At 36.9% G+C, this 288,358-nt stretch overlaps 1 protein-coding gene across 5 annotated transcripts; it reads left to right on the top strand.

Annotated features, from left to right (window-relative positions):
• Positions 1-66,665: 66,665 nt before the first annotated feature.
• On the top strand, positions 66,666-248,000 carry PLPPR5 (phospholipid phosphatase related 5). 5 transcript variants are annotated; one of them, XM_043962810.1, is made up of 7 exons: positions 66,666-66,965; positions 67,984-68,172; positions 137,694-137,826; positions 142,541-142,791; positions 193,506-193,682; positions 200,707-200,826; positions 214,498-214,607. In XM_043962810.1, exons 2-7 carry the CDS (start codon positions 67,984-67,986, stop codon positions 214,552-214,554), a joined length of 927 nt encoding a protein of 308 aa, XP_043818745.1. In that variant the 5' UTR covers positions 66,666-66,965; the 3' UTR covers positions 214,555-214,607. The 5 variants fall into 5 exon arrangements, with proteins under 5 accessions (XP_043818745.1, XP_043818746.1, XP_043818742.1 ...); XM_043962811.1 differs by lacking the exon at positions 66,666-66,965 and adding an exon at positions 67,331-67,405; XM_043962807.1 differs by lacking the exon at positions 66,666-66,965 and having other exon boundaries at positions 67,476-68,172; positions 214,498-214,604.
• Positions 248,001-288,358: the final 40,358 nt, after the last annotated feature.

Here is a 288,358-nt window from a genome sequence, read left to right as displayed (position 1 = left end):
GTACCTATGTTTGATGCTTAATAAAATGTAAATTGAATTGAAGTGAGAAAATATGAAACAAATTGCTAACTTTATATTTCATATTTATTTCAAATGACTCAGCTATCACAGGAGTAGTTTGTAGGCATCCTCTGTGACTGACATCCATGTGTTTTAGCAATGGGAAGTAGTGACACATCTAGTAATCACTTAGAAACAAATTTGTAGCTAAAAGGGTCATTTGTGGAAAAATGGAATTCAAAATCTCTTCCCCTCTGTTTAATGGCTAAAGAATGTGTTCATTATGCTTTAAATGGAAACAGTGATTGTTAGGCAAGGATCACTGAAATGAAGCAATATTCAGGGGGTATATTGAAGAACTATTGACCATGATATAATTCAGTCATTTCATCATAGAAAGTTCGAGCTGGAAAGAACCAAAGAGGTTGTATATGTAGTTCCACAGAAGGCATGTCACCCTATTTAATAGGGTCTACCTATTAAAAGTAATTCATCTTGGGGCATCTAGGTAGCACAGTGGATAAAGCACTGGCCCTGGATTCAGGAGTACCTGAGTTCAAATCCGGCCTCAGACACTTGACACTTACTTACTAGCTGTGTGACTCTGGACAAGTCACTAAACCCCCATTGACCTGAAAAAAAAAAAGTAATTCATCTTTCTGGGGAAATATAGACTCTCTCATGCCCTCCCCTATGATAAAATATTAGGTACACATGTCTTTCTTCATTTTGATTGTGTTTAGAGATGTTAAATTTCCACAAATTTTGAAGTCAGTGGATTTTCTGTCTTTTTTTAATGGAAAATGTTGAAGAAAAGTCATTATTGTTTAATTCTGTTGAAGAACAATTAAGTTCAGAAAGTATAACTTAATTTCCTCATAAAACCATGTTCAATATGGTAAGTTTAAAAGGACAGTTTATTTCAAAGAATTACAAATTCACTAATTGGTTTGACTTTTCAATGGTTTAAATTTATCTCACAAATGGAGGTATAAACTGCCTAATTTCAAAGAACTAAATATCTCTTTGTTCTTGTTATTTTAAAAGAAGTTGAAAAGAGAGAGAACCAAGGACAGTATTAACCATTAACACAAGAATAATAACACTTTACTGTTTTATAGAGCACTTTACTAATATTATCCCATTTGATCCTCCAAACAATCCCAGAAGATACGTACATAAATTATTCACATTTTACAGATGAAGAAACTGAGGCAGACAAAGATTAAGGGACTTGCTCAGCGTCATATGCCAAGTAAATGTCTGAGAAACCACATTAGAACTCCTCACATCCTCTTGACTCTAGGTCTAGCACCCTATCTATTGTGCCACCTTGCTGCCTTAGTTATGTTTTCCAATTTTTTTAGAATCCTCCATCATGGTGAGCAGGGGATTAGAACAGGACCCATGATTTCATTGTTACTGGGAACACCTTTGAACAGAAACTTCCTATATCGAGACAAAAAGGTGCTTTCTCTGAAACATAGATTTAGAGAGCTGCCTTCCTCCTTGTTTCCCTTTTGTCTTTATATACCAGGTTCCTAGTACAGTATTTGGCACGTGGTGGCTATTTAATAAATGACTTGATTGATTAAATAGTACATACTGATAAATATTTTCCCAAATTCAGACATTCTGTTTCTCAGTTTCTTCACTATTTATTTTTGCTGTGGTTTCCTGACGTTGCCTGCCTCAAGTGGGTATGTTTCTGGATTTCCTTCCCATAGCTTAGAGAAGTACTATTTGTCCAGAAAAAGTATGTAAAAATGCCAGAGCTAAGAAGGAGCTAATATTATTATCCAGTGCTAGGTTTAGCTGCTTCTTTTCATCCTTTGATGAGCCCCCTGTCTTGCCACAAGATAGCTGTTTCTTCCCTTTCCCTTTTTAAAGTTATTTTTCTCAGTATATTTTAAAAGTTTAAGCCAAATAAAATGAATTAAAGGAAAAAATGTCCAGTGTCATCACCCATGCTGGTGTTCCTGAGTCTCCAATTCATGAACAATGTTGTTGTTTTTTTTCCATTTGTTCTCGATTACATTTTTAAATTTGGGTTTAAGAATACATCAATGTAATGACATTTATCATCCAAACAATAACTATAGGACAGCCCTTAATTTGCTATTGAGGTCCTGAGAGAATATGAAAGAACTAGTGTCAATACAAATCAGTCTTTTCAGGCTAGAACCTGGTCTTTTGTTTCACAGAGCCTGCTAAATATATCATCTTAATGAAAGAGAACTTTTGGCAGAATCTACAGCTTTGATAGACAAGCAAATTATAAACAGCCTTAGGCTTGGAACTTTATTGCTCAAGAGGAAGTACTTTCCGAAATTCTGGCCAGGACAAAGAATGGAGAGGGAGCAGAGAAAGCAGATGGTGAGGGCCATCCAGGATCAGACCTTCTAAAGCTCATTATTGTGGAAGTCCATGGAATGAGGGATCCTTGAATGAACCTAAGAGAAAAAACAAGCAATGGAATATAGGATCAGATTGGAGGGAGTGGTCTGGGAAATGGGGAGAAAGAGGGGTGGAAGGGACTGGAGGTCTTCATGAAAGAGGAAGAGATGTAGGCACAGTAGGAATAAAGGTAGAGAAGAGTCAGGGTAGGATGCTATAATCCCAGATAGGAATTGCAGAGTTAAAGATATGGAATCTACCACAATACCTAAGAAATTTATTAATTAATATTTTCTATCCTTGAAAAAAATGAAATATTCCTGTGGAAGGTTATTCACAATAATTGAGTAATAACTTTGAATTGAGCATAGTTAAAGGGCATATTAGAAAGCCAGAATATATTTCAAATTTTTTTATTATGACAACCTAAGAGCAAAATGGTGATTTCCAACAGCTTGCTTAAATAATAATTTTTTGTATAAACTATTAAAGTAACATTAAGAAGATACTTTCAATGGAAATAGATAGTTTCTAGTGATCAAAATTCACTTATCACAATATTTATTGAATTAAATTATCTTTGAAACTATTATGATAGTTTTGAATCTGTAAATTTCTTGCATCTTCTATTATTTAGGGGGACAAACAATTCCACAAATTAGTAATATGAAACAAAAACATATAGATATTATAGCATAAAATTAAATGTATTTATTATTTCATACTAACAACCATTTAAACTAAAAACAACAATATGGGAGTCTACCAGCCAAGACAAACCCAGAGACTATGAGAAACAATTACAAAATATTTTTCACACAAATAAAGACAGATCTAAACAATTAGAGAAATATTAATTGCTCATAGGTAGGTGTTAAGGGCTAAAATTCTAGCTAGTCTGTCTAAAATATCTAATGAGTGGTCGCCAATAAATTATAAGCTTTAACAAGAGTTAGACTTTTAAGCATTTATTAAGGAGAATAAGAATTTGGTAAAGAGAGAGAAAGGCCTAGATTCCTATCTATTAAAGGGAGAGCACATTTCTAGCTCCCTTCTCCGCCAGCGTCCCCAGGAAAGAGCCCGAGACTCAGCGCCAGTCTCTTCCTTCCTCCTCCCACTAGCCCGCGTCACTTCCTGACTCCTGGTCTTGCCCTCAAAGACCTTCGCTTCATGGGCAGAACTCTTCTACAGTAAGTATCCAGCAGGTGGCGTCATTCCAATCGTTACAGTCCCCCCTGTTGTTCCTCAAGAAACAAAATGTTTCCTTGACGGAACAGTAAAAACAATATATAGAAAAGGAAGAGAGGAAAGTTTTGTCCAGAGGGGCGATTTTTTGTCCTCATGAACCGACGCTTTGACATTAGTCTTGCAAAGGGAGGGCCTCTGCAGAGAATACATGTTACAGATGGTGTATATTATAACAGAAAGAGAAAAAAAACAACAAAAACAACAAATCAAAACTGTTCGTTTAAAGTCTCTGAAAGTCTTTTCTCAGATGTCCTCTAGGTGTAGTCATGGAATGGAAGTCTTTTCAGGGGTTGATGTGTGGATGCTGGTAATCAGCCAGGAAATTTCCTACAAAATTTAGCTTAACACAACTTTAAAATAGCTTTGTCAATAATCAAATCAAACAATGAAAGTTCTCAAAAACATGTCTAAGGGAATTCAGAATCTTAGTTGTTACACATGAAACATATAATAAAACAAAAATTGAACCATTCTTTAAAATTATAATATTACTATAGTCCCCCCCTTATGGAGGGTAATTGAGAAGACAATTGCTGCGATATTAATTATTAAAAATAATTTTTTATCTTTGTTTCATCACTTTTTGCATCATCTGCCTAATTATCCTCATGCCATTATGAGAAATTAAAAAATCTAATATAATTGGTAACAGGTGTCAAGGCCAAATTCAACACTGTATTTATCATGACACCTGAGATAATTATGGGGGTTACCATAAAAGAACAGAGAAATGATGGGATATGAGCATTCCCACACTTGAGCAATATGTACTGCTCATACAGTATGCCAGGCTTAAAATAGGTGAATGGAATATATGTCCATGCCACCGAACATATTGGAAGAAACTGAGTCAGACTTAATCAGATGCATGGGATTGAGATGTCCATGGCATCAGGCATATAGGAGGGAGCATAGAAGCCAGGTGTAGAAGTGAGATGGGTGGGATGAATACTTCCAGCCATCTGTACAATATTGTGGGGAAAAAGAGAATAAAATATTAAACCAAGAGAATCCAACCTCAACATTTGTCAAAAGCCGTTCCCTTGGCCATACCTTGACTTCATGCATGTCTCCCCTCATGTGACAGTTCAGTGTCTGCTCTTGCATGTATTCCTCTTGTGATTGGATGGCATCTTGGCCAACTGGCATCTGATAACTCAGAATAATGGCAATTAATGTCTTAAATGATAAATTCCCATAATCCAAGTCTCATATGGATTTAAAAATGAGGATAATAAATGATTGCAAAAAATGTGAACACATCTTGACTCAGACCACAATATATAATTATGCAACAATTTCAAATAATATCTTTTTTTTTACTTAGCATACAATTACTTTTGTGAAAAATTGAAACATTTAAATACAAGTTAAAGCACAACACAATCTCAAAGAAAACTTTTTTTTTTTAAAAAAGAAAACTTTTACAAATGTTCCCCCTTTTTTTTTTTTGGATATGCTTATCAAAAATAATACTTCTAGAATCAATTTACACTTGCCATGGCAACCAATTTGCCAGGGAAATGCTTTGAAGAGTTTGATCAAATAATCAGTTGAGAAAAAATAACAAAAACAAACAACTCAGAACATGGGAGCACAATACTCCTAGAATTAACATTGTATTATGAAATCAAAACCATCTTGCAATTTTTTAAAATTAGATAAATGTATAGAAGAAAATACACATGGAACAATAAAAGACAGTGAAATTCAAACTAAGGAAATCTAAATGAGCATGAACTTAATATTAATGAGTATTATGAAATATAAACTTGATCACATGACTATAAAAAACTTTTACAAATATTCTCCTTGTTTTAGAAACTAAGTATAAGACACAATCTCAAAAGCATGAAAATCTCTATGAAAATAAACCCATACCATTAATTTCAAAATGTATATGTAATAGCATAGAAATCCTATGTAACCTCTGAACTGACATTAATAATCTGAGTGAATTCAGAGCACTCTTGATTCCAAAATCTAAAATCCCCAATACTCATATCAATACCTTGCTGCTTACTTCTACATTTCTGTAAAATATATACCCTTCCATGGCAAAAGAAGCAGAGTCTTGAACTATGTTGATTGTCATTCTTATTCAGCTTAAGTTTTTCTTCTTTAACCCCTCTATATTGTCTGTCGGGCTTTTCACCATACAAATGCTTTATAAGATTACTAATTAAAGACAAAAGCAGGTTAGCAAAATTATGAACAAAACGAGCATATCTGGAATTTAAAGAGTTTTCTAAGATTGTCTCAAAAGCACAGCCAGGCCGGGAAGGGCTGAGCCTGAAGCTGCAAATGCAGGTAGAAAAAGTTGAGCATGCGCATCAGATCTCTGGACTTCCCAGGCAGGGGAAGCTATGGGCTTGGCCATAGGAGTAGTAGAGGGTGGGGTCTGGAGAGGAGGGGAGGGACCAGAGCAATTTGAATCAGACTTGATTTTGAACTCAGGCCTGGATTCCTCTTCCCCCACTTTGCCTCCAGGTGCTAGGGGATTAAAAGCTTCTAGAGGGTGGGTCATTGCCTCCAGGCATGCAAAATTAGAGCAACAATTAGTGTTAGAACTGGGAAAAGCTGCGGGAATCTCTTCAGGTTTCTCTGAAAAAGCATGGTTGGGAGAGGGAGAGGTATTTCCTTGTGTGAGTAAGTTGCTGGCTCTTTTAACAAAAATAAAAAGAAAAATAGAAAATCCACAAAAACAAAGCATTAACATGATCTTATCTCCCATTTGTCTGGTTAAACAGACTAAAATCAAAAATAGGATAATTAGGGAGTTTAAAAGGTCCATTCGAAAAAATTTAAAGGAAAACACAGCCAGTACACCAAGTACTTAGCAGTTAAAGGGAGAGGGAGGGGAAATTTCTTACCCAATCAGAAGATCAGAAGAAGACTGAGGGTTAGCTTTCCTCTTCGTGGTCAGCCATCTGTTAAGGGCTAAAATTCTAGCTAGTCTGTCTAAAATATCTAATGAGTGGTCGCCAATAAATTATAAGCTTTAACAAGAGTTAGACTTTTAAGCATTTATTAAGGAGAATAAGAATTTGGTAAAGAGAGAGAAAGGCCTAGATTCCTATCTATTAAAGGGAGAGCACATTTCTAGCTCCCTTCTCCGCCAGCGTCCCCAGGAAAGAGCCCGAGACTCAGCGCCAGTCTCTTCCTTCCTCCTCCCACTAGCCCGCGTCACTTCCTGACTCCTGGTCTTGCCCTCAAAGACCTTCGCTTCATGGGCAGAACTCTTCTACAGTAAGTATCCAGCAGGTGGCGTCATTCCAATCGTTACATAGGTGAAGCCAATATAATAAAAATGACAACTCTACCTAAGTTAATTTATTTGTTCCATGTCATGCCACTCATACCACAAAAGAATTATTTTCTAGAACCAGAAAAATAACCCAAAATTCATTTGGAAAAAACAAATGGTTAAGAATATTAAGGGAAATAATGATAAAAAATAATTTGAAAAAGGTGACATAATAGTATCTGATTTTAAAGTACATTACAAAGTGGTAATTGTGAAAATAATTTGATAGCAGTTAAATAATAGAGTGGTAGATCAGTGGAATAAGTTAGGTACATAATATACAGTAATAAATGACCTTAGTAGTCTAATGTTTAACATACCTCAAAATCCAAGCTTGGGAGTTATGTAAGAACTTACCATTTAACAAAAATTGCTGGGAAAACTGGAAAGCAATTTGGAAGAATTCAGCATAGACTAATATCTTACACCATATTCCAAGATAAAATTAAATTGCATAAATGACTTAGACCCAAAGGGTGATACCATAAATAAATTAGGGGAGCATAGAAAAACATACCTGTCAGATCTATGGATACAGGAAAAGTTTATAACTAAAAAAGTAAAATGGCAAATTTTGATCATAGTTATCCCTTCCACATCATGACTATTCACATCATGGTTTTGGTGTATCATGGGTTGGCATAAGAAATTAATTCTATTTTGCTATAAGAAATGATGATCAGGATAGTTTCAGAAAAAAAAAAAAAAACCTGGGAAACCTTATATGAGCTAAGGCAAAGCAAAGTGGGCAGAATCAGAAGAACATTGTACACAATAACAGCCATGTTATAAAGGTGATCTGTTTTGAAAGACTTAACTACTTTAATCAAGACAATTCCAAAGGACTCATGTTAAAAAATGCTATACATGGGACAGCTAGGTGGTTCAGTGGATAAAGCACCAGCCCTGGATTCAGGAGGACCTGAGTTTAAATCCAGCCTCAGAGCCTAGACACTTACTAGCTGTGTGACCCTGGGCAAGTCACTTAACCCTCATGGCCCTGCCAAAAAAAAAAATGCTCTACATCTACATTGAAAGAACTAAACTCTGAGGGCAGATTAAAGCGCTCCTTTGTTACTTTATTTTTCTTTTCTTTTTTGTTTGTTTTCTTTTGCAACGTGGTTAATATGGAAATATGTTTTATATGACTTCATATGTATAGTCAATCTCATATTTCTTGCTTTCTTTAGTAGTAGGAGAGTGGGAGGGAGAGAGAATTTGGAACTTAAAATTACAAGAAAAAATCAATATTAAATAAATTTATACATCTAATTGGGGAATTATTTAATGATATAAATAACATATTTTAAAATAATAATAAATTAACCAAAATAGAAGTATGACTCCAGGGAGTGACAAGTTACTTTCTACTGCATCTGCATATGACACTAAAGAAAATGTGGAAAAGTCAGGAGTAAGAATAGGAGAGAGGATTAGTTACTCTCCCCTTTTGCACCAAGGTGGGTATAGGAGAGTTCTATCTTCATGATTTTGATATGCACTATATCTGGTAACAGCATAAGGTTTAGGAGAGATTAGAAGGACACTCATTAACCATGAAATGGAGCAGTGAGATTAACTCAGATTTTTTTGTTACTTTAAATAATTGAGCAATAAAAGTGCATTTGATGAGAATTTTGACTGCAACTGTTGGAGGGCCATTTTCCTATGGATTTTTTAGTTGTAATTGCTTGGTCTCCTTGGTTACCATAAGCTGATCCCTCTACACACACACACACACACACACACACACACACACTGGGTTACCTTCATCTCTCTTGTCCCTGTAAAGGTATCATAGAATAGTGTGATATTGTTTATCATGCACAGAAGTATTGGAAATGAGGAATTAATAAGCAACCATGGCTGATTAAATATCACAAATTATTACACAAAGGTGAAAATATGAATATTCAGGAACTAAGTTACCATAGTTCTTCATGCTACAAAAGGAAAAAATAGTTTGCATATTCTAATGTAATGTCAAGTGAAAAAACAGAAATCAACACATATTTCAGGAATAGACATAAAGTAGGGGTTTTAAGAAAGTCAAATAGTAGACAAACATTAAATAAAAATTGATCTCCATTCTTATACCATTTTGTTAGATTTTTCAAGGGAATTTGTTCCTCTGGGGGAAGACTGGATTTATTTATTAAAGAAAAATGCAATATTGTGTTATGGATACCATTATTCTTCTGATAAAGAATTTGGCAACATTTCTTATTCCCTGCTTACCTGTCAGAAAGTCTTGGGTTTTTTTTGTTTTGTTTTGCTTTGGTTTTTTTAAGGAAGTGAAGGATAGAAGGCTAGTTTGGCAGAATTGCAGATAATTTTGCTTCAAAGACATTTAAAGAGGGTTTCATTGATTATGGTACCCAATTAGGACATTCAGGGAGAACTAGCATCTATGGTGTGAGGGCTTGTCACGTCCTTTTCATGGCTGTTTATCCACCTTTGGTATTTACCTAGCACTCAACTCTCTCGGGTGGCTCCAAGAAGTTGTAGCATGCATAGTGGCTATCCCTCATTAAACTGTTTTTTACAGATAGGGCTAAACCAGGTTGAAGGTAACCAATGGGCCTCAAACTCCCATCGAGTTTGGGTGGGGTGTCTACCCCAAGCATGAAGACTTCCTCTGGCAGGGGAAGCTAGGTGGTGCAGTGGATAAAGCACCGGCCCTGGATTCAGGAGGACCTGAGTTCAAATCTGGCCTCAGACACTTGACTCTTACTAGCTTTGTGACCCTGAGCCAGTCACTTCATGACCCTGTAAAATAAAATAAAATAAAATAAAATAAAATAAACTTCCTCTGGCAGAATGGATAGATGAGAATGATTGGTTCCAATAGCCACGAAAGTGGCTGAAACAAGAGCTGTGGAGCACTTACGGCTTGGTCAGACATCAAAGACACAAAAGTCATTCACTGTACCCTGGGCCATTACATTTGCCCTGACTTTTATCTTGTCACTGGACTTTAATGACTCTGGAAGGGAGAATGAGGCTGACAACTTTATACAACTCTGCCTCACTGAAATCCAATTTATTCTCCAGTCAAGATATTACTCTGTGATTTCATTGATCCTTTTTGATAACAAAGGACAACAACAACCCAATTAGAAGTAATTACCTTTATTAAGTAAGAAAAACTTTTTAAATGCATCAAATAATCAGAATCATGTGTGGGAAGTGTCTACAAACTTCCTTGAATAAAAGACATTGTGTGATGGACTGGGTCAGGACCTCTTGAACTTCATCTTAAAAGTTTGTTTCAACTTTGTCTTACAGTACTTGTTGACAATCAGTCTCACTGTTAGTTATATTTAGCCTTAGAAATATTTTACCTCCTCTTTGGGCTTCATTGTCAAGCTACACTGGAAATCCTAGAAAACCTAAATATTCTAAAATCCTTACATGATTAACAGGCATCTTGAGAACTTTCAAACATATAGACATTTATGACTTTTCTAACTCAGCACAAGCATGTCAGTCCAGGAAAAATGATGTTCAGAGATTTAGCATATTATTCTTTAAAGCAACTTTAAAGATACACATAATCAATAATTCTTGAAAATACAAAGGAATTAGAATTCTAATCAATCCCTTTCTTAGGAATTGAAGGGTTTCAAAAATCCCAGTGTTAAAGATCTAGAGAAGGAATTCTTAACATTTTTTGAATTATGCACTCCTGGGGCGGTCTATTGAAAGCTGTAGACCCTTTGTCAGAATAATATGTTGTTCTTTACACTCATAACTGAATAAAATTGTCAATTTCATTTAGAAATTAATGAAAATAACTTGCCCATGCAACACAATAGAAAACGATTTTTACCACTGTCCCTACCTCCACTTAAACCACCCCTTTCCCAAAAAGAATTACGTGCAAAAGGCAAAGAAAGTAATTACAACTATTGTCACGAGCAAAGACCTGTCAGCATATCTTTCCCTTTCCATCACTACCATTTTATGGCAACAGACAGCAAAACTCAGCTTGGTCCCTCTTCTCCAGGAGGTGAAAGTATAGGAAAGTTTAGTAGAGCAGTAATGTGCTCTTCCTGGGATTGCTGTGAGTTGATATACAGCAGTACTGAGCATGAGAACTAAAGAACAGAGGGCATGGGTAAGGTACTAGCATGTGTATAGGGCTATACCAGGCCTGAAAGAAAGGGGGTTAAAATTCAACATTCATGTTTTTGTGTGTGACAATTACAAAGGTTTGAGAGACATAGTTTCTGAGTAATTTCATCTTTTTATTAATAAGGCTAGCATGTTATGAATAAAAGGATGGTCATTTGACCACCTCATGGTAGTGAGGTCATAGTTTATATGCTCTTTGAAGAGTAGGTATTCCCAAGGGGTGCCTAATCAGCTCTTAATGCTTGACACAATGGGAGGTGGGCTATTTAGGGGTATATGACTTAGGTCTCTCAAATCTTGAGACACAGATTTCCATATCATCTGTCTTGATAGTAGGGAGAATCAACATTTTCCCAGACCTATCTGGACAGACACAATGAGCTGCAAAACATGCATTAGCCCAAAGTTAGAATTTCTTTTACTGTCTAATTACATCTTGGCCTAGGTAAATCTCAAAAGAGATTTCCCACACTGGTTGGTTTCTGGATGAGAAAGTAGAGAAGGAGAAAACCTTGGCCCTAATACAGTAACTAGTTATTAAATATGAGAGAAATATTCATGTCTCGCATTTTCCCATGGAGATCCCTTTGGGGAAGGGATAATGGCCAGTGAAAAATGAATTCTGTCATGGGAAGAGACTGCATAATTTTGAGGCCCAGCCCTCAAGGAATCCAGCATCAAAGGGAAAGGAATCAGAAAGTGAGCAACAGGGGAATACAAGGAAAAAAAATTAGTAGAGGTCTCATGAAGAAGAAACTTAGTTAAAAACCTTAGGAATGAGGAGATAACTCAACAACAAAGATACTAAAACATTAGATTATCAGCAGTTCATCTAAACAAGTCTAAACATCTCTGAATAAATATTACAAAATGAGAAAATTTCATCAATACCTTGTGGTTCAGAAGATTCTGTAGATTACCAAGAGAGCATGGAATCATCTTCTCAAGAAATCAGATTATTCGCACATGGCTTAAGAGAAAAATGAGGATCAAGAAAGCAGAATTTATGACCCACAGAGCAGAAACAATTTGCAGAATATATAAACTTGAACCCAAAGTGGTAAATCTCTCCAAAGGGACAAAAATGAAAACTGAAAATGAAAACACAACAGACAACAGAAACATTAAGAGAGGTAAATATAGCTATCAAGCACAAGTAACAAAATAAATTACCTTATGGAAAATAACAATATTTCTTAATTCTAGTGCCTTCCCTCTTTCAATTATTTCCTATTTATCTTACTTACAGGCTTTTTTGGTATATAGTTGTTTATTTGTTGTCTCCCCCATTAAATTGTGATCTCTTTGAGGATAGAGGCTACGTTTTACATTTTTTGTACTCCCAATGATTGTCATAATGTCTGGCATATAGTAGACATTTAATTAATGTTTATTGATAGAGTGATTGAAGTAACAAGACATCTATCAGGTTGAATTTACAATAGTAGGATTATTAAGAAATGGCCTTCTAAAATACACAAAGAAACAAGGGTGAAAATGAAAAACAAATAGAAATGATGGTGGAGGAACAGGGCTCAGACACTATAGGCTCATAAAACTATGCCTACAATGATTTGTGGGGGGAGGGAAGAGAAGGAAGAAGATAGAAAGGAATGTGTGATGTATCCTAAGAAAGTCACTGGATATAATGAAGGGGAAAAATATCTCTGTAGTCTCTCAAGTAGAAAAGGACCTCCAAAAGAATGGATGATGTGGCAAGGGAAAAATTAAGTAGGGATAAGGAAAGAGGAATTCTTATTTCAGTTGGTGGATGGGAGTTCCATTGGGGGTGGGGAAATTTCATGAGGGGAGAAAGAGAAATTCTACCATGGAAGATGCGGCTCTTATAATGGGTATATTCCACAAGGATTTGGTACTTAGAGAGACTACTACCTTTGAGGTAGCATTGTGTCTTCTTGGACAATATCTTGCCTTAGAAAAAAGAGAATTAGAGATTCTGGAGGCAATTAATATCTAAAATAATGGGTGGGGATAGACACAAAGAGGAGGCTTCACATCAAATGGGGGAGGAGGAAATAATTATGGGGAAGGGAGTGTGCATGAACTGCACAATAATAGAAAGGAAAAATCCTATTATGGGAAAATACTGCTATCCTCTATCTGCTGCAAAAACTGTTATTTCTAAATGTGAGACACAATAGAAGAAAGAAGAGTGGGTAAGGAGCAAGATCTAAAAGACAATAAAATAAAACTGTTAAGAAGAAAGAACTCAAAGTAGGTCTGAGAAGATTTAATTCCATGAGCAATACAGATACCGATGAAAAAATGAATACATATACAGGTCAAGATCTAAAGAATACAAGTCTAGAACAAACAGAAAAGGGAAGATATAATAAAGAGAATGAGGGAAACAATCCTTTGTGGAGAAGAAACAAAAAGAAGCGGGAAAAAAATCTAATAAGCAAAACAATTTAAGTGGAAGGAAAGAAAGGGGGTCTTGTTTGACTACTGAACTGAGAGAGAAAAAAGAGTAAAAGACTTATGTAAAGTAGATAAAAAGAAGAAAAAAGGAATATACACATAATGTATACATACATGTACATACATGTATACATATATTTGTGTGTGTGTTCTAAGTGCTTAAGACTCACAGGATCCTAACTCTGCTGTTAAATGTATTAGCTACTTCTCCCAATTACAAATTTAATAATACTAATAATATCTATCATTTATACAGTGCTTATTATGTGCCAATCACTGTGCTAAGTGCCTTTACAGATATTATCTTATTTTACTCTCACAACAACCCTGATAAATAAATGCTATCATCACCCCCATCTTAAAGATGAGAAAATTGTGGAAAACATAGGTTAGGTGACTTGCCCAAGGTCATATAACCCGTAAATATCTGAGGTCAGTTTTGAACTCAGGTCTTTGTGACTCCAGGCCTGACGACCAGTTTTCTACTGCACCACCTAGCTGATAATGTACAATCAAGGCATTTACCTGAGACACTGATGATAATAAAATAAACAAATAATGACCAATGTACAACTTAATCTAGTGGAAAAAACTACTGGGTTTGGAAAAAGAAAACTTATTTGAATCCTGGCTCTTCTAGTTTCTATCAGTCTGATTCTAAGTAAATCACAAATCTCTTTGGCCTGTTACTAAAAAAAAAAAAAAAGATTTATAGTGAATTACATGATCATTAAAGTCCCTTCCATGTCTTTAGTCTTTGTTCCTATGTTAAAAAGTTTAGTGCTGGGGCAGCTAGGTGGCACAGTGGATAGAGCACCGGCCCTGGTTTCAGGAGAACCTGAGTTCAAATCCAGTCTCAGACACTTAACACTTACTAGCTGTGTGACCCTGGGCAAGTCACTTAACCCCAATTGCCTCACTAAAAAAAATAATAATAATAAAAAATAAAAATAAAAAGTTTAGTGCCAAGCCCAGATCCTTGGGATATTTCACTGAAGTCTTCCTGGAAAGCCAACAAAAAGAGCCATATGTAATTATTCTTTGTGATTAGTCATTTGGCGAGATCCAAATCCATCTATCTATCTGTTCTATCTCCCAGCCCCTATTTCCCCATCTTTTCACAAGAAAAAGATGAAAGACTGTCAAATACTTTGCTAAAATTGAGGCAAAATAAAATGAACTTGGTTGGGCCAGGACTGTTCTTGAAGCCATGCTTCATTGTTGTGACTTCTTTCCTTTTATACATATTCCCTAAACATTCATACCTTTAATAATTCATTCTAGAATTTTGCCAGGATTTGAAGTGAAATGCACTCATCTATAGTTTGGCTACATTATCTTGATTATTTTTGGTAAAATTGGAACATCTGCCTTTCTCTAATCATCTAGTACCTCTCTTGTACTGCACAATCTGTCTAGCATCACTGACAGTGAGTGGCTCAGCAATCACATTTCCATTTCTTTCAGAATTCTAGGACATTGCTCATGTGGTTTTGGTGACTTGAATTCAAGGACAACTAAGTGCTCTCTTGCTATCTCCTTACTTATCATGGCTGTTTTGTTATTGTTTTCTTTTGGTTTTATTTTTCCCCCTGTACTTTCCATTCCAAAGATTATTCTCCTTGATAGGGAAAACAGAAAAAAAAAGTGTGGATTAAGTCTGAAGATAAGAAACCGGGGCAGACAGTGGTTAAGGGATTTGTCCAGGGTTACATAGGTAGTAAATATCTAATTTAGCATTTGAATTTGGATGTTTCTAACTGTGAATACAGCGTTCTATCTACTGTGTAATATAGGTCACAATATCCAAAAGGAATAATCAATGAGGCAAAAATCTTCTCAATAAATTTCTCTGACAAAAGTTTGATTTCAAAGATGTATAGGGAATTTGGCACAAACATATATATATATATATGTATATATATATATATATATATATATATATACATACATACACATACACACACACATATATTGGATAGAGAGCCAAAGGATTTGAACAAAGAGTTCTCAGGAGAAGAAAACTAAGCTTTTGATGGGCATATAAAATATTTCAAATCAGTAATAATAAAATAAGTGTCAATTAAAACACTGAGCTTTCACCTCACAAGCATCAGATTGGCAAAGATGACAATAAAAGGAAAATAAAAATTCTTCGAAGGGCTGTAGGAGAACAGGCACACTAATGGTTGAGCTGTGAAGTAGTCTAATCATTTTAGAGATAATTCTGAACTATCTTCCAAAAATCATTAAACTGTGTATGTATATAGCTTTTGACCTAATGATACATCTACTAGGCTCAAACCACAAAGATGGAAAAGACAGAAGAGAAGGGCCTGTATGCACAAAAATATTTATAGTAGAACTTTTTCTCGTAAGAAATGAGTGGAGGAAAAGTCAATGTCCATCAATTGGGGAAAAGGACTGATTCAGAGAAACTTGAGAAGTCTTTTGTGAAGTAATACAGAATTAAGTGCTCAGAACCAAAAGAACCATTTATACAACCCCAATACTTTAAGTGAAAACAACTCTGAAAGACTTAAAACTGCCAAAGGACACCATAGAGATGAAAGTTTAGGGGCCAAACGGGAGGTTTAAGACTATGTTTTTTTTGTTTTGTTTTGTTTTCTTTTAAATTGAGAGTGTTCACTCAGGTGGCTGGAGCACTAAGAGAAAAACATTCCTGATGAAATGATCATCTTCACATCTACCCTCTGGCTTAATTCAGAGGAATGTGATGGGTTTCTAATTATGATACTTCATTCCTAATTATATCTTTTTATTTTGCTAAAGATTGCACTTGACTGATCTTATATTATTTCTCACAAATATGTTCTTGGAATGAAGATTTGGGAAATTCTGGGAATCATACAAGGTGCGATATTTCCTAGCACAGGGCTGGGATCACAACTTCCCAGTCCATTGTTAGAGACTGTTCTATCTCTGAGATTATAATGACGAACCATTCATACATTTCATAATTGGGCATCTAGTGGAAGAAATAAATAAATAAATAAATAAATAAATAAACTTTGTTATTCAGCCATTCAGGCGTCTTTGACTCTTTGTGACCCCATTTGGGGTTTCCTTGGTACTGATACTAAAATGACTTACTATTTCCTTCTCCAGTGGATTAAGACAAGTGGAGGTTAAGCGACTAGCCCAGGGTCACACAGTTAGTGAGTGTCTGAGGCTGGATTTGAGCTCATCTTCCTGACTCCAAGTCCAGCATGCCATCTAACTGAGAGGTAAGAACTGGTAGCTATGTACATATCACTGAAACCATCAGAGCATATGAGATTGACAAGAAAGAGTATAGAGAGAGAAGTCAGTAGAGAATATACAAGAACCTTGTTCAAACGCCATTATTTAGAGTTCAGGAGATTGGGGGGAAATCAGAGGTATGCTGGAGGCAGCTCTAACAAGTGTGTCAATTGTTAAATTTTCAGTGTGAGCATTTATACCTCACAAATTAGAAATCACTATAAATCATTGACATTAATTTATGAATCAAATTAACTCATTATTTTGTTGATTATTTTGACTTAATAATATCAAGTTAGTTAACTCCAGACTTAAAATGTAAATAATACAGATTTCATTTTTTTTGGTTTTTTGGGGTTTTTTTGGTGAAGCAATTGGGGTTAAGTGGCTTGCCCAGGGTCACACAGCTAGTAAGTGTCAAGTGTCTGAGACCAGATTTGAACTCAGGTCCTCTTGACTCCAGGGCCGCTGCTCTATCCATTGTGCCACCTGGCTGTCCCCAGATTACATTTTAAAGTGTGTGGAAACTTCTTTTTTTTTCCTTTAAAGAATCCAATTGTAAACATTTCCCAGCATTCCCCTTAAATTGTTGATGAATAAATATGGTGATTATCTAAACCTGGAAAAGAGCAGGGACATGAGTAGGGAAAGGAAATTGGGAGAGAGGCATCATGGAAGTTAAGGAAGGGCAGAGTACAAATTATAACAAGGAGGTCATTCATTAGTGTCCAAAGCATCAGGAAGGTTAGGAGATTTTCTGAGGAGAGTCTCATGTCTAGTGCTTAACAGGTCATTGATAACTTTTGAGTGATCAGTTTCAAGAGAAATGTCAGTGGAAAGTCAGATTGTAGGGGTTTGAGATGTGAGTGGAAGTGAAGAAGCAAGATCCATAGATGACTTTATCAAGGAGTTTATCAACAGATGAAATGTGTGACAGTAGCCTGAGGGGATAGCAGGGAAAGTAACAACTTTTTCTTAAGAATAGAGTTGGTCTGATTATGTTTTAAGGCAGTGGGGAAAGAACCAGTAGATGATCAGCCCAGATGAAAGATAGAAGAGATAGAGAGCAGTTAATGTGATAAACTCTCAGAAAAGACTAGGAGCTTATGAGACCAAGGGCACAGGTAGAAGAGTTAATTTTGGTTAGGAGAATGACCACCTTTAACTCAGTTACTGGAGAAGAATAGGAGAGAATAAATCAAGATGCAAATGAGTTTTTGAGTTGTGGAGTACGGAAGAACAGGATTACAAGAGGTGACTGATTTCTTCAATGAAGATCATTAGCTGAGAAAAAAAGAGCAAGGGAAGATTTAGACATAGGAGCATAGGATCTAAAGCTAGGAAAGAACAAAGGCATTGTATCAAATCTCATTTTATAGATAAGGCGTGCTACTGAAAATGTTACATGTGAATTAGTTTTGTTTTGGTAAAATCTAATTACATTTCCTATTGGCTTGCATTAGAATTTGAAGTAGTTTTATCTAGATTTATGATTAATTTTCATTTGCCAATCATTCCTACAACTTTTAATGGGTTGTTGTTGTTGTTGTTTTTGCGTTCCAAGGTTCTCTATCATTAGTTGATGAGTTATCAAATCTTAAATGTACCAGAAGACTTACTATTTTAAGGCTAATTGATGTGAATGCTTCTATAATATGAATAATCTTTCTGTTTTATAAATTCACACTTTTGGGATAGTGGATTCTCTTAAAATAAGATGTTGCCATCATTTATTATACAAAACTATGTTATTGTCATGGATTATGCAAAAATATTTACAATAGAGTTCAGATGCATGGAATAATCACAGAGTGTATAATTGCAATGATATTTCATCTCAGAGCAAACAGAAAAGTGAAGAACTAATTATCCCAAATTTCTTGAGTAAATTAAGGAATTGACTTTGAGATTATCTGGATGACATTAGGTAAGTCCTTGAACCTCAGTGGATCTTTAGTTTTCTCCTCTGAAAATGAACAAAAAAATGGACTAGGTGCTTTTTAACATCCCTTAAAGTTCTCAATCTAGTATTTTGTAACTATTCACTAAGTAAGTGGCAGAGATAATATTCGTGCCCAGAATTTATTATTCCAAATCAAAATGTGTTTCCATTATGCTACCCCATATCATATAATAAATAGTATATAAAATATATTTTCTAGATCTATCTGTATGATGTATATTACATATGTAAGAGTGGGGTTGAAACCACCCCAATTTTAGCTCTCATACTTTAACTGGATTAGGACAAGTTTTAAGTAAATCAAATAATCAGAACTGAGTTGTTTTTTTTTTTAACTTTTTTTTTTTTGGTGAGGCAATTGGGGTTAAGTGACTTGCCCAGGGTCACACAGCTAGTAAGTGTTAAGTGTCTGAGGCTGAATTTGAACTCAGGTACTCCTGACTCCAGGGCTGGTGCTCTATCCAGTGTGCCACCTAGCTGCCCCAGAACTGAGTTTTAATAGGATCTGCATACCCACTTGAATAAAGTGAAAGCCATTGTGTGAGAGACTAGATCATACTCCTAGCAAATTGTATAACAGGAATAAGCTACCTCAAAATGGCTGAGAGTGATTTGAGGCTCTTCAGAAATATAGGAAGAGAAAATGTAAGCTAAGGGAATTCCCATAAAAAGATCAGCTCTTTCCCCAGTTTCCACTTTCAATGCATATCTGTCCACAGACACTATACTATAATCTGCTCTTTTGTTACTAAAATGTTTTCAACAGTTGGGATTTTACTACAACCATAAAGAGAGATCATGAGATAATTAGAGAGAAATATAAGCATAAGGTTAGGTAGAAAGCCCAACTTCTAAGTATAAGGAATTTTCCTAATTGGCGGCCCAGAGTGATTGAGACTGAATCCAGAACTTTTCTTCCAAAAGAAAATCTCAGGCAAGCCAAAGAGAAGGACACTGGGTTAACCTTGAGGGTCATTATATTGTCCCTTTCTGTTAAAATGAACTCATTATTGTAAGAAGGTGTTAGAAATGTATGATAAAATGAACGTGCAAATTTCACTGAATGGAGAAAATATCCAGTTACATTATCTGAAAGTCACAGGATCAATATTGGAAGCTGGAAGGAACCTTAGAAATCATCTACTCTAATTCCCTGATTTTACAGATGAAAAAACTCGGGTCAGAGAGGTTTTGTTGTTCTTGTTGTCATTGCAGTCATGTCTGACTCTTTGTGACCCCATTGGGAGTTTTCTTAGCAAAGATACTAGGGTGGTTTGCCATTTCCTTCTCCAGTTCATTTGAAGTCAGAAAGATGAGTCTTCCTGACATTAGGCCCAGCACTCTATCCACTCCACCAGCTAGCTGCCCCCAGAAAGGTTATGACTTACCTAAAATTACAGAGGTAGTAAATGGCGGGGCCTCTGACTCCACTCCACTATATTATCTCCAAATTCATGATTTAACAGGGGCAATATATTGTCTACATATAGTATTGTATCTAGCATATGGTATATGTTATGCATAATATATACAACATGTTTTTATTGTCACTGGGAAATGGTTTGTGGTGGGGGTCCTTAGGTATTCCTCTTTAAAGAATTACACCCTCTCCCACACAAATCCAATTAGAATAAAATAATCTTTTATTTGAGTGCTAGTGAAAGGAAACCGAGAGAAATCAAACTTCTCTCAAAGGGAGAAAGTTCAGAGAGACATTCTCTGAGATACCTATCTCCTCCTACAGGAGAGAGGCCACTGCTTTTATAGATGGTAGGTAGGGGTGATCACCTGAGAGAGGAATGTCCCTTATTGGGGGGTAGCTTGGGAGAAGTTGGGTGAGGGGTGGTTGTTGTAGCTATCTCTGTCCCTTTGGCATCACTCAGGCAGCAGCCATGCCTAATAGGATTATTTCTCCAAAGGGTGGGGGAGACTGGAATGAAGGGTGGTGGTCCTGGAGTTATCTCATTCCTGAGCTGGTGCCACTTATCTCTGTTGCTTCTAACCCCATAACTTTAAGAATATACAGCAGCATTATGAATGTTCAGGCATAGGGCAGCTAGGTTGCACAGTGGATAGAGCACTGGCCCTGGATTCAGGAGGACCTGAGTTCAAACCCAGCCTCAGACCCTTGACATTTACTAGCTGTGTGTGACCCTGGGCAAGTCACTTAACCCCAATTGCCTCACCAAAAAAAAAAAAAAAAAAGAATGTTCAGGCAGCAAGGTGGTGCTGCAGATAGAGTGCTGGGCCTTGAGGCAGGGAGATCTGATTTCAAATCTTTCCATAGCACTTACTAGCTAAATAATCTTGGTCAAATCACTCACCCTTTGTTTGCCTCAGTTTTCTCAATTGTAAAATGAAGATAATTATAGTACTTGCCTCACAGAGTTGGTGTGAAGATAAAATGAGATAGTATTTATAAAGCATTTGGCATAGCACCTGGAATATATCATTATATAGATGATAGTTGTTTATTATTATTATTATTATTATATGATAATAACACAATATATTGTATTTATGTACTCTCCCCAGAGAAGTGCTAGCAATAACAATGAGTTAATAAAGAAAATAAAAATGTAAAGATAGGTAAAGATATAAAACAATATATTGAACATATACACATTAGTATGTATAACAATATCTTGTGCATATATGTATACTGTACATAATAAGTATAACATAATGCATTGTATATGTGATATATAATACCTTTCTTGTGTCATAATTTAGGAGACAGTGTGGCTTAGTGCAGAGTCCGGGGAGTTAGTGTCAGATATGTGGCTTCAAATTCTAGCCCTCTGCCTTGTTAGTTCTGTGATTTTAGGCAAAGGTCCACGTACACTGGCCCCAGTGTCCTTGGGTATAAAATGAAGGAATTGATCCAACTGTTATCTAAGGTCCCTTCTAGTCTCCAATTTCTGATCCTGTGACCTTCAGATAATGAGACTCTAGATATTATCCTCATTAGTAAAATTTGTACTTTCACTGCAGGTATTTGGTAAAAAAAAATGAGTGCAAATTGTGTAACCTTTTATAATGATTATAGATGAAAGTCATTATCTCTCTCCCTCTTTCTCCTCTTGTCTCTCTTTTCTTCTCTCTCACTCTCTCCAAATATGTATGTATATGTAAATACATATATATATATCAATATGTGATACATGTACATGTGTATATATAAAAATGTATGGCGAGACATGCAGAAATGGTTGTATATATGTATATATGTATATGTACACAGCCACAGACAGACGGATGGATAGATATGTAGATAGATAAATGGATGGATGGATGGATGGATAGATAGAACCAGATGGATGGATATATCTGTAGATAGATTATAGATAAGAGACATTTGGATGGCTAGATGATAGATTGATAGATAGATAGATAGATAGATTAGATAGATTAGATAGATAGAAAGAAAGAAAGAATATCTGCCCCATTCCCTATCAAAGAACTCATGGCAAACAGATTGAATCTCTGTGGGGCACTTGTGAAAAAATATTTTTGATATCCATCTATGTGGCAACCATTTCAGGAGGTGGATAGCAAAAGAATTCTCGAAAAGCTACAAGTTTTCAATTCAATGGTTTAGAGCACCATTAATCAGTGGAAAGGAAGTGGGTAGGTGGGGAGAGTACTTATTTTAGTATTGGGATTATATGTCTAAACAATCTTCTTAAATTGCTAACTGTTTAGTAAAATATGGTGAACAAATGAAATGATCAATAAATATTAAAAGACTAGATAACCTGGAGTCAACCCTTATATAGTATCTGTTTTCTCTAAGAAGGAGAATACACATCAGACTGAGGAGGCCAGAACAAACATGATTAATGGCAAAGCTATAGCTAACTGTGGAGCACCAGAGCTTTGCTCCAAGATGGGACATTTAGAAGATATAAGCAGCGAATATGATACACCAGAAGTGTGGAAGGAGGAAAAGGAAACTTGCTCCCAGACAATGATCAAAGAGTAAAGAATAGGGTATTTGGATTCCAGGAAGCCACAGTAGGGCCTCCTGTTTATTCCTTCTCTTTTTCCCTATGACACACACACAAAAAGAAAAAATAAATGACTAACCCACTTCCTAGTGTTTCTCATTCACTCCCTCATATCAGGAAGACCATTCTTTGTGTTCGTTCTCGTTTCTCTCTCTCTCTCTCTCTCTCTCTCTCTCTCTCTCTCTCTCTCTCTCTCTCTCTCTCTCTCTCTCTCTCTCTCTCTCTCTCTCCTTCTCTCTCTCTCTCCTTCTCTCTCTCCTCCCTTTTACTCTGTCTGTCTGCCTGTCTGTCTGAGCCATTACTCCCTGCAAAGGAGTAGCAATCCCAGTTCTACTTGCCCTTTTGCAGGTTAAGTGGGAAAGAACTTTGCTGAGATCTCTTTCATAAATTATCAAGTACATAGCGTGGTGAATCCCCTGGTTTGGATGAGATGCCATTAGAAGTCCCTTTCAACACCATTTTTCTATCCCCTAAGTCACTATAGTGTCTAATTGCCCCTTCCCAATTAACTGAATCTGTCTATTACTTACATTGTTTTTTATATCATGGATTTCAGGGATGATTTGAGGGCAAATTTCTTGCTGCTTGCCTCAGGTAGCACTCGCCTCAGGCATCAAAACTGCTATTCATTGCTCTGATTAATAGGGATTGAAACTTCAAATCAATGAGGGAGGTAAGGAAGCCCCTAGCTTTCCTTGATGAATCCAGATGAACCAGAGGCCAGGATATGTTGTTAGGGTCTCTTCTTGCCCTCGGCAAAAGCTGATTACCCCCTCTCAGAAATTCAAGGCAAAGAAATATATGAAGTACTAAACAGAAGATTCTGGGTCTGTGTTAAATCTTTTCACAACACCTAAGTATACTTCAGAATATAGGTTCTTAACCTGGAGTCCACAGAGAACCAAGGGTTCCATGAATTGATTTTAGAAAGTCTGTGAACTCGGATGAGGGAAAATGGTATCTTTATGTTCAGCCAGTCAACAAGAATTTATGAAGCCCCTACTATGTGTCAGGCACAATGTTAAATGCTGGGCATATAAATGAAGGTAAATGACAATCCCTTCTCTTAAAGAGTTTACAATTTTCTCTAACCTCTACTTGAAATTTAGCATTTCCTTCCAAACAAAAACAACATTATTCTGAGGGGGCCTTCAAAGGATTCACTAGACTGCCAAAATGGTTCTTGACTCCAAAAAAGGGGTTTTTTGTTTGTTTTGTTTTGTTTTGTTTTGTGGCAGGGCAATGAGGGTTAAGTGACTTGCCCAGGGTCACACAGCTAGTAAGTGTCAAGTGTCTGAGGCTGGATTTGAACTCACATCCTCCTGAATCCAGTGCTGGTGCTTTATCTACTGTGCCACCTAGTTGCCCCTCAAAAAAATTTTGAGGCTAGAGATTGCCTCAGGAGAGTTGAGTTAAATAAAAAATTCAGGCCGTGAACATACTCTGACAGCTTTATTTGTATGAGTTAATAACTACCTGTGAAAGCGCATTTCTCAGAAGCCCTTTTAAGACCACAAAGAAAAGGTTCCTATCTTTGCAGGAACAGGCCCATTTGGGGCCATGGGACAATTGGATGCTATACCCATTTTCCCTTCTCTCTCCTTTGTCCCCTCAGTCAATACCAGTGTTAAAAAAATACCCTAATATGTAAAGCTGGAAATGGAAGTGAGAGACAACACCCTTAGTCCTCAGCCATCATCACCCTGGAAGCCCTGAAAAGAGACAGAACAACCTTACCCTGGTCCTCAAATGTTGCTGCCTAAGGTAACCCAGGGCCAGGCACAATTTAGCGAGCAGCACTGGAAAACATCATCACTGTCATTCTCTTTTCCTCTGACTCCTTCCATTTATCACTCCAACCTCAGAACTAATTCTTCATTTGTAGTTCATTTTGGGCACACTCTGCCCTCCACACCCAGATCACCTGCTGACTTGCCAACAGCTGCGGTTGTTAAAAGGTCTTGATACTTTGTGTGTGTGTGTGTGTGTGTGTGTGTGTGTGTGTGTGTGTGTGTGTGAGTGTGAGAGAGAGAGAGAGAGAGAGAGAGAGAGAGAGAGAGAGAGAGAGAGAGAGAGAGAGAGAGAGAGAGAGAGAGAGAGAGAGAGAGAGAGAGAGAGAGAGAGAGAGAGAGAGAGAGAGAGAGAGAGAGAGAGAGAGGTGGGGTGTGGGAGGAGTAATTATTGATGAGAAGCAGCTTGGATCTCCTTTTCCTTTCCACAACCACCTCTGCAATTCCATCTTCCACCTCTTTCAATTCAAGCCGTTTCTGTATCTAAGAAAACCATGTTTGGTACTGAGAGCTAATTTCTTTTCTTCATGTGGGAAAAAAATAATTGAAATCCTCTACTTCTTCCTCTTCCCCTCCTTGTGTAAAGAAATGGTGTGACGACAGTCCACACAACTTTCATCCTATTCCTACTCTACTAGAGATTTGCTATCAAGGATTTGGAAACATCTGTAGACTTTTATAAAAGTTTTTCATGGAGGAAGATTATTTCTGAGGATTACCTAATTTTTCAGCTTTATATGACATATTGTTTTGGAGAATTACATAATTTTACCTTTAGAAACCATTTAGTTCAGCTGTATCATCTTACAGATTAGGAAATTGAGACCCAAAGAGGTAAAGTCAGTGACATGCTCATAAATGTTTAATGACTAGCTCTCTGAAAAGGCAGGACACACTTTTAAGTTCACTCCGCATTGTTAAAAATTTCCCTATCACCTGCTTAAGTCTAGACAATTGACAAAATAATAAATAAAACTCTGATTTGTAGGTTTTGCTGATTTCCAAGGTGTGAATGCTCACACTGGAAAATTAAACAATCAGATTTCAGGAGCCAGATCGAGCACATCCCTGAACAAAGGGATTTGTTCTATGTTATATTACACATCATGTATTAAGAGCACAGTTTGAACTAGAATTTAGCTCTCCTCAATTCCAGTACAATGCTTTTCTGTCCACAATACTATTTAAGTTTTTCCCAAATCTTATATTATACTCTTCATGTATCTAAAAAGAAAATAATAGTAATTGACATTGGGCTAGTTTCTCACTTTACTTTGGATGTCAAAAATTCAGCAATTTTCTGCGATTAGATACTCCATCCACAGATCAACACTCCTCCATATACAGAGGTATGCTAATAAATGTTTAACAAGTGGACTCTCAAGAAAGAAAAATAATCAATGTACATTCTCTTTTAAGTTTAATGTATATTATTAATACTTTCTTAAGTATAAAGCATTAAAAAAACATAAATGCAGCTATAATTTGTAGTCCTTGTCAATTTCTGATGTTTAACTCTTTTTTAGTAGAAGTAATCATTAGTAGGCAAAAAAAATAACTCAGTCAATCAAAAATTATTTTGAAACAGATTTTAAGATTGCTAAGCATTGCACTAAGTGCTGAAGTTCCAAATACGAAGAATGAAACTATCATTAGCTAGTTGGTCCAATGGATAGAGTAATGAATTTGTAGTCAGAAAATACAAATCCTGCCTTTCTAGGTGTTTGAACTTGGGCAAATCACTTAACTATTTCCTGCCTTAGTTTCTTCATGGGTAAAATGTTGGGGTTGGACTCAATCTCTTCTATTTCTTCTAGCTCCAATTCTATGAGCCTATGATCTCATTTCTCAAATATCTGACATTCTAAATCCTTACCAGGTGACTGATATGCTGGTCATAACTCCTCAATAGGAACTAGACTGGACCTCAAAAGGAAACCAAGTCCTTCACTAGGCCTGTCAAGTTTGTTAGGAACTGAAAGACTTTATGCTCAGCATGATTTTTGAGAACTTTGGGTCACCTCCATTCTACTATGATTTATCAGAGTAGTACTTTAGTGAAGGTCAATTCATTAGATTCAGGGAACATTGCTGTGTAAGGGAAGTATACATTTTATTTCCAGTTCTAACTGAAGAATCCTCAGCAAATAATTGAATGTGCTTATAGCCCTATTTCCCACTGGAAATCTGGAGGCAACATTTGATGTTTGTAATACTAAATTCCTTTTCTCTCACCTCATTATGGTATGATGGTGACCCTGGGTTCTGCTTCTAAAAAATGGATATATTTTCATTTTATAAATAATTACTTCCTAATAAATAACCTACTTATTGCTCATCGATTTTATTTTTTCTCAAAAATAATAATTAAGCAAAACTATCCTGGTAATTGAGACTGATTGCACATAGATCATCTTTGGTTTACCATTTCTTAACATAAAGGAAGGAATGTCACTCATTTTGTAAAAAAGAAACTGGGAAGCCTCTCTGGGCAAAGAAACAAACCTTTATTAAGAGAAACAAAAGTGGGGTCGACAGTCTACCCAGTATGGTCTGAGACCCCGAGATACAGAATTCTCAGCTATTTATAGATCTCTTCATTCATGTATGGTGCAACAATGTCCTCTAGAAGCTGATTCATGTAAGATTGCATTTTCTGTATCCTACAGAAAAAAAAGATCATAGGAATTATGTTCATAATGTCTCTTACAGGAAAAAACAGATCAGACACAAAAAGGAAAAAAAAAACACAGTACCAGTTTATTTGTCCCAAGAACAAGCAAGCACAAATAATGCTGAGACCCCCTCCAAAGAAGGAGTTTGAAGACTTCCTCTTTCTGAGGGTATGTAAGGTTTCTTTGTTCACTGGTTACAGGGTATTATCAGTTTCATTAGTATGATACAAATCAACCTAAAAGCAAATACTATAACAAGAATGAACAATGGACATAACACAAATAAGTTTAACAATTTCAGTTATAACAAGTATGTAGGAAATATCATTTTGATGATTGACTTAACAGAAACACAGTGAGAAGATTACATAATTCCCCCCAAAAAATGTTTGGCAAGAAGGAGGATGCCCAGATGTTTTTACAAGATGGGGACTTACTATCCTGGCAAAAGAAGACAGCAGATAGGAATTTATCTGCTATGTATCCGGGTTCAGTTTGAAGTTAAAGGACATTTTGCTCCTATTAATCCAGGGTTTCATAAAATCCTTTTGGATTATAAAGCAGCTCCATCAAATCCACAAGGTCCATACATTCACCATAACACATGTCAATATATCGTAACTTTGTGCTGTCCCAACTTTACGTTCCATGATGTTTCAATTAGCCCTTTACAGGACTTTTTTATCTTTTACTATAAAGATTAAAATATATGCATGATTATTATGGTCACATACTTAAGATACATACTTTGTAATGATTTAGTTAACTATTACAGGAATTTCCTTGTGACTCTATCATAGTTTGGTTAAACAGTTGTTTTTTAACCTGGGACTATGTTTTTAATATAAATCACACAATTATTTTTATCCTAATAATTATAGCTGGTAAAAGATTAGCAAAGCAATCTAAAACAAAACACTCAAGAAATTGATTATTGATCTTGTTTGTTTCAATCTGTACAAATTTTGGCTAGCTGTTGTTTTACACCTAAATTTTGTTGTCTTCTAGTATTGCCTTTATTTTCATTTTTTCTAATTATCATCTATAATGTTCTTTTGAGTCTAATTTTTTTTAAATTCCGTATCAATTTATGACAACCTCCCCATGTTTCCCTGATGTCCTACTCATTTTTATAATATAATTTGTTCAGCAATTTTCCTAATGTCACAAAGGTAGAAAGTATCAGAGGCAAGATTCAAAATTAAGTTTTCTGGTGCTACAACAGTGACTCTTTCCACCATACCAGGATAACTCTTAGTGACTTGTTGGGTATAACCAAGGGTTTTGTGAAGCTCAAATGAGATAATGAATTTAAAACACTTTGAAAACCTTAAAACAGTTTTATATATAAATGCCAGTTATTATTGTTTTTGGAGCATCTATGTAGTGCAGTGAATTGAACACCTATCCTGCTGTCAGGAGGATCTGAATTCAAATGTGGCCTAAGATACTTACTAACTGTGTGATGCTGGGCAAGTCACTTTGTTTGCCTCAGTTTCCTCACCTGCAAAATGAGCTGAAGAAGGAAATGGCAAGCCACTCCAATATCTTTGCCAAGAAAACCCCAAAGTAGATCGCAAAGAGTCATACGTGACTGAAACAACCAAACAGCAACAACAACAACAACAAAATTATTATTAGCCTACAGTCATCAGGCCTCCTGTCCATTGATGACAGTTACTTGAGTCTTCTATTGCATTCCTGCTGAACTCAAACACTGTTTATAGAGAAATACAGGGATGTATTGATAAACATTTGACAACTACTCTCCAAAAAGAAAAAGAAAAAAAAAACATTGCCTGCACACATAGTTTTAAGTTTGATCTGTATTATTAATACTTGTAAAAGTTTAAATTATGAACAAAACAATAAATCCAACTTGGATTTTTTATGCTTGCCAACTTGTGACATTTAATTGCCTATAATGAAAATTTAACAATGGCTCTTTACAATTGCTGCAAGGAGATTAGAGCTCCTCCAGCATACCCCTAGGTATTTCCCCAGTAGGGGGGAATTGCTGAATTCTAGAGTATGAGCAGTCTAGTAACATTTCTCATGTAATTCAAGTTTCTCAGAACTCTTATCATCTTGGCCAATAGGAGGGAGCTTTAGATCCACACAAGTTATGACAACAAAATCCATTCTCTAGTAGGTCATGCCAAGCCAAAAAGGCTTTGAATATGGGTTGTGTTTTTCTGACCTGAGTACAGCAAATCTTAGCACAAAGAAGCTTATCACAAGATGGCTGGCAATAAGTTAATAGAATTTTTAGCCACAGTAACTCACAATGGTGAGTTAGCATTACAGGTGGTTTCTTCAACTGGTGGAAGAAATAGTCAAATGGAGGGGTGCAGATCCTTGAAGTATTTGTAGATTAGAAAACCATATTTTATAATGTTTTGAAATCTAACAGTAAAATAACTTGAAATATACCAAATGTATATGGCATCTTACCATGTTAAAAATCCCCCTAAGGATAAATACCTTCACTGCATTTTGGATTTTTTATTTTTCTAATTGAATTCAAGAATAGAATCCATTGTTATTTCTAGTTGTTAGTGCCCATTCACTCAAAAACCCCTTGGGATTAATTTTCTCTTTTACTTCTTATTTAAAATTTTCTTTCATACTACACTAAGATGCATTCCAGAAAATGTGGCAGGGGATCAGTCAATAGGATTGGCAGAACCTCAGTTGCTTTGCTATGACATATCAAAAGGACTATTTTTGTAAAGTATTTCAAGTGCCTTTTGTTTTAAAGAGAGTGGGGGTTGGGGTGGGGAGTACTTCAGTGGTTGGGGGAAAGGTGAAAAGAATTTGAGTTGAGCACTTGTTCCAGGGACAGAGATCATTGAGTTTGTCCACCAACTATAGAATTAAGTCCAATTCTACACAGAGTTTATGGTTTCAGCTCTAGATGTTTCTCTCTTAAATAGTCTTTTAAAAGTTTGCTTTTCAATTGGGTTACTGTGTTCTATTTTAGGATCGTTCCTGTTACATGGTTCTGAGAGAGAAAATTTGGTACTAGAGTTAATTTTTTAAAAAAGTCCTTGTTTCTAAACAAAAAGTGAGAGTTGCAGGCCCCCAAAATACCATTATATTCTCCTTGTTCCATTTCTCTCATTCACATCTCTCCTCTCCCAACCCACTCCACCATTATTCAATCTGATTAAACAGATATTTAGTAAGTCTCTGCTCTAAGCAAGGCACTGTGCTGAATGCTCTAGATACTGAAATATTTATGTAAGGTATGGGCTTTGCTGTGATGGTAGAAATGCCCACAGAAACCACTACCCTTTGAGTCTCATTTTTCTGAGTTCCTGATGCCTTTTTTTGAGACTTAGCAGAACTTAATTATGGGAGTACCAGTGTGACACTACCTGAATTTGTAACAATTGGAATGACGCCACCTGCTGGAGACTTACTGTAGAAAAGCTCTGCCATGAGGAGAAGGCCTCTGAGGGCAAGCCATGTGGTCAAGGTCCTTAGCGTCAGGAAGTGACATTTGTTCATGGGTACTGTCTATCAAGGTTACCAGCCAATCAACTTGAGGAGCCTCCCATTTCTGGGAGGAGGACACGAAGTAGGAGGTGGACGCGGGTGAAAGGGTTCTGTCTCTTTTTGGTTCCTGACCTCATCATGGTGGGTCAGATGATAGGGTCTCTTAGAAATAGTTAGATTTTTACCTGTCTCTCTGATCCTAATGCTCTTTAATAAATACTTAAACATTTAAATACTCTTGCTAAAGCTTATAATTTATTGGTGACCACTCATTAGATTTTAGATAGTATAGCTAGAATTTTAGCCCCTTACCAATTGGAAAATCAAATGGAAAAGAGTGTGAGGGCCCATTCTTGGCCCTCATAATGTCATCATTATGAAGTTTGTTTGGGAGGCCAACTGTCTGGATCCTGAAGAGGGAAAGAGGGGAATACAATTCATTCACCTTGGAGCAAGGGCTGGAGCCCTTCCATGAAAAAGTAAGTGCAAGTCAGAAATCGTACAGCTCTCTGAGCAACCCAGTCACATGATAACCAGGCCATGTTGTGCAACACAAAAGTACAAAATATAGCCACAGACCCTAAGGCATGTTGGTCTGGGCAACATCACTCTAGAAGAGCCATAAGTTTTAGTTGAAGAAACAATGGCCATTGTAGTACAATTGGTGGTGGTGGTAAAAGCAGATATGAGACACTGAGAATGTCAGAGATTGGGCATGTTTGTATATATGTCGATATGTGTGTGTATATGTACATACATATTGCTCAGAATCATTCCACTATTTGACTTCCCTCTCTTACTTTACTATTTAATTCCAACTAAATATTTAGGTACTTGATTTATGATCCCTGGTATGTTAGTAGAGTGGACATTGAATAAGGATTTGAGCCATACATTGTGCCCACTTAGAAACCAGTTAATTGACATTTCAGAGTGAGGAGAATGCATGTATAACAGATACAGAATAGACTATGGTCTTAAGGGGTTGAGAAGCTAATATTTAGGTGTACAGAAATATGTATAAGTAGCTCTGTTATAAAAGGGAGTGCACAAAGGAACAGACCAGGCAAAATCTTATGAAAAATAATTCAGACCCTCCTTTCCACTTATCTGGACCATCTGGTCTCCCAAATTTCAACTTCTCTAATATACACTTCACACAGAGGCCAAAACCATCTTTCTAAGACAAAGGTCTTACTATTTTGTTCCTTTGCTCAAAGCCTTTACTTTTCAACAGATATTTTTTTTAAAAATCTGATATTTAAAGACCTTCACACACTTGCTTCAACTACCTTTGCAAACTAAATGCACATTACTCCCCTTCATTCATTTTAAGTTTAAGCCAAAGTGGATTACTGCTTCCTGAAATAAACAAGCTATTACTAGATGCTATATATTCACTTAGTTATCTTCCATACTAAAATGCAGAGAATACTAGTCTGCTTTTCAGAAACTTTTTCTTCTTGACAGGCTCAGCCCAATGCCACTTCTGGAACTGAGCTGATCTTTACAAGAAGAAAAAGACTCCTTATCTCTCATAGCTATCACTATTCATTCCCCTGAAATATTCCAAGAGCATTGATCTCTCTCAGCTGAGTCATTATTATCCTTGTCTATGTATTATCCAGTAAAATGTAAGCTCTTAAAAGCAAAGATTGTTTTGTTTCTGCCTTTGTATATTGAGTGCCTGGCACAGAATGGGCGCAAGTCTAATGGCATTGGTGTTTAATTGAGGGAAAGGCTTTTGTTTTCTTGTGAAGTGCCTTTTACCCATCATCCATCATCATCCCATCCTCCCCAAACATCAGTCCTAACTCTTCTTTTGTCCTCCTTTCCCACCAATATAGTTTTTAAAACCCTCTTTGTTGTTTTGTTGTTGTGTTTCCACAGCTGAGCCTTAGCACTCTTGATATTTGCCAGACAGAATTGAGTCATACTTTCATATTCACCTTCTCTTAAATAACAGTACTTCTAAATAGCTGTAAAATTCTAAGTTGAATGAGTTCCCTCTACATCCACATCTATCTTTTTAACCCATCTTTTCTCTTTCTAGGAATTGTTTCTGTTTCTTTAGAATGTCACTTTCAAGAACTTTCCATGCTTCCTGAGCTTTATTCAGAAGGTGATAGGGAAGCACTGAAAGTTTTTGAGTGATATGAGTAGAACAGTGTATTAAGAAACTGGAAAGCACCAATGTTAATCGTATATTAGGGAACTGACTGATTGGAATTAAGAGCATACTGTAATCTAGGCTAGAAGAGATGAACATCTGGATGAGGGTAGTTATGATACTAGTGAAAGGAGAAAGGATTGACCTCACGTGGAAATGTATTGTAGGAAGGAAGGAAAGAAGCATTTATTAAGTGCCTACTATGTGTTGGCAAGGGCAGCTAGATGGTGCACTGGATAGTTGCTGGGCCTGAAGTCAGAAAGATTCCTCTTCCTGAATTCAATCTGGCCTCATATACTTAGTCGCTGTGTGTCCTGGGCAAGTCACTTAATTGTGTTTGCCTCAGCTTGCTCATCTGTAAACTGAGCTGGAGAAGGAACTGGCAAACTACTCCAGTATCTTTGCCAAGAACCCCCCCCCCCAAATGCAGTCACATTTAGTCATGACTAAAATAACTGAACAAATGTGTTGGCACTGTACTAAGCACTTTACAAATATTATGTCATTTGATCCATGCACCAGGGCTATCAGACAGGTGCTATTATCATTCCCATTTTATGGTTGAGTTTCAAAAGAATGTGAGATGCGCAAATTTAGAGACATCTCCACCCCGAATGTTCATATGGACTATGTGTGCTCAATCTGTGATAAATAGAGCTTTCCAACTTAGTCTGATCAGCTACAGTCAGTCTATGCTAAGATGTCAGTTTGGTCCTTTTTGAGCACAAAGGACAATGACCATTATCATTCCCATTTTACTGTTGAGGGAAATGAGGTAAACGGAGATTTAGAGACTTGCCCAGATACAACTAATAGGGTAGATCTGAATTCAGGTCTTCCCCATTATAAGCCCAGTATTATATTTACTTCACCATCTACATGCTCCAGTTATAAGTAAAAGTGAATGAGAGGGCAAGAAAAAAGACAAGCTTGGGGTTTTAAGTCAGTGTGGTTGGAAGGATGATAATTCCATAAGAATTCAGTCTCATAAGCTTGGCTAAAATGATAAAATTTGTGATATATAATAAATTTGGTAATTTCTTCTTTCTCTACATTAGAAAGTTTCATAATATCAAATTGTTTCCTCCTCTGACTTTTCCTCTTGTATTCTCACTTTCTTTTTGTAGCAAATATGGTCAGTTGTGTATGTTTGAATTTTATCTTTCTTACTTGGATTTTAGTTAAGCAGCTGCTAAACTAAAGCTCTCAGCCCTGGAAATTTCCCTTCCACACCACTCCAGTCTGTGCATCATTAGTGCCATTCAGATGGAAATGCTATAAGGATGCAGTATTGCTAACAGATTGTACTCTTTTCCAAAAACTGCAACCCTCCAGCTTGTTTTATTGAGCACATGTTTGCATATTTAATGGACTTCTCAATAAATATCATCAACTCATTAGCATAAGCTGCTGTGGTTTATTTCATAGGGTAATTCAAAACTGTCATATGAGTCAATGTGGTTTCTGGAGTAAAGTTTGAATATCTCTATAGAATGAAGGCGCATGTGGGAATGTATTTGTGTGTAGTGTGTGTTTGTTTGTGTGTGTGTGTGTGTGTGTGTGTGTGTGTGTGTGTGTGTGCGTGTGCTTGGGATTTGGGTTACCTTGTAGATGTCAATTTTTTAGTACAATTCTATTTCATTGAGTCTTTAATCAGTCACCAAATTTTCCAGTCTATAATTTACTCCTAAGACTGTCCTCTGGAAACTTCATGGATCAATCAAAGGACATTAAGATACCTTTTATGAATAGCTGGTTTCAGGGTATAAACTTGTTATAAGAAAGTAGTTTTTTATTGAAATGCTGCCAAGAAATATGGAGTTCAAAGGATCATAGATTTAGATTTGGAAGAGACTTTAAAGGTTAGTTCACTCCTCTAATTTTGATAGATATGGGAACTAAGAGGAAGAGAGAGATTAAGTTACTTGCCCATGGTCACACAGGTAAGAAATAACAGGGATAGGATTTAATGCCACTTTCTCTGATTCCAAAGCCAGTGTGCTGTTTTTACATAAGATAATGAGTTTCTTGAGAGCAGGATCTCTCTTTCACATTTCTTTGTATCCCTAGCATTTAACACAGTGTCTGGTACATAGTAGGCTTTTCATAAATGTATACTGATTGACATATTGACTTTGAGCCCATAGTGTATTAAGGTTGGCAAAGCACTTAACATACAAGATCTCACTTGAGCCTCACAACCACATACCGAAGGAGGTACTAAAAGTGTAATTGCCCATTTTTACATTTAGATAGGGAAACTGAGACTCAGGGAGATTAAGTAACTTGCCCCTGACAACATAACTCGCAATTGGTAGAGGGGTGTTTGAATTAATACTGCTTTTCCACAAGAACAATGTAATGGGGTGTGGGGGTGGGTGGGTGGGAAGTAATTATATTAAACAGGGTATAGAGATATTGAAGTGAACTGATTTATTGAAATCAGCTATTATAACCTGAATTTAAATCTAATTCTTTGGATAATAGTTCCATAGATTTCAACCTAGAAAGGACCCCAGAAGTCATCTAGCACAATCCCCAAACTTTATAATGAAGAAACTGAGGTCAAGAGAAATTAAATGACTTACCTAAGGTGATATAGGTAAAAAAAAATAGAATTTTAAAAATCTTCAGCACTTAGCAGAATGCTTTGCATATAGTAAGTGTTTAATAAGTGTTTGTCATTTACTCATTGGTTTCAGTCACTGGCGGTTCCTGATTTTTAAAAGACAGGAAATTTCTCTCAGGAGGTTTAACGTCAAATTGCACAGCATTATTATCTCATGCTCACCTTGCCAGTCTTGCCCTTTTCTACTGTGGATCCACACTCCATGAAGACTAGAAGTTTCATGTGGGACCAGGTATAGGGGTATCGCCTATGTAGACAGAAATAATTACTCCTGTCCTTCAATCAATACCCACTTAGAAATATACAAGAATCCTGAGGTCCTCCTTGTGTACCCTTCCACTGTTCCCAGTCAGCCTTTACACTTAGGATAAATATAGCCAACATTAATTTAGGTGATTGAGGATATTATTATTATGTCTATTAGTGAATTACATTTCCAGGTTAATAGATTACATCCTTGTGGTCTACAGGAATTAATTTAGCACTTTGAGGTAAATAGTTCACCAAAGCTTTACACTGAGATGAACTCAGTTGTCATATGCTAGGATAAAGGCGTATTTCTGAAGCAGTTACAAAGGACCTATGAATTCATACAAGAAAAGCTTTCATAAAAATTCATGTCATCTTAAGGCTTCAAAGCATTCAGTAAGTTGAAAAATGACAACTTGTGAAGTATTACTTTAGTTTTATCAAATTTGAAATCTTTCTTAATTTTTTTTACAATGCTATTTAGTTAGGAAACTAGACATTTTGATTTTTAAATTTTAGATCAACAAAGTCCCTAGGGCACTGCTCTTGCACATGGTTGATCCTAAAAGCTACTCAAAGTGCAAAGTACCCCATGAATTAGCAGTCACTCAGAACATAGCTGATGATCTCCCATTAATAGATTTGCTCTTACTAATCAGTCTGATGACATATTACAAGCAAAAGGCAATTAATTATACAGAACAGCAAATAAAGTAAGAAGTGACATGTGGGCATGTGATAAATGGGTTACCACATTACCAATAGGAAAGGTCATACCCCAAAATGTGTGTCACCAGAGACAAAAAAACCATCTATTTTGAAGATTCACAGAGAACACATGGCCAGGGCATACACATGGATAGACTGACTCACACCTCCAAAATTGTGTCTACTATTGTATTGTAGTGGTATCATAAATTGCTTGTTCTGTTCTACACTACGCACATCATCTCTGCAGGGAATTTCTGTAGTGGTTGCTTCCAGTCTAGCATGCAATTTATTTCATAGACATTGATGTCATCATGCTCTCTAGTAGAAGTCCCAGACAATTAGGTGCACCTTCATACACAACACCTACTATGTGCCAGGCACTGTGCTAAGCACTGGGGTTACCAAGGAAGGTAAAAGACAATCCTTGCTTTCAAGAATCTCTCAATCTGGGTGGCTAGGTGGCGCTGTGGATAAAGCACCGGCCCTGGATTCAGGAGTTCCTGAGTTCAAATCCGGCCTCAGAAGCTTGACACTTACTAGCTGTGTGACCTTGGGCAAGTCACTTAACCCCCATTGCCCCGCAAAAAAAACAAAAAACAAAAAACAAACAAAAAAAAGAATCTCTCAATCTAATGGAGGACAGGAGGGGCAACATGCAAACAAAGAAGATAGAGATAGGATAAATTGGAAATAATAAATACACAGGCCATGGTCTTAATAAAGTTATACTCTAATGCACTGGGGATGGGTGAGAAATAGATGTTTACAGAAATATGTGACAAAGGGAAGAATGAAAATAAAAGACCAAAGGAGAGATCAGGCAGATTGCTAGGAGCATTCATTTCACCTGTTTTTCTGCCTCCTACTCCCAAAGGATGGGGAAGGGGAAGTCTTCATTTGAGAAGGGATAAGAAATAGTCTTTCAAGAAAGGGAGGGAGTTCAGTACATCAAGAATGTAATCCGTTACCAGCACTGGGTTTGGAGTGAACAAAGAAACTGACATAAGAGAAGAGTAGCCTAGAATGATGGGTGGAGAACAATCCAGTTTGACTAGAACATAGAATATGTCAATCAGTTAGTGAATAAACATCTATAAAGATAAGTAGCAAGCCCAGCTTGGAGATATTTATAAGTGCCCTGAGTATATTGGTGTTTGTGTGTGTATACCTTTATGGTGTGTGTGTGTGTGTGTGTGTGTGTGTATACATATATATATATATATATGAGATTATATATGCATATATATATATACAAATTTGCCTCTTTTATTTAAATAGCTTTGTAGGATTCTAGATGGCAGGGGTATATCTGTATAATACCTATAAAGTAATATGCACTTGGTAGATATTAAATTAATATTGGTCAAATTATGAATGCATGAACAACACTGGTTCTCTTTATTTTCCTCTGGATGCTCCCCTCGATTTTATCTTACTTCTCAGAAACTCACCAACACTGCAAGATCACACCAGCCCTAACATACACACCTCAAGAGGATCTACTTTGGACTCCTTCCTCCCTCTTATTGGACATGGGGGGAGGTGGACATCAGAAAACTCTTCCTTAATCTTCCATTTAAGGAAGAAACTCAGAATAGCCACCTCTTCATTTCCCATCTAGATGTACTTGTCTGGACTTCATCATGTGTCCCACTGGCTAAGTCACTCTGCTGATTTTCAACTTTTTTCTTTAATGTATATTGTTCTCCCTTTAGACTGTGAGCTCCTTTGAGGGAAGTGTTTAGCATAGAGCCTGGCACATAGAAAGTATTTAATAAATGTTTATTGACCGACTGACTAGCTCTACTTAGAGAAAATTTCTCCTCTTGGAAATTAGGAAATGTACCTGTAAACATGTTTTTATAACACCTAAGTGAACTATATGGGCTTTAATAATGACATATGATATAGAAATTAATTCATCTGTTTTCAACATACAATTGATTCAAACATGGCAGAAATGGTAATGCTCATTTATACAGAGGCATGAGTTGCTGAAATCGCATTAATAAAGCCCTTTGATGAAACTGATTTCTGAGCCTTGTTATCTCACTTGATCCTGGACTCTATTACTTCTCGGTAATTGATTGGTTGCAGTTCCCAGGCTTAACACATTTCCATTTCTTCCTTATCTCTGAGAGCAAGAAAAATCAATTAAATTTTTGACCCAAAGATAAACAATATCAGTTCTTTGCACATAGTCACCCTATTTTAATCATTTTTAGATCATTTCTACCTGAAGGAGAAAGTAAGTCAGTCCTTTAGATACAAACATCTACTGTACAAAAATCTTTTTGAGGGTTTTATTATAGTTTTACTGCTATGTTTAATAGTTAAAGTTATGTGCCATCAATTCAACTATAACTCATGCTTTCTGAATTTTATTACTCAGTAATAAAAACATACTTGGTCTCAAACTTGACTTAAAGATACCAAGTGGGAGGCAATTGATTTTGAAGGGATGACTGTTACAGAGGAATGCACACATATAAAACATAAATTGTTAAATTATTATCATATCTGTTTAAGGTTGTCATCTGGCCAGGATTTACCTGGACTGTTCAAAAAAGTAAAGGCTTAAGCACCTGGTGTCTGATACATCCCTCTGACATGCCTTAATTATGTCAACTTAGAAAAATGATGAGTTTTCTCATTCATAACCCTCCCTAAACATCTGTTTCTGAATATTTCAGTAATCTGGTTCATCCCATGCCACAGTAATGAAAAGACTGAAGACCTCTATCTCCTTTATTTCCTATCCTTCTCTTATGGATTCCTTTTCATCATGACCAAATCACAAAGCAAAAAGCCAACTTTAGAACAAAAAAAAAACTCCTTGAGGACTGTGGTTTTGCCTTTTTTTGTATACCTAGTACTTAGTATACTATTGCCTGGCACATAGTAAGATACTTGTTAAGTGACCAACTGACTTATTGTACTTCTATGTTGAGATGCCATGGATAAAAGCTAAAAGAGCAAAGGGATGGTCTACCTCTTTTATAAAATATTGTTTCATGGTGAAGATTAAAATGGTAATAGAATAAATGTATTTTAAATGCTCATAGTAAGAGCAAGAACATTACTGCTCCACTACATAGATTCTTCCATGCTATCACACAATATCACCTGAGGAAAGTCTCATCACTTTAACACCAAACAAGGGATAGTTGGAAAGTCTTTTAACCTGAGATTCTTCAAATTGTTCTTTGGCTGAACTTCCCTTTCACTATAAAGATGTCTCATCTATCATTTTCCTGAACATTTCCATGATGTGTGCTACTTCACCTAATATAAGCACCTTTTTGATTCCATTAAAATGTGACTTTAGGCAAAGTAATATTACAAGGATCAATTAGTTCCATGTACAGCCCGTGCCCCCTCAACCATTGGGCACTGGAAAGCAACCACAGATTCAAGGCATGATTTGAAGGGTGGATATTAGAGATGTTTTCCTTGATCATCCATTTAAGGAAGGGGCCTAGGACAGTCACCTCTTAATTTCTTGCCAGGCTACACGGCTCTGTACTTCAGCTACCCCTAATCAGCTACCTTCCCCCTACCCATGCTTTTTTATTTCTTTTCAGGTATTGTCTTCTTCCATTAGATTGTGAACTCCTTGAAGGCATCAATTCATAATCACAACCCATGGGCCCCCATTGATGTTTCTCTTTCACCAGACCATTCAGAGACTATATTAGTTCAAAGTAAAAGGTATTAAACAACATAGCAAGATAAATTAATAAAATCTCTCAGATATGCGTTGGGGTATCCTTCACCTCAAAATCTCACTCCACTAGTAGGAAAAACATATGACCATTGTACACACACAGAGCACACATTGTTAATAGATAATGTGTAAAAACACATTAACCTATGTTTCTAGAGCAATGGGCCAGCTAGAACCATTCTGCACTTCTAATAATGAATGCTTCCTACCTTCTTTGCAGTGCTACACACAACACAGAAAATTGCAATTTTCTTCACTAATGCTGACAACCGCTATCCTCTGAAATGCAATTCTCTATTGGTTTGCTGAGGTATTTTCTATTACATTTGTTGATTCTCCTCTGGATTTCAATTGGCACGAGGCATTTCTCTAAGGGGTGGGGCAGGGAATTTTAAATTCCTTTACCCTCAGAGATTATATTAATTCCTTTAAAAATGAAATCTCTAGTGGTAGCCAGTCAGCAAAATCCCTAGGTTTAGGCTTGTATTTAGAACTTCCTAGATTTTTGTCTTTGCTTCCACTTCCTGAATTCATTCTACCATTTTGGTTAGGTGAGTCAATTCCATCCTGCTTCCCTTCCCCGCACACATACCTTTTTAAACTTTCATCATGTTTCTTGTTGCTAGCCTTTATCCAAGCAAATTTTCCCAGAAACTTTAGTTTGCAACAGCACAGCAGTTGGTGAGGCAGATGACTTTTGTCCTGACATACTGCCAGAATCAAAATTACTATTCCCTATATATATTATTAATCAGCTAAGGTGGTGAAGTGGATAGAGTACTGGTCCTGGAGACAAAAAGACCTCAGACACTTGCTAGCAAGGTGACAGTAGGTGAGTCACACAATCCCTATTCGCCTAAAAAACAATGCCACTCTTGGACTCTTGGATCACTGCCTTTTAGCAGAGAAGCTTGTATAGCTCAATGAAACTAGAAGTTATGCTGTGCAGTGTTACCTGAGACAGACAGGTCATAGTGGAGAATTCTGATGGGGAAACAGGTGATCTTCTAGGGGAAGGAAATTACACAGCACCCCTGTATCTTTGCCAAGAAAACTCCATGGAGGGAAAAAGAAACCTATGGGCTCACACAGAATCAGACACAAATAAAAAACTGATCAACAACAAAACCAAAATATGTTATTGTATATTTTTAGAAATAAGAGGTATACTGATTCAAGGGGAAAGGAAGATATAGTGTGCAGGAAGAGGAACAGTGGTTCCAACTTGGATAGAGCAGGTAGGAGAGTCCTGGTTTGGGGCATGGGGGGAGGGGAGAATCAAACTTCTCTTGGGATTTAGTCCAGCAGAGCCAGAAGACCCTATGGGCTAAGGTGAGTGGAATAGACAAGAAAAGTTTCTGGGAAAGTGAACCTGGAGGAGGGGACTGGGCAGAGTTGGGAAGAACCAGGATGAAAGTACTAGGGGACCAATGGCATGGCAGGTTTAAGAGAAAAGCTGGAGGGGGCAGCTAGATGGCACAGTGGTAAAGCACCAGCCCTGGATTCAGGAGTACCTGAGTTCAAATCTGGCCTTGACACTTACTAGCTTTGTAACCCTGGGCAAGTCACTTAACCTTCATTGCCCTGCAAAAAAAAGAAAAGAAAAGAAAAGCTAGAGCCAGGTGGAGAGTCAGTGCAGGGGTTAAGGATGAGTTGACCAACAGTATCAAAAACATTGTGTGTTGATCAACTTTGATAGACTTGATTCTTCTCAACAATATAATGGTCTAAGATAGTTCCAAAGGACTCATGATGGAAAATGCTCTCCAAATCCAGAAAAAAAAAACCAAAACAACTGTTGAATCTGGATGCAGATCAAACCATACTATTTTTTTGTTTTTGTTGTTGCTTTTCTCTTTTGAGGTTTTTCTTTTTTGCTCTGATTCTTCTCTCATTATATGACTAATGTGGAAATGTGTTTAATGTGATTGTACATATATAACCTATATTAGCTTGCTATGTTGGGGAGGGGGAACAGAGGGGAGGGATGGAGAAAAATTTGAAATTAGAAATATTATTAAAACAAATGTTGAAAATGATCTCTAAATGTAACTGGAAAATAATAAAATATGTATACGGAAAAAAAAAAGATGAGTTGACCAGAGAAGACAATAGGAAACACTGGGCTAATCTCCAAAGTATAGACTCAAGGTCAGTGGTGCAGAGGGATTTCTTGACTAACATAAAATGTATTTATATGTCTTTATTGTGAAATAAAAGGGCACAGTTTTGTCAATAAAAAAGAGAGATGGGGTCAGAGGACTGGGGGAATGACAAATCCAATCACTCCTACTCAATACCTGGGTGATATTGAGCAAGTCCACTTAACCTCATTTTTCCTCAGCATCCTCATCTGTGAAATGAGCTCCTGGTTTGTTTGTTTGTTTGTTTGTTTGTTTTTACCTTGTTAGGCAGTGGGATACAATGGGGCTCCAGATTTGGAATCAGAAATCCTGATTCAAATCCCAACTCTGTTACTTCCTACCTGTATAGGCTAAGGACTGGACCTATGATTTAGAGATGTGCCATATAAGGAAACTCCTTCTAGAAATTCAAATTGGCACCTAATCTGATACTTGTGATTTTAGAGAGTAATCTGGAGGAATCAGAGGTTAAATGTCTTGCCCAAGATCACCAAGGTAATATATGAAAGAGCTGAGACTTGTTGACAAGGTCTTCCTAGTTCCAAGAGCATTTCTCCTACACCATCTATCTCTTATACTATACTACTTGTGTGGCCTTAAGTAAATTTTTTCATCTCTTTGGGTCTTGAACTATAAAATGAGGTGATTGGACTAAAGGACCTTTTTGGTCCCATTAATATTAAATCTGCTATCCTTTGGTCTTTTCTCAGAAAGAAAAAAAAAATTAAGTGGGTATGTGAATTCAGTTGAAACTCCCAGGCAGGACAGGCCTTTTGTCTAGTATATGCTATGAATTAATGAATCTTATAAGGTTGCCTTATTCCCAGACACTCTCCCATACTGTTTATACTTTTTTACTTTGCAAAAGTGCCCGAACTTCCCCCATCTGCATACTCTTCTGGCTTAACAAGACATTGTCTTTTATACTATACACACTGAGCAGGGGCTACCAGTCACTCATACTACAAGTTAAGTTTTTAAGTTCGTGATTCCTAATAATTAGCTGATATTTAAAGATGGATTTGGATTCCAAACATCAATTCTATAATATGGGGCCAAGAAGGTGGGATGCAGAAAGATAAACGTTTTTTTTTTTATTTTTAATTTTTTTACTCCCTAGGCTAGGGCATGATTCTTACCTTTATTTGGGCATGATCATAGAAGACGATACAAGGAATAAAGAAGGCTCTCCTCCCTCCATCTTCTTCTTCAATGATGTCTACAAAATGTTTATTCCCCTACATAAGGAGGGAAATTGAAGTATTTGATTATTATGAAATATTATCTTAGTATCAAAACAAAGGAAATTTCTTAATTTAAGAAAGCAGCTAGTAGTCTTAAAAATGCAACTTTCTTATAAAAGATGCTATATATTTTAGAGATTCAAGTGATAGATCCTAAAATTTATTTTTTCTCTAAACTGACACTAACCATGCATATATATATATATATATATATATATATACACACACACATATATATACATATATACATATACATATATATATATACACATACACATTTATGTCATAGTCAGTCAACAAGAATTTCTAAAGCAAATACTATATACCAGGCACCCTACTAATGGCTGGGAAAACAAAACAAAACAAAACAGACCAAAAAATAAAGCACGGTCCCTCTCTTGAAGAAGTTAACATGCTTTTGTTTTTGTTTTTGTGGTTTTTTTGGTGGGGCAATGAGGGTTAAGTGACTTGCCCAGGGTCACACAGCTAGTAAGTGTCAAGTGTCTGAGACCATATTTGAACTCAGGTCCTCCTGAATCCGGGGCCAATGCTTTATCCATTGTGCTACCTAGCAGCCCCCAAAATTCTTTTTGAAACAATAAACATTTTTATTTATAGTTTTAAGTTCCAAATTTTATCCTTCTTCTCTCCTCCCCCTCCCCCCTCCCTGATGCAGTAAGCAATTAGATACAGGTTATATAAGCACAACTATGTAAAACATGACAATATTAGTCATTTTGTATAAGAAAACTTCAATAAAAAAGAAAGTGAAAAATAGCATGTTTCAGTCTGTATTCAATCAACATCAGTTCTTTCCTGGGAGGTGGATAGTATGCTTCATCATTAGTACTTTGGGATTGTCTTGGATCATTGTATTGTTGAGAAGAGTTAAGTCATTGACAGTTCTTCATCAAACAATATTGTTGTCACTGTGCACAGCATTCTCCTGGTTCTGTTCACTTCATACTACATCAGTTCATACATGTCTTTCCAGGCCTTTATGAAATCATCCTGCTTGTCATTTCTTATGGCACAATAATATTGCATTACAATCATATATCAAAGCTTGTTTAGCCATTCTCCAATGATGGACATTCCTTTGATTTCCAATTCTTAGCCACAAAAAAGAGCAGCTACAAATATTTTTGTACAAATAGGTATTTTTCTCTTTTGGGGGATGTCTTTGAGATATAAACCTATCAGTGGTACTGCTGGATCAAAGAGAATGCAAATTCTATAGCCCTTTGGGCATAGTTGCAAATTGCTCTCCAGAATGGTTGGATCTTTTCACAACTCCACAAGCAGTGGATTAGTGTCCCAGTTTTCCCACATCCCCTCCTACATCCAAGATTTTCCTTTTTTGTTATATTTGCCACTCTGCTAGGTGTGAAGTGATAACTCAGAGTTGTTTTAATTTGCATTTTTCTGATCAATAGGGATCTAGAGCATTTTTTTCATATAATTAGAGATATCTTTGATTTCTTTGTCTGAAAACTGCCTGTTCATATCCTTTGACCATTTATCAATTGGGGAATGACTTGTGCATTTATAAATTTGACTCAGTTTTCTACGCATCTGAGAAATGAGGCTTTTATCAGAGATAATTGTTTCAAAAATACTTTCCCAGTTTTCTGTTTTTGTTATAATCTTGGTTACATTAGTTTTGTTTGTGCAGAAGCTTTTTAATTTTATATGATCAAAATAATCTATTTTACATTTTGTATTACTATCTATATCTTCTTTGGTCCTAAATTCTTCTTCTGCCCATAAATCTGACAGGTAGACAATTCCATGTTCTCTTAATTTGCTTATGGTATGACCCTTTATGTGTAAAACAAGCACCCATTTTGACCTTATTTTAGTAAATGGTGTAAGACATTGGTCTATACCTAATTTTTGCCATACTGTTTTCCAGTTTTCCCAGCAGTTTGTGTCAAATAATAAGTTTTTGTTCCAAAAGCTTGGATCTTTGGGTTTATCATATATTAGATAATTAAAGTAATCTACTATTTTTAAATGTATACCTATTCTATTCCACTGACCCACCTCTCTTATTTATTATCCAGTACCAGATTGTTTCGATAATTACTGCTTTATGAAACAGTTGGAGATCTGGTACTGCTTGACCATCTTCTTTCACTTTTTTCCCCATTGATTCTCTTGATATCCTTGTGCTTTTGTTCTTCCAAATGAATTTTGGTTTTATTTTTTCTATATCTATAAATTAAAAGTTCACATTCTAACAGGGGAGATAAGAGCTTAACAAATGTGATTGATATATATGCATGTATACATGCATATATGGATATGTATAGATATCTGAGACATATATACATATACATGCGCATTTGTATACATGTTTGTGCAGATGGGCATGCAATGTACATGTGCACGCAAATGTACATACACATGTAGAGTGTATGGGTGTGTGTGTGTGTGTGTGTGTGTGTGTGTGTGTGTGTATAAAGTAATCCCAGAGGAGAAGACAATGGGAGGAGAGTGGAGAATGTAGACAAAAAATATAATGAGGATTTGGGCCTAGATAAAGCTTCAGCAGTACAAGGGTATTCGGAGTAGGAGAAAGACCGCCTACAGAAAGCAGTACTTGAGCTGAGTCTTCAATGAAACTAGGAAAACCAATATCCAGAGGTGAGGAAGGGGAGCATCCCAGACATCAGGGAGAGGAATTGAAAAAGCAAGGAGTTGTAAAATTGAGTTTCTTGTGTAGCTAGGTGGTAGAGCTTGTGGTGGAGAATAAAGTCTAAAATTATTTTTTAAATGTTGTTTTCTAAATAATATTTCAAATTAAAATAATTTTACTAAGATGGACATATTTTTCTGATTATTGAATTTTAGAATGCCTCACATTAGTAATTTTGTGTTTAAACAATAAATATTTTATAACTATAAAAATCATTAGGAAAAATTCATACAAGACAATAGAAAGAATTCAATTGCTACCCTAATTCAAGCTTTCCTAAAGCTGTACAAATTTTATTGAAATAAACTCTTCACTGTTATTACTGTCTCCAGTCTCTTCATCTATCTTCCACACAGTTGCCAAATTGATATTTCTAAAGCACTGGTCTAACCATGTCTGCTCAGGAAGTTTCAGTGGCTTTCTGTTGATTCAAGGATAAAAGACAAACATTTCTGTCTTACATTTAAAGCCTTCAAAAATACGATGCTAATTTGTCTTTCCAAACTTAATTCACCACATTCTCCCTTCCATATAATCTACACCTCCAACCACACTGACCACTATTGGGGTGGCTAGGTGGTGCAGTGGATAGAGCACTGGCCCTGGAGGCAGGAGGACCTGAGTTCAAATCCGGCCTCAGACACTTAACACTTACTAGCTGTGTGACCCTGGACAAATCATTTAACCCCAGTTGCCTCACCAAAAAACAAAACAAAACCTAACAAACAAACAACAACAACAACAAAACCTGATCACTATTTCCCATAAATGTGAAATGCTCCCTTTAGGCTCATTCTTTAATCAGATTCTAGGGCTAATCCTGAGGGGTTTGGGTTTCTAGAACTGTAACTCTTGAGTTCCCATCAGAGTGCACCCCATTTATTATCTGCCAGACATAAATTAGTAATAGGAACAGTTGATATAAAACATCTCCTTCCTAACTCAGGCCATATTTTCTCCTTGCATATACAAAGTTCCTAAGGAAAGTAGATACACACAGAGGAAAAACATGTGATCAAATAATAAACTCATAACTTGCAATTATTAAATATCCTTTTGTTATGGGGGAAACCCATGAGAAGTCCAAGGATTTCTTTCATGGTTTCCCTTCCCCACTTCCCTTCCCTTGCCCCTAAATAAACTACCATCTTATTCTAACTGCTTTTGTGTGCAAGCGGTGTAATTCTTTAAAGAGGAATTCCTAAGAACCCCAACCCCTAACCCAAACCCGTACTCCATTTTCCCCCATAACACTTTTCTCCCTTTGTGGAGTACTGGTGTAGCTTTCTGTTCAGGCCTAAGGATCGTTGGACTTTGTAACGTCCAGAAGTGGTCTTTATTTGGTGTCTAGTTTGCTCTTAGTGTTTCTCTTAGAACCCAATGCATTTCTTACTATCAGATACTGAGGCTCCAAAGACACTTACCATCTCCCATGTTCACTGCTATTGATGCCAGTGAGAACACTTAATCTTCTCATCTTGTGAAGTTCACAACATCATCACATATCACATTTTTAGGGGAAAGGGGAGTGCAACAATCCCTCTGAGCTCTCTTCCAACCCCTTACTGTTCTTTATGGCACAAAGGTCTGCCTATTCAAGGTACTTCTGAGCTTAAAAGCTCCTAAAGTTCGACTATTTCCCTGCTGAAATGATTGCATTCCTAGAATGACTTTCTGTTTCATAAATGTCCCTACAAGATGTACTTATTCTTTTCAACATATCACAAAATGTTATATGAATGGTATCATCTGCTTTCATTCAATACACAATATACTTTCACTCTGCCCAAATTGATTAAGGACTTAATTTCACCTAGTTTGTACCTTTAATTGATTTGTTGATTCAGTCATCAAGAAGTCCTGGCCTGGGGCAGCTAGATGGTGCAGTGTATAGAGAGCTGGCCCTGGAGTCAGGAGTGCCTAAATTCAAATCCGGCCTCAGACACTTAACACTTACTAGCTGTGTGACGCTGGGCAACTCACTTAACCCCAATTGCCTCACTAAAAAAAATAAAAAATAAAAAAAAAAGGGAAGAAGTCTGGGCCTTTTAGATTTATGCTAATTGGAATAGGACAAGAAACTTTACCTCCCCCTTACATCTGACCATCTAAGTCCCAACTCTGCGTTTTCACAGACTGTGCCTATGCCTAGGAAGGTTCTCTTTCCTCTGTTTTGTCTCTCCCCCAGTTGTCAACACTACTTTTCTTATAAATTACTTTGAAAGGGGCAGCTCGGTGGCACAGTGGATAGAGCACCGGCCCTGGAGTCAGGAGTACCTGAGTTCAAATCCGGCCTCAGACACTTAACACTTACTAGATGTGTGACCCTGGGCAAGTCACTTAAACCCAATTGCCTCACTAAAAAATAAATTACTTTGAAAATATTTTGTTTCTGCTTCCTTGTGTACATGTGCCCATGTAGAAAATGGGCATTCTTAGTCTGAATAAAAGAAGACTGAAGAAGAACAGGATAGCTGTCTTCAACTCATTCATATGAAATGAGGATTAGAACCATTCTGCTTGACTCCAGAGGTCAGAACTAGAAGAATTGGTTGGAAGTTACAAAGAGAGAAATTCAGGCTCAATATAAGGAAAAACAAACAAACTAACAAACAAAAACCAAAAGAAAATATCTTAACAAGTAAAGCTATCCAAAAGTTGAATGGACTTCCCTTAGAAATAATAGATTCCTCCTCACTTGGATGAGTAGTAGGTGATACTATTTTAGAAGGTATTCTGGGTCAAATATATATTAGGCTAGGTGACCTTTTAGGTCTTCTATCTCTGACATCTTGTAGTTCTCTGAGTAGGACTTTAGTGAGAATTACATAATACTACTTTAAAAAATAAGTTTAAAAAAGTCATAATTTTAAAGCAATATAAATAGGTCAGTATCATATTTCTCTTCACTCTTCTTATTAAATCTTTTTTATTGATGAATCAGATATTATTGATTAGACTTCTATTTTTAAAATACAAGTTCCTGCCTCAAGTTACAGAATAGATTAACACATTTTCAAAACACTTTCCACAGTCTATGGAGTCAGAGTTTTATAGTAGAAATAGTACTGACTGTGGACTCAGACAACTTGGATTCAAAGGTCGAATAACTTAATGTCTCTGGGCCTCAGTTTCCTCATCTATCAAATGAGGGCCTTTGGCTTGATGGCCTCTGATGTCCTTTCTAGCTCAAGACATAAGAGTTATGCATTTTATCCTTAGAAAAGCAGAGCCAGTTTTATTAGTCTTTTATTGCAGATGAAATAACAGGTTGTGTTTGTTCAAGGTCAGAGTTGGTAAGTGGCACATTTGGGACTGTAGCCTAAGTCTTCTGACTATAAATTCTTTGCTTTTTGTAATATTTCTACACTATTTTTCTCTAAATTGATATAAATGATAACACTTCTGTACTGTAAGACAGTGAGATATGGTGTCTGCCTACCTAGAACTAAAGAAGAGCATCGAAGGGGGCAATGGAGAAACATATTGTAGATATAAATGTGGGTTGTAACCTACAACCAATAAGGAATTGTCATTGAGGAATTGTATGATAGAAAGAGAAAATGAATTGGTAAGGTGACAAGAGCCAAGGATGGAAAGTAAATAGAGTGCCCAACCAGGACTTTCAGAATGTCCAGAGGAGAGCCTTCTAACATGTTGATTGGATTCCCTGGGGGTGAACTTTTGAATGGGCATGGAGAAGAGTAACCCAGGATTAGCAGCCATTGGATGGATTGCAATCTGCACTATTGTAGGCAAATTCCTAAATCTGTGAGGTCAGACATCCATTTAAGTGTAATCCCAGTTCCAAAGTCTATTCTTTTTTGAAAATGGGGGAGAATGGAGCAGCTAGGTGGCACAGTAGATAAAGCACCTTCCCTGGATTCAGGAAGACCTGAGTTCCAATATGGCCTCAGACACTTGACTCTTACTAGCTGTGTGACCTTGGGCAAGTCACTTGACCCCCGTTACCCCACAAAAAAATGGGAGAGAGTAACACCCTATTCCTCTGTCAGGGGTGGGGCAGAGTCAGTGAAAGCAAAAGAGAACTCTTTAGTCATCTTCAGGGTCCCTTTCTTTAGGTTCTAGATTTTTTTGTGCTTTAGATGTTTCTGGGTTTCATCTTTGAGAGAGAAGATGAACAATGCCAATTACAGTTCAGGTGGCTGAAGGAAAAGACTCTGGAAGAAATTGCCATGAGAAGAAATGATAATCTCCACATTTCCCTACCCCCAACTTCCCTATCCCCTATCCCATACATTAGAATCTTTGGAAATCTTTCCTTTAGGGAAAATCTAAGATTCTCTTAGTTGAGCATAGTTTTCTTGCTCCCAATGGGAGAGGTCCTTCACTGTATTGCTTGATATATATTCTCATATATGTATAACTTATCTGATTGTTGTTATGCTACTTGTTTTGGATAATTGGGTTTCTTGGCTAAATGTTATCTGTGTGTCCATTGTGAAACTGGTATTTGATGGGAAGAGTCAAATCTGAGATATAAAGCTTGGGGTCCTCTTCTTCCCAAATAATTAATAGCTATCAAAAGTTAGATTGAACCTGAAAACCTCATTCTCTAGACAAATGTTGTTTAAAAGAAGAGATAGCTATAATTCTAGATCTGTATCAACTTTCTCTGAGGAGAGAAGAGTGGTCAAACCATCTGGTCCCAAATTTCTTCTTTCTCTACTGGAAGAAATAAAGGTCTCTTTGAAAAAGAGTGCGAGAAGAGGCTCTGGAAACTATAGATGTCTCTTCTGCCTCTTTTCAAACCACAATGATCCCCCCATGCTTCATAGAGGCAGGAAGGTGGAGAGACTACTTTTGCTACATAAGTATTTCAAATAAATGATCAATGTCCCTAATTTTTATATGGTATCTAGCGCTTTATATTCCAATGAGCTTTTCATACTCTAATTTATTTTTGTTGTTCAGTCTCTTTCAGTTATGTCCGACTCTTCGTGACCCTGTTTGGGGTTTTCTTCGCAAAGATACTGAAGTGGTTTGCCATTTCCTTCATCTCATTTTAGAGGTGAGGAAGTTGAGGCAAACAGGGTTAAGTGACTTGTCCAGGGTCACACAGCTAGTAAATGTCTGAGACCAGAATTGAACTCATGAAGATGAGTCTTCCTGATTCCAAGACCAGTGTTCTATCCACCACATCACCTAGTTGCATTTGAAATTATTATATTTATTTAAATGCAAGTCATTTCTCCTAACTGTATTGTAAGCTTCTTTAAAGAAGAAATAAGGAAATGTCTTATTTTTTTCAATATCTCTACCAGTTGATAGCATAGCATAGTACAATCTTTGTACATAGGTTGTACTTAATAAGTGATCATCCAATTAAAGACTAGATAAAATGACTGGATGAACCACCATCACCATCTCCTAACCCCCACCAATTTAGTCTGTTTGGCAATGCTAACTTGACTTTGTCACATCGTTAGGAAGAAATTATTGCTCATAGGAATAGAATTATATACAATAAATAGGGAATAGGATGTGTTGATTAGTTTGATATTCTGGTTAACTGAATTTCTTTGATTCCTTGAGTTTTTCTTCCATCTACTTTTATTCCTTTCACTCACTTATCAACCCTTTGCAATCTGGCTTCCAGTCTCATCACTAAATGGAAACTGCTTTCCCCATAGTTGCCTATAATCTCTTAAATGCCAAATTGGATGGTCTTTCCTCAATCTTTACCCTTCCTGACCTGTGATATTTATCACTGTTGAAAATTTCCTCCTTAATGCTCTCTCCTCTTTATACTTTCATGTCATTGCTCTCTTTTAGCTCCCCTCCTACTTGGCTGACTTCTCCAGCTGCTTTAATAGATGATGATCCACATCATGTCCCCTAACTGTGAGTATACCATAGGACTTTATATGGGGCCCTTTTTTCTCTTCTATTTGGTCTCTATCTTGTGATCACATCAGCTCCTGTAATTTCAATAAACATATATATGCATATGATACTAAGATTAATAAATTTAGCCCTAGTCCCTGTCTCTGTCTCTCTAGTTTTCTTTGACTCTGTCTCCGTCTCTTTCTTTGTCTGTCTCTGTATCTCTTGCTGTGTGTGTCTCTATCTGTCTTTCTCTGTCTCTCTGTGTGGCTTTTTCCTTTGCCATCTTTCTATGCCTCTCTGTTTCTGTCTGTGTGTGTGTGTTTGTGTGTCTGTGTGTCAGTGTCTCTCTGCATCTCTGTCTCTGTCTCTCTCTCTGTGTACCTGTTTCTCTCTCTGCCTCTTTGTCTGTCTGTCTATCTGCTTCTCTGTCTCTGTCTCTGTCTCTGTCTCTGTCTCTGTCTCTCTGTCTCTCTGTCTCTCTCTCTCTCTCTCTCTCTCTCTCTCTCTCTCTCTCTCTCTCTCTCTCTCTCTCTCTCCTGAGTTCTATTTGCAAGTTACCAAATGCCTATTGAACACTTAAAATGCACGGTCCATAGAAACTTCAAAGTCAACATGTCTAGAATAGAACTGATGATCTTTATTTAACCCAAATCTTCCTCTCTTCTAAACTTCTCTATTTCTGTTGAGGGCACCACTATCCTTCTCGTCACCCAGGTTCATAACTTTGGTGTTATCAAATCATTCTTACTTTCCTCACAAATCTAAGCAGTTCTCAAATCTCTTTATTTCTACCTCAATATTTCTCAGCAGTTCATCTATCCATAAGGTTATCATCCTAATAGAAGCAATCACATCTGCCTAAAACATTTCAATAACTTCTAATTTGGTCTCTAGGCTATAGGCTTTTTTCCCTTTCCCATCCATCCTCCGCATAGTTATCAGCAATTTGCATAGAATCAAGATCTGATCATGTCAATTCGCTATTCAAACTTCACTGGCTCCCTATTACCTCAAGGATTAAATATCAGCTCTGCTGTTTGGCATTTAATGCCCTCCATCACCCATCCTCAATCCAAATTTCCAAGGCTATTATATATTATTCCCCTTTCATATACATTTATGGCCCATCAAAACCAACATCACTGTTCCTCACACATGATGTTCCATCTCTAATCTCTATGCTTTTGCATTGGCTAGTCCTCTTTGTCTGGAATGGGCTCCCTTTTCACCTTTACTTCTCAGAATCACTAGTCTCCTTAAGAATAAGCTCAAACTCTACCTTTTGCATGAAACAATCTCTAACCTCCAAAATTTATAGTTCCTTCACCCCCATAATTTCCTCATGATTATTGCATGGATTTTCTGTATATATTCACACCTATATGTTGTCTTCTCAGATAAAATGTACACTCATAGATAGTAGGGACTCTTTCTTTCTTTGTCGTCAATCCAATGCCTACTACAGTGTCAGAAAATATAGCTGCTTAGTAATAACTGATTGGAGTAAATTTATGAGTTGAGCTTAATGAAAGTGGATAATTTCTCCATATATGATCTAACAAGAGTACATTTCAATGGCACTATCATTTTCCTATCTTGGGGTACTGTGTTTGTCATAACGGACCCTACAACAGCATCTGTTTTTTTCACTGTCATATCATATGGTTAATTCAAATTAAGGTTGTGTTTCACTAAAAGCCCATACATATTTCTATATGACCTCTCTCTAGCCACATTTTCCTGATCTAATAAATATGAAGATTATTTAAAAAATAAGATTGTAAGACTTTACTTGTAGCCCCATTAAATTTCATCTCACTGCATTTAACCTGATGTCCCTACTTGACAAAATTTTTTTGGACTCTGCCATCCATTATGTTTTTATGTATAGAGCTGTTCCTTCCTATCCTTTAGCAAAACATCTTCATGGCTCTCTACTGCCTACAAAATAAAGTTCAAACTCCTGCTTGTCATTCAAGGGCTTCCATTATCTGTCACCATACTTTTTTTCCAAATTTATATAATATTTCTCCATATACTATATACAACAGACAAAATACACTACTCAATGTCCATGTACTTGGCACATTTTTTAAAATTCCATCTTCTTGCCCGTGATATTCTCTATGCTTGGAAAATCCTCCTACCATTTCTCTGCCTGCTGAATTTCTACTTATCTTTTAAAGGCCCACTTGAAATGCCAATAAGTCAATGAAGCCATTCTTGATTATCTTGTCAATAAGGACCTTGCTTCTTTCATGCAACATAGCATTTTAGGCTGCACTTGTCAAATGCATTGATCAATGTATGTCAAATATAAAATATTTTGGTTGGCTTTTAAAGTCCTTCATAACCAGAATCCTTCCTACCTTTCAAGTCTTCTTATACCTCATTCCCTCTCATGTTCTCTGTGTTCCAATGACACTGATCTCTTTGATGTTCCTCAAAAAAAAAATGCTTCATCTCCCAACTCCTGCAACTTGAAAGAAACAGATCTATCCTTGGGGTCCAAGGTGTACCAATATCAATTGCTAGACCCTATGCTAAATACCATGTATAAACAAGGTAAATACAGTGTAAATTGAAGACAGTCTCAGAGGGAAGACAGTGATTCTTGTTGAAATACTGATAGGACTAAATGATTTTGGTAGGTTTCTTCTAAATCTGATATTCTGGTTCCATGACCTAGACCATACTATATACTATAAGCTCCATCTGGGCAACTATCAAATTCTAAACTGAAGATTTGCTTTTCCCCAGAATTAGCATGGGACTCTGTACTCTGAACACCAGTAGGTACTTAACAAATGTTAGTCAAATTAGATCAATATACATTTAAAAGAACGCCCCACTAAGACTTAATACTATATCAAAAAAAAAAAAACAAGATGGGGCAGCTAGATGGCGCAGTGGTTAAAGCACGGGCCCTGGATTCAGGAGTACCTGAGTTCAAATCCGGCCTCAGACACTTGACACTTACTAGCTGTGTGACCGTGGGCAAGTCACTTAACCCCCATTGCCTAAAAAATAAAAAAATAAAAAAATAAAAACAAGAGAGACCATTTAGAGAATTCTATCTTACTGCTGCTGTTTCATTACCAGCCTTTGCACAGTGCATTTAGTGACAACAAATAGATGCTTATTAGCATTCACTTGCTGTATCAGTGACAAAAGTACAACAGCTGGAGTCGACTGAGTTTTGCCCACATGCTCCATATTGCTGCTGAAGAGGCTTTGCATCCAAAACTGTCAGCAGGATTTGTGATTTCACTGAGGGTGGTCCCCATTCTTCATGGAACAGATAATGGCTTTTGACTGTCTCCAAGTTGTTTTAGCAATCAGATGTCACATGGACAATTCTGCAGGGCTTTATGTAAGCAAATTCCCTATGAAAACCAATCAAAATTTGGCTTACAATGCAAATTCTGTATTAAAATGTGTGACTATAGTTTGGTGAATCTAACCTTCATGCTCTGTCCTCTTGACCATAATGGCTTCTGGCTTCTTAAAGATATTCACAGGGAATATATTCAGAAATATTCATAGATATCATAGATTCATCATAAAATATTTCATAATTAAGGATAATGTAGAATATGCCTTTTAGCAATACAAAGAGGGTATTGCTTTAGATTAAAAGCAAAAATGCATAAGAATTTAATTTAACTAGTCACTAACTGGGGCTCAAGTTCATTGCTGAGTAGCAAAAACTGTGAAGTTACTAAAGTGAATAATTTTATTCTGCTATTCTATACTATATATATTCTTAAGGGCATTCTTGCCATTCCTGTCCCTAATGGAAAAAAACAGTTTTTCAGGGAATGCAAGACAAGGTCAATGTGCCCCTGGCCCCACAGTCATTGACAGAATATTTCACTGGAATACTTTCCCTGAAAATTTTTTAAAGGCAAACCTTTATGGAATATTCAACCATAAAGGGTGTTATTATAATTCATCAAATTAAAGAAACTAAAATTTAACTGCATTTAATTTTTTTAAATGAAGACCTAAATTTTACTTTAAAAATGCTTCTTTTAATCATACTCTTCTTCCCTTAAAACCAGAAGTACCATCTTGCCCTTATCTTTTTCATTAAAATAAGTACCTTTCCAAACAGACTTTTTCTTATGGGTAGGTGGTGGGGGTTAAATACTGATGACTTGAGATGCATCTATTTTTTAAATGTAGAGGTGACCCAATGGATAAAGCACTAGCCCTGGATTCAGAAGGAACTGAGTTCACATCTGACCTCAGACACTTCATACTTACTAGCTGCGTACCCTGGGCAAGTCACTTAACCCTCATTGCCTCCCCCCCACCCCCCAAAAAAAGAAATGTAATACTCGTCACTTTTTTGCCTTCTTTGGACATAGCATCCAGAATGTCAAAGTCATATATTCTGGACTGAACCTCAGGGGGAAAAACAAACAAAAAATGGCCAGCAGAGTAAAAGGGGTAAAACAATATATTTTTTCCTTGTCCTGGTTATATTTAAATGGAGTCCCACAAGGACTGGGTCTCTGGGGTACAGTAAGAAGGAGGCAGAATATTTGCCCTATGAGGACAGAAATTGGACTCTGCCTATCACAATTGATTGATACTGGAACAAGCATAACAATGAGAAAGAGAGAAGAAGAGAGACAGAAACAGAGACAGACAGACAAAAACACAAAGACAGATTGGAGTAGTCATAGAGAGTCCTGGGTCTGTGAGTACCCAGGACGCTGAATGTCCTATTATGGTAGAAGAACTAGACCATGAGAGTGTGCCTGGATACACCCCATATGTACACATATTCCTAGAACCCATTTTTGCAACTTTTCTCAATAGTCCCAGATACTACCAGCCTTAGGCTGGCAAGTACCAGTGAAATATATGTGAATGTACATGTATGCATGTGTATATACATGCATGTATATGTGTATGTATTTATAAAATATATGTGTATAGATTTGATATACTTGTATATGGTTGATATAAATATAAAGCAAATATATATCTGATCTGTGTATTAGTAAATATATATATACATATATATTTACTAATACTCAGAACAGATATTATATATGTATATATGTGTATTAGTAAATATGCATATATTTACTAGTACTCAGATTTACTAATACTCAGAACAGATATTATATATGTATATATACACACATATGTGTGTATACCTACACACCATTGTTTACTAACACTCAGACAGATCTAAGAATATATTTCTAGTTAACTAAAATTTATTAAGCAACTATTTTATGTCTAATACATTCCAGGACAGAGCAGCTAGGTAGTGCAGTAGATAGAATAATGAGCCTAGAGTCAGGAAGACTCTTTTTCCTGAGTTCAAATCTTGTCTCAGACACTTACTAGCCTTGTAACCTTGCAAAAACCACTTAATTTTGCTTGCCTTAGTTTCATCTAGAAAATGAGCCAGAGAAAGAAATGGCAAAACATTTCCATATCTCTTCCAAGGAAACCCCAAATGGGGTAATTAAGAGTTGAACATGATTGAACACACATATTCCAGACTATGCTGGGTACAGGGGATATGAATATACTGATGATGATGATGAAGAGGAAGAAGGAAGAAGAGGAAGAGGAAGAGGAAGAAGGAAGAAGAAGAGGAAGAAGAAGAAGAGGAAGAAGAAGAAGAGGAAGAAGAAGAAGAGGAAGAAGAAGAAGAGGAAGAAGAAGAAGAGGAAGAAGAAGAAGAGGAAGAGGAAGAAGAAGAAGAAGAAGAAGAGGAGGAAGAAGAAGAGGAAGAGGAAGAAGAAGAAGAAGAAGAAGAAGAAGAAGAAGAAGAAGAAGAAGAAGAAGAAACATTTCTATAGCACCTAATAAGTACCTGGCATTGTGCTAAGAATTTTACAATTTTTATCTCATTTGATCCTCACAATAACACTGGGAGGTGGATGCTGTTATTATTCTTATTTTACCATTAAGGAGATTGGGTCAAACCAAGGTTAAGTAACTTGCTTGAGGCCACACAGCTGGTAAATATTTGAGGTTGGCTTTGAACTCAGGTTTTCCTGACTCCAGAGGCAACACTCTGTCCACTGTACTACATGGGTGCTTAACCTCAGGGAGCTTATATTACAGCAAGTAAAATACTTTAGCATCTAGGGATGCAAAGAAAAATTGTTTTTAACAATTTCTTTCCTCAAGGAGCTTATATTTTATTGGGTGGGGGTACAAGATATTCATGAGCAAGTCAGCATAAAATATGAATTAATTATAATACATTATTGTTATTTCTATGTACCAATTATATACTAATCTCTGAAGATTCGAATTAAAAAGGGAAATGGCCTTAGGTCTCAAGAAGTTTTTATTCTCAATTCATAGTTAAATAAATAAACTTAATAGCACTTTTGGTAACACTTTGCATTAATGGAAAGCCTTCTCCTCTCCCCTACCCTATCCCAAGTCCTGACTCCTTATTAATTTACAAATCCTAATTGTTTTGTTTGTGCTGTCTCAAGGAAGCAGTCATCTTCTTTTCATGAGACATATTGTGATTTCAGCGTTTACTGAGAAAATATAAGCATCACCAAAACCTCTTTTATTGACAGCTTGAGTGGAGGCTTAGCTGGCATGCTTCTGTAATTTGAGGATGGCACAAAGTTAGGGGGTATGGCTAGCATGTTGCATGACAGAATCACAATAGGAAATGTTATGGGCTAGTTTTAAGAAGAAATTTAATAGGCAAAAATAGAAAATTCTGCTGTTTGGATCAAGAAACCAACTACACTAGTAAAGGACAGGAGAAAGAAAAATATCTAGATATCCATTTTGCGGGAGAACAAAGGCTTGGAAATTTTGGTAGACTGCAAGATCACTACAAGCTAAAAATGTAACAAAATTGTAGGAAAATTTAACATGATTTCAAGCTGTATTAATAGAAGTACAATGCCTTTTATGTGGGAGGCTCCAAAAGAATTAGATGCAGGACATATTCGTAAAATTGAATTATAATGGAATATATTGGACCTTGAGGGAAGTGACCATGCTGTATTTGCCTTTGTATTTTCCTAAGTGCTTTGAACATGGTAGGCAGGGGCACAATAAATCTTCACTTTATTGAATTTATCGAATGAATGATTGAGGGAGGGATGGTTGGAGAGAGTGAGAGTCCCACTGTTCGCTGTGTTGCTCAGATGTCACAGGAAATGTATCCATTTGTTGATGTTACATTTTAAGAGAAAGAGTAATAAACTAGAGTCCCCAGGAGAGTTACAAGGACAATGATGGTACCTGAGCCTATGTCATGTGAGGATTGCTTAAACAAGTTCAGAATGTGTAGCATGGAAAAGAAAAGACTTGGACAGAACATGGTTCTTGTTTCCAAATATTTGAAACATGACCACACAGTAGACAGATTAGATTTATTTTGTGTAGTTCCAGTGAGGAAAACAAGAATCAGCCGAGTAGAAAGTTATAGGAAGACAGAGATTCAGGGAAGCTAGGTGGCATGGTGGATAAAGCACTGGCCCTGGATTCAGGAGGACCTGAGTTCAGATCTGGCTTCAGACACTTGAAACTTACTAGCCATGTGACTCTAGGCAAGTCACTTAACCCTCATTGGCCTGAAAAAAAAAAAAGACAGAGGTTCAATAGAAGTGTAAATTTTCCAAGATTAGAGCTTTCCAAAATAGCAAGGGCATACCTTCTGAGATAGTGGGGTCTCCACCAATAGAATCATGTGTGATGTGGCTGGTTGGACACCTGTCAAGGATGTTGTAAATGATTCATGCTTCAATTTTTGGTGCTGGGACTAGATTTGGAATAAATAACCACTAAGGTTCTTTTAATATTTGTCTGACTCTTTCTATATTATACTGAGGCAGCTAGGTAGTACAGTGGTTGGAATGCCAAACTTAGAGTCAAAAAGACCTGAATGCGGGGCAGCTAGGTGGCACAGTGGATAGAGCACCGACCCTGGAGTCAGGAGTACCTGAGTTCAAATCTGGCCTCAGACACTTAACACTTACTAGCTGTGTGACCCTGGGCAAGTCACTTAACCCCAATTGCCTCACTAAAAAAAAAAAGACCTGAATGCAAATCCTTTCCCAACTATTTATTTTGCTATATGACCCTGAATGTCACTTAATCACTATTTGCCTCAGTTTTTTTTTTCCATTTGTAAATGGAGATAATAATAGGACCTACTTCATGGGTTTGTTATGAGGATCATATGAGGTGACATTAATGCACCTTGCAAAACTTGAGGAGCAGCTAGGTGGAGCAGTGGATAGAGCACTGGCCCTGGAGTCAGGAGGACCTGAGTTCAAATCCAACCTCAGATACTTGACACTTACTAGCTGTATGACCTTGGACAAGTCACTTAACCCCAACTACCTCACCAAAAAAAAAAAAGAAAGAAAAATTTGAAGCATTATACAAATGCTAGTTATAATTTTATTGTTATTCATTCATTTATCATTATTATTATTCTGGATTGTATCATGGAAAGAAAACCCACTGATTATAATTTAAGGTACAAATCAGTAAAAAGGCTTTGTTTCATTCTTAGTTATAAACCATAGCAGGGAGAAGAATCAGCTGTAAGGAAAGGGAATCTTCCTGGAGCAAAGTGATTTTTGAATATGGGCAATTTTCCAGAAAAAAAAATAAACAAATACATAGCACTGGCCATGGGGGTAGTTTGTCGTATTCCAGGGAAGAGATTGAACACTTCCTAACCTACTAGCCTGCCATTAGTCTTAGGAATCTAAGTGTGGATTTTTTTTTTTCTGGTTGGCCTTGCCTAACATCTGGGGTAAAGAAAAGCAATGAGATTGTCCATTTCCACTGAAATGAGAATAATCATGACAATAAAGGGAAAACATATCCCCTTTCCCTCTCTCACTATGAAGAATGGACTGATAATCTTCCCAACCCAATATTACATCTTTTCCTATAGTACAAAGAAATGTTTAATGGAGGGAGTGATTAGCCTCCATGACAATTAAATTTAAAAGATTGTGAACATAGTCCAATTATTGCCATCTCTCCTTAAGAATATAAACTGATATTCATATAGTTCCTTCAGGATTACAAAGTACTTTACTTGTGCTATCTCATTTCAGAATCCCATTGGAACTTCCCAACAACACCAATCTGGTTCTTTCCTAATTCCAAGTTCCTTAGGGTCTCTGCTCCATCATGGACACTTGTAAATGTCAATGAACAGTTGCAAAATGCTTTAGGATTAACAAAACACTTCATGTATACAATAATATTTGCTCTTCACCATAGCCCTATGACTTAGGTACTATAGATATGAACTTCTTCATTATACACATGAGGTTCAGAGAAGTTACTCAGGTATAGAGCCATGTGAGCAGACTCTCCTGGTATTCAAAGGTTCTTTTCTCCTTGATGGTGCAACCAAAGTCTCCAGGGTCACATTGGATGGGAGAATTATTTTGTAAAGCTTAACCATTCATCAGTAATTTTATTTTCTTTTGCCATGTGTACTCCCTCCTCTTCCATCACCCATACCTCATGTTTCCATTTGACCTTTTATATTCCATACTTATCTGTCTGGAAATAGTCAGTGGATTAGTCATTTTGATGAGGGCTGTCTCTGTCTCCCTTTGTCCAGTGCCCTTATTATTAGCTGCTCCTTGATGTAATTATTTCAGTGGGCATTGCAAATGATCATTTATTCTCATAACACTTCTAGGAGAGTCTGCCATCATTCATGTTTTACAGGCAGAAAAGTGGTTGAGAGAGAGGCTATTGTGAACTACAGGCAGTGTTGGAAATAGGGAAAAAAGCAATTAAATCACATGCTCAGAACCAGAAGAACATTGTACACAGTAACATCAACATTGAGTGTTGATCTACTGTGATGGACTATATTCTTCTCACCAATGCAATGGCACAGAAGAGTTCCAGGGAACTCGTGATGGAAGAGGATCTCCAAATCCAGGGGGGGGAAAAAAAAAAAAAAGAACTGCAGAGTATAGATGCTAAATGAACCATACTATTTCTTTTGTTTTTGATGCTGTTGTTTTTTTTTTCTATTTTGAGGTTTTCCATCATTGCTCTGATTTTTTTCTCCTATAACATGACTAATGCAGAAATAGGATTAATGTTATTATGTGTGTGTGTGTGTGTGTGTGTGTGTGTGTGTGTGTATATATATATATATATATATATATATATATATATATATATATATATATATATATATATAAATATAACCTATATCAGATTACCTGCTGTCTAGGGGAGGGGGGAGGGAGGGGAAGGAGGGAGAAAAATCTGAAATTGTAAAGCTTGTATAAACAAAGGTTGAGAACTATCTTTACATGTAATGGAAAAAAATAAAATACTTTATTAATTTTTTAAAAATCACATGCTCAGTATTAGATTAGACTATCTTCTCTCTCAAGAGAAGGAAGAAGAACCCTACACATCTAGGAAAAAATGGTCTTTATTGTATATATAATTGTTATCATAACAGTTGACATTCAAATAGTGCTTAAAGAGTTATAAAGCACTTTATCCATATGATCTCATTTGGTCCACACAACAACGCTGTGATTTTTGTAGGATCATTTCCCCTATTTCATAGATGAGGAAACTGAGGTTTACAGAGGTAAAGTGACTTATCTATGGTCACAAAGTAAGCGTCAGAGGCAGGATTCCAACCACAGTCTATGCTGAACCTAAGTCATGTAGTATTTTCCATAAATATAAGTGATAGCAACTTCAAAAAATACTTAGAATTAATTATAACTATGTAGTCTTCCAGAAATTCCAAGTAGTCAGGAAAAAGAGAATTTTTTTGTAGGAGGTATGGTGATTTTAAAGTGAACTGAGTGAATAAAACCAACTTAGGCCATTTATGACATTAACTAAAACTTAAACATAGTAATAGCTCACATCTATATAATGATTTATGGTCACAAAATGATTTATATATTATCTCATTTAATTTGCATAATAATCCTGTGAAGTAAATTGTAAAAATATGGTTATACTAATTTTAAAGATTAGGAAACTGAAGTCCATAGAAGGTAAATAACTTATATGACCATTAAGTGTTGGGCTCTTCAAATTCAGGTCTTCTGACTCCAAGTTCAGTTATCTTTCTCCTACATTGCTTTCATTTTAGAAATCTAGGATTTAGAAATCTAGTAGACATCATTGTTCTATCACAAATGCATATCATACGGGATGAAATATTTTACATTTAATATAGATGAGTAGATGTAGTGGTTAAATCACTAGCATTTTAATTATGAAAATCTGTTTTCCACCAAATAATTACGTAATGTTCCTTTAGCTGCTTGTACTTGGTTCTTCTAAATACGAAATCTCTCTATGCATCCTTAGAGAGCTTTAAAAGTTATGCAAACATTCATCTGCTTTGGGTGGATTGCATGTTGTTCTCTCTAGAGGCAGAGGGGTGGACTAAATATTTTTTAAGGCCCTATGATAATTTCCTGGATGAAGTTTATAAATCATCAGTGTTTTTAAGATTTACATTTACATAAATAGTGGAAGTTGATCTGCTTTTGAACTAATTGCATTGAGCCCTGCATGTCTCCCCATTGGCAAAAAAAAAAAAAAAAAGTATGTGAAAAATATATAGTGCCAAGATTATAACATGAAGTTAGATAGACAGGGTACTGAGAAGTTCATTAATTAGTACATTTGTAACTATCTATATTTCTCTACATCTATCTCCACTTCTATTTCTACATATTTATCGATATCTATATCTATCTATATAACTTACATCCCCATCAATAGCTATATATCTGTATTTATGTCACCTATAGCTCACTCACTCTATCTATCTATCTATCTATCTCATTGCTCTAGTTTAGGCCTCATTCCCCCATCATTCCTCACTTAGAGCAATGTGGCTTCATTGGTCCCCTTGACTTTAATTTTTCATCTCTCTAATTCATTCCACACCTTCTGCTGTCAAAATATTCTTTAAAAGGCACAAGTATTACCAATTTGTACCTTTGGTAAAAAAACATTAGTAATTAGTACTTAATTGTTTCTAGGTGGTGCAATGGATAGAGTGACAGGTTTGGAGTCAGGAAGACCTGAGTTAAAAATCTCATCTCAGATACTTACTAGCTGTGTGACCCTGAGTAAGTCAGAATCTTGTTTGCCTCAGTTTCCTCATCTGTCATATGAGCTGGAGAAGGAAATGGCAAAGCACTCCAGTATCTTTGCCAAGAAAACTCCAAATGGGGTCACAAAGAGTCAGACATGACTGAACAAAATTGTTTCTAGGATAAGCTACAAGCCCTTGGGGTTTATTTAAGGCACCTACCAAACTGGCTTTTACCTCTTTGAAAATAAAATTGTAACTTTATTTCAAATTCTTCTTTATACTCTTTATTTGTCAAACAAACGCAATTATTAGCTGTTGCCCAAATTCAGTTTTCCATCTCCTTTCGTTCAGTGTGCTCCTCATGCCTGGAATACACTCTCTCATTTATGCTTCTCAGTTTTGAAATCTTTTTTTCCAGGGTTATTTCAAGTGCCATTTCTTCCTGTTGTTTTTCCCTTTCTCCCCAGCTTTTAGAGACCCAGAGGTGAATGACTTGCCCAAGGTGATGCAAACTTTCAGAAGAACTAGATTCTCGCTCTCCTTCTGAAACCAGGGATTTTCCTATTATACTCTAATGGATTTCTTGCAAGTACTGTTATGCCTACTGAACTAGGTGATTATCATTCATATTCTGACAATTCTAGGCACATAGTATGTGCTCAAAAAGATACATTTTAAAATGAACTAACGTGAACTATGAGACATTTAATAAGCATTTTCTGGAGAGAGGAAGTAGGACAAGGACCTGTGATTTTAACTCTATAAGGAACTTGTGGTATGAAAATTCCCTCCATTGAAGCAGGTCCACTATTCTTCTGTAATTTAGAATTTTAAAGAGTTGCCTGAGGTGCTGAGAAGTTGCACCTTGCCCATATTCACATAGACAGTATATATATCAGGGGCAGTGAGGTAGCTCAGTGGATAAAGCACTGGCCCTCTATTCAAGAGGACCTGAGTTAAAATGTTCAAATCCAGCCTCAGACACTTGACACTTGACTAGCTGTGTGATGTTGGGCAACTCACATAACCCTCATTGCCCCACCAAAAAAAAAAAGAGTATATATCAGAGTAAGAATTTGAACTCATGACTTATGACTTCAAGGCTTAAGCTACACAACATCTTAAAATAAAAACACATTATGTAAGACATATAATATAATCCTTGTGAATCAATAAATAAGCATTTATTAAGAATAGCACCAGACACTGTGTTAGGCAATGGAGAGACAAAGACAAAAGTAGAATAATTCTACATCTCAGAAAGCTTACATTTTAATGGAAGAGACAACTTGGAAAGTTTTAATCACATCCAACTCTTCATGAACCCATTTAGGAGTTTTCTTGGCAGATATACTGATGTGGTTTGTCATTTCCTTCTCCAGTTCATTTCAGAAAGGATGAAACTGAAGCAAACAGGGTTAAGTGACTTGCCCAAGGTCACACAGCTAGTAGGTATCTGAGATTGGATTTGAACTCAGGAAGATGAGTTTTTTCTGACTCTGGACTCCAAGATCTCTATCTACTTTATGGTTTAGCTTCCTGGCCTATAAAACACTTTAAAAGTAGCCACAAAGTAATCTTGATTGAGAAGGCACTCGTATCTGAGGAACCAAGAAAGCATTCCTGTAGAAGGAGGTGCTGGTGCTAAATTCTGAAGGAAATTAAGGGGTTGCCAAGAGGTGGAGGTGAGGAGGGAGAGCACTGGGGGATGGGGGGGGCGGCAAACCAGGGAGAAACAATAACAGTGGAAAATGAGATATCCTTCCTGTAGCTCAGGGGAAGAAGGATACCTATATGGCTAGACCACAGAGTGTACACAGAGTGTATAGAAGGGACTAATTTGTGAGTAGTCTGTATTGACAGGAAGAGGTCAGATTGTGAAGAACAGAGGAATATATACTTAATCCTAGTAGTATATAGGGACCCAGGAGTTTATTGAGTAGGAGAAATGACAAATCAGACTTAAACTTCAGGAAAATGAATTAGAGTGAGGAAAGCCCCCCCCACCCCATACAGGTTTTATTTTTTGCCTAGTAATATCCTTATTCCCTTATAATAAAATTCAACCCTTTAAGAAAGTTTGAGTTGAATTAATATTTCAGAGACTTAATAAAGAAATGCGTTTCAGTGAAAACAACAGGAGCCAGTTCCCACTGGAGTGTCCTCTGGGTGAGATGGACCCATCCCTGGGAACGATTTCCCCCGCCCCCCTTAGACCATCACCTTATCCTAACTAATGTAGCTCTGGTACTGGGGAAGTCTCCTTTTTATAAATATATTTGTTTAACACGTAAATATAACATTTAATATAGACATGCATATATAGATATGCGAATGTCTTTATAAATAGCGAGAGCTATAGCGTGGATGATTTTCCTCTTTCACATTTTAAGACCTGGGAATCCCCCGCAGCTCGCTCTAAAACTCCAGGCAAAGACAGATGCTTAAGAGCTAGCATGATAAAACTCTCAATGCCTTTCTCTTCCTTGGGGGCTGGCATCATCTCAGGGTCCCAGGAATCTGCAATGCCAAATATCTCAAGCAGTTGAAGAACAAGGAAGAGGAAGACCAAGAAAGAAGCAAAGCAATGCCGCTGATGAGGACTATTGAATGATGATTTCAGCGATTTAAAGAATGCAACCCCCCTAGGATGATGTAGGGCTGAAGAAAGCCCCAGACCTAATCCTGCAAGATTGGGGGGGGGAGGTATTTCTAGAGGTACACCTCTCCTCTCCTCTGCTCTGCTCTTGTCCACGACCTCGCAGGGTCTAGGAAGCTTGAGCTTGGAGAGTGGATGTGAGATTTTTCCTCCAACCCTCTCAGCTCGCTGGGAACTCTTGTAGATTCGGGCAACACTTTTCCATGCGAGGCTGGAGCGCACAAGCAGCACAGAGACAACCATTTTAATAGGGAATTTTAGATTGGCTTTAGCTCCCTTGCTCCTTCACGGGAAGGGGGGATTCCAAAACCATACTGCCTCCCCCACCTCACCCTGCCTTCATCTCATCTCCCTCTTTCTCCCCCACCCCCACCCTTGTTGCCCCTAGATCAAGCTTCTCCCGCCTCCACATCTTTTCCCTAGGCTGGTGTGTAAGCGCGCCTTTGCGCCCAGCCAGGGCTGCAGCCGCTGATGCTGATGCAGCCACCTCCTCCAGGAGGTCAGGGGGGCTTGACCCTAGGCAGCCAGAGCCTCTCCCCTCCTCCAACCAGGGTGAATGGTCTCGTGCCAGTGCGGCGCAGCTGCCGCTGAGGCTGCAGCCACTGGCCCGGGACTCTCCGCCCTTGAGCTTGAACCTGTACCCCATCCCCATAGCTGCTCCCTCGGAGCCGGATCCAGGAGGATTGCCCTGCGGCCGCCACCTCCTCCTACTCCTTTTCCTCTCCCCAGACATGGAGTGAAGAGGCTTGGAAGCCAGGGCATTGGCGCTGACCCGGGCTAGCCTCCTCTTCCTCCTCCTCCTCTTCTTCTTCCTTGTCCTCCTCCCCCCTCCTTCCTCCTCCTCCTCCTCTTCGTCCTCCTCCATCATCGTCTCCTCCTCCTCCTCCTCCTTCTCCACCTCCATCAATCCCCTTCCTGCTGCCGCTCCTGGCCCCGGTGGATGCCATCCCGGAGCCCGCGTGCTGCCACCGCTGCCGCCAGCGGGGAGGGGGGCTCCTGGGTCCGCCGGCTCAGCCCGGGGAGGCGTACATGCCCCGGCTGCCCCCGGCTCTCACCAGCAGCATGCTTTATTTCCAGATGGTGATCATGGCAGGGACGGTGATGCTGGCTTATTACTTCGAGTACACGGACACGTTCACCGTCAATGTACAGGGCTTCTTCTGCAACGACAACGCCTACCGCAAGCCCTACCCGGGCCCGGAGGACAGCAGCGCTGTGCCGCCCGTGCTTCTCTACTCACTGGCTGCTGGGGTCCCCGTCCTAGTGGTAAGCGGAGAGAGGCGGGGGTTGGCTGGGGGTGCTCCCTCCACTCGCTCTCGCCTTTGATTCTTGTTTTCTTTTCCTCTGGCTCTTACCTTCCCCCACCACCCCGTCACCCCAAAAGCCCTTTCAGGTGCCCATATGTCTGCTAGCATCTCCTAAGTTTCTTCAACTTGTTGGAAACCCCTTCCTCAGAGAACACTCTTTGAGGGGACTGGGGGATATGTGTGAGTTGGGGGAGGAAAATCCGCGGGGCAGTCAACTGTCTTCTGGTTAACTGTCTTCTGTTCTTCAGACCCCCACAATGGCTGCTGATGCTTGCTCCTTGCGGTTAGGGGTAGGGGGGGTGGGAAATAGGGGAGAGGGGGAGGGGAGAGGGATGGAATAGGGGTAATAATAATCTTCACTATGAATTTTTATTTCGAACCTCTCCAGGTCAGTCTCTTGCTACTCCCAGGGTGCTGGGTTCATGTGGTCGCTGGGGAGATGTGTGGAGTTGGGGGTAAGGGGGCTGGGAATGAGATGGGCACGAAGGAGAGGGAAGGATTCCTGGTTCTCCCATGCTGGTCGCTTAGATCATCATAAACTCGCCTTCCCAATATTTAACAGCATAGCTGGAGTGATGACTGAAATGAAAAAAAAAAAGTATCAATGGGACTGAGTGACCATCGGTGCCTTGAGAAGAAAGTGACGAACCTTAACATAAAAATCCCTAGCCTGAAAAAAAAAAATAGTAGCAGGAGGGGAAAGAGAAACAGTTTTGAAATCAAGAGAACACATGATTTATTTTTATGCAATTTTATTTTTATCAAGCATCTTAGATCTCTTCAGTTTAGACAATCTTATTTAGGATTCCAGTGGGCAACTTTAATTTATGGACCCCCATATCTTCTCTATAAGTAGGATGTGTGCATATATGCATCTAAATATGCATATATATTCACTGCTACTTTTTAATGTTTAAAATCAGTATATTAGTGTATGTAAAGATTGTCACTCCAATAATAGCTATTATTAATTTTCTTTAGAAAAATCTCACAGCATGCAGGCATTTCCAGTCCTATGCTTTTCATCAGATGTCAAAGAGGAGATTAGAAAATGAATCTCGATGGGAAAGAGAAACTTAGGTTGAATATGAACATGTTGAACTTGGTTGAATCATAATTTTATTTGAGCTGAGCCCCCTGCACCAATGTTAATTGAAACCCCTCCCCACCTGTCATCCTGTGTCATTCTTGTCCATACTTTCCCATAAGCTTTTTACAAAGGCACTACCCAGGGCACTAGAGGCCTTCCTCTTGTTCTTTCATGAGAATCTGTGAATGTGCACATTGTAATATCAAATGATAAGAACTTCTGTTCTTTCCAATTAATATGTACAAACATGGCTCCAAGGTTTACATGTTTTTATTTTGCTGTAGATACTATGAATTCACAAATTCAAAATAATGAAAAAGGTTTTTGAACAGAAGTTTCTGGTTCAACAAATAATTGTTAGTGTCTACTATGGTACTCTGCTGGGTGGAGATGGGATAGTATGATGAAAATGACTTTGAACTTCCAGAAAGGGAAAAGGAGATATAAAACATATACATAAACGATTAGAATACAAAACAGTGTGATAGTCCATAATGCTATGTACAAGTTAGGAAGAAGAGAGTATCCCTTTATGATAGGGATTCGACAACAAAAAACAAAATTGAGGGAAATATTCTTTGGAAATAACTTTTTTTTAAAACAAAATGCAGTTTCCTGATTATGACTTCACATTCAGTTCTAGCACAGTGATTCATAATCTATTATACCTTCCACTGGAAACCTTTATTGCCATTTTGCTTTTTATCTTAGTGCCAATTTGCTAGAATGTGTCATAGACTCCAAATTCAGCTTGTTTTTGATTTTAGGCTAGGAAAATCATTCTGTTACTTTGGTAGTTTTGGTCCTCTTTGTATGCTTGTTTTAAAAGCTTCTCTTTTTCAGGCACATATTTTCCAGTGGACTGAATACTACAGTGATTTGTCAGGGAGATTAAAAAAAAAAAAAAAGGAAAAGCTTGTCGCTTCCAGGTCACTAGCTTGGATATTGGCATAATCAATAGTGGCTTTAACTCTTTGCTGGGTAATGTCTATTCAGTATGTGAGTCCAAGTACTTTCTAGGCCCTAGGATTTTATGCATGATTAGAGGTTATGTGTAATAATTGGTATTGTTTGGGATCAGAGTATTAGGTTGTTCTAATCTTTGCAAGGGGCACTCTCAAAAACAGCCAAGTGAAGCATGATGAGACAGTATATATAATTTTGCATTTTATTTGCATCTCTTTGAATGGTGGTGGTAGGGTAGGTGGTTGAGAAAGGGAAATATAAGTAATTCTGAAAAGAAGAAAGCAATAGTAAGGGGAAAATTGGGCTGTGAAGGTGAAGGAGGAATCCAAACTAAGTTGTTCCACTATTCTATGCCCTCAATCTTCATTGATGAAAGATACCCTCTACAGACTTGTGAAGAAGGAGGAAAGAGTTCTAATTTTTGTTTCTTTTTATTATTCTTTAAATATCATAAAAGTCTATGACTCTAATCCACTGTGATAAAATGGTGACAAATTCAATTCACATTTTTTCAAAATCCATTTACAATGTAATATAATAGAAAAAGTCTTTGACTTGCAAGCAGAAAACCAGGGTTGGAGTCCTAGTTCTGCCACTCATTAGCTCTGTGACACACATCAGATTTAACTTTGTAAGGCCTCAGTTTTTTCACCTGTAAAATTGTATACCTATGAGTGGATGATCTTTAAGACAACTTCTGGATCTGAAATCCTCATTACTCCAGGCTAACTTTTCCATTGGTCCTCTCTATCTTTTATCGCCTGGACTCTAGTGGTAAAGCATCTTTAGGGAAAAAGTCTTCTAACCCTCACTCTGGAATCCTAAGACTTCTTACCCCTCACTATCAACAATGGGGTTTTTGTTCACTTCCAAGAAACAGAAATCACAAAGTTAAATATAGTGAATTTAGATTAGTTAGATCCTAATACTATTTCTTTCTTTTTAAAGAGATGAAGAAAAAGTAATCAGAAATTCTCTTTCAGTCATACCGTGCCTGGAATTCAGATTTTGTTACTTAGCTGCCTTGCATTATAAATACTGTAAAAGTAGTTACTCACTATTTAGTGATCTGCTCATCACTTGGCACAGCAAAAGTGCATCAATAATCACAGATATTTATACTCTACATTATAGAGGAGAAGCTGACCTGGATTGTAAGAAGAATTTTCCTCCTCTGGGAGTTCCCTATTAAAAAATGGCATCATAGATACAGTTCCTATCCTCTACATAGCACTTTTAAAAAATATATAAAGCACTTCATAGAGATACACACTCACACACATAGGCATATAATAAGCGTATGTGTATTTATGCGTATCAAATTGATGATGATGATAATGAAGATGACAGAGACATAGATATAGATTCAGGGTTTTCCCAAAGTCTCAGTGCAGGTTTAAATTTGAATAGCTAAGAATTTAAGAACACCCTATATACTAGGTACTATAAGTATTATTATTCACATTTTACAAATGAGGAAACTGAGGATCAAAGAGCTTAAGTGACTTGTGCATGGTTACGTGGATAATAAGTAACTGAGAAAGGATTTGAACTTGGTTCTTTCTCACTCTCTTAAGTCCAGCATTTGATCCAGCCCTGTCAAACACTTCAGGCCACACGTGGCTCACAACACTCCTGAATGAAACTGAACATAGATTAAAATATAATTGGGATATACTTAACCAAGTAATTTCTTAAAAATGATAGGTAATATTAATATATAGTTTTCTAAGTCAATAATGACTGGTAGGGTTATGTGTGATTTAGCTTGCCTCAGTTTCTGAGTTTGACGTCCCTGCTCTAGACCATGCTTTCTTTCTCATAGGTACTGTTTAATTCAGATTGATTAAATGACCTTTATGGTTATTATGGTTATTCATAGTGTCCTTTGCCCTGATCAAACTTCTGGATATTAGGTTCATTTCTGGGTGCCATATTTTATTAAGAATATTGTTAAGCTGGAGAGTATCCAGGGAACAGTGACCAAAGTCATGAAGGGCCTCTAGAAGGTGATATATGACGATCAGTTGACAGAACTGGGGATGTTTAAAATGGAAAAGAAAAGGTTTAGGGGGGCCATGCCTTCAAGTGTACAAAGGGCTTCCAGGTGAAAGAGGAATTATATGTGTTTTGCTTGGCCCCAGAAGGCAGAACTAGGAGCAATAGGTAGGAATTTTATCAAAGATTTAACTGATATAAACAGGAGCTTCCTTGGAGTCAGAGTTAGTCCAAAGCATTGTTCTTTGGGTTGGCCTAGATGGTCCCTGAGGTATCTTGCAACCCTCAGATGCTGTGAATCCTTTAATGTACTGCCTTGAGAACCAGTAGGTTCATTTTTTCTAGAAGGGATTCTTCACATGCAGGGTCGGCTATGGAGAAAATTATTTTATTCAAATATCAGTTTATCTTGGTGGTCCCAAAATCCTCTCCAGATTCCAAGATTCTGTTGAGAACCATGCCTTCTGCTCCAGGGAATTCACACATGGTGACTACTGGCAGCCATCATCCAATGGGTCCCAATGTTCTTTAGATGATATTTAATAAGAGACTCACATGTTCTTCAGCTAGAAGTGATCCCTGTCTTCCCAATTTCTTTTCCTGTCTTGTTTGACTTCTTAGATTTATCCATTCTAGCTTGTGTTGTAGGTTCTTTCCTACATGTCTTAAGCACTATCAGGTTATGTTCTCCATAAATACAGGAACTGGGACATTTTTCATCTTTTTCTCTAGCTTAGTGCAATGAACATAGTAGGCATTATTTAGGCAGTGTAATATAGTGGATAGAGCCTTGGACTGGTATTTCAGAAGATGGGGTTTTAAATTCTTCCTCAGACACTTATTAGTGTAAGGGGCTAAAATTCTAGCTATGATATCTAAAATCTGAGTGGTCGCCTTAAATGAGAAAAAGTATAGCACCAATCTTTGGACATTAAGTATTTATTAAAGTATATTATGGGGTAAGTAAAGGGAAACACCTGGATCAAGTATGAAATTTGCTTGCTCTCCCTATCCTGCCTATCTCTTGCTCTCCTGCTGAAGTCTCCAACTGAATAAAGGTTTCTTCTCCTGGGGCTTCTCCCAGAAGCCTCTTGTGAAACAGGAAACAGGACTGCCCACACACACACAACTCCAAACTAATTGGCTGGTAACTTTGATTGACAGGACCCACAAGCAAACATCACTTTCTGACACTGAACTGGTCTTTGAAACCTCAGAAAAGGTCACTTCTGGACGCTAAAGTCACATGGTTTCTAAATCACATGCTTTCTCCTCATGGCGGAGCTTCCCTGCAATATCTCTCCAGCAGGGGGTGTCATTCCAATTCTCTCATTAGCTATGTAACACTGAGAGCTAATCACTTAACATTTCTCAGCTTCAATTTCCTCATCCCTAAAATAGCAACAATAAATGCAATTACCTCAAATGGTGAATTTGAGGTTCAAATTGAAACCCCCCTCTCCTGTTTCTCTCCCCTCTCTCCTGCTTCTTCTTCCTCTACCCTTTTCTCCCCTCCCATTCTCTCTCTCTGTCTCTCTGTCTCTCTCTGTCTCTCTCTGTCTCGCTCTCTGTCTCTCTCATTCCCTTCCTCCCTTACCTTTTGTAGAGTGTTGGAAAATAATTTTATACTTAATTACAACTGGTGAAATCAATAAAGATAATTTTGGACAAGAAGCACCTTATTCCATCACTTCTAACTCTCTGCCTATCCAAAATAACTCCTCCTCACTCAGAACTAGAGGACTAGTATGATATTGCAGCTGCCATTGTTTCCCCTGTTCTTGTAATTCCAAGGGAACAGGTGTCACTACAGGAAGAAGTTAATGGCAGTGAGGAATCTTGCATCTGGAGCATCATTCCCGACTGAAGGCAATATCTGGGAAGTCCCCATGATAACTCATCGCTACTTGGACTTCCCAGAATGATAGGTCTCTCTTGCTTCCTCTACCACTAGTAAAAGTGCAAAAAGTGCCAATTAATGAACAAGTAAACCTGAAAGAAGTTTCTGATTGCTCCCATGTGGTCCTCTTGACAGAATATAAGTTCCTTGAATTCAGGAATGTTTTCATCTTTATCTTTATAACCTCAGTGTTTAGAATTGTGTCTTGTACATAGTAGGTGTTTAATAAATGTTTGTTGCTTAAGATAGTCCTGGTAGAAAACTGCTGGAATTGGAATCAGAGAACTTATAAATCATAGACTATGTCATGGACCCAGCATACCCCAGAAGTTTTTCTGGGGTAAATCAAAAGAACCTTATTCTTGAGAAACTAAAGCAAAGGACAGACACACCTAAAGAGTTAGCTCCAGGACCCTCACCCTTCATTCCAGTCTTCCCCTCAGGGAGATAAGATTAGGTGTGGCTGCTGCCTTTGTAGCTTGAGAAGGACAGAGATGGCTTGAGAGATCTGGAGCTGCCCCTCACCCAACTGCCCCCTGCCACCACCAGTAGGGGATAGTCCTCCCCCAATAAGAGAACTTTCCAGTCAGATGATCACCCCATTGGACTAAAAGTATCTGTCTGTCTTCTGCTTGAGGAGAAAGGTATCTCAGAGAGCTAGTCCTCTGTGCCATGCCTTCTCCCCATGAGAAGTCCAAGGATTTCTCTCTTGGTTTCCTTTCTCTAGAACACTAAATAAACTATTATTTTATTCTAATTGGATTTGTGTGCAAGAGGTATAATTCTTTAAAGAGAAATTCCTAAGAACCCCTACCCCAAACCCCCACCCCCCACTCAATTTCCCCATAACAGAACAGAAAATTAATAATAATAAACTAGCATTTATAGAGTGGTCTAAGGCCTTTAGAATACTACACACATTTTATATCTCATTTATTCCTCACAACAACTCTGGGAAATAGGTTATAATTGGCTATTATTGCTATCATTTTACAGATAAAGAAATTGAGCTTGAGAGAGGTTGGGTCATTTGTTCAGGGTCACAACTCTAGGAGCTAGGTGGTATTATTCAATCCCTGTTTTACAGATAAAGAAACTGAGTCTGAGACATTAAGTAACTTGCCTTAGGTCAAACAGCTAGTAAGCATCTGAAGATGAATTGAAACTCAGGGCTTTCTGACTCCAGGTCTCGCACTCTATCCACTGTACCAGCTAGTTGCTTCTGTAATGAATTATTGCATTGGAAGCTACCCAAGATGCCCAATTAAGTTCACACTGGCAAAGTAGCACCAGCATTTGAACCCAAGTTCATTGTTACCCAATCCAATTTTTTTCCATGAGGCTACACTTTTCCCTTTCTTCATTTTAATTCTTCCTCACCCCTACGCACTTATTCCTTTTGTGACTTAAAGTTAACTACTCTTTTTTTGTTTTATTTTTTTGTGGGGCAATGAGGGTTAAGTGACTTGCCCAGGATCACACAGCTAGTAAGGGTCAAGTGTCTGAGGCTGGATTTGAACTCAGGTCCTCCTGAATGCAGGGCCAGTACTTTATCCACTGTGCCACCTAGCTGCCCCTTAATTACTCTTTCTAAGGCTCAGTTTTCCCATTTGTAAAACAAGAAGATTAGACTAGATTGCTGTGGTTCAGTGAAAAAAAATACTATTTCTTGAGGACTTTGGGTTAAAATCTAGATTCTGCCAATTACTACCAGCATGCCCTTAAGTAAATCATTTAACCATTCTCTGCCTCCATTTCCACAACATTTAAAAGAGGCAATTGGACTAGATCATATAACCTCCAAGATACCTTCCAGACCTTCATTCTTATCCTGGGATTCTAAATATGAGGCTCGTTAATTAGATCATTATGTCCCTTTGTTTAGTAGTGAACTCTACCTTTGTTTTTAGGAATAATTCAATTATATCAATTTACAATCTTTATAATATTCTTGTCTTCCCTCAAGTAGAATATATCAAAGGAAAAATATGGAGAAGGCTAACACCCAGAATGAATACTGTTGCAAAATAAATGTTAAGGACACTAAGAGAGGCATTTTTCAAAGCAGTGTTCATAAAAACAGAGCCAGAAAGGCTCTTGGAGAGGACCTAGTCGAAATCCTTCATATTACAAGTAAGGAAACTGAGGCCTAGGGAGGTTGTGTTTTACCCAGGGTCACTCAGACAAGAAGAAAGTGACAAAGCCAGGATTTGGACCCTGGACTCCAATTACTCATTCAACAAGCATTTATTAATCACTTATTATGTGTCATGTCCCATGTTAGGTACACAAGGAAATTGTATCTTAATGAGAGATGTGGCACATTAACAACCAGGCAGTCAACAAGCATTTATGAAAAATTTATTATATGCCAAGCACTGTACCAAGACCTAGTAATACAAGTGGAAAAAAGACAGCTCCTGCCTTCAAGGAGCTTACATGTAAATAGGAGAAAATATGGTTAAAGTCAGGAGGGGGAAGAGACCAGCAGTTTTAGCCTGGACAAAAATGAAGGCATGGCTTTCCTGGATGACCTCCTTAAATGGAGATTTTGGGAGGAGCCATCCAATCAGAGGGAGAGGCTGAAGGAGGCAGAAGGTACTTCCAAATTTAATTTCAGTGATGGAGTGAGATGTCAGGGTGAAGAGGTGGGGCATTGTGGAGGATGTATATAGTACAGACAGGAGATGAATGAGAATATAAACATACACATGTAAGGAAATACAAAATGATTTTTGGAGGGCACAGCACTGAGAACTTGGTGGGGAGAGGGATCAGAACAGCTCTTACAACTTCATCTCTTGTGCCCTTACTACTGTACCACACAGAAGAGCCAGACATGAAGCAGAAGGGACAATGTTAACTGGTAACAGAGATCCTTTTGTGCCTTTCTTGATAGTCTTCATGAGTTTCTGGGGTAAGCCTTGGTGATGATAATAGCCTTGATTTAAGTGTTAGGAAACACTCTTTGCTCACACTAATAATAACTAGCATTTATATAATCTCTTAAGGTCTGGAAAGTGTTGTAACTTATATTATTTCATTTGATCCTCACAACATTCCTGTGAGGTAGGCTCTCTTATTATTCCCATTTTATAAATGAGGAAACTGATACAGAGGCTGTGTCTTTCCCAAAGTCAAACAGCCTCAGGAGTCAGATGTTCCTGACCCCATCTCCAACATTCCATCCACTGCAACACCTAGCTGCCGACAACTGTGTGAAGTATGTAGGCAAGCATTATTGTTCCCATTTTACAAATGAGGAAACTGAGTCTCAGAGAGGAACAGAAGCTTGTTCATAGCCATACAGTCACCTTTGCCAAGAGGCACTCACATCTTCCCAGTTACTCAGGTTCAAAATTTTAGTGTTTTAAGTTCTGCCCTCAGGTTGGCTCAGAATCAATTCCCAGAATTTAAAGGTAGAAGGACCACGGTGACCCTCTAGGACAATCTATAACTGAAAGGAATCACCATAATAACATACTCAGTGTGTGGTCATTCAGCTTCTACCTGAAGATTTTCAAGGTAGATCCAATGACCCATTCCATTTGGGAATAGCTCTAATTGTTAGGAAATGTTTTCCTCACATCAAGCTTCAGTTGATCTTGTTGTGCTTTCCACCCATTGCTCCTGCTTCTCCCCTCCAGGGACAAATGGAGCAGATCACATGCTCCTGCTTGACATTTCATCAAATAGTTGAATACAGTTCTCATTCCCCCACCAAATCTTTCTTCTGCTATGTAGATATCCCTAGGTCCTTTCTTCTCCATGCACAGAGAGCTACCCATACCACTTCATCTTTATTGCTTCTAGCATAAAATGTCGATTACTTATCTTTATATTTAATGTCCTCCATAACCTAGTTAAAAGCTGCCTCTCTAGGCAATGGGAAATAATAACAAGTATGCTAGATTTGGAATGAAAATATTTGCATTCAAATACTAAACCTGTACAAACTTGGGGAAATTAACATAGTCTTTTTGGTCCTCAATTTCTTCATTTGTAAAATGAGTGAGTTACCATCAGAAGCACCTTCCATGCTCCTTCTAACACCTGAGATACCCAAACATCATCTTGTGCAGGACGAATTACCAGCGGTAGTATCCTGTCCTCTTTTCTTTTGTGAGATTAAAATTGGATATTAGATCATAAATCTACCCTACTTAACCTTTCCCTTAATTTATCTCCCAGACTAGTAAATGGAAGAAGCTTCTGGTTTTCTAGATAGACCTTTTATTGTATGGTGTGGTAAAAAATATGAAAGGTTTTTAACAGTCGGTTAGGATAACTGAAAGATGCCAGTTTTTGAAGGACTACCCTTTTGGGGAGGAGACCAACAGTCTGCCTGCTGCTCATGTCAGACGGCCTGCAACGCACTCAACTTCTGGGGTGGAGAGAACGGAAGTAGGGCTTTTGTCCGGCTCGGCGGGGGCTCCTGACTGCGCGGCACGGACGGTCTCGCTCTCTCCAAAGGTGGCCTTTAGGTTTGGGTGAGTTTCTATAAGGAATATAGACTAAGCTTAGACTTAAGACGATTTGTATTGTGTTTCTACTTTCCTATCCTTCTAATCAACACCACCTTGTGACTACCATAACAATAAAAGATCTATCTAGAAAACCAAAAGCTTCTTCCATTTACTAGTCTGGGAGATAAATTAAGGGAAAGGTTAAGTAGGGGAGATTTATGATCTAATATCCAATTTTTAATCTCATAATTTGGCAACCACGAAGGATCTTAAGGATCTGAGTTCAAATCCGCCCTCAGACACTTGACACTTAACTAGCTGTGTGACCCTGGGCAAGTCACTTACCCTCATTGCTCTGTAAAAAAAAAACAAAAAAAGAAGCCCCAAAAAACAAAAACAACAACAACAAAAAGAATATATGAGCTTGTTTATGGCAGGCCAGTTAGTGAGTGATCAAACATTTATTAACCATTTCCTATGTGCTAGGCACTCTGCTAAGCACTGGGAATTCAAAGAAAGACAAAAACAAGCCTTGATCTCAAGGAACTAGCATTCTAAAGGGGGAGATAATGCATAAACATTATGTACAAACAAGACATATACAGGATAAAGTGGAGATAACTTCAAAGAGAAAGTCAGTAGTAGAAGGGCCTGGGAAATGTTTCTTGCAAAAGGTAAGATTTTATTTGATATTTGAAAGAAGCCAGCAGGTGCTTCTTACTATTTGTATCCCTGCTATTTAACACTATGATTGGTACATAGGAAGTATTTTTCAAATGCCTTTTTAATATAGTCATTCATTCATTCATTCATTCATTCATCTATCATTTTATAAAGTTTTCTTCAAGCTTTAAATCTATGATCTTCATTACACATTATTTTCCTTCATGCACTATATATAAAACATTCCAATCAAATTGGACTACTAGCTACTCGATCTCACACACTGTATTCCTTTATGTCAGTGAACTCCTACAGGTTGCAGCTTGTGCCTGTAGTTCATTTTTTGGTATCTCTTTCTGCTGAAATCTTTCTCTTCCATTAATACCCAGCTCAGGTATCACCTCTTCTAAGAAGTCTTCCATATTCTCCCAACGGAAGAAAAATGCACTTAAATTTTCTTATAACACTTTGTCTAAATCTCCTCTTTACCCTCTGAATATTCTCTCAGTTTATCCTAAATATACTTTGTTTGTACATGGTCATTTACAAGTTATCTTTCCCATTAGACTATAAGTTCCTTGAGAGCAGAGACTGTCTTTTGCCTTTCTTTGTATTTCAAGCATTTAGCACAGTTCCTGGCACATGGTAGGCACTTAATAAATGTTTATTGACTGACTGTAGGAAGGAGTTGGCTCTCTTTCATTGAAAGTCTTTAAGCAAAGGCTGGATGACCTGTTGTTGGGTATATTATGGAGGGGATTATTACTTAGGTTGAGGTCAGTTTCTGAGGTCTCTTGTAGCATTGAGATTCTCTAATTCTTTGATACTTTTCTTGTTTGATGAAAATTATTTTTCATTCATACATTTTTTGATATTGTACTTTACTATTGTTCCCATTCATAGTTACTTATTTGTTAATTGGTGTATTTGCTTAATCTATATTTTAATTCCCCATTTTCCTCTGAGTGATTGGTTATCGTTCAGTCATTTTTCAGTAGTGTCTGACTCTTCCTGACCATGTTTAGGTTTTTCTTGGCAAAGATACTGGCGTGGTTTTCTGGATTTGAACTCAGGTCACCCTGATTCCAGGACTAGAACTCTATCCACTGCACCACTTAGCTGCCCTCTTCTGCGTGATACTTATTTCGAATTCTTCAGATTGTGTGTTATTCCATGACTTTCAGTTATCTCACCTGTTCAACTGTAATTTTTATCTAAGCAGGAACTGGATGGTAAAATAATGTATCTAGCTGACCTCAAAAATTTCAAGTCATCAGCTCTGGATGAGCTATAATCCAAAGAAGGTGAAGAATATGTAGAGATCTTTGCTGAGCTGCTAACAGACATCCTTGAAAAAATCTTGGAGACTTGAGAAAAGAAACCAGAGATGTGAAAATAGTGTTCCATTATCAAAAAACAGATTTGGAAGTCTGAAATAACTAGAGGGCAATAAGTTCAACTTCTATTTTTGGTAAAATTATACAATATATTATTCAATAAATGATTTATGATCATTTCAAAAGGATAGAAGTGATCACTAAGGACAGGCATGGTTTCATGGAGATGATGTCATACCAGAGAAGTCTCATTTTTTTGACAGCATCATTAGAATAATAGAATAAGGAAATTCCATAGTCTTAGTAAACTTGTATTTCATCAGAGCATTTCACAAAGTTTCTCATGCTATTTTTTGCATGTGGTAAAGACATGATCTAGATGAGGGGTTTTAATCTGGATCCATGGATAGATTTCAGGGGGCGTGTGAACTTATTTTGGGGGAAAATCATATCTCTGTTTTCATTAACCTCTAGATGAAATTTAGCTTTTCCTTCAATTATGAATGTAGGGGGGCAGATAGGTGGCACAGTGGATAGAGCACTGGCCTTGGAGTCAGGAGTACCTGAGTTCAAATCTGGTCTCAGACACTTAACACTTACTAGCTATATGACCCTGGGCAATTCACTTAACCCCAATTGCCTCACTAAAAAAAAATATAGAAATGTAGGCAAGAAATCCTAGTAGCATTGGTCTTCATTAGGCTGTCAAAGGAGTATATGACTCCTAAGAAGTTTACATGGTTTTGTAACTGATTAAATGTCCAGACCCAGAGAGTAGTTATTAATAGTACTTTATAAATTTAAGGAAGAGTAGCTAATGATATGTCTAAGGTATCTTTCCCAGTCCTAATGCTCATCAATATTTTTAACAATGACTTGGTTGGCTGAAGGCATAAATGCTATGTCTATTAAATGTTTACATAACAGAAATCTTGGATTCTGAAATATTGAGTGTTAACCGCTCTCTTTACCTCAGGCCTCAAATCTTTAGTTGCCTATTGAACATATTTAACTGGATGTCTTGAAGATATTTTAAATTTAACATGTCCAAATATGAACTTAGTATCTTTTCCTCCAAACTTTCCTCTCTTCCCAACTTTACTAATAATGTTGAGGGCATCAACATCTTCCAAGTTTCATAGGCATGACATCTGACTGTCATCCATGACTTCTTATCCTTTCTTAATTCATATCCAATATGTTGCCAAGGTCTGTCCATTTTACCTTTGTAAAATCCCCTGTATAGACCCCCTTCTCTTCTCAGATGTTGCCACCATAGTGGTTGCAGGCCCTCATCACCTCATATCTGTACTATTGCAGTGGTCTGTTTCATCCTGTCTCAAGTCTCTCCTCACTCCATTCTATCTTTCACTCAACTGTCAAATTTATTTTTCCTAAAGCACAAATCTGACCATGTCACTCCCCATTCCATCAACTCCATTGTCTCCCCTTTGCCTTCACAATCAAATAAAAACCCCTCTATTTAGCATTTGAAGCCCTGGTCCCTTCCTACCTTTCCAGACTTTTCATACTCTACACCCCACAATGTACTTTGTGATCCACTGATTGTGGCCTCCTTGCTCTTCCTGGCGCAGAATACACCAGCTCCTAATTGAGTATTTCCAGTGGTTCTCCCCTGTGTCTGGGATGTCCTTTATTTTCATTTCTGTCTGCCTTCCCTGGCTTCTGTAAAATATCAATTTTCCCACCTTCTTCAATAAGACTTTCCCAGTCCTTCTTCATTTTACTGTCTTCCCTTTGAGATTATCTGCAATTCATTACATATTTGTGTGTGTATGTGTATATTCTGTTCGTAGCTAGATATTTACATGTTGTCTCCCTCTCTCCTCCCTTAGACTGTGAGCCATGAGTTCCTTGAGAGCAGGGTTTGTCTTTTGCCTTGGTGTCTCCAATGCTTTTCAAAGTGCCTGGAGCATAGTAGATGCTTCATAAGTGCCAGTTGACTGACTGCCAGTGAGGCCTGATATATTGTATGACAGAATCAGGACCTGGAAAGATCTTGATAAGTGAGATTGATGGAAAGAAGTTTAAAAATTGTGCAGATTGGGCAGCTAGGTGGCGCAGTGGATAGAGCACTGGCCCTGGATTCAGGAGGTCCTGAGTTCAAATCCAACCTCAGACACTTGACACTTACCAGCTGTGTGACCTTGGGCAAGTCACTTAACCCTCATTGCCCCAGAAAAACAAACAAACAAACAAACAAACAAAAAACAAAACAAAACAAAACAAAATTGTGCAGATACAAAAAAAATGACCACCAAAAGGGGAGGGTATGGCAGTGAGATCAAGCCATATTAAGATTAGTTTACTGAAAGGCGTTTAACCTGAATAAGAAAATACTTACTTGGAAGTAAAAACAAACATTGAACTGATAGGATGATATTTAAAAAGGCCGATTTCAAATGTCTATTGATATCTTCACTGTAACTTAATGTAATGATTACTATGCTTTGCACATGGCTGTTGTTCTTGGTAAGTTGTTGTTCAGTCATGTCTGACTTTTAGTGACCCTCTTTTTGTTTGTTTGTTTGATTTTTGGAAAGGGTACTGGAGTGGTTGGCCACTTTTTTCTCCAGATCATTTTACAGATGAGAAAACTGAAGCAAATACGGTTAAGTGACTTGCCTAGGGTTACACAGCTAATAAGTGTATAAGGTCAGATTTGAACACATGAAGATGAATCTTCCTGACTACAGGCCTTACACTCTATCCACTGTGCCACCTAGCTGCCTGGTTGCACATAGTAGGAAATTAATAAATACTTGTTGATTTTAATTGAAGAAAGCATTAGTAACTATTTAGAAAAAATGTCATTTGTTCCCATAATAATTCCATAATGTGGTCTAAATTAATGCAAATTTATTAAAATTATTGTGTATAGTTAATTTTACTAACAATGATGACAACAACTGAAGAACCCTCACCACATTCTTTCCATAAGGAATACTTATTAGGAAACTGTTTTGGAATACTCATGAGCAACTGGATAGAAAAAAAAATGAAGAAAATTGTTCACACTAAAAATTCCAGGATTATACTGACAGTGTTTCTCATACTTCATCTGTCATAACAAGACTAAAAAAGCCACCAGCCTGCTGAGTGAAAACTGGCATTTTCAGAAACAGTTTAAATAGTACTGAATATCAAATTTCATTTCACATATTTTAAAATACCATCAATCAAAAGTGGATTTCTTTTTTTAATTTTCCAAAGTTCAACTTAAAGAATTAGTATTTCAAGGTTAAAATTATGACTGCTGCCCAGAGATTAGAGAAACCCTAAAAGTTTCCACCACCACCACCAATTTATAGATAAAATAAAAGTTGGCTGGGAAAGAAAGTGGTCAAACCTTGAATTAGGGTCTGACCATGTCAATCAGTCTATTAACATTTATTAAGCACCTATTATAAGTACTGTGCTAAGTACACAAAAAGAAGCATGAAGTTCAGCATGAGGGAGGAGATAATTCTACTATCTGGACTTTATCTCAATCAGGACACATCTTGGAATATAGAGGTCAGTTCTGGGTGCTATTTTTTAAGAACGGCAATGGCAAGAAAGGCAGATCCAGAGAAGAATAATCTGGATGATGAGGATCTCAGAGATCATGCTATGTTAGGATCATTTGCAAATATTTAGCCTAGAGAAAAGAAGACACTGGAAACATGAGTTCTGCCTTCAAGTCAATTAAGACCTGTCATATGGAAGTCAGTCAATCAATCTTATTGGGGTTAAATTTATTCCACCTGCTTCCAGATGGCAAAAATATGAACTATGGATAGAAATTACAAAAAAAAAAGATTTTTTTGCCTAATGTTATGAACATTTTCTTACCTGTTAAGGTGAATGCACTGCCTCAAGAGGTAGTAATTTTCCCACCACTAATGTTCTTTCAGGAGAGGCTGTATGACTACTTGGGAGTGTCTTATAGAATGTATTCCTGCTCAGGTAGGGCTTGGACTAAAATAACCTCTGAGGTCCCCTCTAGGATGCTGTGATTCAGTTGAATGATTGGAACCAGCATCTGTTAAAAATTTGATTTTTGCATGTTTTGAGGGTAACATGTGACTTTAATAATAGAGCCAGTAACCACTCTACATTTATTGTCAAGGGGTAATATGTAATTTTTTCCTCTTGTATGTGATGTATTTTACACTAGGGGTTAAATATAGTGTAACCAAACTCAAACAATCTGCTTACTTAACATTGTACAAGGTTTAAAATTAACATACTACTGTGAATGTTTGCCTGATGGCACAAACAATGTTCTTGTGAAAATATTGTATTTTTTCCAACTTATAGCAATGAATGGAATTATTCTTAATACTCTCCAAGATGACATTAAGCTCTTTCAAGAATATTTTGAAAACAGCATTTTAGTATCATAGCCATAGTATATGCTAATTAGTTAGACCAGCTCAGATTGTCCTTTCTGGACAGAATCATGATGGTTGACTAAATATTTCCCATCTTGATAGATTCAAAGAGGATGAATAAAAATCCTACAAATATTGTGAGACTGACACAAAATGGTAGTTACATTTGATTTTCTCCATCCGTGATATGCTGAGGCCTGTATATTTATATGTCCTTGGGAATACTGGGAACTGTGCACTGTGTATACTGTTGTACAGATGGTAAGGTAAGTGATTTTTTTTAGAAAAAGAAAAAAATCTGTCAACTGTTATGATAAAAAAAATCAGCATTAAAGAGGAACCGAGACACAAAGTTCTGAGCCTCATTGATTGATTAGCAAGGCTAGCAGTTGCCAGTAAATGGGATCTAAGCCCAGGGATCCCTCTGACAGGCAAAACAACTCTTTTATACAATTGAGTACATAAGGTACCAGTTGATGCAAACTAAACTAAGACTGTGCTTGGTCCAAGTAAGATGAAGGGTGAGCTTGCTTGGCTTAGCTCAGAGGGGAAATTTCCATAACCTGGGACAACAGGGGAAAGCACAGAGTTGACTCACATCCCCTGGAAATTCTCATGGTGGGCAACATCCTATGCCCAGGTTGACCCATATCCCAACATGGTCAGCAAAAGCTCAGAGGATGTTGAATCTTTGTGATCAGGCTATAGTCCATAGGAATAGGGAAGTTAAACTCTTACAAACTCTACCACTGAAGCCAAACCATCCATTGCAAATCTGTTTCATAAATATTGATTCCAGTGATTAGATATAATTTTCCATCAATAATTAGTAAGTAATACAAAATAAGGTAGGGTATCAACTTTCAGTTCACAGAACAGTGAAGGCACGAGCAGAAATCCTCATCTTTGTGACACAAGATTAAACATTCTTGCTCTTCCTTCATTTTTCATCCCAGAAGATGAAGAAGGGGTTAGTGTGTTTATTAGGTCCCCAGGAGATTCTTACAAAAGTGCACAGGGCAGCCTATCTAGAAATTTTCTCTGACTACTTTCCTCCTACAATACTTATCCACATTTCATCTGAGATACCTACACCTTTTCACTATTCCACATTAAAAGCCTATCACATATCAAAATCATCGAGGCTATTATATGCCATGAGACACTGAACTTCCGATTAAAGGAAAAAAGTTAAAGTATAAAAGGTTTGAAAATGTTGATTCTATTCTTCTTGAATAATCATGGTGGGATAATTACTAACATACTGCTTCCCTTTGTGATTTACAGATGATCTAAATGGTACCTCTCATATGCTGGTGTATGTTACAGTTACCTATATTTATGCCTAATCCCAGTGCTTAGCAAAGTGTTCTACACATACTAGGGGTTTAATAAATGTTTGTTGAATGAATAAAAGTCATTAAAAACACATATTAAATGTAACTTTCTTTTTTAATGGAGTACGGCGCTATAGCAGAAAGGCAAAATTGGGACATCTGGGTTCAAGTTTAGGCCATGTTGCTAACATCCTGCAGTACTGATTAATTCAATTCTTTTGAACAAGATTTTATTAACTGGCTATTATGGGCCTGGCAGTGTTCTATGTTCTGAAGATAGGGGTAGACCGGGGAGGGGTCAATATGTACATAGATAAGTGCAAACAGAATATTTACAGGGATATTATAAAGTAATTTGAGGGAGGCACATCATCAACAATAGGAATCAGGAAAGACCTTCTTTGTATAGGAAGGAGATGGCACTTAGGTCTAACCTTGAAGGCTCAGAATTTTAAAGAGTTGAGGAGATGAAGCATTCCCAGCATGGGGTATCGTCTTTTCAAAGGCACAATGGTGTGAGGTAGAATATCTTGTGTGGGAAATAGCAGGTTGATCAATTTACCCAGAAATGATTAGGTATAAGGTCAAATCAGTTTAGAAAATTAGATTGAGGTCATATTGTGACTTTCAGCAAGGCTCTTAACCTCCCTGTGCTTGTTTCCTACTCTATAAAACCAGAGGGTTAGATTAGGCAGCTAGTTAGGCAGTTCAATTGTACAATGAATAGAGCATCTGGACCTGGAATTAGGAAGCCCTGAGTTCAAAATTGACCTCGATCACTTACTACTACTACTACTACTACTACTACTACTACTATTACTGCTGCTGCTGCTACTACTACTACTACTACTACTACTACTACTACTATTACAACTACTACTACTACTACTGCCACCACCACTACCACTCCACTAACTAGCATTTATGTAGCACCTACTATGTGTCAGGCAGTGGATCAAATACTTTACAGATATCTCATCTGATTCTCATAATCCAAGAAGTGGGTGCTGTTATTACTATTTACAGATGAGGAAACTGAAGCCAATAGAGGCTACATGGCTGGCCCAGGGACACAAAGGTAGTACTTCCTAATTTCAGACCCAGCACTATGTGACCCTGGACAAGTCACTTAACCTCTATTGGCCTCAGTTTTCTCATATGCAAAATAAGGATGTTGGACTTTCAGGTAAGTTGAGGTCCCCTCTACCTCTAAGTTTATGATGCTATGTCCTCTAAGGACTAGTCTACGTATATAACATTATGATTCTATTTACTGTACATATTCTTTTGAATTTCCCCTCAGCTGCATATTCTTGCTTTCTTCTTTGGTGTATGTATTTTAAATTTGGGCTCCTAGAAGAGCTTAACCTGGGAAGAAGTATCTAGTGATATACTGTAGGACTCTGTATTTAGCACTTTCCCATGCACTCAAGTATGATGCTTTAGATACCTCCCCCATGCTTTCTCATTGGGATTGTTTAGTATCCTGACTTAGAGGCTTCTTTTACAAGCCTTTCAAATTTTTTGGCAGAAATAGCACTTAAAAACAACAATAGCAACTTTAGTCTCAGCTCTTTCTCACACTGGGATGCCTTCTATCACTTCTCCCACATAGAAGCAACATGTATTGGCCAAGAACTCATCAGCGCAGAATGTGTTCTGGTGGAGATCAAAACTGTTCCATTTTCACTGGAATAATACACCTGGGATTTCTAAATCTTGCAACTAAAGTGAACCTTGAATTCAGGGCCATCGCTCTTACAAAAGGAAGTAGGATCTTTTGGTTAAAGGATAAAGAGCACTTCTTAATCATTTTAGGCTGACAGTAACTGAAATCAATGAAGAAACTGACATGGAAGAATAGAAAGGCCATTTTAATTTTCACAAAGAGGTAGTCCCCCAAATTTCCTAGACTCTGATGCCATGATTACCCAAGGATGACTATTTTTAACCTTGCACTAAGTCTGGTATACCAATATTAGGATCTGGTTCACATTAAACCATGCACCAAATCCCAAGTTCACATGGGAATCAAAGGATTTCATATTTAGAAATAGGAGAGATCTTAGAGGTCCCCTAGTAAAACTCCTCATTTTTAGATGGGGAAACTGAAAATTAGGGAGGTCAAATAACCTTCCCAGGTTACATATTGCTAGGGAATGCCACAAAAGGGATTTGAACCCAGGATCTCTAACTCAATATCTGGTTCTCTTTCCATGACACCAAACTGTCATTTTAGAGAACGCTATGTCAAAAGAATGCTGATGGAATCGTGGACCCAGAAAAGAGGGGAGGTCATGAGCATTCTTCCTTTACTTGGAGAAGTGGGAAACTATGAGTGTGGAATGTTGCATAGCCATCAGATGCAATTGTACTAAGTGCTTTATTATTATCTCATTTCATCTTCAGAACAACCTGAGAGGTAGATGCTATTATAATCCCTATTTTACAGTTGAGGAAACTGAGGCATATAGAGATTAAGTGACTTGTCCAAGGTCACATAGTTAGTGTCTGAGGTCTTATTTTAATGAAGTTCTTCCTAACTTCAGGCACAACATTGTATCTGCTGTACCACCTAGATGTTTCGGTAATAGAAAGCCTCCTGATCTTTCATCTTTTTTTTTCTCACACAACTTAGTACATGGAAAATGTTCAATAAATGCTTATTGGTTCATTAATGTGGAGGTGGAATTGATAGGACTTAATAATTTGGTCGATATTAGGGGATAGATAGGGCAGAATCAAAGGCACGATCAAAGTTTCAACAAGTAAGATTAAGTACCCAAGACAATTAGTAAACTCTGAAGGAGAAAGATAATGTTTGAGCCATATTGAGGTTTAACTGGAACGTTCCCATGGGGTTATCCTGCCACAGTTGGAGATGTAGGTCTGGATCTAGAAAGAAAGGACAATGCTGTAGATAAGTCTATCTGATAGTTGGAGCCTCAGAAGTAAATATAACTGACGAGGGAGAAATCATGTCCTATGAAGGGAGGGCAAGCAGGTCATTGAGGAGCACCTATTTTAGGGGTTCCACAACAAAATGATGAACCAGAAAAGAATACAGAAGAATTTAAGAGGTAATAAAGGCCAAGGTAGGAGCAAATGTACAACAAGAAAGAGTGGTCAATCATTTTCTGATGCTTCCCGGAAGTCAAGAATAACAAAGACTGAAAAATGGCCACTGGATCTGGTAACTGAGATGCCATTATTAATCTCTGAGAGAGTATTTTCTATTGAATGTTGGGGGAAACCAGGTTACAAAAGACTGAAAATACAGTGTGTGACAAAGAAGTGGAGGCATTGGGCATATGCAATTTTTCCTAGAAGTTTGGAAATGATGAAAAAGGGAGAAAATAGATCATGATTAGATGATATAGAAGGATAAATGGAAGATTTTGGTAAGAAATTGGAAAGATATTACTATATTTCCAGGAAGATATAGTAGAAGCTAGTGTAGAGGGAGAAACTGAAAATTCATGTGAGAACAGAATTTTTGGGAAAAAAGACCTTGAAAGAAGCAGGTAGGGAAGAAATCAAGGTGCAGGCAGAGAGTTTAGCCTTGATGAAGAGAAAATAATATTTTCTTTACAACCAAGAAGTAAGAAGAAAAAAGAAGTTGATGATGTTGAGAAGTTTTGAAGAAGAGAGAAGAGGAATTGAGGTAGATGTCCAGTCACCTCAGTAGTATCAAGTATAAAGGAGTTGAATTCATCAATTCCAAGTATAGGGATGTTGGGGAGGGAGGGTGAGAAATAGAAAGTTTTAAATAAGTTATACATTTTAATTTTTTTTTTTGGTGAGGCAATCGTGGTTAAGTGACTTGCCCAGGGTAGCACAGCTAGTAAAGTGTCAAGTATATGAGTCCAGATTTGAATTCATGTCCTCCTGAATCCAGGGCCGGTGCTCTATTCACTGCACCAGCTAGCTGCCCCATACATTTTAAATAATGGACACAGAATTAGAGATTATTAAAAGTATTTTTTACCTTCTTGCTTCCTTAGACCCTCATTTAGAGTCTTTAGAAGCCAGTCAAGTATTCAGGCAAATATTTATTGAAATGGGAAGAGTAATCTTAGGCATACAGTCTATTCACAGATTTCTGGATAAAAAAGTACAAATCAAAATTCAAAATCCAAACTTTGACATTCTATTTTAATACTGTGATATGCTTTTTCTATTGCCTTTCCTCTATGCTACTTTGAGAATCATTTTAATTGTATCATTTTACTCCAAATTATGGGATACATTTCAAAACAAATCAATTAATTCACATGTAGAAGAAATTAGACACAAGTCATTTTGCTCTGCAAACTTGTATCATCATGTTTTGAATAAATAATAGCTGCAATGTTATTTTCATCTCCATTCTTTTCATCGTGCACAGCTTTAAACTCTCTATTTTACCCATTTGTGTACTCTCTACATCATCCACGAAATCATTGTTATTTCTCTCTCTCTCTCTCTCTCTCTCTCTCTCTCTCTCTCTCTCTCTCTCTCTCTCTCTCTTCCTTCCTCCCCTCCCTCCTTCAAACTTTTATGCAGAAAAATGAAAAATCTATTTCAAGTTCATTTAGGTAAGGGGTTTAAGACAAAGCTGCTTAACCTTTCAAAACTACTACTACACAAGTTAATTTGGTGGAGGGGGTTAAGACAAAGACGGTTCAATTTTTCAAGACTGTACTACCACTAACAGTGACAGTAATAATAACACACATTTATATAATGTTTTCAAAGTCATAACCTGTGAGATAAGCAATACAGCCATTATTATCCCCATGTTACAGACTAAGTTATAGATGAAACCGAGGCTCAGAAAAGTTTTGACTTGTTCATTGTTACACAGCTACTCTGTATCAGAACTAGGTTTAAAATCTGGGCCATTGAGCTCCAAATATAATGTCCCCCACTCACATGCTGATGCTTCTAACAAAAACTAAATATAAATATATTTGAAAATTTGTGTTGTTATAAAAGATGAAAACACCTTCCTAATGGTGCTCTTCAGGTATCTGACAGTTTCCAAATGAGATGAGTCATGGTATCTTTGTCATTCAGGATCTCTGAATCATATACCATGTGTTTTCATTAGTAGTTGTAAATTAAGAGTTAAACATTTTATTCAGCAAATAGATCTCATTTTTATGAACACGTTCATAAAACATTAATGAGAATGGGTACTACATTATCATCTTCCCCTAATGAATGAAGAAAAGATGCTATGCACCTTGGACAGAGAGATCACTCACAGATTCAATTAACTTAAAAAAACCAACAGGGGAATGGGATTTGGGATTCATTGTCTATAGATTCAATTCTTGTGAATGTAGAATTTCCCCATTAGAGTATAAAAACAAACAAGTGCCAATTATTTCCAATACTTCCTTAATGGAATAGAAATGAAATCACTAATACTATCATGTTCAAAACCTCTAGTTTGACAGGTGCTATTTCTTATGCATCAGGGGGAAAAGAAATCTGCCTTGTTTGGTGGAAAGGGAATTGGATTGGTGCTCAGAATTTCAAGTCTACATCCTATCCAAGCTCCAAGTGAAATGATCAGCATGTCTTTTGGCTGCTTTGCTTAACTGTCTCCATCTGTATGATGAATATTACTGCACAGAGCAAGCATGCTGTTGAGTACAGCAAACAAGACCAAGAGTCAAAAAGAATAAAAGTCCAAGCCCAGTCATACCACTAGATAACTGTATGATGCCTGGACCAATAGCTCCCCCTTTGCCATTCCTCAGTTTCTTCATTGATAAAATGAGAAAGTTGGACTCATTGACCTTTAGGGTCCAGTTTTGGAATTCTATGATTTCTAAATCTATGATTTATCTGACACTGCTCCTCATCTTAGAAAATTGGATTTATTTTAATGACCAAATGGAAAGAAGCCAAATTACAGGGAAGTTTTATTTAAGTAAATACTATCACATGATTATCCATTGCTCTGAATGTTCCTTAAGGATCTCTATATCTATATCTATTTATAAATACATATATGTACATCTTTCACTTAAATGTCCTTCACTTAAAATGTCCTTAAAACCATGAAATAAGTTACTTAGATGTTTGGCTTGTAATCATAATTCAGTTCTTGTAAAATGCTTCTTGTGTGATTTTAAATCATTATTTGCAATATTGGCTACAGTGAAAAGATTTCATTTGCAACTGCAGCACTTGATTATATGCAATTAGAGACTAGTTTGTTTATGTTGGTATGCATAATTAAAATAGAGGAGCAGGATTTTTTTAAACCTTACTGCAATGTTTTGCTGCTGTAATTAGATGATATTGATGACTTGCATATTCTGAATTACACACAAGATACTATCATTTGTGGAATAAATTTCTCTAATCACCTTCCAAAGAATTTGAAATAAAAATGAGAGGTATATATTTATATGTTGGTCTAGGTATTAGATATAGGGAAAAGCAATTGCTTTGAAAGTCTCTAATGGAAAGTTATGAAGAACTGGAAAACTCTAATATATTGGCTCTGATAAACTGATAAAGTGGCTAAGTAGTTAAAATTAATGAATTTTTAGTTTATGAAATTGATAATCAAATTTGGTTTAGTATTCTGAAAGATTCAAAATTCTTCTAAATTTAGTCATATAATTAATATTTTCATTAATTAAAATATTATCCAAAATCACCCAAGAAAGGCTTTAATGCAAACAACTTTTCTGTAAATTAATTGTATCTTCCTATATTTTATAATGCTGATGTGTTGGTTTCTTGGCTTCATTCACTTGGAATGAGGATTGAAAATCTCTGAAGGTTTCTCAGAAGTCAAGTATAAACAGTCAGGTTAAAGAGAAGGAAAGAGAAGCCAAGGGCTCTCCAACAGTACATGCCTGTGGGCTAGCCAAAGGATGTACAATTGGATGAGGGAAATCAGGTTGGTTCTTTGCCATTCTTTCTAAGGAAAAGGGATCTGTGAGGAGAGGTATTGTATTGTCAGTACTGCAGTGAGTGGGTGGATGGTAGTGAGTCACATAAATGGTGGGGGGGAAGGGGAGAACAAAAAACTGGCATGAAAAAGGCAGGAAAAATTGGGCACTCAGGGATGATGAAGGCATGCAAGCATTCCAGGTCCTGGGATTACCCAGAAACCAGTTGTTAAAGTATGTGCTCTGGAATCCTAATGAGCAGTCTGAACATGGTCCATCCATAGATCAGAGAAAGACAGTGCAGCAAGTCAGGAGTCAAAGGGCTCATAGAATTGTGGTTCAAGATAAAATTTTTACAATTATATAATCTTGGAATCCTAAGTGAACTCAAAGGTCATCTAGTATAATTCCTATGTGAAATATGAAACACCGTTATGACTTTCTCAACATTTCTATCCAGTTGTTTAATCTCCAGTTAGAAAGGTTTGGGATCATAGACTGAGAGATTGAAGGGACCTTTAAAATTATCTAGTTGCATATCATCATTTTGCAGATGAAGAAACTGATGCCCAGAAAGGCTGTGGCTTGCCCAAAATTTCATATTGTCCCCAGGGGAAATGGTTGGTATGGGGATCCTTAGGTATTCCTTTTTCAAGAGTTACACCCTCTCACACACAAATCCAATTTGAATAAAATAATTTTTATTTAAGTGCTAGAGAAAAGTGGAAATGGCATGGCACAGAGACACAATTCTCTCAGATACCTATCTCCTTGAACAGGAGAAAGGCCATAGCTTTTATAGAGGATGGATGGTGGAGGGACAGATGGGGTGATCATTTGACTGTGGAAAGTTCCATTATTTGGGTGATCACCCAAAGACATAACATCCCCCACTGGGGGTGGCCTGGGAGAAGTTGGTTGAGAGGTGGCTCAGATCTCTGGAGCCATCTCTGTCCCCCTGGCACCACTCAGTCAGCAGACATGTCTAAAGAGCTTATGTCTCTTGCTTCAAGGTGTGTCTGTCTTCTCAAGGAGAGTTACCTCAGACCTGTGTCCTAACTCCATAACAATATGTAATAAGTATCAGATCTGGGGTTTGAATTCAGATCCTGTGACTCAGAGGATCAAAAAGAAATTTCCCCATTAAGCCATGTGATAGGAGACTTACTACCTCCCAAGGCACTCTATTCCTCAACATGTCTAGTTATTAAGAAGCTATTTCTTACACTGAGCTGAAATCTGCCTTTCCTGTAGCTTTTATATATTATTGCTTGTTCTAACCTTTGTTGAAACATAATAAAATCCCTTTCACATAAGGAAGTAGATTCACCATATCTAGTATTTAAGAACCAAGTAATTAAGGACAGGACAAGTCAATGAAATCAGTACCCAAGCAAGCAGTCTAGTTGCTAGAAGTAGAAGCCCTGGCAAAGATCCTGGACAATATCCACAGGATACCAAGAATTACGTATATTCTCTAGTATTCTTCTTATAGCTTCCTGTTGGAAAAGACCCAATTCCATCCTATGACCAGGCTAGAGTCTGCAGATTGTAACAGAAAAGTGGATATGGTTAGGTACTGGCATGGGTAAAATGGGTAAAATGAAGATGACTTCAGAGCAGATCCCTAAATGTATTTAGTAGACTGTGATTATATTAGAGTTTAAAAAAAAAGGATGCCAATGTTATACCATTTAAATATCACTGATTGATAGAAAAGAAGGCAACTGGATGAAAAAAAATATCCATGTGGAAATGTTAATAGCAATAGAGACAAAAGAATGAATATAGCTGAGAATAGTGCATTTGAGAAGAAAAGGAACAGCCTATGAAACAAAGACATTTACATAGAAGATTGTGACAAATCTGAGTTGAATGGAAGGACCAGAAAAAATGTGAATATAGGCTGTGGAAGTGAAAAAAGATGAAAACACTGAAAGGGAAAAAAGATATCTCAAGTGAAACAGACAAGGGGATTGGATAACGGGGGGGGGGGAAGCCCCAGCTTCATCCACCTCTCCCGTCCTCCACTCATACCCTCTCCCAGTCTTGGAGTAACCTAACCGGGCATAGTATTCAACTGGATGATTGCCTATAGCAAAATTCCCCCCCCAATCACTGCTGATTAAAAGGAGTTCTCAGAATGGATATGAAAGCTGTCACTGCAAATTTTCAAGAATGCAAATTCTGCAAATATAATGGCAGTGCTAGAAGCATGTGTAGGCTGCAGGAGGATTTTTAAAATGTCCCTCTGTCCATATTGGATAGAGGTTTCAAGTGATGACTTGGAAATGGAAGCCGGGAGCACTTAAAGATAAACTGAGTGCTTTGGAAAATTGGTAGATTGAGAATTAGAGGGAGTAGGGCAAGAAGAAGGTGAGCTCATTTTGTGTGAGTAGTGTATGGTTTGCTAAAGACAGAGGAGGAGCCTGAATAGGGAATTTATGTGGACAAAAACAAGGAAACAGCAGTCCTTTGGGAAGAGTGGGTTTGACCTAAGTAAAAGGGTAGATCTGAGACTCAGACAGAAAAGTACCACAGAATCATAGAATTGCAAAGCAGGAAATGATTGATTTTTTTCATGTAGTCAGGTAGTCAACTAGCATTTGTCATTGTTGTTCAGTCATTTCAGTTATGTCTGACTCGTCATGACCCCATTTGAGGTTTTCTTGGCAAAGATACTGGAGTGGTTTGCCATTTCCTTCTGTAGTTCACTTTACAAATGAGGAACTGAGGCAGAGTTAAGGGACTTGCCTAGCATCACAAGGCTAGTCAGTATCTGAGGCTAGATTTGAACTCAGGAAGTGTTTATGTGCAAAAGCACTGAGTATACAAAGAAAGGGCCTCTTCCTTCAAGAAGTATATACTATAATGGAAGAAGCAACATGCAAATAACCATACACACACACATACACACACACACACACACACACACAGAAGTTACATACAATGTAAATAGAAGAAATCCCAGAGAGAGGTCAATGGGAAGGGGGCCTGGAGTGCAGACATGGGAAATTTTTCTTGCATATGAAATGAGATTTGAGCTATCTTGGAGGAATCTGTGGAAACTAGGAAGCAGAGTTGAAAAGGGAGAAATTTGTAATGTGAGTGACATGCAGTGAAAAGACAGAGTAGGAAGACAACATCTTGTGTGAAGAACAGCAAGTAGCTCAGTGTAGTTGGATGCTCTAGATTGGTGTAACTAGAGTACATGGGGGTGAGTAAGTGTAAAAAGTCTGGAGAGGCAGGAAGGGGCCAGGTTGAGATCTTTAAGTGGCAAACAGAGCATTTTATATTTGATTCTTAATGTAACAGGGAAGCGTGGGAGTTTTTGTGGGGGTGAGAGGATAGGGGGAGAATTGCTACACTAATATTTTAGAAAAAAATCACTTGAGCTAATTAAGCGAATGAGGATAGGAGTGAGGAGACTCCAGAGGTAGGTAGGTCAAAAAGACCATTGCAATACTCTAGGTGATGAGGGTCTTCACCAAGGTGACAACTGAGTGAGTAGAGAAAGGGAGACATGTGGAGATGTGACATGATAGGAGAAATGGCAAGATTTGACCACAGATTGGATATGTAAATTTAGTTTGGAGGAGGAGCCAAAGATGATGCCAAGGTTTCCAATCTAGACACCTGGAAGAATGGTAGTGCCCTCCATAGCGACAGGTAAATTGAAAAGAAGGAGGACAATTTTAGGGGAAAGATGATGATTTCTGCTTTGGACATGTTGAGTTTGAGATGGCTTGAGGACATACCATCTAAGATATCCAAAAGGTAATTGATGATTCACAAATGGAGTTCAGGAGAGACTAGAGCTGTGAAACATTTAATTAAAGATTACAATTAAATCTGTGGTAAATGAGGAAATTGCCATGTGAAATAATATAGGAGAGAAGAAAACCTATGACCGAGCTTTTGGGTACATTAATAATTAATGAGTATGGTGCAATTGAAGATCCAGAGAAGGAAACTGGGGAGAAATCAGGAAGGTAGGAGGAGAACAAGAAGAGATAAATATCACCCAAATTTATACAGGAGTGAGTATGCAGAAAGAGAGGCTGAATGACAGTGTCAAAAACTTTTTCAGCTGAATGAAATTAGAAACTAGATTTAGGGGTTTAATAGTGAGTGAGAAGGGAGAAAAGGGAGGGACCTAGTGAAGATGATTTTCTAAGGTGTGCAGCTGAGAAGAAGAGAGATTTAGAAGAATAGGAAATGGCGCTGTTTAAATGAAGTAAAGACTTTTTTAAGAGTGGGGAGATATGGGCATATTTATAGAGAGCAGGGAAGAAGTTGACAGGGAGAAATTAAATACTGTATTAAAGAAAGTAGAGATGATAAAAATGCAATATGTTGGAGAAAATGGGATGGTGTGGGATCAGAGGTGCACTTTGATGGGTTGTTCTTGGCAAGGAGAAGTTCCATCTTTTTATGTGATAAAAGGATGAACGAGGGATAATGGGGAAGATGTTTGAGTGATGTGGGTGAGAAAGAGGGAAGAAGAAAGCCTTCAGAGAATGGCCTCAATTCTTTAAGTGAAATATAAGGCAACATTGTCAGCTGACAGAGTGAGTGGAAAGGGTGGGAATAGGGGAACTTAAGAAAGCAAGAAAAGATTTGGAGTATCCACTTTATTGAGTGGGATAGCAAATTTATTAGAGAGGCATAAAAAGAATTGCCTTGTTCCAGTGAGGGTCCAGTTGAGATTATATAACATAAAGTTTTATTGTACCCATTCATTTTGATTTCATGATTTTCTTCAGCTTCAGTCACACACTAATAGAAGGAAAAGTGGTACAAGGTGGAAGTAATCCAATTTAGGGTTTTGGCAAGCCTTCATTGGTGATAGCACAAGGGACAAGGGACTCAAGTATAGATGATGGTATAGAGTGGCACTATTTCTCCAAGGGGTCAAAATAGGGAAGGGAGTAGAGTGTTGACAGTGCATAGGGTGATATCTTGGGAAAGAATTCAAAGATAGGGGAATTTTAGATTTTAATGAGGATAAAGAACAGGGATAAAGATGTTAAGGCATAGGGGAAAATGCAATGATAATATTGTTATAAAAAGGAATTTTGTAGTTTATTATTATGGAAGGGAGACATTTCTAGGTAACATCAACATCAAGCACATGACTATCTCTGTGTGTACCTGAAGCGGAATGAAAATTGAATCATGGGAATTGAGTAGACTGGGATATTGATATGCATGCTCAAGTCCCATAGTATGATGGCAGAGGTTGGGATAGAGAGAAAATATGTGAGCTAGGCACTATATGACGAAGGAAGAAGAATATCCTGGGAATTGATGGATCTGTACTGGGCAATAAATTTGGATTGAACTAACAACCTTAAAGAAAGAGAGGTTGTTGAGTGTCTGGAAGTACCAAGACAATCAAGGAATACTTTGGATCTCCCAAATAGGATCAGTTAGATGAGAATGGGTGAGTGGTACTGAGTGAAAATCTTGGAAAGTGTGGCTAGGGATGGAGTATCAACAGGATGGAGTCGTTTTCAGTGAGAACCTGGAGATGGAAAGAGTAAAAAAGGAAAAGATTTAAGATAAAAGTACCTCGTTAATTATGGAACAACTAGTATAGAGAGCACAGAGAAAGACTTGGTAGATCTAGAGTGGTTCATTGGTGGACATAAGGATTGATGGGGGAGGGAGTAGGTATTTGAGGATAGGGAATGGGGTTTTTACATAAGCAACTGGGTGCTGGAATGGGGATTGGGAATGAGGGTGTGCTAACCATTAAGGAATGAGTCAAGGTCGAGTATCAGTGGTTTGCCAGGAGATAAAGGGAGTTAGGCAATTGGGCTGTCCAAGGCCCTCCCTCAAGGTCCAGACATGTGAGGTGGTGATGTCATGTCCTGTAAGACCTAGAAGACTCATTTCATAGCAGGCAGAAGTAATAAAGATATGGGCTGGGGCAGTCTGGTAAGGAGCTGATGGAGTTTGTAGGCAATAGATCTGGTTGGAATATGGCCTGTAGGGCATTGGAGCACATCCTTTCACAGGATGCTGGAGAAATCCTATTATGAAGACAAAGGCAGGAAGCAGGTGGCTAGATCTGCTGCTGACACAGGGTTCACAGTGCTCATCTAGTCCCACCTCTTCATCTTATAGATTAGGAAATTGAGGCCCAGGGAGGTGAAATGGCTTAAGAGGGCAGTGTGGTCCAGCAGGCAGAACCATGACTTCAAAGCCAAGTCCTCAGTATAAATTCTAGTTTTTCCACTTGCTGCCTGTAAGACCTGGATGAGATACTTAACTTCCCTGAACCTCAGGCTCAGGAATAGAGATAGAAATAATGAATATCAAAGAAAGATAATGATATTTCATAAGATCATTGATTTAGAACTGGAAGAATCTAGACTTTAACCCCATTATTTTATAGATTATGAAACTGAAGTTCAGGGAAGATAATTGATTTGCTCATAGTCACACAGGTAGAGATAGATGAACACTTTGAACCTCTGCAAGCCAACTGAGTATCAGAATATGATCTATTTGCATTTTATATATTCTGCATAGAGAAGACGTTTGTACTCCCCAGGATTCCTTTTTTTGCACCAGATACATTTTGAAGGTTAGAGGCATACTGCAGAAGAATTGAACATGGAAAGCTGTGAAGATCAGAAGTGAGGTATTGTGAAAAGCATTCTGGGAGGTGGAAGAAAGTTACTGAAGAGAACCTTATAGCAGCCTTTGATTTTAGGGGCCAGTCTGCTATAGTGGAGAAAGTCCTAGACTCAGAATCCAAAAGAAAGACCTGGGTTCAAATCCCATCTTAGTCACTTACTAGCTAGCTGTATTGAATCATGACGAAATCACTTAATTTACCTTACCCTCAGTTTTCCTCATATGTAAAATATTTGTAGCATTCAGTGATTGTATATTTATATATGTATATATGTATATATATACAATGTATATGTGTATGCATATGCCCATCCTCCACACAACTACCAAAATAGATTTCTAAAGTTCAAGTATGACCATGCCACTCCCCTATTCAGTGAACTCCAGTGGTTCTCTAACATCACCAGTGAAAACTTTTCAGAGCAAATAAAATTCCTCTTTTCAGCATTTAAAGTCTTTCATACCCTGGTTCCATCCTGCTTTTCTGCCATTACTATGCATATTCCCCTTCTTGAACTCTACAGTCTATTTGACCTGGCCACATCACTGCCTCTCCTTCCTCCATTTCCTATATTTGGGCCATTGTTTACAGTGGTTCACCATAATCCAGTCCCTTCTTCCTTCTCTTAGAATCCCTCAGTTCCTTGAAGACTCGCCTCAAGAGCTCCTTTCTATATGAAGTATTTCTTGCCTCCTCCTTTTGCCCTTCTTCCACTGTCAGTCTATGCGGGACTAAGCAAAGCCAGGAACAGGAGCTTTATAGTGGAATATGCAATGGGGCCTTTAGATGAATAATGAGGAAATGGGCTAGAGATAGGGCATGCTATTTATGAGTAGCCTTAGACTGAGGGAACCAACAATAGGAAGAATGAGCAGAAATTGAAAATCATCAGTGTATCCCTTTCCTTCCCCTTTTAGCTGTCCCACTCTCTTCCATACCTCCAAACACCTAACATTTGGCTCCAATTGGTCAGGTGGGAATTGCAGATTGAAGAGTAGAACATACGTGCCAGGTGAAATAGAAGGCTCAGAGGAGGTGAATGCCAAACCTCAGCAGCAAGAAGGACAGAGGAATTCCTATGATCATTGGCCACTAAGAAAATTGATTCATATGAAAGGAAATTGGATTGTACAAATCCAAAAATAAATACCACACAATTTCTTTTTTTTCAATCTGCTTATTTTTGAGACAAACTTTGACTTTATTTTCCAGGTGATGGAAAAATCAGGGCAATGTTGGCAGTACTATTGGACTAATCATTACAAAGAAATTGGGCACACTGGACAAAGGTGCTAAGATCTGATAGGTCTGACTACATAGTATACATTAATATTAGGAGGCAGCCTTTTGCAATATAAAGAACATTCAGTTAGAATCAATACACATATTGGCAAAGATTTCAAAATGTGGAGATAGTTAATGTTGGGAGGGGTATAGAATGGAAGGCGTACCAGTGCATTGTTGATGGAGCTATGAATTCATACAACCATTACAGAAAACAGTTTGGTATTCTGCAAATAAATTTGGCAAAATGTCTATACTCTTTGACCCAGAGATACTACTGCTAGGCATATGCTCTAAGAAAGCCATTGACATGGGGCAGCTAGATGGCACGGTAGTGGATAAAGTACCAGTCCTGGATTCAGGAGGACCTGAGTTCAAATGTGACCTCAGACACTTGGTACTACTTACTAGCTGTGTGACCCTGGGCAAGTCACTTAATCCTCATTGCCCCATAAAAAAAGAAAAGAAAGAAAAGAAAGTCATTGACAAAAATAAAGGCTCCATAGAGGTAAAAATATTTATAATAATCTTTTGATAGCAAAATGTTGTGGGGAAGGAAAGCAGTCTTCCATTGATTTTGGGATGGCTAAATGGTGGTACCTGAAAATAATGGGATATTATTATGCTTTAAGAAACAATGAGGGGATAGCTAGGTGGCACAGTGGATAAAGCACCGGCCCTGGATTCGAGAGGACCTGAGTTCAAATCCAGCCTCAGACTCAGCTGTGTGACCCTGGGCAAGTCACTTAATCCTCATTGCCTCACAAAAATACATACACACACACATACATACATACATACATACATACATACATACATACATAAAATGTATAGAAGAGAATAGAATGAAATTCAGAAGGAAGCACAGATAAGTAGGACAGATTAAAAAAGAAGAAACAATGAATATGATGAATACAAAGAAGCATAAATTTACAATGATTTGATACAGTTAAATAAGCAGAGTTAAGAAAACAATCTATATAGTGACTACAACAATGTGAATGAAAAGAACAACCACAACACAATCAAAAGTGAATGGTGGGGGCAGCTAGATGGCACAGTGGATAAAGCACTGGCCCTGGATTCAGGAGGACCTGAGTTCAAATCCAACCTCAGATACTTGACACTAGCTGTGAGACCCTGAGCAAGTCACTTAACCCTCATTGCCCTGCAAAATTTTTTTAAAAAAGAATTTTTTTTAAAAAAAGTGAATGTTAACTTACAGAGAAAAAATATGGTTCCAAAGATGTATGAGATGTACTCCTAACTCACTCTTTTGGAGAAGTCAGATGTCCCTGTATATGAAATATTGTATATATTTTTCTGATTTTTTCAATAATTTAGGTTTTTTTTTCTATTTATTATTATTTTTTTCTTAAGAATAATTTGTTATATGGGATGGTTCTCTGAGAGGCAAGAGAGGGACGTATACTATGAGAAAGTCTGGGGATATAAAAAAGTAAAAGATATCACTAAAATCATTTTTTAAAAAAGAATATCATTGTGATCCCAGTCCTGATACTTCTTTATCTATGTGATCATTGATGAGTTACTTAGCCTTGATGAACCTTTGTCTCCCCATCTTTAAAAAAGGAGTTCACAACATATTAGAATTTGAAGAGACCTCAACATCCATCTAGCCCAACTCATATACAAAGTTCATATAATAACATACAAATGATCAACCAACCTCTGCTGGTCTAAAGTGAAAGGGAGGAGGAGAGAATCAACTAATTCTTAAGGGTAGCCATTCTCTTTAGGAACTTGTTTCTAGCACATCTTTTCCTTGACATCAAACCTAAATTTGAGTCTTTTACCCCCAACTCCTGGCTTTGCTATATGGGATAAAACAGAACAAGTCCAAACTTTCCTTCAGATGATAGCCCTTTATCTACTTGAAGATAGCAATCTTTTCTCTAGGTTAAACCTGTCAGGTTCCTTAAACTAATCTTCACACTTTCGACTCAGTGCCCATACATTCCTATCTTGGTTGCTGTCCATGATTCAGCAACTTATCAATTCCCTTAAATTGTGGTTCCCAGAAATGGAAGTGATATGTTAGATAAAGTCTCAGAATAGCAGAGTACAGTGGAACAGTCACTTCTGTATTCCTAGAAGCTATGCCCCATTTAATGTACTATCATACTCATAGGATAATTGTGACAAAAGTGATTCATAAACCTCTAAGCACTATGTGGAAAGCAGCAGCTTGGTGCAGCGGAAAGAATGCTGGATCTGGAGTCAGAAGACTTGGTTCTGTTTTGGATATGTTGAATTTGAGATAGTTATGGGATAAATAGTTCCAGTAGCCCACTATGTAGTTGTTGATATTGAAATGGAGCTCGGGAGAGAGATTAAGCCTGGGTTTATAGATCTGGGAACCATCAGCATAAAAAATTATCATTGAACCCATTGGAAATGATAAGATCACTAAGTGAAAGAGTATAGGGGAAAAGAGAAAAGGGCATATGGTAGATGCTTGAGGGATACTCACAAATTTTAGGTGTGCCAAGAATGAAAACTAAGTAAAAGAGACTGAGAAGGGGTAAGATAGGAGAACCAAAGTTGAGCAGAGTCAAGAAAACCCAGAGAGGAGAGAAAAATTGAGAAGAGATCATGTTCAACAGTGTTAAATGATTCAGAGAGGTCAAGAAGGATGAAGATCAAGAACAAATTAGATTTAGGAACTCAAAATCATGGTAAGGGTGAAGAATAGGTTGAGAAGGAGTAGGCATTAGGGAGAGATGGAAAGAACAAAAATTAACAACCCTTTCATCTTAATATGTTATCTTTTTTTTAATATGTAGGATGAACCAAAAGTCTTAGTGCAGTTTTCATGTCTACTATCTTAAATAAAATTGTACTTCCCTATAAAACCTTTAAACTTAAAATTGCAGTGACTTTTCATACATCTTATTTTAATAATAATAGTAGCTAACATTTATGTAGTGCTTCAAGGTTTACAAAGCTCTTTACAAATATTTTCTCATTTGACCCTCATAACAACTCTAAGAGGTTGATGTTACTATTAAAATCATTTTACCAATGAGAAAACTGAAACAGACATAGGTTAAGTGACTTTCCCAGGTTCATATAGCCATTGAATATCTGAGGCTAAATTTAAATCCAGGTCTTTTTGACTCTAAGCCCAGCTATCTAGCTATTGGGCCATGCAATTGTGTGGGACTAAGTGAGCATTTTTGTTGTTCAGTCATTTCAGTCATGTCTAACTCTTTCTGTCCCCATTTGGGGTTTTCTTGGCAAAGATACTGGAGTCGTTTGTTATTTCCTTCCACTGCTCATTTTACAAATGAAGAAACTGAGGCAAGCAGGGTTAAGGGACTTACCCAGGGTCACATACTTGCTAGTATCTGATGTCAGATTTGAACACATGAAGATGATTCCTGATTCCAAGCCCAGTGTACCATCTAGCAGCCTGACTAAGAGAGCATACTAAATTGTAAAATTTTAGAGTTGGAAAGGCCTTTAAGATATAAAGAATACCTATATCTGATTGCTCAGCATCTCAGGAGGGGGGAGGGGAGGGAGGGAGGGAATGAGAGAGGGGAAAAAAGATGTAAAGAATATTGTTTATTTAATCAGAGGACATGGATTCAAATTCTGCTTCCTTTCATTTACTTTCTGATTGAACTTTACCGGGCCTCAACTTCCTTAGTAAGTAAAATGCAGGACTTGGGCTAAGTGGCCTCTAAGAACCCTCCTAGTGGCTCTAAATTTGTCAGTCTGCATAATCTCATCTAACTTTCAACTCATTGTAGGTGTTTGTAAAGTATCCTGGACACATTTCCTACTGGAATAGCAATAAGGTTCTCTATACCTAGCAAAGTATCCCATTCCACTTTAAGGCAACCCTGATTGTTAGAAAGCTCTCGCCAAAATCTGCCTCCCTGTGGCTTTGACCCATTGCTCCCCATTCTCCCCTTTGGAGCCAAATAATATATTGCTAATCCCTACTGTGACATTAATCCAAAACCAGAGATGTGAAACTGTGTCCAGCAGGAAGGACCCTCCTCAGTTAAAAGGTTAATTATTTTAATAGCTGATGAGGCTTCCTTCTCAGGCACATCAGAGTGCAGAGAATTTATTATAAAAGGCACATCTCATTAGGTACACACAGAGAAAATAACCTCATTAACAGTGTGCTGTGAAGGAGATACAAGTCACCTCCTGTTCAAACAGGGTCAAAATGAGGAATTGGATCAGAGCGTGAAACTGTTCCTTGAGTTATTTGGGCTTAGCATATTCTGTGCCTCTTTTTTAAAAAGGCTATTTAAAAGGCCTGTGTGCTCAGCAATCATCAGAAACTGAGAGAAATCTGACTAGGAATTCTACTATTCTTAAGACACTGTTCCTATACTAGTTATAGCAGTCTTGTCAGGAAATACAATGACGGCCAATAAAGGGAGAATTTCATGAGAACTGACATCCCAGGATTTATTTGTTTTTCCAAGAATTATATAGTATTATAATAACAGATGGGACACTGATTACTCTAGGTTAGGTCTCAGATGTAATTAAGATACAAGATCTGGATCTAGACATGGATGTGGCTGAGAGAAGAAAAAATGATGAGAAAATGGCTTCAGGCAGACTGATTTCAAATGAATTTATTATACTTATAACTAACATTGGTGCCTGGGCAACTGGGTGGTGCAGTGGTTAGAGTGCCAGGCTGGAGTCAGGAAGACTCATCTTCTTGAGTTCAAATTCAGCTTCAAACACTTATTAGCTGTGTGATCCTGGGAAAGTCACTTAAGCCTGTGTGCTTCAGTTTTAGATAAGGAAATGGCAAACAACTCCAGTATCTTTTACATTAAAAAAAAATGAAGTCACACAGAGTCAGACATAACTTGAAAATGGCTGATCAACAGCATTGGTGCCTACTTCATATAATTACTAGAAACTCTGTCACATTTGTGATGGACTATCAAATGGAAGAGTTATTTGATTCATTCTTCTCTCTCTTTTTTTGTGGGGCGATGAGGGTTAAATGACTTGCCCAAGGTCACACAGCTAGTACGTGTCAAGTATCTGAGGCCAGATTTGAACTCAGGTGCTCCTGAATCCAGGGCCAGTACTTTATCCACTGAGCCACCTAGATGCCCCTTGACTCCTTCTTCTAAAGTTCTTAGCACAGGGCCTAGCACATAATCAGTGCTATATACATGGTAGCCATTATCATCATCATTATTATTATTATTATTATTATTATTAATTCTTCTTGAATCCAAGAAGGCAGAACTAGGCAATATGGGTGGGTGGTGCAGTAAATTTCATGCCCACTTGAAGAAAAGTTCCCTGACAACTAGATTTTTTCCCAAGTAGAATTGGATTATCTTGGGAGGTGCTCAGGGGAAAGCTGATAGATTACCGCTTGCTGGGAATGTTGTAAAGGACATTCCTGGCTAGGATTAGGTGATCATTCTACCTCATCCTTTATCATCCCTTCTGCCTCAAATTTTGTGATTGTGTGATTCTCTCTTTTTGTTTTTATTTTTATTTATTTATTTTGGTTAGGCAATTGGGGTTAAATGACTAGCCCAGGGTCACACAGCTAGTAAGTGTTAAGTGTCTGAGGCTGGATTTGAACTCAGGTCCTCCTGACTCCAGGGCCGGTGTTCTATCCACTGCGCCCCCTAGCTGCCGCGATTGTGTGATTCTCTATGATGAGCTGTGTTTCTTCACCCTCTAGGGTTTGTCATTGTTCAAATTCTAAGATTCAGTTCAGTGAAATGTGATGAGAAATCTGATAATAAAAGCACTCCTACGATTTAAATTTGGATTTTTAACCTAGAAAAGAAATAGAAATGGAATATCAGTCATGCCGCCTCCTCTCTCTCTCTCTGTCTCTCTCTTGATATCCTTGGTATATCTGTCTAGAACCTCAGCATTATTAGGAATTTTTGAGGCTACCTCAGTGGTTTTCATTTGCATAAGGAGATTTTTTTTTTTTTTGCAGGGCAATGAAGGTTAAGTGACTTGCCCGGGGTCACACACCTAGTAAGTGTCAAGTGTCTGAGGCTGAATTTGAACTCAGGCCCTCCTGAATCTAGGTCCAGTGCTTTATCCACAGTGCCATCTAGCTGCCCCCAGAGATGTCATTCTTTTATCAATTTCTTAAACATTGATCTTTGGTAAATTTGATTGGTATATCAAAATAAAGATTAAACAAAGTTTCTTGCAGGATTCCTTAAAGCAAAAACTACCTTGCCAATGTATGAGAAATGTCTCTTTTGCAAAAAACATTAAAATAGTTTTCTAAAACTTTTACTGCCCACAATCAGAAAATAAAGAAGTATCTGAAAATATTTTTTAAATTCATACTTAAACCTGAATCAGGACAATTTAGCATCTCAGCTTCCACATCTATAAAATGGGGGTAGTTATACTTTGACCACTCACTTCATAGGTATGGGTTTGTTGTGGGAAAGTAAGGTAGTGATGAGGATGGGGGTCCAAGCTACTGCACCTTCATTTTCTCTTGCATATTTCCAAGTCCTAAGAGATTATAAGATTTTTTTAAAGTGGAAAGTAAGTTTGAAGTAATCAAATTCAGCCTACATTTTGTAGATAAGAAAATGGAGAACCAGAGAGGTTAATTGAATTGTCCAAGGTCAAATAAGTAGTAAGTAGCTAGAGGTAGTATTTAAACCTGGGGCCTTCTTTGTTGCATTTCTGAGATTCTCCCCCTTGACTAAGCTAATGTCATAATGAAAATGCCAGTCTGCAGGTGGCCTCTCTGAGCTGAATTGCAAGTATTTGGCAACAGTAAATATTTCCTGGGGTGCAATGTATAAGTTCATCTAATTAAAATAATCATAGATGTGTAGGTACCCGGGCCTTAGCTACCTTCTAGTGCCCACCCTTCTGCCTACTACAGTATAGATGAAAAGGTAGCCCAGATATTGAAAGTAGTAATCCAAAGATCATGCAGCTAGTAAGAGGGAAGAATCAGGATCTGAATTCAGGTCAAAATCTATTTCTATATGGGATACATCCTAAGCCTAAGCAATGGTGTGTGTGTGTGTGTGTGTGTGTGTATACATAAATAGAAATAAATTTGATATGTATATCAAAAATTTCAAAATAAAGGTTAAACAAAATATCTTTATCTCTTTATATGTATGCATATATATGTATATATATATGTATATATTTATGTATATATATATACACACATATTGGACTATACATAATTCGAGGATACCACACTAAAAGGAAAGGGATATCAGAGATCTATCTATCATATTTCTTCATATGACAGATAAGAAAATTGAGTCCTAGAGAGATGAACTGAGTTGCTCATGGCTAGTAGGTAATTAGGTCTTCTGACTGCCGATCAAGAGCTCTTTCATTATAGCATGTTACTTTGGACAATGGCTCTGCCCAAATTTAGCCAAATCCCAGACACAGGTCACTACTCCTGGCTTTAGGATGAGCAACTAAAACTACTTGGCTCTAGAAATAACAAAATTGCAAACCAATTTAGTGATTGGCTAGGGAAAAAAGGAAATGATATTACAGGAATATAATGGAATATAGGACCTCTACGGGCTGATCTCAGCTCCTACAGGTTCAAGAGCAATAGTTATATTCTCAGTGTGTCCTTTACACTTTGGAAAGAAGCAAACATTATAAATCAGGGCTTGATTTATTGCCTTGTTGATATTCTAGACTTAACAAAGTGATAGAGAAAATGTGAAGAAAAAAAAAGAAAATGTGAAAAATGCAGGTTAAACTCTAAAGTACCCCCTGCAAACATATTTCTCCCTAGAAAGCTGATTATCATACATTCACTGGCACATCCCTGCTCATAAGGTACCCCTCCCACCTGTGTGCCCCACCCTAGTAGAATGCAGCTCTCTTCCACAACTTTAAAATTAAGGAGCATTTCTATTTTGTAACTTTGGGTTTTTCCAAACAGTGGATTACTGTAGTTATTTACTACTGTCTTTTGTGTGCCTAACTTATTCCACTGATCTAACATTCTCTTTCTTAGCCAATAGCAAATAGTTTTGATGATTGCCACTTTATAATGTAGTTTTAGATCTTGTATAGCTAGGATAATAAATTAAACCTTTATTTGTCATGTTTGCTTATTTCCAAGGCCCAAATGCTCACACTGAATACTTAACTGTCAGCTTTTTTGGCAGGAGACAAGGCAATGGGGGTTGAATGACTTGCCCAGGGTCACGTGTCTGAGGCCAGATTTGAACTCAGGTCTTTCTTAATCCAGGCTGAGTGCTCTATCTACTGTACCACCTAGCTGCCCCAACTTTGGGGTTTTTAATTCTAATAATGGTTATCTTCTGGCTTGGGTTTGAGTTTTTCTTTTAATTGTATTAATGGATTTTTCTTTTGTGTGTGTGTGTGGGGCAGGCAATGGGGATTAAGTGACTTGCCCAAGGTCACGCAGCTAGTAAGTGTCAAGTGTCTGAGGCCAGATTTTAACTCAGGTACTCCTGAATCCAGGGCTGGTGCTTTATCCACTGCGCAACCTAGCTGCCCCCCAGATTTTTCTTTTTTAAAGAGAAAAATTGCCGTTTCTAGCTTTATCCAATCAATCACCAAACCTTTAATTATCCCCCACTATGTACCATCTTCTGTGTTAGATCCTGAAGATACAAAGACAAAGGAAACATCTTACCCTTGAGGGGTATCCACATGCCTCAAAAAGTTAAGGCAGCAGATAGAATTTTTTAAATCAATAGAATCGCTTGGGACTAGTCACAAAGTACCTGTGCGATATTGGATAAACATCTTAACTTTTCTGGGCTTCGAAAGGTTGGCCTGGCTGTTGACTCATCCAGCTATAAAATAATAAGATGGGGGAGGGGAGGGTCTTGGGCTTCAAGTGTGAAGGTTTGAGGACCAGGAATCAGAGTCTTTAGTTGGAATACTTCTCTCTCCACCTCCACCCCAACCAACTGTAATGAGGATTTTACCCATCTCCCTTTAGATGATGATATCAGATCCATGGAATCATCCCAGGATGAATTCATGAGCAACTTCATCAAAAACCTCTTTAGGACCCTGTTTTATTGGGGAGAGGGGAGAAGAAGGTCAGATTATCTTCCTACTTCCTTTTGTTTCATGTCACACTTTTAGCTACATGATTAATACATATGTCTGTGTATTATGGATTGAAGTGTGTGGATGTGTATACGTGTGTGTGTGTGTGTGTGTGTGTGTTTTCCCCTCCTCAGAGGCTGTGTGGCCTACCAGAAATAGTGTAGCATTTGGAGTCAGGACACCGTATTTGGATCAGGCTTTGAACCCTAACTTTGATACTTAAGTAGGTATGTGACTATAGATGTCTAGGTGGCACAGTGGATATAAACTGCTTTACCTGGAGTCAGGAAGGCTTGATTTCAATTCTGGTCTCAAAGACTTACTAGTTTTACAGCCCTGTCCAACCCTGCACCCCATCAGTTTCCTCATCTGTAAAATGGTGATAATAATAATAGAACTTACCTCCTTAGGTTATCGTCAGAATAAAACGAGATGATATTTGTAAGGGCTTTGCAAACCAAAGCTCTTACAAATATCATCTCGTTTTGTTCTGACAACAACCTTGGGAGGTAAGCGCTAAATAAATGCTATCATTTTGAATTATCATCTGAATTTCTATTTCCTCATTTATAAAATGAGGATAACAATATCTGCTATACTTCCCCCCTACTACATAAATTACAAGTTAATATTGGTACTATTTCCTATCAGCTAGGGATGGGTTAGAAATGTTGTGGAGGTCGAATCATTAAGATTTGTCAACTAGTTAGCTCAGTGGGGAAGGGCATATGGAAGAGGAAAGTGTAAAGGATTCAAGTTTGGTTCCAACCTCCTTCTTTTACAGAGGAGAAAAGTGAAGTTTAGAGAGGTTATATTACCTTCCCAAGGCCACACAGCCCAAATGAACAGAGTTGGCATTGTCTGTTATACTCCTCAACCTCATCCCCTTATGTGCAAAAGAATAGGAGACCTTTAGTGGAGAAAGCCTATCATGGAGGGAAAATAGAAGTTTATGCCATATGTTCTAGGAAAGTAGCAGCTGAGATTATGGTTTACTCTTTTTTTCTCTGGCTTCTGGATCCAGTCTCATGGGTCTCATATAGTAATACAGAATGAATACCTTAACTTGACCTATAATGTATCCCAAGATTTCCTCCTCCTTATCTTCCTCTTCCTGCTTCTTCTTCCTCCTCCATCTCCTGCTGCTCTTTCTCCCCCTTTTCCTTTACTTCTCCCTCCTTCTCATTCTTCTTCTTTTAGCTTAGCAAAAGGAAGATGGTTCTAACAATTAGAACTCTCCCCAAAGCCCTTTGATAAAGGATTCGTGAACTCTTTTCAAGGATGTGGCACAGAATGTTCATGCTCAGAGAATAGTTGTAGGAGACAGTCTCTGAGATCTTCCAACTTGAAGATGTTATAATTTAATATTATAGTTCTTCACCCTGAGCCAGATTATGCATGTATGTATGATATGAATGTATATATACACAAATAATATGTATATGTTTATATATTATATATAACAGATAAAATATAGAACATAAATAAGGTATATATTTGCTTATATAAATGCATGTGTGTGTATGTATATATATATATACATATACATATATATATATACATATAAAAAAGGATTTGTATATCCTTATTCTATTTCCAACATTAATGCCAGGGCTCTGCTCTCATATTATACATGTACTATCCAAGTAAATGTTCATTTAATCTGACCTTAACCTTAATCCCTCTTATTCCCAACCCAACTATTAAAAGCTAGTCAGTCAACAAGTATTTATTAAGTTTATTATTCTTGTTTCCCAGGCATTGTGTCAGGTGCTGAAGATAAAGAGAAAAGCAAAAGTATGGCCCCTGCCTTCAGGGAACCCACATTCTAATGGGCACCTTATTAAATATCTAAAAAAGGGATAAAAGGAATTAGTTGATACCAACTTTCCTTCAGTTGCCCCATGTAGTGCTTGGGATCAAAATAAGGAACACTAAATGTCTCAGGAAAGGGCACTCAGGAAGGATGTTCTTTGGGGAGCTGTTCTTTTTTAGAACTACTTTAACTTCCCCCAACCCTGACTTGGCTGCTCCCTCTTAGCCCCTTGTGGCTGGCTTTAGGTTTTTAAAATCCTTAGTGTCCAGGGTCCATTAGACTATATTTTACTATATGTGTGACCTTGAATGTTTCATAAAGGACCTTGGAAAGTGCAGCCTCCATTCAATCCTTCATCAGTTTGTGTGCTTAGTCTAGGAGTGCTGTTTATGATTTTTGTGTTAGTGTTAGAATTCCCAATGCCAAAAAAAAATCTGGTAGATTTCTATATTTGTTTGTGAGTTATTTTTTTCCCAGAGTAACAAGTACCTTTTGTGCTTAAATGAGGGACCCCTTCTACCCAGTCCATTCTCATTTTGTCAAGAAATTAGTGTTTACGACTTGCTGGGTACAGTCTGTCAACACTCATCTGGCTCAGTCTCCCAAGATAAGAAGGTTTTCCAGAATTAGTTTTGCTGAAGAATATGGGAAAGCAACCTCATTTACAGTTCTGTTGGGAAATGGCTACTCCTGGCCAAATTTTAGCAAACTTGTAAACAGTTATGGTGAAGAACATAAGGAATTTTATGGGTTTTACATGTGATAATCTCTGAGGTATCCTCCAGGAATAATTCTAAAAAGGGCAGTCTTGTTGACAAAATATCTTTTCCATAAAAGACGACAATTAGGCTGGTTGTGTTTCTTTTCATTATTAGCATATTTATTAATGATAGGATAGATAATTGGGTGATATTAATAATTTACTGTGAGGCTCTGTCTCTCTATCATCTATCTATCAACTATCTATAATCTCTGTATCTATCATCTATCTATCATCTATTTATAATCTATGTATCTGTCATCTATCATGTATCCTATGAATATCCTTGGGGACAATAAAGGTATTATTGCCAAGTAATTATAAGAATTGTTGAATAAACCTATATCAGATTGCTTGCTGTCTCAGGGATGGAGGAGGGAAGGAGAAAAAATTTGGAACTCAAAATCTCCCAAAAATGAATGTTGAAAAGTATTTTACATATAATTGAGAAAAAATAAAATACTATTAAAAATGAGAATAAGAAGCAAGGTTGACAATTTCATTCATATCTTAAGAAATATTGCCAGTAGACATGTTCCTATAACCTTGAAAGAATGATTTCTGTCTTCTAGCCTAGACAAAATGAATCTTGTTGCTGAGGTCTTGAAGAACATTGAAGGCAGTTATATAGGCTTTTTGCAAAGGATAGAGTCAGCTACATACCACAGTCAGATTCAAAGTCCTCACTTTATGTTCCTACCTCACAATTCCCAACTTTTGGGGAGGAAAGTGTGTAATAGATGATTTGGACTGGATTCATCCTACAGCCTATAGGTATTTATTTTCTTTTTAGGCCCCTTTACTTAATTTTTAAAAATACCTATAACAATAAGGAAAGAGATTGTCATATCATTGGCATAGGGAACTCTTGGGTAAGAACATTCCTTTTACTATTGCATCTACAGCTTTAGATGTTAGAGATTTGCCTGGAGCACTGAGAGATTTAGTAATCTACCCAGAGTCACAGAGTATGTGTCTGAGATGGGACTTAAAACTAGGTTTTCCCAGATTCGAGGCTATTTCTCTATCTACTATGCCACAGTCCCTTTCCTTATAAAAAAAAAAAGTCTAAATGAAACACATGGCATCAATTCATATTGTTCATATATGTATATGCAATATAAACAAGTGACACATAATTCTTTTAGAATGTACACACATCTATGTGTATATCTATCAATGAATATTTATATGCATACATACACATATATGCATATAAATGCATAAATAATAAATAAACACAGTGTCCCAAAAGTGTTAGTGCAGATTTTTCTGCTTTAGCTACTTAAAACTGTACTAAGATTTTTCTAACACCATATACATGTGTGTATATGCATGCATGTACATGTATATAATGTATGCATTTCTATATGCACATGTACATATATATGTATACACACATATGTATTTTTGTGTCTGTACACATTTGTATATTGTATGTGGCATAATGAGAAAAGCGCTGAAGTCCGAGTAAGGAAAACTTGATTTCAAATTCTTCCTTATCACAGGAAGTGGTATGACCCTGGTCAAGTCACTTAACCAAACTGTGCTTCAGTTTTCTTATCTGTAAAATAAACAGGTTGGACTTGATGGTATTTAAGGTCCCCCCTAGCTCTAAATTTATGATCCTATGATATATAGAATATGTCCCTAAAGTTTTAGTGCAATTTCAAGCTATGAAAACTTAAAGCCTAAAATTTTACTAAGAGTTTTGAGACACCCTGTATTATATTACTAGACCTGTGTGTTGTTGGTATAGGCAACTCTGGGTGAGGGAGTTCCTTCTACCAATGTATCTCAGCAGCCGCTCAGTCACTTGTGGTCTCACAGTGCCACTGAGAATTTAAGTGACTTGCTCAGGGTTACTCTGTCATCAGTCAGAGGCAACACTTGATCCCATGTTTTCTTTATTCTAAAGCCAGTCCCCTTTCTATTATATCCTACTGCCTTTCAAGGGAACTCACATTTCAACTTGTTTCATAGGGTTTATGAAGTACCTTTCCTCACAATCGTTCTAATATTTTTTCAGTCATTCTCTGTTGTGTCTAACTCTTCATGACTCCATTTAGGGTTTTCTTGGCACAGATACTGAAACGGTTTGCCATTTCCTTCTACAGTTCATTCTACAGATGAGGAAACTGAGGTAAACAGGGTCACACAGCTCGTGAGTGTCTGAGGCCAAATTTGAACTCAAGTCTTCCTGACTCCAGACCCAGGGCTCTGTCCAGAGTCACCTAGCTGCTGGAACCCAGCTACTATATGGTTCAATTTGTCTTTTGCTCCTAAAACTGAATGAAGGCTGTGATCCCTGGTTTATTTTTTCAAAGTCACTCTGTGTCCATGCTGCCTCAGACCTCAATTAATATTTGGGCCATGTCAATATCCATTGCTTCTGTGTTTATATAAAAATCACAACAACTTATTAATCTGATCAACTGGGTCAAAGAAAAAGTCAGTTCACTGAGAGTCAATTAGGCCAAATGTTTTACTGAATCAGGCATTTCAGATGACATGGACTACCCACTGGACAAAGCCTGTTCAGAAACTGTCCCTACCCCCACTCCCACAGATGTTTTGTAAAAGATATCTATTCATTCAGGGATTTCAATGACATCAAAATTCAGGAAGACTGATATTCAAGTTTGCTTTCATATGCTCTTAAGATGACGTTGCATTTAGAATATCATTCCGTTCTATGTTATTTTACACTCTTTAGAGAACATATAATTAACGCTCTGAAAGTAAATTTGATTGAGATTTTTAATAGCCGGCTAAAATTGCTGATCAGCAAGCTGTGCTCAAAACTGCTCATTAAATCGAACTGTTTCCTATTGCTTTTTAGAGGATGATTCTCCAAATATTGAGTCTTTATCATTTCTAGTCATAAATAAGGATTCTAATCACAAATAAATATTTGCTGCTAAATTCTGTTTCAGTGTAACATATGAAGAATTCATTGACTTTCTGCCAAGGGTCAGAAATTCAGAGTAGGAAGGGGTCTTAGAGACCATAAGACCCAACTCCCTCATTTTACAGATGGGGAAACTAAGGCCCAGACGTATTAAGTAACTCACACAAGTGTCAAGTAATAATAATACCTGGTATTTCTATAGTACTGTCATGTTTGTGAAGTGCTTCCCATATTTAATCTCATTCCATCCCCATAGAAACCATGAAAGGAAGCTTCTGTTATTACTCCCACTTTACAGATGAGGAAACTGAGGCAGACAGAGGTTAAATAGCTTGTTCAGGACTACACAGCTAGTAAGAGTCTGAGACAGGATTTGAAATCAGGTCTTCCTTGCTCCATGTGCTTTCCATGAAAGTCACTGAGCTTCAATCCTTTCATCTATAAAATAAGAAGGTGGTACTTAGAAGCCATTAAGGTCCCTCCCAGCTCTAAATCTTTGATTTTGTGATCTGTTGCTGCAGAAACAGCTGGCTGTTCTACACAACCCTTTCCTCTACCCCAGTATGAACTGAGCAGCTCAGTTCATTATTCTCTTCCACTGTGCACTGTTCCAGGCATAGAAACTTAAAGAGAACAATCCCAAGCAAGAGAATTTGGATTTCCTGGTGCATAGTGGTTAGTAAAGGCATAAAAATAAACAGAATCCAAGGGAAACATTTAAATATGAATACGTATGAGGGAAGACTAATTGACTAACTTGGAGGTCAGAGTCCTCACCAGAATGCGGTTTTATTTTGGCCCAGAAGCTACCTCTGGAGTCCCCCAAAGAAATCTGACTCCACCATCCCTGAAATGAGGTTATAACATCCCTCACATCTCAATAAAGCACTCCACAGCTAGAGATGGCACTGGTAAGGTACATGCCATTATTATCAACAAGAATCAAGTGATGCTTAAAAAGTTCCACTATGATTTCGAAATCTGAAAATTTATTACAACCTTTTATTTTTTAGTAAAAGACAGAAAAATAAGGGCCAGATAATAGGGATAGATGATGTGAATTTGGAATTTGCTGAATAGTTAGTCCCAAAGAATGCACATTTGTAAATCAGTGTTGAACTGAAAGGAGATTTCTAGGAGAGTACTGCAGGACTCTGCTTTTGATGTTGTTTTGGACAATGTTTTATCATTGACATAGAATGAGGTTTGGGTTATATGCCCATCAAACTTTGAGATGTTGTGGGAATTCAAAATTATTTCGGCAGGTTAGAATGAAACTTAATATAGAAAAATATAAATTCCTGAATTAGATTCAAAAAGCAAATAGCACAAAGATAGCATGACATTGAAGGGGGACAGGGGAGACGTGGGAACCTGAATTAACAGGTGTGAGTAGATTAGTTGCCTGAAAATTCAATACAAATCATTAGCGAATCATAGGATGCCAAGGCCAACATGAATTGCAGAGGTCACTTAGGCCACACTGCATATTATCCAGAATAAAGGAGGCAATCACTATAGTCTTAAGATTTAGATTAGCCTTATCTTGAGTGCTTTTGGGAAAATGTTATGACAACCATTGAAACAACCAGTGCTACCCAGCAATGCCCTCCCAAATTAGATTGAGAGAAATAATAATTTACATTAGTATCCACATTAAAATAATAATCTGGATTAAAAAGGTTTGTTGTGGGGGTAGTTAGGTAGTGCAGTAGTTAGAGCACTGGCCCCGAATTCAGGAGGACCTAAATTCAAATCCGGCCTCAGACACTTGACACTTACTAGCTGTGTGACCCTGGGCAAGTCATTAACCCTCATTGCCCCCTCACCCCAAAAAAGGCTTGTTGTTCTAACATGCAACTGGATAGATACTGAATTGAGTAAGTCAATTAAAGAAATTAGGGGAGTTTAAGTTAGCCTGGAGAAGTGGAAGATTGAGGGTTAGGTGGAAGACGGTGGGATAGTTATCTTCAAGTGTTTCAGAGATAGCCATGTACAAGAGAGATTGGATTTATTTTGTTTAATGCCAGAGAACACACCTGGGAGTAGCAGATGATTATAATTAGCAGAGAGATAGACTTATCCTTGATGTGAGGAAAAACTTCCTAGCCATTGGAACTGTGAAATGGGCTATTTTTTTTGTGTGTGAGGCAATTGGGGTTAAGTGACTTGCCCAGGGTCACACAGCCAGTAAGTGTTAAGTGTCTGAGGCTGGATTTGAACTCAGGTCCTCCTGACTCCAGGGCCAGTGCTCTATCCACTGCACCATCTAGCTGCCCCTAAAATGGGCTATTTTGAGATATGGTGGGATCTAGTGTTCTCAATGTTCTACTCATGGGGCATTCCATCCGTCATTTCTATGACCTTTGCCCTCCATGCCTCGATTAACTTTATGGTCAAATATAAAATATTTTATTTGGCTTTTAAGACTTTTCACAACCTTACCCCTTTCTAACTTTTTCAGTCTTCTTAGACTTTACTCCTGTTTTAGTACTGTATGATCCATCTACACTTGCTTTCTTCTTGTTTTTCACACACCACTCCATTTCTGGAGTGTTTTTTCACTGCCTGTGTTTTATACATAGACTATTCTCCCTCTTCTCCTTTCCTTCCTGGCTTTCTTGACTTCCTTTAAGAATTAACTCAAAATCTTGGTAATGTATAATCTGTATCAGATTGCTGCTATCTTAGGAGTGGGGAGGGAAGGGAAGAAGGGAGAAAATTTTGGAACTCAAAAATCTTACAAAAATGAATGTTGAAAGCTATCTTTATATGTAATTGGGAAACAAATAAAATACTAGTTAATGAAAATTAAAAGTGAAAGGAAAGAAGAATTAACTCTAATCTCATTGGCTGCACATTGTTCTTCCCACCCCCACCTTTTAGTGCCTTTTCATTGAAATTCTTTTCTGTCAAATATGTATATATTTTTTGGAACTCTTTATAGGCAAGGGCCTTGTTTTTGCCTTTTTTTTGCATCCTTGGTATTTGGTACAGCACTTGCTACCTATAGTATGCTCTTAATTTGGTTACTTGTTCTTTGTTCTGTAGGAGCCAGATTTTAATTGGGAAGTATTAGGAGCCCCCCCCCCCCCGCAATATTAGGGCAAGGAAGGAGATTAACATCCTCTTTCAAAAACAGAACAGGGTTTATTAACAAGAACAAACTTAAAAACAGAAGTAAGATTAGTAGAATTAAGAGAAAAGAAAAAAAGGAATGGGGCAAGGAAAATAATATGACCTAAATCACACCACCGCTCAGGGCTCAGCAGAACATATGGCTGCATCCCGTCTCTTTCCAGCTCCAATGCCAGAATGGCAAATCTCCTCCATTCTCCTCACCAGCAATCCCCTCTCTCACAGGAGACAGGGTGGTCACACACAGAGCCTGAAGCTAACGAGTTGGCAGCCCTGACTGACAGAATTAACAGACAGTTTTAGAATGGCCAGCCTCCCAGCTTCCCTTTGCCAAAGGTCACCTGACTGCCCTCACCTTGCTTCCCATCATTATAATTTAGCCAGGCCCATGTAGGTGTTAACTGGAGGTGGGTGGAGCACTTCACCAGCATGGAATTGCAGGCGCCTGAGCCCTGGCCGGGGTGCGCTGGGACTTTTAAATCATGATTCGTTCTTTATAGTTCTCGAAGAGAATTAAAATGACATCACTATGTTAGAGTCAAGCTACAGTGTGTCCAACTGTGGTTGATCAAACCAATTCAAGCTTGGAATGATCTACTGTAGGTCAGGCCCAAATAGTCCATATGAACATTTGGGGTAGATTCTCTAAATTTGTGCATCTCTTATTTCTTTTGAGCTACTTCAATTCTGACTTTGCTTATAGAGCACAGTACCTTCCTTGATGAGGGCATGCCATGCTGGGTAGTCCCATGCCAGTGTCTCCCATGCCATACTCTTAATAAGTGCTTATTGAATGACTAACTTCTCACTCCTGCTTCTTTCATTTCCTTTAAAACTCAGCTCAGATACCAGCTACTATATGAGACCTTTCTTTGATTCCCCTACGAGAGCTGCCTCCCCCCCGCCCCACTAATTCCTTGTTTTGATTTTGTATATATTTTACAACTAGGTGTCTCAGTAGATAGAACACTGGGTCTGGAGTCAGGAAGATCTAAATTCAAATTCTGCCTCAGACACACAAGCTGTATGTCCCTGGGCAAGTCACTTAACCTCTGTTTGCCTTAATCCACTGGAGAAAGAAATGGCAAACTATTCAGTATCATTAACCAAGAAATCCCCATGGAAAGTATTAGTGTGCTATGATCCATAGGGTCTCAAAGAATCTGACATGACTGAATGACTGAACAACATGTTTTGCATACACTGATTTTGTATATATTTATTTGTATACATGTTACCTCCTGTATGCAATATAAGGACCTTAAGGGCAGGGACATTGTACCTTCAATGCTAAGTATAGTGTCCAGCATCATATGGTTGATTGGCAGATTGATTAATGAGGTCTTTACTTATCCTTCATAGCTAAAGATTTTATCTTGCTTCACAAAACACTCATGATTCTCTGTTAGATGAGGTTAGTCTATGGATTTATTTATTCTAATTTATATTCTAATTTTTATGTACACGAGCAAGATTTTATCACCTGCAATGGCAGGGACTCTGTCATTTTGTTTGTTTGTTTGTTTTAATTTAATTTAATTTTTACAGGCAATAAGGATTAAGTGACTTTCCCAGGGTCACACAGCTCGTAAGTGTCAAGTGTCTGAGGCCAAATTTGAACTCAGGTCTTCCTGAATCCAGGGCCAGTGCTTTATCCATTGTGCTACCAAGCTGCCCCTGACTTTGTCATTTTTCATATTTTTATTTCTAGCATGTATCCCAGAGCCTTACACATGGTAGGTGTGTAATCAATTTGTTGAATGAAATTGCTGCTAACCTTGAGAAACTGCATCTAAATGATGATATTTATTAATTTTAAGGCTAAGTGCTTTATATGCACTGATTTTACTTGATATTCATAGCAGACTTGAAAGGTAGTTGATTCAAATGTTTCTTCTCGTTGTCATTTTACAAATGAGGAAATTAATCTGAGAAATGTAAACAATTTGTTGTGAGGCGCCTAGACTTGAACCCAGGTGTTCTGAATCTAAATACAGGTGTTTTGACTATATATACCCCAGCATTATATCAACTAGGATCATAAGTCTAGGCCTTATCCCTAATTCTTAACAATAGCAATGCCTAGTCTATTGATTTTTGTTTGTTTGTTTTTGTGGGGCAATGGGGGTTAAGTGACTTGCCCAGGGTCACACAGCTAGTAAGTCCCAAGTGTCTGAGGCTGGATTTGAACTCAGGTACACCTGAATGCAGGACTGGTGCCTTATCCACTGCGCCATCTAGCTGCCCTTGCCTAGTCTATTGATGAGCTAACAATAAAGTCCAGTAATCAGGCCTAATAAAGAATCTGTTCTTCTTGACTATTTTTAGTAAATAAATGTTCATAACACTACTTGGCCTTGAAGTTCCCACTTATAAAGAGAGCTATAGTGAGCATGTGTGGTTATTACTCCTGTAAAGCAATTGAGGTACAGAGAAAAGAGTACTCGTAGATAAATACAGTTATTTAGAAGAGGCAAGCCTTTTGTCTGCCATACTTTTCAGAAAACTGAGTGATAAAGTGTCATCATCTAGTGTCAGATCCTGTTTCATCAGATGATGAAGTTGGTCAATTTATACATTATTGAGTATTTCTTTTCCTCCAGTCCTGTCAAAAGCTCTGGATAGAGAAGATTAATATGAAAAATCACTCATTAATAATAAAATGATAACGAAGGGAATACATATGAGGATCGCACATAATTAATACATATATACCATAAAGTGAGATTGAGAGCACTTAGAAGAGTAATCAACTTTAAAAATTTATTGCCCATCATAATACTGAGCTTCTGAACTGCCATACCTCCTAAATTCCTCAGATTCATAGCTGTCAAGGTTTCACTTTTAAAGCAGAATTATATTGTTCTCCTAATATATTATGTGTACAGGAAGCTGAAAGTTGACCCTGTATTAAGTGCAAATGAAAAACTCTCATGCAAAAATTAGTTCCTGTCGAAGGTTTCCTATCATTCGTTTCTTTATAAGTTCTTTTTGTGTCTTTGTTTTCACATTTATTACATATATTTTGAGTGATTGGGTAAAGTATGAATATTTCCTGTATAATCAACTGCATCTGTTTCTATGAAAAGCATTTAAGATGGTTATCGTCATTGTACATGGTAAGAACATTATCATAACAATAATCAGCTATGAAAAACTGAGCTACTCTGATTAATACACAACAATCCATGACAATTCCAAAGAACTCTTTTTCATTAAAGTCCCATTTTTTTTCCTCTGAAAGATTACACTCAGTTTTGCTGGGTAGGTGATTCTTGGTTGTAATCCCAATTCCTTTGCCCCCTGGAATATCATATTCCATTCCCTCTGGTTCTTTAATGTAGAAGCTGCTAGATCTTGTGCTATCCTGACTAGGGCTCCACAGTACTTCAATTCTTTCTTTTTGGCAGCTTGTTGCAATATTTTCTCCTTGACCTGAGAGCTCTGGAATTTGGCTATAATATTCCTAGCAGTTTTCCTTTTGGGATCTCTTTCTGGAGGTGATTAGTGGATTCTTTCCATTTCTATTTTACCTTCTGCTTCTAGAATATCGGGGCAATTTTCCCTGACAATTTCTTGGAAGATAATGTCTAAGCTCTTTCCTTGATCATGGTTTTCAGGTAGACCAATAATTTTCACATGATCTCTCCTGGACCTATTGTCCAGGTCAGCAGTTTTTCCAAGATGATATTTCACATTGCCCTATATTTTTTTATTCATTTGGATTTCCTTTATTGTGTCTTGGTTTCTCATAAATTCACTGGCTTCCATTTGTTCAATCCTCATTCTTAGGGAATTATTTTCATCAGAGAGCTTTTGTACCTCCTTTTGCATTTGGCTTTTCAAGCTGTTGACTTTTTTCCCCTGTCTTTCCTGCATCACCCTCATTTCTCTTTCCATTTTTCCTCTACTTTTCTAACTTTATCTTCAAAGTCCTTTTTGAGCACCTCTATGGCCTGAGACCAATTAATTTTTTCTTGGAAGATTTAGATATAGGGGCCCTGATGTTGACATCTTCCTCTGAGGGTGTACCTCAATCTTCCTTGTCACCAAAGAAACTTTCTATGGTCCTCACCTTTCTCCATCTCCTCATGTTGCCTTTCTTTTACTTGACTTTTAGCTCCTTAGAGTGGGGCACTATTTCCAGGCTGCAGTATCCCAAGCTTCAGAAGTGCCAGGTGGTATGATTTAAGGAGGATAAGGTTCTTCACTTGCCTGGCCTGTTCCCTGTTCTGTAGATGACCCCAGACCAACTAGCTAATCAACAAGCTTTGTGTGTTGTGGTTGTCAGCTCCTCCGACAAGCCTGTGCCCCTCTCCCACCTGGGCCACTGCAACTCAAGCCTACCTCCTGGTTCCCAGCAGGCGTAAAAAACCAAAGTTCTGCCTCAGCACCAGCATAGACCTCTGTAGTCTTCCCCCTGCCAAGGGCTCAGCCTCTCACCAGACTGTGAGCTTAGTTCCAGATGACACTGGCACTTCAGCTGATTCAGAGGCTCTGGGGATCTCTTTCTCTGGTGAGGCCTTCCTGGGACTGATCTGTGTCAGGGTGACTGTGGAGTTGAGCTCCACTCCTGTCTCAGCACAGCAGCTCCCTCCTTCTGACCTTCCAAACTATTCTTGGTTAGAAGATGATTTCAGCACATTCTTCTGTGGGTTTTGCTGCTCCAGGCATTATCCTATGGCATTATTTGGATGTTTTTTGGAGTGATTGTGTCATGAGTTTGAGAGCTCACTGCCTTTCCTCTGCCATATTGGCTCTACCCCAGAAGTCTCTGGAACTTCTTCCCAAAGAACTCATTATGAAAATTTCCATCCCTCTCCAGAGAGAGAGCTCATGAACTCTGAGTGCATTTTGAAGCATATTTTTTCACTGTTTCTTTCTTTTTTGGCAACATGACAAATATGGAAATATTTTTCATGACTTCACATATATAACAAGTATATCACTTGCTTTCTTGAGGGGTAGGGAAGTGGTGAAAGGGAGGGAGAGAATTTGGAACTCGAAATTGTAAAATAATGTTATTTAAAATTTTTTTAAATAATAAAAATAGGTAAATACAAAATAACAAAAAAAAAAAAAGATTCTCCTAAACTTCTGGTCACTTTTTTTCAGCAGAAATTAATGTGCTTCAAAGAAAATGTGCCATGTCACAGCTTGTTTAAAGAAGAAAGGAACAATAAAATCTCAGAAAGCCCAGAAGAAGATAGCCTCAAGGGAGATATGTACATAATGAATGTGAAATGGAAAGTCATATTAGTTCAGGCTTGTCACCTCCAAAGCCTATTTTTGTTTAAAGAAGATATTTCACCCTAAGTACCATGGTTGATTTTGTTGAATGCTTACTCCCTCAAGGATGCCAGTAGGGCACTTAAAGGTGACTACTCTAAAGAACTTAAGGTTGTAAAACAAATGTTAGGTTTTAGTTAAGAAGCAATTGGAAATCAGAACTATGAAGAAAGATGAATTTCCCTGGCTAGAAAGGAAGCAAAGCACTGAAGTCTCTGTCCTAGTTCCTCTTCTCTTTTCTCTATTATCTCACTTGGTTACCTCATCAGCCCAAGGGTTCAACTATCATCCATAGGTAGAGGATTCCTAAATCTATATAATTAGATCTCTTCTTTCTCTCCTGAGCTCTTGCCTTGTATCACAAAATGCCTTTTGGACACCTCAAATTGCTTTTCCCATAGCCATCACAAACTTGACATGTCCAAAACAGAGCCCTTATCCACTCCATAGCCCACTCTTTTACCCCAACCCTCCCTTCTTCTTATCTTTCTTATTACTGTCAAGAGTATCACCATTAACACAATCACTCAGATGCACAACCTTGGTGTCAGCCTTCACTCCTACACCACATATCCAACCTCTTATCAAGTCTTAAAATTTCTAACTTATAACATCTCTCAAATATAATCCCTTTTTAAAATGTATAGTCACCCTCTAATATAAGCCCTTATCACCTCTCACCTGTATTAGTTTAATAGCCTTCTAATTGGTCTCCATGCTTGAAGCGGGACATATATGCAATATATGAGCAAGAGTTCTTGAATTGGAACTGAATATAAACCCTTTTAGAGTCACAGAATATCACAACTGGAACGTATGTTAAAGACCATCTAATGCAGTCCCCTCATTTAACAGTAGAGCAGAGGGGCAGCTAGGTGGCGCAGTGGATAAAGCACCGGCCCGGCATTCGGGAGTACCTGAGTTCAAATCTGGCCTCAGACACTTGACACTTACTAACTGTGTGACCCTGGGCAAGTCACTTAACCCCCATTGCCCCGCAAAAACAAAACAAAACAAAAAGAAACAAAACAAAACAAAAAAACAGTAGAGCAGAGAGCCCAAAGGAAATGTGACATCACCATGGTAAACAGAGCCAGGAAGTGGAAAAGCTGATATTCAAACATGGATCTTCTAAGTTCAGTGTTCTTCCCACTGAAGCATTCTGTTTTTCTGTAGCCTAAAATCTAAAAACTTCGTAGCACTATTCTTACTTATTCCAGGTTTTTTGGTTGGCTTTTTTTTGTTTGTTTTTTTTACAGATTACTATTCTCAGTTATATGATTTTTTAAATGTTTTTTAATTATTTGAGAAACAGGTCAAACAAAGTTGGGCCGCTTTCAAAATCCCCAGTACTGAAGCAGATTTGAAATGGTTTCTTGTAGCAATTTCAAATCAATAGTGCATGAAGACCTTTGAGTCATCACGAACAATCAGCTTAAATGTCTTCCTGCTTAGGTGACCTCCTGAATCTGATGAGTCTATAAACCCACTGCAATCTCACACACTGAGTTTCTGAGTCAGACTTCAATAGGTGAGCTTTACCAGCACTAATGAAGCTTTTGGGGAGTTTGGAAAAAACCCAAACAATTCTGTAATTATTACATATTTCTAAGAAGTTCCATTTCAGCATTCTGCTATCAACTCAGTAATAGGGAAAATAAAGAGACAGGATATGGAGTGTGAGGTGGAAGGCCAATTTTAAGCTTCTGTTATGGAGACCCTTCCCATTCAAGCCTTTATAACTCACATAGAAGTGTTATGCCAACCTACCCCACCTCTTTCTCTCTCTGACTAATGGTTCTTTAGGCCTTTACTGAGCCCTGTGGGGAATAAATCCATTGGGGAAAATAGAGGTGTACGGTAGGTGACTGCCAGCCATGGAGCTATGCTAATGCTAAGTTGAAGCAATCCACAGCTACAATGCTACATGTATGTGTATACATATACACATACACACATACATACACATATACACACATATACTAGCTGTATCTATACATACATATGTGTATATGTGTATGTATATGTATGTTGAGACACACATATGTGTAGCTATATATGTATCCATAAATGTATCTATATATGGGGCAAGGACAGATTCTTTTTCAGAGTAAGGCATGTTACCTGAGCCACACTGTATCCTGTAGAAATTAATATATTTGCAAATGTGTCTTAGCTATATGTACTACTTCTTTGTAACTCATAGTCTTAAAGTGTAGCCTGGAGCAGTGAAAGATTAAGTGACTTCCCTGGAGTCACATAGCCAGTATATGTCAGAGATGGGATTTGAATTTCTGATTTTCCTGGCTTCGAGGCCAAATGTCTTTATACTACACAAGAAACTATCTAGGTTATAAGTAGTACATATAGCTAAAACACATTTGCAAATATATTAATTTCTACAGGATACTGAGTGGTAGAGGATAGAGTTCTGGGCTTAGAGTTAGGAAGATATGAGTTTAAATTCCATCCCAGACATTTACTATCTATGTATCCCTGAGCAATTAACTTCATCTCTTCTATACATACTTTCCTCATCTGTGAAATGAGGATAATAATAGCACCTACCCAATAGAATTACTATGAGAATCAAATAAGATAACATATGTAAATAGCTTTGCAAACTTTAAAATTATATATAAATAGTAGATATATTATTGTTGTTGTTATTATCTATTCAGCAAATATGCACAAAATCTCAGCAATGTTTTGCACTAAATAAGTTTTGATGGGTTTACCTGGGAAGCAAGCTATTATTTATAATTTTGATTTGAAAATATGTCTAGTCCCAAAGAGCTGAATAAGGAAGGAACTTAGGGGTGGTTTTTATTTGTTTTTGTTTTGTTGTCATTTTGCATAGTAGATGTTTGGGTTGACTTGGAATAATTTTTTTCCCTTTTGTTATGAATTGAGGTTCAAGGTTAGAGTAGAGTGTGGGGCAGGGAAGAAGGGGGAAGCAACTATACATCTAGGAATGACTCTAATGTAGAAACAGAAGGCATCAATACAATATCAGCAACAACAACAACAATAAAAAAAAAAAAACTTCCACTTAGAACCATAGATTTAGCCCTGCAAGAGAGATCATTTACTTCTGCTGTAATTTTCATTTGAGGAAACTTAGGACCAGAGAGGTTTAGAGAATTCATAGAAGTACTGAGATTTGAACCCATGTCCCCTGGATCAAAACACAGAACTCATTTTTTTTAAAGTTGCAGATAGCCTCTGAGAGAAAGTAGTCAATCACTTACACATCCATGCAGTATTCTTGAAACTCCACAGTCTGTGCACTTAGATAACCTACTTCTCTAAGATTATTTTTCTTTGTATTCCTGTATAAACCCTGGGGTCAACAAACTGACATAGAGCTTGTTCCCTAAACATCTTCTGAATATTCTTGTGCCTTCATTTTTCTATTTTATGTTTCTAAAGTCTATCCTACTTTTAAGGTCCAACTTAAATCCTATATCATCTATAAGGCTTCCTCCATTCTCAGTTGTCAGTCACTTCTCAGAATTTATAGTAGATTGTATTGGCCCTCATTGCCATGCAAAAAAAAAAAAAAAAAAAAAAGGTTGTGCAAAGTGACCTACCCAGGGTCACACAGCCAGCAAGTGTCAATTGTCTGAGACCGGATATGAACTCAGGTTCTCCCGAATCCAGGGCCGGTACCTTATCCACTATGCCACCTAGCTGCTCCATAGATTTTCTTTCTTTTCCTTTTTTTTCTTTTTTAATCTTTTTTCTTTGGGGGTGGGGGTAGGGCAATGAGGGTTAAATGACTTGCCCAGGGTCACACAGCTAGTAAGTGTCAAGTGTCTGAGGCCAGATTTGAACTCAGGTCTTCCTGAATACAGGGCTGGTGCTTTGGCCACTGTGCCACCTAGCACCCCTTGGACAACCTTCCAGAGTCACATGAGATATAGACACCTACCTATAAAACCTAACTCTGATTTTTTACAGAATTTTAGAGTTGGAAGGGACCTCAGAGGCAATAAAGCTATTATTATGATCTACAGTACCACCATCCCTCCAGTCATAACCCAGTTGCCATTCTCAACTCCTCCCTCAGCTCACATAAAGAATCAGTTGCTAAATCTTGTCAACTTTATCTCCATAATATCCTCTACATCTATCACCTTCTCTTTACTACCATGGCTACTACCCTAGTTCAGGGCCTCAGTTACTCTTCTCCAGACTATCGCAGTGGCCTCCTAATTGATCTACACTCCACCCTTCCAATTCAACCTCTAGGGCGGCTAGGTGGCACAGAGGATAGAGCACCGGCCCTGGAGTCAGGAGTACCTGAGTTCAAATCCGGCCTCAGACACTTAACACTTACTAGCTGTGTGACCCTGGGCAAGTCACTTAACCCCAATTGCCTCACTAAAAAACAAAAAACAAAACAAAAAACAAACAAAAGAAAAAACAATTCAACCTCTAGCTGCCAAACCATAGGCACAGCCATGTGACTCTCCTGTTCAATAAACCCCAGGTGCTCCCAGTTACTGCTAAGATCAAATATAAACTCTTCTATTTGGCATTTAACATGCTTCACAATTTGGCATTTTACTTCCCTTTATGTACTCTATGGTCCAGTCAATCTGGCCTTCTTATTGTTCTTTATAAGTAGCCTTCCATTTTCAATCTCCCTGCCTTTCCACAGGCCATTCCTCATGCCAGGAACACACTTCTCTCTCAGCTTCCCTCCATTATTTCCTTTAAGCAAACTTTCCTGATCTGTCCTTCCTCCCTACCCCCAGATACCAGTATGCTCTCTGAAAAAAAGTCACCTTATATGCATTTTGTATATATTTATATAGGTACTGCTTTTCTCCCTCAATATAATATAAAGTCGGGGGCAGCTTGATGGTGCAGTGGATAAATCGCTAGCCCTCTATTCAGTAGGATGTGAGTTCAAATGTGGCCTCAAACACTTGACACTAGCTGTGTGACCCTGGGCAAGTCACTTAATCCTCATTGTCCTGCAAAAATAAACAAACAACAACAACAACAAAAACACAAAATGGAACAAAACCAAAACAAAAAACAATAAAATATAAGGTCCTGGATGGTCAAGTTTGTTTCATTTCTGTCTTTATATCCCCAGCACCTAGTGTAGTATCTGTCATATACTAGCCTCTTAATAAATGTTCATGCTTTGATTGATTGATGTGTGAAGCACTTTGGATACATTATATCAAATGATGAGTGATGGCAATACCTACGGGATACTGCTAGTTTTTTTTTATCCTATCATCTCCTATTTGAAAGATGAGAAAAGTATCAGAAATATTAAGTGATTTGGCCACAATTATCACACATCCAGCAAATGGCAAAGAAAGGATAAGATGTAGATTTCTCCTAATGCCTATTCTAGCATTCTCTCCTCTTTTCCATACTGTCTCTTTAGTCCAACCCATAGCTGAACAGTAATCTTCTCTCCAACAAGTATTTGCACAACCTTTATCTAGAGATCTCAAATGAGGTAAGACTCCACCATAGATTTCTTTTTGATGCCTCTCATTGACCTAAAAATCAACTATCATGCCCCATCTAAATCTTTACTTTTTCAGAACAAAGATTCATAATTCCTTCAACCAATTCTCACATAGCATGACCTTAAGGCTCTTTGTCATCCTCGCTGATTTCTCCTCGATGCTCTTCAGCTTATATTGTCTTTGAAATATGGCACCCAAAATAAACACTCCGGATGTGGTCTGAACAGAGTAGGACTGAATATAGCAAGACTATTACTTTTGCCATTCTAGACAATGTGCAGCCAAAAATTAGATTAGCTTCTTTTCTCTTACTATGCACTAAAGCTCCTTTTTTTTCCTTCTTTTTAAACATTTTTGTTTATTTTATTTTTAATTTATGGAATAAAACAAGCTTTTCTATAACATGGTATGAAACTGAAAATCTATTATGTACAGCTTGTTAATCCTTTTAAATATAGTTATAATGTAAACTTCTTTTTCCCTTTTTTCTTTCCTCCCTCCTGCCTAGAGATGACTACCATTAGATACAAATATATCTCTCTCCTTATCTATATCTATCTATATCTTTATCCAAATCTATAACTATATCTATTTCATATATATATATATATATATCTAAATCTATCTATATCATCTATGCCTATATACATAAGACAGACAGACATGTATATATATATATATATGTAAAATCATTCTATACATACTCCTTTTATTGCTTCTTTCTCTTGATGCAAATAGTGTCTTCCTTCATATGTCCTTTGTACTTAATTTGGATATTTATATTAATCATAAAGATTCATTTGCCTGAGGGGCAGCCAGGTACACAGTGGATAAAGCACCAGCCCTGGATTCGGGAGGACCTGAATTCAAATTCAGCCTCAGACACTTACTAGCTGTGTGACCCTGGGCAAGTCACTTAATCCTCATTGCCCTGAAAGAAAAAAAAGATTTATTTGCTTAAAGTTTTCTGATTTTTTTCATAAACTGCTATTTAATCATTCCTTTTTCATATTTTACTTGTTAAGTTTTGAACCCAAGTGTAATAGAGATTTGAAAATTGATCAACATTCCAGAACTTGTAGCTCAGAAGGGCTAATATTTCCTCCCAGGCCTTAGAATTATTTGGACTATCTTTGACACAGAAGGAAGACATTGGGTTTTGCCTAGGATTTTGAAAGAGTCACATAATGGTCTGTGAGAGAATAGATTCAAAAAAAGGAATGACAACCACATGAACTGAGAACCAGAAGGAGTGGGGAAGACAGCATTCTTAGTCCTGCCTGGCACTTAATGAGCTGAGCTGGAGAGAAGTGGTGGCACGGGGGCAATATATAAATAGAGAGAGGAAGCAGATCAGAATTGTGGCAAAGAAGGCTCCTCCTGTTAAGCTTAGTGCCTACAAGTCTGTTACTGCTTTCTCCTCTTCTCTGTAATATAGGTACACCACAACCAGATTCTTGTATTTCACCTTCTCACAGGGTCTCCACCATAGAGGCCAAATAGAGTCCTTCCAAGCATAGAATTCTCACTTCATCTTCACTCTTCCCATTGATGCTAAGGCTACTATACTATCTGCATTTCACAGACACTTCTGTTTCATCATGCCTACCATGCCCTTACTTTTACTCATACCTTGATTGATAAGTCCAACCCTTTCTCTTAGTATGCACTAAAAGCTCCTGTATTTTTCTTCCTTTTAAACATTTTTGTTTATTTTATTTATAATTTATGGAATAAAAATGACACAGGAAGATTAAGAACCCCTAGTTTCAATGAATTTGCAGAGAAGCCAGACAGAAGGTTCTCAAGAACCTGTTTTCTCCACCTCTGCTATATTACATATACCCTGTGCACGTAGGCTGTTTCTTGTACTTTATATTCATTTTTTCTTATAATAAATGTCAGAGACAGAAGGGGGTTGAATCATGGGATTGGGTCAGGAGGGTCCAATGACTTAGACAATGACAAGGGTTGGACTCATCAATCAAGGTGTGAATAAAAGTAGGGGAATGATAGGCACGGTGAAACTGAAGTGTCTGTGAAATACACATAGTATAGTAGCCTTAGTGAAGATGAAGTGAGAATTCTATGCTTGGGAGGAGTCTTTGGACTTCTTTCAGAAACTCAATGAAAAGGTCAATTTCCCTTACAGAGGGTACCAGAAAAGCCTGGTGGAATGGTCTCTACTCATCGAATTATACGTACTAGCATACTAGGATCTTTCTAATACCTGGAAGACAGCTTTTATGAATTACTCTCCAAAATACTTATCAGTAGTTAGGCTATTTAACAATTGAATTGATAAATATTGACTAAGTGCCAAATATATGGAAGATATTGTTCTAGTCTTTTGAAATACAAAGACCAAAGAAAAGATAGTCTTTGCTGTCAAGGAGCTGGGGGGAGGGGCACAAGCAATGTAATTTGAGAAAGGAGAATGTATTTAATAAATCAAGGAGGAAAAACTTCCATGGCAACCGAATTGAGCCTTGAAAGAATCTAAGGATTCTAAAAGATGGCAGTGAAGGAGGAATGCATTCCAAATGATAGAGATGGGACATGGAATACCAAGTGTTAGAAACAATAAGTAATTCACTTTGACAGGGATATAGAATGGGTGAAGTCATTTTCCATAACCTCCTATTATAGCACAATACAATTTCTTAGTTTTCTTCAGAAGTAAGTGGGACAGTATAATGATCACTAGTGTTAGGCATACCTCTGATCCTGCCCTTTGTATGTATAAATCTGGAAAGGTAGATGAGAGGAAACTGAAAAAAATATTCAAATGCCAAGCTGAAAAGGAGTTTGCATTTTACCTTCTGAGGAAGTCTAGTGGAGAAGTTGTATTGTTCTATAGTAGAGATTAGGACTCTGAGATAGGTAGGATCCCATATCCACGGGAGCTCTGGCACGTGTGTGTGTGTGTGTGTGTGTGTGTGTATGTATATAGATGTGTTCATGGGTGTCCACACATGTGTATGTGTCAGGGGGACTCTTGGACCCACATCTATGAATGTTTCTAGTGGAATTTCTGTAGAGTTTGGAACTCATCTGTTTATGGGTCAAGTGAAATGTAACTCCAGGGGGCAGGAACATGTTCTTTCTCAGCTATCTATGGTGGGTGGAAATAAACATGAATCTGGTCCTCTCAGGTAACAGCATGGAACCAACTTGTGATGTAAAATGTCCTTAAACTCTCCTAACTGTTGTCTACACAAATGTTTGGCTGAGCGTTTCCCTATGGTGAACTGTAAGATGTAATGTTGAAAAGGGAAAGGAGTCCAGGAAAAACGATATATTAGAAAGATAACCTACCATTGACAAATAAGGAAAATTATAACTAACTCCAACTTCTTTTTAATTAATCTTTTTTTAAAAGCACTTGGGTCAAGTTTTTAACCTTAGCTAGAAATATTCTCAATTAAGTTGGAAGAGTAGTGTTTTATGGCAAGCCATGACAACCTCTGGCCTGTACTTCTTGTAAGTATTATATATGAACTCATAGCTACAGTGGTGAATTATAAAGCAATACAACACTAGTTGTAAAAATGTCACTGGAAATCACCCTGGTTCAGAATTTTTGCTCTTGCTGCAGTAGTTAGTGGTTTAAGGTGTCAGCATTAGCACTCTCCAGTGGTGTTACTTGCTAGCATTTTGTGTCTAATTACAATGTGCTGTGGGATACCAGAATGAGTCCCACATGCGCTTGCTAGAGAAAATGCCTATATCAACAACTTACACTGTTAAATTGAATTTGCAGGGTTAGCTGTCTAAAGTGAGTTTCAGTGGGGGGTGTTTGGGATAGCCCCCTTCATTAGTTTGGTTAGAGAAAAGTCCTGTCCTGAAAAAGAGGTTTTAGCCAAAGCATAGAGAAAGAATGTTTCCTGAAAGTTCCAGTGGTTTCCCATCAACTGCCCAATGAAGTACAAATTCTTAGACCTGGCATTCAAAGCATTCTACCATCTGATTCTAATCTTACCCCCCCCAAGACCCTACATTCTAATTCAATAGATTAGTCAGGCATTGATTAAATGTCTATGTGCCAGGTTTGGGGGATACATAAAGAAACAGCCCTTGCCCCAAGAGAATTTTAAACAAATGCGGGAGATAACATGTACACATATAGATATAGGCAAAACATATATAAATCTGGAGCAGGTAGGTGGTACAGTGGACAAAGCACTGGACCTGGATTCAGAAGTGTCTGAGTTCAAATCCAGCTTCAGACACTTGACACTTACCAGCTGTGTGACCCTGGTCAAGTCACTTAACCTTCATTGCTCCACAAAAAACCAAAACCAAAACAAACATAACAAACAAACCATATATATATATGCATTCTTGTATTTCACCTTCTCACAGGGTCTCCACCATAGAGGCCAAATAGAGTCCTTCCAAGCATAGAATTCTCACTTCATCTTCACTCTTCCCATTGATGCTAAGGCTACTATACTATCTGCATTTCACAGACACTTCTGTTTCATCATGCCTACCATGCCCTTACTTTTACATATACATGCATATATATATATATGCATGTGTGTGTGTATAAATTGAATACAACGTGAACTTGGACTCTTAAACTGTAATCATTCCAAGACTCTATAGACTCTTAAGATAAATGAATAGTGTTTATTGTTCTATTGTTCCCTATTGGAATAGATGATAAATACATGTAGGTGATGCCTAGGCAGCTAAAGGATACAATGGATAGAGTGTTGGATTCAGGAAGACAAAACAGGACCAAGTATGGCCCAGTCATTTCCTCCAGAAGTACTCAGACCCTGGCCCTAACACAGCATCCTAAATCAGGAAGGAAGGAAGGAAGGAAGGAAGGAAGGAGGGAAGGAAGGAAGGAAGGAAGGAAGGAAGGAAGGAAGGAAGGAAGGAAGGAAGGAAGGAAGGAAGGAAGGAAGGAAGGAAGGAAGGAAGGAAGGAAGGAAGGAAGGAAGGAAGGAAGGATAGGTTAACAAGAAAAGAATCACATCAGAAAGAACTATTATGGTGTCAGGGACACCCAAGACACAAATATAGAAGAAAACAGTGCTTCCTATATATCCACAAGTACAAATTCAAAGAAAAACAGTTTAGACACAAGTTCAACTAGAATTCCTAGAAGAAATGAAGCTAGACCTTTTTTAAAGAGTTACTGTGATTTTAAGAATAAAAATTAAAATGCTAGAGGAAAAACAGGAAAGGATGATGTAGTTCTATAGGAAAGACTTGAAGGAAAATTGACATCTTAGTGCAAGAGGTATATGACATTCCTCAAGAAACAGACTCCTGAAAATTAGAATGGAATAAACAGAAGTTAAAGATTCTGGAAGACAATACAGAATATTAAAACAAAATTTAAAACCTGAAAAATAAAAGGAAATGTTAGGATTCTTATATAAAAAATAATTGACCTGGAAAAAAAGATCAAGGAGATAATCTAAGAATCACTGGAATACTAGAAAGCCAGAAATAAAAAAAGAAAATGGACATAATGTTTCAGGAAATTTTGAAGGAAAACTAGAACCAGAGAGAAGAGTAAAAACAGAAAGAATCTACTAGTTGTGGCAGCTAGGTGGCGCAGTGGATAAAGCACCAGCCATGGGTTCAGCAGGACCTGAGTTCAAATTTGATCTCAAACACTTGACACTAGCTGTGTGATGCTGGGCAAGTCACTTAACCCTCATTGCCCTGCAAAAAACAAACAAACAAACAAACAAAAAAAGAATCCACTAGTCACCTCCTAAAAGAAATCCCAATGTGAAAATTTCAGGAACATTATAAGCAAAATCTAGATGTTCCAGGAGAAATACAATCATATTGCAAGCATTCAGGTACATAGGAGTCAGGCTTCCACAATACTTAGTAGCCACCACAATAAAGGGATTGGGGAGATTGATAAAACAAATTTTAAAAAGCAAAAGATATAGGTGTACAAGCAAGACTAGCTTATGCACCAAACTGAGCTTTATCTTATAAAGGGTAGATGAATCTTCAGAAAATAAAGGACTTCTAAATATTCCTGATAAAAATACCAGAGCTGAGTAAAATCTTTGGAATAAATAGTCACCATTCATGAATAACATTAAAAGGTAAATATAAGTAAGTAGTAGGAAAGGACTAAATAAAGATGGAGTATTTATATTCTAATTGGGAAGATAACACAGAGGTCCTCTCAGAACCTCATCATCATTGATGGCAAAAGAGAGAACTAAAGAAAATAGAGGATATGGGAATAGTTTTGTTATATTTTGATGATCTTATAATAAGGAAAGGGATGGAGAAAGGAATATACTTGGAGAAATGGGTGAGCAAGGATGGGGGAAATTATCTCATAAAGTCAAAGTTCTGAAGTGGAAGTCTATTAAAATAAGGAGGAAATCAATTTAGAACTATGCCCAGAAAGTTAGAAAATTGTGCATACCATTTGATTCAACAATCCTACAACTAGAACTATAACCTAAATAAAAGAGGACAAGAATCTATATCTACAAGAATAGTTAAAGTAATTCTTTTCATGGTAGCCCCAAATTGGAAACTAAGGGTTTTTTTTTTCAGCCTTGAGAAATAGATTTAGTATAGAATCATATAATTGTAGAGTCAAAGGACTACAGAGTTGGAAGGGACCTTAAATGCTATTAGGCAGTACAGTGAATGGAGCCCTAGACCTAGAGTCAGGAAGACCTGAGTACGAATCCAGCTTCAGAGTCTTACTAGCTGTGTGCTGCTTAGGCAAGTCCTTCAACCTCTGTTGGCCTCATTTTTTTCCATTTGTGGGGATAATAATAACAACTACCTCCCAGAGTTGTGGTGAGAGTAATATGAGATGATATTTGTAAGCTACTTTGCATACCTTAAAGCACTATATAAATGTTAGCTCTAGCTATTAGCATAAAATGCAATCTTTCTATATATCATGAATGGTATTTTCCAGATGACACACATGATCATAGCTCAGGATGAACACATTGTTAATCTAATCATGACAAAACGATTGAGAAATTATAATATGGTCTGTATTTTCATTTTGTTGTTTAGGGCTTTTTTTTCCCTTTCTTGTGGTTTTTCCCTTTTGCTCTCATTCTTCTTGCATAGCATGGCAAATGTGGAAATACATTGAACGTGATTGTACTGTACAACCAATATCAGATTGTTTGCTGTCTTGGGGATGGGGGAAGGAAGGAAAGGAGGGAGAAAAATTTGGTAATCAAAATCTTACAAAAATGAATGTTGAGAACTATCTTTGCATGTAATTAGAAAAAGATACGATATTATTGAGAAAAAATGTAACAGTCTCAATACTTTATTATTACACATCAAATGTTAGACAACATAGTATAAGGCCTTCAGTGTGATGGATAAATGCTTTTTGGGAATTCATGGGAGGACATGGATAAGATTCCATGTGACTATAGCATGAGAAAACATGTATGAATGGAGATCTAAAGCAGTATAGGCAATACCTATATCAAGGAGATGACAGATGTATCAGAGTACTATTATTAAAATTTTCAGGAATTTAAATAGCATGCTCCATGGATCTCCAAAGAGCATTTATCTGACAGCTGGAGGGCAGGTGGCCTTTGAAGTAATTTAATATTTTGGGTTTACCAATATGCAATTAAACTAACCAATTAGTTTCCTCAAAGGAAATACTTTCTCAAAGTGATTTAAAGTTCTTTTTTCATATTCCATTTTTAGTCTGTGTGCAAGGAAAAAAAGTTCACATTCTTTTATTCAGAGTTATTCATTATTGTCTTGAATTGAATTTTTCTAAAAATATGTTATAGATACAGATGGAATTTTTGTAATCAAAGTTGGAATTTGGTCAAAGAAAATAAAATGACACTTGGCAGAGTTTTTCACAAGGATCATAACCATTTAACATGAGTCTTTTTTTGTTTATAAATACAAATAATTTCTACATCATTAGTATTTATGCTCAATGAATTCTAATGTGCTCTCATTTTTCTGTTCTTCTTCCCTCAGATAATAGTTGGAGAAACTGCTGTGTTTTGCCTACAACTAGCCACAAGGGATTTTGAAAACCAAGAAAAAACTATTTTAACTGGAGACTGTTGCTATATAAATCCACTGGTACGCAGAACTGTCCGATTTCTTGGTATGTGTCCGTTGTATTGAATTTTACTGTTTTTGAAAGGATGCTTATGTACAAGCTAACAATTCAAATAACCAGCAATATTACTGCTATCTCTTTAATATTTATTAATTCTATTATAAAACAAAAGTTTCTTATAAATAACTTGTTTCAGATGCTATGGGACCCTTTGTGGTTGACATGTTATTTTGAAAGAAATATTTTTATTTATAAGACCTAGAATTATAAAAGATACAGAATATTTTCTTAACCAATGCAACTGCCAAACAGGGTTATTTCATTCTATTTTTAAAAGACTTGAAAGTGATTATTTGACATCATGTAAACTGAAAAGAAAATATAAAGTGGGGAGTTTGAGTGGATTTTTCACTTCCCATTGAGTTTCCTGGGCATCTGGAAGACACAGTTTGTGGGTTACATAATATATTCACTTCAGGCTTCTTTCTTTGCCTATGTATTTGTCTGTGTTTGTAGATTAAAATCAAAAATAGCTTCCCACATGCAGGCATATATAGATGCCTGGGGAAAAAATGTTGCTTTTTAGTCTCATATGTAATCCTATGGTATGTAATATATCAAAGCTGAATTTCTAGAAATTGTCATTATGCATATAAGAATTGTTAATTTTGTTAAAAGCTATAAACCTACTTAAAGTCAGGTAACCATGAGGCAAACGTTGTGTGCTCTGCACTTATCCAAAACATATTGACTTCAATACTACATTATTTTATTGTACTGAATGTTGAATCCTACAGTGTTAAGTTATTGAAGATCATTTCTAGTTAATAAAATGTCAATTGAAAATATTAATTTCTTAGAAGATGCAAAAACCCCCCAAAAGTCAATACCTAAGGAATTAATGAGGGGCAGCTAGGTGGCGCAGTGAATAAAGCGCCAGTCATGGATTCAGGAGGACCTGAGTTCAAATCCGACCTCAGACACTTGACACTTACTAGCTGTGTGACCCTGGGCAAGTCACTTAACCCCCATTGCCCCACAAAACAAAACAAAAACAAACAAACAAAAAAGAATTAATGAAATACAGAGAGAGAAATTCTTTTTTTCTGTTACATAGGAAAGGTCAATTCCCTTATTAAGTAGGAGATGTCCTAGTGCCCTGTCAGCCTTCGGTTTGGTGGCTTTTCATTGACAAGACTAAAATGAAAAAGGATTTGAGATTGCTAACTCATCTTTACATGAGTATTAAGCATGATAGTAAGTTATATTTTCCCTTAGTGGATCTAGAAAAGCTCAATTCCTTTAAGCATGCTGCTATTCTGATTGTTGATCCATGTCAAAAGTCTATGTTTACACGCAGAATAATTCTTTATGTGAAAACTTACCGTAAGGTTTCAAAAAAAACTCATCAGGACTAATTACCTACTTAGAAAAGAAATCAAAATCATTAAAACACCCCAAATTTATCAAATTTGTTTTATACAATTTAAGCTTTCCCACACTCTGGCTCACATATTAAATTGCACCTTTCAAAGTAAACCATTAAGTGTTTCATAAATATCATCAATTTATCTTCCTGCCATAATTATACAAAACTCAAATTCCTTGGTTTTTGTGAAGCATTTTTTTTTCTTCTAAAGCCTATTCAACCCACAAAATGCACTTGAGGAATAAATATCACATAATAAGCCCGGTTATGTTCAGTCCTGAGATGCTTTTTAAAAGATGGGGGGAACCAGGAATGTTGGATCTGTTCCCAGTTCAATACCTACACTGATATATTCACATCAGGAATTTGTAAATTAGTGAAGTGCAAGTCCTTAGGGGCCCAAGTTCTTGACTTGGGTCTATGGATAGATTTGGTGAGTCTGTGAATTTATAGTAAATGACAATCTTATTTTCAGTAACCTCTAACTGAAATATTGGATTCCTTTCAGTTATGAATTAAGAAAAAACAAAAACATAATTCTAAGAAGGGGTTGATGGGTTTGACCAGACTGCTAAAACCAAAACCCAAAAAACATTAACAACCTTTGCTCTAGTGCTTTCTCACACTTCATTAGAAAATAGGACAAATTATTTCACAAACTGGGACCTTCCATTTAAGCTAAACATTTGATCATAAGACCTTCCTTCCTTAATCGATTATTGTTGTGGCCCACTATAAGATTTCCCTTGGGCTTGACATATTGATAATTTGAACTGTAATTCTGAATGATATGTATTTTGGGGGTTTCTGAATTGTCACATTGCTTGATACATAGTTAGTACTTAAGAAGTGCTTGTTGATTGATTATCAGTAACTGGCCATATACTTGCGAACTATTTCTCATGTTATTTTCACAGGAAAAAAAAATGTCCTTCTGTTTACAAGAGAATAATTTCATTTAAATGAAATGCATGTTTCAAAATAGGATATTTGTGATCAGATTTGTAATCTGGAACCCTATTGTAGATAGGATCTTTGGAAAAGATGTGTGTTGTAATTTCATTCTTGGTATTATGAGACTTAATTCCCTGGTAAATGGTTAATAATGTTTGTTGTTAAATTTTTCCCAGTACCTCACAGTTGCATCTCCCCATAAAAAATAAAGTTCAAGGAATATCTGTTTTTACAATTCAAGTATGAGTTTGGTAGTCAGGATAATATAGTTGATATTTATATGTTGTTATATGACTTATAAAATACTATAAAAACTGTTCCTTAGAGTCATGTGACAGTAAGACATCATTTGATCCCTTCAATATTATCTTCATTTTTCTTATCTGCGAATTGAGCTTTAGAGAAATTTTAAAAACTTCCCCATGGTCACATGGCTAATAATTTTTGAAAGCAAAATGCAAATATAGAAATTCCTGAAGATAAATCCAGCATTTTTTCTTTTATACCAAGGATGTGATTTAATCACTTTTCTTTGATTGTTTTGGTTTCAGAAATAATGAGTCTTATTTGTTGCTATTAGGTTACAACAAAAGCATATTGTCATTGGAGAGAAGCACCTAGTCAAACCCACTGTAAACTTATTTTATCTGCAAGAGGCAGCAGATATCTGGTCTAGGAACTCAGGAGGATCTGGCCATGTGACCCTGGGCAATCCCCAGTGCTCATAGGCAGTTCTGTAAGACTCTGAAGTTATACATATGCATTAGTAGATGCATTGTTCCATCTCTAGCCCTACTTTGGACCAAAAAAAAAAATAATGGTTATAATCATGCATAGAGTAGAGCAATCTGTGCTAATGCCATACAGCTACCCTGTCTATTTTCTATACCTGGATTTTTTTAATGGAGATTTTAAAAAATCATTCCAAAGAAAGTTATAAGGACTAAATATTTTACCTCTTTTTCTTTAAACATGAGATTTTATGGTTCCCTCCCCTACACCAAAAAGAAAAAAAATAAACATAACAAAAGAAAAGTTTCTTTCAATGTTTCTTTTGTTCTTGGTCATTAGCCTGTACAAAAAAAATTAATTCTAGTCTGGCAGTATTTAGATGTACTGATGAAAATGACAGAACATTCAGGTTACAGAGGATTTGTTTTATTTCTTATAAGTTTTAAAAATATATATTGGCACTATTGAGCATTATACATTCGCCCTAGAGTACGTTCTTAGAGATGTTAATTGTTATAGAAGGATTTTTTTAAAAAAATACTGGAGCAACATGGCTTCAATAAATGTTTTGTGTGCAAATGGAAAAATAGTTCCTGGCATTTAATTGTATTGTTTAAAGTAACTCAAGGGAATGTATCTTCCCATTCTTTTAACAATAATTTAAATCTCATTATTTCATTGCTATAATCAGAATTACTTTGTAATTATCTATATATATCTATGTGTACCCATGTATGTATACATGGTTCCAGTCCATTAAAAGTGATAGTTTGAGACCAAATAATTAACTATATTCAATGAAAGTTTGCGTCTGAAGCAATGCAGGTATTCTTCTGAAACCATTATTCTTCACATAAGATTTTTCATGATAAAGAATTGTAATGGCATTAACTATTAATGGTAATTGGCAACTCCATCAAAGATATCTATATGAAGAAGGATATAGAAATATACTGCACAGAATAATACATTTGGTTTGTATTTTAGTAGGCTGATGAAACTATTTCAAGACAAGTGTAGATCTCAACATAATAGCATAAGTAAGAATATAGATTTTGATAAATTGCTTTAAATGTACAAGTCACATTACTGAAGCAATCAAATAGCAAGTATTTATTCTATACCTACTATGTACTGGGCACTGTACTAGGTATAGGGGATATAATTATAAAAGTGAGATAATCCCTGCCCTCATGGTACTTATATTTTATTGGGGAAGGGTTAATAATATATACAAGGATAATTAAATACAAGATTTATAAGAGAAAAAAGTATGCTGTGATGATACTAACAACTAAGGGAATTAGTATAGAACTTCTTAAGTAGGTGGCACCTAGGCGTGAACCTTAAAGGGAGTTAATGGTTCCAAGATTCCAGAATACATTTTCCTCCTGCAAGTTATGTCTTATAAACATGCCAGGCATAAAATTATAGCTAGTGGCAGACAGATGAACACAACACTCAAGAGTCTTAAATAATTTAACACTCCCGCCACTCCAGATGGTTAAGGAAAGGAGGTGGAGAAAAGAAGAGAGGACCATATGTAGAAAATGTTTGTGGTTCCCAAAATGTTTTCCCTGTTGATTTATTGTCTACTAGAGTCCAAGGTAACCTAGGGGATTCAATATTTTCTTTCTTCCTCAGGGATTTATACATTTGGGCTGTTTGCTACAGATATCTTTGTGAATGCTGGACAGGTAGTGACAGGGAATCTGGCTCCACATTTCCTTGCTCTCTGCAAGCCCAACTACACAGCTCTTGGGTGTCAACAGTTCACGCAGTTCATCAGTGGTGAAGAGGCCTGTACTGGTAACCCAGATCTCATCATGAGAGCTAGAAAAACCTTCCCTTCCAAAGAAGCAGCTCTGAGCGTGTATGCAGCGATGTATCTGGCAGTAAGTAAGGATTAGCAAATATTCTTCTCTGTGTTATCCAATTAAATATTAGCATTAAAAGCAGATACATTTTGATTTTTTCCTGCTTTTATAAAAGTCACTTAATGTCACATTGTGAAATTTCCTCTGAACATTTAATTTATTTTTAATAATGACTATCTGTACTGGGGGTCAAAATTAAGTCTCTTGGCTCTCATGAGGATGTGTGGGGCTGGTTTTGGTGGTTGACCTTATTAAAAAATATGTACGGTCATTAGGGTTTCTATTTGTGGGTGTGTTTATCTTTCTACTAAACAGGATTTAACGGAGATGAATCTGTCCTTCAGCTTTTCTCATGAACTTGTAACAACAACTCAATTAAGAAAAATTACCAAGGCATCTTTGCCAACTCGGTTTCCATAATCTCTCTGATGAGATTATGTCATGTGTTTCTTGTGCTGAAACATGCTTCTCATGAACAGGATTTTTGTCCCTATTGGTCATGATACATTAGCCAGAACTATAACATTTATTGATAGAAACACTCCCCACATGGCCTTTTAAATTATAATTTCCTTCTCCTGTATCATGTTGACTGTCAGTTCATGCTAGGGTTTGCAAGGCCAGACTTTTAGAGACTGTTGATAAAAAAAAAAAAGAAAAAGAAAAAAAGAAAAAAAATAGAGACTGTTGATTTCTTCCCATGCCCACATTTTGGAATGCTGCCAAAAGGTTCAACTTGGTACGTATATACCTGATTCCTGAATGGGGCTCCTTGGGCAAATTGGACAGGCTTGGATAACCATAGTGAAATAATCAATTATGACAACTGTTTCTATGATGAAACAAATCACTATTAACAGGATGATTATTAGTGCTATTGTAGAGACGATACAACTTGGAGTTAGGAAGATCTGGGTTCAAATCCTCAGACACTTCCTACCTGTTTCACCCTGGGCAAATTGCTTCACCTCTTTGAACCTGTTTAATGATCTATAAAATAGGGGATTGGGGATATATGATAGCTAAAATCTCTCCCAGTTCTGTATCTATGATCCTTTAAAATATATACCTCTTTGTTCCATTGGCCATCTGTTAATCATCTCTTTTGCTAATCCCAGTTTTCCCTGTGAGGACTAAGAAAGATGCTTATTCTTTGTCTTGTTTTAGACCCAGATGCCTTTTATACAACTGTAATTCTGACTCTTACATGTCTGGGAAGCTGGAGCAAGGAAGCTTTTCTATAGACTTTAACTATGTAAGCACCAGGAAGAAAAGGGATAATAGGTCATGTCCTGGAATTGGGACAAGGAGTTCATCCTAGGAGATCTGAGGCAAGGCTGAGAATATAGAACACAGAATAAGATTTGAAGTGGGCCACAGCCAGAAAGGATCCTGGAAGCCAGTGGTTAAAGTAAAATTAGGAGTTTAAAATCAGATAATTTAGGACATGTACTTACCCAAATTTAGGGCCAGGTCAGAATCTAATTCTTAGGCAATATCTGAACTATTAGGAAGGTATAAAAAATCAAAATCATCTGGGTTTTTAAAAAAAATTATTTTTAATTTATGGAATAAAATGATCATTTCTGTAACACAGTATAATAAAAAGATGACTGTACATGAAACTGCAAATTTGCTTATTTACAACTTGCTATTACTTTCAAATGTACAGCAAAATTATCATGTAAATTTCCATTTTCCTTTTTTCCCCTCCTTCCATGCCCTATATATGTATATACAAACATATATACATACATGTATATACATACACACATATATAGGGCATGAAAGGAGGGGAAAAGGAAAACAAATTTACATAATATATCTATATATTATACATATATAATATATGTGTTATATATGAATGTAAATTATTCTATACATACTTCCATTTGTCAGTTCTTTCTCTGGATGCAGATAGCATCTTTCTTCATATGTTCTTTATAATTAATTTGAGTATTTATAATGGACAAAATATCTTCTTTTCCCAAAGTCATCCCGAAAATTTTAAATCCAGGAAAAGAAATAGCAAGAATGCACAAGCCAAGCAAGAAAACTGAGTAAACAATATGAGATGCCAATATAGAAGCGCTTGCAGATTAATCTGTTATTTGACTTCAGATTGAAAACATTTATATGCTTCTTTTGATACATTCAACCTGATTCCTATGTGTGATGAACTGCGGGCAAGGTGACGTGATGGAAGATCCCTTGACCAGAGGGAGAAAGAGTATTAATTATTTTCTCCCTATACCCACCCGCCCCCTCCTGAACTTCCTTATTTCTGTCCAAAGCACTGTCATTAATGCACATACCCAGATTCAGCATCTCGGCGTTATTCTTGACTACTCACTCTCCCTCAGATAACATAGTTTCCAAATCTTGTCATTTCTATTTCCGTGAGAGTCTTTCACATTATACCCCTTTCCCTTCTCAAATGGTCAGCCATGTTGCTCAGGCCATCATCACTTCTTGCCTAGACTTTTGCAATCGACTTCTAATTGATCTCCCTGACTCATCTCTTCTTTAATTCATCCTTCACAGCATTACCAGAATGATTTTCCTAAAGTGCAGATCTGACCATATGCAATAAACTCCAAAGGATCCCTATTACTTCTAGGAAAAAGTATAAAATCCTATATTTAGGATTTAAAGCCCTTCAAATTCTGACCCCAATCTATCCTTTCAGATTTATTTAATTCTATTCAATTTAATACACATTTAGCAAGTGCCTACTATGTGCCAGGCATTATGTTAATCACTGAGGATACAAAAAGAGACAAAAGACAGTCCCTTCCCCCAAGGAGCTGTCAATCTAATGGGGGAGACAAAATATATTGAAATATATTAACATATATTATATTATATTATTAATAATTAATATCTTAAAAGCAAGCTACATAGAGGATAAAAAGGGAATAATTAGTAGAGGGAAAGAACTGGAATTAAGAAAGGTTAGAAAAGACTTCCTGTAGAAGGTGGCATTTTAGTTGGGACTTAAAAGAAGCCAGGGAAATCAGCAGTCAGGTCAGCAGTCAGAGAAGAGGAGGGATAGTGTTCCAGCCATTGAGGATAGCCAAAGAAAATGCCTGCAGCCTAGAGATGGAGTATCTTGTTCATGCAACAGCCAGGAGGCCAGTGTCATTGGATCAAAGGTCCTTGATGGGGAGTGTGGTATAAGAAGACTGGAAAGTAGGAGGGGGGTAGGTTATGGGAGAGAGGCTCTGAATGCCAAACAGAACAATTTGTATTTGCTCCTGGAAGCAATAGGAAACTACTGGAGTTCATTAAGTGTTAAACATCGCATCTCTTTCCACATTTGATGATTCAGTTCATTGCCCTTGCTGCTCCTCTTGCCTGACACAACATCTTCTATTTCCATACCTATTCATTGACTATCTCTCAGGCTTAGAAGAAGAGGAAGAAGAAGAAGAAGTAGAAGAAAAAGTAGAGGTAGAATTAGAAGAAGGAGAAGGAGGAGGAGGAGGAGGAGGAGGAGGAGGAGGAGGAGTAGAAGGAGAAGGAGAAGAGAAGGAGAAGGAGAAAGAGAAGGAGAAGGAGAAGGAGAAGGAGAAGGAGAAGGAGAAGGAGAAGGAGAAGGAGAAGGAGAAGGAGAAGGAGAAGGAGAAGGAGAAGGAGAAGGAGAAGGAGAAGGAGAAGGAGAAGGAGAAGGAGAAGGAGAAGGAGAAGGGGAAGGAGAAAGAGGAGGAGGAGGAAGAGGAGGAAGAGGAGGAGGAGAAAGAAAGAGGAGAATAGTAACAAAAACATTTGTATGGTATTTATCATGTGCCAGGCACTGGGCTAAGCACTTTACAATTGTCATCTCATTTTATCCTCACAATAACCCTGGGAGATAGGTGCTATTTTTATCCTTGTTTTAAAAATGAGAAAACTAAGGCAAATAGAGATTAAATGACTTATCCAGGATCACACAGCTAGTAAGTATAAGGCCAGATTTGAACTCAGATTTTCCTGAGTGCTATATTTACTGTGCCTCTTAAATAATTTTATCTCTTTCAAAACTCAGCTTCATTTCAACTTTCTACATGAAATCTTTCTTGATTCCCCTGCAATGCTAATACCATACTCCTCAATTGTCTTGTGTTATTTAATATTGTAATGATTGGAATGATGCCACCTACTGGAGACTTACTATAGGAAAACTCCACCATGAGGAGAATGCCTCAGAGGGCAAGGCCATGTGGCTTTTCTTTGGCGTCAGGAAGTGACGTTTGCTCATAGGTGCTATCTATCAAGGCTACCAGCCAAACAACTTGAGGAGCCTCCTATTTTCTGGGAGGAGACAGGAAGGAGGAAAAAGGGCCTGCACGGAGAGCTCTGTCTCTTTTGGGTTCCTGACTTGATGGTGGTGGTGGCGGCAGAAGACTTCACAGGAAATTTGAGGAAAGATAGGAATGCCAGGCTGTTGGAATTCTGTTCTCAATCTTTCTCTTTCTATTTTTCAATAAACCCTTAAAAACCTAAACTCGTTTTATCAGTGATTTTAGTCAGTTTCCCCCAAAACTGGGGGAACAGATTAGAATCCACATTTAGAATCTTAAATTACACAATATCATTTGTATATATTTATATATGTGCAAGTTGTCTTTCCCTGTCCTCACTAGAATGTAAGCACATTGAGGTCAGGGACTCATGTTTGTTTCCCCACCTCCATGCACAGCACATGGCATAGTGCTTGGCCCATAAGAGGGGGTTAAAAATGTTTGTTAATTGGTTGTTAAACAAATGAAAGAGGTAGGAAGAGTAGGGTAGTTGTCTATGGGTTTACCGTACCATATGTTTCTATTGATCAACATGTGTTCCTTACCTGTAAAGCCAGACTTCAAGGTTAAAGGTAAATTATTTTGTTCAGCTCCAGAAGCTGCTATGAGATATAATAGGACTATAACAAGTTCAGGAGGCTATCCATCTTCCTTTTCTTGGGTCAGTTGCAACATGTCCTTGGTTCAAGTAGTTGCTTCAAAATGGTGTGAGATTTTATAGCATCAAATGATCTTAAAGATGAAAAGGACCTTTACCTGAACAGGAGTATACTTTCCTCCCATGTCCTCTTCAATCCAGTGATGCTGGCCTTCTTGCTGTTCCTTACACATAACTTTCTGTCTCCTGAGTACTTGCATATCCCTTGGCCCTCCACAATGCTTAGAATTCTTTCCCTCCTGACCTATATATACCACATGACTTCTCAGATTCCTTCAAGACTCAGCTGAAATCTCAGCTTCTACAGGAGACCTTTCTTGGTCTCTTCCTGATCCTTCTTCCTCCCTACTCTGCCCATTAAATTGTAATTTTCATTCATACTATATGCATCTTTTATAATTGTTGCATGTTATCTTTCCTATTAGAATGCAAGCTTTTTGAGAACAAGGATCCTGTTTTACCTTGCTTTATATCCCCAGGATCACTTGGCACAGTGCCTACATAGAAAATGCTTAACAAATGTCTGTTAACTGCTAATTCAAATCTCAGCTAAAGTCTTAAATTCTATAAGAAGTTTTCTTGGTCCTCCTTAACCTTAGCAACTTCCCTCTGAAATCACTCCCAACTTATCATGCACATAACTCATTTTTGCATAGTTGCTTGCATACCCCCTCCTATTAGACTTGAAATTCTTGAGAGCAGGAACTGCTTTTTTGTTTTGTTTTTGCCATTCTTTATATCATCAGGATTAGCATAATGCTTGACATGTAGTAAGTGCTTAATAAATGCATATTGACCTGACATTACAGATAGTTGTTCCTTTGCTTACATCTAGTGGGAGAAAATGCACTGCCACATGAGACAACAAATTTTACTTTTGTCAGAAACTTACCTCTTAAGTTGAGTCTAATTCTGCTTCTCCATAAATCTCAACAATTGTTCCTTGTTCTGATGTACAGGGCAAAGCAGAACAAGTTGTTTCTAAACCATGGCTTATAATTGTGGAAAGGACAGGTTCTTGGTCCAAGATGGACTACAACTAACAAGGGCTAGTAAGAATGAATTTTCCACTTGGGTGACAATCAAAAGAGGCAGAAACATAATCAATTATTGAAATAATTTCAAGTCACTTGGAAAGAATAAGGAAACATTTGAAGAGGTCAGGATCCTGCATGAAAGTCTGGCATGAAGGTATGATAAAGAAATTACATGGAACTTCATTGAAATGAGGAAGGAGATAATTCCATAGAATTGAGTGGTAGAATAAATTGGGTAAGGAACAGCTAGGTGGTCAATGTCACTAGATCACTGAATCCATGAGGAGAATATGATCTAAGAAGACTGGAGAGATGTCTTGTGGAATGGGGTGACAAGGAGATATTATGGAGAGCTTTGAATACCAAACAGAGGTTTTTCTATCCTGGAAGAAATAGGAAGCCACTGAAATTTATTGAGTAGAGACATGAAATATGGTCAGAATTGTGCTTTATGAAGATGACTGTGACAAGAGGATAGGCTGCAGTAGGGAGAGACTTATGGCAGAAATACCAACCAAGGGGCAGCTAGATGGTGCAGTGGTTAGAGCACCAGCCCTGGATTCAGGAGGACCTGAGTTCAAATCTGGCCTCCGATACTTGACACTTACTAGCTGTGTGACCCTGGGCAAGTCACTTAACCCCAATTGCCTTACCAAAAAGAAAGAAAGAAAGAAAGAAAGAAAGAAAGAAAGAAAGAAAGAAAGAAAGAAAGAAAGAAAGAAAGAAAGACCAACCAAGAGGCTCTTGCAATAGTTCAGGTGTTGGGTGGTGAGGGTCTATATTAGGGTGTTGGAAGTGTCAGAGGAGAAGTATGTGTGAAATGTTACAAAGGTAAAATCAACAGGACTTGGCAACAAATTGTATATATGGGATGAGAGAGAGAGAGTGAAGTGGCAAGGAAGAAACCTAATTTTGAGGTTGAGTGACTGGAAGGATGGTAGTACCCTGGACAGTAATAGGGGAGTTAGCAAAAGGGGAGGGTTTGGGAGAAAAGATAAATGAGTTTGGGTTGGGTAATATATAGTTTAAGGGATCTGTGAGACATGCAGCTTGAAATATCCAATAGGCAGTTAGAAATGTAAGTCTGGAAATCAGCAGAGAGGTTAGGGATGGATCAATAGATTTGAAAATCAATAGAATGGTATGATAATTGAGTGTAGATGAGCTGATGATATCATCAAGGGAAATAGTAAAGAGGGGAAAGAAAAAAGAATCAGGGTATAGGCCTTTAGTATACCCAAACTTAGCAAGCACAACCTAGACAAACATTCATCAAAGGAGACTGAGAAGAATCAGGAAAGATCAATATCATGAAAACCTAGAAATAAGAGAGGATTAAGGAAAATAGGGTGATTGACCTTGTTGAAGGCTATATAAAGTTCAAAAAGGATGAGTACTGAGAAAAGGACATTTGATTTAGCAATTAAGGGATTATCAGTCACTTAGCAGAGTGCTAGGTAGCAACTGATTGATGAAGTATAAATTAGTTGATTTTTTTTTTGGTGGGGCAATGAGGGTTAAGTGACTTGCCCAGGGTCACACAGCTAGTAAGTGTCAAGTATCTGAGGCTGGATTTGAACTCAGGTCCTCCTGAATCCAGGGCCTGTGCTTTATCCACTGTGCCACCTAGCTGCCCCAATTAGTTGAATTTTGATTGGAGTAAAAGTGACTATACCTCCTTAGAATTTGTGATACAGGAGAAGAAAAGTAGTCTGTCATATTTTGTGAAACAAATTTCACAAAATTTAAATAGGTGAGATCCTGTGCATCAAAATTCTACAGAAAAAGTGAACCTAGAAAGTGATAGAATTTTGAAGATGCAAAGAGAAATAATTCTTTTGAAAAAGAATAGAAGTAGTTGCTTGAAGATACTTATATAGGAACACCAGAAACTCATTAACCAATTTAGATTTTAACAAGACATGATAATGGAGAATGAATACAATAACTTGGCACAGAAACAATCCAAGGAGGAGTAGGATTACTTTTCAGGGTGGGTAATATGATGATAATGGATGACAGAGAGAATGTCATGTAGTAGCAACTGCTAGAGTTCAAAAAATCATTTTTTATAATTTTGGGAAGGTGTGACTTGGGTGTGACTTGTCTGGAAAAGAGCTGGGTTTTAGTGGATTGCAAACACCCATACGCCTACAGTGTTACAATTGGAGAAAAATAAAATACTAAATTTAAATATATATATGTATATATATATATATATATATGGATCACAGTGTTATAGGACTAATGTGGTCTGAATCTCCATTAAGAAAAGAGTGATGGCCAAGGCCAGGGGGATGATAGCCTTTCTTGCACTGTTCTTTGCTTTAATCCGAACATATCTGGAGTACATTGCTCAGTTGGGGACATCCATTTCAGTCAAAGAAAATAAGGGACTTTTGCTTTTCTGACATCTTTGTTTTTGAATGAGGACTCTATATGACCTTCCTATTTAAGGTGAGTGATTTAGCCACTCACTCCTTGTCTAATAATGTTTCCCAATGTTGCTATCCCTAGGCAAAATTGGAATTGCAAGGAACATATTAGGAAAATGATCGCTTACATTATTTAAGGCAATTTATAATTTTTTTCCTTCTTCCCCAACCTTGTGAAGTAAAGAGTCAAAGTATCATTCTCATTTTATAGATGAGGTAACATTCAGAGTGAGGCAGCTAGTGGTGCAGTAGATAGACCTCCTGGGCTAGAGTCAGAAAGACCTGAATTCCAATCCAGCTTCAGAATCTTACTAGCAGTGTGACCCTGGGTAACTCACCAACACTGTTTTCCTCAGTTTCCTCATCTGTAAAAGGATCTGAAAAAAGAAATCTCAAACCACTCTTTGCCAAGAAAACCCCAAATGGGATACACAAAGAGTCAGATACAACTGAAACAACTGAAAAATAACAAAAATATTCAGAGAAATTCCTAGCTGGTAAGCAGTGTTGCATAAGCCTAAGATCCATTAGATATCTTTCTTGATTTCAAGTCAAGTGGTTGCCACTTCACCTTTTATATTCCATCCAGCTAAATGTGGAATATCTGCCACACTTCTCTGATTGAATTGCATCCTTTGGATTCAACATCTGGACAGCAAACCTCTATTTTTTGGGGAAGTTAATTCCTCCCCTCCGGTCCCTCAGCCTTTGAATGCCTGCTTTAGGGTTGAGCTGTCTTCATTGGGGAATAAATGACTGAAAATTTACCTAACCCTTACCTGATGACCCCAGACCAGCCCATGTTCTACATCCCATTTTGCTGTTCATATAATTCATCTTGACACCTTTCTTCCTGCTCTAGAGGAAAAAAGTCACAATTAATCCTATCATTGTTTCTGGAGTTGACACATGAATTGGCTGCCCTATAGAATAACTCACCTTCCATGAAATTCTCCGGACAAAAACCCCATTCCCTGGCCATTACTCTCCTATTTATATTGTCTCCCACTAAGGGAAAGCAAGTTCCCTGATGTTAAGAACTTTCTCATTTTTGTAATTATTATCTTCAAACCTTAGTACATGGTAAGTACTTAGCAAATGTTTTTTTTTTTCTTTTCTTTCTTTCATGTGTGGACATGTTATCTCTCTCTGATATAATGTAGCCTCCTAGAGATCAGAATCTATTTTGGAGAGAGGGGAATAAGAGTTGTCTTTGGATACCCAGTGTCAAGCCCATTGCTTGACACATAGAGGGCACTTCATAAATTCTCAATGACTGACATACCCTGGGGGCATATAGGATATTGTTCCCAACTTCTCTTTTGTCCATTGTTTTCCTCTCTATTTTCCAGACATATCAACTCTCAGTAACTTGGTACACTGGTCTCGTTCACTCTCTGATGCATGTAACCCTAAGGTCGTAGCATATACCAAAACCCATTCTTTTGGAATAGTATTATCCATCTGCTCCATATGCCCTTTTCCTTTGATTACAACCCCTTGGAGCAACCTTTCCCATCTGCAATAACATTGTCTGTTCCTTCTCTCTCCCATTGGAATTCATCAGGAAAATTGACATAAATATCCATTACAGTCAGGGATACAATATGAACTGCCTATTGAACATCTGCAAATGTGAACTATAACCTCAAAGTTTTCCATTAATCTCTCATGTTTCCCTTCATTAGTTTTCCGCCACTCTTAAATAGTATGTCCTAGCAAAAAAACAAAGGCAGATCTCTCTAGATAGGTTTAGAGGCTTCTTGAGACTGAATATAACTATGAATTGGTTCCCCTGTAAATTCACTGCTGTGCAGTCTCTACTGTGAAACTAGCCTCTGTCACTGTGACATTGCCTTTTGAGGAGACTGTTAGCCCTGGGTTGCTGGCTCCTGAAGAATGGAAAATATCCCCTCAGTGGACCTTTTATATGATCCTCAGTGGTTCTAATTTTCACTTGTGAGAATGTTAACTAATGTACAAGCTCCTCTTCAGCAGTGGCAAGTTTAGTAACCATTGTCCAAGTACCTCAATTGGCAATTATCACTTTGGGGATGTAGGAATGCCTCACAGATGCTAATAGCTCACATAGTACAGTAACTGCATTGCCTTCTTTATTTTCTGTATACTTTACCCTATTTCTTACATCTCTCCAAGGAGTCCACAGCATTGTGTAAAATTGTTTCAATTTCATCATTATCACAATCAATAAGTACCTACAAAACTAGCACTCTTTAAGGAAGGTCAAGTCTTGTCACTGATTACTGGTTCCCTACTAAGTGAATAGCAATGGTGCAAGTATGCAGTGTACAAGGAGGAATAAAAAATATATAATTTCAGCAAAAAAATAAAGTGAATTTTCCAGAAAAATATACAGTGAAACTTCCTCAAAATATTCCATGTCACTTTATTTTTAATTCCATTTTATTTTATTTTCAGTTCTTAATTGCCTTCCTCCTCCACCCATTGAAATGGTAAGAAAAACAAAACTCGTTACAAATCTGTATAGTCATGCAAAAAAATTCCCATATTAGCCATGTCCCCAAAATAATAACAAAGCAAAATAAGGGGAACATATGGTTTAATCTACAATGTCACAATAACATAATTATACACTGGTTCTCTGATTTAAGATGAGTGGTAGGGTTTGACCCTACCACCATTTAAGATGAATGGTAGGGAAGAACAAAAATATTCCCAAAATGCAGTCTAGATTCGTGTTTCTTTGTGTGTGTTGTGTGTGTGTGTGTGTGTGTGTGTGTGTGTGTGTGTGTGTGAGAGAGAGAGAGAGAGAGAGAGAGAGAGAGAGAGAGAGAGAGAGAGAGAGAGAGAAATGAACCTTTTTGCACTCTAATGAAATTTATGGACTCTTCAGAATACTGCTTTTTTAGAAATTCCTAATCAAAGGAAATGTCAATTTCAGATAAAGGTCAGTGAAAATAAGACATATTTTCTCACCATAGTTTATAGACCTCCTGAAATCTATCCACAGACCCCAGGCTAAGAGCCCTTGGTCTAGACTTAGAGGAAAGAAAAAAATGCCCAATGAGTCCCTACAAACACTAATTCAGTAAGCCTGTGACCCAAAATTCTATAAATTGTTTAACAATTATTATTCCATGATATCTTTAAATATACTTGAAAAACCATTAAAAAATATAATGGGTATTCCACTCAAATCAGAAGTCTCACTACTTCTTGGGTTCAATATGGGTGCACATATTTGGCTCATGCCGTCTTCTAGGGGTTTCTCTACCAAAAGACCAGGAGTAATCCTAAATCAAATAAAAAAGTATTTAATGTAGACAGAGTAGCAAGACAAATACCCATAAACCCTGCAATTTTTGTTAGTGGGGAATTCTCAATATGGATACTCCTTCCACCCAAGAAAATCACAACCTGTCCGTGACTTATAAGCAATGTCCTAGAAAGTTTCCTGTGAAAGTTCAGTAAAAGTTCAATAAGGGCAAATACCATAACTATTTCTTCCTTTGCATCCTACCAAGAAAACCTCAGATGGAGTCACAAAGAGTTGGATATGACTGAAACAACTAAACAACAATCATAATAAAGATCAGGTTTATGAATTCTTGTATCTACTTTGGAAAATTCAAATATCCCAGAAGGACCTGGATTCTAGGATTTCTAAAGGACACAGAGTTTCTCAGAGTACTTAGTAGCTTAAGGGGATTCTTCTTAGTAGACTTAAGAAATTCTCCAGACAAAAATACACTTAGATGTAATTTATCCAGCAATGCATTAAATGAGAACAATTGTCTAGATGTTATACAAGATCCAAAGGAAGAAATGGTTATGATACTTGCCCTTACTGAACTTACATTTTCATTTTGAGGAAAGAATATGACAATGTACAATGAAAGAGTAGAAATACTTGTGATCACAAATGAATGAGGCTCTTAGAGTATTGGGTAGACCTATGTGGTAAACAGGGGAGGACATAAACAAGAGTACCACAAAGGATGGACAAACATGCATGGGTTATTTTTAATTTTCATCTTTGGGGGGGAATATACACTGACAAAATCACTGATCCTTTGGACTGTTTGAATATGGCTAATGGAAGAATTGCCTTAGGCAAAATGCAACTTTGTTGCATTAGGAATAGTATGGGAATTTAAAAGGATTTTTTTTGGTTTTATAATCAGAAAAATTAGAGAGTTGGATATAGAGGTATCTAAGGTTCCTTCCAGCATCCTCTTAAAGTTGTTTTTAACCAGATCTTCCTTCAACTATTATGCCAAGTTGTTGTAAATAATAATTTTGGGGAGCATAATGCTTTCACTAAAATGATCCATGTGTGTAGACTTTTGTTTCTTTTATCTACCATGAAGAGTATGGACCAAGCCTAAACTGAAGGAATCATAGACTATTAATGTTTACCCTTCCAATGTTATCTTTTGCCTATTGCAAACTATCTGTCTTTGAACAGGCAGCTATCTCTGTAGCAATCTCTCTATTGTGTTGTCCCACCACACACACACACATGCAATTTTTAAACATTATTTCTCTTTTCCTGAGTATATAAGGTTCACTGTACTTTTTTCTTTTGAGTTATCTCTCCCTAGGCTTGATGTAGAGTGTTACATTATATGGATTCGCTTCCACTCACTAACTTCTCTGATAATGTATTCAACTTCAACAAGAATATGATGAATTCAGCCTTAATAGATAGATTTAAGACAAAGCGAATCAGAAAATTTATGCTATTAAATGTTTTGATGATATCTCAACTAGCTGGGTAAGTATATCTGCTGGTCTAACTATATGCCTATGAAAATATGAACACTAGTACAAATTATAATTGTAGCTACAGTGTAGTGCAGGGGAAACAGCACTGGATATTCAGTAAATGGATCTGGGTTTGCATTTTGCCTCTGCCTCTTAGTATCTGTGCAATGCTGGGTATTAATTAACCTTTCTCAGACTCAGTTTCTTCATCTGTAAAATGAAGGGAAATGGACTAGATAATGCACGAGGTTCCCAACACCTCTAAAGCTACAATTCTTAGTTGGTTTTCAATCCAAAAGTTTGCTAAATAAACATTTCAGTGCTAACATAGTAATATGATTTTATGTGGAACCAGTAATGACAACTCTCAATATAACTCTTGTTATAAGCATAGAATTTATAAGCAGTTCCTTGAGCCCCAAAATTTATATGTACATACATATTATATATAAATTCATAGGTTTAGTCTATAAACATATACATGTTTATAGTTTCAAAGAATATACATATATACATTGTATTATATATATTCACATATATGTTTATATGTGCATACACATGGATATAAACATATATGTGTATATATTCCTATATATTCCTATTCCAGTGTATTTCTGAATTTTAAGATGGCTTATTCAGCTGCAAAAGCTAGACTTCTTTCTTTGTAAAAGGCTGTGATAAATATGTCATTTATTTGGGAATAGGAGACACATTACAATAAAGCTGAATGGTCCTGGGAGAGAGAAAATACTTAATCACATTGTTTATGCTACACCCATGTCCAGTAAGTTCCCACTTCCCCAGGCATGAGACCAAGCAATCCCATGAAGGTCACAGCCAAGGGTACATATTAACAAAGAGAGTGAAAAATTAAGCAGTTTTTAACATCACATTTAAATCATTAAGTATTGGTTCAGCCTTAAAATCAGATTCTCTACTTGTAATTACATTGATGGGTACCAATGTCTGGTTAACAATAGAATCTTTTCTCGGCTAACTGCTTCTCTCCCTTTCCCCACCACCCCCTTTTTTGCTTGAGTGTGGGTGGCTGCTATGGCAACTCTGAATTTAACTCCTGCTGCAAACGTATGCTTTGGAGATGATTCTTGCTTTTATATTTGTGCCTGTATACAAATATATCTCTTCACAGCTTCACTAAAGACACCTAGGAAAAAAAATCACCTTATAACAGAAGTATTGGGATGTTTCAGAATGATTCACTCTTTTGGAATCCTTGCTCTTGACATGTAAATAGGGGAAAACAACTATATTCTGAATGCTCTGATAAATAGGTTTACAACCTTATTTAGTTAGAGATATGTTTTAAAGGTAGTATAGGGATTATAAAAATGTGTAAACATCTAAGTAAAAATAACAAGGCAGCCACCATGAAGTAAATGAAAACAAAATTACTAGGATTTTAATGATTCTGGTTGTGTGGACTAGAGTGGGAACTGAAAAAAACCTAAAAGTTGACTTTGTATGTATTAAAGACTACTAATATATTAATTTCATTAGCCTCCCTAGCATTACTGAGAGGTATAGTACTTTAAAAAAAAAAAAAAAGCATGTTCTTCCAGGCAGAATCTACAGATCACTGACTGGATTACAAATGGGTTTAGACATATACATGTATACACACATGTACATGTATATATACACATACATATATGTGCATGTATTATGCATACATGTATGTATAAATTAAGTTTTTGATACAATGGGAAATTAACTAAGTTTAGCTTAACCATTAATGTATATTACTTTTTAAAAAATAGAGAGAACTTTCACAGATTGAGTGACTTTCTAACTAGCTTTATGAAGCTGGGGGTTGGGAACAGACGGAGCTGTTACCTCTATTCTCTCTTCTAGGGCCAAATTCTAATGAAGAAAATACAACGAATAAAATGAAAAATCTCTTCAGTCTGGTATTCCTCCCTATTTACCTTTCTATGTCTATTTTATATTATTCCCTTTCTTAAACAGTCCATTCCTAGGAAACTAACCTGCTAGCTATTCTCTGTACAGGAGATTCCATTTTCTACCTAACTTTGTACAAGTAGTTTTCCACTTCTGAAAAGCTCTCTCTTCATCTCCACATTGTGTATATAAATGGATCTTTTTAATGTACAGATCAGGTGATACCTTCCCTGAGGGCTCTTTTGGATCCTCTCTGTTATTAATACTCTCCCTCTTTAATTTTTTTTTTACATTTTTATATGAAATTTTTATTTACATACTTGTATAAATGTTGTTTATGTCCCTCCTCAAATCATCTTAAACAAACAGGTAGAAACAGGCTTATTAAAAACATATTGGGGGCAGCTAGGTGGCGCAGTGGATAAAGCACCGGCCCTGGATTCAGGAGTACCTGAGTTCAAATCCGGCCTCAGACACTTGACACTTACTAGCTGTGTGACCTTGGGCAAGTCACTTAACCCCCATTGCTCCGCAAAAAAAAAACAAAACAAAAAAACAAAAACAAAACAAAAAACATATTGGGGGGCAGCTAGGTGGCATACCAGCCCTGGATTCGGGAGGACCTGAGTTCAAATCTGGACTCAGACACTTGACAATTACTAGTTGGGTGACCCTGGGCAAGTCACTTAACCTCCATTGCTCCCGCAAAAAAACAAAAACAAAAACATATTGGAAGCCAAGTACCTTGCTAAGCATGAAAGCATGAGGGCTACACATAGAAGCACATAAAATAGTCTTTGCCTTCAATGTGCTTACATTTCTAATAGTGGAATGAATCACATAGAGGGGAGCTACAAAAGAAGAATGTGATCTGGAAGTGGCCAGGAAATGACATGGAGGCCTGGATCTGGGCAAGGGAAGCTTATCTCTCAGAGCCCAAGGTCCTAAGGGACAAAGTCCAGTTGGTTCCAGTGGGAGGTAACTGAGGAGCAATGGAAGCATTATACTTGCTTACCTAAAAACATGTTGAATATCATAATTGAATATAAGTTCATTGAGGACAAAGATTGTTTTCTTTTTGCCTTTGTATCCCCAACCATTCACACAATATCATGAAGGATATTACAGTTGCTTGATACATACTAATGAACTTAGTTAAATTAATATGTGGACAATAGGCATTCTTATTTTGATTGTTTATAGAGAGGTGAATTGAAGACTGATCTCTTTGGTGATTATGGATTTCATTTAAGAAGCTCTGCAGTGTTCTGGGCCTTGGGGCAATCAGCACCATGTCATATGCCATTAATGTCTTAGAATGAAAATAACAATTTTTCTAATTAGCCCTTCCCCAGAAGCCCAGTAAGTGTGACGTTACTTTTTTTTTTCACTTTCTTTGTTTCTCCCACTTTTCTCCACTTTTTTTCTCTCACTGTATTAATCACTTTCATATTTAGGTGTTCATTCTCTCCTCAACTTTCTCTTAAAATAGTTCCCAAATTCTTGAGTCTTTACTTATTAATATATATCATCTGAAAGTTGGGTAAAATAAACCCAATCTATGGGTATCCCTTTTTAAAAATCCTTCTTATGTCCCTTGGCTTGGTTCTACAGAAGGAAAATATTATTTTAAATGGTCATTTTTGGATCTTAAAATAGGGGAAAAATGGATGGCAGATGCTTCAAAAGGATCACTATATCTCCGATTGATTGTGGAAATTATGTGACAGAAATTTCTAGGGGGAGGGAAAAAAATTAGTTTTCGTCATGCCACTGGAAAATAGCCATCTTTGATGTCTAGGTGTCTAATTTATAATCAGAAGGTTACTTTACAAAACCTTCTCTGTCTTAGATAAAATTAGTATGTCAATTTGGGGCATTATCATTTTAAAATTCAATTCAGGGGGCAGCTAGGTGGCACAGTGGATAAAGCACTGGCCCCGGATTCAGGAGTACCTGAGTTCAAATCCGACCTCAGACACTTGACACTTACTAGCTGTGTGACCCTGAGCAAGTCACTTAACCCCCATTGCCTCACAAAAAAATACTAAAATTCAATTCAGCATTGGAAAGATTATAGGCTAAGGAGTCAGAGAAGATGGGTTCATATCCTACTTCTGCCATTCCCTGTGAGACCTTACATAAATTACTTAAACTCTTCTCATCTGGAAAAGGAGAGGGTGGAACCAGACAACATTGGAAGTCCATTATGGTTCTAGATGTATGATACTATGTCAAGAAAAGATATGTATGATTCTGAGAACTTATTGTCAGTAAATAAACCATTGAGTTTTTACTATGTTCATTGCATTATACTTTATACTGTGAAAGATGACAAAAAGTATATAGGATCACAATTAAATTTCATGCATTTAAACATCCCCATTCAACTCTGTTGCAAGGGGAAAGAAATATTAGCTAATCAGAAGATCATAGGTTTAGAGGTATAAGAGACCTAGGAGATTATTTATACACTTTCTAGGGATAGGGAGCAAAAAGTGGTAAAAACAATTTATCTGATGAGGAATAAATAAACCTCAAATACTGTCATTTTTAGTGTGACAACAAGCTCCCTACATTCCTCCTTATTTAGGTGTAGATCTAGATCCTAAATCTCCAATGTCTCCAATACAAATCAGTGACTGTCCATGATTTAATAGATAAGTGCTAAAGAATTACCTCAGGCCTAAAGAGTTGAAGTTATTTACCCAAGATCCTATAGCTAGTAGTTGACAGAAAAGAGCTTGGAACACTCTTCTCCTTGACAACAAAGTCAGCACTCTGTTCTCTATACCAGACTGGTTTTAAAGATGGCTCAAAGAACAAAGATCCAGAGATGTAAACAAGCATGTCTTGATTTGAAAATCCTTTGGAGATTATCCCATCCAGAGTATGAGCATTAAAGACTAAGGTGAAGAGTTTTATTTTACTCTCAGGTAATGATAGCCCTTATAAATATGACCTAAATAACTTCCTTTATGAATATAAAGAGGAGATTTGATCTGGTAGATAAACTGCCTGAAGAACTATGGACAGAGGTTCAAAATATTGTGCAAGAGACAGAGACAAAAACAAAAACATTCCAAATGAAAAGAAGAGCAAGAAATTATAAAAGTATAATGGCTGTCTAATGAAGTTTTACAAATAGCTGAAGAAAGGAGCAAAGAAAAAAGTAAAGGACAAAAATAAAGATACATCCAAATGAAAACAAAATTCCATAAAATAACAATGAGAAATATTTCCTTAAATAATCAATGCAAAAAAATAGAAGAAAACAATAGAATGGGAAAGACCAAAGATCTCTTCAAGAAAAATAGAGACATAAAAGGAATGTCTCATGCAAAAATGGGCATGATAAAAGGCAAAAGTGGTAGGGACTTAACAGAAGCAGAAGATATTAAGTCATGGCAAAGATACAGAAAAGAACTATACAAAGATCTTAACATCACTGATAACCACTATGGTATGGTTACTGATCTGGAGCCAGACATCCTAAAGAATAAAGTCCTATGGGTCTTAAGGAAGCATTTTTGAACAATAAGTGGAGGCGATGGAATACTAGAAGAGCAATTTGAAATTCTAAAAGATGTTACTGTTAAAGTACTGTAATCAATATACCAGGAAATTTGGAAAACTGAACAGTGGCCCCTGGGTTGGAAAAGATCAGTTTACATCTCCTTCCTAAAGAAGGGAAATATCAAGGAATATTCAAATTATCAAATAATTGTGCTCATTTCACACAGCAACAAGATCATGCTTCTGATTCTGTAAGCTAGGTTTCAGCAATATGTGAACTGAGGATTACCAGAAGTACAGACTTGTTTTTGAAGAGCTAGAGGAATTAGAGACCAAATTGCCATCATTCACTGGAGAAAGCAAGAAAGTTTTAGAAGGAAAAAAACATCCACTTCTGCTTCATTCGATACACTAAAGCCTTTGTGTGGATCACAACAAAATGTGACAAGTCCTCAAAGAGATGGGAATACCAGATCACCATACTTGTCTCCTGAGGACCCTGTACGCAGGCCAAAATGCAACAGTTAGAACTGAAAATAGAACAACCTATTGGTTTAAGATGGAGAAAGGAGTACAAGACTGTATATTGTCAACTTATTTATCTTACTTATATGCAGAGTGCATCATATGAAATGCCAAACTGGATGAATCAAAAGTCAGAATTAAGGTTGTGGGAGAAATACCAACAATCTCAGATGTATATATAATACCACTCTAAGAGCAGAAAGTAACGAGGTAAAAGAAGAAAGTGTAAAATCTAGCTTGAAGCTTAATATTTAAAAAAAGAAAAATAAACATAAATCATGGCAACTGATCCCATCATTTCCTGGAGTACAGAGGGAGAAATAGAATCAGTGTCAGATTTTCTATTTGGGAGCTTAAAGATCACTGCAGACAGTGACTGCAGTCATGAGATTAAAAGACATTTGCTCCTTGGAAGGAAAGTTATGGCTAATCTGGACAGCATACTAAAAAACAGGGACATCACCTTGCCAATAAATGTCTATAGAGTCAAAAATATGGTTTTTCCAGTAGCAATGTATGACTATGAGAGTTGGACTATAAAGAAAGCTGAGAGCTGCATAACTGAAACTTTTGAATTGTGGTGCTGGGAAAGACTTTTGAGAGTCTTTTTAACAACAAAGGGATAAGGCAGCTAGGTGACTTAGTGGATAGAACACCAGCCCTGGAATCAGGAGGACCTGAATTAAAATCCGGCCTCAGACACTTGACACTTACTAGCTGTGTGACCCTGGGCAAGTCACTGAACCCCAGTGGCCTCACTCCCCCAAAAAACTAAATAAAAAACAACAACAAAGGTATCAAATCAGTCAATACTTATAGAAAACAATAGACTACTTTCTAGAAGGTGAAATGCTGAAGCTTAAATAATATAATGAGAATAAAAGACTCATTGGAAAAGATTCTAATGATGGGAAAGATTGAAGGCAAAAGTAGAAGGGGATGGAAGTGGATGAGATGGATATAGTATCATGGAAGAAATGAACATGAACTTGGACAGATTTCAAGAAATAGTTGAGGGCAGCTAGGGGGTGCAGTAGATAAAGCAGTGGCCCTGGATTCAGGAGGACCTGAGTTCAAATCCATCCTCAGACACTTGACAATTACTAGCTGTGTGACCCAGGGCAAGTCACTTAACCCTCATTGCCCTGAAAAAAAAGAAAAAAAAGAAAAAAGAAATAGTTGAGGACAGAAGAGCCTGATATGCTATGGTCCATAGGATCAGGAAGAGTCAGACATGACTGAATATTTGAACAATAACAACATAGATAATATGGCATGTATTCTTAACCTAGGAAATGTCATGGTGGGAATTATCTCTTGGAATAATCCAGCTAATATTCAGAGGGCAGAACCAGGGACACAGGGTGGAAGTTCCAAAAAAGTTCATGTCAAGCTCAATGACAAAGACAAAACTCCAAAATTCCTAATCTTTACAGTTATCCAAAAGTGGAATGCATTTCCTTCAGATATTGTAATCTTCCCCTTATTTGGAAGTCTTCATGAAATGGCTGGATAACCACTTGTCATAAGTGTAATCAAGGGAATTATTTTTCAAGTGTATGTCAGACTAAATGAGATACCTTCCAATGTCCTTTTGTTTGTGTTGTCTTCTATATGGCTGATGCAAATTACAACCGCTTCCCTACTCTTGATGACATTATAGATCAGTCTAATATTGTGCAAGATGGATTTGAGATGGGAGATAAATATGGAAACATAGATCACGTAGGAGGTTACTGCAATTGTCCATACTTGACACAATGATGGTTGGGAATAGGATGACTTTCTCTGAGCAACTAAAAGCAGTATGTTTAGTGTTCTTATATGACTCGTGTCTGATGGACTGAAGTCCTTATTATTTATAGAATTGGGAGAGCATGGAAATCATGAATTTCCAGGAGACTACAATGACATGACATTCAGGAAATGGTAATAGCCAAAGCTGTGAAGCTCCTCTATGACTTTTCCTCCTACACATTTCTTATCTGAGCAAGAGGAGATGGGCTAAGTCAGATCCAGAGGTAGAGCTGACATGCAAGTTTTGTACTAGCCCAGAGATTTAGGTAGCATCACTAGCTTACTAAGTGTCTGAGTTGAATGATCTAAGACATCAGCCAGACCCTAACTGATACTATCCAAAAATGACTTGGCATTGAGGAGTTACCACTTTGTAGCTCTTCATTCTAGGACAGAGGTTGAGGTAATATAACATAATTTAAGAAGCTAGTGGACAGCATGAAAAGTGAAAGGGACAGGAATTTATTAAGCACCAACTATATCCCAGACATCGTGCTAAGCACTTTACAAATATCTCATTTGATTCTCACAACATCCCTGGGAGATAAATGCTCTTATTATCTCCATTTTACATTTCAGGAAACTGAGATGGGCGGAGGTTAAGCGACTTGTCTAGAGTCACACAGCTATTGTCTGAGTCACTGTGTGAACTGAGGTCTTCCTCATTCTAGTATAAGTTCTCTATCCACAATGCCACTTAGCTTAGACAATATTTCATTGATATCCCCTCAAAGAAATAAAGAAATTGTACATGGTTTTCTTGTTTTACAGTGGGAAGAGCTAATTCCAACTCCCAAAGTAGGATGAATAATCTTGTCTAATCAGAAACAAAATGTAGTTTGATTTAAAATTGATTCATTTTTAATTCTTCTGCCATCTTGTGTTCTATAGCTCATTTGACATGTTCAAGAACTCTAATTGCTTTTAAAATAACACCTCTGAAGTCACCTTTAGTTTCTTTATCCAGCACAATAACAGGCCGCATAATAGCCTAACGAGCGTTTGTGGCACACATCCTTGATTAAAACACTTCACGTTAGCTGAAGAGAAAATCGGTCTAGGGTGTGCTATGAGAACTAGAGCTTAAGGAAATGGCATCTTCTGTGACTGTGCTTCTGTACTCTTATTTCTCTCGTCTGGCCTTTTTCAAAAGCTATTACAGCATCTTGACCCAGTAGCTTAAGTGGCCACTACTTGAGCAAGTGCCTCTGCCTCTTTGAGGAAACATGGAAGAGTAGAGAAGATGCTAGATTTGGAGTCAGGAACGGCCTTGTTTTGAATCTCATTTTGAACTTTGCTTTTGATACTTCCCAGCCATGTGACTGTGGCAGGTCACTGCATCTCTCTCTAAACCTCAGTTTCCTTATCTGTAAGATGATGATGAGGATGATGATGATGGAGTGTAATAAAGGTAATAATGGATATAAAGTGCTTAGGAAAGCTTAAATTGACATGTATTACAGCAATTATTATAAGAATAATTATTAAAAACTATGCTACGGGGGACAGCTAGGTGGTGCAGTGGATAAAGCACCAGCCCTGGATTCAGGAGGACCTGAGTTCAAACCCATCCTCAGACACTTGACACTTAATAGCTGTGTGACCTTGGACAAGTCACTTAACCCTCCCCGCCCTGCAAAAAAGAAGAAAGAAGAATACAAAAAAAAAACCAAAAACTATGCTACGGCATAAAGGAAAGAATAAAAAAATCACAAAATCTCAGAGTAGGAAGGTATTGCAACAACCACCTAACCTAATCCAACTCATTCTTAAAAAAAAAAAAAAAAAACAAGTAAAACATACTTGAAAAGTAGTAATCCAGAATGCCCATAGAGCTTCAATCAAGAGGAACCAATTGCCTTTTGAGGCAGTCTATTCAATTTTTGAATATGTCTAATTGTTAGAAAATGTATTTTGTTGTTTTTCTTTTCAGTGTTGTCCCTGACACCAAACCTAAATTCGTCTCTTTGTAACTTTTGCACATTGCTCCCAGTTTTGCTTTCAGGGATCAAAATTTAAAAAGTCTAATCTCTGCTCAACAAAACAACCCTTCAGATACTGGAAAAGAGCAGTTGAATGTCCTCTGAGTTTTCTCTAAACTAACCATTGTCATTTGGCATGAACTTAAGATCCTTCCCCTTTCTACTTGCCAGCCTCTGATAATAAATAGCTTATACTAAACTGAGGCACTCAGAAGTGAGCAAAGTATTTCAAAACACTTCTGACCAAGCCAAAGCATTTAGGACTATCACCTCCATATTTATGGAAGTTATTCCTCTTAATGCAGCACAAGACCTCATTAGCTTTTTTTGGCTGCCAATTAACACAGTTGAATCATATTGAGATGACTGCCTACTAACTCCCCTTTCCTCCCCCTGATATTTTTAATACAAACTGTTTCCATTGGCCTAGGAACCAGAATATAATCCTTTTTTACCTTAATCAAGTTATTTAATATCTCTAGGTTGTTTTCCACATTTCTAAAATGTGACTGAGCTTTATGATTTCTGAGTTTTCATAGAACACTTGATGAACTTTTGAAACATTCAGCAAATATGTCTTAAGTGCTTACCATGCAAAGAGCTTTGTATTGTCTTATAATTAGTATGGTGAAAATGAACAAAAATCAGTATTTTCCAAGGCAAAATTTTTGTCACAAAAACTTGTTTTCAATAGCTCCTGCATGTTCCCTTTTTCAGCTCCTCTTCTGCCTCACTTCATCGTCCCATATTGCCTGCATCTTTATGCTGATCTCTTTTTGCTATGTTCCCTGGCCTGACTCTAGCCTGCTCTTTTGAAGTCTTTCTCCTCTATTCAGTCATTCTCCTCTGGACCTTCTCTACACTAGACAATCCTCTATAAATTATTAATGGCATCAAAAGCAGGACATTCAGTAGCACTCAATTTATAGCCAGCTAGGTGGCACCTAGTATATCATAATGGGTTCAGAGCCAGATTTAACTGAGTTCAAATCCCGCCCTAGATGTTTCATAGTTGTGTGACCCTATGGGAAGTCATAAAATCTTTCTCGGCCTCTGTTTTCTCAACTGTAGAATGGGAAGAGGGGTCAAAAGTCCTCTTCTGTTGCAAAATTTGTGATCCTGTGATTCCTTGGATCTCTAATACTCTTTTTTGTTAGGGTGAAAGTACCTATCTACATATGCCCGTAACTGATATCAGTCACTGTAGTTTCTACTTGGCTTTGACAGAAACCAAAGGAAGCCAGTGCAAACCCTGAAATTTCAATTACCATGGACAGGACAATAGGGTAGAGTAGGCCTTGGCAGAAACCTTTCTAATACTTTACATGCACTTTTTCTTATACTACCCAGATTCATAGAATTTTAAAATCTTTGAGTTGGAAGGGGCCTTAAAAGCTGTCTAGTCTAGAATCTTTCTTGTGTAAAAACCTCACCTTGAACTTGTTTCTTTATTTTTTCACAGAACCATTTTAAAGAGTTAGGCATGTTCTTTATAAAGGATTTCAGATAATGGGTGATGAATTTGGTTAAGCTGTTGAGATGATACATGGGACATATTCTTTATAGACAATGTGTAAATGGATAGAGATATCATTTCCTTTCTTTTCTTTGCTCAAGGCATAACACAATTTCATTGTATTTATGAGAAAAAAAATATTCAAAGAGTGTGGGACAAGTAGAGGTCATGGATCAACTAAGCACAGAGATCTTTCTGGTCAGTGAAATCTTCTGCGGCTAGACATAACTAAGAAAGCACAATGATCAAGGCACTTTCATGGCAGAACTGTTGGAGTTTGCTAACTGTTCCTTGTTCCTAATGTTGGAGTTATTCTGAACACCCATCAGCTTCCAGCTCTGGGAAATCATAACAGCAACAAATAAAAGGCAGAAAGTTGCATATTGTGTTTTAGCGATGCCCCTTTGCATCACTACCATTAGCCTGAAACTTTTTGTACTCCCTAAGACAGATGCAGATTATGCCGAATTGGAGTTATGCACCTTCCTGAAAGAAGGACTGTCTTGTTTTACACATACATTAACCATTCACTTCTATTCCCTTAGTTCACCAAATGGTCAGGACTGATGGGCCTAATTGATGAAGAGAATGACAAGAATTCTGTGTTTAAGCAGAGGTTTGAAAATCTGACCTCCATGTGAAGCTGTCTCTACTACAACCACTCCATTAAAAAATGTCTTTTGTGGCAAACCCCAGGGATTGGATAACCTCTTTGTTTTATGCATTAAAAACTCCTCAGACAAGTGCTCTTTCCTTGATTTGAAACCCTATAAATATCTCCCAGGTTCCATGCACTCTGTGTTTCCATATCTACTCAAAAGCAAAGGGTCACAAACCACAGATGATAGATTTTTTTGGGGGTGAGGCAACTTGGGTTAAGTGGCTTGCCCAGGGTCACACAGCTAGTAAGTGTTAACTGTCTGAGGCCGGGTTTGAACTCAGGTCCTCCTGAATCCAGGACCAGTGCTCTATCCACTGCGCCACCTAGCTGCTCCCAATAGATTTATTTTTACTAAGAGGAAGAATTGATTTTTTATTTTGTTTGGTTTTTTTGTTTTTTGGTGTGAGGCAATTGGGGTTAAGTGACTTGCCCAGGGTCACACAGCTAGTAAGTGTTAAGTGTCTGAGACCGGATTTGAACTCAGGTCCTCCTGAATCCAGGGCCAGTGCTCTGTCCACCTAGCTACCCCCAAAATTGAATGCCATAGTAAATAAAGAGGCATGAAAATACCCTTCCCTATGCATACATGGTGTACATTCTATCACAGATTATCCCACAACCATTGGTGAAGGGCTAACCCACAAGACATGTAACAAGTGACAATATATTCAACATATACATTGCAAGTGTGCAGGGAACGAGTATGTAGGGTACCACACATCAATGAATGAATGAATAAACAAATCAATCAATGTAAAACCATTTATTAAATGCTAATGTCATTTCTATGGATATGATCATACCGGTTCCTGATTGTCACATTATAGTGCTAAGGACTTCAGTGGCAAGACTTTTCTGGATCTTCAGTAGTTTTTACTGTAATTAGCCCCACAGAAGCAATGGCCAAGCTATATTTCCGCAAAGATTGCTTCCTAGGATGATCACTGTGATGGGCTAGAAGAAGAATTGTAGAAGGTGCTACCACAAGCTACATAGGACACATGCAGGGAGAATATACACACAAGGACAAGTGCCTCCAGGAAATCTCAGACATCCAGTGCTTTAGAGCTGCTTTGTTCTGGTTATGTCATCATGAAGTTTTCTATTGGATGTCACATTACCCTTTTTTGGAAACTTCCCTAGCCTTTACCCAGTTGCCCATTGCTGCTGTCTGCTGGGCTTCAACTCTTTGATGTTGTTAGTTGTTTTCTCTATCCATCTATTTCCTAGTCTTCACCCAGTTGCAAATTGCTGCTATCCACTGGGCTTCAGCCCTTTGACATTATGTTGCTCTCTCTACCCATCTATTAAGGTGCAGCAATTAGAAAGGCTCACCTTAAAAAGGGCAGATTAAAGTTCTTGTAGTTCTTAACTAAATCTATAAGACATAACTCCTAATCATACAGCTAAAAAAAAAATAATGAACCCTAGCATGACACCCCAGGTTTAGTGTCTACTTTTTTTACTTCTTTTCTCCTTTCAGCCCCTAGCCACATCCTTCTATCTAAGCTGAGTTAGCAAATTCCCAAGGTTAAGTGATTTGCTCCTCAGACTGGTAAAAAATGGAACAAAGAATAAGTAGGAAGTCCCTGGATATAATTATAAATATATTTTCTTTATTATGCTTTTGATAATGGCACCATGTTTATAGACACAGTCATTAAACTTATTGCAAAGGCACACACTAATTTGACTGGCCATTTTTAATATAGAAGCATGAGAACTTTGAGCTCTGTGATTGACTTTTCTTATCCCCTCAGTTTCTTTCTAGGGTATCATGATGATGGCTGTTGAGAAAATAATGAATATACTTAAGGCAGAGCACCTTACATTAATTTAACACAGAAAAAATGAATAGGCATATGTGATATTCTTTTTTGAAATCTAAGACCTTAATACACTGATTTTTAAGTTTAGGGTTTATATATTACAATCAGAGTTTAATTGTGCTCATGAAGTCCTGGGTGCCTTCTGTGAGTAAGAACATTGGCCAGTCCAAAGGAGGGTGACCACTCACCTTGAGTGAAGAGACTCAAAATAAGCTTAGCTTTAATGTGAATTTCATTTTTCAAAAAGGTAGAGAAAGAAACCAAGGGAACTGCTATTCTACATGACTCTTCAGTAGAGAACAACCATTTTCTTGGGTAGAAACAATGGGAAGCTGCCCGTGAAAAGTTCCTTTAGTGAGGGAGGACCATCCCCCACTGGTAGTGACTAGAGGAATTGGGTGAGGGCTGGTTACAGACCTCTCTTCAGGACACAAAGGCCGCAGCCACACCCAAACTCATCTCCCCAGGGTAAAGGAGACCAGAATGAAGGGTAGGAATCCCAAGCTAGCTCAGTCCGATTTGGTTCAGCTTATCTGTCCTCTGGTTTAGTTTCTCAAGAAGGTTCTGTGATGTGCCCCAGAGAATTTCTGGGGTGCTCTGCACTCCATGACACTTCTTTTACCAAATGGTTAATATGGAAATGTTTTACATGACTGTACATGTATAACCATGTTAGATTGCTGACCATCCCAGGGCATTGGAATTTGGAACTCAAAACTTTTTTTTAATGTCAAAAATTGTCAACATGTAATGGAGGGGAAAAAAAATCTTTTTTTAAAAAAGATTCTGCTCTGTCATCCCATGTTTTGGCCATGGAGCCTGGCTCTGTGTCCTGTACAAATCTGGCCGCCTGCCTTTGAGGCCTCTATCTGAGGCACTGACAAAGTGTTAAACAGCACAGGACCAAGGATAGATCCCAGGGGCACTCCATTGGAGACCTGAACTATTAACAATTTCTGTTTCTACATAATCTATTTATAGCATCTGTTAAAACTGATTTGTATTGTTTAACTAATTTACATTTGTAGTATTTGCTTTGGGCTGGTTTGTATCATGCTAATGAAGTTATTTTGTAACCAGTGACCAAAGAAACCATAAAAGCCCTTAGAAAAAAAGAGTCTTTGAGCTCCCATGATCATGCTTCTTGGGACAAAATAAATTGGTATTATGTTTTTTTTTTTTAAATAAAGAAACAATGGGAAGACTGAGGGGAAAGTGACTACAGTATTTTGGAATTTATGATAAAGCAGATGAAAGCTGGGGATAATCTATGTGTCATAGATTTTGCCAGAAAAGTCTTTAAAGAATTCAGAGAAAGAATAGATAGGATCCTACTGCTTAAAATTCCACAGGGTATATGAGACCAGAAAGGATAGAAAAGTCTTAAGAATAAAATAATGGAGGTACTAAAAAAATTCCAATGAGGAAGAACAAAGAGAACTACCTAAAGAGACAAATATAGATGTAAAAGAATTCACCAACTTATATTGTGAAAAGATACATAAAAAAGCTAGAAGCAAGGTTAGGAAATGTATGTGTGTATTAACACATGTGTGTGAGTGTATATATTTGTATATGTATATACACATCTATATACAAGGTCATATATAGGTATATGTATGTACATGACTATATGCAAGTGTATGAGTATGTGGTTGGGGGGAGAGGTACAGAACTCTGAGTCATAGGTAGATTTTAGCTCATCACAGAGTCATTTGACTCAGTAGGAGACCTTAAAATACCTTAAAGGCACTCTGCTGACAAGGTATCTCCCATGTATGCATCAAAATTATTTTAGATTCCTTGAAAGATGTAACAACAGAAGTCACATCCTTCATCCCTCTTACCAGTAACACCAGGTAAGGCATAAAGCAAGCACCAAGATGTATGCTTGCTGAATATGTTCACTATAGTCATGGAAAGGGTCAAGCACAAAGCCCACATTGAAGAAGGATATCTTACAGGCAGTGGCCTCCTGCAGACACTCCTGTTTGTATACAGTATTGGTTGTTGGTTGTACCAAACCCTAGAATTTTACAGGACCTCTTGAATGATATCCACGATCACTCAAAAGATTTTGGCCTTACTATCCATGCAGGAAAAAAAAGAAAATAGAGTAGGGTTGCCTATTGACCAGATTAGAACATGAAGTTAGACAACTTAAAGGGTTCATACATCAACATGTGTATGTGTGTTGTATATAGATGGCACATGGACAGTGAGTTAGCCTCAGAAGAGAAGAATGGGCTAAATTGTCTTTGGAACATAGGTGCTCTAGTGATGCCAACTTTCTCTCAGAAATGAAGGTCTATATTTTTAAAATATCAGTTGTTTTATATCTCCAAAGACATTTTTTAAATGACTATGATTTAGAGGACAATAGAGAGGCAAATGGTGAGTATGGACCCCTTGTAGTGACTTTGGGGAGAACATGGACTAGAGCCCAACAGGATGCATTATGATCTGCCTTATTAGAGGGCACTTCCACATCAGTGAGATCACAGATCGCCACCAACTACTGGAGAATAAGGAAGAATGATCTCACAACCATAAAATGTAGTTAATTACCTCACTGAATAGTTAACTGTGTATCACTTGGGGGACTGGGCGGATGAGGGGGTAGGCAGGGGAGATTCAGAGACCAGAAGGCCACTGTTAGACTCATCCTAAAAGGTATTTTTGCATTGCAAGGGAGGTTGGATTAGATAATCTCCCTTGAATCTTCCAAACTAATAATAATAAGTATAGCAATTTCATATTTATAAACTACTTTCTTCCCAGTAACCCCATAAGATATTATCTATCTTGATCATAATTTGGAGGCAATAATAACTAAGTGCTATGCATATATGATTTCACTTGATCACCACAACAACCCTATCAGACAGGTGCTATTATTATAATACCCATTTTAGGGTAAAAGATTTAAAATTTGTAAAATGGAGAGATGATAGTAATACCTGCCTGACATGGGAAAACTGAGACTGAATGATTAAGAAATTTTCTAAGGATCAATCATATTTCCAAGGCATAATTTAAACTCAGTCTTCTTGACTCCAGGTCCAGCACTCAACCCACTGAGCCCTCACCTGTCTTTAATTATGAAACGAGTAAGTATCTGAGCTCAAATCTGAAACCAGGTTTTCTGACTCAGTTAAGTGTTCTTTTCACTTTACAATGCAATAACCTAAGGCAATGTGTAAAGGGATAGTTTTAATGGGGTGAAGGAAGATACTTTTTCAATTTCCTCCTATTTTATAGGTCAGGCTGAGATCGTCTATGGGTTTTTTCAGCCCTCTTGTTATGGTGGTAGAGGGGTGCCTTCTTAAATGTCTATATGAATTGGTAATATTTAAGCGAGGGATTACTAATAATTTTTGTTTCATAGACTTCTTTAGCAGTAGGGTAAAGTCTATGCAGTCCTCAGAATTATGGTCTAAATGAATAAAATAAAACACCTAGGATTACCAATGAAATCCATGATACTGAAATATAGTTATTTCATTTCTTATGATTGTATTTGATGCTGATCATGTCTAATGCCTTCCACAGACCTTCCTGAAAACAAATATTTATGATATACAGAGAGACACTTCTGATGATGAAATGTACCTCCTTACTCTTGGCAGAAAGACAAAGTACAAAGGCTTCACGTTGCATACATTGTCAGATGTAGTTGCTATATTGATGGATCTTATCTAACGTTTTTCTTTATTATAATGGAGGTTTTAATTCTCAAAGAGTGGAGAGTGTATCCAGAAATGACTGTTATGTAAAATCAAAAAAACAGACATTAGTTTGTCATCTCTTCCTCCCAAACCATATCATCTAATATTACTTTCCATGCTCCCCTATGCCCACCTCCATGCTAAAGTCATGTTGACTTAGTTTCAATGATCTTTTTTTTTTTTGATGAGGCAGTTGGGGTTAAGTGACTTGCCTAGGATCACACAGCTAGTAACTGTTAAATGTCTGAGGCTGGATTTGAACTCAGATCTTCCTGACTCCAGGACTGGTGCTCTATCCACTGCACCACCTAGCTGCCCCAGTTTCAATGATCTTTATAGAATTCTCTCCCTCTTCACCTCTCTGTAGCAGATAAATTATCTATCTTCTTGGTTATCATTTTGCTTATGCTCAATAAGAGCAATACCAAATGAAATGACCAAATGTCCCATCGAGTATTATTTCTAATTGTCCTTGGGCACCAAACGATACCTGATCTGCTCTCTTCTTTGTTTGCTTTGCTATGGGGAACTTGCAAGCCATTCTTCCTTTTAGCTGCAACTTTCTTGCAGGTTCTGGTATCATGTTTAATGAGAATGTCGAACTCATTTATCTAGAGCCTTATGTGACCTTAGAGATCATTTAATCAAGCCCATTCCTTTTCCAGAGAGTCATAAGTCAATTGATCCTAAATGCATGGTACCCATATGTTGATATGTTGGTCATTGGATAAAGATCACATATTTAGAGTGCCAAAAACTAATTAATGTATACAGGCAGTCTGAAAACATTGTGGTACTTAGTGTACTCTGACCCTTTTTCCATCACTGCCACTATTACTTCAGAAGCTGTGGAAAGATGTGATGGAAAGAACACTAGGCATCAAGTGAGTAATCCCTGAGTCCAAAACCTTCCTTAGAAATTTATGAGCTGGGCAGCTAGGTGGCACAGTGGATAAAGCACTGGCCTTGGATTCAGGAGGACCTGAGTTCAAATCCAGCCTCAGACATTTGACACTAGCTGTGTGACCCTGGGCAAGTCACTTAACCCTCACTGCCCTGTAAAACAAAACAAAACAAAACAAAACAAACAAACAAACAAAAAGATATTTATGAGTTATGCGACCCGGGATAAGTCACTAAGTACATCTGCCTCAGTTTCCTCATTTGTAAAATGGGAATAATAATAGCACCAAACTAAAGGTGACACTGTGGCTAGAACACTGGGCTTGAAGTCCATAAAGACTCAAGGTCAAATTCAGCCTCAAATACCTACTACTTACTAACTGTGTGACCCCAAGCAAGTCACTTAAACTGTTTGCCTCCGTTTCATCATCTATAAAATAGGGACAATAATAGCACCTACCTTGCAGGGTTTTTGTGAGGATAAAATGAGATAATTTTCATAAATCTCTTAGCACTGTTCCTGACACACAGTTGGTTCTTAATAAATGTTTTTCTCTTCCCTTTCCCCTTCCTCTACCTCCTGAGGTTGTTGTAAGGATAAATGGGCAAATGTTTGTGAAGTCCTTTGCAAGTCTTAAAGTACCATATAAATGTTAGCTATTATTATTAGAATGGATCCATGCAGAACTAAAGGTTATTTTATATTTATTCATGGGTTTCCACAGCAAAATAATTCATCACAAGTGGCAAATCTACTCTGTATTTAGCTGAGCTAGTCTTCAGACAGTAGTTTGTGAGCAAGACTATAATAAAGGCCTTTCCAGGATGGTAGAACACGTCAAAGCTTATGTTTTTCTGGCAAAGCTATTAAGAAACCATGCACCCCTATCTTTTATGTGAAGCAGCTTAGTAAGGCTTTGGAGCAGATATGAGCAAGGCCTAATTGTCACAGGTACCCCTGCCATAGTCTGGATTGTTTCAATTCTGACCTCACAGCCATCTTCTCTCAAAAAACAATGGATCTAACATTTTACTATCGAACACCTACTACTTCCTTTCTCGGGAGACTTCACTTGTAAAGAATGTGAATTTTAAGTAATGAAAATATTTAAATGGATTAGAGAGTTTCAGAATTACTCACAATAGTAATTGACTCTTCGGAGGTAACCCTTGAGTTTGAACCTATAACCGTTGTTATTAATAGCTATTGTGGACTTCTATAGGAAAATCACTCAATTAAACATTTACCTTACATAAATGACTCGGCACAAATTCATCATAGTTAATTAACACACCTGGATATTGTACATAGAGCTTGCAGGGTTTAATTTCCAGGTCAACAAAACAAAATCCCTGCAAAAATGTACAGTAAAAGTAACTTTGGCTAATGGGAAGGAATTCAAATATAGAAAATCATAATAGATAACTTGCTTGATACATATGTATCTTATAGAACCAAACCAAAAAGCCCTTTTACTAAAGAAAGTCTAGATGTGACTAGATATGTTACTAGTTAGATATCTAAATATTATTAGATTTTGCAGATTTATTGGCTTCAGTACTTTGTAGTTAAACAGCTTTGTGTAGTAGGGAAAGTGCTAAATTTGTAGTCAGATGAGCTGGATTTGAACCCTGCCTCTGATCTTTAAGACCTACCACTTAACCTTTCTGAACCTTATTGTACTTCAACCATAAAATGAGGAGTTTGAGTAAATTAGCCTCTTGTGGTTTTGCCAACTTTTAATTTATGACTATAAATTGTTTCTTGGAATTATTAAGATGACTTGAGTATTTAACTAGCAAACATAAAAGCATGTATACCTAGCTACAATTGTGTATAAAATGGACAATTATTATTTTGTTATTCAGTAATTATATATGCATGCCATATACATGTATATGTAATATATAATGCATATTCTGATATGCATTTTATATCTGTTAAATTACACATCTTGACTGACATATAAATATTTACATAGACATATCCAGAAATGACACGTGTAAATGTAGGTGCTCATAAAGCAAAGTAATTGATTTCCTGTTTTTCATATGGAAATCAAACTTTTAGTCACACTTCATTTATCTTTTGGAGTTCATTTTATGAGACTTTTCCCTATTCCTTGATAATAAAAGATAAGCTCTGAGTACCAGTTCATAAAAGACCTTCAATGTAATTAGTTTTTGAGGCTTTTTTCTGAGCCTATTTGACATGAACATGGTATTATGATCATACCAATAATACAATATAATTGATATTTTTAAAATAATAGTTTAGGTTTACTGAGCTCTTATCAGTCATCATATGGTTGGGTTGATGAAGTGTTTATAAAAGAGCATGGACAGGAATCACGTAGGTTGTGAAGGCATAAATGAGTTGGGATCAACACCAGGGGAGAGACTATATATACCAATAACAGTATGGACACATCAAAGTATTTAAACCTGGATACAAAATTCCTAAAATGCATTATCTAAGTTAATTTTAGAGGTAGCAGTGGTGAAGTATATAGAGTATTAGACTAGGAGTGAGAAAGACCAGGAAATCAGTTATCCATTATAATTTCCACCATGTGCTTTACTTTCTATTGCCAAAGTTAATTTTACCATTCATTTTTGCAGGACCTTAGTTTTGCTTATCTATTAAATACTGGAAAATGTTGTCTCAGACATTTACTAGCTAGGTGATCCTGGGCAAATGACTTATCTCTTCTTGACCTCATCGCTAAAATGAGAGGATCAGACTCAGTTACCTCTAAGGTCCCTTGCAGTTCTAAATCTATGATCCTCTCATCTTCACAAAGCTCCTATAAAATAAGTAGTGCCAATTTTTGTTTCTGTTTTACAAATAAGAAAACAGATTCAGAGATGCCAAATGAGTTGTCTATGGTCGTACTTGGAACACTTTCAGAGTTTCTGTTTTTCCTGCTAAACCAAAAAAAAATTGTTAAAGAAAGTCTCAGATGAGTAATAGTGAATCCTAAGGAGTTAGTACCAAAGAAAAGAACAGATTGCAGATTTAACAGAAGTTATTTGAATTGTTCTGTGACATGAATTAAATATGCAACCTTGCTATTACACTTAAAGTCTGAATTTTTTAATTTGTATATTTTTCTGAATATTTTTTGAAGATGCTCCCTCTACCTTTTGAGAAAAAAAGCATAAACAATATATTAATTCATTTACTTCTAACCTTCCCTGAGAGCGTATTGCATATTTTGTAGTATTTAATAGTAATGTTATTTTTCATGTTTTAATTTCTTGCTAGTCAATGAATTTTAAAATTTGGTGATGATAGATTTCTTGGAATAGTGCCATAAATATATTTTTCTTACATCTTAACTCATTATATACTTTTCCTCTGGTTTGGAGCAGAATCAGGAATGACACATCTTCCCCTTTGATTAAATACCAGATAATTTTCACATAAATTTTCATGTAAAACAAACTTGAAAATGTGAAAAGCCACATTTTTAAGTGAGGGAATGGCAATTATAAACATAATAGATTTGTTCTTTTAGCAATATTGTTGAATCTTATGATCATCAAATTAGAACTGGAAGGTATGGTAGAGGTCCTCTGGTACATCTATTTATGAGACTCCTGAGGGTACTCTCTCCTTCTTGAAATTACTTTTAATTGAGTTGTATATTCTTTTATTTACTTACTTTTTGTTTACTTACTTGTATCCATCTTGTATCTCTCCAGTATAATGTTACTTTTTTGAGGGCAGTTTCATTTTTATCTTTGTATCATCTATGCCTACCACAGCAGCTGGCACAAATTAGGTGTTTAATAATTGTTTGTTCAGAGGACCATGTGATCATAGGTCTAGCATGGAAAGAGATCTAAAAGACTACATAATCCCACCTCTTCTGTGTGGCATGGCTCTGCTCCGCTCTTCCCCTGGTACAACAGATCCTTCCTGGTGACCCTCCAAGCTGTCTTTGGCCAGAAAATGATCTCACCCCATCCTTTTGTGTGTTCTGTTCCTCCAGGAATTGTACTATGGCATTATCTGAAGGGATTTGGGGGAGTTCTCCAAGAAGTCACTGCCTTTTCTATGCCATCTTGACTCTGCCCCCAACCATTAAGTATCAGAGGCTGAATTTCAATCCCACTTCTTCATATGGAGGTTAAGTGACATTTTTGAGATAGCTTAAAATAACCCAGGTTGTTCTTATCCAGTCTTTTTTCAGTCATGTCTGACTCTGTGATCCCATTTGGGTTTTCTTGGCAAAGATACCAGAGTGGTTTGCCATTTCCTTTACCAGTTTACTTCATGGATGAGGAAACTGAAGCAAATAACGTTAAGTCATTTGCCGAGGGTCACACAGCTAGTAAGTGTCTGAGGCCAGATTGGAAACCAGGAAAAAATTCTTCCTTAACTCCTGACCCATACTTTATCCACAGCATCACCTAGCTGCACCTATTTGTCAAAGGGACAGATTTAAGCCCAAACTGATTTCAATTGAATGCCTATATTTTGTGGAAAAGTGAAATTAGTTTAGGAGAGGTGAACTGACTAGAACCAACCAAATAAAGTACCACAAATTCCATATGTTTATCCATATGGATCAGTATCATTCTCTCCATAAAAAAACAACTGTAGTTATTTTGGTTTGATGATAAGGTGAAATTGGCTCATGCAAAAAGATGATTGTTCTTAGCAGAAATACCAGATCATCTGTGGATATAAGACAACTGAGCTACTAAACACATTCAAATTGCAATAACATTCATCACTAGCTGTTACATGTCAGGTTCTAGTCCTAGCTATCCCATTGTTGAATCTATAAAACAAGGAGTTTGAATTATATGACCTCTACTGGTTCTTCCATTTCTAAAATCTATTACCTGGGATTATAAGCCTATATATGACTCCCTATATCTAAGCATAATATCTGTTTCAGATTATATTTTTGTGTACATCAAGCATATGAGAGGTGCTGCATATATGCTTATATGTATCAAGTGCCACAAGGTCCTGTTCCTTGTTTGTCTGTGTTCAACATTTTTACCAATATCCACGATGAAGGCATAGCCAGCATATGCATCAGAGTTTTTTATAATCAGTCAATAATTTATAAGCTTACTTTAAGAACCTACTATGTGGCAGCAGCTGTGGTAAGCCTTGGGGACACAAAGAAAAGCAAAGGATAGTCCCTGCCCTCATGGAGTTCATCATTTAATGGGTGAGATGATGTGTTAATATGTACAAACCAGCAATATACAGCATAAAAAGGAAATAGTTAACAGAGGGAAGGCACTAGAATTAAGGGGAACCCAGAAAGGCTTCTTCTAGATGGTAGAATTTTATCTGGGGAGCTATAACACACACATGAAGAGGGAGAGCATTCCAGGCACATGGGACAGATAGAGAGAATACCAGGAGTTAAGAAATAGCAAGTCTTAATTGGGGAAGAGCAAGGAGACAAGTATTACTGGATTGAAAAATATGTGGAGGTATGTTAGGTATAAAAATACTGAAAAGGAAGTTGAATAGGTCATAAAGGTTCTTGAATTCCACATGGAATATTTTGTATATTGGAGGTAATAGGAAGCAAATGACGTTTGTTGAGTAGGCATATAAGACTTGATTGGACCTGCTTTTTAGGAAAATCACTATAGTAGCTGAATGAAGTAGGGGCTTGAGAGGGGGGAGACTTATGGCAGACTAGCCAAACAGAAGGCTAATAAAAAACTCCAGGAATGGGGAGGTAAAAGCCTCAACCAGGGTGGTGGCACTATCAGAGGAGAGAATGGGGCACATTTAGAGATGTTACAAAGGTAGAATGCATAAGCTTTTGCAACAGATTGGATATGGGGGGAGAGATTATGAGGAATTAAACATGACAACTATGTTGTAAACCTGGAGGACTGGGAGGATAGTGGCATTCTCAACAGTAATAGGGAAGTTTGGAAATGGGAGAAAGGAGAAAGATAATGAGTTCAATTTGGGCATGTTGATTTTAAGATGTCTCCTGGACACACAGGTTGAGATATCTGTAGATACTTGCAGATGTAAGACTAGAGGTAAGCAAAGAAACAGGTTTGACTAAGTAGATTTGAGAATCATTAGCAGAGATGATAATTAAACCTAAGGGAACCGATGAGATTCCCCAAGTAGTACATAAGAAAAAATATACCAGGACAAAACTATATGGGACACCCACATCTGGGGGACATGAGCTAGGTGAATATCCACCAAAGGATACTGAGGAGTGATCTGATAGGTAGGACTTTAACCAGGAGAAAGTACTGTTCAGAAAATCTGGAAAGAGAGTATCAAGAAAAGAATGATCAACAGAATCGAAGGCTATAGAGAAGTCAAGAAGGATGAGGATTTAGAAAATGCCATTGGATTTGTTTATTAAAAGATAATTGGTAACTTTGGAGAGAGAATTGTTGGTGGAATGATTAGGTTGGAAGGCAGGTTGTGAAGACCTAAGAATTAATGTAAATAAGAGGAAGTAGGGGTATTTATCATAGGCACCCGTGTTGAAGAATTTAGCAACAAAAAGCAGAAGAAATATAGGATAATAATTTGTGGATATGGAAGGATCATCAGGGTTTTTTTGGAGAATGGAGAGGCATAGGCATGTTTGTAGGTGGGTAAGGAGCAAGTAGCAGGGGAATATTGAAGGTAAGTGAGAGAATGGAGATGATAGAAGGACAATCTGCTTGGAAAGATGAGATGAGATGAAATCACTATTGCAGGAAGATGGGTTTGGTTTAGCAAAAAGTGGGTCTTTTCTTGTGAGACTGGGGTAGAAGAGATGGTGGCAGAAGATATCTGAGTAATATGACAGGATGACTAAAGAAAAATCTTAGCATATTTGCTAACATGTTGGATGAATATTTGTTTAGTTGTCTTGAATTATAGAATTAGGGTTCAAATACTTCTCAACAGGCTAGAATAATACACTGTATATAAGTATCTTTTAATTTCATGCAGCAGTTACTATCTGCAGTGATCTTTGAGCCCAAGAATATGAAATCTGACATTTCTTCCATTTCTTCTCCTATTTTCCAGGGAATGATGAGACCAATTGCCAAGATCTTAGATGTTTTTAATGTTAAATTTCAAAACAGCTTTTCAACTCTCCTCTTTCACCCTCATTAAGAGGCTTCTTAATTCTTCTTTACTTTCTGCCATCAGAGTGGTATTGTCTGCATACCTGAAATTGTTGTTATTCCTCCCAGCACCCTTAATTGTGGCTTTTGATGTGCCCAGACTGGTATTTCTCATGATGAGCTCTGTATGAGTTATATAAATAAAAAGACAATACACAGCCTTGTCTTTTCCCAATCCTAAACCAAACAGTTGTTCCTTGTTTGGTTCTGTTTCTTCTTAATCTGCATACTGGTTCCTCAGGAAACAAGATGATCTTTTACTCCCTTCTCATTCAGGACTTGACACATTTTGTTGTGATCCACACAGTCAAAGGCTTTAGTGTAGTCAATGAAGCAGAATTAGATTTTTTCCTGGAGCTACTTTGCTTTTTCCATAATCCAGTGAATGCTGGCAATTTGGTCTCCAGTTTCTCTTCCTCTGAAAACCAACCTGCTCTTCTGGTAATTCTAGGTTTAAATATTGATGAAACCTACATTGCAAAATCTTAAGCATAACCTTGTGTGTGTGAAATGAGTACAATTGTTTGATACTTTTAATATCCCTTGGCATTGGCCTTCTTTAGGATTGGAATATAAATTGACCTTTTCCAATCTGGTGATCATTGTTGAGTTTTTTTTTTCTTCAAATGTATTGGCATATTATTGAGTGCAGCACTTCAACAGCATCATCTTTTAGAACTTTAAATAGCTCAGCTGGAATTCCCATCACCTTCACTAGCCTTATTGCAAACAGTGATTTCTAAGGCCTACTTGACTTCATTCTCCAGGATATCTGGTTCTAAATCAGTAATGACATCATCATGGTTATCAGGGATATTATGAACTTTCTCATATAGTTCTTTTGTGTATTCTTGCCACCTCTTATTGATCTCTTCTCCTTCCGTAAAGTCCCTACCATTTTTGTCTTTTGCCATGCCCATTTTTGCAAGAAATGTTCTTCTGATATCTCTCATTTTCTTGAAGAGATCTCTTGTATTTCTGAATCTGTTGTTTCCTTCTATTTCTTTGCATTGCTCATTTAAGAAAATGTTATCTTTCCTTGCTATATACACAAAAAATCCTTTAACTTGACCTATATGTGTGTGTGTGTATTTATATAGGTAGCTGTGCATATACATATATTTATACAAAAATACATATGTACATATATAGTATGTGCATATATGCAGAGAGAATATATATAAATTTTTATACACTATATATGGGTCAAGTGAAGGGTTTTTATATATAAATGCACAGAAAGGTATATGACATATGCATATGTAAAGGTTTATATACACATATGCATACACATATAAAGGTAATGTTCTATACACACATGTGTATATACATAAATATGTATAATATATGTATGTGTGTATATGTATATACATATCAGTCTTTTCCCACCACTGACTGAAAATATTGTGAATACATGGTGTTTTCACTTCCACATCAAGATTTGATTCTCTTCTCAGTCTCCTCTTATATCTTTGGCAATGTGGCTCTAAACCTCATCTGTCATCTGAAACTGCTCTTTCCAAAGTTAGCAATGATCTCTCAATCACCAAACTTGATGGACTTTTCTTAGTCTTTATCCTGTCTGACCCCTCTGATATATGTCACACACATATACATAATATAATGTGTGAGTATATACATATGTACATACATATAGATATATTTGTTCATACATGCATATAGCCATTTGGTTCAAGTTTTGTTTTGTTTTGCTTTATTTTGTTTTGGTTTTAAGGACAGAAGAGACTTGAATGTAGGCAGCAGGGAAGAAACCAGTATAAAGAGTGATATTGAAAATTAGAGAGCTCAAGGTTTGATAGTAGGCATAATGTGGGCAGATGGTGGGTGCTGATGAAAATGAGAGATCCTAGGTTCAAAAGTATTTGAATAGCAATTGTCCTTGGAAAGGAAGAGTCAGCTCTTTAGTAGAGACTAGAGTCTAGAAGGAGATAGTGGAGCATGATACCAAGAGGTCAAGGAGAATGGTGTTGATATTCTCTGTTATTAACTAAGAAGATGGGAGTGGTGGTTCAGTGGGGGAATCTAGTTGTTTGTTTGTTTGTTGCTCCCTGTCTTGCCACAGGTGAGTTGCAATATTGGGCAAAGTTGTGTAGAGAAGCACCTGTGAGTAGTAAGGATAAGGGGAAACAAGTACCCCGGTCTAGGAACTGGGATCAATAAAACACAAGTTCCACTGGAAAAGGAACAAAATAGAGAACCTGAATGGCTAAAGACAGTCCTGAGATTTTGGTAGAAATAAGGTACTAGGTGTGAAACCTTCTGACTCCTACATCAGAGGACTGGAAACCAGGAAAAGGCATATAAAGAAGTAGTGGTAGCAGCAGAGATCCCCAGAGAATAGTAAAGTTGCCCTTCTCCTAAAGGGGTGTGGCTCTTTGGCAGTCCTACTATTGGAAGGGTGCTATTAGCACATTAAGGTCATCTTGGGAATAGCCAACACACTAGATATGCATATATATGTGTGTGTGTGTCTGTATGCTTTATATGTGATATGCATTGAGTAATTGCATTTGAGATGAAAAATTAAATAACATAACCACCTATATGGGACTTATGTGGGTTATATTTGGGCATCTGGTATCTTTAATTTCATAACTGGATTAGAAACCAAGAAAATATGAGCAATCAATTCCAGCATGTTTCCTGTACTGTTTGTTTCTTTAAACAATTTCTTGTGGTATACTCCTTTATCTGCCAAATAAGAAAATAGGTTTGCAACATAATTTCAAAGTAATTCATATAGTCACCAAGTTCTCAAGGACAGTGGAAATAATTTTATGTTGAAAAGCAGTGAAAATAGAAAGGCAGTGAAAAATAGAACAGACAAACCAATGGACTTGACATTAATAGCTGGGATCTAAATCCTATGATCTACATTTACTGGTGCTATGACATCCTGTAAGTCATTTAACCATGTCAAGCCTCAGTCTTCTCCACAGCTGTGATTGTCTTCTTTGAGATTACCTTCCAAAGCATATATACACATATATATATATACATATATGTACATATCTATATACATATATATGTTTGTGAATATGCATGTATATAGTCATTGAACATTTGTGTATATCCATATATGTATACATATCTAGAAGGAGGAGGAAGAGGAGGAAAAAAAGCAGAAGCAGAAAAAAGAAAAGAAGGAAGAAAAAGGTGATTATGGTGATGATCTTAAAGGCAAGGGCTACAATAGGCCCTTCCTAACATAGACTAGGAGCTCTTGAAGTAACCCCAAAATAAGTTTCTATCCTTAATAATAGTTTCATGATTCTGGATACCAGACTCCTGTAACCTTGAGACTATTCTTTTCTTTACTTGCATACCAGTGGCTGTATTATCACCAAACTAACATTTAAAGCTAGTCGGAACAGAAGGAGTCTGTGACAAGGGTTCTAGTACTAGCTCTGATATTTGATATGTTGCCATGTGGTTTTTCTGGGTGGAGCCAAGATGGCGGAGGAAAGACATTAAATGCACAGAGCTCCTGACACAATTACCCCCAAAACAGCAATAAAACAACCTCTGGAGCAGCAAAATCCACAAAAAGGTGGTCTGATATCATTTTCCAGCCAAAGACAGATTAAAAGGGGCTATGCTGGGATGTGAGAAAAGTGCAATCCCACGATCACACCTTATATTGAATTGCTTGATTTCATAGTGAGGGAGGAGGAAAAATTTAGAACACAGAATTAGCTCAAATACCTTAACATCATCAGAATAGGCTCAAGGAGTGAATAATATGCACACCCAATTGGAAGGAGTAATCTATTTAACCCTACAGGAAAGTAAGAGGGGAAGAAGATAAGGAGGGAAGGGAGAAAGAAAGGAGGGAAGAGCAGCGGAGGGGTCAGTCAGAAGTAAAACACTTTTGAGGAGTAAGAGGGTACAAGAAGATAGAAAATAGAATAAATATCATGGGAAGGGAATAGATAGAGGGAAATAGTTATGATGATTGACCATAATGGCAAAACATATGGTACCTACTCTGCTGGGCTATTGTGAAGAAAATTCTTTGTCAAGTTTAAGGTACTATTTAAAGGTATAATGAACAAGATGCTATCAGGAAAACCTGGAAAGACCTACATGAACTGAAGCAGAGTGAAATGAGATGATCTGCTGGGAAGCATGTGGTTATTCTCAGCAAGGCAATCATCCAATATAACTCTGATGGACTTATGAAAATTGCAATCTATCTATAGAGAAAGAACTGATGGTATCTGAAAACAGATTGAAACACATTTTTTTGACAATTCCTTAATCTGAAGTTTTATTTTTATGTTTTCTCTCACAACCTAGCTAATATTGAGATGTTTTCCATGACTACTCATGTATAACTTATATTGAATTGCTTGAGTTCTCAGGGTGGAGGGTGGAAAGGGATGGAGGATGAGAAGTTGGAACACAAAGTTTTAAAAAATTGGTGTCAAAATTTGCTTTTACATGTAATTTGGAAAATAAAATTCCAAATAGGAAAAATATAAAGCTAGTCAGAATGATATTTTTTCTCTAGATCTGTTATATCTGGATTACATTTCCCATGCTGACTCATCTGTTCATTATCACTAACTCCTATTATAAATTTAGAACTGGAAGGGCATCATAGTTCACCTCATTCAATGGCCTTATTTTACAATGGGAAAACTGAGATAGAGAGATGTAAAGATTTGCCTGTGGTCACACAGGCATTAAGGGACATAGCACAGACTCAATTCAAGGTCTTCTAACTCTAGATCCATTATTTCATCTACTATACCATGTTGCTTTCCTCTATCCTTTCATGTAAGAGAAAGAATCTGCCTCTATTTGGTATTGTAGATGTCATATCCCTGCTTTTATTCATTTATCACTTTCCCATCTACACAAATTTTTGCCAAGCAATTCCTTTCATGAGGCAAGAATTAGGTAGAGAAAGATAGAAAGAGAGGCTAGCAGCAAAGACAGTGAGTTATCAATCTAGACTCTGTTAACAATTCTCCTTGGGCTTTGGCACACACTCATCAGAACGTCTAGATGAAGGTAAGGAAGCTATGTAAGTGAAGTGGCTAAACTGACCCATGAATAGAATGTAAGACCCCACATTAGGAAAATATGACTTCAACTTCTGGTTTAGACTCTTATTGGCTTTATGATCCTGGATGAATCACTTAACCAACCTCAGCCTCAATTTCAAGAACAATGAAGCTCAGAAGGGAAGGAGGATTTAAATGAGTTCGGGTTTTGACATAATGAAATTGAAGATATCTACTTTGAAATGTCAAATAGGCAGCTCGATATGTGAGACTGGAGATTAGGAGAAGAACAGAGGGCTAGATTGATAGATCTGAGAATCATCAGAATAGAGATGATAATTGAGTCCATGGGAATTGATGAAATCATATGTGAAGTAGAATAAAAACAGAAGAGGAGAGGTTTCAGGAAGAGCCCTGGAGGATGTCCACTATCAGTGAGAGTGATCTTGATGCAGATCCAGCAAAGGAGACTGATAAAGAAACAGGTAAAAGGAAAACCAGGATAGTGTCACAGAAACCCAGAGACAAGAAAGTAGAAAGGAGAAGAGGGTGATCAATATTGTCAAAGGTTTCAGAAACATCCAGAAGTGTGAGGCTTGAGAAAAATTCATAAGATTTGACAATTAAGTGAGGTAGCTAGGTGGCACAGGGGCAACTAGGTGGTACAGTGGATAAAGCACTTGCCCTGGATTCAGGAGGACCTGAATTCAAATACGTCTGTGGAAAATTGAAACTTACTAGTTGTATGACCTAGGGCAAGTTACAACCCCCATTGCCACACACACACACATATACACAAACACACACAAACACCCAAAAACCAAAAACAAACAAAAGAGATCATTGGGAACTTTGGAGAGGGAAATTTTAGCTGAAGGATGAGGTTGGAAGCCAGACTATAGACAGTTAAAAGAAGGGTAAGAGAAAAGGTATTGATAATATGTTACAAATATAAATATAATATACATGATGTAATAAATATATAAATGTGTAATATTATATTAAATATATAATATATTCATGCATAAATTGTTACATTTATTCCTATAAAATTCATTGTGAGAGTCTACTCAATGTTCAATCTTGTTGAGATATTTTTTGATCCTACCTCAATCATCCCACATGTTAGCTTTCATTTCCAGATTCCTTCCATCTAAAAATTTGACAAGCATGCCTTCTCTGTCATCATTAATGTCACAGATAATAAATCTGACCAAACACAGACCCAATGACAAATCCCTGAGGTATTATTCTAAAAGTCTCCCTTAAGATGGGCAATAACCCATGAATGATCATTACAAGCTATTCAACCATTTCCTAATCCAATAAATTGACTGTCAGCTAGCCTATATATCTTCACCTTATACACAAAGCTAGCCTGAAATAATTGTTAAATACACCATTGAAACCTATATATACCCTCCCTTCATCATTCCCCTGATCTACCAGTAACCCTCTGAGGTAAGTTTGATGTAACCTATTCTTGATCAAAACCTTCGGTCCATTTTGAATGCTATTCCCTTTGCAAAAGTTTGCAGATCTTTCATTGGATAATGTTCAAAGTTTGCAGAATTCATCCAGATTCCCCCCCCCCCCAAAAAATAGGGACATTTGGCCTTTTTTCTATCCTGAAGTAACTCTCATTCTCAGCAATCTTTCATAAATCACTGACAGCAGTTTGACAATGACATATTTCAACTCTTTCAGTTAATTTGCATTATTCAGATTTATGAGCCAGATTAAACTATATGTTTAGCATTATGACTATCATGAAGAAAGATAAAGATTAGAAAAGTTACATCGGAGCCAAAGTTAATTTTTTTAAAAAGAATTTCTCAAATTTTCTCACATCTACCCTCCCATGTCAAACATCAATGCTATGTGCTACAGGATATAAAGCCATAAAAGGCTTAGTGAGTATTATGACTATGCCTAGTGAGTATTGTGACTATAATAATAATATGTATACATACATATACATATATTTATGTAAGTACAAATATACATATTACTGTTTTTCAGTCTCTTCCTTCATGCTCCATCTATCCTACACACATCAAATTAAACTTATTGATCAGTTCCTTTAGGCCAAGACATGATAGCAAGAGCTCAAAGGATTTCAGTCAAAAATTGGATAGTGAAGCTCCTATTTCCCACAGAGGGTTGGGTTTGGGGTGCCACAGAGCACCCAAAAAGTTGCATTATTCTACATAGGCTATTTAAACATTACCACCATTGCTTCTGACAATAATGAAAGGTATAAAGGTTTCCCCAGAAAAGTCAAACAAAATGATTGCTAAGTTTCATAGGAATCTAAAATGGCAACTGCAGAGTAGTAGCTTATATGCTACTCCTTTCTAATCAAGTATAGACGTTATGGGTCCATGTGTTTTGACTAAGCCCATCATAGTTAACGGGCATGTGGTTGACAGTATTGTTGACTCAAATAACTGCCAAAGCATCTTCTGAGTAGTGTCATGGCCTTTAACAATGAATATTCTCTTAATAGAAATATAGTGTCAAAATTTTGCTGTCAAAATTTGCTCACTTGTTCATAAATAATACTACTTACCACTTCAAAAAGTAAAATAGGTATGTTCCATCTTCTGTCCATAAATTTGCAAGAATAGGTAGACACATAAGAAGGCTTAAGTTATAAAATATTGAAAGGGAAAGGAATTGTTGGATTGGGGAGAAATCAAGTTATTGATGAGTATAAAAGTTCATAACTCCTAGACTTCTTATAAAATGAGTTTAATTATCACTAATTCATCCTTATCACTATATGAGAATAATCCATAGGTCTCAATATCTATTCATTATTTCAGAAGCGGTTGCATTTCCCCCTTTATAATTGTTTTGTTTGTAATTCTGATTCTGTTAAATATTATGTACAAAAAATTAAAAGGGTAAAATTTTTAATAATGTAAAGGCAAATTTTGGTACTAGAACTAAATCTTAAAGCGCTTTTACAAAGTAGCATTAGTTTTGAACATAAAGCTGATTTGAAATCAGCTCCTCCAAATCAGATTTCATATGTAAGTTAATACACTATGATTACATTCGTGTTCTCTTGGGCTATAGTTGAAACTGATCCAAAATTGCAGTTTTCACAGAATCTCAGAGCTACATTAGAATCTCAGTGGTATTCTAATTTAAATCATACATCAGAAAAAAAAGTCCCTCTATGACATCTAGAAAGACTTATAGTGAAGGGGAATTTGCTATCACATTAGGCATCTCATTTTATTTTTCCGTCTTTTCCTACTCTTTGTGACATAATTTGTGGTTTTCTTGGCAGATACTGGAGTGATTTGCTATGTGCTTATCCAGCTCATTTTACAGATGAGGAAACTGAGGCAAATATCGTTAAGTGACTTGCCCAGAGTCACACAGCTAGTAATTGTCTGAGGCCAGATTTGAATTCAGGGAGTCTCCCTGAATCTGGGCCAAGCACTCTATTCACTGTGCCACCCAGCTGTCCTCATTATACTTTTTAGAGATGTCTAATTGTTAGAAAGTTATTTTCCCCCTTCATATTGTGGGAAAATCTGCCTTTCAGTGGCTTCTGTCTATTGCTCCTAGATCTGCCCTTTGAAATAAAAAATGCATTGGATAACAGAATCAGGATCAAAAAGATGTCAACAGACTAGAATGATGGACCGAATTTAATAAGATGACATTTAACAGGGATAAAGAGAAATCCCTATGTGTGATTCAAAGAATCAACTTTACAAATAAGGGATGGAAGAGATTATTTCATTCTTTATACCTCTATCCCTAGTGCCTGGCACTGTGCCTGGCATATAATAGGTACTTAAATATTTGCAGATTGATTAAAAATGTACTTGCATAAGAGTTTTTGTAAAAAAAAATGGGTATATTAGTGTCGTAAAAATTCAATGTAAAATGACAATGTGACATACAAGTCAAAAGAAAGAAAGAAAAGAAGAAAGAAAGGAAAAGAAAATGATAAAAAAAGAAAGTAATTTTACTACAATAACAGAAACAGAGTTTTCAGAGAAAGGAAAACGACAGTTCTCATCACTCCCTATCTGATATATATTCTATTTGATTATGAGCACCAGATTTAATTAAGAAATAAATTACCTTAAAGGCTTCCAGAAGACAGTAACCAGAGTGGCAAATGTACTCAAAATAATGCAGTACCAAAAAAAATGTTGAAGGAATCAGGAATGTTTAGTCTAAAAAAAGAAAATATCTAGGAGAACACATGAATGTTGCCTGCAAATATTTAAATGGTCCTCATGTGGAGGAAGAATTAAATTAGATTTGTTCTATTTGGTTTCATCTTATTAGATTTTGCCTCTCATTATAGTCTATGGAAATCTGTCTTCAGAAAAAATCCTGATTTATCTAATGTATTTGTTATTCTTCCCAATTTTTGTTGCATTGATAAATTTAATAACTTAGCCAGCTATGCCTTCATCAAATTTATTGATATAGATATTGAACAGAAAAGGGTAAAGAGTGTTCTGTTCAACTAAAAACCTTTCCCCATATTGTTTTCAGTCATTAATAACCACACTCTGGGGCCAGCCATCCAATTATTAATCCACCTAAAAGTAATATCATCTGTCTCACTTCTCTTCATTGTGGCCACAAGAGCTCCATAGACAAGTGGTTGATAAGGTAAATGTCATGCCTTACTGTCCAGCTTGTCTTCTGATTATGTAGTTCATAAATCAATTAACATTTATTAAGTACCTAGTATGTTCCAGGGACTAAAATAAACACTGTATACAAAAAAGAGGCAAAAACAGTCCAGGCCCTCAAAAATCTTACAATCTAATTGGACATATCCATTTATTTAATTCATCATCATTTTCTCCCTGATCAGGCTGTCTGAAATATACTTCCAACAAAGTGTTGCTTCATTTTGCTTGCCATTGATTCTTTCACATATGTTTTCCATATTTTAGATTTCTTCTCCAGGACAGTATATTTTTAATACATAGTGTTTTTCTTGCACCACTATTATCCAATTTTTTTTGTTTGTTTTTTTGCAGGACAATGAGGGTTAAGTGACTTGCCCAGGGTCACATAGCTACTTAAGTGTCAAGTGTCTGAGGCTGGACTTGAACTCAGGTCCTCCTGAATCCAAGGACAGTGCTTTATCCACTGCGCCACCTAGCTACCCTACCCAATATTTTTGATACAATATACCTTTGCCTGTGAGCATTTTCTACCTGATATGTAATATTGGATTCCATGCCATATGAGAATCAGTTGAAGAAAGTGGGATTGGAAAGGGAAGCCCTGGAGGGACAGATGACTATAAATATTGGAAGGCCTGTGATGTGAAAGAGAGATTAAGCTTGACCTGCTTATCCCCAGGATGCAGAATGGCATAGTTGGAAGAACCCTCTATTTCCATTCAAAGAACCTCAGAATGAATCCTAGCTTTGCTAGTTAGTACTGGTGTGACCTTGGCCACTTATGTTTTCTGGGTTTTGATTTCTTCATCTATAAAATTAAGGGTCTGGGGCAGCTAGGTGGTGCAGTGGATAAAGCACTGGCCTTGGATTCAGGAGGACCTGAGTTCAAATCTGACCTCAGACACTTGACACTTACTAGCTGTGTAACTCTGGGCAAGTCACTTAACCCCAACTGCCTCACCAAAAAAATAAATAAATAAAAATTAAGGTTTTGCAATGTATCGCCACCAAGATCCATTCCAGTCCTAAATCAAAAATCCTTCAAGAATACAGCTAGCAAATTTGTAACTATGGCCAAGGGACTATAAAACTATGCATACTCTTCAACCTAGCAAAATTGGGGCAATGCCCATCAATTGAGGAATGGCTGAAGAAATTGTGGGATGAAATTAGGATGGAACACTATTGTGCTATAAGAAATGATGCTCAGGATGCTATCAGAAGGACTTATGAAAAATACAGTCCATCTACAAAGAAAGAACTGATGGTATCTGAATACAGATTGAAGTAGAAATTTTTTTGTTAGTTCTTTCTAAAGTTTTTTTGTCTGTTTTCTTTCACAACCTGACTAATGTGGAAATGTTTTTCATGACTGCACATGTATAATTTATATTGAATTGCTTAAATTATTAAGAGGTGTGGGAGAGAGGGAGGAAGAGAATTTGGAACACAAAGTCTTGAAAATCTATGTGAAAATTTGTTTATACATGTAACGGAGAAAATTCTAAATAAATAAATAAAATCAAAAATAAAAACCGGTGACCAAAAAAAAAAAAAAAAGAATACAGCTAGCAAAAAAAAATCAATCAATCAATTTGTCTGTCTATCAGCTATCTATTAGCTATTGAAAAATGGGAAGAAGATGAAAATAGGTAAAATTAGGCTAAACATAAGGAAAAACTTCCTAAAAATTATACCTCCATAAAGGTGACATTAACTGCCTTGGGACATTGATGTTACCCTCTCACTTGGGATCTTTAAGCAAATATTATATGACAATGAATTTGGCGTGTTACTTATGTCTTATTCAAGTACAGTTTTGACTAGTTTGTTGGATTCTGATTTGAATTCCAACTTCCAGATTCCATAATTTTATCCTTTCTGAGTAAGAGTACTGTACAGACATGGCTTATTAATGAGCAATATTGGTAAAAAAATAAATAAGGGGGATGGAGGAGGGTATCAGTGGGTAAAATTAAATTATTCCTATCCTTTCATCTATGCTTTTGTTGTTAATTTCATTCAAAATGGTAATAGGCTTAATTTTCTGATATTAATCAGACTTTATGGACATTTTGATGTATTATGCACATATTTTTCATAACACATACTACTAGAAAGATGACTGGATCCAGAGTCTAAAAACCTGGATTCAGATCCTGGTTCTGCAATTTCTTTCTTGACCTTGGGCAAGTAACTTAATTTGTCTAGACCTCCATTCCTTCATCAGTGAAATGAGAGGGATGCACTCTTCTAACTCTGAATTAGTGATAGTTTACCTGAAATATATTAGACTGGTGTAAAGACAGCTTAGTATCTTGTCCTTTTCCATTTGTCATTTCAGATGTACATCACCAACACTATAAAAGCCAAAGGAACAAGACTTGCTAAACCAGTTCTATGCTTGGGCTTAATGTGTTTGGCCTTTCTCACTGGACTCAATAGAGTAGCAGAATATCGAAATCACTGGTCAGACGTGATAGCAGGCTTTCTTGTTGGGATATCAATAGCAGTATTTTTGGTAAGTATTTGAGGCTGATTTTGACACAATTGCATTTACAGTGAACTCACATCATCCATTTTGAGAAAACATGTGAATGCCTGCACTAATTCTCATTGTTGTATTATATTTTTCCCCTCATTCTTTCTGAAGAAGATTAAAATATATATCTAAATCACATGATTTTGAATGTTTCCCTGAATCCAATTTTTATATAAAATGAACTCATGGTTGAGTAATCCTTGAAAATAGGACAGACCTAGGAATTCATGAGATCTAAACCGACATTATTCTCCTAAAGGTTCAAGGCATTCTGGTTGTAATGTACAGAATACTGGACCTAGAGACACATGGGCTTTATTCAAGTACCAGCCTTTCTACATTATTAGCTGTGTAACCATGCCTATCTTCACTGACCTCTTTGAGTTTGCATTTTCAGAGGCAAAAGGAGGATAATAATACTTATGTAACCCAACTCATGGGGATAGTGTGAGGAAAGTACTTGGCAAAGTACAAAGCATTATATAAATGTGAATTTATATTATTGTTACTTTTAAAATTAAATTTTACCTTACTTCTACCTCTCAGTTCTGTGGCATCACTAAATTGATTTCAAAACAACAAACATTCATGAAAATCTGACTATGTGTAAGAGTCTGCACTAGGCCCCAAGGCTATAAAAACAAAAGTGAATTATTAAAAGGCAGCTATTGGGCATAGTGACTAGAGCACTGCATTTGGAGTCATAAAGTCTTGAGTTCAATTTCTGCTTCAAACTCTTAATTGCCCTAGGCAAGTCACTTAACCTGTCTGCCTCAGTTTCCTCTCTGTAAAACAGGGAAAATAATTGTACTTACCTTAAAGTATTATGGTAAGATTCAAATGAGAGAACTTATTTGAAGCATTTTGAAAACCTTAAAACCCTATATAAGTCCTATATTAATAATCATGAGGTGATTATTGATGAGTCCCCTCCCTTAAGAAGCTTATTAGGTTCTACTTGGGAAATATAATTTGCACATAAGTAAATACAAATCCTATACAATGTAAGAGAAAGTATATTCATGGAGGGGTTAAAGTTCTAATAGTTGGAGGGGATATGGAAAGTCTTTGTGTAAGAAGAGGCATGTGATCTATCTTGAATGATAAGTGCAATGGACACATAAAATGCTACATGATTTATTGTTAAAAGGGTCATAATGAACCTGAAAAATTAAGGAATGCTTCATGGAAAAAGCAGTTCATTTTGTGGTAGGAGATAAAAGAGTTTTCAGAAGAAATTCATTTATAGGAGTGAATAGAGTGAATACAAGGAAGAAATTAGGAAAGAAGGACATTCCAGATTAAGGGGAATATCAGTAAAAGGCACTGGTCAAGAATGAATGAAATGTTATATATTTGCATTTGCTAGTAAGCCAGCTCCATTGGAAAAAAGTGTGCATGGAGGGAAGTAATATTAAATCGATGGTATGTATAATGGTTAAATAGAAAAAAAAACCTGGTTCAAGAGGAAAATATCTGGTATTTCTAGTAATAATAATAGCCAGCATTTACATAGCTCTTTAATGTTTACAAAGTGCTTTACCAAGGGTTTTCACATTTTATCCTCACAATAACCCAATGAAATTGGTACTGTTAGTATCCTTATTTTACGGATGAAGAAACTGAGACAGATAGGTGAAATAACTTGTTCAGGGTCACGCAACTAGCAATCGCTAAGGTCAGATTTTTAACTCAGTTCTTCCTGACTCCAGGCTCAAGTCTCTATCCACTATGGCCCCTAGTGAACTGGTTTAGATAGATTGCCACTTCCTTGATATGTGATGCCTGACTTCTGAGCATTGGTTTCCTCATGTGCAAAATGAAGTAGTTGGATAAAATGGCTTCTGATGTCCAGCCTGGCTCTAATGTATCTATGATCCTAGGAAATTATTTTCAAAAATAATTTCAAGGAAAGAGGAAAGCTTGATTCTTCAGGTTAGCTTGTCTCCTGGAGCATCCATATGGCATAATCAGTACTTTGAAGGCTTCTTGTAAACAAATATTTAAAATTCACTGTAGTTCTTAATATTTTTAAAAGGCCTGGAGTGAATACTTTTGTATCACAAATGTTCTTTTCCAGATAACTTTTTTTTAGTAACTATGAATTTTTGTATGTTAAGTGTTTCTCAAAGTGGACCCCATCTGCTTCCATTGACTACCACTAAATGTTTATCCCTAAAGCAATGATTTTCCAGTGCTGGTTTCCCAATCTGAGCTGTTTACAGTATTCTCAAAAAGTATCTGGAATTCTCAAATACTTCCCAAACAAAATTTGTTTCCATTTGCATCCAACCTCCCCATCTCTGTGTCAGTGGCACTGGTCCTCACCAAATTAGCCAGGTTCAACAATGCTGAGTCATCTTTAGCTCATCCTGTTTGTTTATTCTCTATGATGAGTCAACCACCAATGTCTGTATTTTTCATATGAAATGCTTCTTATATCCATGATTCCATCTCCATTTTCTCATCTCCAATCTAAGGCTGAACAATACAGTAGAAAGAATGCAAGCTTGGGGACAGCTAGGTGGTGCAGTGGATAGAGCACTGGCCCTAGATTCAGAAGGACCTGAGTTCAAATCCGGCCTCAGACACTTAACACATACTAGCTGTGTGACCTTGGGCAAGTCACTTAACCCCAATTGCCTCACCAAACCCCAGCCCCCCAAAAAAGAAAGAATGCTGGATTTGAAGTCGGAGGTGGTGGCTATGTGACCTTGAGCAAATCATTTTAATTCTTTAGGCGTCAATCTTTTTCACATGTGAAATGAGAGAGTTGGACTAAATGACCTATAAGGACCCTCTTACCTTTAAAGCAATGATCCATATGGACAGTGTGAGTTATGTGTAGGGACCCATATAAGGAAGCATTCCTATTGGTTCTTTTATGGGCCGATAGGCATGCTTCTCAGGAATGTGCTATTATCCTCATCTCACTCTGTGTTTGCCCATGATTTCTAAAGCTTCCCAACTGAAGTCACTGACTTCAAGCCTTTTTAGCAGATGGCCCTCCTCACCTTCTCAAAAAGTCTCAGTGGCTTCATGATTATACAGTGTCAGTTCAGTTAAATTCAACAGGAAATGAAGCACATGCTAGCCTCCAGTGTTGACTCTTCTGGCCCACCCTACTTTTTCAAGCTCATTTCCTATTGTTCATTAATTTGTACTCTCCACTCCAATTATCATTGTATTCCCCTCAAGCAGAACACATTTATTTTCACCTTTATTCATGTATTCACATTTTCCCCTCTCCAAAAGCATTTTCCCCCTAATCTAGCCTTGCTAGACAAGGCCCTGCTTGAGTCTCTTGCAGGCAGGATAATACAATGGAAAGGCTAGTAGGTTTAGAAGTTAGAGGATCTACTTTCCACTACTTGCTATCTATATAACCTTGGGCCATCCATGTAAACTCTCTCAGCGTCGTTTTATTCAACTGGGATAAAAAGGGATTGAAATAGACATTCTTTGAGTATCCTTCTAACTCTGAAGCTCTTCCTCTGACCATTCAAGCCCTCATTTACCTCCCTTTCTATTAATTCTGACCTTCACAATTTACCACATAGTTATATCAGCTCTCCTTCTAGCCGTAGTCTTTTCTTTTCTTTACTTTTCTTTTTTTCTTTTATTTTGTGAGGCAATGAGGTTTAAATGACTTGCCCAGGGTCACACAGTTAGTAAGTGTCAAGTGTCTGAGGCCAGATTTGAACTCAGGTCCTCCTGAATCCAGGGCCAGTGCTTTATCCACTGTGCCACCTAGCTGCCCTCTATCTGTAGTCAATGGGAATTTCTTTTAAAGAAGGGCCCATGCCTCTTACTTTTCTATGCCCCAATTTTTAGCACAATAAAGTAAAGAACCAGGATTCAAATCTGTGTTTTCTGGCACCTGATCCAGCATTCTCTGGGTTCTCCTTCAGTGACTCTAACAGTTGCATCTTGTAAATATGTGCTCTTGGCCACAGGGCACGAGGTGCTAGGGGAGGTACAAAGATGAGAGTCTATTCCCTCATGCTATGATGAAACACAAGCACAGATAGCTTTAATGGATAATATTACATGGTAAGTGCATTGGATGGCTGTGAAATTAAACGCAATTTGGTTTCAGACAGGAAGGGATGAACCTGGGGAATCAGAAGATTTCAGGGAAAAGGAAATTTGCTTTGGAGTAGCAACGAAACAGAAAAATGCAGGGGAAAAATAACTTCATGTGGGTAAATAGTGTGAACTACAGGAAAGTTGCAGGATTCAATTAAACAAATATTTGACTCTGTTATATGCAAGGTACCGTGCCCATATTTGATATATACAGAAGATACAGTAATGAATAGATAGATTAGCTCCCCTCAAGGAGTTGACAGTAGTAGGATCACAGTATTCAAGAGATGGGGGACATTTCAGAAATAATGTAGTCCAGGGCAGCTAGGTGGCGCAGTGGATAGAGCACTGGCCCTGGAGTCAGGAGGACCTGAGTTCAAATCTGGCCTCAGACACTTGACACTAGGTGTGTGACCCTGGGTTAGTCACCTAACCCCAATTGCCTCACCAGAAAGAAAGAAAGAAAGAAAGAAAGAAAGAAAGAAAGAAAGAAAGAAAGAAAGAAAGAAAGAAAGGAAGGAAGGAAGGAAGGAAGGAAGGAAGGAAGGAAGGAAGGAAGGAAGGAAGGAAGGAAGGAAGGAAGGAAGGAAGAAGAAAGGAAAGGAAAGAAGAAGGAAAGAAGAAAGAAAGAAAGAAAGAAAGAAGGAAGAAAGGAAGGAAGGAAGGAAGGAAGGAAGGAAGGAAGGAAGGAAGGAAGGAAGGAAGGAAGGAAGGAAGGAAGGAAGGAAGGAAGGAAGGAAGGAAGGAAGGAAGGAAGGAAGGAAGGAAGGAAGGAAGGAAGGAAGAAAGAAAGAAAGAAAGAGTGTAGTCCAAGCCTTCTACTTAACAGATGAGGAAACTAGGTGCCAAAGCAGTCTCTTCAGCCTCTTCTAACTACTAATCTAATAATTCTTTCTGCTATATCACTTTGACTCTTCAGTGGAATTAGGAAGGAAACAAGCATTTTTTAAACATCTACTATGTGCCGGGCACTGTGCTAGAGGCTTTACAAATATTATCTCATTTGATCCTCACAACCCTGAGAGGTAGATGCTATTATCAAGCCCACCCATTTTACAGTTGAAGAAACACACTGAGGTTAAATGATTTGCCCAGGGTTACATAGCTAGTAAAAGTCTGAGACTGGATTTTACTCAGGTCTTCCTTACTTTAGATCTAGAATATGTTCCACTATATAACAGCTTTCTATTTTTTTATTTTAATTTAATTTTATTTATTTTTTGGTGAGGCAATTGGGGTTAAGTGACTTGCCCAGGGTCACACAGCTAATAAGTGTTAAGTGTCTGAGGCTGGATTTGAACTTGGGTCCTCCTGAATCCAGGGTTGGTGCTCTATCCACTGCGCCACCTAGGTGCCCCATTTGAATTGAATCTGGAATGAAGTTTGGGGTTCTGCACAGCAAGTAAAAAGGTTCAGAGTTGGGAGGTGATAACACATTTAGTTAGGAGGAGAAACAGTTCTACCTATTTAGCTGCAACACAGTGTGTGAAGGTAAATAATATGAAATAAATGGATAGGAAGATGGGATCCAGATTATGATCAGAAATATCATTTCCTAATAATTCTTTTGAAAATGGGACAGATTCTTAGCTGCCCAGGGTGGTTTGGGTATAGTGAAGATATAATATATAAGATATAAAACTGGCTTGAATAACTTACTGCTTAAGGACCTTTCTAATCATAAGATTTTATAGGGGATGTGTGTATACACATATGCATATATGTGTGTATATGTACCATAACTTCAGTGAGATTATATACATATATATACTGCATTTATACACATACATACACACACATATATACATGGTATTGGAATAGATTGAATATCCTCATTGGAAATGTCTATGTCAATAAATGAATAGCAACATGCAAATATATTTTTCTTAGCTATTAGCACTCCATAGTGTGGTTTTATTATCATACAGAGTAATTTTGTTTATAAAACTGGAGAGGAACCAAAAACCTAATTGGTCTTTAGAGAAAATTTGGTGGTAAGCCTTCTTAAATAAAAGGCTTCTCAGTAGGAAGTTTGGAAATTTTGTGATTTAAATTTGTAATTATATATTAAACATTTATGAAAAAGGGTAGCTATATTCTAACTGTATATAAGTTGAACTTTTTCCTGTTTCACTACAGAGCATAATAAAATAATAATTTAAAAATAATAGATAACAAATGCAGAGAAAAGTAGGCAGTATATTATCCATTAATTGGCATAAGCCAACATTAGCGAGTGTATTGGTCATGTCATTGAAATTAAATTGTGCTACCACAATAAATATTCTTAAATGAATTTGAAAGCAAGGCAAAATAAACAATTGGTTACCAAGATCGATTTCCTTTATAGCATCTCTAGTATTAGCAGTAACCCAGGTGAGCTGTTGTGAAAATGCCAGACGTGTAAGAGAAATTTATAAACAGACAATAAACATGATTACTAAAAGGGAAACTACTTAGTTTATAGAGGGTCCTAGTTGTAAAATGGTTTATAGTTAATGTGATACTCAGAGAGATATGAAATGAATCCCATTTAAATTGTGAGCTACATTAGGAAATGTCAGTGGTCTGTGATATTCTTGAATTGATTTGGGCACCTACAATACTTTAACCATCCACATTTAGTGAGAAATGGTGAGAATCAAAGTCATCATTAACTTAGTGGTAGAGCAAGTGTTGAGCTTTATTTCCTGAATTATGTAATACTTGTGTAAATTTTATTTATAATTAAAGCCTACCAGACATCTTCACAAAGGATAAATGTGACTTTAAACCTACTCCTATGAAGTCTTTTGAAAGCAGTTGAAAATGCTGTTATCTTAATTAGAATTGCCAACCCATTAGCCATAGAAATATCACAGGAAATGATCACTTTGGATGTGATTTAATGGTAATTATTTTCTGTAACTTCTAGGTCGTATGTGTGGTAAACAATTTCAAAGGAAGACAACCAGAAAATGAACACATACACATGGACAATCTGGCACAGATGCCAATGATCAGCATTCCTCGAGTAGAAAGTCCCTTAGAAAAGGTAACATCTGTCCAAGTGATTCATCATTTACATTCTAAACCACAATTGTTATTTGGGGAGAAGTCACTCATTTTTTTTTTGTTTATATGAAGAGAGTCTGCTCATTTCACCACTGGTTTACCAAAACAATCTCTGAGTTGAATTTAATCCAATTTAAGATTAAACAAAGTCCTGGACCCAAAGAGATGACTGTGAAACATTTTTTTCTCTTGAAAGTGCTTCCTTTTGCAGACTGAAGCATTGAGTATGTGTACATAAGGGGGAAAAAACTCAAGGCTTCTTGACACTTTCAACACAGAAAAGGAAAGACTGCAAGAAATGTTCCTGAGACAATATTAGTTAAACACATGTATTGAATGTTCACAATGTGCATGGCACTGTTAGGGATATGAAATGGGAAAAACCCATTGTAAAGGGGATCATAAGATAAGAGGATACACAAAAACATACATGCACAAATATAATGTGAGGAACTGAAACATGAAATTAGGTTTGGGTATGGGAGGGTGGGGAGGGATGGTAGGACCAGAAAAATGAGGTATTGAAGCTCAATATGTCTGAGGAGTACCTGAATCTAAAGAAGGGGAGATAAGTAGGGAAAAGTAGGTTGAAACCAAATCATAGACCCCCTTCAATTGTGGCCTAATGAAAACATCAAATTGAAGTTCTAAGAAAATATCGGATATCATATTAAATAATTAGAAAATAGAACTCAGTTAACAAGCCCCAAATTGTCTTATTTTGTTTTGAGTTTAAATAGGGCATCAGGTTACATAGTCCTAAGTATCATGTAAATGTTAAATGGCCTTTCTTATTTCATGAAGAATAAATCTTTAGGTGAGCATGCATTTGCATTCTAGAATATTATATGATAGAATAAAACTCAACTTTAAAATTCAACAATCATTTATTTCAAGGGAAAAATACAAGCAAGAGGAAATTTCATTACAATATTTCAGAAGGAATAAAGCCAGTTATGGCAAATAATTTTTGTTCTTAAAACTACTATATTCCACTTGAGAGAGAACAGTTTTCAGAAGGAAATATCACATATTTTGTTACCTAGAAAATGGTTCCTTGTTTCTTCACAGGAAAATCACAGATTGGAGAAAGAGTTTGAAAAAACACTTTTCATGAAAATAGGACAGCTGTAATGATTGAAGCCTCTTCTTTTTCACATGCAACTTTTTACATGACTGCATAATAGAGAATCTACTCTTGCACAAGCTGAGTGTATATTTGCACTAGAAGATAGCAATAGCCTTCAGCTAACATCATCAAAAAAAGGCTCCATCAGAGTCAAAGCTCCAAATGTTAATTGTTAACAATATGATGAAATTTAAATGGTTTCATTTATTCATTAATATTTTGATTGGATCCATGATCTCATTCATATGTAAGGTCTGACATGTATGGACCTAGTACTAGAGACCTTCCTTTTTAAATATTCCATGAACACCATTGCAATACTATGTTTGTCTATGTTATTCCTCATTCTCATTGACTTTTTTTCCTTTTTTTTTTTGTGGGGCCATGAGGGTTAAGTGACTTGCCCAGGGTCACACAGCTACTAATTATCAGGTGTCTGATGTTGGATTTGAACTCAGGTCCTCCTGACTCCAAGGCTGGTGCTTTATCCACTGTGCCACCTAGCTGCCCCTTCATTGACTTTTAAAATTCCTCTTTCAGATATGTTGAAAATTGAGTTTTCATGTCTTTAAAATTTTCTCACCTCCAGGATGGATTTCTTCTGTATATATCTGATTGATCCAGCCTGATATAACTTTGTTAGTATTATCTCTACTTCCTCATATAACCCTGAGGTGTGAGCTGATAGAGACCCAATGTATTGGCTCCACTGTCATGACTGATAAGGGTACTGGAAAGAAATGGAATATCTAATAACCTCTCTTCTATTTGTTACCCTTTTGGTTTCTTATATAAATTCCCATGAGATGATCTGACTTAGTTATGTCTCGTGCCGATTTCTATAGTCTTATTTCCCCCTTCATTGAGTTTTGCAGTTTTGTGAGATATGACATTGAAATCTTTCCTCTTCCTCTTTAATATTTTACAAATGACCTGACATTTGAAGTTACTACTTTGCTTTGTTGTCATATCTTTCTGGCACTTCTATTCACCATCACTTTATTGCCATGTCTCTCTGGTATTTGAAATCACCATTGTTCTTTATCACCATGTCTCTCTGCTTATAGTCATCAAAGATCAAAATGTATGTCGAGTTGGTCTGTAATACTTGGTAGAGTTCCTCTATTTCTTCATGCTCTGAAAAATAGATGTTGGCACATAAACTTTAGCTACTTTCATGACATGTACATTATAAGATAGAAAAATCAAAGATGACTAGTTGTATTTGCTGTTCTTGGACACATGACAAAATCAACTTTATAATTCCTTTATTCACCTCTTAGAAGGGAATTTAAGAGCATCTCTGTTCAACTATAACATCCTTTAATCTCTGGTTTCATTCATAGCAGGGATATCAATATGTATATTATTTAATTTCTTCAGTAATATATCAGGTCATTAGACATTAAACAACAATCTCTCATTTAGGGTATCAACAGCAAAATTAAGATTATCGACGGTCTCAAAATTCTTACCCCACCATGAGAAATGAATATTTCTCTCTTATATTTAATAACAATAAATCAGGTTTTTCTCCTTTTCTACTTCATCACCCAGAAACCAACTAGTGTGGGAAATCTCTCTTAAAGATTTACCTAGGCCAATCTCTAGTCAGAAAGTAAAAGAAATTCTAAGTTTCAGCTAATTGGTGTATTCCTGCTCATTGTGTTTGCTCAGACATATCTGGGGATTCTCTCTTTTGTCACAACAGGTGATATGGAAATTGATATCTCTTTGACCAATGTATGGATGACCCAAGTCATATATCCTGCTATGCTAATTTTAAAATAGCCCACCTCCCATTGTGTTAACTAATCAGAGTTGATTGGTACCCCTCAGAAACACCTTCTCTTTGAAGGGAATATAAACTGTGTACCCACAACCATGAGGGGGTCTTTGATCTAAGAGAGAAGGCTAAATGATCATCCTTTTATTAATAAGCATGTTGGCCTTACTAATAAAATGATTAAATTACCCAGAAACTATGTGTTTCTGAATTTTTAAATTGTCATATCTGCCTTCTTTTGTTAATCCACCAAAGTCAATGGCAGAGCAGAAGGGGACACACAAAACTGAGGGTCATATTATAAAGACCTGTCTATGGGGGATCACTATGGGTATAGGATCTATCACCCAATGGAAAAAGTGTTGGGGGAGAGTCTTTTATATTCAATTAGGCTGGGCCTTAGCAATTCCATGTAATCTTATCAACAGGATGATATGTTGTAATATATAGATCACTGGACCTCAAAGTCAAGAAGACCTGAGATCAAGTTATTTGGGGGGACTTACAACCTGGATCAGGGGGCTATCTCACCCAAAGAATTGGAGGTTCAGCAAGAATCTTGTAAAATAAAAAGAAATTTATTAGGAAAGAGGAATACATGGCCAGGGTACAGATCACTAGGGAAACTGTCCCAGTGGAGTAAGAGAAGACCTGGTCTTTTGTATCTTTACAAAACAAAGAAAGGGGATCAGTAGGATATGCAGCATTCATCTATATCCTGTTAAGGGCTAAAATTCTAGCTAAACTATCTAAAATATCTAGTGAGTGGTCACCAATAAATTATAAGCTTTAGCAAGAGTTAGACTTTTAGGCATTTATTAAGGAGAATAAGAATTTGATAAAGAGAGAAGAAAGGCCTAGATTCCTATCTATTAAAGGGAGAGTGCATTTCTAGCTCCGCTCTCCACCAGAGTCCCCAGGAAAGAGCCTGAGACCGAGGGCCTGCCTCTTCCTTCCTCCTCCCACTAGCCCGCGTCACTTCCTGATGCCAAAGAAAAGACTCCTGGTCTTGCCCTCAAAGACCTTTGCTTCATGGGCAGAACTCTTCTACAGTAAGTCTCCAGCAGGTGGCGTCATTCCAATCATTACAATCCTGCATATCATCTTGCAGACCTTGATATTGCTTATCAGCATACTGGGGTCATGTCTTGCCACACCTCATACCTGAAGCGGGAAAGAGGGAGCTGTTTTTCCCTTGGTCTTGGGGGTTGGGATCTTTAGGTTTCTTGGGATCCTACTATAAAGTCTTCCCTCAAATACTACTAAATGAGTAAGCTACATTGCCTTGGGTCTCAGTTTTACAATCTGTAAAATGAGGGGTTTGAACTTGATGATCTTATATTCCTTTCCAGCTCTCAAGCTATGTTCCCACGACCATATTAAAGTCTTCTCAGCTTGTCAGTCTTTCCCAGCATTTGTAATCCACTGACATAACTTTAGAGAACCCAGAATCATCCTCATGCCAAATTCGTATGTTATAGGGTTTTATGGAAGGCATTTATAACTAATTTTTCTTCAGTTGTTAGCTATTTAGAATACTTTATTATATCCGACTCATTCACTCATTCAGTTTTCATTAATCAAATAACTATGTCCCTATTATCTTTAGAGATTCGTTTCTATTGTCATATTTTTAATAATTTCCGGCTGAATTCAGATGGCTGCTCTTTATTTTGATTCTGATGGGTGGGGACAGAGGAAGGCTTATAATGCATAAACTTATTAGAGCATTTGGAGAAAAACTGGGTTTGAATCTCACTTCAGCTACCTGTGTCACCTTTCAGAGTTGCATTTACTTCACCTGTAAAGCAAAGAGTTTAGATTAGGTGATCTCTAATCTTCTCTCCAACTCTAAATCTGTTACTCTATGAAACAGCATACAAAGATGGCATCCTATGTTTAAGACCTGCAAGGGCTCAATAGGATCATGGGATCCTAAATCTAGAGTTTCAAAAAATCTTAAAGGTCATATAGTCCAATCTCTTTATTCTATACGTGACACAGCTAAAGCCTATAATGGGTCCTAGACTCAACTCAAATCCCACCTTCTATAAGAGGCCTTCTCTGATCTGTCCCCACTGTCAGTATTCTTCCCTTGGAAATAACCTCCCATTTACTCTATTTAGCTTTTATGTACAATGTTGCTTCCCTTTTCTTCCTTATTAGAATATAAGTTCCTTGAGGGCAAGAGCCATATTTTTGTCTTTTTTTCTAATATTCCCAGCTCTTTGTATAGTGCCTGGATCATAGCAATGCTTAATTTATGCTTATTTACTGTTGACTATACTACATTATTGTACACAACCTCCATGTTATGGAAGTATATATTTTTCTATATGCATTGATCTTGGCAGTTGATGGATAGAAATTACCTAGGCTCATCTTGCAAATTGCTCTTTACAGCTAGTAAAAGAATAGTCTACAAATCTTTGATTATGCTGCTTAAAACAGCAAAAGCTCAAAACCAATGGCAAAAGATTTGCTGATGCTTCATTAGCTCATCATTTCCCAGTTGTAAGTTTTATTCAAAAAAGGCAAAGGTTTTCTTTTAGAAAACATATGCATTCATCAAACCCCCTCTTTTAGAGATGATTTTTATAAACTATAAATTACAGGATAATTATAGCATACAGGCAGTCTTTAGTTTCATGACAGCTATTAATACTTTATATATCATATATATAATTACTATATTTTATGTGGTAAATTCATGGTTTATGTAATATCATGATGAAGTTTGAATGTTTTAACATCTTCATTTAAGGATATTGTCCAACAGTTATCCATGAAAACATGCCCAGTATGTATTCATGTCCACTAAATGTCATGGATTTATTTTGTAGGATTTTACTTGAAATATATACATATACACATATTATATATTTAATACACAGTAATGGACAGCCCAACCATGCAGGTCTTTAAGATCACAAAAGAGCTTACTTAAAGAGTATTTAGAGATAGCAAGGGCTATAAATTATATAGAGAGAGATAATTTATATAAAAATAATAATAGTATTTTGACTATCAGCTTTAGTCTTCTCATCTTACTTCCCAGTTCTGCCCTGACTATGAGGTAGGAAGAGAAGTGGAGGGACTGTTTCTTTTTCTCTCTCACACACACATTTACACATGTATACATATATACATACACAAACACATTTCTCTGTGTATTGATTCATACCATGCCTACCATTAGTTTTCCATACAGATAATGTGCCTACAATATATGTACAAAGTAATCATGCAATGTGAATATGATAGAATATTGCTTAAATAACAACTCCTAATGGTTATTATTTCTTCCTAAACCTCCACTTTCATCTCCAAATATAGCCTTATAAACTCTATCTAACACCATACAATCTGTAAAAATTTGAAACAGCTTTCATATAAACATTTTACTTTGGGGGTTGATTGATCCCATGATTCAAATGAATTATAGACAGCAGTATACACACTCCTACTTATATAATATTGGGAAGATTGATCAACTACAGAAGAATTCATTACCTTCCATTCAGAAAATTTTCAATTCCCTTAGAACCATTAAACAAAACAAAACAAAACAAACAAACAAACAAACAAAACCAGCAAAACCTTTAATGGCTTTTCATTGCCCATAAATTGGCTTATGGACTTTTTATCTTGACATTCAACATTCTTCACAATTTGGCTTTAGATTAGTTTTCCAGTCTTGTGTAATAATAATAGCATTTTAAAATAAACATTTTAAAGTTTTGATTTCCTAATTCTATCCCTCCCTTCTTCTCCTCTCCTTTCCTCTCCTCTCCTCTCCTCTCCTCTCCTCTCCTCTCCTCTCCTCTCCTCTCCTCTCCTCTCCTTTCCTTTCCTTTCCCTCAGGTGGTAAGCAATCAGTTATAGGTTATACATGTGCAATTGTGTAAAACATTACTGTATTAGTCATTTTCTGTAAAAAGACTCAGAAGAAAAAAATGAAAGAAAGTGAAAAATAGCATGCTTCAGTCTGTGTTCAACCAATATCAATTCGTTCTCTGGAGGTGGATAGTATGCTTTATTATTAGTCCTTTAGGATTGTCTTAGATCATTGCATTGCTGAGAATAGCTAAGTCATTCACAATTCTTCATTGAACAATATTGCTGTTACTGGGTACAACATTCTCCTGATTCTGTTCACGCTACATCAGTTCATGTAAGTCTCTTCAGGTTTTTTCTGAAATCATACTTCTCATTTCTTATAGTACAAAAATATTCCATCACCATCATATACCAAAGCTTGTTTAGCTATTCCCCATTTGGACATTCCTTTGATTTCCAATTCTTAGCCATTGCAAAAAGAACGGCTATAAATATTTTTGTACAAATAGGACCTTTTCTTTTTTTGTATGCCTTTGTGATATTCATGTAGCAGTGCTATTGCTGGAGCAAAGGGTATGTACAGTTTTATAGCCCTTTGGGCATAGCGATTCAAACCATTTTGAAAAAGAATGGGAAATTATATTTATGCCAACTGACTTCCTCAACTGAGTTGTATGGTGAGGTGGAAATAAAACCCTAATTTGTTAATATGGCCAATGCTAAAGAAAAAAATAATCTGTCCTTGAATTATGTTAAACTTGAATTATATTTGGAATTATGCAAAAGTATGACTACTAAAACAATAGCAATACTTTTAATAACTATTATTGAAAAATAATTTATAGTCTTTTCAGTCAACTCAAATGATTAGAATTAGAATAAAAGAAGCTGTCACAACTAATAGAGCAAAAAGAATCCCAAAATATGATTGTTTTACAGCATTTTATAACTTTTATCCAACTGTATTCATATATTTGAAACAGATACAAAGCAAATCCTACCTTAAACTTTATACCTCAGGGTTTATAACTGTAAGATAACAAGTGCAACTGTAATTAAACAGGAAACAACCATCACAAAAATTCTATGCATACCTCCAGAATATTGTTTCTTGATATATCTCATTGGTATTCATTCCTCACTCCAGAAATTTACTTGTGCTTTCAGACTTTGTCCTTATCCAATACATTGCAATATGTTGTGTATCTGACAACATTTTAACATCAAGTCAACAAGCATTGATTAAGTAACTACTATATGCCAAATATTGTGCTAAATTTGGGGCATACAAAGAAAGGTAAAACAAATCATAAAAAGAAAGAAGGAAAAAAATAGACTTGTCTTAAGGAGTTCACAATCTAATGGTGGTGACATAAACAACTGTGTACAAATAAGACATGTTCAGGATAAAATGAAGATAATCAACAGATAGACTGAAATTAAGAGGAATGGTGAAAAGTAGAATATGAAATTTTATTTTAGGATGTGAAGGAAGCCAAGAGATAGAGATGAAGAGGGAATGAATTCTAGGTGTGGGGAACAGCCAGGGGAAATTTATGGTTTCTTGTGGGAAGAACAGCAGAGACCAGTGATGCTTAAATCTTTCCCACCTACTGTATTGCTGTCATGGAAGTAGTAGCTATTTGAACTGAACTATAAGTAACTTAATAATATAAATGGCAAACTACAAGGTGATGGACAGCTCTCAGCTCCCAGAGATAGCTTGAATTCTGACCAACCATTTCATCAAAAACACTTACTTGCTTTTTCTTGGTCCTTCTTGCCCTCTGAACTCTGCACATAAAAGAGACTGAAAAGTATGTTCATGAGGCTGACGTGACATTTACACAAAGGGAACTAGCCAGCATTGTGTTACTCAACCAGACCCATTTGTAAAATAAGTGGGGAGGGCTGTTTGCTGCTTCTGCTGCTGCTGCTACTTGAGGTTAGATGTGACTGTGGCCACTGCCATTTTGGTGTTAACTCTGCTGTTGATATTTATCTCTGATATCCCCTAGTGAATGTCATATATGAGCTACAGATATGGTAATTAGATAGGAACTATTTACTTAAGGCAACAAATACATAATTTCTCTGGCACTAGGAAAAAGAGGACTGAAAGTCAAACACATAATTCTGTAATTTCATAATGATCTTAAATTCTTTTTTTTCTTTTCTTATATCCTCTTAGAAGAAAATTGACGTCAAGACTTCAAGAAAAATTCATTAATGCATAATTGATTGAATGTCTTTCTAACTCAAATGCATAAATACTTGACCTTCCTTTTTAAATTTTTTCCTTATCATAATGGATAAGATAGATAAAGAAATATTTTACCTGTGCTCACATTGTAGGATCACCTGTTCATTATACAGATAAGGAAGGCAATTGACTTGCAAAAGGCCACTGGAAGGAAGAGTCAGAGGATTAGATTTGAATCAGGTCTTTTGACTCCAGAGCTGATACATGCCACTTTAGTGCAATCTAATGAATGATTTTTAAGTACCTACAAAGGGCAAGGCTATCAAATGTACCACCTATGTTAATGCTAGTTTTGTTTGTTTTTTTCCTTAAATTAGACTTGTGATGTCATTGATGTAAACCACTACCACTGAAAGAATTTCCTCTTCCAGTACAGATTGGCAAGTGTTCTGTATGTATCTTGTGGTCTTAGTTACCTGTGTCATTGAAAGGTTATGTCATTTGTTCTGGGTCACACATCCAGGATATGTCAGAGATAGTACTTAAACCAAAGTATTCATGATTTTATGGCAAGCTCTCTATTCACTACATAAATGACAATGCTACCATTTGTCATCTATGTAAAGAATTAATTGTTATTTGAGGTTTTTATGACCCCATCTTTTGGCTAGAATTAAAAAAAACCTCAGTGCACACTGGCCTGGGGCTCTGCAAATGGCACGGTGCTCCACTCACTGGCTGTAGTCATCGCCATGGTGCTAGCACCTCACGTTATCACCACTCACCGACACCTACATGGGCCTGGCAAAATTATAATGTTTGGAAGCCCAGTGAAGGCAGTCATGTGACTGTCACAGTGGCCGGTCAATTGGCTTTTGGCTGTGTGTGGTCAGCCTGGGGTCTGCTGGGAAGAAGGGAGGTTTTTCACCATTCTAGCTTGAAGCTGGAAGGTGACAGGATGCTGTTGTGTGTTCTCAGCTGATTCCTGGGTGGTGGTGTTGTTCAGGTTATATAATTTCCCTTTCCCCATTTTATTTCCTTTCCCTTAATCCTACTGATCCTGTTTATGTTTTTTTAAGTCCATTCTTGTTAAATAAATCCTGCTCTGTTTTGAGGGAGGCTGTCAGTCTCCTTCCTTGCCCCAATATTGCAGTGAGCCACTTAGGTAATACTCCCCAATTAAAAATTGGTCCCTACATCTAGAAAAAGATAAAGAAAGATCATATGTAAGGAGCATGTCATTTTGGTCTTGAATTATTTGGAAGAAATAACCTCGTACAACATAAAAGTAAATTATATATTACAAATATGACTTAGGAAATGAAAACTTTATCAGCACTAAGATAATACTTAAGGCTTAAGTATTGGCTGCTATCTAGGGCCTCCCAAAAAATGGAGATGGAAAGGTATTCAATGCCATGTAAATCAGGTATGGGACAGATATTTATTCCTACACACAAAAGAAATGCAAAAAGAGACAGAGGATGCATAACACACATTGACAAAAAGACTTAAAATAGAATACAAAACTTACCTTATAACTACATTTATACTCTCTTGGAAGATTGATACTTAAATCTCATTAGAATACAAAGTAGTTTTCAGGATCTCTGAATTAGCATTGTTAGATTGGATGTTGTTTTTGCATGGTCCAAACTCCCAGTCCACATTTCCTGGCAAAATGGATCATGTTCAGGTCCATCTTCTTATTGTGGTTATCTTCCACAAAAGGACTACAACAGTTCCCAGAGACTCCTCACCTTGCCATCAGTCAACTGGGACCAAAATGACCAGTATCTGCAAACTTCTTGGCCTAATAAAGTTGCCTCCACCACTTCATTCACCCAAAACCATAAAAGAACCAACACAAAAGAGGCAGTCCACAACTCAGACTCAGATTCACAATACAGAATATGTACTTTGTCTGCCTTATGTTCATGACCACATGGTAGTCAGGGTTGGGGCTAGAGCAAGTCATCCTTTTTGTTCATCACTAATGGGAAGAAGCTCAAAATAATCCACAATTTGTGACTAGAAAAGAAGAGCAGTAAGGATAGGATTACTCTCTATATATCTTTTTGTTTGTTTGTTCGTTTGGTTTGGTTTGGTTCTTTCATGGGGTTAAGAGACTTGCCCAGGGTCACACAGCTAATAAGTGTCGAGTGTCTGAGGTCAGGTTTGAACTCAGGTCCTCCTGAATCCAGGGCCAGTTCTTTCTCCACTGCTCCACCTAGCTGCCCCAAGTCACTCTCTTTTAAATACACATTGAATAATCAGCTCTTGGTGTTCAGCAGCTAAGTCATCTCAAAGTGCCAAGCCCTTTCAGTTTCAGTACCACTAGCTGGATACCACCAGGGTAGCCAGAAAGGTTTTCAAACTCAAGTGACCCAATCATTGAATCATGAACTTACTGGAATCCCTAAAATTTCCTGGGAAGATCCTGGCACTTTTTCCCCAGAAGCCCCAGAAACTCCTCTCCATTAAGAAAAAAAAAAAGATAAATTGCCCTTAGGCCTTAGAGAGATATTGTGGTATAGTGGGCAGAGCCATTGGTCTTGATTTGAAACACTTGGGTTGAAATACTAGCTCCAACTCTTAGTAAACATGAGACCCTGAGACAACTGTTTCTTCCCTCTGAGCTTTAGTTTTCTTCATCTATAAAACTGCCCTTACTGACTTACAAAATTATCAGGAAAATACTTTTGGACAAGTTAAAGTGTTATGAACATTCAAGATACTATTAATTATTCTTTATCTACAAGAGTGTTAAACATTAACATCTTGACTCAGCACTTGTAGAGAGAATAATCACCTTCTAGATAAAGAATTACCTTCTACCAGCAGAAAACAGGCCTTCCCACCTATTTTACATATGGGTCAGGCCAAAATAACACTAACTGTCTGTCCAGGACTCATTCTTATCAATAGACCAGACTGACTATTGCTAAAACAATCCATCAACCAGATTTTATCTAAAAGTATATGGCTTATATACTGCATGTGGCAGGAAAGAAGTAGAGTAGAAAATGCTGCATACATTATTGTTATAGTTGGGATAGCAGAAGGGAAGACCCTGAGATTTTTTCCTAGAGCAAATAAAATTACACATTACTACATGGTCTGTGATAGAATCCCATGAGGTTTCCAAATGCTATGCATGAAATAATCATTTCAACGTATTTGACATTAAGTGGCTTAGCTAGTATGCAATGTTTTATTTTATGAAGATGTCATACCATTTAAAATAATTATATTTGGGGCAATGTCAAACAATTTTATTGGTGATTAAAATGCTGAAATATTTCATGCAACAAATTGTTCACATCAGCAACATTTTTAGCCCAAATCTAGACTTTAAGTGTTGAAGAATTTGGGGGGGGGGGGAAATTAAATATTTACAGTGCTGTCATCTGTAACTTTTCATGCAATTCCATTTAATGAGGGCATTTAAAATATCCTTACAGATGTTAAGATTGTAGGTAAATATAATAAATGAATCTGCTAAACCATTGCTATATATGGGTTTTAAAATAAATGCTCATGTAAATGGCATTTTTAAAATTCACTTTTATAATTAAAATATTATTACATGAAAGACATGGAGAATTTTTAATTACATAAGTGGTATTTTGCAAAATTATATTTAGGTGAACCCTTTTAAAAGTTATTCATTTTCAATCTCATTCATTTTGTTCAGTTCATTTAGTCTCATTTAAATAAGCATGTAGTTGATTAACATGTCTTTCCATTGTATGACCCATTGCATTAACTGCTAACCGAGGGAGGAACCAGCCAATGGCTAATCCAAAAATCATTTTAGTACAAGCAGAAATTCACTCAGGGCCACTCATACCCTTACTTAGTAGCTTCTGAATTTCTCTGTTTTTTCCCTGCAGTTTTTGGACCATAGAAATGCCTAGAGGTATTCAGAATTATCTAGAAGCACCACATTATTTTTAAATAGTCTCACAATGTGAAAATATAAAATTACCTTGGATTAAAACTAAGAAAATTCAACAATACACCCATTAGGAAGTGCATGGGTAATGATCAAGTATTGACATTTTTATATCAAGTCTTAATGAGTGGGGGCAGCTAGGTGGCACAGTGGATAAAGCACCGGGCCTGGATTCAGGAGGACCTGAGTTCATATCCGACCTCAGACACTTGACCGTTACTAGCTGTTTGAACTTGGGCAAGTCACATAAGTTATTGCCCGGCCCCCCACCCAAAAAAAGACATAATGAAGGCAACTGACCTAGATACTAATTGGATTGTGCCTTGTTTATTCATAATTATCAGATCATAAATTTATAGTTGGAAGGACTGAGAGGTCATAGAATCTAATTTTGCACCCCCCTTTTCCCACTTCTCTCCCCCATCATTTTGCTATTGAGCAAACCAATCAGGAGACGGTAATTAAATGGCTTGCCCAGTACTACATGGATAGTATTAGATGTGGATTTGGGGGGGGGCAATGAGGGTTAAGTGACTTACCCAGGGTCACACAGCTAGTAAGTGTCAAGTATCTGAGGTCAGATTTGAACTCAGGTCCTCCTGAATCCAGGGCCAGTGCTTTATCCACTGTGCTACCTAGCTGCCCCCTAGATATGGATTTTGAACGTAGGTCCCCTAAATCAAAATCAAGTAATCGTATCATTAGATCACCTAATTCAGTCCCTCTGATTTACAGAGATGGAAGCAGAAGTCCAGAGAATTGAAGTTTTCTGCAAAGCCACATGGTTTCTGACAGAGAAAAGACTGAAATACAGATCTTCAAGTGACTAAGTCATCACATGATGCTGATCTCAACTATTCAAGCCAAGGCAGAGTAGTTTTTAATATTCTATAGCTAACTAGCTATTTGGATTTTAGAAGTGAACAGATAATTAAACAGATAGTATCTTGAAAGGGGACTTGAATTTCTGGACCAATGATTAATGCATAGATAATGAAATCTTTTATGGGAATAGACTATAGCTAAAGAGATTCAGTAAAAGTATATTTATCTCATATCTTTCAAATCTAGAGACAACTAAATGGCATAGTGAAGAGAGGCCCAGATGTGAAGTCAAGAGTACTTGAATTCAAATCTGGCCTCAAACACTAACTAGCCAATATCTCTCTGACAAATCACTTAACCCCCATCTACCTCAGTTTTCTCATATGTAAAATGGGGATAATAATAAGCCCCTACATTCCAGGGTTGTTGTGATGATAAAATAACATTTATAAAGTACAGGATACATAGTAGACACTTAATAAATGCCTATTTTTAAAATCTAATAAGTACTACCTTACATTAAAAATGAAGTAAGAGGGAGAAGCTAGGTGTAGCAGTGCATAAAGCACTGACCCTGAATTTAAGAGGACCTGAGTTGAAATCCAGCCTCAGACACTTGACTTACTAGCTGCGTGACCCTGGGCAAGTCAATTAACCCTCATTGCCCTACAAAAGAAAACAAAACAAAACAAAAACAAAAATGAAGACATAGAAAATGACTCACATATGCCAGCTAAGCTAAACAAGACAGAGAGTAGCAAGTACAAAATTTAGCAAGATTATCAGAATGAAACCGTATTTGACAGGAAAAAAATATTTAAAATCAATCAGGTTCAAGTAAAACTAACTCCCTGAAGAGCTAAATAATAATCCCTGATTAATAATCAGCTCTCCCACAACCACTCTCATAAAAAAGCACCTAAAAATCTTACTAGACTAAGTTATAATGAAGAAATCCAATGAAAAACCATAGAAGATACCTTCTTTCATCCCATAATTGTGCAGAAAGTCAGCCAAAAGACCATTGGAAATAATAAAGGAAGCTACCAGCAAACCCAATTCCATCTCAAACAAGTCAGCAGCTTTCCAGTGTGATTAGTCTCACATGTACCTTCAGGGCTCTGTATCTAGAAGAGCACAGGACTCCCCTAGAAAACCTCATGTAGGTGAAAACTCATATCTACAACTCTGAAGGCTAACAGATGTGCCAAAAACCATTGCTGTCATGCCTGTACTCAGGTAGAAACAGCCTAGGACTCTGAAATGCCTAGCACTCTATCCTGAGATGATAAAGAGGGCCATGAAAATCCAGCAATTTAAAGCTCAAAGATCCAGGGGATTCTAACCCTAGGAGACAGATACCAGAGCAGGAACCAGGCTGAACCAGGTCAACACCAAAAAGGGACCACCACCCCACCCAAAAGTGCAGCAAAGGACAGAGCCCCATTCTAGGAATTATGTCTGAAAAAAATGAGTAAACCAAAGAAATACTGATCAATATCACATATGTGCTTATTATATATAAATATATATATGGTATGTGTATACACACACACACACACACACAGAGTATAACTTCCAGATATGTCCTAAAATCCAACCTAGAAGGAAACAATGAAACCATAACAACTGCTGAGGCTCAAAGAAATACATGCATTTTCTACAAGGACTATGTATACCCAAAAGAAATGAAACAAGAGGTAAAAATTAACTAAAAGTTCTAGGGAAAAGATTTAGAAGAATAAATACCTTAGGACAGAAAATGGTAAATCTTACCCAAGTAATGGATTCCCTGAAAATTAAACTAGACCAAATAGAATGCAGTGATACTACAAAATAGCAAGGAATGTTAAAACAAAATCAAAAGTTTGGGCAAAAAATGGAGGAAAATGTAAGATTGCCAAACTGAAAATAACTAACCTGAAAAATAGATGGAGAAGTCATTTAAGACTCATAGGAATCCTTTAAAATCACATTGAAAGAAAAAGCCTGGTCTCTGTATTTAAGTATCTTTTATTGACTCATTACATGTCTAAGTATTTAATTCTAATCTATTTCTTGAGCTAGCCTATCAACAACTCCCTGTTTTAGGACATTTCAAACTGGATGTACCATAGATGTCACAAACTTATTAATTCCAAAACTGAACTTGAATTTCTTCCCAAACCTAACCCTCTTCTTACCTTCCCTATTTCTGTGAGGGCACCACCATCATTCCAGCTACCCAGGTTTGCAACCTCAGTCATCCTTGACACCTTACTTCCACTCATGTCATATACCCAGTTGCAATGTTGCTATTCCTACCTGCACAATACCTGTCACATCTATTCCTTTCTCTTCACCACTTTAGTTCAGATTTTCATCACTTTACATTAGATTAGCCTCTTAATTAGGCTACTGGTATCCAATCTCTCCTCACTTAGTGGATAGAGAGCAGACCTCAAAGTCAAAAAGACATAGGTGCAAGCCATATCTCTGTCACATATTGGTCATATGATTCTGGGCAAGTCATTTAAGTCATCAGTGCCAGACAACACTCTAATATTATAAGATGCTGAGAAGTTGCTGTCCTGAAGTTGGAATTTTGTCACACAGGAGTTCAAAGAAAGAAAAGGAAGGCAAGTAAAGAGGAAGGAAGCAAACAAGTATTCATTGAATCCTATGTGCCCAGCGCTGCATTAAGTTCTGGGGAAAGAAATAAAAGCAAAGAGAAAGATAGCCCGTTCCCTCAAAGAACTTACATTCTAATGAAGGAAGACCACACACACACACACACACACACACACATACACAGAATTAAAAAATAGTGTAGTTAGGTAGAACTGTGGATAGAATACCTGGCCTGGAGTCAGGAAGACTCATCTTCCTGAGTTCAATTCTGGCATAAGATGCTTACAAACTGTGTGACCTTGGGCAAGTCACTTAACCCTGTTTGTCTCAGTTTCCTTACCTGTAAAATGAGAGAAGGAAATGGCAAACCACTCTAGCATGTCTGCCAAGAAAACACAAAATTGGGTCACAATGAGTTGAATATAACTGAATAACAACAACAGAAATGTAGGAAAATGAGGGAAGAAATAGGAGGATGAAAGGACCCAGAATGGGGACATTATTTCAAAGTTCAGAAAGTCAGGAATAGGGAATGAGAGAGGAATAGAATTAGGTTAACCTATGATCCTTCACAAAATGGAGGCTCTCGTAGGCACTTACCAATGGGAGAAGTGGGGCAGGGCTTGCAGAGGAATATTGTATGGTGGGCAGGTCACGGGAATGGTAGGATGTTCTAGGGTAAATACCCAGATGCAGAGAGAAGTACCAGGATGAGATAGCAGTAGAGACAAGATTGAACACTTCAAAAAGTCAGGAAAGAGAAATGAAATCCCAGATTTAGTCCCTATTTTAATTTATACATACAGCACATACACACCCAACCCACATACATGCACACACATACACACACATATACTTGGATGGGTACCATCTATTTTTAAATTTTATTTTGGGTTTTATTTTAATTTGTTTTGGGTTTTTGTTGTTTGCATTTAAGAAGTATATACCTAAACATTCTAAATATAAAAGTTCCTATACTATTTTAAAAGACCACCATCATAATTAGCAGGCATATTCTTATATTTTAGCAAAATTTTTCTAATTTCTTATCATCTTTTCCTTGTTGTATCAAGGCAGTTATCACTGACAGCTATTTGATTATTATCCACTTTATTGGTTAGTCAAAGCAAACTGAACCCCAATTTTACTTCTCCTTTTCATATGTTTGTTATGCTCTTGGGGTCATTCGATACTACTTTCTGTCCCCTTCCATGTCTATCAAAGATACCATCGACTGGTGAGTTTCCTAAGCTAAAAAAAATAACAAAAAAAAAAAAAAACTTGGAGACTCTTCCAATTTCAATGGCTACAATCATCCTAACTCAGCTCCATATACTCTCATAACTGAACTACTGAAATGGACTCTTAATAGGTCTTCCTGTCAATCTAGGCTTCCTCCCATAATCTAGTGAAATGTCACCAGATTAATGTTTCTTCTCCAAATTAAACATTTCCACTTCCTTTACACAATCCCGGTATCAGCCTGGATGATTTATATTTTTGTATCTCCCTCCCCCCATGCGTGCACACACACACACACACACCTAGTGTGATATGCATAAAATGCACATAGGTATAAAATAAATAGCTGTTGATTGGAATTTGTTTTTTTTGCTCGTTCACGGACATTTGACAGCCTACCTATTTGATTTATCTGAAGTTTTAGTTTGTCTTTTTTTTTACTCTGAATCCCAGAAACTCCTGGGAAAGAAACCAAACTTGAATCTCTGAAAATATCTAGTATTCATCAAGGTACTGACTACCTCACAGGATCCATAGGAACGTTAGATAGTGAAGTGTTGCTATTCAATCTACTACTGAATTATTTCACCCTCATCAAGACCCCTACCTCCAAGTAAAGCTGTTTAGCTCAGATACCAGCTTCAGAAGAGCCCTTTTCCTTTGAAGTGGTAGGAGGTTTGCCGTGCCCAACTTCAGCTGTGATATTCTATAAAAAAAAAGTCTGAGTGATCATGAGAAATAAATAGGCAGGATTGAATACCCCAAATTATACACTGAGATCATGTGTGCATGACTATGATGCATGGAGAATGCTGGAATATGGTTTGCCTTGAAAAGGAGGAAAGGGCTGTCCCAACAGTAAAAAGACAGCCACTTATATGAAATGATTGGAAAGCATAAAACAACATTCCGGAGATTGCGGGCTTTTGATTGAAGAGATATGAATGGTTGAATAAATTAGAGTCATCTCCTAAGAATGTGTGAGAGCCCTTATGTCACTGTCAGAAATGGATGAATCAGAGGGGTTCTGACAGTGAAGTGTCGTGTAGTTTGTGCTTTTGATGGGAGGAAAAGAAAAGTTTAGGCAAATAGGGTCCACAACAATTTTGGCAGTCTCATGAATGTCTCTTTGGCTTCTGAACAGAGAAGAGTTTATTTTCAGTCCTTGTCAAAGTAATTCGGGGCGGGGGGGGGTGGTGGAGGAAAGGAGACAGAGCTATAAGTGGCAGTCCTTGAATCTTGACTAATGTTTCATGCCACATGACTGATACTTGAAGCAGCTGATGTGGGTGATGAAATTCTTCCTATATCTGTACTTTCTCTCTGGCCGAAAGAAGCTTCTAACTCATGAAAAGACATCTACAAGACATCTTCTAGACATACCATTGTTATGCTGCTAAATGAAATAAATTAGTCTGTGATGTATTCTCACAGGCCATGTTTCTATTGTTTTAGCTAAAATAATGTTTCAAAGGCAAGGTAAGTTATTAAAATGTATTCTCACATCAACTGTTTATGAAACAGTCTAAAAGAATGAACACATTATTAATAGATGGCTTTGGCAAGGAAAACAATTGGTCCAGACAACTAGGTGATCCAATTCAGAAGAAACTAAATTTACTGCACATAACATCCTTAGATATCTTTGCTAGACATCTCGTCACCATGCTGTCTACAGCCTAGCCTTCATCCTCATCTTTGCCCACACTCCCCCAACTCGTATACACTCTTGGATTCCACCCAACTCTGGTAATTAAGATTGACTTTATCTTGCTGGCAGTTTCACAACCAACTCCACAACAAGCCACCTGAACAACCCCACTCCTGTGCCTCTTGTTCCCTATTATGTGTTGATTTTCATCTTATTAGAGAAAATAGGGGGCAGCTAGGTGGCACAGGGGATAAAGCACCAGCTCTGGATTCAGGAGGACCTGAGTTCAAGTCCAGCCTCAAACACTTGACACTTACTAGCTGTGTGACTCTGGGCAAGTCACTTAACCCTAATTGCCCCCCCCCAAAAAAAAGGTAGAGAAAATAAGGTCTTGGGAGAAGGAAATTATATTTGCATCCCTAGTGCTTAACACAATGCTTGGCTCATAGTAAATAATAAATGATTTGTCTATCTATCTATCTCAATTTATTTATCCATCTTTTGTTATAGAAAGATTAATAGAGAATGTGAACTTTATTAGGGAAGAGACAGTTTTTTATTTTCTGTTTGCTTTTCTTTTTTGTCTTTCTTTCCATCCCCAGCACTTAGTACAGTGCCTTGTGCAAAATCAGTGCTTAATAATGCTTATTGATTGACTGACTGATACATGCTATTGAGCTAACCTTAGAGTCAGGATGCTAAAGGTTCAAGTCCTGCCTCTGACAGATAATGATTATATCAACATGGGTAAGTCAGGCAGCAAGATGACACAGTGGATAAAGCACTAAGCTTGGATTCATGAAGATCAGAGTTCAAATCCAGTCTTGGCTTTGTGACCCTGGGCAAGTCACTCAATTGTTGTCTTCCTCGCTTTCCAAAACTGTAAAAATGGGAAGAACACCTACCTTCTAGGGTTGTTGTCGGATGACATAATATTTTTAAAGTACTGAGTTGGGGCAGCTAGGTGGCGCAGTGCATAGAGCACTGGCCCTGGAGTCAGGAGTACCTGAGTTCAAATCCAGCCTCAGATGATTGACACTTACTAGCTGTGTGACCCTGGGCAAGTCACTTAACCCCAATTGCCTCACCAAAAAAAAAAAAAAAGTACTGAGTTTAGTACCTGCTACATAATACATGCTCACTAAATGTTTGTACCCCTCCTGTCCTAAGTCAATTAAGAATCCTCTAAGAATAGTTCATGTGAGACTTTCAGTCTATGACTTACATACATGGATGGAATAACAGGTCAAAATTTTCACACCCCTGGCAAAAAAAGGGGAAAAATATGCGTGTCATATTTAGTTTGGCTTCTAGAAGTGTATTATTTCTTTGGAAGTATGTGGCCTCTCTCTGAGGATCTTATACACATTTAATTTAATTAATCTCTCTGGGATGAACCATCCAGGTGACAAGACAGCAATGCTCTATATTATTAAGAAAGATGCTTTTAAGAAACATGTAGGTATCAAGGAGACCAAAGATGTCTCTTCTCAAAGATGTGATTCATCATTTTTTCTTGGTAACTTGAGGATTTGGAACTTGAATCAAATTTTTCAAATGACAGATTCTGTAATATAATTTTAAGAAAATTAATGAGGCCCATCCTTGATTGGATATTTTAACCAGCTTCAGAATTAGATTACGGGACTAATTTAAGGATTGTGTGAATGACAGCCTCTTACACCATGAGCTATCAAAAAGCATGCAACCATAAGAGTGAAGCACAGTCAATTTGGCTAGAATAGGGCAAGGTCTAATTTATCCTCATGTCCATATTACCAGATGGCTTTCATTTATAATAGCTCAGAGGACCAGCCTCAGGAAATCTGGGGTCATATGCTGACTAACTAAAAGATAGAAATAAAAAATTAGAATGTTTTCTCTTTGTACTCATTCATATCCTATTAATTATACTCCCATAATACAGAGAAGTCTTGCTGAAGCCTGAGTAATGACCATACTCAAATAAAGAACAGTCTCTCAAAAGTTTTAAGCAAGAAGGGTTTTTATTATAATCCATTGATAGTGTTTTCTGTGTAAGGACCAGCCCAAGTATACATAGACTCATCACCAGCACACTGAATACTAGCTAATTAGTTCTTTGGTCACAGTAACTCATGAAGCAGATGAAAATACATGTTGACTCTTCATCTTGTTTAAACAACTTCTATTTCTATAGTGACAGTGGCAGAGTTGTTAGGAAAGGAATCAAAGGGTCAAAGTTCACACTGTGTTTTGACCATCACCAAACAATAATTTAAAGGTTGAAATTTGAAATGTAAAATCTTTATCTATCCACCAATAAGTTGATCAGCTACTGAAGAAACAACTCTATATTTACATTCTCACTATGAATTGGATTCAAAGAGTAGTCATTAAGGTCTCAATTTCATCTTGGACAGGAGTATCTAGGAGAGTACTCCTAGAATATGTCATTGGTCTTCTGGTGTTCAAGGGGTTCAATATTTTGTTTTATAAATAACTTAGATGAAAGTATGTAATGCAAGCTTGAAAAATTTATGAATTATATGAATACACATAAATAGTCATTCAAACAATCAAAGAATATTTAATAAGAACCTATGGTATTCCAGATAAGAAGAAAGAAAAAAATCCTATTCCAAAGCACTTAGATTCTAATGGGGGAGACAACAAATGCATGTATAGATATAGTACATATATTAGGTAATATTTATATAATGGTCTGCAAAACAATTTGCACATATTATCTCATTTGATCCTCACAACAACCTGTGAGTTAGATGTTATTATTATTCTCATTTTTCAGATGAGGAAGCTGAATCAATATGAGAGGTGACTTGTTTGGAGTTACACGGCTAATAAATGTCTGAAACAGAATTCAAATTCAGGAGGTCTCCCTGACCCTGAGTTCAGAACTCTAGTGGTATTTAACTGCCACTAGAATACTGAGCGTTAGAATAAGAATCCAAAAAGTTCTCAACAAGTTCAAAGTTTGGACTAAATCTAATAAGATGAAATTTAATTAAAAGAGAAAGATCTTTAATCAGGTTCCAAAAATCAACGTTTAAGGCCTCATCCAGAGGCATAGCTAAGCTCCAAGCTGAACAAAGGAAGTCAAGCCATTTATGAAATATCATATTCCATTCTGAACACCACGTTTTAGGATGGTCATTCACATGCTAGAGGAGTAAATTCAATAGAAAATAGCCAGGATGTGGAGGAGACTAGAGGAGGCTGGAGACCAGGACAAGGGAGCCTAAATTTAAGAAGTTTAGCATGGAAAAAATGAAGATGTAGGGGATACATGATAGCTGTTTTCATTTATTGAAAGGGAAGTATTATATCATAAAATCTGTCAAAAAGTAGAATGTGATACCTTAGTAGGAAGCAAGGCAACCCTTACTTGATGTGTTTAAGAAACTTGGGGGGCAGCTAGATGGTGCAGTGGATAGAGCACTGGCCCTGGAGTCAGGAGAACCTGAGTTCAAATCCAGCCTCAGACACTTAACACTTACTGGCTGTGTAACCCTGGGCAAGTCACTTAACCCCAATTACCTCACACACACAAAAAAGAAAAGAAACTTGAAGATGTTATATAGGAGATCAATTGGATAAGTTGACATCTAAGATAGTTTCCACTTTGAAATACTATGATTCTGAGTGGTGGCTAAATTAATAGATATTTCACCTGTATTTTCTCAGAGAACTGAATAAAGCAAGGAAGTAATAGATTCCATTCCATTTCATGGGTCAGCTTGCCTTGCAAAGCTCCTGCACACAGGCCAGATGATCACCATGAAAATACTGGAAAGTGCATGAGTATTTTTTTTTGCATGAGTGGACTCTCTGAGCTATGTCAATATACACATCAGTATTTATTAGATTTAATATAAATGTTTAAATAACACTCAAAATAACGAATTTGGAAAGGTTGCCCAGATCCAACACAATGAATAAAGAAGAAATCCATCCTGAATGGGACATGCTCAGGGAATTGTTTTTAAGATATCTCAAGAGGAGAAATTTTCTGAAAGAAACAAATATAGTATAATTACAAAAAATAAAATAAAACCAAGAAGGCATCAGTAACCACTTACCCATGTCCTGCTCTCTCTTATCTATAAAATCTTTATAACACCATGTCAAAGGAATCTTATTGAAATATAAGATCATTATCCCCAATGAATAAGTAATCAAAGGATAAGAAAAGCAGAATAATTATTTAAAAAATAATTATAAATTATTAGCAACAATATGAAAAAAGCATTCTAAATCCCTAACAAGAGAAATGCAAGCCAAACTAATCTAAGGTTTTACCTCTGATCCAATATTTGGCAAAGTGACAAAAGAAGGAAATAGTCGATGTTGAACTGGCTAGACTTGAAGACAGGGACACTAATTCATTGCTGGAAAAGGAACTGTGATTCAGTGCAAAAATTTTCAAGGGAATTTATTTTAAAGAAATTATAAGCAAAAATGACTCTATCATATATAAACATAAACTCTTAAGTGTAATTCTTGAAATTTTAAAGAACAATGTAGCAGCTCATTCAAACAAGCAAATGCCCAATCTTGAAAACTAACATGGGGAGAAACAGTCAGGGTATTTTAATGTGATTTAAATTTCTCAAATTTGGTTACAATAATCATATTCAGTAATTATCTTCAATAATCCTAAAAATCAAAAAAGAACAAAAGGTTTAATATTTCAAAATAGCAAGATCTTCCTGAATTCTGAGCTATTTTATACTATAAAATTCTATTTGTTGACCCTTTAAAAATTAGAATTTTATAGAACAAAAATGGAAAATATTGGATGTTGGAGGGAATGTGGCAAAGCTGGGATGCTAATCCACTGTTGGTGGAGTTGTCAAAAGATCCAACCATTCTTGAAAGCAATTTGGAACTATGCCCAAGGGGCTATAGAACTGTGGATACCCTTTCAGCAATATCACTGATATATTTATATCCCAAAGACATCCACAAAAAGAGAAAAAGACCTATCTATACAAAAAATATTTATAGTAGCTTATTTTTGTGGTGGCTAAGAATTGGAAATCAAAGGAATACCCATCAATTGGGGTATGGCTAAACAAGCTGTGGTATATTATTATGATGAAATGTTATTGTGCTAGAAGAAATTACAAGTAGGATGATTTCAGAAGGGCCTGGAAAGACTTGTATGAACTGATGTATAGTGAAGTGACCAGAACCAAGAGAACATTGTACAGACAGCAATACTGTTTGATGAAGAACTGTGAATGACTTAACTATTCTCAATAATTCAATGATCCAAGACAATCCCAAAAGACCACAGATGAAACATACTATCCATCTCCAAAGAAAGAACTGATATTGATAATACAGACTGAAGCATGGTATTTTTCACTTTCATTTTTCTTTTATTTAAGTTTTCTTGTACAAAATGACTAATATGGTAATGTTTTGTTTTATTTTGTTTTACTTTTTTTTCAGGGCAATGGGGGTTAAGTGACTTGCCCAGGGTCACACAGCTAGTAAGTGTCAAGGGTCTGAGTCCGGATTTGAACTCAGGTCCTCCTGAATCCAGAGCCAGTGTTTTATTCACTGCACCACCTAGCTGTCCCCAGCCACCTAGCTGCCCCCGGTAATGTTTTACATAATCACGTGTATAACCCATTTCTGATTGCTTACCATCTCAGGGAAAGGGGAGAGGAAGGAGAGGAGGGATAAAAATTGGAACTCAAAACTATAAATAAAAAGGTTTATTACAAGAAAAAAAGAAAATGAGATTTGCATTAGAAAGCGTTTAGCTGCTTCATTATGGATGCAAAAAATAGCTATTAAGTCTAAATCAATGTTAGATACTAAATCTAAATCACTTTATATATAGTTTTAAATATATAAATGTATTTCCCATGAACACTTCAGTAAGCCAACTACCTGGATTATAATGAAAATTTGATCAATGATAACCAATTTTGAATTATATTTTATAAAAGTGATTAGATTTTAATCTATACCTTTTTACCCATAGATCCTACTTCTGGGCATATACCCCAAAGAGGTTGATGGTGGAAAGAAGGGTCCTATAAATACCAAAATATTCTTAGCAAAAATTTTTGATGTAGCAAAAAATTAGAAACAAATGCTCATTGATTAAAGAATGGCTGTACAAATTGTAATACATAAATATTATGTAATTTTGTTGCACAGTATGAAATGACAATTATAAAGAACACTGATAATATCAGTTGTTGTCCTTTATGCTCAAAGAGGACCAACATGACATCACTATGTCAGTTTCAAGATACAGTGACTATGACTGATCAGATCAATACAAGCTCACAAGGCTCTTCCACAGGACAGGTACAAATAGTCCTTATGAACATTTGGAATGGAGATATCTCTAAATTTGCATTTTTCACTTTTTTTGAGTTACTGCAATTCTACTTTGCTCTTAGAGCATAGAATCTTCTTTCATGCAAGAACACCATTCTGAGTAGTCCTGTGCCAGTGTCTCCCATGTGTCCCAATTGATTCCAGAGTTCTTCAGAGAGGTCTTAAGTATGTCCTTGAATCATTTCTTCTGACTTTCTTTGAGCATTTGCCTTGTCTGAGTTCTTTGTAAAATAGTCTGTTAGGCAAATGTTTATTTGGTATTCAAATAACATGGCCAGTCCATTGTAATTATACCTTCTCCAGTAGAGTTTGAATATTATCACTTCATCTTGAGAGAGGATCTCAGTGTCTTTTACCTTATCTTGCTATGTGGTCTTCATAATCTTCTTAAGATAATTCAAATGGAATTGACATGGCACGGGTATACTCTCCAGGTTTCACAGGCAAACAACAATGAGGTCAGCCCAATGGCTCTGTAGACCTTCAATTTGGTTGGTAGTCTAATATCTCTTCTGTCCCACACTTTTCTTCAAAGCCTCACAAACACTGAGCTAGCTCTGACAATGTATGTGTGTGTAAACCTCATCATTTATGTGTATATCCCTGGAAAGCATACTGCAAAGGTAAGTGAACTGATCTGCAGCATTCAGAATTTCTCCATCTGCTATAACTGGTGGTTCTACATGTGGACAGTGTAGTGCTGGCTGATGGAGAACCTGTTTTCTTGGTGTTGTGAAGCCAAAATTAATACACAAGTGGCAGAAAATTAATCCATACTCTGTTGCATCTCAGTTTTAGAGGCTATGTTGAGGGCACAATCATCTGTGAACAAAAAGTCATACACAAACTCTCCCTCTACTTTAATCTTGGCTTATAAACGTTTTCAAATTAAATAATTTACTGTCAGTTAAGTAGCTGACCTTGATGCCATTTTCATCCTTGTTGAAGGCATCTGATAACATCACTAAAACATCATGCAAAAAAGATGGGAGGAAGAACACCACTCTGCTTCACTCCACTGGTGACTGGGAAAATGTGTGAGCATTGTCCATTATCCAGAATCTGTGCAAGCATGTCATCATGGAACTGACAAACAATACTAATTAACATTTTCAAGAAACCAAATTTTTCCATAATCTTCCACAAAGCCCTCATGACTGCACGTATTAAAAACCTTGATCAAATTGACAAACTGTGTACAGAACTCTGTTATGCTTCTGGCATTTCTCCTGGAGTCATCAGGAAGCAAACAGCATGTCAAACCATTCCCCAGCCCTTTATGAAGCCACACTGGTTCTCAAGTAGATAACCATCTTTCAGGTGAAGGATCAGTCTATTAAGGAGGAGTCTGGCAAGATCTTGCCAGTAATGACTAAGAGAGAGAGAACACACACACACACACACACACACACACACACACACACACACGCACACACGCACGCACTCACACACACACACATGCACACGCACACACACACTCCCTCCATGATTGTCACAGGATGACCTATTTCCTTTTCCTCTATAGAAATGAATAATGCAGGAAAGTTTGAACTCTTCAGGTATAACTTCCTCTTGCCATATAACCCAGAAGATTTCAGTTAGCTTTTGTATGAGCAGTAGACCCCCTGTCTTGTAAATCTCAGTTGGAATAGAATCAGCATCTAGTGCATTGCCATATGAGAGGCATCTAATAGCATTTAAAGCCTCTTCTTCAGTCAGAAGTTCAGCTAGTGAGGGATAGACTCCAAGTTGAGATATATAGGCAGTTGCTTCATCATTGGGTAATAACAGTTTGATGAGAAAGCTGAGAAAGTGTTCATCCCATTTCTCCAGGATAATAACCTTATCAATGTAGCTTCATCAGCACTGAGTAGTTGAAATGTATCATAGGTCTTTGGTCCATAAATATCCTTCAGGACATCATAAAAGTGTTTTGGATTATTTTGTGCATAAAACTGAATTTCTTCTGCATTCTTACTGAGCCAAAAACCCTCTATCTCTCTAAGCTTCGCCTGCACTTTATTTTTGCTGGAGATGTGTGCCATGTGTTTGGACACTAATGAACTATCCTGCTGGTAAACCTTGTAGAGTTCTTGGTTTTTGCTTAGCAGCTTCTGAATTTCCCCATCATTTTCATCAAAACAATCTTGATGTTTACAAGTATTCTGACCCAGATGAATAAATGCAGTGCTGTAAAAAAATTAAAAGATGCATATGAACTGATAAATATTGAAGTACAATGTAGAAAATCATATATGCTATTACAATATTAATGGAAAGAACAAAACAAAACCATCTGAATGCTGCATAATAAAAATGACCAAGATCCTGGTGTTGGGTAAGAATTATGAAAATGTACCTTCCTCCCTTCTTGGTAAAGTGGGAAACAATGAGAACATTAATGTACTGACCTATAGTTGATGTATTTGTTTAATTTCAATTTTCTTTTCTTTGATTTTCTGTTTTATATATTTTTAAATCTTTGCTCTCTAACCTTAAAGACCTCATGGAAATCAATCAGTGGTGCAGGTATACCACTACTTTTCTATACCTAGACACATAATTCACTTATTCTGTCTTATGGAGACTGAACTCTAATGAAAGTGCATTACTTTTTCTCACACCTATCAACTTATTATAACCCTCACTTTGGTGACCTAGGAATGATTTTTAGTTCTGTTTTTTTTGTTTGTTTGTTTTTTGTTTTGTTTTGTTTTGGTTTGGTTTTGGTGAGGCAAATGGGCTTAAGTGACTTGCCCAGGGTCACACAGCTAGTAAGTGTCAAGGGTCTGAGTCCGGATTTGAACTCAGGTCTTCCTGAATTCAGAGCCGGTGCTCTATCCACTGTGCCACCTAGCTACCCCTATGATTTTTAGTTCTAGCTTAAGTTATTGCTCACATATAGATTTTACCCTGAAAGAGGGAAGAAAAAGTACTCAATATACTTTATGAATCAAGTATAAGATTATGCTCAGAAGAATACTAATCATAAAACTCTCACCATGTACAACAATAAAATAATTTAAATAGGAATCAGTAACATAACTGCCGTTACAATCGGTTCATAGTCTAATACTAACACTTAATCAGGATATAAAGCACTGTTCAGGACTACTCATTGGGCATTTTACATTTCATCTTAGCCCTGCACAATCCAAATACTTTCCAGTTTGAGAGGACCCTAAGGGCTCTCAACCTCACAAGGATATATCCATTTTTTATCTTACTAATATTTCATTTTTCCCCAGTTGCATATAAAGATAATTTTTAACTTTCATTTTTATAAGATTTTGAGTTCCACATTTTTTTCTTCCTGCCATTCCCTCCCCCCTCCACAAGACAGAAACCAATCTGACATAGGTTATATATGTACAATCATGTTAAATATATTTCCACATTAGTCACGTTGTGAAAGAAGAATCAGAATAAAAGGGAAAATCTCAAGAAAGAAATAAAAAACAAAGAAGAGTGAAAATAGTATGGTTCAATATGCATTTATATTCCACAGTTCTTTTTCTGGATATGGAGAGCATTTTCCATCATGAGTCCTTCGGAATTGTCTTGGGTCATTGTACTGCTGAGAAGAGCAAGTTTTTCACAACTGATCAACGCATAATTTTGCTATTACTGTATACAATGTTCTCCTAGTTCTTCTCACTTCACTCAGCATCAGTCCACTTAAATCTTTCCAGATTTTTCTGAAATCTGCCTGCTCATCATTTCTTATAGCACAATAATATTCCATTACATTCATATACCACAACTTGTTCAGCCATTCCCCAATTGATGGGCATCCCCTCAATTTCCAATTCTTTGTCACCACAGAAAGAGCTGCTATAAATATTTTTGTACATATGGGTCCCTTCGCCTTTTTTAATGATCTCTTTCAGATACAGATGTAGTAGTGGTATTGCTGGTCAAATGGTAGGCACAGTTGTATAGCCCTTTGGGCATAGTTCCAAATTGTTCTCCAGAATGGTTGGATCAGTTCATAACTCCACCAAGAATGCATTAGTGTTCCAATTTTCCCACATCTTCTCCAACATTTATATTTTTTTGTCATATTACCCAATCTGATCTGTGTGAGATGGTACTTCAGAGTTGTTTTAATTTGGATTTCTCTAATCAATAGTGATTAAAATTTTTTCATATGTCTATAGACAGCTTTAATTTCTTCATTTGAAAACTGCCTGTTCATATCCTTTTATCTTTCTAAATTGGGGAATGACTTGTATTCTTATAAATTTGATTCAGTTCTCTATATATTTTAGAAATGAGGCCTATATCAAAAACACTGACTGTGAAAAATTTTTCCCAGATTTATGCATTCTTTCTAATATTCATTGCATTGATTTTGCATGTACAAAACCTTTTTAATTAATGTAATCCAAATTATCATCTTGCATTTCATAATATTCTCTGTCTCTTGTTTGGTCATAAATTCTTCCCCTCTCCATAGATTTGAGAGGTAAATTATTCCTTCCTCCCCTAATTTAACTATGGTATCATCCTTTATGTTAAAATCATGTGCCCATTTTGATCTTTTTTTAGTATACAGTGTAAGATGTTGGTCTATACCTAGTTTCTGTCATACTATTTTCTAGTTTTCTCAGCAGGTTTCGTCAAATAGTGAGTTCGTACCCTAGAAGCTGGAGTAGATTATCAAACAGTAGATTACTATAGTCATTTACCACTGTGTCTCATGTGTCTAACCTATTCCACTGATCTACCACTCTATTTCTTAGCCAGTACCAAATAGTTTTAATGACTGCCATTTTATAATATAGTTTTAGATTTAGTACAGCTAATCCACTTTCCTGTGCTTTTTTTTCATTAATTCCCTTGATATTCTTGACCTTTTGTACTTCCAGATGAATATTTTTTATATTTTTTAGCTATATAAAATAATTTTGGGTAGTTTGTTATGGCACTGAATAAGTAAATTAATTTAGGTAGGACTGTCACTTTTGTCATATTAGTTTAGCATATCTATGAGCAATCGACATTTTTCTAATTATTTAGGTCTCATTTTATTTGCGTGAAAAGTCTTTTGTAATTTTGTTCATATATTTCCTGGGTTTGTCACAGCAGATAGACTTCAGAATATTGTTATATTGTCTATTTTAAATTAAATTTCTCTTTCTATCTCTTGCTGCTGGGTTTTGTTGGTCATATATAGAAATGATGATTTATTTTAAGGGATACATTCATTTTAAGATAGAAACTCAATCACCTAAGATCAGAAGACAACAAATAAAACAGAAAGGCAGTCCAAACCACAGCTCATACTTACTAAGAAGCTGTTCACTAGATTCCGTGTGTTCACAGCCACATGCAGGCCTCAAGGAGATGGGTGAGAGGAGAATAAGGCAAACTGCTCTTTCCCCCATCCTATCTCAATATAAGATTAAAATAAAGAAAATGTGAGAAGGAAGGTTTCACATAGAATGTTCTTCTTTCAAACCTTCACAATCATTCAAGTGAAAGAAATGTAGAATATGCAATATCCTTTCTGTGTTAATGGTTTATTGACTACAAAAAAAAAAAGCATTTGACTTGGATGAGTATATAGCAGCCTTAAAGTTATCTTCCAATAAGATATGTTCCTCAATGCATATATAAATTTTAGAAAAGCTTCTTTAGTAAATGCAAATAAAGGGATAGCTTTATTTTTAGTGATCCTCTAATCATCACTATCAAGCAAGAATTATAGCAAGATGTCATCTAAATAGTTCAAATGAAAGAAATTTTCCAGGTGCTTCTAATTTACCCTTGACATTGTGTTGATTACTCTGAGCCTCCTCAAAGAGGTCCATAGCCATTTAAATGGGATGATCCTGTAATCCATTCAGGAAAAAGTAAAGCTGCATTAGAGGAGTACAAAGTCCAGGATGAAGGAGGTGTGTGATACAATAAATTCTGATCTGGTCGGGTAACATTTAAAGTTTTGTATTTATTTCTGAACATAACATATTAGGAATCTTGGACAAATAATAAGGTCTTAGATTAGACCTCAAAGAGACTTTTAGAAGCCTTCAAATCCAACCTTGTGAGGAAACAGAAGTCCAGAAACAGTAAATGACTTATCCAAACAGTTAATAAATATCTGAGGCAGAATTTTAACTAAGGTCTTCCCAACTCCAAGTCCAGATCCTATCCAGTACAAAGTGCTACCTCTCATATAACCTCTCTAGGGCTCAGTTTCATCATCTGGTAATGATAGAATTGGTCTAGATGACCTATAAAGTCCCTTCCAGCTTTAAAGCTATGATCTTATGGTCCCAAGTGGCACCAACCTGCCTGTTTGCTGTCTTCTATTATTTGAAGAATGGTCTTAAGGAAGAAAGATTAGTTTTCTGCTGCTTGTCACCGAAGATCAGAACTAGGAATTATGCAAGACATTTGTGAAACAGGTAAGATTTAGATTTGATGAAAGTATAAGGGAAGGTGTTGTACTCTACCACCTCAATTAATATAATAAGTTTAAATTCCTAATGGAATTTTAAATGTGTAAACTATATGGCTTATGCTCTGCAATATCTTTATAAGGTATGAATGTCTTTAATTAAGTCAATATGGGAAGAACTGATTGGCTAACTTAATAAGCTAATCATGTCTCTGGGGGCTTTAAATAGCTGAACTGAATTTCAGCATTTGAACGATTTCACAGTAGAGAAATCCAGAGCTGAAGATTCCATTTCAAGAGTTGTATTGAGTTCTTCTACATGAGAGGGAAATTATCATAACCTTTAGCACTGTACAAAGTAAAATGGCTTGCCTTGGGAGATGATGGATTTACCCATTGCTAGAGGTCTTCAATACCAATATTCAAATCATTTCTTGAAATGGATTAAAATGCTGGCACCAATACTTAACAGGTTTGTGGCCCTGGTTAAGTGAGGTGATCATTAAGCAGGAGGTACTGGTAAATATTTAACAACTCGATCTCTGCAGGGGGGGTACCAATCACATACTTTAAGTTTAATCTACATTATTAACATTTTCTTGACCTCTTTTAAAGTCTAAAGAACCAACAAAACAATAATTCAGTCTTGACTTGTAGCATTTGCTGATTTCCAAAGTATAAATACTCACACTGAAAATCAACTCTTAGCCTTCCTAAGCTGATTTGATTTGATTCCAGCATACATCTCTTATCTAGCCTTGGAGTATCTCCTAAGACATAGATAAACTTGGATCTCTATTTCTGGAAGCAGTTCCCTCCATAATAAAAATTTCATATTTTAGGATATATCTTCTCAACTAGAATGTAAGTTCCTTGAGGACAAGGTCTGCCCCTTATGCTTTGTCTTCTCTCCACAGAAACTAGCACATTCCCTTGGGCACAATAAGCCCAATGATTCATTCAAAGTGGAAGAATAAAAGTTTAACATTTTATCTTTGTTTATATTTTGCTGCATGGATTTCTAAAATTGGTTCTGTGGCTTTTAGAAGCAGGTGAGCAAACAGAAATCCCATGTAAGTCCCCTGTTCTATCATAACCCACTTGTGATGCTGGGAGCTATAGTAATTGGATTGTTGCTGCTAGGCACTCCCCCTGGAGGCTGCCCGGTACAGAACTCCTTGCAAGCCATCAACAGGTGGCACTGCTGCTTTGTTAGCCAAGGTAAAGTTCATGCTCAAAGTTTCTACTTCAACTAGCATGTATGATGAGCCTGCTATGTTCAGAATGTTGTGCACAATGATGGGAGAGATCCAAAAATTAAGTAAGGCCAAAGACTTTTATTATCAGGCTCTTCCCTAGATATACCGAAACACTTAATGAAACCATCACTATTCAAAAGGTTATCAACCCCGGACTCATTCTTTACCTTACAGCCCTCTGTTTTAGGCAAGCTTTAGCTTATCTCACCAGCTCTAGAAGGCCTCAGACTGCAGTGACTCTGAACTATTGAAAAGACTTTCATTACAGTTATCCCTTCCACATCATGTTTTCCCCCATCATGGTTTCAATCTATAATGCATCAGCACATAACATTAAATGGGAATTTGGGGGGACTTTTGTGGAACCTGCAGATAACACAGAAAAAGTTTAGAAACTTAGAAATGCATAATATATTTGTATAATACTGTATAATTTAGACTATGAGCAAATAACCCAAATTTTACAATTAGGCAGGCAAACACTCCATAAGAAGAAAAAGAAAAAAAAATGCAAGGTTCTCTAGAAAAAGAGAGGGCCAATAAATTTTACTCAGATTTTCCAAATCAAGGGGGCACCATGCCCCTAAGCCCAGGATGTAGAAGGGATAACTCCAGATCAGAAGCCCCTATAGCTATTGCATTAGGGAAGCTCTGTTTAAAAACTGTCCCCAAATACTTGAGTTTTAATTAGCTTTTATATCTTCTCAAGGGTGAGAGAAAGATAGGTGTAGAAGCGGTCTCCATTTAAGAATGGTGGGTTTCCAGAGAATGCCGTTTCAACCAGAAAACTGCTATTGTCACTGGTGCCTCTGAAAAGGTGACAAAAGAATTGTCTGATGAAAGAAAATGACCATTCAAAGGCAGTATTTGGGGCAAGTCACCCAGTCCTTCGCTGGCTTTATTAAAATCTCCCAAAATCTTCAAAAAACATTTAATCTGCACTTCACAATTAGCCTCTGCCTCCAATCTGGGTTATTACAATAATTACTTTTTTATAGTTTTTTACATTCTTTATTTTTCTTGGTTTTCTTTTTTTGCTCTGTGTTTTCTTTTACAACGTAACTAATATGGAAATTTATTTTGCATGACTTCACATATCAAATATATTGCACTATATCAAACATATTGCTGTCTTAAGGAAGGGGTAAAGGAGAAAGGGAAGGAGAGAATTTGGCACTCAAAAATTTAAAAAATGTTAAAAATATTTACATATAATTAGAGGAAAAAATTTAAATACACACACACACACAAAGAGGGGAAACAAAAATTCTGAGCTTCTGTTCATTTTTTGTTACTCCATTGTTTCAATCATGTAAACTCTTCATGATCCCATTTGGGGTTTTCTTGGCAAAGATACTATAATGATTTATCATTTCCTTCTCCAGCTCATTTTCCAGATGAGGAAACTGAGGCAAACAGGGTTAAGTGACTTACCTAGGGTCACACAAGTGGATTTGAATTCAACTCTTCTTGACTACAGATCTGGCACTGTATATACTAGTTAACCATTTATTAAGAACCATGTAAAGAACCATGATGATTGCTGGAGATTCAAATACAGATACCATGCAAATCTAGCTCTGGAGTGTCTTACAATCTAAAAAGGGGAAAGTATGTACATAAATGATTGTATGCAACGGAAAAGAAGATAAGTACAATGGAGAGACCTCAAAAAGCATTGTGAGAAATTTGAGGAGAGAACATTTTTACTTGGGGCTATGGGGTGTACATTAAGGAATTCTCCATAGAAAATGTGAAGTCTGAGTTGAGTCCTGAAAAAAGGAGGGAATTCAAAAGACTGAGAATGAGAGTATAAGGGAGGTGACTCCATTCCAGGCATGAGGGAAATAAAAGTACAATAAGAAAGGGCCATAAAGGGATGAATAAAAGATGATAATCCAATTATTATGAAACATAATAAACAGATTGGGGAATAGCATAGAATAAGCATGGACATGAAAATAGGAGCTAGTTTATGGGGTCAGCCATTTATACTTTATTCAGTAAGCAAAGACCACCAAAAGCTTTTGAGTCCTTGTGATTTTTCATTTATATTTACCTTTTTTATGTTTCTCTTAACTCCCATGTTTGAACTTCAAAGTTACTTGGCAGTCCTTTATTTCATTAAAGGTTCACCCTCCCCCTCACTGTAGGATGATGTTCAGTTTTGCTGGATAAATTATTCTTGGTTACAAGCCTGTATCCTGTGCCTCTGTGAAAATCATATTCTGAGTTTCTTCATAGTGGTGGCTGCTATGTTATCCTGACTCCTTGGTACTTGAACTCCTTCTTCCTGGCTACTTACAGTTCTTTTGCTTTGACCTGGAAATTCTGAGTTTTGTCTATCATGTTCTTAGGAATTTTCATTTTGGGATTTCTTTGAGGAGGTAACTGGTGAATTCTTTCTACTTCTACTATGTCGTTTGTTCCTAAGATGTGAAAGGTTTTCTAAGATTACTTGAAATATGATATCTAGGATATTTTCTTGATTGTACTTTCAGGGTCCAATGATTCTTAATTCTTTTTTTCCCAATCTGTTTTCCAGGTCAGTTCTTTTGCTATGAGATACTTTACATTTTCTTCTATTTATTTAGTCTTTTGAATTTGTTAATAATTCTTGTTGTTTCGTGGAATCATTGACTTCTCTTTGGTTCATTCTAAATTTTCAGAGTTTATTTTTTGTGTAAGATTGTATACCCTTTGTGCCAAACTGTTAATTCCCTCCCAAATATTGCTTGCATAGCTCTAATTTCTTTTCCAATTTTTTCCTCTAGTGCTCTCTTTTCATTGATTAAAAAAAAATGTTTTAACTCCTATTTCTTCTCTTCCAGTAATTCTAGTTGAATTTGTGCCCAAGCTGTATTTTTCTTTGAGGTTTTGTTTATAGATATTTTGGAATCATTCTTTTGGGGGTGTGTGTTGGGAATTCCTTGTCACCATAGTTGCTTTTTAGGGTGAAATTTTCATTCTTCTAGCCTATTTCCTGACTTCAGACTTGATGTTAGAACTGGACTCCACACATTTCTGAAGGGAAATCTGGGTTGGTCCTGTTGATACTTTCTTGAAGCATTAAGTGTTGTATTATTCCAGAATCTCAAGGTCAGCTCATGTTGAGACCTGAAAGCTTTCAGTGTTTCCAAAGTGATTTTATCATAGGCAAAGTCTAATTACTCCTCCCCCATACACCCAGAATGAGCTTTAACAATGGTCCATGGGACATTGATATATAGTAATTTGCACAACAAGTTAGATTACTGCTGACACTTCTCTAGTCTGGGTGCCATATTCTGAAATGTGGTTTCTTTTCCATGCATTTGTTTTTCCTGGATCAGATGGTAGATCTTTTCTTACTTCTAAGATATAACTCATATGTACACTTTCTAGATATTGACCAATGCACTTTCTTTAAAGAGGAGCATTCACTAATCTATATGGGATATGTTTTATTATATTTGTTTCATAAGCTTGAATCATATTTTCCCCCAAGAGAAGATCTGCTGTCCACTTTGAATTTAAGCACATACATATTAAACTGTGTGGAGTTGGTTGCAAGATCTGATGCAAGTTCTTCATATAATTGCTCTCCATGAATCTCTTACAGCTCATGGTTCAATAATCTTAATTTAATTGTGCTCTTTTGGCTTATGCTTATATATGAGCACTGTAGGACAATAGAACAGTTATCTCATAAAATAATGTGTTTTGTTGTCATATTCGGTTGGGTATCTATAAGAGGAAGATGCCAGGCTGAGGGACTATTTTCCATGTGCCCATTGCTTATCTCTATAATTAGAATGTAAGGTTCCTGAGAACAGAGGACTGTTACTTGTGCTTTGTCTTCCTCCCACAATATGAGTACATAATTGCTAGTGTATTCATGAGTTTTCCTTTTTACTTATGTCCATGACAAGTCCTCTATGTTTACAAGATATCTCATAAAATGATATTTCTTATTGTAATTGCACAGAGATATTTTTGTATTGTCTTTGAGAACATGAAGAAACCAAGTCTTCCAAATCATCTGATCCTCCAAGGGTGCTCCATGTGCCATCTTTATGTTTAGCTGCAACTTTATTTTGCCTTCTTATTTTGTTTATTGCAAGAACATTGCAACAACATTGATGTAGTTCATTTTCTCTAGTAGTGTGTAATTTCCTAGGACATAGGACATGTATTCTTACATTTAGAAATAATATAGATATAAATATCCCCAAATTCCTTATTTAAGAAAGTCATTACATTATTTTGTGGTTGATAACCATTTAGTATGATTCTATATGGTGATAAGAATTGGTCACCAGTTGTGCTATGGGTCCGATTGTGTTTGTTGAATGAGCAAAACAGAACTTGGGTATGTTTGAGATGAAAATCATCTCTGTGTGTGTATGTGTATGTGAAAGACGTTAGTCATGCAACTAGGTGGTGCAGCACTGTTGCTGTGTGATCCTGGGTAAGCCGCTTAACCCTATTTGACTCAGTTCCGCATCTGTAAAATAAGCTGAAGAAGGAAATGGCAAACCATTCCAGTATCTTAGTCAAGAAGACCCAAAAATGAGGTCACAGAGAGTTGGGCATGATTAAAATGACTAAACAACAACTATATAAAAGCTGAAGAGTGTGAATCAGTAAAAGTTTGTGAGGTACAGTAACAGGATAGAAGACTGGGTGATCAGTGGAGAAACTGAGACTTAGTGAAGCCCTAAATTTATGTGGTTACTGTCTAGATCTTCAAGAGCATGAGAAGTATGAGGATCTTCTCTGACTTCAGAGCCAGATATGTTCTACCTCCTTCATCCACCAGAAAGATTAAGCAGGAACCTGGGGTCTGAATCCTTCCCCATGAAGGATTTTCAGTTAAGGAGCAATAACAAGAAATTATTGTTAAGGTTTTTTAACCACTTACCACATTCAGAGTCTTCTTAGAGCCACTAAGTCTCCACAGAGAAAGGGACATCTGTGATGAATGGTGACTAACTCATCCAAAGTTTAGGGCTGTAAGTCAAGGAGCAGTTTCCATTGTTATTATATTGGAAAGATCATATCATAGATAAATGCTGGATGTTTTTGAAGAGTCATCTTTTAATGTATCAATCAAGGATGCTACAAATAGTACCAATATGATGAATAATTAAATTCTAAGTATATTAATGCCACCTACTTTTTTCAGCATAAAAAAAGGAGTTGATTTCTGACAAAAGTGATGGAGGGAGATGGAGATCATGATCATGACATAGAAATTTGATTACAACGGCATACGATGCAAAGAGATGAGCACAATTAAATGTAATGTAATGTAATGACTCATAACACATTATAGGTCTCTCGGACCAGAGGTATTGATGATTTTCAAGAAGAAACTTCACAAGGGAATTCTTTTAAAGACTGCCTAGCTAGGTTCTTCAGCTGGATCACTGGAATAAACCAATTTGAACATCTGCAATTAAGGCAATAAACGTATGTGCGCTAGAGCGCACTGAGTGTGTGGGTTGGGTGTTAAAACTAAGGCCAAAAAAAAGAAAATCACATCCTTCTGTGCAGGTTTAGATCATAGTAAAGGGATGTCCAAGAAATGGAGTGGCAGAAACATTTTCTCCCTACACTTTTAGCCACACAATTTTATTTCATTTTGCCCTGGTGTTTAACTGCTGAAAGGGTAGAAGTAAGCATTTTTTCAACATGGTAGTTTTCATTTCTGATTGCCTTAAATTATAGCTTTTTAAAGATTTTTTTCCTTTATGCTTTACTTCTAATAACTTCCCCAGTGAGTCTTCTTTTCATTTTTCTATTTTTAAAAAGTGAAATGAGTGAGAGGCAGATCTTGTCAGGTAGAAAAGCATAGCCAAATTTTCATGGCATAATTAATGCCAGCTTTGTGGTTTTTAAATGATTTTAAAAACTAGAGAGACAGTGTAAGTTCAGGAAAAGGAAAAAGAATATAAATAAGGAAAAGGAATTTTCATGCACAATCTAGCATTTTAGAAGATTGACACAATTAGAGAATTTGCAATGAGTCAATTCTCTGTGCTAAAGCTATTTTGACAAAGAAAGTGGCCATTTCCACCCCCAGGATCCCTGCACTCAAGGATTAGGCCTTAGCATTTTGCTTCTCTATTTGCTGTGGATTTGGATGAATTACTCCCAAAGAATGGTTCATTTAAAATATTCCATGGTTCTTTTTAGTCAGTTCATGCTCTTTACTCTCCAACAAGTATAATTGCCTAAATGGACTAGTAATCAGTTCTCTTATTTAGTTATTGAAAATAGTGTCACCATTTATCTTTTGTGTGCATGATTTAAACGTGTCTGCATGAATTTTTGGTGTGCCTTATATTTGTTTGCATTTTTACAAGGTTCACAGTTGCATTCATTGAGTTCTGTATTATGGCCTGCTGAAAGGGGAAGTCCTCTGTAAAGCAGCTTACACAAATTTTCCTAGTTTATGCCATGGGGGGGGGATTTTTTTTTTTTTAGGAAAGGTGATATGAAAAGACCAAATGAAATTTTGGTATTAATTTCTCTGAGAAACTGCTGATAGAAAAAATGGCTTGAGTAATGAACAACCTGTCTGGACAATTGTCATAAATTAATCATTTCAAATTTGTCATTTCATTCATTTGTAAAAACAAAACAAAAAACTCCCTTATGTGTAGCTTAGAATCACAGCATTTGATGAATAGATGAGAAGGACTTTGAGGAGTTTCTAGTTATTCTTCTCATATTACGTTTAGTAAAGAACACACCTAAACCTTCCCCTAGACAACTGAGCATTAATTTTGCTTTTAAAGACAATGTAGTATAGTTTTAAAAGATTACGAAGATTAGGATCAGGAAGCATTCATTTAAATTTGAACATTGATGCTTACCACATGTATAACCATGGGCAAATCATTTAACATCTTTGAGGCTTACTTTCCTCATGTGAAAAATCAAGGATATTTTGTCAAGGAAATACTTTTTTAAACATTTTAGAATGTCAGTAAAAGATGTTATCCCATACAGTAAACCAAAAGGGGAGGCAAAAAGACATATAGACAAGTGTGCCTCTACAGGCCAAGTGGACTTCTGAATATGATCCATGTTTTCCCATGGGTGTTCATGATATTCAAAAAATGTATAGACATGCATGTTGATTGACAGCTAACTGGTAGGAGTAGTTTTCTGGGTTTCAGGAACAATGAGACTTTCTAATCTGTCTAGTCTGTCTAGGTTTCACATGTCTGAGACAGGGCAAATGGTTTTCCTTTTGCTTGATCTTGCAAAAGAACAGGGGAAAGAAAGGAGGGAAATAGAGATAAGATATGATTTTTTGAAATTTATACTGGAAATTGAGTTAATCATGGAAAGAAAAAGGAAAACTAGTAACTTTCTCCCACTATAGGATTTTGGACCAGGTCACCTCCAAGAGTCCTTCCAGATTTCTAAACCTCATTGATTCTATGCTTGTTAATTGGTTGATTGACTGATTACAATAGAATTCTAAGATTTTCACTCAAAATTAACTGAAGGAGAAACAATGCTCACTACATTTTTTGTAAGAAACCTTTATGTGCTTGAATAGCATTATTAAAATTCCCCTTATTTTTATCTTCTCCGTAAGGAACCAGTCCCAATTCCATTCATTTGGCTTCATACAATTTATTTTTCTATCTCCTGGTCATTCCAAATTATCAGCCATCTTTGTAAAAGGTAGGTCCCAACTAGAATACTTCCACTAGCAATTCTGCAGGAAAAATAATCTGAGAAATCACCTCAGTGTGTGTGAAAGGCTGTTTAGCTGAGATTTTGATCCTAGCCCAAAGGTTATTTTCTCCAAAGGGAATCTAGGATCTATGATGTACAGGCTGTCTGGAGAGACAAATGAGAACCAAGTGATTTAACTTAAGTTATATCCAGAACACATGAATGTCATTTGATTTTTATAATGTGGCAACAAACTGAGTTTTAAATGTCATGACTACTGTTTTCATATATCTTTACCCTATAGACACAATAATGATGTAGCAGTAGATGTAGACAAAGACATATCAGTGCGATGCTTTGGGGTTTTTTGTTTTTGTTTTTTGAACTGTGCATTGCTATGTTGTAGACTTGTCACTTTACCCACTGAAAAACCTCAAGACCTTTATGGACCACATTTGCACAGAACTCATTATCCCCCCTTCTGGATGGATGCAATTTGTTTTCCTTCTGCTGTACTGCCTACACTTATCTTTTTGGAGTTTGGTTTGGTTTAGTTTTGATCACTTTTCTGATTTATTAAGGTCATTTGGAATTCTAATTCTGTCTTCCAGGGTTCTGGCTGTCCGTGATAGTATGGTATCAGCAGCAGCTAACTTAATGAGCATACTCACTACTTCATTATCTAGGTCACTGATGAAAATGCTGATCCTGGGATGTAGGTGCTGTGAAGCAGCACTTGTTTACTCTCTACTTTATCTTCTAATCTCCCCTCCTGTCCATGATCTTTCTTCTGCTACCCTTTATACCTACTTACACTATTCCCAAATGCTTATTATTCATTCATTATCAGACATTCCCCAGGTTGTATGAACTTCTGTCCAATTCTGATACCAAACATGGCCTGTATGTAGGTGATGGTTCCAGTTTGCTGATTTGGATATAATTGGAGCCAGATGAAGTCAGTATATAATCTTCCACTTTCAATTAATTAATCAGGTTTTTCACACACTCAGTGGGAATTCTACTATTCTGATTGACCAGCTTTTTATGAAGCTGCATTTGTGTTTTTCTTTAGAGACCTCAGAGTACCCTTCAGATATCTAATCACTTTTCTGTTTCTTTGTCATGAATTAACAATTGTCATGAATTGTTAACAATCACAAAAAGCACCTACATGAAAAACCAATCACAAGGAAAGCTTAGTCTTCTTCTCAGTCACGTGCCCTTCTCTCTACTGAAGAGCAGCAAAGTAAGTTGCTTCTCTTCAGGTTTAAGTGAGTTTCAAAGATTAAATAATAAGGAAAATATGTTTTGATAGTCAATTACATGTTCCAGGCCAAGTCTGTCCTTTAACACATAATGGCTATGTGACAAGTCATGGTGACCCAGGCAACTCCAATGTTCCCACCCTGAAACTGTACCATTGACATGACAAAAGGATCTCTTCATCACATCTGTGCATTCTAAGACTCCTTGGCCACTCCTTAAAGACTACTGGACCTTGTCACTGGTTCACCAGCTGAGCTTTCCTTTGTGCGACATGTTGCCTCCCACAACTAGAATGACAATCCCTTGAAAATAGAGACTGCCTCACTTTACTTTTCGTATGCCCTAGAACTTAAAACAGTACTTAGCACATAATAAGAACTTAAATGCTTTTCCATTCCATTGAATTTGAAGAGTTGGTGCTGATCTTCGTTGGTAGAAGGAGTTTCCTCATTGGGAGTTCTGTATGCCAATGAAATCACAGGAACGGTCTAATGTCTATATGTTTGTTATGACCATGAGCCTCTCATTTAACATATCAATGTACCAGACAGTCTTCTAAGCCTAAATTTCCAGTCTATATTGATGGAGGGAATCTTTACACAGGAAGTTCTCTGCACCAAGAAATCATGGATCTAGAGCTCCCACACCTCTCTCCCCCGCCACAAATGTGGCTTATTTTCTTTTAGTTCAAAAAGAACATATTGAAATTTTTCACATATGTTTTAATATGCTTAAACTCTTGTTTTTCTATCTTTCTCTTCAAGTGAACCAAGTGTTTATGGAAAGCATCATTATTCTCATTCTGCTTTAATGAAACACCCATCCTTCATGATTCTAAAAGATATGATGTGAAAAGTATTTAGGGAACCAATATTTATTTTATTCTCTCCAGAACTCTACTATTCCCAGAGTTACACCCCCCAAAAAACCCTTTACTAATAATGACTATAAATTTATGATGTTCAGATTAAATATTAATTATATCCCTCCCATCTTTGTACTTTTTAAAGAAGGACAAGCTTAATGGGTTTTCCCTTTACCATTTTAGTGACTAAAAGTATTTTCCTGTTGATGATAAGCTCTTTAATTTAAAGAGCAAAAATAATTCAAGAATCATTGGAGGGAACAACACATCTTAAGTTAACCTTTACAATTGATGATGGCAACTAGTGGTTTACATGTGAGGGAGGAAAACTGTCCAAATACTTTATATGTCATACTAGGGAGGAGAAAAGAACTAATACTCAGGTTCTAGTAATGTCATTGCCAAACATATTCTATGAAGCTTTTATCGTAATATTCTGAGAAACATGATCTGGTTTGTTACATATCTGAATCTATAAGAAAATGGTTCTAATAACTGGAAAAAAACTACAAAGACTATAAAGAATTTCACATGAGAAGTAAACAACTAAAGCTTTGCAAACAAAAAGTCTGACTCTGAATTATGCATCAAAACAAAGTGTGGAGTAGTTTTTTGTCAGTTAGCAAGCATCATTTCAGTCCAAGCATTTCCCCAGCTCACTCTCTGCCATCTGTCTCACAGGGAGCAATTAATCTTAAAATCCAACATAGAGCAACATTAAAATTCTATTAACACTGAAAAGTGGTTTCAGAGGCTGCTTGGCAGTGCCATTTTCATTCCTCCAGATTTCAATGTTAATTATGAATGGGACAGGTATGGAATGCTAGTCTATTTAACTAGTAAAAATAAATTGGGCTAATAAGATATATCACTGACACTAAAATTCCATATGACCCAATTCCATGTGTTGGCATCCTGACACTTAATGAAGTATGAATTGCAGAAGAGGATAAACAAGTTGCAAATATGACCCCTTTGTATTATACTAACTACCTGCTCATGTGTGAGCACTTTTTAAAAAGTTCTAAAACCAAATCCAAGGTCAATGTTTCAATGATTCTGACTGAATTTACTCTTTCATTTACAGAACCACATCACGGCCTTCGCAGAAGTCACATGATGTTGAATTGGATGCTTTTTCACTGCACTGGACATCATCCCTTTTCACAGTCCATTCATGAGTCCCAAAGTTTTTTGACAGCAGGATCAGTTTATAAAAATGTTTGATCACTGATCATTCATACAGTATTGAGGTCTATGTCAACTTTATTTTGAAAAGATACTCCTTAAATATTCAACTTCCATGTTACAGTCCCACAAAACCACCTTGAGTATGAAAAGCAAACTATATGCTCACCAGATTTATATGAGAAAACCCACTATCTGGGTCTACTTAAGCTTTTCAATTATCCCCATATCTATTCAGCAGTATGCTATATTTAGTTTAAAACAGGCTTTCAGATTCAAAAAGTTTCGGGAGTTTTGTGTCTTTTTTCTTGCTTTCAGCACAGTCATTTTCATTGACATATTTCTGTGTGTAAAATTTCTTTTTTAAAACATGTTATGTACTCAAATAACATTTGCACATTGTATGATAGTACACCTCTTAAAATACCATTCCTCCTGAATATTCTCAGACTGGTGCTCCTGCTTTTGAAGGGAAAATGCCCATTTTTACTGTAATGAGTAATGTATCATAATTAAAAATATATTTATTTGGATTTTTCCTGATAGTTGTGGTTGAAATGTTGAACTATAGGGATTTTTTTTTGAATGCAGATTGTATGTAGGATAGTTGGAATAAGAATATAAAACAGGGATGACTTTTATTGGCCAATACTGTGTTGGTAGCAGTATCTCAGAATAGGTAAAAGGCTCCATCCTGGACACTGTCCACTTAAAATTTCTATGTAATTTAAATGGGAAAGAGGTACACTATTATATATCATCTAAGTTATAACAAAGTCACAAAGATGGTTAGCATATCATCTTTGCACATACCTTGTATTTTGAACAAGAGGGTGATGAGACTGAGAAAGAAGGTATTGGTGTTGTGGTAAAAAAAATGTAAGTTTTAGCTGAATCATTTGAGAGTTCCATTCAATTAACAAGCATTTATTAAACACTTCCTAACTTCATGGCACTGTGTTTAGTGCTGGAGATGCAAAGGAAAACAATATAATCCCTACCCTCAAAGAAGTTACATGCTACTATGGGATGTGTCATGTATATAGAGAAGTAAAAATAGAATAATTTAAGGAGGAAGAAAGCACTGGCAAGTGGGATATCAGGAAAGGTTTCATGGAGTTTGTAGCACCTCAGCTACATCTGGAAGGAAGCTTTGTAGAATGAAGATGAAATATCCTATAGGAAAATTCACTTTTTGTTTGTTTCTCTAGCAAAGACTTTGAAACCTGGCATTGTAGATGCTCTTGAGGTATCTTTGGCCTGCATGATTAGCTAGAATTTATTGTAATCTATCTCTTTGATCCTTATAATGTGATAAGAATATACTCGATTCCCTCGGAAATTTCTCCAAACAGACACAAAGACTTCTGTCCAATGGGAGATAAAGTCTATGGCTTTCTCTGATTATTACTGGAAGTGAAGTTTCATTATGTCTGACCAATGGAGTATCTCTATCTCCATCTAAGAATTCAACAGTATTGTATTTTGATAATATGACTATGTGTTCTTGTGCTAGAACTTGAACTATTGATCCAAAAGCAACAATAACCCATTTTCCAAAACTATCATAATCTCTTACAGTTGTGGGGTTGTTTCAAATGGCAAAGTACAAAATTAGGTAACTTGGGCAAGTAACATCCTCTCTGCACCTCATTTTCTTCATTCAGAAAATGAGGGGTTTGAACTAGATGACCTCTAGCGTTCCTTCTATCTCAAAATCTACAGTGGGATTATCTCATTTGATCCTCACAAGAGCCTATGAGTTAAATAGAATCGATATTAGTATCTCCATTTTACAGATAAGGACACTGAAGTTGAGATGATTTTAACGTGACTTCTAATAGGGCATACAATTAGCAAATGGTAAGAGTTGGGATTAAAATCTAAGTCTTTTCCCAGCACTCTTTGGAAAGGAAGGGAAACAGAGGGGAATCAGAATAGTTCCTTAGCCAGAATAAGTACCAGTAAGATTAGCCAAGTCTGGTTATTTCTATTATAGCATCCACTTTCCAAGGACCAAACCTTTTGTATATCTATTTCCATTTGACAGTAACTGCCTTAGAAATGTGTGAGAAAGGTCAACATTGCACATTAAATAGATACTGCTTGGAGTAGTCATTAGAATATTGGACTTCAAGTCAGGAAAATCTGAGTTTGAATCCCATGTCTGACACTTAACTAGCAATGTGACACTAGATAAATCATTTAATCTCTGTGTGCAGTTCTCTAGGACTCAGGGAGAAAGTGTATCTGAGTCAGAAAACTGAATTCAGATTCTAGTTCTGCCATTGAATACCCATGTGACCATGGGCAAGTAGCCCTTTCTGAGGCCTGGGTTTTCTCATCCATATAATGTCACAGTTGGCACTTAGATGAACCCCAAGTTCCCTTATAACTCTGAATCTGCAATCCTATGATCTACTAAGTCATAGATTGCAATCTTCATTGGTTCATCCTTATGAAATCACTGGTCTTTCATGTTATCATGTAAAGACACATTGAATCATGTCTTAAATTTCAACAGAGGGGATAGAATTTCAAGCATGTTCAAAAGCACAATTCTGTTAAAAACCTGACCTAGTTAAGCCTGAGTAAAGTCAAGTCAGCTACAGTGTTCGAAGATCAAAGATCCTTGGGTTAACTTTTTACAATATATGACTCATTGATCCCACCACATAGAAAAGTATATATAACATATATGTGTGTGTATTTACATATACACACATGTACACATATATGCACATATATGCTTTATATGTATAAAATATGAAATGCCAGGAGAGAGCCTTTAACCTTGATACTGTTACTCAGAATAATGGGGGAAAAATAATTGAAACATGAATATGTAAAAATGTATATATTATAGAGAGAATAAGCAAATACACATCTTTCTGATGAAGACATGTCTCCTTTTTATCCTAGGTACTTAGGGGCCCAGGTCACTATCAATTGGTCTACCTGAAATTTTCAGTGATACCTATTTGCATGGCAGGAAAGCTGCACATGTTTATTCTGATTTCTAAGATGACTTAAAAGGCTCTTTTATGTTAAAAGAGAGGTGAACCTTCTTCCACAGACTGTGTCTATTCAACTTCTAACTGGGCCTCTCTCTTCTCAGGATGTACCCCAGCCAAATATTTCGGGTTAAATTTACCATACAATTTCCTTTGAGAACCAGCAGTGGGACAAAGGGTAGGGTGGGAGGTGGGGGTGGGGGGTGGGGTGAGTCAGAGAGGGTGGGATAAAGAAGAATGAGGAGGATGCTCTGCTGTGTACTGTATTTTTCAAATAAAATTTTTAAAATGAATAAAAAATAAAGTTCAATTTTTTTCATGTACCTGTATAGTCCTTTATTTGGGGGAGGAAGTGGACTGGTGTGAGGTTTCCTAAATGGATGTTAATGTTTCCATAAATTGATTTTTTCACTGAATTATTTAGGAACTGTTTGGAAATTCATGTTAGTGGGTAAGGGAAGCAGGAAATTCCTCCCATCACCAGGGACTAGGGTGTCATTGTGAAACCATACCTTACTTAGGTATTTTTTAAGCCAGGACTCCAAGGGAAGATGGGTGAAAGATGGAACGGATATGGGATGCTTAGAATAAATAACCTACCTCATCCTGCATTTGAGTAGGTCACTTAGAGATGAACATTGCTGATGTTATGCCCCTAGAGTACCATTTGTTAAAAATTAGCATTTTCTATCTAGTCAAAGGTAAACTGATTATATACCTAATTGCCTAATTTATACCTGCAGTACCATATCTTCTGTACAATCTAGTACATTTCCAAATATGTGTGCTTTAATTTATAGTGTTATGAGGTTGTTGTTGCTGCTGCTTTTTTGGAAGGGAAAAAAAACCAAAAATGTGATTTGAATTCTCTTCTCCTTCTCCCTATACTTAGTTCCAGTGTTGTTCCTCATTTGGGTAAGTTCTGGGGAAAAGGTCACAAGTTCAAAGTCACATGTGAGCTTCACGCTATATTGGGACCACAGACAACCCCAGATTCTGAACAGCCATCTCACAAATGCCTTGACTTTGGGACAAGGGGACACAGTACAGATGCTAAATACAAACTCACTGTCTTACTTTGATACCTAAATAGTAAACATTTCTATAGTACTTTCATGTCTACTAAGCATTTTGCCAATAGGTTCTTCTTTGCTTCTGAGAACAACCCTGAGAGGTTGGTACTGGTATTATAATCCCTATTTTTCAGATAAGAAAACTAAGCCTAAGAGGTCCTTATTTGTCTAGAGTCATTGTTAGTAAGAAACTGAGACAGAATTTAAACCCAGGTCTTCCCGAGTCCAGGACCTGCACTCTACCCAGTAAACCTTGCTGCCTTCAAGAATCTACGATGTCAGGGGCAGCTAAGTGACACAGTGAAAAAAGCACCGGCCCGGGATTCCGGAGGACCTGAGTTCAAATCTGGCCTCAGACTCTTGACACTTACTAGCTGTGTGACCATGGGCAAGTCACTTAACCCTCATTGCCCGGGGGGAGAGGGGGGAAGAATCTGGGATGTCTTTAGTGTGATTGCTCTCTACACTTAATAAAGATCACAATTCCTTAGAAGGATCAGTTTTTGTATGATCAGTCAGGAAAGAGTATAAAAGTTATTTAATCACTTCATCATTCAGTATTGGTAATGAGACACTCAGAGCTTAGCTGGGTCAGTCTTCTGTCAACAGAGTCTAGTAGGTTTGTGCTTAAAGCATTTCTTGTTTGTTTAAGAAGTGACATTGCATCCCCACAGCTATATCCGGGGAGACCCCATACTCACACCATTTCCCACCTTCCCACCCCCACACACTGCAGTGAAGTAGCAGGGGAAGATTCCATCACTGATGGAAAATAATATACTGCTCATATCCTACAGAAGTTGGCTTAGATGTATCATCTTTATATGGAAAAGAACATCACCCTGTATGAGTTGTATATCTGCATTTGATGAGAGACTTGGTGAAGTTCTTACTTATTGTGTTCCCTATAATGAAGATATCACAAACCCCGATTCCACAACTACTCCAATCAATGTCTCAGCTATTCAAAGTATGTGTGTATGAATAGGTTTTGAATAAATGAATTTCCAAGCTAACTTAAGCACAATTCTTTAAACACTGAAGCTTTGAAATTGTATTTTATCAATGTTTAATAGAAAGATAGAGAATTGGGAATAGACCTATGATTTTATTTGTATAAGGAAATCCCAGATGAAGGAGCTCCCTCTAAGAATACAGGTCGGCACCTTTGTCTAGAAAGCTGCTGAGAACACTGAGTTGAAGTGACTTATCTAGCATCATACAGACATTAAAGATCAGAGGCAGGATTTGATACCACATCTTCCTAGTTCCAAAGCTGGTATTCTACATTTTTATGGAAATATTTCTAAAATGTATTACATTCTTCCTAGAAACGGATGTCCAGTAGACATCTAAAACTCATAATATTCCAAACAGAACTCATCTTTCCCTATAAGCCCTGTCCTCAACAGCCCAACTTCTCTTTTACTGTAAGAAGCAATACTATCTGCTATCAGAAAGACCTGGAAAGACCCACATGAACTGAAGCAGAGAGAAATGTACTGTATACAAAATAACAGCATTAGTGCAAGATGATCTGCTGGGAAGCACATGATTATTTTCAGCAAGGCAATGATCCAATATAACTTTGAAGAACTTTTCAAAATTGCAGTCCATCTACAGAGAAAGAACTGACAACTCCTTAATCTGAAGTTTTGTTTTTATCTGTTTTCTCTCACAACCTAGCTAATGTAGAATTGTTTTCCATGACTACTCATCTATAATTTATATTGAACTGTTTGAGTTCTTGGGGTGGGGGTGGGAAGGGCGGGAGGAAGAGAAGTTGGAAAACGAAGTCTAAAAAAAAATGATGTAAAAATTTGCTTTTACATGTAACTTGGAAAATAAAATTCTAAAGAAAATCAATACTATCCTTCCAGATCCTCAGACTAGCAACCTAGGTGTCATCCTTGACTCCTCGCTATCTCGTACCCTCTATATCCAGTCTGCTACTAAGTCCTGACCTCTTCTGTCCTCTGATAGTGCTAAAATTCTGGAAACACTCCTCATCACCCCGTGCCTGGACTACAGCAATAGGTTGCTGGTGGATCTTCCTGCCTCAAGTCTCGCCCCATTCCTATACATCCTCCATTTGGTCACTAAAGTGATTTTCCAAAACTATAAGTGTGACCATATCACCCCCCCCCCACTCAAATTCTAGTAACTCCCTATCACCTGCAACCAAATGCAAAATCTTCTGTTTTATAACCTAGTCTTCTACCTTTCTAGTTTTCTTCCACCTTATTCTCCACCATATATACTTTGATCCAAGGACACCAGCCTCCTTGCTATTCTATGAATAAGACACTCCATCTCTCAGATCCAGGCATTTTCTTTGAGTGTCCCCCATGGTTGGAATGCTCTCCTACCTCCTTTCTACCTACTGATTTCCCTGGCTTCCTTCAAATCCTAATGAAAATCCCACCTTCTATGGGAAACTTTTCCCAACCCCTCACTCTTGATGCTTTTCCTATTCAACGTGCATATAGTTTATTTGTACATATCTGTTTGCTTGTTGTCTCGTCCATTAGATTGTTGTGAGCTCCTTGAGGGCAGGGGATATCTTTTGCTTCTTTTTGTATACTCAGTGCTTAGCACAGTACCCGACACATAGTAGGTACTTAATAAATATTTATATACTTACTGACTTTCACTGAATTCTCCCAATCTAGTTATTGGGTCTACTGTCTCACATCTTCAGAGCTGTCATTCAGAAATCAAAGTCAAGGTCACTGGCCTATAAATTTTTCCCTCTATAAGCTTATAATAATACCTCTCCAATTTTCCATGAACCTCCAAAGTTTACTGCCATTGGCTAATCAATCACATCCACACAATTTCGTATAGGCTACACTGTTTAGTCCAGGAGCTCTTGGAAAGAAAGCTCTAAGCATAAAAATTCAGAGATCCTATGATTCATAAGAATTGGCTCTAAGTTCATGAGGCTTATGTTTGCCAATGCTATGCTGATCACTCTTTTGAAAATGGAGATGTCTACACTTCTCCAGTCCTGTGTTGTCTCTCCTGTTTTCCACAACTTTTCGTGATCTACTTAGCATATATCTGGAAGCAAAGGTAGTGGTAGTTGTAAGAGGCAGCTAGGTATAACAGTGAATGGAGTCAGAAAGACTAGTTCAAATCAGGCCTCAGACACTTATCAGCTGTGTCACCCTGTGCAATTCATTTAACCTCTGTTTGCCTGAATCCACTGGAGAAGGGAATGGAGAACCACGCCAGTATCTTTGCAGAGAAAATACTAAGGACAGTATGATCACAAGGTCATGAAGAGTCAGATATGACTGAACAACAACAAAGCAATGATTTCAGAGACCCATGGATTCTTGTTAAAGCTAAGGCTAAGGCTTCATCAAGACCAGATCATGTAACACTCGTTTATTTTACTTACAGAATTACTGAACTGTTAAATGAAGCAAATCCTATAGATATAATTGTAGGTCTTAGAAAAGATTTTGATAAAATGTTTAATAATATTAAAAATAACTATTGGGAAAACTAGACAGCAGTTTGGTAAAGAATTAGGTTAGTTTGATATCAGACCACAATGAGCATCAAATAAATATGCAACTGACATGTTAAATGTGAAGTCATTAAAAATTTGGATAATGATAGGTGATATTTTTCACAACTTTCAGGAGAAATTCATAATTAATGAAGGAAAAGAGAAAGTCAAAAAATTATTTTGGTTTTATAAAGTTAAAAGACTTTTGAATGAGCAAAATCAATTCACCAAGAATAGGAATAATCTTCAAGGCAGTTATTTTTTACATTTAAAAAATGATGGCGATTGGTAAAAATATAAATATTTATGTATAGCATATAATTTTATATATGCATATTTTAATATATACATATATATATTTGAAAACTGATGAAATTAGTGTGACTGGTACAACCATAACCCATCATGCTGCGTATAGACTAAAGCTAATAAACTCAGATACTGGGTATTCCCTTCTTCCCAGCCTTCTTGTTTTGCTAGCATAGTTAGAGTTAAGTACCCTGTGTATCTGACCCTCATTCCCAACTCATTAGGCAATTAGAAAATACCTTCTTTGTTCTGACTGGTTCTGATTATACTATTGACTATAATTTCCATAATAATGACAGGAAAGTCTCCTATTGGTGTCACCTGAACTTTTTGTCTAACACTAATGGCATCTGAGCCTTTGACCAAAGTCAAAAGGCCATTATGTGATTCTACATCCAGAAGCCACCTTACTGGGTTCTGAAGAAAGTGAGGACCACATTCTAAGACTCTTCTCTGTTGGCATTTATTCTCCTCTTCCTCTCATGAGTAGTGATACAGTTTTGTTAACTCATAGCCTCCTATGGCTCTGCTGTTCTTCATCTGAACTCACCTGTACTACAAAGCTCGAGTAATTCTTGAATAGATGTGGTCAGTAGTTATGAACACTTTCAAAAGTTGATGGCAGAGTGACTAATGATAGAATATTCTACTTCTCTCTTTTAAAAAAGTGTTCCATTATGATTTTTTACATATTTAGAGATTATTCCTACTCTATGAGTGGCCTATAAACCAATTAAGTGGCCTCATCTGAAAGTGCATATAACATTCCACACCTTCCTCTACCTCTCTAATTTTCAAAGAGCTTTTTAATTAACAAAAATCTATTTTATCTCCCTCTCACTCCCCCTCTGATTGGAGAAAAAAGATAAAAAGAAAAACATTCATTTTAACTTATGCACATTTTCAAGTAAATAAAATGTTCACATTGCCTTTATATAAATTATATATGTACATTATATATATGTGTGTATATATATATACACATACATTCATACATATATATACACATATAATCTCTCAGAAGGATGTGGATAGTATGTTCCTCTGGAATAATAGTTGGTCAATATATTAATAATAGTATTATAGTTTCTGCCAGTCCTTTCTCTGCTGGACCATTTGCCATCACTTTGGGGTTGGGGAGACAATTGGGGTTAAGTGCTTTGTCCAGAATCACACAACTAATACGTATCTGAATACTGATTTGAACTCAGGTCCTCCTGACTCTAGGACTGGTACTCTATACACCATGCAATCTAGCTGCCTCTGCCATTGATTTTGCTATTCTTTGCTATTCTTCAATCCTTAAGACCAGCCTGCAGCCTCTGCCTCTGACACCATGTGGTTCACCAGAACTTCTCCCCAGAGGCTGAGGTCACCTCTACATGCAAACCTCCTATTCTTACCTGTCTCTGAGTTTCTATTTTAACTAGAACAATATTGCTCTTTCTAGAGTTTCACTTTTTTCTGGATCTGGTGAAGGAAAAGCATGAAGTTGCCAAGTACCTGATATATGGTTCTGGAACCAGTATTCAGGGGAAAGGTGCTGCATTCTCCTCCAAGCTTTTAGAAATCTGCTCAAGAAGAGAGGAGGACAAAACCTGAGAACTCTGGAGTCTGATTTGACCCTGGTAAAAGTCATAAACCAGGCCCACTTGTTTTTCATGAGTTAGGCTCTAACCATAAGGGGACCCACATCTTTAACTGGAGAACTACCTTATAAGAGAGGAGCTAAAGCACTGAGGTGACCACTTGATCACCCTGCAGTTCCCACAAGCTGGGCTGGTCAAGTAAAGTATCTGAGACATGCGGTCTGAAACAAAAAGAGAACCTGGACCTTACCAGCCAGATCTGAGATCTTCCTAAAACTTTGGCCTCAGTCTCATTCATCAGGCTAAATGAAGAAAAAAGGCTTTCTAGCAAGAACAACAAGAATAATAAGAAATGTTTTGGTTCCAGTAGTGACTAAGGCATGCCTAGAAAAATATAATTCCCCAACATCTACAAGCAAAGCCCCAAACAAAAAACCATAGCATTGACACAAGATCTACTATAATTCCCAGAAGGTATATATATATATATATATATACACACACAAATATATGCATATATATGCACACACATATAAACATACATACACATATATGTATATATACATATGTATGTGTATGAAATGAGAACTCTAGAGGAAAGAATAGGAAAGGAAATGAGATGTCTATTGGAAAGAATTTGAAGGAAAATTCATACAGAAAGTACAAAGCATTACTAAAGAAACAGTTACTCCCCAAATTTAAGGAGAACTCAGTGGTTCCATGAGATTACTAGAAACACTCAAAGAAAATCAAAAGACAAAAAAAGAAGAAAATATAATTTATTTCTTAGCAAAAACAACTAAGCTGGGAAATAGGTCAAAGAGAAATAATCTAAGATCCAAAAGAGCACCAGAAAACCATTATGATAAAAAGAAGTCTATAGAACATAGTTCAACAAATAATAAGTTTTTTAAAAATTTCAAACAGCTTAGAACCAGAGTGCAAAAGGAAAATAGGAAGAAACCACTGCTCACTTTCTAAAATAAATCCCCAAATGAAAACTCTCATTGTATCATAGTCACAATATAGAACTTCTAGGTGTGACATTTAAAATCTAATGTGTGGTTACCTTTCTCTGCCCCCAGTGTACATGGGCAAGGGGTGGGGAACTAGGTAAGATTTACTTATAAATTAGACACTTCAGTAACAGTTTAGGCATTAAGCATTTATTAAAGTATATTGGAGGTCAGTAAAGACAAAACACATGGAGTTCAGAAAATTAAGAAAAGAAACCTATCTTCCCTGGGGTTCAGACTGGACTCCTTCTCCTTCTCCTCAGCCACCAACCTGAGGTTTGGGAATGAAAGAAAGAGAGCCAGGGAGCCAGCCTTACTTCCTACTTCCTGTCTCCCTGCCCCAGAAGGGGTTATCCTTCAAGCTAATTGGCTAGATTGGTTCCCTGGAAGTCCAGGTGGTTTCGTTGCTGAATTCAAAGTCCTCAGCTTCTAATAACAACACCCCACCCAGGGCCAGCCAGGTGTGGTCTCAATTTAATCAACCTTAAGTAGGTTCTCAGTCAGTCTCATCCAAATCAATCAATTCCAAACCAATCTCCAGGTAGAGCCCCTGGGTGTTTGCCAAATCCCATTATTTTCTCATATAGGTCATAGAAAAATACTACAAGCAGTCAGAAACAAAGAGTTCAGTTAAAAAGGAGCTACAGTCATGATCACACAAAAGCTAGCAGCTATCACCATAGAGAATAAACTATAAAACCCTAATTATTGTGACTTTATTGTACCCCATTTTTGACTTAGCAAATCTATAAAAAATAAGCCTAGAGGCAGCTGGGTGGCACAATGGATAGAGCACTGGCCTTAGAGTCAGGAGGACCTGAGTTCAAATGTGACCTCAGACACTTAACACTTACTAGCTGTGTGACCCTGGGCAAGTCACTTAACCCCAATTGCCTCACCAAAATAAATAAATAAAAATAAATCTGAAGTTAAATAACTGAAAACATCTTTGGAAAAGTTAGATATATCTCTTGTGATTACTGAATGAAAATAAAAAGGAATACACAAAAGGGAATAAGCAGGGGACCCACCTTGCTATGAATACCTTCCCTTTGGGTCCAAGTTCCCCCTGCATTCTCAATCTGCTGTTCCATATCTCTGCTGTACATGCCCTGGATCACTAGTTGTAGTCTGCAATAGATCTAAAGGTGACTCAATTAAATTATATGAACAAACTTTGGCTATGGCAACTCAACCAAACCTTTGTGTGAGATGTAAAATGAAAGTGATTTCAAAGAAAGTGATTTCAGTCTTCTCTTTTAAAAGAAAGACCATGGATTTTGTGACATTTTTTTCCATTCTGCTTGTATTCTGAAATATTTTCTGCTGGTTTATAGGTCTTTTTTCGCTCATATAGTGGACATTGCTGAACATATAACCAATAGATAAACAGAGTACACTTCTATTTTTTTCTTAATAGGTAAATTGAGAGAAATGAATAGGTAGGATATGATCATTCCTTATAACAAATCCAAACAAATGAATGTGGTTATTTATCCTTTTTTAGCTGTCAGAAAACCAAAGTTTCTAATATGAGAGGCAAACCTTGGCTTACATCCCAATGTCAATGGCAAACTTGCCCTTAAATGTTTCCACACATCTATTTAGGTCCAAAGCAATAACGAGGAAGAGTAAGCCATCATTGCTTCACATCAAAACAATCTCATCTACAACTTGCTTTGTTTGTTTTGCAGTAGCAACATTTTTGTATTAAAGGCAAAAAAAAAAATTAGGTTAGCTCTGCTCTCCTTAAATGGGAAATTCATTAGACATATGGTGACAGCAGCTGGGCTCATATCCATACCATTTTAGACATGCTTATATTTATTCTGTGTTTGGTCCTAATCTTGAAATGCAAAAGACATATGGACACAGCAGCTGGGCTATCATCAATCGAGACTCTAGCAGTGTTCATTTTAACAACATATATTAAAAAAGGATAGCATTACTATTTTTCAACTTCCACTTGTACATACTAGTCGCTGTCTCTTTCTAATTCCCTGGGTTTCCAAGAACATTCCACGTATATCAGATACAAAAATATATTGCTTCTTTGCCACTCTGGTATATATTCAATAGCTATTCATTCATTTACTCAAAATCATTTATTAAGCATCTAGTATATCATGTTTACTGGTTCCAGCAGAGATACACAAATACTCTCCTTGGATCTAGCGGTGATACATAGTCAGATAAGAAAATGTCTCTGTTCTTCTGGAGTTCAATGTCTCAAAAGGGATAAAAAAATAAATATCACTATAATGCACAGTATTTCATGGTAAGGACTTTTCAAAGACACAAAGAAAAATATTATGTGAGACCTGAGGGGATCAAGTCAAGTCAACATGCACTTAGTAAGTACCCACTATGTGCCAGGCACTTTACTATGCACTGGGGATACAAAGAATGGCAAAGGGGGCAGGTAGGTGGTGCAGTGGATAAAGTACCAGCCCTGGATTCAGGAGGACCCGAGTTCAAATCTGGCCTCAGACACTTGACACTAACTAGCTGAGTGACCCTGGGCAAGCCACTTAACCCTCATTGCCCCACCAAAAAAAACAAACAAACAAACAAACAAAAAAAAGAATGGCAAAAAAATAGCACCTACTCTCAAGAAATTCACAATCTAATGGGAGTAAATGTCATGTACATATGTGACTTTTTCCAGGATCTTTTTTGTAAATCATTGTTTTAAAATACTCAAATGATGACATGGAAAAAGAACCACTGAATTTGGTGTCAGATGACCTAAGTTTAAATACTAGCAGATGGGGATAAGGAGAAGCTAAATGTAGAGGCTAGCAATGCAACTGTGTCCTGAAGGAAATAAAAGATTCTAATAGAAGATAGATACCATCTCCATGAACAAATACTGTCCAATAAATGAAACTAAACCAAAATTGCCTGAATAAGCTAAAAGAATTATAATAAATTCTCTAACCCCCCTGAAATAACAATAGAGCAATTTCAAGAACCTCCAGAATATTTCAGGAAAGCATTCAAAAGAAGTGAAAAATATGAAAGAAATAAGCAAGAAATTAAAGCTTTTAAAGAAGAAATCAACAAATCCAAGAAGAAAGTTGAGCATTTGGAATAAAGGGGGCATGCTCCCAAAGCAGCAGATTATCTAAAAAGGATAAACTTAGAATTGGAATGCAAAAATGCATAGGTAGAAAGAACTTAATAGGACAAAATCAAAAGAGATCAAATGGGAGGAACACACAAGTGATAGACAAAATCATAATTTTGAATTTAAAGAGTAGATGTGAAGATATAAGAATTATAGTTCTATCTTCTAGGGGGAAAATCATGAAAAAGAAAATCCTAAAGTACAGGAGACTTGTTCAGAAATAATGGAATTAAGTGGAAAATGCAGATCAAACGATTCCATATGCAAAATATAAGTTTAACTCACCAAAAAACCCACCAAAGCTCAAGCTTCAAAAATATAGTATCAAGGAAAAAAAATTCACAGGCACCAAGGAAAAGGCCTTTCCCTACTCTGAGTCAAAATTAGAATAGCACATAATTCTTCTATGTTTATTTTTTTAAAAATGATAAAGTGGGGGCAGCTAGGTGGCGCAGTGAATAGAGCACCAGCCCTGAAGTCGGGAGTACCTGAGTTCAAATCTGGCCTCAGACACTTAACACTTACTAGCTCTGTGACCCTGGGCAACTCACTTAACCCCAGTTGCCTCACTTAAAAAATAAATAAATAAATAAATTGGAACAAAAACTTTGTAGAAGCAAAGACCAATTGGCACTCTGGAACTAATGTATTCTACAAAGTTGACCCTAAGGATCAGAGAAAATAATTGAATGCTCAGAACAAGGAAAGGATCAAAGGCTTTGGGGCAGGAAAAAATATTAGTTTTCATAAGCTCACTAATCAAACAGGAGAAAATTAAACATATTCCAATAATAAGAAATTAAAAGTTTTTATGTAGTCAAGGTGAGAGAAGATCATGGATACAAATGTACGTTATCTGAAACATTCAGAAGGAAAAAGAAAGAATCAATGGGCTAAAAATTTGAAGGAGTGAAATAATTGTGAAAAAACAGAATGAGCGTTGAAAGGAAAATGAATGAATATTTCAAGGGAAAATATTTTCCGTTCTTTAGTGAATCATCATTAAAGATGATGGAATGATCCAGAGAAATTCCTTTCAGTTGGGAGGAAGAGAGAAAGAAATGGATGAAGGGGCCAAGGAAAAAACCAACCAGTATTTGAGAAGGAAAGATAAATGAGAGGTTTTCAACTTCTCCCTCTGACTTTGAAGTGGAGGGGGAATTACAATAGAACTTTAGGGGAGAGAGAGATCATAGGTGAAAGAGGAATGGGAATGGGTCAGTCAGGAGAAAAAGACTAATGGAATGTTCTGGCAAAGTCTTGAAGCAACATCATAGAAGTATGAAGGAATAAAATAGTGGTCTTACCAAGATTTCTCTGGGGTTTGAGGAAGAAGAACACATTGGTACTTAGGGAGATCAATTGTCAAAAACTTCTGAATCAATAAGCTCTAAGAGGAAGAAATTCTGGGAATCGCTTGGGGGCCACAGGTCCAGGGTTTTAACAAGATAGTCTCAAAGGAAGAATGGCATGACGTTATAATCACGGGATCAAAGGATTCTAGGCTTGGAAAAAAACAGCAGCCATCTAATCCAGGCCATCCCCCTAAAAAATGGCCTCTTCTGGAAGACTTCCAATGATAAAGCCCTTCAAAACATAAGACTGGGGGCAGCTAGGTGGCACAGTGGATAAAGCACTGGCCCCGGATTCAGGAGGACCTGAGTTCAAATCCATGTGTGACCCTGGGCATGTCGCTTAGCACCCATTGTCCCACAAAGAAAAGGCTGCTAATTATACAATGGAATAACTGTAAATTTAAGTTATTCTTTACATTGAACAAAATTTGCTTCTTTGCCATTTCCTGCCACTCTTTCTGGTTCTGCCCTTTGATGTCCCAAAAAACAAAATTTAATCCCTTTTCCATATTACAGCATTCAGCCACTTGGAGATACCTTTCTCACTCCAGTCTTCACCTCCTCACTCCAATTTTTTCTTCTCCAGGATAAATATATGCAGGGGGTTTTTTCAACCAATCCTCACATGCCATGGACTTAAGACACTTCACCATGCTGGTTACCTTCCCATGGACACACTTAGGTTTATGATCATCCTCCCTAAATTATGACATAAAGAACTGAACCCAATACTTAATGTGTGTTCTGACTAAAATGAACCATAATAAAGTTGTCATCTCCCCACTGTCAGGCATTATGCCCTCTTTCCCCAAATCATATAACAAATTAGCTTTCTTATATGGAAGGGCTGAATGTGTAGCTTCCTAAAACTGCCGCATCTTTTTTATTCTCCCAGAAGAAACATCCATCTAACCATTTCTCTCCCTGTATTCCAAAGTCCATTTCTTAAACCCAACCAAGACTTTTGCATTTTTCCATTTAACTTCAATTTATATATTACAGCCGAGTTGAAATAACTCACCTTCAAAGAATTACAATTTCAAAGAAATCAATTACAATTACAAAGAATAAAGAACACTGGATTGAGAAATCATCAATAAATCCAAGGAGTAACTGCACTAAGTATATTTTGCCAGCTTCTTGCACAAAGAGACAGCCAGAAACCTGGAGGCCCTAGGGAAGAGATTCAGCCAGAAAAACCTGGTATGGGATAATAGCATAGGAAAGTCTTCCAACACAAGGATCAAAGGAAAGCCAGGGAAGTCTTCAGCCAGTAGCTATGTGCCAGGGTCATGGAGAAAGCAAAGTAAACTAGTGTGTAAACAAGGGCGCCTGGGTCAAGAAACTATGTTGTTCTAACCCTGAACCTGACTCAGAAATGAATAGGGCTAGGGCCAAGGATGATAATTAGTATACAACCTGGATCAGAATGCCTAATTGCAGATAGTCACAGAACAGACTGAAGAAGTTGATCACTCCAGGGCAGTCCAACCTTATGCCACCTGCTTCATGTGCTGATGCCCTCTGAACCTCTCTAGGCTACTCTGCACAGTGTTCTGGTTGAAGATACTTCTGAAATTCTTGGATAATACAGCACTCATTATCCAGCCTCTGGATAGTACAGATCAATGCAAAAGAAAACTTTACCATTTTCTCCCAGAAGGGCACAGAGGCCAGTTTTTTGGTTTTTTTGTAAAAATTAATTTTAAAAAAGACCTAATTCAGGAAATGTTTGGAACAATTCATTAAAAATTCTGATTAATAATGAATAAATATTATGGATTCCAGTTTGCTTGAGACATAAACCCCAAAGAAAAGAATATCTCTAGGTTATCTACCAGGCTATCTTCAATAAAATCACAGATTTATCATAAGCTATATTAGAATTCCTAGAAGAAATGAGGCAAGAGTTGAAAATATGTTACTATGGGAAAGAAAATGATAGTTTTAGAAGAAAGAATTGGAAGAAGAATAAAGAACTTAGGACAGGAGGTGCAAAATCTTGAGTAAAAACTCACTGAAAATTATGTCGGCAATATAATGCCAGATAAAGACCACCAACTTCATGAAACACAAGGTTTATTAGAACAAAATTGAGAAAATAAATAACATCAAAAAACACAAAGTATCCCATATCAAAACCTGACTTGGAAAATAGGTCAAGGGGAGTTAGCCTGAGAATCATCCAACTACCTGAAAATCTTAGCCATATAAAGGTCTGGATGTAATATTTCAATAAATCATACATAAAAACTTCTGAATTCCATTAGGGAGGGAAAAGCAAACACTTTTCTCCATCAAGGATTGTGGTATATTTTCTTTGACCTGGAGGTTCTTAGGAGTTTTCATTTTGAAGTTTCTTTTAAGAGGTAATTGGTAGATTCTTTCTATTTTCATTTTTATTTGTATCCCTACCTTTAATATAGCGCCTTAAACATCAAATGCATGTTGCTCATTTGATTAATTAACTCAGAAGTGTATTATTTATTTTGACCACAAGGAAGCAGTACACAGTTTAATAGGATACTTAGATTATACAAGAGTAAGCTTTTTGCCTCTCTTTTTCAACAGGGCATGATCTCCCTATCTCTCAAAAAAATCTCTCAACCAGCTACATGCAAAGAAAAGTCATTTTCTACATGGCCTCTCAAAAGGAATTGAGAATCATGGAATCTTTGAGTTCGAATAGACCTCAGGAGATATTTGGCTAATCAATGTCTGACCAAGAATCACTTCCCTCAGATAGTTACCCAGCTTTTAATGTTGACCTGTATCTACAATGAATGAATCTTATATAAATATACATACCTATATATGTACATATTATAATGTAAGCTTCTTGAGAGCAGGGAGAATTTTTGGTTTTGCATCCTCAGTACTTAGCACATTGCCTGACACATAGTAAATCTTTCTTGATTAATTGACTGAAGAACTATCATGAAGTTGAACCCATAAAGAATCTTAAAGCCAAGGCCCAGAGGGTCTGAGTTGTTCAAAAACTTGTACAGTCGCCTTTATTTTGTTGCCTCAGTGGCAATCTTTCTTAAGGTAATAATTTAAATACAAGAACCAAATACATAGTGAAAACAGTTTACTGACTCATTTAGACAGCTATGTGACATAAGCCAAAAAACTGTCAGCTTACAAAGCTATCAATATGGCACACTTTTTAAATAGTCAAGTCCACTTGAAAATGGACACTTTTCCTTAGAGAGTCACCATCAATCATAGTCAACATAGTTGGCAATGAGATGGAAAGGTATATCAGTAAGCTAGATGCTCCAAAAGAGATGAAATACTCCATCAGTTAGGTTATACATTTTTAAAATATATCAAATTTTGCTGACTCCTGCACAAAGCAAAGGAAATTAAATTAGATGATGTAGGTCAGATTTATGTACAAAATATGTTCATACAAAAATTATTTCAATAAAAGGCAACTTGTATAGTAGAAGATTAAAAACAGGGATAATAAAAGAGTCATTATACACATTCTGATAGAAATACGAACTAATTTTTTAACATTTTACCAACTAAAATTAAATATATTCTGAAAAAACAATCTTAATGTTATACCTTAATTGACATGTGTATAATGCTTTATGGCTTACAAATCACTATAGGTCCATTTTCTCATTTAAGCTTCACAACAAATATAGGTACTATGAATATTAATATTCCATTTTACAGATGAGGAAACAAATTTAGATGGGGTTAAGTGACTTATTCTTAATCACAGAGTTAATATATATCAAAGGTAGGATTTGAATCTGAGTCTTTCTGTTCTCAAGTCTAACACTGTACTGTCTGTTCGTTCTCTGTTCAAATCCAAGTGAATGAGAGATATTTCTCTAGAGCTGTAGGATTTTTTTTTCTTAAAATAGGAGCAGAAAGTGATCAGTTTCTTTCATTCATGTTTATACTTACATTGGTGAATGGCAAATCTCTCTCTCAATGAATGCCTTTGTGGTAAATCAGAATCCATGGAAGGAAAGTAAAGGAAGAGAAATTACCTACATAGCTTATGTATTCAAGGGAGATTTTTTGGTATGATATTCTTTACAACTGACAAAGAACTCAGAAAAGCTAGAAAAAGGACATGCCATACATTTCCAAGTCTGAAGCAAATCACTTTGTAGGACCAACAATTCCAAAGATGGCTTCCAAGGTTCTCTTTTTATAGACAGTTGTCCCCATATCTGATTTAATACTTCCTCAGTTTCTCAGTTCCCCAAGAATTCTAGGACTGTGATTGGTGGAAAAAATGAGGCATTATCTGTGACTTCTATTTCCACATCTATGCTTTAGGATCTTTGAGAATTTCCATTGGTTAAGGGAGAAGAAGAGGAAAAGAAAGAGGACAGTAGAAAGTTTGACTCATCATCCCCTTGACCTGACTTTGAGCCTCTTCTCATAGATATAATGACATGGTTCTCTCCTTGATTAGTCACTGAGCAACTTTCTCAGTGCACTGGGGTTCAATTCTCCATACAAAAAGTTATGAACACATAAAGGACTGCCTGACAAAACAAAGAACAAAGATACCAAATATGACTCTCCTCTTCCAGTCTCCAGAGTCTAAATTATTCTGTAGGTCCAATGAATGGGCAATCATTCACTCAGATCCTTTTCTTTAGTACTTCATATGTTGAGGTGTCTTGAAATAGACTAGTAGGCAATTACCAATGTGAATTCATCTGTTTCTTTTCTATTAAAATCTATTTTATTGGTGTTAATTAAATAATAACTATAGATTAAATTTTAATTTCTAATAAAAACTATAATACTAAATTAATTTATCATAAGTATTGATTATATAGAGAGATACAAATTAACTAAATAAAAGTTTTAATTATAAATCAACAATTGGAGGTGTGGGGCACAGTGAATAAGGCACAGGCCCTGGATTCAGGAGGACCTGAGTTCAGGTCTGGCCTCAGATACTTGACACTTACTAGCTGTGTGACCCTGGGTAAGTCACTTAACCCTCATTGCCTCGCAAAACAATTTAAAACAATTTTAATTAACAATCAGTTTTCTTAAGAATATTTCTCTAGCATTTTAAGATTTTCCAATGATATATATATGTATATATACATATGCCACACACCTATATTATCATTTGATATCTATGAAATATGTATTAATTTAAATAAATTTCATTTTCATCAAGAAATATAAATTCATTTACTCTAATAAAGAAGGATAGCATTTGGATTTCAAAAAATTTTAATAGTAAACATATCCTTTTGCTAAGAATCATTAACTATAAAGCAAATTCTTTGCCAAAGTCAAAGCCTTGCTGGCCCCAACACATAGAGGTTTTCTGACTCTAAATCAAGCATCCTGCCTCTCAGGAAAGTTTTGTCAACTCCAATGTTGAAGTGAAGAATACATACACTATATGAAAAGATATTCCAGTTAACTAAGAATGAAACTATATTGTCTTTGGTGGTCCTCTCCTATGTTCCTAAGACCTATGCATTAATGTGCCTCAGCCCTCAGGTAGAAAGGATAGGAGCAAAGAATGAGGATGCTTGAGACTCCATAATCTGCAAAGCCCTCTTTCTTATTTTAGCTGATTCATAAGTACAAAAACCCAGTTATTTATGCATGTGAATTTGATGAAATTCATTTATTCAACTTAGGTTGTTGAGAACTTAACAAGTGTTCATGTGGTGCTTTTCTCTCCTGAAGGCAAAGAAAGGCTTATCCTGGGGCAGCTAGGTGGTGCAGTGGATAAAGTACCAGCCCTGGATTCAGGAGAACCCGAGTACAAATCCAGCCTCAGATATTTGACACTTACTAGCTGTGTGACCCTGGACAAGTCACTTAATCTTCATTGCCCCACAAACAAAAAGAAACAAAAAAGAAAGGCTAATCCTGTTATCAAAGCTAGATTTTGGATATTTGGTTTCCCTAAATCTGGGAAGCATAGAAGTTCAAATCTCCAAGAAACTTCATTATCCAATTGACTTCAAGAGAAATCTAGTTCAACTTATATCTTAGCTATAATTCCCTCTCTCCACAACAGGGGTTCTTATTCTGGCATCCATAAACATAAAAATGGATCTCTATTCCATTATAATTAGTTTGCTCTGAATCCCTTTGTATTTTGTTTTGTGCACTTAGGACATTATGGTGAGAAAGAGTATGTAGGTTTCACCAGACAGTCACCAAAGGAGTTAGGAACCCCTGTTCTCCAACATCTCCAATGGAGAATCCCTGTTGTCCATATTTGTAATAGATGATTTTCCATTCTTGACTTGAAGAGTTTCACTGATAGGAATGCACACTTTTGTGGCAGCTCATTTCACTTTTAAACACTTTTACTTGTTAGGAAATATTTTGATCTATCAACACAAAATTGATCTCTGTGCCCCAACTATATTCCACACCCTACCTTCTACCCTTAGCTGTTGAACAGAACAAATCTAATCCTTTATTCTGCATGGCAGTTTTTCAAGTCCTTGAAGAAAGCCTTAATGGCAAATCTCCTTTTCCCCAAGACTTCTCTTCCACAGGCTAAATATTCCCAAGTCTTTCTACCATTCCGCATTGTTTTGTTCTAGGTCTAGTTCTGGACCAGTCTTGGGATCCAGGCTCAACTTTAGAACACAAATGAAATTCTCATGAGCCATAAAAGTCAAGAAAATACACTGACATCAAACAATGTCAAAAGGATACAGTTCAGTAGTTGCCATCCTTTGCCTCTACCTTCATCATTATAGATAGCATCATTGGGTCAGAAAGACAAACCATAGGGAAATGAGAATTCTGCTAAGTCAAGAAGTTTCTAGAGACTGGAGTCGATTGTACTTCAGATGATAAGGAAGCAATGTCAATATTTAAAGCTCTAGTAGCCAAGACCAACCAAATCCTGAGGATGACTGCCTTTTCTAATGATAAACAATCTCAGCCTATGTAAAACTAATACTGCTCTTACCCAACCCACTCTTTAGTGGCAAAATCTCAAAAATCTTCCAGGGGATCGTCTGCCATTTATTTTATATATATATATATATATATATATATATATATATATATATATATATTAGTGAGGCAATTGGGGTTAAGTGACTTGCCCAAGGACACACAGCTAATAAGTGTCTGAGGCTGGATTTGAACTCAGGTACTCTTGACTCCAGGGCCGGTGCTCTATCCACTGCGCCACCTAGCTGCCCCTGATCTTCTGCCATTTAAATGAGCCTGCTATTACTAATCAACTCAAACCTCTTGACAAAGCCTATCATAGACAATTCTGGGGAATAAGCTTATTACAAATAAAACAAAAGACATAAATAAAACATTAACAATATGGTTTCCTTAAAAGTATAGTATATTCAATGGCAGGAAAATGAGTGTGATATCAGGTCCAATTCAACAGGAGTCTCCTGATGCAAAGAAATGACATTGAGCAGGAGTAGCAGCAGAAATATTAGGTCCACAACAGTAATGACAATGTCTCTAAAAGAGTAGTCAATCCCCATCATGGTTATGGGTCATCTGAAGCAAAATAGCTAAAAGGTCATAAACCTTTTACATGTAACCTATCCAACAACTGGTGGTGATACCAGAATAGAGTCAGTATTCTTCAGCCAAACAGAAAAAAATCTCCCCCTCCTTAGGAATCCCATGGTAAAGGATACAAAATCCTTCCCACTTCAGAGGACACTCCTGAGGAGCTGCCAACTTCTGAAGAATCTTAAGTACTTCATCTAGAGACTTAGGATTGCCATTAAATAAACTAAAGACACTCTTTTCTTCTGGGTGAATTAATACTCACTGTGATTCTGTAAAGACAGTTTCACATCATTCATGTTGTTATAAAACAGAGAACTTTCCAAAATTCTACCTCTTGTGTTCCCCAAAATCCTTCTAGGAAGAAGTTGTGTAAAAACCATGCCAGGAAAAGGCTATCTCTTACTTCAAAGGGGGGTCTTGTGAGGACAAAACTTCAAAACCTAAGTGGTTTTCTGTTGTTATCATTCATTTAGTCATGTCTGACTCTGTGACCCTATGGACTATACTGTCCTGGGGTTTTCTTGGCAAAGATACTGGAGTGGTTTGCCATTTCCTTCTCCACTGGATAACAGCAAACAGAGGTTAAAAGTGACTTACCCATGGTCACACAGTAAGTGTCTGAGGCCACATTTAAACTCAGGTCTTCCTGACTCCAGGTCCATAACTCTATCCGCCGAACCATCTAGCAGTCTCCTTAGGGAATGGAAAAGAAGGACTAGAGATGGTCAACCTGAACTACATCTAAAAGTACTTCATCCTTCTCAGATAAGTCTTCTTGGAAACCAATTCCAAGAAACTATGGGACCAGAAAATCTTATCCCTTTCTATTGTACCACCAATGCATCAGTAATACAGCTTCTGGAAATTATGACTCTAAGATCTAATAAGCAGAGAGATAGTGATGAAGTTGCTATTTCAGGAGTCCATTCCAAAGTTTAAGAATGGAAGTTTCCTGAAGATGATATTGAAGATAGAAAATGTCCGAAAGTGAAAAAGATTGTATCAAGATTTCTTGAAGATCTTTAAGAAGCATGTTTTACATTGACTGGGAAGATTTTCCCTCAAGGAGGCAAGGGAATGATTTTCAGGAGTTGGTTGGACCAAGACCTTGAGACACTGGCACAGATTCTTTGTTTCCTGAAGTGTAAAAAGTCTACCTTATGTGGATGTGAAGTTCTAGAGTTTTAGTTGAATTCCCACTGATATGTGGGATATTTTTTTTCTGATATAACGATAGTAAATAGGTGGTTAAGGTGCCTAAACTGGGATAGTAAAAGTCTTGCAAAAGCTGGCATTACCCCATGGGTTCTTCTTCACTGTAGATCTTTAAGCAAAAAAAAAAAATGTGTTCTTGCCCAGAATTTTGGGGAGTATTTTTGTTCCAGAATGCATTTTAGGCCTTCCTATTTTTATCACAGAGATACCAGCAAAGCCCTCCAGCTGTCCAATTGTAAGCCTCTTCCCTCACCATGTGGCCAGTCCATTTTCTCCTCACATAATACAATTCTTTGATGACATCTTTAACTTCTGTTCATGCTCCTTCTCCTAGTCAATTCTGGACCCACTTCATTGTCCATTTATATTCTAGTTGCAATGTCTATCACTTTCTAGCTCCTCGTTAGAATATGGCCCATGAGATCTGACTACAAGAAGAGGATCCACACTTTCCTCTGACCAGGAAACTTCCATTCCCTTCTGCTCACATTCCCTGAAGGAAAGCAACAAGGGGCTAGTCTAGGCTGAATTCAATCTGCAACAGCACATGGCAGCTCCCTCTTTCTACTGTCTGCCTGATCTCCCAGCTTCAATGTAGAGAACCTCCATTGCAAAAAGGAGTAACTTTCTTTTTACCTTAAGCCTTCCATCTTATGCTGCACCTGTCCTTTGGGGAAAGAGAAGAAGAAAGTCAGTGGGGAATGCCATCTCCTGCTGCAGCATTTCTTGACTAATCTTTAGCCTTTGAAAGGAAGAAGAGCAGTAAAATCGGGCGAACCATCTGACTGGCTGCCTTCTCTCTTGTGCTACACTTCACACCAGTCTGATCTCCAGTCTCCTTTGGGAAGGAGAGTGATGCCTTCCACTTAATGATGAACATTCTCACAACCATTCATACCCTACAAATCCCAATTATTCTGAAACCCTATAGACCATTATTCAAACTCTCTTCTCTATCTCCCTCCACCCATTCCTCATCTCCATCTACCTCAAGCCTTCCATCTCAAAGTTCCAAATAGATAGCTTCCACTGTGCCCTCTGGAATGCCTGTTCTGTATGTAATAATAGAAGAGGATGGTTAAGGGGTCCTTGTTGTTGTTATTGTTCAATCCTTTCAGTCATGTCCATCTCTTTGTTACCCTACTTGGATTTTTCTTGGTAAGATACTAGAGTGATTTGCTATTTCCTTCTCCAACTTTTTTTTTACAGATAAGGAAACTGAGACAAACAGGGTTCAAGGACTTGTCCAGAGTTACACAGCTAGCAAGTATATTCAGGCCTGGTGCTATCTACTGTGCCACCTAGGTGCCCTAAGGGGGCCTACAAGCAATCAAAAAAGACTTCTCTTACCCACATTGTTAGAAGATTAGAACCAATTACAGAATGTCTACACATGCTCCCAAGTCTCTCAAAAGTATTTCAATTGCATATCATCATGTCTCTCCCAAAAGAAAGTCCTCTCACCCCTCCACATAGGGGAAGAACTTAAGAAGTGCTCTGTGTACTTGCCAGTCTCTGTTACAGGTAAACACATTATATAGAAGGATTATTCATGGTTTGTTCTTTCATTCCCTGATGGTCTTTTTCTGCCAGACTTTCCCATAAGAAGTTATCTCTGTCTTTCTTTGTTTCTCCATCCAAACTGCTTTCCTCTTACTGGAATTCATTCTGTTGATTTTTTCCAGATTGGTTTCATCAGTGTATTTGATTAGTACTCTCCAGTCCATTATTAGTAGCACTAACACATGCATCAGACCGTGCCTGGCCCAAGGCAAGTCTATTCTATTTACTCCTCTTCCTGGAGCATCCCTCCCACCTCCTCTGTGGCCTGTGATAAGCAGTGGTAAGAGGTGACTGCCTACCCTGTATACAGTGTGCCCTTTGTACAAGGTGACAAAAGGCAGTGTGAATCCTCTACTAATGACATGCTACTCTTCATACCCAAAGGCGATACTGTCAAGATGGCCTGGCCTTTGAGTTGTTTGTTCAGAGAAGGATGATGGATTTGATCTGGCCTCACTTAGGACTGACAAAACATATTTGTGAGATGGTCAGCTTAGCCTGATGGATGTTCCCAATGTGTTACAGGGGAATAGAGGGGAGCTAATTGGACCATGGAGGGACTGAACCCCTGACCTTGGCCTCGTGAGCACCACCTGATAACTAGCTGACCTACCTAACCCAAATTATGCTGTTTTAAGATAACTTAGCCAGCACAGCAGCACCATGAACTAGCACATAAAATAACACCTTAACTGGTTCAAAGGCAAGCCAATTAAGTATGCTTTGTAATCTGTGCTCTTTGTGCCTTTCACTTCTCTTCCCTCCTATTGGCTTCACTCCTAATGTCATGTTTCCCAAAGTTTAAGGAGAGGCTTTCATTGCTATAGGCAACTCCATAATAAGGGGAAAAAATATACCGGTGTAGATCTGTGTCTTCTATGCAACTTCTAGTCTTTGAGAGTTGTCTAGATAAAGCACTGAATTTAAACAACTTGCCTCGGTTGACGCATCCAGTATCTGCCAGAGTCAAGACTTGATCCCAAGAAAATCCCAAAGGATTAATGTTGAAGTATACTATCCACCTCTAAAGAAAGAACTGATATTGATCGAACACAGACTGAAGCATACTATTTTTCACTTTCTTTCATTTATTTTCCTTTTATTCAAGTTTTATACAAAATGACTAATATGGTAATGTTTTATATAATTCCACATGTATAACCTATATCTACTTACAACCTCAGGGATGTGGGGTGGGTAGGGAGGAAAGGACAGATAGAATTGAGAACTCAAAACTTTACATAAAAATCTTTATATTTTAAACAGCAAAAGACATAATTTTAAACCAAAAAAAAAAAAACCCGAAACAAAAAAATGGCCTGATCCCACATTTCACTGGTTCTGTAGCCATCTCTCTATTCATTATATGTGTGTATGTGTCTCTGTGTGTGCATGTGTGTGTCTGTGTGTGCATATATGTGTGTATTCATTAGCCTCTCATCAGAAGTTGAGATTGTCTTTCAGTCATTTTCAGATGTGTCTGACACCTTATAACCCCATTTGGGGTTTTATTGGCAAAGATACTGGGGTAGTTTGTCGTTTCCTTCTGCTCATTTTACAGATGAGGAAGCTGACGGAAACATAGTTAAGTGACTTGCCCAGGGTCACACAGGTAAATGTGTCTGAAGCCAGATTTGAACTCATGAAAATGAGGCTTCCTGAGTCCAAGCCCAGTAATTAATCCACTGTGCCACCCAAAGAAGTTGAGCAGGGTGAAAAAGAAAATGAAATTAAAGTCAGTTCTCATCGCTACTTTTATGTAGCTTTAATAAAACAATGGGTGGGAATTTTAAACTCTTCCCCAAAAAAAAAAAAAAATGGGGATCAACCTGAGATTTCAATGATCCATGCCGCAGCTGTCCCACATCAACACAGATAATAAAATAACTAAAAACACTATTCCCCGGCACTTATCAGTGATGATCTGAAGGCTTCATGAGAGCTAGGTTATGTAAATGCTATTCATGAAAAACACATTTCCACCTGGGAAATAAGGCTGGATCCGTGTGACTAAAAATTCAATTTCAATAGAAGTCAAAGGCAATATTAATAGTCAATAAAAATAAGAAAACCCACCTGCTAAAAACGAGGCAATCTCAAATAGAGGAAACTTTTACTCCGGACTTTGGGTTGGATACCCTTTTTGTTTTTCTGAGGCAACAAAATTTATTGAGCTTTCACTTTGAGCCAGGCACTCAATGTGCAAGGTGGATGGCCCTGGATTCGGAATCAAAACATCCTGATTTCCAGACATTTTACTTCTCTGAGTCTCAGTTTCCCCATGTGTAAAATGGAGATGATGGATATTTGCCCCATCTGCCTCTCAGAGTTGCTGTGAAGAAAGCACTCTGTCTGCAAATGAGAATTACGATTATTTTTGTCTCCCAGGGCCAGTCATATCCTAAATGGTGATATAAATAAAATTTACCTTTTGTGGTTTCTTGTTCCCCCATTTGCACCTATTTCTCAGTTTCATGTCTGGTGCTGCCCTCCTGATTAAAATCTTTTTTTTTTTTTTTTTTTTTTTTCGGGGCAATGGGGGTTAAGTGACTTGCCCAGGGTCACACAGCTAGTAAGTGTCAAGTGTCCGAGGCCAGATTTGAACTCAGGTACTCCTGAATCCAGGGCCGGTTCTTTATTCCACTGTGCTATCTAGCCGCCCCCCCCCCCCTGATTAAAATCTTAAACTTTTACCCCTTATAGAGATACCTGTGTTTTATCTGGTGATAAGAAATCTTTATGTAAAGAAGTAAAGACTTCATTATGAAATGTTAGGCATAAAGGAGCCAGTGGAGGAACTATTATGGGGCGCACAAAGGGCTTTCTCATTACTCTAGACCTCATACCACACATCTATACAAGGAGATGTTTTGTATATAAGGCAAGTAATTCAAGGGCAGAACTTGCTTTTCTGAACCTGCATCTTCTCTCGATTCTTTTAACTTAAGGTTAAGAAAAAGAAATCAATAGTGACTCAAATTTATTTTGCCATTTATGTGTCCTAGGGGATGCTATGGTTCAGAGCAGTGATGTCACTCATTTGGACTTCTTTAGTACAGTGTTATCTGCTAAATTCCCTGACTCTAATCCCTTGGCAGGAACATTCACATTAGGGACATCACTGCAAGTATTGAAGTATCAAGTTTCCATAAAAATAATGATCATTAAAGCTGACTTTTCCACAATTATTTTGCAATTTAGAAAGCACTTTATAGAGATGATATCATTTGATCTTCACAACAACCCCAAGAGGTCATGCAGCATATTATTATCTTTATCCCCATTTTCCAGGTAAGGCGACTGAGGTTAAATGATTTTTCCAAGCTAAAAACTGGCAGAGCCAGGGTGTCAATCTACGTCATCTAGTGCTGTCTTTATTCCTTACAATATCCTATATGATCTGAACTTAGTTGATACCACAGTGATTTCATGGTAAATTCTTCAAAAGAAAACATCGTCAGATTGAAGGGTTCTACATATAGTCTTGGTTCCAGAGCAAATAGATTATTCTCTGTCCCCAGTTCTCATACTATCACCTACTCACTCCAGGTCTTTACTCATTTTGAGCTATGAGCTCCCTTTTATCCCCTGTGACCATCTAGTAAAGTCTCTGCCCGGCTTTAAGGCCCTATTCAGATACCACTTTCACCTTACTGCCCTTCCTGAATCTACCAGGGAAAAGTGGTTTCTTTTCCTCTCCTTTCTTATACATAGCACTTTCTCTGACCCTCTTTGCCCTTCTGTCATTCTAATTTAAACTATAAACCCCTAGAGGGCAGGCATTAGACCATTGTTAGAATTTCCTTGTATCCCCCACACCTAGCACAAGGCCTTGCTCAATAATCTTGCTATTTCTTATTCCTTACCTACAAATTATCCCTGGGCAGCAAGGCGGTCCAGTGGTTAGTGCACCAGGCCTGGAGTCAAGAAGACCAGTTCAAATCTGACCTCAAACACTTACTAGCTGTTACCCTGGGCAAGTCACTTAAACTTGTTTGCCTTAGTTTCCTCATCTGTAAAATGAGCTGGAGAAGGACATAGCAAATCACTCGAGTATCATTGCCAAAAACAAACCAAATTAAGTCACAAAGAGTTGGACATGACTGAACAACACAACAAAAATTATTTCTCACATGCTTTCTAAAGCTTTAATTTGAACTCGTTTCTTTAAAAAAAAAAATCTGACAGAGGTTGTTAACTTTGTGTGTGAGTATCATGATATCATGGATAGTCTGGTGAAATATATGGACCCCTTCGCTTGATAATGTTTTTTTTTTTTTTGCTTTGAATAGAATTTTATTTTCCAAAATAGATGTCAATACAAATTTTAACATCAATTTTGTAAAACTTTGTGTTCCAACTTCTCTTCCTCCCTCCATTCCCACCCCCCACCCACAAGAACTCAAGCAATTCAAAGAACTGACAGTATTTGATAATGCTTTTAGATGCATAAAATATCTAGGATTAAAAAAGAAGGCAATCAGGGGCAGCTAGATGGCGCAGTGGATAGAGCACCGGCCTTGGAGTCAGGAGTACCTGAGTTAAAATCTGGCCTCAGACACTTAACACTTACTAGCTGTGTGACCCTAGGCAAGTCACTTAACCCCAATTGCCTCACTAAAAAAAAAAAAAAGAAGAAGAAGCCAATCGGGGCAGCTAGGTGGTGTAGTGGATAGAGCACCGGCCCTGGAGTCAGGAGGACCTGAGTTCAGATCCGGCCTCAGACACTTAACACTTACTAGCTGTGTGACCCTGGGCAAGTCACTTAACCCCCATTGCCTCACCAAAAAAAAACCAAAAACAAAAAAGAAGCCAATCATACTGAAATAGAGTCATCAACATGTTTTCTTTTTAAAAACAAGTTCATGGGGTCAGCTAGGTGGCACAGTGGATAAAGCACTGGCCCTGGATTCAGGAGTACCTGAGTTCAAATCCGGCCTCAGACACTTGACACTTACTAGCTGTGTGACCCTGGGCAAGTCACTTAATCCCCATTGCCCCACAAAAAACAAAACAAAACAAAACAAAATAAAACAAAACAAAAAAAGTTCATGGCAACCCTGATCTAATTTGAAAGATGACCATGAACCCTCTCAAGTACTGTTCAAAACAAGATCAAAACACATGCAGAAAAGGGAGGAAGAGAAAGGCAGAGAGGTGGAGAGTGATATAATAAGACAGAGAGAGACAGATGGAGAGACAGAGAGAAAAAGAGACACAGAGGAACAGGCAGACAGCGGAGATAAAGACAGATACACAGACAGAGAAACAAAAACAGAGCGAGTGGCTGTCGCAAAGTTTGTTCTTCATCTTGATCTTCCATCCTGACATTTCCAGTAGAGTTCTAATAAAGTCACTGCTGCTTCCCTGGTAACTTTTGTCAATGTCCAAACCAGCTGATGACAACCTCAAAGAACTCGGGCCTAAAGATAAAAAAATTAGTTTCAAAGAGATGTGGCAGAGGTTCTCTTTTGGGGGAGGGTAGGGGAGCCAGCACTGGCTACTGTTGAAGACAGGAGTTTGGAAGACAATCCTGCTGAGATACACTAAATATAAATTGGGAGATCACAGTGTGTCAATATACTGCAACACATTAAGAGGATGTGATGGATTTTGAAAAGTAACTCTGGAGAGCTCTGAAAAGGGCAACATCAGGCAGCTGACAGAACGTCAAAAAGGTTGTTTAAGGGAAATAGAGTTAAGGCAAGATTTCCACTGTGTATATTTTTCTTCTTGGGGCAGATTGACAATCCTCCGTGGGGAGAAATGGAACTTCCAGGCATGCTTAGGAGACAATGTATTCCAGGACATAAGTTACTTAAATTGTGTAAATGAACTTCTGTTGTTCAGTCATTTCAGTCGTGTCCTACTCTTTGTGACCCCATTTGGGGCTTACTTTGTAAAGATACTGGAGTGGTTTGCCATTTCCTTACCCAGCTCATTTTACATTTGAGGAAACTGAAGCAAACAGGGGTGGGGTAAGTGGCTTGCCTAGAGACACACAGCTAGTATGTGAGGCTGGATTTGAACTCAGGAAGAAGAGTCTTCTTGACTTTCAGGCCTGGCACTCTATCTACTGGGCCACCTAGCTGTCCCTATATTCACTTAAATAAGTAAATCCTCTCTTCTCGTGATGCATGTAATAATGGGAAAATCAGTGGACTAGACATCTGAAGTTCTAGTCTCTACGCCTGGTTTTCTGATTTGGGGCATATCACCTAAATTTTCTGAGTCTCAGATTCTGGATTTTTGTTGTTGATCATGTTTTGTTTTGTTTTTCTCTAAAAAGTAGAGATAAATAAAAATGAATTAGTGAAGAAGTATTTATTTTGGTCCCACATTTGCTAAGCTCTGCATATACAAAAGCAAAAAACAAACAAACAAAACAGTCTCTCCCCTTTAGGAATTTATGTTCAATGGGAGAAACAATAGTCTTGGGTAGTGGTGGTCAGGGAGGGGCAATTTGGTCCAGAAAATGACAGAATGATGAGTGGAGCCATACATAGAGGAGTAGATTTAGGCACCCTATTTAGGAAGAATGGAAGAGTTGATTTGATTGTGGTTATGCACCTGGAAGAGGAGGGGCAGCAAGGAGCTTGTAGCTCCAGAGGGAGTGAAGGGAAGCATGACTAGGACTTTCCAAAAATAGGGCTAATAATTTGTGCCTTGTTAGTCTCACAAGGTAGTGGGGAGGATGAGATGAGATCACAGAATCTCAGAGTTGAAAGTGACCTCAGTGCACACATAAAGTTAAACTAAATAATGCATTTACTTGATAGTTTTCCCTAAAACCGAAGCAGGCACTTGACCTCTGAGTATCCTCCAGCAACTCTCTTAAGACCATCCTTTTCAGAGAAGTGCCTTAGTAGGGGAAGCTCCTCATGGCAATGAAACAAAAGATTTCTCCCTCTTTTTTAAACAATGTCTTGATGCCTTGTAAGGATTGTTCAATTTTAAGAGGAAAAAAATTGGGGGTCCAGAAACTGGGACATGATATGTATGATATCATGAGTATGGATACTTCCTTTATGCTTTAGTAAAGTTAGTAAATAGGAAGCTAAGTGGTGAAGTGGGTAGAGTGTTGATCCAGGAGTCAGGAAGACCTATTTCAAATCATAGACACTAGTTGTGTGATCTTGACAAGTCACTGAACCTCAGTTTTCTCATCTGTAAATAAGGATAATAATAGCATCGATCTCTCAGGATCAAATGAAATAATAAGAGTATTATCTTATTTAATAGACAATGAGATAATACTTCAAAATCATTTAACACAATGCCTGGCATGTAGTAAGCTCTATATAAATGTTAGCTATTATTAAACTGTCTTCATGAATTATTATAATTTTAAAAATGGAATTGTCAGATTATTAACCCTCTGGGAATGAACATCTCTGAACTTAGCTAGGCATTAGCACAATTAGGAGGTTAGAACAGTCAATCAGTGGGGCAAAAAGGCAACAACTACTATCAATAGCTTTAAAGAGGGAATGAGTCTCTCTTCTACTCTGGTGCCATGTTTAAATAGCATATAACTGGGAAGATGTTAGGCTGACCCAATATATCATAGAGGGTTGAGCTGAGTACAAGGGAAGAGAGCCTGGTGACTCCTCTTGAAACAAAGAAATGAGACTCAACTAGTCTGATTATCTAGATCAATTTCCTTGGGTGCGTGTGTTTGTGTTCCTTTGTGTTGTGTTGTGTGTATGTGTGTGTTTAGAGAAAATCTTGTGCATTTCCTTCTGTGAACTTCTTGAAGTCTTTGGAATAAACTCACCAAAGGGCTGAGTGATAGTAGGTATATGTCACAGAGTCAGTGACAAGCATAGCAGCTAGGTACTTCAGCAGACAGATCACTGGGTCTGGAGACAGGAGAACCCGAGTTCAAATTCAGCTTCAGACACTTCATAGCTGTACAGATCTGGCAACTCCTTTCACTTCTGTCTGCCTCGGTTTCCTCAATTGTAACTTGGAAATAATAATAGCATCTACCTCAAAGGGTTATTCTGAGGATCAAAGGAAATAATATGTTGTAAGCGCTTGATAAATATTTGTTTTCATTTCATAACAACACCTTCTGAGACCTGACCTAATCTCTGAATGTGTCTGTAACCAAAGTTCAGGAATCTTGTGGCAGGACCTCTTCACACTAAAACAGTATTTAGATAAAAGTTGCATAGTTCATTATATGGTCCATACTTGAAATCTTTCCAGCTTGGCAGGACCTCCAGATCTTAAAAGCTACTGGAAAACCCATTAAGAATACAGAGTCTGCTCCACATCTTAATAAGACATCAGAGGAGAATGTTAACGAGAAACTTAATTTCAGTTGTTTTTCAGTAATGTCCGACCTCGTTTCGGGTTTTCTTGGCAAAGATACTGTAGTGGTTTGCCATTTTCTTCTCCAGCTCATTTTATAGATGAGGAAACTGAAGTAAATAGGGTTAAGTGACTTGCCCAGGGGGGCAGCCAGGTGGCACAGTAGATAAAGCATTGGCCCTGGATTCAGGAAGACTTGAGTTCAAATCTGGCTTCAGACACTTGACAATTACTAGCTGTGTGACCCTAGGCAAGTCACTTAGCCCTCATTACCCTGCACAAAACAAAAACAAACAAAACAAAACAAAACAAAACAAAACAAAACAAAACAAAACAAAACAAAACAAAAACAAAAACAAAAACAAACGTGACTTCCCAGGGTCACACAGCTAGTAAGTGTCTTGGGCCAGATTTGAATCCAGGAAGAGAAGTCTTCATTTCAAGCCTAGCACTCTCTCCACTGTGCCACCTAGCTGCCTTGAGACTTAATTACAAATGAATATTTTAAAATTTATTTTTAAATCAGTCATCTGGGAAAAAAAAAGCTTCTGAGCAGAGTTAAGAATTGTTTTAAAATGCTGTCAGATTTAGTTGGGTCCCACAAGGATTATTAAATTTTAGAAAAATAAAAGTTCTCTGAAAGATGTCTAGCTCCCAGGCTTCCACAACCAAATAGGCATATATCTTTTTCTTAAAGATATCATTCAATGACTCATTTTAATATTTGTGAATTCCTCTTCTAACATGCAAGGATGTATGTGGATCTATATAGACACATAACATCCCTATACAGTTATCACAATAGCATTAAATTTTACAAACTACTTTCCTTATAGTAACCTTGTGAGGTATTTAGCATAAGTATCATTATCCCCACTTCATAGAAAAGGAAACAGACTCTGAGACCTTTACTAACTTGCCCCTGGCTAACCAAACTGGTAATTATCTAACCTGGGCCCTGCTATCATGTTCAGTACCTTTGCACTGTCCGATGAATCTGTCTTGAGGCTGGCTTAAAATTCCTGGAGCGGATTACACCAGCTTGCCCCTGGCTTTCTGGCTAATGTACCTACCTGGCCAGCAGCTGTTTCCAAATTTTGGCATAGAAACCTACGTTTACTAACAGGTTACACCTCTTTATGTATAACAAAGTTAACATTAAAGGGCGGGGGGGGGGGGGAGCTCACAGAGCAAAAATTGCTGCCTGAACATAGTTAAACTTGCATTTTCTAAGCATAATCTCGTATTTTAGCTTAGTGGAATTCGACTGCTTAGGTGTTATCAATTCTGTAGTTCTTTAAACGTCTATAGTGCTTTATTGGACATATTAAAAGATAAAGTCTCTCCCTAAAAGATATCATAAATTAACTTTTATCAGCTTTTCCCAGGAGACCATATATCCAGAATTTGGAAAGACCCCATATATCTAGGCAGTATTATCACTTTCAGTTTCTGACAATAAAACATTAGAGCACACATCCAAGTAAGAATTCCTAAGTTTTCACACCACCTACAGTGAACTTACTGATTGCACCAATAAACATTTATCAAGTGTCTACTATTAGTAGAACCCTATGTTAGGCTGGTGGAAGACAGATAAAATTCACAAAATAGTGTGTTTCAACTCAATATTTTTAAAGCACCTAGTATATATGCTGGTCACTCTATCAGGTGCAAGAGAAACAAAGAAAAAACTGAAATGGTCCCTGCCATCAGGAAGCTTTCATTTCACTGGAGGGGGAGCAGCATACATGTGGATAAATTAATGTGGCATATAAACAAGACAACTACAAAGTAACTTCAAGAAAGCTTAGCAGGAGGCAGTTAGGTGGCACAGTAGATAAAGCACCAGCCCGGATTCAGGAGGACCTGACTTTAAATCCGGCCTCAGACACTTGACACTTACTAGCTGTGTGACCCTGGGCAAGTCACTTAACCCTCATTGCCCCACAAAAAAGAAGGGTTGGCAGAGGTTAATAACTGGCGGGGGTGGGGGGGCATATCATAAAAGGTCTGAGATCCCTCTTGAGCTGCAGCAAAAGGTGTTAGGGATTTCAATAAGTAGGAATGAGTAGAGAGAGCATTCTAGACATAGGGGATAGCAAGTGAATAAGAGATATAATGTAACATATGGGGATATAATGTAACAATAGGGGATGGTTTGTTTGATACTCCCTATAGTAACAATCAATCTCATAAGTACTTTTTGGACCAACATTCTAGGATAAAAGAACATAGGTTAGAGTATAATGTTCCAGGACAAGAGAAAAATTCAAAATAAAACAAAGAAAAAAACCCAAAAATCAAAATCATACATGAATTCATATACAATTGCTATACAAGTCTCCATGATTTTTTACACACTGCACTTTTATTTTTAACAAATAGATCCTGCACTCCAAGTCAGAAATCTGAAAATGAAGGGATTCAAACGACTTACTGATCACTTATTTTTTAAAAATGGTTTCGATGAGACAAAGATTCCCAAGCTTCCACCCAAAGATGCAAATGTCTTTTGATGCTAGGAGAGAGAAACTGTTCATAGCTAGAGCTCAAAAAATAATTGTTGATTTATTGACAGTACAGTAAAACAAGGAAGTGTAGTTTTAGGCAATAAAGCAGGTTTTAAGATCCCTTGGTATTAATTATCCTTTCCTTAACAGGATTTAATACCATCTGGCCTGAACCATTGATTTTTTTTTTCCCCTGGGGTGGGAGAGCAGAGAGGGCGTTAATGATGAAACACAGTATTCTGCAATAACTTGCATAGTCATGTGATATTGAAAACAAGTCACCTGCTCCAAGGACCAGCTCTGAATAAATGAATCATGAATGATTTACTCTTTTTGTTCAAAAAGTGCTGTGGTTAGTTCTGGTGTTAGCAGGAGTGTAGGCTGCATAAATGGGGGAAGCCTCAAGGGCAAATATTGCCTGGAGTCTGAGGTAATAGCACAGCTAGGGCAGAGTCTCACTCTTCCAGGGGTTATATAGCCAATAGAAAAAGGGAAGCTAGGTGGCGCAGTGGAGTTCAAGTGTTACCTCAGACATTTACTAGCCGTGGCTAGTGCCTTGAGTACCAGAGTATACTATACTAGGAATCTGTCAATAGGTACCCTGAGCAAGTCACTTAAGCCCAATTGCCTTAAGCAATTCGGCCATCTCCACTCATCCTGAGATGATAGATAGATAGATAGATAGATAGATAGATAGATAGATAGATAGATAGATAGATAGATAGATAGAGAGAGAGAGAGAGAGAGAGATAGAGATAGAGATAGAGATAGAGATAGAGATAGAGATAGAGATAGAGATAGAGATAGAGATAGAGATAGAGATAGAGATAGAGATAGAGATAGAGATAGAGATAGAGATAGAGATAGAGATAGAGATAGAGATAGAGATATATTGACACTGAACCCAGAAGGCTCTGGAGGATTGAATGACCTTGCATAGCCCTCGTTCACTTAAATCCATTTCAGTGCAAGTCATGACATCACCCTAATGTCATGGTCTTCTTTGAGAATGAAGGACAAACAGCAACAGCCAATAGAAAACTATCTCATAGCTATTTCAAAACAATTTGTACCTAAATGTTAATTTATCGATTTAAAGTAGAAATTTACCTTTCTGGCAATCATATAGCTTAGAGCACCCTATCCTTCGTACTTAGGTGATTTGAAAAAACATAATTAATTGTTGAATTGTTCTGTCATTTCAGTCATGTCTGACTCCTCATGACCCTATTTTGGATTTTTCTTGGCAAAGTTATTAGAGTGGTTTGTCATTTCCTTCTCTGGCTCATTTTTACAGATGAGGAACTGGGGTAAATAAAGTTAAGTGACTTGTCCAGGTTCATACAGCTAGCTATCTGAGGCCATATTTGAACTCATGAAGATGAAAATTCCTGATTCCAAACCCAGTACTCTATTCACTGTGCCACCCAGCTGCCCCAAATTATTAAATTAAATTATATCGAATTGAATTTAATTTTTAATCTGGAACTAGAACAGAGATTGCTGCATGATCTTGAAGGATATTTCAATTAGGTTATGATAAATTTGTAAAATAATCCCCTGGTCTGCACTATATAAAATAGTAGATTAAACTTTTCCTAGTACCTATTGCTAGATTCCTAGTATAGTATACTCTAGTACCCAAGATAGAAGAAACTTTTTATAGAATCCTGTACTAGACCAGGCAGTTATTATAGTATACTTTAGTTACCAGAAGACAGCAAACATTTGTATTACTTCATGCTGAGTGCATAGCATAATATAGTATAACTGAACTATCAATCAATAGGCACTTGTTACATTCCAGGCACTGTGCTAAACAATGGCAAGACAATTTACAAAACAAAACAAAAAATTCTCCAAATAAAACCAAACAAACAAATAAAAGCAATCCTTGACTTTTGAAGGAGCTTATATTATACTGGGGAGATATATAAATAATTCAGAACATAGAAGATGAATACTGAATAGCTGTAAGGTAGGATTAGTGGAGAAGGCAAAGGAAACTGGGAGAACAGGGACAGATCTGCCAAGGGCAGCTCTTGAGCTGAGTCAAGTTAGTGTGTCAACTAGGATTTATTTATTTTATTTTTCATTTATGGGATAAAAAAAGCATTTCCATAAGATAGCATAATAAAAAAGATGATTGCACATGAAACTGAAAATCTATGTACAACTTGCTATTCCTTTTAAATATATAATAAGGTTATCATATAAGTTTCATTTTTTTTCCTTTTTCCTTCCCCCCTCCCAACCTAGATACTACTATTTATCAGTTCTTTCTCACAATGAAGATAGCATATTCCTATATATTCTCTTTGTAGTTAATTTGGGTATTTATAATAGTCAAAATGACTTATTCATTCAAAATTGTTCTTAAAACAATATTGCTATTACCATATACAATGTTCTCTTGGTTCTGATCATTTTGCTATTCATTATTTAGTTCGTCTATTCATGTTTTCTTAAGATGATCAACCTCAGCATTTCTTATAGCACAATAGTATTACATCACAATCATGTACTTCTTTAGCTATTCACCAATTGATGGACATCCCTTCAATTTCTAGTTCCTTGACACAACAAAGAGAGTTGCTATAAATATTTTTCCCTGATCACCTGAGGAAAAACGTCTCATAGTGTTGTTGTTGCTTGTCCTTTATTCTCAAAGAGGACTGTGACATCAGGAGGTAATTCCATTACTTACAGTGAATTAGATTTAAGTGAGGCAGAGCTGTGCAAAGTCACCAGCCTCACTCTCTCCTCCAGAGCTATCTGGGTCCAAGGGCAAGATATACATCAGGACAACTAGAGATGACCCTGGATATTTGAAGCAATTGGGGCTGACTTGCCCAGGGTCACACAGCTAGTAGTGTCAAGTGTTAAGGTCACATTTGAATTTAGTTCCTCCTGACTCCAAGACCAGTGTTCTATTCACTGTGCCACCTAGTCACCTAATAGTGGTATTGCTGGATGTAAGGGTATAATCTGTTTTATATAACTCGTGTTTTTTTTTTTTTATAATTCTCCGGGCATAATTCCAGATCAGTTCACAATTCCACCAACAATGAATTAGTGTCCCATTTTTCCCACATCCCCTCCAACATTTGTCACTTTCCCCTTCAATCATTTTAGCCAATCTGATATATGTAAAATGATATCTCAAGGTTTTGATTTTCATTTCTTTAATCAATAATGATTTAGAGTATTTTTCATATGGCTATAAATTATTTTGATTTCTCCATTAGAAAACTGCCTATTTTAACTGCAATTTATCAATTGGGGAAAGATTTGTATTCTTATAGATTTTTTAAAAGTTATTTATATATTTGAGATATGAAACTTTTATCTGAGAAACTGTCCACAAACATTCTTTCCTAATTATCTGCTTTCCTGCTGATCTCGGCTACATTATTTTATTTGGACAAAAACTTTTTTTATTTAATGTAATCAAAATTATCCATCTTATCCCTTACTCTGCTGTTATTTATTAATACATTTTTTGTCTATCCATAAATCTGACAAGTAATATGTTCCATTTTCTTCAAATTTCTTGTAACATGTCTCTTTATACCTAGGTTATGTATCCATTTTGACCTTATCTTGGTAAATGGTGTAAGGTATTTGTTTATGCTCAATTTCTGCCATACTGTTTTGGAACTTTCCCAACAATTTTTACCAAATAATGAATTCTTATCCCAAAGTCTAAGTCTTTACATTTGTCAAATACCAGGTTGCTATCTTTATTTGTTGCTCTAAATTGTATATCTAGTCTGTTCTGTAGAGCTACCTTTGTATTTCTTAGTAAGTACCTTGTAATATAGTTTAAGATCTGGTACTATTAAATGTCCTTCCTTACATTTTTTCATTAGTTCCTTTGATATTCTTGATATTTTGTTCTTCTGAGTGAATTTTATTATTTTTTTTCTAATTAGGTAAAATAATTTTTGCTATTTTAATCAGGAAGACATTAAATATATAAATTAGTTTAGGTAACATTATCATTTTTACTGTATTGGCCCTACCTACCCATGAATAATTACTATTTCTCCAATTAATTAAATCTGATTTTACTTGTATGAAAACTTTTTTTATAATTTTGTTTATATATTTCCTGAGTTTGTTTTGAGAGATATTCTCCCAGCTATTTATACCCTTTAGAGTTATTTTAAATGGGGTAACTGTTACTATCTCTTCTACAGGGTTTTGTTTATGATCTATGGGAATGCTAATGATTTATGTTTGTTTACTTTATATCCTGATATTTTGCTAAAATTATCATTGGAAGTAACTTTTTAGTTGAGGCTTTGGTATTTTCCCAAAATATCATATCATTTGCAAAAAGAGATAGTTTTATTGTATCATTCCCTATTCTGATTCCTTCTATTTATTTTTCTTCTTTTATTGCTATGATTTCCAATACAATAGTGATTAATATTGGTGATAGTGGGCATCCGTGTTTCATACCTGATCTTACTGGGAAGGCTTCTTGCATATCGCTATTACAAGTAATGTTTGCTGATGGTTTTAGATAAATGCTTTTATCAATTTAAGGAAAAATCCATACTTACATTTTCAAGTGTTTTAAATAGAAATGAGTTTTACACTTTATCAAATGCTTTTCCCACATCTATTGATATAATCATAGTTTTTAAAAAAAATTTATAATTGATATAATCAATTATGTTAATAGTTTTCCTTATGTTAAACCATTCCTGAATTCCTGGTATAAATCCAACTTGGTCATACATAATCTTTATAATATATTCAACTAGGATTTATTGAGCTTTTAAGATGGACCAGGCACTGTGCTGAGTGCTGTGGAGACAAACAGAAATAGAAAGAAATATAGCCCTCTGCCCTCAAGGAACTTACATTCTAATAGGGGAATATAACATATAAAAGGAGGCTAAAATGGGAAAGGGGGCATTGTAGAGTAAATCCTGAGTGAAGCCTGGAAAAGAATGAGACATGGTGGGCCCAGACACCTTTCTTCAATGGAGGTTCTAGGAAGAGGCATCCAGTTCAAGTCATAGGCTACAGGGGTAGAACATACTTCCAATGTGTAAATTCTAGAACAAGAGTGGGGCTTGAGGATAAAGAACTAGGGCATGGTAAAAGAACTCCAGAGTACAACCTGGGAAAGAATTTTGGGATAAATATAAACATAAAGTACAAACAAATACATCTCCCAAACCAGGAGTGTACTTTTCCTTATACCACTTTGGTTTCTAGAGGAAAGTGGGTTCAAATTTGAAGAGATTTTTCTAAGCATCCCTTCCACCAAGTTTATTTGAAATTTGCCATGACCAATGGATAAAGTTATTTCCCTGCTTGCAAAAATCAGGGTCTTGATGTCAACCTATTGCTGGCTTGGGTCAAGTAGGTCGCTGGGAGCTTCACTCCTCACTAGGCCCATATGTCTGCAAACCATGATATGAATTCCAATTCCCATAAATCTGGTGCCTCATTTCAGACCTTTTGAAGCTTACAAGGACACATCCTAGTCCAATCTAAGAGACTTTCCTTCCTGTGTGGTAGGTGGACTAGAAGCAATCACACAACTGTGTACTGTGAAGTAGAGAGCATAGGTTACATTGGGCCAGAAGTAGGTACATCAAATATCCATTTACTCCTAGGACTGGTTACTCATTGGCCAGTTCTCCCATTATAATAGGGAGGGAACAGTTTGTGAAAAGCTTAAAAAAAAGAATTTATATTTGATCCCAGGGCTAATCATGAACCACTGGAGTTTATTGAGTAGGTAGTTAACATGGTCAGAACTGCCCTTTAAGAAAATTCACTTTGGCAGCTGTGGAGAATGGATTGGAACAGGGACATACTTGAGTTGGCATAATCCAGTCATAAGGTAAATAGAGCTTGAATAAGGGTAGTGACCATATAAGTGGAAAGAAAAGGTTGTATATTAGATATGCTGTAGAGAAAAATAAATTGCAAGATTTGGTAACTGACCAGATATGTAATCTGACCACAAGAAAGAAATTAAGAATGCTATCAATATTGAAAACTTGAATGAACCTAGGAGTAGATTAAGCTTTTCTAGTACTTAGTGCTAGATGCATGTTAATATTTTTCTCTAATTTCACCATATTGCAATCAGACTTTTTCCCTCACATGTATTCCTCATGCTTTTACCATGAGAATCATTTACATGAATTACATTTCAAAGGGAAGTACCTAATTCCTTTTGGGAGGTAGTTTTTGAGAGAAATGATTATTAATAACCAATGATTTGAAGAGGTCCAGAGTTCCCCCTTTTTCTAAAGTCCTCATTTCAAAGCTCATTCTGTGAAGGTTGAACTAACTTTTGTTGAAAATTAAATATGTTTCTATTGCCTGTCTCCTACCAAAAAAAATAATAATAAACAGATCAGAGAAATTAATCTTATAATATCTCCTACAGTTTTTTCCATACCTGTCCTACTACCAAAAAAATAAATCAGAGAACATAATGTCTCCTACAGGATGAACCAGATCAGAGACAGACAGGAAAAACATAATACCAATTTGTTTTTGTACCAAGAAGAAATATAGGCATGATCATGCAGAGACCCTTCCAAAGAAGGGAGCTCAAAGACTCCCTCTAAGGGTTTTTAAGATTTCTTTACTCACAGGTTACAAAATAACTTCATTAGCATGATAAAAATCATCCCAAAGCAAATACTACAAATGTAAATCAGTTAAACAATACAAATCAGTTTAACAGTTCAATTTAAAGCAGATGTTATGGTTAGATTATGTGGAAACAGGAGAACAATAAAATCTATTTACTTTCTTGGGAAAGAAGATAATGAATAAGAATTTCAAAGGGGCATTTAAGTTTGTTCATTCTCTTGGGGAAAGTGAATAGGCACTATCTGGCTTCAGTTTGAAGTCTTTGAGCAAAAGGCATTATTTTCCTCCTATTAATCCAGGGTCTCATAAAAGTCATTTGGATAATAAGGCAGCTCTGTCAAATTTGGTGATCCATACAGTTCATTTTAACACTTTCTCCTCAATTGTGGTCAGACCCTACCCAATCTTATAAGTAATTCAGTCTAAGGTGAATTTCTTCCCATTGTGTTCCACACAAGCAAA

Source organism: Dromiciops gliroides, chromosome 4, assembly GCF_019393635.1.
Source record: "Dromiciops gliroides isolate mDroGli1 chromosome 4, mDroGli1.pri, whole genome shotgun sequence".
In the NCBI taxonomy this organism is placed as follows: Eukaryota; Metazoa; Chordata; class Mammalia; order Microbiotheria; family Microbiotheriidae; genus Dromiciops; species Dromiciops gliroides.
The sequence above is the reverse complement of the archived record's forward strand: the minus strand, read 5'-3'. Positions and strand labels throughout refer to the sequence as shown.

What these genes read in the sequence shown, in the direction of transcription:
- PLPPR5 (XM_043962807.1), top strand. Translation starts at nt 67,936, where the DNA reads ATGCCCCGGCTGCCCCCGGCTCTCACCAGCAGCATGCTTTATTTCCAG. An exon ending in CTGGGGTCCCCGTCCTAGTG is followed by an intron (nt 68,173 to 137,693) that starts GTAAGCGGAGAG and finishes TTCTTCCCTCAG; the next exon opens with ATAATAGTTGGAGAAACTGC. An exon ending in ATGCAGCGATGTATCTGGCA is followed by an intron (nt 142,792 to 193,505) that starts GTAAGTAAGGAT and finishes TTGTCATTTCAG; the next exon opens with ATGTACATCACCAACACTAT.